At 39.0% G+C, this 288358-nt stretch overlaps 9 protein-coding genes and 1 long non-coding RNA gene across 25 annotated transcripts; 4 read left to right on the top strand and 6 right to left on the bottom strand.

Annotated features, from left to right (window-relative positions):
* Positions 1-58474: 58474 nt before the first annotated feature.
* On the bottom strand, positions 58475-83324 carry tspan11 (tetraspanin 11). Of its 4 annotated transcripts, XM_047390314.1 has the most exons (10): positions 83167-83321; positions 82169-82216; positions 80849-80973; positions 77402-77593; positions 72312-72386; positions 68916-69020; positions 68376-68534; positions 64098-64184; positions 61773-61897; positions 58475-59655 (listed from the first exon to the last, which is right to left on the bottom strand). In XM_047390314.1, the coding sequence occupies exons 3-9, from the start codon at positions 80933-80935 to the stop codon at positions 61820-61822; spliced, it is 783 nt and encodes a 260-aa protein (XP_047246270.1). In that variant the 5' UTR covers positions 80936-80973; positions 82169-82216; positions 83167-83321; the 3' UTR covers positions 58475-59655; positions 61773-61819. The 4 variants fall into 4 exon arrangements, with proteins under 4 accessions (XP_047246270.1, XP_047246269.1, XP_047246272.1 ...); XM_047390313.1 differs by lacking the exon at positions 82169-82216 and having other exon boundaries at positions 83167-83324; XM_047390316.1 differs by lacking the exons at positions 61773-61897; positions 82169-82216 and having other exon boundaries at positions 83167-83324.
* A 10707-nt stretch (positions 83325-94031) lies between these two features.
* Positions 94032-123158, top strand: LOC124882982 (protein arginine N-methyltransferase 8-B-like). 7 transcript variants are annotated; one of them, XR_007042051.1, is made up of 11 exons: positions 94032-94385; positions 97423-97647; positions 98964-99119; positions 104500-104563; positions 105955-106097; positions 106413-106500; positions 113739-113854; positions 116753-116903; positions 118987-119219; positions 119615-119736; positions 120687-120704. XR_007042051.1 is itself a non-coding variant. In XM_047389743.1 (11 exons), exons 1-10 carry the CDS (start codon positions 94317-94319, stop codon positions 120768-120770), a joined length of 1218 nt encoding a protein of 405 aa, XP_047245699.1. In that variant the 5' UTR covers positions 94034-94316; the 3' UTR covers positions 120771-120788; positions 123012-123158. The 7 variants fall into 7 exon arrangements, 3 of the variants coding, with proteins under 3 accessions (XP_047245699.1, XP_047245700.1, XP_047245698.1); XM_047389743.1 differs by lacking the exon at positions 118987-119219 and adding an exon at positions 123012-123158 and having other exon boundaries at positions 94034-94385; positions 120687-120788; XR_007042049.1 differs by lacking the exon at positions 120687-120704 and adding an exon at positions 123012-123029 and having other exon boundaries at positions 118987-119736.
* cracr2ab (calcium release activated channel regulator 2Ab) lies at positions 122974-137355 on the bottom strand. 3 transcript variants are annotated; one of them, XM_047389738.1, is made up of 18 exons: positions 137224-137353; positions 136222-136563; positions 135064-135175; positions 133247-133436; positions 133010-133156; positions 132354-132444; positions 132052-132147; positions 130318-130505; positions 130150-130221; positions 130018-130066; positions 129813-129895; positions 128649-129207; positions 128404-128542; positions 126155-126236; positions 125840-125954; positions 124138-124239; positions 123910-123986; positions 122974-123667 (listed from the first exon to the last, which is right to left on the bottom strand). In XM_047389738.1, exons 2-18 carry the CDS (start codon positions 136363-136365, stop codon positions 123580-123582), a joined length of 2334 nt encoding a protein of 777 aa, XP_047245694.1. In that variant the 5' UTR covers positions 136366-136563; positions 137224-137353; the 3' UTR covers positions 122974-123579. The 3 variants fall into 3 exon arrangements, 2 of the variants coding, with proteins under 2 accessions (XP_047245694.1, XP_047245693.1); XM_047389737.1 differs by having other exon boundaries at positions 128649-129294; positions 137224-137352; XR_007042047.1 differs by lacking the exons at positions 122974-123667; positions 123910-123986; positions 124138-124239 and having other exon boundaries at positions 128408-128542; positions 128649-129294; positions 137224-137355.
* A 260-nt stretch (positions 137356-137615) lies between these two features.
* Positions 137616-140528, bottom strand: ccdc59 (coiled-coil domain containing 59). The gene is made up of 4 exons (XM_047389745.1): positions 140254-140528; positions 138706-139039; positions 138144-138252; positions 137616-138061 (listed from the first exon to the last, which is right to left on the bottom strand). The coding sequence occupies exons 1-4, from the start codon at positions 140399-140401 to the stop codon at positions 137897-137899; spliced, it is 756 nt and encodes a 251-aa protein (XP_047245701.1). The 5' UTR covers positions 140402-140528; the 3' UTR covers positions 137616-137896.
* A 147-nt stretch (positions 140529-140675) lies between these two features.
* On the top strand, positions 140676-171649 carry mettl25 (methyltransferase like 25). Of its 2 annotated transcripts, none has more exons than XM_047389740.1 (12): positions 140676-141147; positions 141826-141996; positions 142153-142259; positions 142398-142955; positions 144000-144147; positions 149440-149537; positions 151643-151672; positions 152178-152251; positions 154627-154720; positions 155090-155164; positions 155811-155882; positions 169726-171649. In XM_047389740.1, exons 1-12 carry the CDS (start codon positions 140931-140933, stop codon positions 169804-169806), a joined length of 1725 nt encoding a protein of 574 aa, XP_047245696.1. In that variant the 5' UTR covers positions 140676-140930; the 3' UTR covers positions 169807-171649. The 2 variants fall into 2 exon arrangements, with proteins under 2 accessions (XP_047245696.1, XP_047245695.1); XM_047389739.1 differs by lacking the exon at positions 169726-171649 and adding an exon at positions 162128-163030.
* On the bottom strand, positions 143175-144059 carry LOC124882984. Its single transcript, XR_007042052.1, has 2 exons — positions 143763-144059; positions 143175-143677 (listed from the first exon to the last, which is right to left on the bottom strand). It is a non-coding gene; the product is annotated as an uncharacterized LOC124882984 (long non-coding RNA).
* A 2210-nt stretch (positions 171650-173859) lies between the features above and the next one.
* Positions 173860-236200, top strand: LOC124882979 (protein O-mannosyl-transferase TMTC2-like). 3 transcript variants are annotated; one of them, XM_047389735.1, is made up of 12 exons: positions 173860-174243; positions 200634-201249; positions 212145-212979; positions 214132-214246; positions 214866-214951; positions 215781-215962; positions 217333-217411; positions 219488-219609; positions 222198-222279; positions 227352-227466; positions 231242-231305; positions 234547-236200. In XM_047389735.1, the coding sequence occupies exons 1-12, from the start codon at positions 174161-174163 to the stop codon at positions 234733-234735; spliced, it is 2568 nt and encodes an 855-aa protein (XP_047245691.1). In that variant the 5' UTR covers positions 173860-174160; the 3' UTR covers positions 234736-236200. The 3 variants fall into 3 exon arrangements, with proteins under 3 accessions (XP_047245691.1, XP_047245690.1, XP_047245692.1); XM_047389734.1 differs by having other exon boundaries at positions 215778-215962; XM_047389736.1 differs by lacking the exon at positions 173860-174243 and adding an exon at positions 178667-178768 and having other exon boundaries at positions 215778-215962.
* A 210-nt stretch (positions 236201-236410) lies between these two features.
* Positions 236411-244841, bottom strand: LOC124882966 (protein mono-ADP-ribosyltransferase PARP11-like). The gene is made up of 8 exons (XM_047389701.1): positions 244650-244841; positions 244454-244568; positions 244317-244386; positions 244138-244201; positions 242963-243096; positions 242723-242874; positions 241695-242623; positions 236411-238721 (listed from the first exon to the last, which is right to left on the bottom strand). The coding sequence occupies exons 1-7, from the start codon at positions 244740-244742 to the stop codon at positions 242364-242366; spliced, it is 888 nt and encodes a 295-aa protein (XP_047245657.1). The 5' UTR covers positions 244743-244841; the 3' UTR covers positions 236411-238721; positions 241695-242363.
* Positions 244168-288129, top strand: LOC124882962 (sodium- and chloride-dependent betaine transporter-like). Of its 2 annotated transcripts, XM_047389693.1 has the most exons (18): positions 244168-244233; positions 252570-252683; positions 252957-253153; positions 253252-253386; positions 254510-254650; positions 254785-254902; positions 256063-256110; positions 257650-257779; positions 272329-272463; positions 277205-277308; positions 277388-277512; positions 277730-277842; positions 277928-278065; positions 278220-278322; positions 280266-280316; positions 281103-281203; positions 282585-282719; positions 282882-288129. In XM_047389693.1, the coding sequence occupies exons 3-18, from the start codon at positions 252964-252966 to the stop codon at positions 283047-283049; spliced, it is 1935 nt and encodes a 644-aa protein (XP_047245649.1). In that variant the 5' UTR covers positions 244168-244233; positions 252570-252683; positions 252957-252963; the 3' UTR covers positions 283050-288129. The 2 variants fall into 2 exon arrangements, with proteins under 2 accessions (XP_047245649.1, XP_047245650.1); XM_047389694.1 differs by lacking the exons at positions 244168-244233; positions 280266-280316.
* Positions 245737-252140, bottom strand: LOC124882965 (protein mono-ADP-ribosyltransferase PARP11-like). Its single transcript, XM_047389699.1, has 8 exons — positions 251818-252140; positions 251593-251717; positions 250086-250206; positions 249869-249944; positions 249496-249568; positions 248929-249056; positions 248454-248605; positions 245737-248368 (listed from the first exon to the last, which is right to left on the bottom strand). The coding sequence occupies exons 2-8, from the start codon at positions 251707-251709 to the stop codon at positions 248052-248054; spliced, it is 984 nt and encodes a 327-aa protein (XP_047245655.1). The 5' UTR covers positions 251710-251717; positions 251818-252140; the 3' UTR covers positions 245737-248051.
* Positions 288130-288358: the final 229 nt, after the last annotated feature.

The following is a 288358-nucleotide window of genomic DNA, read 5'->3' as shown; positions in this document are numbered from 1 at the left end:
GGTTTCACATTGGTATGAAACCAGACACAGAGGTGGGAACATTTGCAGACACTAAATATTCACTAAAGAAACTCAGAAGCATCCAGGTCAAGGCTTTGAAGATTAGATACCCAAGGAGAAAATATATTAATATTCTTTGACAAATCTAGAAATACCTCAGCTGCTTTCTACCCTCTTGCAGACAATGATATCTTTTTCACCTGTATGAATTTAGAGTGGAGCAATTTAAAGATTTTTGGGATGCAAAGTAAGTTATTTGATATGTTAGGCATATGTTTTAAAGAAGCAAAATCCCAAATGGTAAACTTAAAAAAATAGTCCTTAAAAGTAAGCCATGTTTAGTATATCTCTTAACACTATGGACCATGCAAGAGGATGCAAGACCTTTAGAATCAACTAACTCAGTCTTTTCATTCATACATACTACCTACATACACTGACTTGGAAAAATATTAATCCCCCCTACACTTTTTTTTTTAATCACATTACAACCACCAATGTTTTTTTTTCACATTACAAAGAAAAAAAATAAAATCTGAACAGTGCGGCAATCTTTCATATTCAGCCATATATACTCAGATACCTCCAGTGCAACAAAAAATCTTTTCTCTGTGTGATGTTCTCCATGTGATGTTATTTCTCCTAAGCACCCTCAGGAAGTACAGTCTCCATTGGGCCTTTTTCAGCACCTCAGATGTGTTAACGTGGCAGGTCAGATCAGAGGTGTGCATTTTACCTCAGTAATAGTATCTATGCAGGTCTTGATGTAACATCGAACACTCTCTATGAACACCCCCACGTCTGGGTCTTCACAAATCTCCCAGCTGGTCCTGTCAAAGCAGTCTTGCAGCCACTGGAGGCATCATCAGGGCATGTTTTAACTGTTTTGTTTTGTTTGAGGGGGGGCATAGGAAGGAATTAAAAACAGGGACAGGTGGTCAGACTGACCAAGGTGTGATAATGGCCATGGTTTATAACCCAGCTTGAATGTGCTGTAGACCTTTGTCCAGTATGTTAGCTCCTCTAGTCGCACACTTTCCATGCTGGTGAAATTTGGGGAGCACTGTCTTTAAGACTGCATAATTGAAGCCTTCCACCATAATGTTAAATCAAGGGAAAAAGTAAAAGTCCTAAGCAACTCCAAAAGACATGAGACTGGGGCAGAAGTTCACATTCCAGCAAGACACTGACCCTAAACATACAGTCAGAGCTACAAGGCAAAGACTTCAGTGAAAACATATTCAGGTCTTAAAGTTTCCTGGTCAAAATCAAGGCCTAAATCCAACTAAGAATTTGTGGAAGGACTTTAAAATAGCTGTTCACAGATGATCTCCATTCAATCCGTCTTAGCTTGAGCTATTTTGGAAAGAACAATGGGCCAAGATTCAGTCTGAAGTTGTGCAAAGCTGGGAGACATATCCTGAAAAGACTTCCAGCTGTAATTGCAGCTAAATTCATATTAAGCAAAAGACCTCAAAAATATATTGAGGTATGCTGTTGTAGCATGACAAAATGTACCTACCAACCAACCATCCAACAGGGTCTCAGCCAAACTGGTATCTACTTCAACCGGACAGTGGGAGAGAGTTCGGTATACCCTGGACAGATTGTCAATTTATTACAAGACAAACACAGTGTCATGGGAGATAGCCATTTATTACACTATCTGCTGCCATCTTAAACCTTATGAAAATACATGCATCAAAGTATTTTTGTGTACCCAATTAACTGGCACCATCTTCCAAGATAACAGAGAGACAGAAATGATTAAGAGACCACACTGAAAAAGCAAAGTCTACACATTCTGACCTAAAGAATTCCCCCCAATTACTATTACACTTACATTAGGCAAGACTCTTTAATGAAAATCAATAGTGCAATTTTCATCTTAGATAACCCAATCCTCTGAAACTAATTCCCTCATTTCCTCTTGGTTCATCTTCGATTGGCTGAAAACAATAGTTTCTTCATATGGAGCTTATTGTTCTGATGTCAGTCAACTCCAGGTCTCAGGCTGGTCTTCCACAAAGTTTATGGAGATTCACCTAGCCGAACACTAATGCTTAAATTCAAAAGCTGTTTGTACCATAATTTCTGTTATAAAGACATATTTCTTATTCATGACTTAATCAATAAAGGTCCTAAAACCTAGAGGCCAATCAATATGACTACAGAGCTGTTTAAAAATCTGTACACACTTGCAGAGTCCTTATAAAAAAAATGTGCTGACAGGACAGCTTGAAAGTGTGCATGTAAGCTGTCAGTCATTGATGTCTCCCTGAAGTAACGCCCAGGGAGACATAAAAAAAAAAAAGAAGTAACGCCCAGGGGTATTTAGCAGCAGGCTAGTTAGGAGGAACCAGTCTTGTTTGTTCTACTTTAATAACAAAACAATATTGTCTCATTGGACCCTTAATCATCTGGACCTGACTCCTCACTCTTTAGTGATCTTGTTTTCCCCTGAGACATTTAAATTTAGCATTAAGCAACAATGAAGACACAGAACAAAGCACCATCTGTGTACCATTTTTAGATTTTTAGTATTTTCTAAGTACTTTTGATTTGAACAGGGCCAGACTTTTCAGGCAAATGTTATTGACCAAACAAATTAGGCTGTAATTTTACCCCTTTTTGTAGTCAAAAGAATACTCACGTAGCTGCAAACAATTCTAAAAGTGGGTTATTAAAGGAATAATGCATAAGCTCTATAAATAAACCAAGAAAATAGAAAAACACAAACACAATTCCTGGCCATGATGTGGATATCCTATTCCTGTACATCCCAATAGAGCTCTATTGGATTGAGACCTGGAATTTGGCACACAGTGAATAAATTGCAATGTTCAAGAAAAAAGTCTGAGATTTTAGAATTGTGACATGGTAAATTATGATGCTGGAAGCAGCCCCCAAACCTTGAGTACACTACGCTAATAAAAGGCAAGACATGGTTAGCGACAATACTCAGGTAGGCTGTGGTGTTTAATCACTGCTCTGTGGGCACTAAGGGGCCCAAGGTTTTACCAGTATTCCCCATATCACTACACCCCCACCATCACTGACATGAACCTTTTAAGTAAGGCAGGATGGATCAATGCTTTCTTGTTGTTTACACCAAATTCTGACCTTACTATCTTAATGTCAAGCTAAAATTGAAACTCATTAGACCAGGCAACATTTTAAAAATCTGTTATTGTCCAAGTTTGGCAAGCCTCAGTTCATAACCTTAGTTTACTGTTCTTAGCTCACAAGAGCATCACCTGTTTTGGTCTTTTACTGCTATTGCCAACACGCCTCAATGTTTAACATGTTGTGCTTTAAGAGACGATGTTCCACAAAAGTTGATTGTAATGAGCAGTTACTTAAGCTATTGTTAACTATCTGTCATCTCTAACCAGTCAGCAATTCTCCTGACATCATCAAGGCATTTTCATACACACAAGTGCTGGTGACTGAATACTGACCCTTATATGGACCCCCTATCCAAGTATGAGGTGTGTGTGTGTGTGTGTGTGCACGTGTGTGAAAACCCCAGTAGATCAGCAGTTTCTTAAATACTAAGAGAAGCCTGTCCAACAATCATGCCCCATTTAAAATCACTTCTTACCCATTCTGATGCTGGTTGACCTGCTATTTGGGTTAACAATCAATTGAAAAGGTGTAACTAACAAAGTGGCCAGTGAGTGCATAATACCTCGTATAGGTATAAATGACATCAAGACAGATGATTAACAACATCACTGTTTCACAATCTTTACCAGGTAAAGCCTATAAATTGATATTTTTTCAGTTGGAATCTCCAAGTGGGCTTCTACTGACTAAGAGAAGGAATTTGCCAACAAGGAATTTGAAGAGAAGAATTCAGCATCCAGATGCAGTTAGCATGAGGTTTCTGTTTTGCATTTAATGTGCGGTCGGATCCGGGACTGAGGTAAGTGTGAGCTGATAGGTAAAAACAACTGGTATGTGTGCTCATTACATATACTATTGTCTGGAACATGTATCTTGTCTGGGGAGACGGGGAACGGGGGTTATAAGGTAGAACTTGCAAACTAGGAGAAAAAAAGGAGAAACAGATGGTCAATCAGGAAAAAAACTGATAGTTAAGTTAGAGCAAGAGAGTAAATGACAAGAAGGCAAGATGTGACTGAAAATGAGAGAAAGGCTAGCATGTGTGTACATGTCTGTTTTAACAAATATCTGGATAAAATATATTATTCGTAAAGACCAAGATCCTCCCTTCTTTTACATTCACTTGATCCTTTTAAAATAAAAACACATTCATAATAACTGCAGCAATGCTTCATGAAAATAAACACTTATCCTAAAGACCACTTGATATCAACAGAAACAAAGCTAAACTGTATTCATTCCACAAGAATTTCACTTCTCAAAAAACTCTTTGCAGTCTGAGAGTGCTTGGCATGGACTCCACTCCTTTCATTACCTTGTTTGCTCTTGGCAGCCTCATCTTGTTTTTATGAACTAGCCCTTTAATCCTTTCTAACCGCACTTCACGCAAGCAACATGGGGCACTGACGTATACACTGGGCAATTCCACAAACACAAACATGTCCTAACATTTACAGCGGTGATTGAAGCCGAGGCATGAAACCGAAGAGGGGCCGGAACGAGCCCGTTTTCCCAAGGGCACACAGAGTGCACATGTGTGGGTCTGAACAGTGGCCATGTGTGGTTCAAGGCATGTTCTCGACATTATTCTTGGCTGTTGGAAACATCACATCTGATTTTACTTCCGTACTGTAATAATAAGCCACGTCAGCCGTTTCAAAGGGTGGACAGAGAGTTCTGGACAATGAAACCTATACTGAAATTAGAGATGACAAACTGAGGGCATCTTTTCTGTCTAATATGAGCAGAAATGTTAATGATAAACTACAGTACTTTACTTATGCCAACACATTGTAGGTTGATGCAAGCTGATTAAAATGTTTGTGACATCTATCAGAGATGAAAAAATAAACTAATCAAATGAGTCATTAATGAGAATAACAACTGACACACTGGGTGAGTAAAACTGCAGACTTAATCACAAAAACAGAAACAGATATCATGCCTCTCAAACACACACAAACAATCCATCCAAAACATCTTGATGACATAACGACTTGTCTGAGTGATCATTAAGTAACTATGGCAGGTTGTTCTTGCCCAGGCTGCCCTCTTTGCATCTGTTCCCTATAGAGCCTCATTAGTGGAATTCCTTTGAGAGCTGATGGGCGGGTCGGGATAAGGGTCCCAGACCTCTGCTGTCTGTGAATGTGACAGAGCTCATAACATTCAGGTCTGAACAAGATGAGGAGGAAACCTAGAAGGAAATGCTCTGAAACAAACTCCTGACCTCTAAACTAATGAACTGATGAGACTAATGGAGAGATGGAGAGATAAGTATCTGAATGGCATCTCAATTAATCTGATTTGATAAATATATCATGTATTATATTTATTTTTATGTATAAAAATACAAACAACATGCTTAATGCTCAACTGTATGTTTGACATAAATGGCTTCCTTCACTGTATTTTATAAAGATAAGAACAATGAGAGAGAACTTTTATTTGTTACTTCAATATCAGACGTTTACCTTTATTTCCTTGTCCATATTGTATTTTAAACTGTACAGCCTGGATCATACATTTTGCTATTCCTCTACAAGCTTCTTGCAACAGTTTTGCAGACATTTGGCCCATTTCTCCTAATAGCACTGGTGTAACTGACTCAGGTTTATAGGCTGCCTTGCTCTCACACACCTTCTCAGCTCAGCCCAGAAATGTTCTATGAGACTCAGATTGGGGCTTTGTGAAGGCCACTCCAAAACATTGACTTTGTTCTCTTTATGCCCCTTTCCAGCTAATTTGTAACAACGGAAGAATTTTTGTTAACTCCGAGTGCATTCTGGTTGTATAACCTAAAATTTAAATATTTTGTTTGGAAAGACAGAAAACTGCTTTTAAATTCCAAATCTACCAATTTCAAAAAGCTTTAATAAAGAATGGTCATTCCACATAGTCACCAACCCTCATGGAATGAACTGTCATTGAAAAACACAAAACAGATCTGTGTTTCCTTGGATTGTGCTTGTGACAAAAACAAAATCCTGTGAGTGATCTCAAAAGGTCACCAGAGATCAAAAACTGAAATGACCCTTTGAAGTCCATCACTTGGCTTATTTGTCAGACATATCCCTATTCCACAGTTTCTGCTATCCTTTTTATTCCATACATTCATTAAATTTACTAAATTCTTCCTGTTAGATAGTTTTAGACCACTGACTCCTTCCCCATCACCAGTTCACCTTTGCTCGCTAGTGTTCATGCAATCAGTTTGAGTCAAAGATAGATTTCCGTAAACACTACGTAACATCTCCCAGCTGGTTTTGATTTTTCTAGCTGTCTTAGCAGGTCACGCAGCATCCTACACCGGATCACAGAACCAAAAAAGTATACCTTGTAAATTGCAGTGGACCACTAAGTGTTGAACACTTCTGTCTATATATTATACACTCAAATGACCTCTTCCTGAAAAATCTTTGGCTTCTGGAGATCTGAAGAAAATATGTGCACATTTTATGGCACAAGTTCAATTTTATTTATTACTAAAAAGTCAATATATTAATGTAATGAGATGATTAAAAATACATTTCACAATGAAAACAGTATGGTGTAGTCTCAGACAGTGAAAATAAATCAAAATATAGTTCTACAAAGCAAAAAAATTTAATTATAAATCTTGGATAATATTTTTGCAGAAATCATAAAAGACAAAGAATGTTGGATAAGACCTGTCTAAGATTTGAACCAACTTATTACGCACACAGGGAGAACTTTCAAAATGTCAACAGATGCAGGCAGAATACAAGTATGTTGGCATGACTGAATTACTGCCACTAACATAAAGTTCTTTGTTTTACAGGCACATTAGGTGACATTTGTCTACACTTTTACTGAGAAGTAAGTTAGTACTCTTAGCAAAGAGTGCTGTGTACTTTAGACAGAGGTACAGGTGGAGCATAGTGTCTAAGCAATAGACCATATTTTAACATTGAGGATACACAGGCTTATATACTTCATATAGGCTGAGAGCACATTTGGAGCAAACAGACCTTAAGTTGATTTATACCCCTCACATAAGTGATCTAAAATTTAAAAGGACAAAAAAATGTCTGCAATCCACCCAAATTAAAACTTAAAGATTAATTTGATTCATTATGAATTAAGCAATTTCAGTTGTGATATTGTGGTAATTTTCTGAATCTGATTAAGACAATATTTTTATTTAATTCGACCTAAAAATTACATACAGTATTTGTACTGTACTGACAGCCGATAAAACACATATTATCCAGTGTCTTTGAACTTATTACTAACAACAATATGCTTTCTGGGTATCAAGGAAACCAAAATCTTTACAGTAAATTTTCAGCATGAATCTAAACCTGCTGTTACACTGTTTCTTTTCTTGCCATGTACGCTGGTGTATTGATGCATAGGTCTAAATCAGAAGACATTGAAGGGATTTTGTGAAACATTAGTGCTCATCAAGTCTTCGAACTATTAGTCGTTTTTGTATAAGATCCTCTTTTAAATAGTCTGTGTATATATTAAGATCAAGGGTTTGAAATTCAGGTTTCCGCTGTGTAATGACAGGGTTATGTTACTTTTGCTGTGACGTTACTTCTTGATTGTAATCCACTTTGTTTGCATATTTAAGGTTCAACTTACTGTGTGGTATTCCAATTTTAATTTTGTATGGGTGGTTACATAATAATCAGATAATCATTAACCAAATTAATCAATAAAGCAGAGCAAGCCGTCAGTTTTAGCCTCAGTTTGCAGCATCCAGCATGTCGAGTTGAATGAATCTTCATAAGTGCGAACATAACTGATTAATAAACACATTTTAAATTGTTTATCTATCTTGGCTAAAGCATTTTTCCATTTAAACCTCTAATAAAGTTGAAATTCTAACTAAGATGTCTAAAACACTGTCAATTGTAGACCAAATATATCCCAATTTTATCTTTTAGATGCCAACAGACAAATTGTCCATATAGACATTGTTTTGAAACCATTTTAACCAAAGCAGGCTCACTTGGACCCCATACCCGAAGGTTCTGTTTGGTCAGAAAACCTATTGGGAGTTTTTTTTTTGTTTTTTTTTTTTTTCAGTTTCCAAGTGAAAAGGGCCCAGATACCAACACAAATGTTATTCTTTTAAAAATAGAAAGTGTTTTTGTTAAACATTGCCATATTAGCACAGCATCACATTATCTTTTTTTTTTTTCTTTTTTTTTTTGTGCACTAGGGGCCTTTATTTTTCAATTTTCAACAGTAGGAGGACAGGAAAGAGAGCAAAGAGAGGGGGAGACTTTCGGCAAAGGTCGCAGGGTCCAGGACTCGAACCTGGGACAGGCGCATCGAGGACTATAGCTTCTGCACATGGTCATGCGCTTAACCCCTACACTGCCAGCACCGTGCCCCTCATTATCTTTTCATGTCAAGCTTGTTGTGAGCGATGTGTTTTGCGTATGGTTCTCTGGTATTTTCCATTTGGGCAATACACAAACTGATTGCTATTCATTTCCCTAATTTGCTACATTTAAAACAAAAAAATGTCTGAAAATAATCCTTGATTACCGGCACAAATATGTAATATAAAACCTTTATGGAGCGCTATAAATAATACTTAAATTTCAATTTCATTTTACAATGAGTGCTTTAGAGTTTTATCAAAGCACACATTGCCATTGTTTTGCATGTTACCTTACAAGTATTGAAAAATCTTAAGCAAGCTGTCTAATAAAAGTCTTATACTTTTGCATGATCAACAAGTGGCAAGAATATAGAGTATGGCCCTGATCTTCAAAGATTCCAAATAACGTGCGCTAAAATCCTTGCACAAAAAAAACTGCACTTGCAATAAGGGGGCGTGTTGTGCACGATCTTCAAACATTGAGCAATGGATAACAGGTGCAAAAAAGAAGCAGACCGCCCTATTTAAATGAGGAAATTGTATGCGCTATTGGCTGGCTGCTACTGCCTCCAGCAAATCAAGAGGAAGAGCAAACAAAAGCTGTGTTGCTTAAAACATGCAGGGATTGTTGCGCTTCATTATTATATTATGAAAGATCCAGTTGCTGATCCATTGTGCTCCTGATTTTCTGGACAGTTACAGTTTGTTAACCTTTTTCGTCGCTATTCACAGCAGCAGGTTTGTCATTGCAATCTCTGCCTGACGAGACTATTTCCCCTCTCATTTGCGCAGGGCGCCTCTGAGTGCGTAATTGGACATGCAGAAGGCTGAGTTTGAAGTTGTTCTGCGAGTAGATGCTTTATGTTTGTGGTCTGGATGGCAGTGAAGCAAAGACAGCAAAGATGGCAGTGAAGCAAAGACAGTGGCACACGAGGAAGCTGTTCAGCGCTGCGCCTGGGCTGACAGCACCACAGGAGAGCACACAACTTGTTAACTGTGTTTCTCAATGTAACTTGCAACAGTTGCAGCTTAGAAATTAGTCAATCTATATTCACAATAAAAAAGACAAATATGTCTGTCAATTAATGTATTATAGGTTTGCCTCCTTTGAAATTTGTATTATTTTCAGAGACTCACCGAGTTCTTTTTTTTTTTGAGAGTATGTGTTTAAACAGTTTGGAGTTAAACATTAACAGCCACAATATTTAAGCCTGAATGTAAGATTAGCAACATAAAAATAGTTTTTTGCAGGAGTTGGTTATCTGTTAATTATAGCTTTGCTAATATTAAAACATAACGTCACAAAACTTTGAATTTGACCTGTCCAGCAAAAAAGTTAAATCGAACATTTATATACATAAAAATAAAATTATTTTCCAATGATTTTACTGAATTTGTTTTGTTTTACCAATATTGTAACGGTATACAATGTGTTTGAATGTTTCAATTGTTTTTGGTGACATAAAGTCATTTTTTCAGTTTATAAGTCCTCCCCTGGCATATGTTCACATTCAGAAAACTTAATCAAACGAATCCAGCTCCAATTGCTCTGCAATGACACAATGTTACTGTCAATAAGGCAGTTTGCTTTGTTTAGGGACAAGGTTATAGCATACGCTCTTTCTCCTGCTAAAATGTGATTTTCGCATCCCCCTCCCATAAATGTACACATTTGGGTCATTATTATTTGTTCCGCATATTGAAGGGAAAAACTATAAAAAGTTTGCGCCCGTTGTTGCGCTGATTTTACACACGCAATCCGATTAGCACCTGGTTTGTAAAACAGCTTTGTGGACAGGTTTACGTGGGGTTTTGTACCTTTGAAAGATTAGGCCCTATGTCGTTTTTATTGACAATGAGCTCCAGTCAAGAAAAAATACAACTTTTCAAGTCCCTTACCCTTCCTTTTTTTTTAAAAAGGAGCCATATATTGATATGCCATATGCTATGATATAGCAAACTATTTTCCCAACTGAATTAATCATAAAGAGCACAGTTAACCATTGGAAATGTGACTGCCCACTTGAAACAGGCACCAACTATGGAGTTTAGCTTCTCCACCTAATCCTTTGTGGTTACAGACATCATATAAATATTTCCTGTTTATCTAAATCTTTACACTTGACACTTGTAATTATTCTGACCTCTCGAATGTCACTTTGCACTAAAAAACTAAATAAAAATATGTTTCTACCATTTTATTGTCCTTGCATTTTGGCTATATTAAAAATTTTCCCACATTCCGTGGCTTTAAGAGTATCAAGCAAATATCTCAGTGTCAGCTTGTTGGGGAATTGCATCCAGATGTGGCATTAGTGTGGCTCACAGTCTTTCAGGCCCAGAGACAGTTAAAGGGGACATGGAGAAGAAACCACATGGCTTCCGGCACGCTCCAACAGCCATTGAGTAAATATAACCCTGTTTTGACCCGTAGTTGCCAACTTCTCCTTGGGGACTCCTGTAGGTCCATTAGACATGTTCAGATACTGCAGGCTTAACCTGTGCTTTTTCAAACTCAATAAGTGTCCCTCAGGAAGAGGCATTATACTGCTGTACAACTACAACACACTGCAACATGGGTCTCTAATGGTGAAATGCGAACAATATAGAGCTCAAAGAAAGAATGTGTCTCTCTTAAAGGAAAACAAATCAAGTCTTAAATTGGAGTTTGATTTTGACTCCTAACAATGTCCAGCTCACACGTATTGGGGACATGTAGTGATTCCTAAAATATATTACACTTGGTTTCTAAAAGGTTTCCTCTCAAATATGCAAAGCAGAGCCAAGTCTAAAACAGGTCGGTCCTTCTCTATAGTGAATTTCTGGGGTGGCATTTGGCCTATATGGTTAAGTTGGTGGACTACATTAAAAAATGTACTTAGTGGACGTCTTCTTGTTGTAAAACTAAACAGACACATGGTGTCAGTATCAAACAGCCTGACATCAAAATAGATCTTAACACCATGTTTTCTAACGCTGCCGGTGGTTAATAGCACATCAGGAATTTGTGATGACTAATGTGATGACAATATTCAGGGGTACCCCATCCTTCAGCCCCAAGTTACCCCTTTTATGAACAGCAAGTACAACTGCAATGCACCACTCAAGGAATGTTTTCAGTATAATTTAATCTCAAATCTAAAAGAAAATCCTGACAGAAAAATACAGCGAAAAAATTATTCAATCCATCTATCTGTCTGTCCATTCATTGGATCATGCGGATCCCAGAGTTAACAGGTTGATCAGGGAGACCCAGACATTGTCACTCTACAGCCCATTCTGGGAAATCCTAATATGTTTCAAAGCCATAACAGCCATACTGTCTCTCCAGCAAGTTTTTAATCTACCCCATGGTCTCGTCCCCATGAGATGTGCCAGGAAAACGATCCAAGGAGGTGCAGGACGAATTGTGATCGAATACAGAAAAAACGTCAGGGGATTTTAACGATGAGGAGCAGCAAATCAAGCTTTCCCTGAATGGCATAGTTTCTCACCCTACCATTAAAAGTAATTCCAGGCATCTAAAGGCACCTCATTTCAGTCGCTTGCATCCAGAATCTTTTTCCTTCAATCATGATCCATATTTCATGGATATAGGTAACAGTCAGAACAAAGAGAGACTGATAAATGCAGGGCTGACCCCTTAGCTCCTTCTTCACCATGACAGACCAGAGAAGCACCACTATTCCTGCGGATGAGGTTCCAATCTACTATCCATTCCACAATAATTTCGAAAACAAAACACATCCAGTTAATGCAGAGACTGGTCTTCAACATTAATGGAACATTGCCCCAAGCTACAGTGATCATTCTACAGTTTATCTTGTTCAGATCCATTCCATTTGACCTGGAAGAACTGGCTCTTATTCTGGTTGCTTCAAAAACAGCTCTAAACACCTCTAGTGCACACTTAAGGTCATGACCTACAGATGCCAAATCAACACATCATTTGCAAATAAAAATGCTTAGACCCTTATGCTCCCAAACCGGACCACCTCCTCTTTATGACTATGCCTAAACAGACTTGGTGACAAGAGGTAGCCCTGGCAGAGTTCAAGGTGCAGTGAGAACAATGCTGACTTTTTGCTGCAAATGCAGGCACACCTCTTACTTTGGGTTTGAAAGGACAAGATAACCATTTAAACCATCTCCAGCACACTGGAAAAATCACCAGAAAGCCCCATAAAGTGCTTTGGACACATTCATAAGCCTTTGGCAGATCCACAAAAACACATGTGGACTGGAGTGGTTGTCCAGAAAAATTAATTAGTACAATTAGACGTTGCACTCTGATGCCTTGAGCACCTTATTTCTTGGCATGGTTCTCTCCGAAGGTCATCCTCACATTCTCGTCTGCAACCTACTTTTGCTTAAGAGCTGGCAGTGGCTCTGCAGACACCATCAATCACCTTATAAAACCGGCACTCGCAACAACAAAATGAGCACTGCAGGCAATTATTTTCATGCGCTGAAGATTAATTACAGAATGCCTGCAACTCATTGATGTTCTCCTTGTGCCATGCTGACTGCAATTATCTACTCTTGCATCAGATTCCTTCGAAAGATCTTATTGATTCCAGCTGTGATGAGGGTCTATCTGCTGCACCAACAGACCAAAAAAAAAAAAAAAGTTTATATATAATGAATAACAAATTCAGAAAGGAGACTATTTTGCTGGAGATATAAAACAAAGATGGATTTACAGTTTTCACTTTTCCTGCTTTTATTATTTTGTAGTTTATTCATTTCTTTGAACCACATTAAGTCACAGGAGAGTCAATACATTTTCTGCATATATATTTTTGACTTTCAGTGTTTGGGAATGTCCACATATGATGATTGTTCATTTTTATCAGTTTACAAAATGCTAAGTGAGAGAAGTAAGAAAATGAAAGGAAAGTTGGACTAAAAACTTAACTAATAATGTTTAGATAGCTCAGTCAAAGGCCACTCTAAACATATAAGTTTTTAATCTTGATTTAAAGCAATTAAGGGTTTCAGTGCTTTTACAGTTTTCTGGGAGTTTTAATCCAGATTAGTGGAGCATAAGAACTAAAAGCTGCTTCTCGGTTCTGGTTCTGCGTATGCAGAGTAGATTTGAGCCAGAAGACCAGAAAGGTCTGTATTTAGTGCTAAGCCATTCAGTGATTTATAGACTAACAAAAGTCTATTCTTTGAGATACGGGGAGCCAGTGTGAGGACTTTAGAACTGGGGTAATGTGCTTCACTTTCTTAGTTTTAGTGAGGACATAGGCAGCAACGTTCTGGATCAACAGCAGCTGTCTGATTGACGTTTAGACAAACCTGTGATGACACTGTTGCAGTAATCTATTCTACTAAAGATAAACGCATGAATTAGTTTTAGTTTTTCAAGGCCCTGCTGAGACATTAGTCCTTTAATCTTGGAGATGTTCTATATGTGATTGAAGGCCAACATTGTTACTGTCTTTATGTGCCTCTGAAGGTTCAGGTATGAGTCCATCACTATACTTGGGTTTCTAGCCTGACTGGTGGTTTCATTAAGAACTTTCTTCAGCGTAAAGAAGAACAAGACTTAGTGGAAGTGATGGTATGGCCCCCACAGAGCCCTGATATCACCATCATTGAGTGTGTCTGAGACAGAAGGAATTGAGAAAGCATACATTAACAGAAGATCTGTGGTTATTTCTCCAAGATGTTTGAAACAACCTACCAACTGAGTTCCTTCAAAAACAAGTGTACCTATAAGAACTGCTGCTGTTTTGAAGGCAAAGGGCGGTCACACCAAATATTGATTTGATTTAGATTTCTCTTTTGTTCATTCAATACATTTTGTTGATTGATGAAAATACATGATTAGCACTTCCATTTTTGAAAGCATTCTTTGTTTATAGCATTTTCTCACACCTGCCTAAAACCTTTGCACATTACTGTATGTCTATGACTTACTGAGCACATGTGAAGATATGCTTCCTTTTTGCAAATTTTTCAAAACTAGCATGGTCCCTCGTGTTCAATGAGACTTCAAGACTAAAGCATGAATGGACAGCAAAGTCAAGGCTACCTTTGTTTGTTGGTTGTTCAAGGTATACGGCTAATAAATTGCAGAGAACTTCAATAAAACAAACGCAACAGTTACTACCTGCAAAGTCTTAGTTAATACTTTCCATCCCAGGAAACTTTTCTAGAAAAGGACAAGAAAATCTGCCCAGTGTATTATTTATGGGTGAAATATTCCAGATATTTTGTTTTCTTTTAAACAGCCACCTTGATGTCTCTTCCCTGTATTCATGAATCAAGTCAAGTTTGTTTTTATTGTGACAACAAGCTAACATGCCAAACTTCGATCATTATGCTTTAGTTACATGTTGGTCACAGTATAAAGACAATTATTGCAATGTAGTCAAATTTACTATTTAATAATATTTCAATTACAAAAATACACTTGGGATGGGACAGTATATAGGTAAGCTGCATTTGATGCTATAAAAGTTTGATCTCATTAAATTAATTATATGTCTATATTTCCAAAACAATGTCTGGTATTAAAAGATTATGTAGTGAGTTCTAAAATAATTAATTTAACGTAAACTGTATTTCAGCAGAAATGTGTGTTGTGCGTCAGATAACAATTAAAATAATCAAATATGCACTAGAAACCTCATGTGCCATTTTCTAGTTTAAATATAGCAACAACACGAATGTGTTAAAGGTCAGCTTTTCATCTAATTATATATCAAGCATGAATTAATCTCGAAGTCAAAATGATTTGGGTCTGGAATTAGATGAAAAATATCCAGACAAGAAGAAACCATCTGAGAATTAGGCTCTTAGAAGTTCCATTGTTATAAAAATGAAAGTGTTTACTCTTCCCATGGCTCTTCACTGACTGTTATTGGTTAATTACACAAAAAGCTTGAAATCTGCAATAGGCTGTCTCTGCCTCTGCAAATTTTACATAGCGTGGAAGTTATTCTGGGACCACCACAAGATTATGTGGATCCTTGTCAAGGCCTCAAAATGAAAACCACAAGCATCTGAAGCACTTATGTCGGACTCTTGAGTAATCAGACAGCAGGCTAGAAGTCAGCTAGTAATCAGTCATTTTCTCACAGGTACTTTTTTCTCACAGGCACCAAGAAGTGGGTTTGACTCATTCACAAGCAGAAGCTTATTGCACAATCAGATAATCTGCCAAGAAACATTCCAGTCCCTGGTTTTCTGATTTTTACCCTACCCTTCTGTGTCTAAAGAAATGTGTTTATGCTTACTGTGGCTTGCAAGTTTATATGGACTAGAAAGTAGGTCTGCCCACACATAAAAATATCCACAAAAATGCTACAGGTAAATTTTGATTCTGCTCGTGACAATTAGGATAAAAACATGTTTTAAGTAAAAGGTAAAGAAAATTGTGTAAAAAGCTGGTAAAGCAAGCTTGTAAATGGCTTACAGAGCTACAGCAAAAGCTAGTTCTTCAAAGTAATAGATTAAAGATGCTGACTAAAGATGCTGAATTAAAGTGCATACCACACTTTTCAGATTTTTGTCTTATTTTAAAAACCATGTTTTCATTCCTTCCACTTCACAGTTATGCACTACTTTGTAGTTAGTCAGCCAAAAATATGAAAGGTTAATAGGGAGATACATACTTTAATAGTTTTGCAAGCCACAATACATTTAAAATTTTAAATAATGCACAAGTAATGTGTTTTTGAAAACCACAGTATTTCTCCATAACGAACATTTTCCATAAAGAAATGATAAATTAAGTGAGGCTATCGTTCTAAAGTATGCTGACAACACTAAAAGCTTAAGAGGAAAATTCTAACTTCTCTCTAAAAGTCAAAAACTAAAAGTAATAATGATCATATATCCTGCTCTCCATTATTGGCAGAGATGAGAGTGACACTCCATAGGATCAGAGCTTTTGCCATACAGCCATATCAATTACTGGTTACCGAAGGTAGGATTGTTTTCCATATTTTAAGTGAACATATCATTGACCAAGCTCGCAAAACTTGAAATCTCAGCTGGAGTTGATAAGGTACTTAGAGAAGAGTTGAAATGTATTGCAAACAGGATGATAGGATTTAATGTTAGACCAGAAAAACGTAAACAGAATCTGCAGAAGCAATTGAAACATGAACTTGGGCAGCATTTTCAGCTGAATGTGGCTTCTCAATCTCCATTTCAGCATAGACACATATTCGGTAGCACTCAAAACGTACAAAAAATACAAATACAAAAAGTATCTAGTCCTTCATTGCTTTATGTTATTTTTTGCACAGCTAGAATCATGAAGCACACTGCAAAAAACACTGACCTAATGTCCTCACGACCAACACTCTTAACTGACTGGCTGCACACATTCCTGCAAGAACTATTACAAGCATTTCTGCAAGGAATAAAATATCAATGTCAGGGGTCATGGAAATAATCTAGCTACAAATTACTTTCAAGGTTCATTGTAAAGTTGAGCCTTAACCAGAGGGGGTGCTGGGATGTAAATGTCATGTCTCTTGGATAACGTAGAGTTGGTTCCAGCCCAGAAAAGCATCATTGCAGTTCAGATGATCTCTCTGCGATCCTAACAGCTGACTCATAGGAGAGATGCAACACTGGAAAACACTGGATACACAGCCACAGCTCTCATATCAGATACCTTAAATTGTTTGCATGGTTGAAACACGGCCAGACGGAAATGATCTAATTGGTTTCTTTGTCTTGTTCAAATCAAGGATTGATTTACACACAATTCTTCTTTTTTTTCAGGGTGTGAACATCCCATCAGTGCTGACACCAACACTCAGCAGTCCTAATGCTGACAGCATTTATAACGTGAAGGTCTATCAAGCTGTCCAAGGAAATGTTTTCTCAGCATAATCTTAACAAGGAGCCATAGTCCTTAATATTGTTATAGAAATTGACACTGAATTGCACTTCAGCACCTGTGTCAGTGACAAGTCAGCAGGTGTTTGACTTCTATGTTCCACATTCAACCGGCCCAGTACTTCTCTCCCACTAAACACGATGACCCACAGTGAAAGTTCAGCTGTCTTCCGCCTTCTAAGGTCATATGAGAAGCGCACAAGTGGCAAAGCAATCACTATTAAAGAGAACAGATCCGGGCCAGAGGAGGAGGGCTTGCACATGGGAAGAAGAGTGGGTAGCTCCTCAGACAAACAGGGTCATTAGCACTTCCAGAGGGAGCCTCAGCATGGGGTCGGGACTTTAAGGGTTTGATCTCAGCGAGAGTGTCTGAAGCTGTGAAATGTGGGGGCAAATGCAAACCGTTGGGAGGGCCGCAAATGGTAGAGTGATCAGAGCGACTTCAAGCTTTGCTTTCAGAGGTCAGGTGGCTTTTTCCATCTCCGCTAAAGCCGTTTGGAAAAAGTGACGTGGCGCACAATGGACAGACGCTGTTGTGATTGACGGAAACCAGAGGAAGGGTTAATGGTATTCTGCATACATCCACAATGCACCTACAAAGAGACAATACAGTGGAAATAACAATAGAAAGTCTGAGAGCTTGTCCTAAGACAAGAGGATGAGGAATTGACCACAGTAACCGATGGGTGCTAAACTGTCAGTACTAATAGGCAAAAGTATTGCAGTATATTGCTGCTTCAGGAGTCCAGGAAAGAACAGTGCAATGATCAACACAAGGGAGCCAATTAAAAGCAGACTCTGGCAGCCAACCATATTACCCACACCCTCATGTGACACTGGAAACACTTCAGAATCCACAGAGAGGACTTTATTTTCATCTTTATTTCCTGCAAAAATGTACCCAGAATTTTTAGTCTTCACACTAGAGAATATTATTGATCTATAGTCTCCAGTCAAATCAATGAACAGGCTTATTTCTAACAGACCAACTTGCAGGAGTCTGGCTTTGGCTCTCGTTATTGTGAGAAGAGAGGAGTGCTGACATTATTTCACTCTTCTGATAAGAAGGCAAACCAAATGACGAGGTCACTGAGGTGGAGGAGTAGAGCCTGAAATCTATTCAGAAGATAACAAGTTTCACTGAAAGTTTCTTTATCCTGTTGCCTGCAAAGATCAAACACTGTGGCTCATTTTCCCTCTCACACTCCATGACTGAGTTTGTCTTAGTTCTCAGTTGTTTTTTTCTCACTAATTGGAGTGAAGACTCACAGATTCAAGATGCAGGAGATAGATGAATCTGGGAAAGTTCACCCTTAGTTTTCACTAGAAACGCTTTATAACTGTTGCAGAAATGTTGGGGTTCTGTCCCAAGAGATTGCGTGGCATCATCAAACTAGGACAACCAACTCTGCCAGGTGACTAAGTAGCAAACATGCTGGCAAATTAAATTCATTCTAAATGCAGTGGAGTTATTTTTGTGTGGGAACTTCAATGCTGAAAGAGTAAGTATGCTTGGCAGGAAACTAATTATATGTTGTTTATTGTCGGCCAATTAAAGCTAAAGTACAAAAACAGCTTTTAGGTCTTGTGATTGAGACAGTTTAACTCAGCGAAGAGTGTGAATACATTTCTAAAAACGCAGATCCTGCAACATAAAAAACTGAGAAGAAATAATCCAAAACATGTGTTTGGCCCTGTGAGTGAAAACTACTCATCTCTACAAAGCTCTTGTAATAATACTTTAAAATAAACCCAAACAGTGCTGTGAAAAAGTATTTGCCTTCTTACAAATTTGTTGTTTTATGTCCAACATGTTTCAGATTATATACATTTTGACAAAAGTAAAATTGATTAATAGAAAAAAGCAGTTTTCAAATAATTATTTCTATTAAGGGAAAAAAGCTATCTAAACCACCCTTGCCCTGTGTGGAGAAAGTAATTTACCACCATTGTTAAATCAATTAACTGTGACTAACCACTCTTTCATTCAATTTCACCAGACACCACAAGGCCTTATTACTGCCTGAATACAACAAAAAGCAACACTTACAGGTACATCCCAAAAAATTTGAATATTGCGTAATATATTATCCTTCAAATCGTTTGGGAAATACACTCTAGTGGTCTTCCAGCTAATCAGAAGCCACTCGACCCATGCAAATGGCCAGCAGCTTGCGTAAATATATGTTTATGGGCAGAACCAGCACAGCAGGTCCAAAAGCCTCTAGCTACTGTACTTCTCCGGTTAAAGCCGGCGGTGCCTTTCCCGACTGCATACCGGGTGACGACCCCAAATTTCCACACATGAAGAAACCCTGTCATCTTAAAATCAGGAGATTACCACTTCAATGTCTGCATGAAAGCTCTTCTGACGGAGGAATTTGCGACTTTCAAAGCAGACGTTTTTGCTTTCAAGATGGAGGTGGCTAATAATAAGGTGTTAAAGATCACCATTACAAATACGGAACAAGGCCTGACGAAATGCTCAGACGATGTGGTCAATTTGCAGTGAAAAGTCAGTAACTCAAGTCTGAGGAAGTCATCCTATGTGAAAAGGGTGTGGATATGGAGGGGCGGATGAGGCGATGCAATATTCTGAAACCACCGGATGGAGCACACCACCAGGTGTTTCCAGATTAGGTAAAGAGGCCCTGAAGCTGGAAAAGGATTTTCTGGTTTATAGGTCACACAGAGGTCTCACTCCAAAGAAGGTCCAACCAAGAAACCCCATGTCATTGTGGCTAAGTTGCATTACTATCAGGATTGTGCTGACATTCTGTCCGCGCTAGGGAGCTGGGAACAATAAACATTAAAGGCTCCAACATCTCCATCTTCCCGGATTACTCTCCAGCCATTGCGCAAGCAAGATCTGCTTTCTTCGAGGTCAAGAAGTTGCTCCGTGAATGTGACAACACCCAATACGAGTTTGTATATCCAGCACAGCTCCGCATCACTCAAAATGGAACTGAGCGGCAGTTTCACAATCCAGAGGAGGCCATAGTGTATATCAAGATCAAAATTCTTTAGACACCTGCAAGGACCTAATTACTTTCAGTAGGGATACTTTTTCACACCAGAAACAACATGCCTTAATATTGTTTTAGATAAATACACCTAAAACTGGTAATGCTGGCATTTATTTGCTGCTCATTTCAATTACTAGTTACAAACTAACCCTGGGTTGAATATTTGGTTAAAATTGAACTATTTGCACCCTCTCTTTATGTATATCTCTCCTTTTGTTCTTTTTATTATATCACCTCAGTATTTGATAATACACTCTGTTGGGCTTATACAGAGGGCTGCGTTTCACTGATCATTATGCCCTTCTCTAGATTTGTTCCTTACACAGCAGAGCAGATCTGTGTTAGTTAGTTAGGGCTAGTGTAACTCTCCACAAGCTACACATTAAAGTTAATGTGTAGTTTATTCTTTTGAGTGGGCTTTGGGTTTTGCCCTGTTCTGATAGGCTATGGAATGGGGCTCACTATAATAGATTTGCTCTGTTATTAACACCAGAGTTCGTCCAGTATGTTTTTCCCCTTTTCCACCTCCCTTCTCTTGTTTTTCTCTATATCAATCTCGGGATCATTGGTGCACAGATGCTATGACATTTTCACCATTTACTGCTTCCGCTAGAACAAAGGTATGACAGACTCAAACACTTTTAAAAGATTGTCTGGTCGTGATGTGAACTTTATCACCCGGAATGTTAAATCTCTGAATCACCACATGAAGCATAAAAAAGTACTCTCACATTTGAGAAAACTAAATGCAGGAATGGCTTTCCTTCAAGAAACTCATTTACATACCACTGATCGCTCCCAAATCAGAGGAAGTTGGATCGGTCAACTTTATCATTCTAATTAAGCGACTGTGGCTCAGTAGGAAGAGTAGTTGTCTTGCAATCAGAAGGTTGTGGGTTCGATTCCAGCTTCCTCCTGCCATTTGTTGATGTGCCCCTGGGCAAGGCACTTAACCTCAAGTTGCCTACCCTACCGATCGGTGTATGAATGTGTGAGTGTTAGTGAGTGTGATTGGGTGAATGTGGGTCTAGTGTAAAAGCGCTTTGAGCGGTGTGTATGACTGGAAAAGGGCTACATAAGTTCAGTCAATTTACCATTTAATTCCAAATCTAAGGGCATAGCAATATTGATCAATAAGAGTGTCCCATTTGTGAAATCTACAGTTGAAGCTGATTCTTCAGGCTGCTATGTAATTGTTGTGGGCAAGCTGTATAATTCTCTGGTCATTCTTGCTAATATTTATGCTCCAAACTGGGACAATCCTTCATTCTTCACTAACATCCTAGGTCAAATTCAAAACATAGACACACATCATCTTATCCTTGGCGCAGACTGTGTTTTATAACCCATCCTGGACCAGAGCTCACCTAAGCTTGGCAGTATCTCTAAAACAGCTCAAGCAATCAAAATATTTCTAAACACCAATCAGATCGTTCAACAGAAATAAGGGCCTTTCTTGAAATTAACCAAACTCCTGGAATGTCATATCCAACAGTGTGGGAGTCGATGAAAGCATACCTCGGGGGACAATTGATATCATACAACGCACAACCCAGAAAATCACACAATGCAAGACTTGACCAATTAACGAATGAGATTCTTAAACTTGATCATGGCCCTACTGGCAATTTACTGAAATGAAGGACAGTCCTCCAAACAGAATTTAACCTTCTATCAACAATACCGATGGAAAACTTAATTTATTAAACACAGACTAGAACATACAAATACAGTGAAAAGTCTGGTAAAATCCTTGCCCATCAACAGCCCTTCGTCTTCACCAAAATATTGCTAATCATGTAGCAGCTGAAACTGAAGATGAGGAAGGCATAAAGCATGGAGATCATGGAGAAATAAACTCTTGCTTCCATGAATACTATTCTAAATTGTACAATTCAAAGTTTGCTCACAACAATTCTCTATTTGATTTATTTGTCAAACAATTGGACATTCCTCAGTGTGAGCAACATACTGAGGAATCATTTAGAGGCACAGGAAACCTTTGCAGGTGTTTTGAGGTAATTAGCTGAATAGGGTGTGACACCATGACTGTTCAATAATTAACTTTATCACAGAATTCAAATTTTCTGAGACACTGAATATTGGGTTTTCTTTACCTGTAAGCCATAATCATCACCATTAAAATAAACAAATGCTTGAAATACACCACTATGTGTAATGGTTCACTTTCTGAGATGACTGGCAACAAATATTGCACTTTTACCCAATATTCAAATTATTTGGGATATACCTGTAAATAGAATCTGTCTGATAATATGAGGTACACTAAAATAACATCAATCAATACATCAATCATACAGTCAAAAATGGTAGTGGTATGGTGATGATCTGAGAATGCCTTGCAAACAGAAGAAATCAGTAAGGGCACAAAACCCTTTTTGACAACACTGTATGAGTATAAAATATACAGCATTCATCAACCCTTCTAAACACGATATCTTTGGATATATCTTTAAAGCTATCTAAGGGTTTGAAAATCTTTGAAAAAAATAAAATACAGTAAAAATATGATTTTTTTGTCCATAGGTTCCATTTCAATTTAGAATACTAATATATTTAATCAGGCTTGGTTAGCCCAGTTATTCAACCCTAATAACCTTTCAACTGGACATACTACATGTTTTTGACATTCCTTTTCAATAATTCTATTAAGAGAAGACCCAGCATTATTTTCTCTGTCTATTCAACAAAGATTTGTCAAGGGAAAATTGGACTGTCTCTACATCCTGGAAGATAAAAGACTTCTTGACAGGGACAGCCAGTGCAGAGCATCAAAGATTCTTAAGGATGAACATGACAGGTTAGAAAGGATGAGGACATTTGGAAATAGAGTCTCCATACAGACCAACAATTACTAAGCAGCCTCTGAAACCAAACCTTTAATTATATGTAGAGGGGGATGCAGGTTGAAGATTTTTAAAACTACGGGGCCACAGTCAGTCATCTTTGGAATCAGCCAGAGTTGAATTCTTGTCTTGATGCAATATATCAGTCCAAGAAAACAGCTGGTTCATCTATCACCATTTACCCCCTGTGGACCTCCACTGCCATGCTTTAACATCTGTCAGGTACCATGCTGAATATCTTAGAGATTGATAGTATGCCACAACTGTTCACAAAGCTGAAACTTGTCTGCTTGATGATTATTATTTGGAACACATGTTGTTAGTTGGGCTTGATGAAAGCCTGTCATCTGCTGAAAACGTATTCAAATTAATATATAGATAGTGTAGGATATCGCTATTAAAGCTGTTCTTTCAGAATTGGTAAAAGTGGAGGGGTCAAGGTTCAAGAAGTCAAAGGACCACCGTCAATCGAGACATTTGTCACGAAATACTTTCTGCCCTCACAACTTCATTTGATGTTTTGAGTTATGAGCAGCTCTGGTGCATTGGTAACACAAACATGACTCTCATGTGACTCCTGGAATTCGAAAAAAGATTTAACAGTACATCACGCCATCAAAGCGTAATTTCCATCACCAGTTGAAAAGGCAAAAGCTTTGGAAAGGTTTGTGTTTAGTAAACATGCTTGCAAATATGTCCAGCAGAAACTTTCCATAAGGCTTGAGTTACTAAAAACTGAATTCCAACAGATAAAAATACAAAAACATGTTTGATGATTTTTGGGAAGATATGAATCTAAGTGGTGAGGATTTTGAATTACAGTTAGTGGGTGGCGGGACACTTTTCACCATGCACTATTTCAGGATTGTCCAGAGACAGCATGCAGACATAATCATCTTCCCAGTGAGGGGGAATGTCAGGCTGCCGGGGTGAATTCCTTTCCCCTAGTTTGAGGATTGACCCCCGTGCCCTTTGCCCCACAAATCTTCAGGTCCACAGTTCCTTTACTGTTGGAGACCAGGATGGCCGTCACGGCTAGTTGGAAGAGATGAACTAGAGTTTTTTCTTCTTTTACATGTGTTCATGACTGACACTTTAAACATTTTTTATTTTTTTTGCTGATATTCAAAAGCAGGCAGTACAAAAGAAGAGCATTATGTTAAATTTCTCAATATGATCTGCTTTATTTTAGAATACAGCATTTTTATTGGATTTTATGTGATGACTAATACAAAGTAGTGCATATTGTGCCGTAGAAAATCAGTGTTGAAATTTTAGTATTTACTTGGCATGTACTTCCACTTTGAAAACGCAATCCTTCCCTCCAGACCCGCCATTGTTGCAGCTTACATCTGCTAGTTTGCTTGAGCAGGACCGCCGTGTGCATTTGTGGTTTGTGTGTAAACACTGATTGGCTCACAACAGAAGCTTGCTCTACCTTATCAAATCATCATCACTTATACAATTGTCTCGTCCCTTGCTCTTCCCTTCACCAAAGAAAAAAAGCTTAGCTCCAGTGGCGTGAACCACGACAGATGACTCACAGCCTCATTGGAGCCTCAATGAGTGGCTTTATTTCATAACGCGCCCCATTTAATTGTCGGAGCGGTAATGGCTTTGTATCGCTGAAAAAAGTTATTTGTTTGAGTACTTGTTACTGAAAAAAGTAACGCTATTTATTTTAACGACAGAAAAACTGGAGTGAAAGGATGGGAAGATCTATGGACCTGATTACAATGTAATCCTGAAAGAAAACAAATCAATTCAGAAATACCTTCTTAATCCCAAATAAAAATTAAAAAGAGTTTTCAGAAAACTTGAGACTGGGTTGTAAAGTTAACCTTCCAGCAGGACATTGACAATGAAGATAAAGCTAGAGTCACTATGGAACGGTTTAGAACAGAATCTGTGGAAAGACCTGAAAGCTGTTATCCACATGGATTTGTTGTCCAATTTGACGGAGAGATGGCTATTTTGCAGTTTTTAGATGTGCAAAGCTGGTAGAAACATGCCTCAAAAGAAGTTTTAGCTGTTATTTATATAAAAGGTGGTTCTACAAACTGACTAAGGGGTTCTCAAAACAAACACGACACATAAAAAAAGAAAAAAGAAAAACACGTGGCATTTTCCTTTCATTTCACATAATGTACATGCACTGCTTTGTGTTGATCTATCACATCACAATAAAATCAATTGATGCTAATGGTTGTAACATGATACAAATGTAAAAGGAAATCCAGGGATGTAAAGACTTTTGCATGGTACTTTATGTCTTGTTCAGAGGCAAACCACTTACTGTAACCTCCCCTCACCAATGCAGACATGTACATTTATCAAACTGGGAACCTTCGCTTCACCGTTACCTCTCTCCCACTCAACTTAACTCTCTGCAATCCCTTCCACTCACGCCTCCTCACTCTATTACAGCGTCTCCTCTCTCTGTCCCTCACAGGGTTGCTCTAGTCAAGAGGATGAAACCATTCCATCAGCAAGTGGCGCCTCTACTGTCACTAGAATCAGACAGCTCTCAAGAAGGCTGTAATTAAACAACTCGAGCTCTGGTAATTACCCTACAGGATCCGTAATTACCCCATTCACAGCTTACAGGGGGGAGGGCTGAGTACAAAAAAAGTGGGAAATCATGGAGCTTTACTCCAGTGTCACTGTGGAAAATTAGGAAATGAGAACATAAATGTGCACAAACGGAGCATCTCGTTCTACAAGTGAGTAAATAAGGGGAAAAACCTGGATAACAAGCTAGCTAATACCTAAACTTAGAAGAGTTTAGGTATAAGCAAGAACTAGGGCAACTGTTTGACTGTTGAGATTCAAGCTTTGTACCCAAGTCCTAAAACAAGACCAATCTACCTACAGTAACTCCTTGAAACTTCATCAAAAGGTTATAATCTATCAGTCCCATCATGCAGTGTTCATGTTCAGTAGTGTATCTTACACAGATCAGTGCATCTCCTCTCTGTCTCAGCATTTTTCAGAACAAGAGGAGCATTGCTGCTGTAAGCATATCGCTCTTTTCCCTGAGGACGTGCTGACTGGAGGGGGGTGGGAATCAATGCTGCGCTCCAACAGACACTGCTGTGTCGATTCAGCACATGACCAGAGGCGCAAGGTAAAAGGCAAAGGGAAGAAAAGTGACATCTCAACTAAGTCTGAGGAACTTATGGCTTTATATGTGAAGGTGATCTTTCTGCTAGCATGGCCTCTAGAGACCACAATAGACTGGATATGCCCTTTGGTGAAACACTGCAGAACAATGTGGCACTGCAGAATAAATGTAAGTAAAATAATGAAATTGGTTCTGCCCAATCCCATCATTTACATAGCACCAAAATACAACAGACTTGGTCTTAATTTAATTGACTACTACTCCATATACAATTAAATTGAATCCAGTTTAATCTGAAATTAATTCACAGAAATCCAATTCATTACAATCCAACACAATCATACAGTCAGATTCAATTACATACAATCTAATACAACCTTACTAATATTACCATATAATAAAATTGAGTTGATCAAGCAACCCCAATTGATATGATGTTATCTACCAAAGGAAGTCTAGCTAATTGCTTAGAGTCAATGACTTTGTAGCAATCCCTCACTATGGGCAAAGGTGGAGAAAAAAAAAACTCCTTATGAAGAACTAACCTATCAGATTTGGTGGAAGGCCATGTCCATTTAGTATGTTTTTAAACTATTCTTTACTACAAAATTTACTTACAAGAATCAACCTTAATGAATGATAGGCAAGTTATTTTATAATTATTCCATTATCCAATTATTTCATTCATTTATAGAGCACATTAAAAAAAAAACTTCAGTTTCATCAGAGTGCTGCACAGGCAAATTGCAAAAACTATATTAGAACATGCTTGAATTGGGAAGCTATTCTAGAGCTTGGGGTCCATGATAGTACTAACATTCAAGCAGTATTAAAGTTAAAGACTATTCTTTGGTTGTCTTGGAGATTTGTTAGAGAACAATAGTTAACTCTCTGGACAGGTCAGGGATAAAGTTGTGGAGAGGTTTGAAGCAGGGTTAGTGTTTGAAATGACATCCTAGGATTTAAAGTAAAACACAATTGCAAAGCTCGAAAGACATACATGTAGACATCCAGCTAAATTGACAGGGTAGGCTAGGAGAGCATTATTCTGGGAAAAAGCAAAAAGGTATACTGTTACTTTGGAACAGCTGCAGAAATCCTCAACTCAGGCAAGATAATATATTAATTAGACAACTATCAATTGCGCAATCCAAAAATCTGGCCTTTATTTAAGAGTGGCAAAAAAGACAATTTAAAGAAAGATGTAAGAAGCCACATGGGATCGAATAACCATGTGAAATAAGGCTTTCTTGTCGGTTTATAATCATCTTCATCAAATTTTTAAAATGCTTTAACACCAGCCACAGTTGAGGTAAGGTGCTGAACATCGGGGATAAATAGCATAAGAAAAAACCTAAAATAGAATAGCAAAGCTAAACACACAACAATGTAAATAAATTAAAAACTCAATACAAAACATAATAGAAACCAAACAATAAAAGATATCAAAACATAATAGAAACCAAACAATAAAACATATCAAATCAATACCAATAAAAGTTGAGTAAAATGAAATCTCAGTTGAGTTGAAGGCCAGTGAGTAATAATACGTTTTTAGAGAAGTTTTAAAAATGGACAGTTAAGGGGTTTGTCATATGTGCACAGGTAAGGCATTCCATAACCTCAGGGCCCCTCTAGAAAAGACCCCATTCCCTCTAAGCCTCCACTTTTGAACTGGGAATGACCAGGAGCAGATGGTCATGTACCTAAGTGACAGTGTAGTGGGGGAAACGCTCAGTTATATAAGGCGGGACAAGGCTGTGTAAAACCTTAAAAACAAACAGGACTTAAAAGCGAACTCTAAAGTACACAGGCAGCCAGAGGAGAGAACCCAGAACAGGGGTGATGTGATCCCTTTTATGTGTTCCTATTAAAAGGTGTGCAGTGGCAATTTGAACCAGCGGCAGTTGTGTAAGTGAGGACTGATTGATTCTGAGATAGAGTAAAAATACATTGGTCAGGCCAGGACTAAATTAAGGCATGTATTACTGTTTCCAACTGTTGCCTTGAATGAATTTATTTTGCCTTTGTTATTTTTCTTAAATGTTACAAACGGGACCTAACTGTGGCCCTTGTTTGACTATCAAATTTAAAATCACTTTCCATCTTGAAACCAAGGTTCATAACTGTGGACTTAGCATACGTTGCCAGAGGGTCTAAATCAGCAGGAGGGGTCTGACATGCTCCACTAGATTTAAAGATGAGTACCTCAGGCTTTTTTAATTAATTCAGGAAATGTTGGGCCATCCAACCTTTAATATCCTCAAGACAAGGTAAAGAGGTTTTTTGGATCAGGCATCATCTCGTCTTAAAGGGACATACAGTAGATTTGGCAATCATCAGCATAGCAATGGAAAGAGATGCCATATTTTCTAAAAAATAAACCCCAGAGGAAGTTGGTACAAGGAAAAGAGCAAAGGCTCTAAAATTGAGCCCTGGGTGACCCCACACGACAGAGGAGCATAAAAGGATTCAAACCCTGCAACCTTTACAGATAATGTTCTGTCTGCCAGATAGGATCTAAGTCACTTCAGAACAGTGCCACCACTGCATGCTAGGTGCTGTAAGCGTGACAGTAAAATGCTATGATCCATGGCATTGAAAGCAGCGGTCAGGTCCAGCAAGGCAAAGATCACATAGTCACCAATTCAATTCAATTCAGTTTATATATATAGTGCCAATTCATAACACACATCGTCTCAAGGCACTTCACAAAAGTCCGGTACATACATTCCAATAAATCCTAACCATTGAACAGTGCAGTCAGATTCAGTTATTTATTCAAATTGGATAAAAAGTTTTTCTATTTAAGGAAATCCATCAGATTGCATCAAGTCTGTGACTTGCAGCATTCACTCCTCATGGATGACCATGTAGCGACATTGGACAGTCACTGGCGTTGACTTTGCAGCAATCCCTCATACTGAGCATGCATGTAGCGACAGTGGAGAGGAAAAACTCCCTTTTAACAAGAAGAAACCTCCAGCAGAACCAGAACCAGGCTCAGTGTAAGCGGCCATCTGCCACGACCAACTGGGGGTTTGAGAGATCAGAGCAGAGACACAAAGAGAACAAAGAAGCACTGAAACAGGAGTCCTTTCTATGAGAAGGAAAAGTAAATGTTAACACTAGAACTCCCAGGGCCGTCAATTTGACGATTTTGAAAGTTTGACATGCCATAACTGTGGTTTATTAAAATTTATCTTCCTGGCATCTTGACTTTTTCTAAACCTGTGTCTTGTGTATTCCTGTCTCTATTTTTAAAAAATAACTAAGTAAATAAAAGATCTAAGTTTTTCTACCTCTAACTACCACAGCCGCTATTTTGACGGCCGTATTATTTACATTGATATTTTTTTTCCCGCGGCTGAGTATACGCGCGAGCGTTGCCTAGCAACCGCCACTCCAGAATGCAGTCTGAGAAGGAGATTGTAGGCATCCTACAAATGGCTTCTAGAAGGATATTTTCAGCTCAAGAGGCATTAGAAATGCTTCAAAAATTACATGATTGTGATTCTGGGGTCGAGAGGGATTCTGACGGCTCTTGGTCAGCATTCAGTTTCAGTGACACCGGGTGAGAGAGTGAGCCTCCCCCGGCTAAAAAACACGAGTCGTCCCATTAGCAGGAGGTTGTGTCGCATTATTTCAAGGTAGTAAAAGACTAGCTTATGTAACGATTTAATCATTTTAGGCTATAGTTTACAGATTAGTAAACTAATAATCTATAAACTACAGCAACAGTCCCACAATCAGCGCAGGTTCAGAGACAGGGAAACGAGCCAGGTCCCCAGTGCCCAGCTATAAACCCAGCAATCCAGCTCCCTGGCAGGAGAGAAACTACAAATCAAGGTACTGATAATTAAAAAATAAATAAACAATAAGTTAGGTCATAGATATAGTAGCCCAGTAACAACAATCTATTCTGCACTTCACGGCTTTTTCATCGCATGACGAGCGCACACCTGGGAAGGAGGAGGATATAGGAAAGGATGGCACTGTGTGGACAGTGTTAGGGGAGGAAGAAAGTAGAGGGAGGTGTCAGAGCCAGAACGCGTTGACAGAGCGCCAGATCCAAGATGCCCAGACCGCGTTCCTCTGCCTTGTGGATGCCGAAATGCTTTTCCACGTTCAGGGCTGCAGGGTGGCTGAGGCCCGAAGAGTTTTAGGAGATGATTTCTCCTCGGACATGAATGTGGATGAGCTGAAGGCATTTTTAGCAGTCGTTTATGTGCGCAACGTGAAAGGGGGGCGTAACATGGAGCTGTCCAGCTTTTGGTCAGATTAGTAATGCTTTTTTTTTTTAAATGTACATTTAAAAAATGTGCTCTGTATTAATTTTCAGTACTATTTATAAATAATAATAAAACATAATTTTGATCAAATACTATTATTAATTCTTGTCAAAACCATAATTTTATAGCGTGCAAGAAAACCTGTGGCATTCTGATCAATGTAATGCGATGACATCATCACCGCCCTGGCATCCAGAATGCTCGCCGTCAAATTGACGGGCTTGGGAGTTCTAGTAGTGTTAGAATTCTGGGAGTCCTAGTGTTAATGGATGTAGCTCCTTTAGTCATTTCACCTAGAAAGAATGAACAGATAAACTCAGTTTTTAGAGTCTGAAAGAGGGCACATAGAGTTAGTCACAATAAAAGCTCAGTCAATTGCCATGTCTAGGAGAGAGAAAGGGTTAAACACTGAAAGACAGGGCCATTTGGATCATCGGTAGAGGCTGAGCATTAAGTTGTTGCCAGCAGAAGCTTGGACGATGCCCCTCTCCAGAAAGGTGTCACAGGTAGACACAGAGCCAGGCCTGGTGTAGCTTCTAGGAAGAGAAAAGAGGGAGAACATAAAGTTAAAAACTGAAATAACAGCAAATAATGCAGAATTAGAGAGTAGTGTGAGAATGTAGCGAAGAGGGTGAAAGTGGTCATTATGTCCTCCCCTCCAGCAGCCTAAGCCTATAGCAGCTTAACTACAGAGATAGCTCAGGATAAACTAAGCCACTCTAACTATAAGCTTTATCAAAAAGGAAGGTTTTAAGCCTAGCCTTAAAAGTAGACAGGGTGTCTGCCTCACGGACTAAAACCGGGAGCTGGTTCCACAGGAGAGGAGCCTGATAACTAAAAGATCTGCCTCCCATTCTACTTCTAGAGACTCTAGGAACAACCAGTAAACCTGCATTCTGAGATCGAAGTGCTCTGTTAGGAATGTATGGAACAATCAGATCTCTGATGTATGATGGAGCTAAATCATTAAGGGCTTTATATGTGAGGAGGAGAATTTTAAATTATATTCTGGATTTAACAGGGAGCCAATGAAGGGAAGCTAAAATAGGAGAAATATGATCTCTCTTTTTAATTTTCATCAGAACTCTTGCTGCAGCATTCTGAATCAGCTGAAGGCTTTTAACTGCATTTTGTGGACATCCTGATAGTAAAGAATTACAATAGTCCAGCCTTGAAGTAACAAATGCATGGACTAGTTTTTAAGTGTCACTCCTGGATAGGATAATTCTAATTTTGGTAATGTTCCGGAGATGAAAGAAGGAAACCCTAGAAACCTGTTTAATATGGGATTTAAATGACATGTCCTGGTCAAAAATAACACCAAGGTTTTATACTTTATTATTGGAGGTCAATTTAATGCCATCCAGGTTAAGTGATTGACTAAGCAGTTTCTTTTTTAAAGACTCCAGTCCAAAGACGACAACTTCTGTCTTGTTTGAATTTAGAAGCAGAAAATTTAAAGTTATCCAAGTTTTTATGTCTTCAAGACATGCTTGTAGTCTATCTAATTGGTTGGGCTCATCAGGAGTTATGGATAAGTACAGCTGAGTGTCATCAGTGTAACAGTGAAAATTTATTTTTTGCTGCCTGATAATTTTACCTATTGGAAGCACATATATAGTAAAGAGAATTGGCCCAAGTACTGAACCCCGTGGTACTCCACAATTAACCCTGGAGTTTAAAGATGATTTATTATTTACATGAACAAACTGGAATCTGTCAGACAAATAAGATTTAAACCAGCCTAGCGCTGTCAAATGCCAGGAGAATGTCATTATAAACCACCAGCAGGGCTGACTCTGTGCAATGAAGGGTTCTAAAACCAGACTGACAACACAATCCAGGATGTTATAATGATCAAGACGGATTTTTACTGTGAATAAAGAGTTTTCTCCAAGATTTTTAATAGAAGGAGAAGCTTGGAGAGAAGTTTAAGTAGCATGGATACAGCTTTAAGGCAGTATGCACTGGAAATGAGTTTTCTTTATTTCTTCCTTCGTTAAGGAAAAGATGAAGTAGAAAGGGTTTACTGCAGCACAAATCAGCAAAGCCAAATACCACGATGAATTCTGGGCAAATTTTCAATTTGTTGTAAGATATCGCTTGCTTAAAAAATATCGAGCTAACCCATAAAAAACTCAGTGGTTAGTACGATCTCAGTAATCTCAACCTGGTCTTTATATTTCATTTAATGCAAAGAATAAAAGTTTCCAAGACATGACTCCAGTATTAAACAACCTTGTTTAAAACAAATTTAACAAGTGAGATTTCTTTGAAGATTCCACTGCCTAATTCATAAAGATGCACCTAGCACCGCTCTTTCGCCACTCACACTGAACAGCATCATTAGCATGCATTTGGCATTACTTCTATATATGCTGGAGGATCAGTGGGGGACATCTGCTGTGTGTTGAGTGAGAGAGGAGGGCCATTTGAGTGAGTGTGCTGAGGACCCTGATTGATGTGGCGTACGTTGGAAAGTCCCAGCGGCCCCATTAGCAGCTACAGTCTGCATTGCTGTCACACCAGTCAGCTGTGATGCGAGACTGTTTCACCGCCACAAACATCAGTAACCTGCTCTGTCTACGGCATGACACAGGGACAAATTAATCAAATACAACCCCTTCCCCGATGAACACCGGTTGAAACCAAAGACATGCTGTGCTTTAATGCTGCCCTCAGCCCTTGTGAAATTACTCCCATTTCCAGCAATGCACATTTGGCATTCATCAAAATCTGTATTGCCGGCCATTTTCATTGCTCCCTTTGAGGCTGGTTCTCACTCATAACTGTACACTTGAGATTAACAAAGAAGAATTCTGTCTTTTTTTTAAACTTATTTACATGAAAACAGAAAGGGATATCATGGAAGACATTTGTTCCAGGCTTAATGCTTTGTTTTGCTAGAACTGGCCAGATGCTATGTTTCACCGCTTCCTCTTTCTCTTGGGTGAAAAATGATATTGGCCTTATTCACAGGTGCAACATGAATAAATTATGAATCACAGGAAAAGCTGTGCTTTAAAGGTCAACATATACATGTGTGCTGAACAACCTTATCCCAGAAAGGTTTTGCAGAAAAAAGATGCAAACCACCAGCCTCAAGCATGACTAAGTTACCCACAAGGCCCTAAGGACTACGCCATCTGTCATATTAATATTTTTACCTCAAATAAAATGTCTCTGGTGGCTTAGAAAGTGCAACACTGTCCTATAAAAGTCATATTGTCCCAAGAAGTACTGCATCTTGCTTCTAAAACAATTAGCTGCAAACATGACAACAGTACTCTGATGTGTTTGTGGAAAACTGATTAATTATTTTAATCTAATTACCCTGATCCCTCCTCTGCTTCCAAACTGCTTCCAACTCACAATGGAGCTGTTTCTAAAGGGCCAAGTGGGATTTTAGTTGACATAATTATAATAATCTGTAACTTAACCAAGACAAACAAGCTTGGGTATTTAAAATTCCACACTAACTCGATTAAGGCTTGACGAGATGTATCACGTTATGACAAGACAAGCTCCAATTCAAAATTAACAGGCGGGAAATTATGAATTGTTAATAGACGAACAAACAATGGAAACACAGTCTTGCCTGCCTATGATCCATGTAAAACATCTGAAAATACCTGCACATACAGCACCTAGCAAAAGTATTTGGACATCTTCAACTTTGATGTTTTCTCTCATCATAACCACAAACTACAATGTTTTCTTTAGAAGTTTATGGTATGAACTAACTTTTAGTACCTCATAATTGTGAAGTAGAAGGAAAATGACACATTATTTTCAATTTTGTTTTCAAATACAAATGTGAAAAGCATTTCTTGCATTTCTATTTACCTCTTCTGAGTCAACACTTTGTATAACATTTCGCCAAAATAACAGCTGCAAATCTTTTAGGGTATGTCCCCTGCAGCATTGCACATCTAGAAACTAAATTTGTATTAACGTTTCCAAAGAAGCAGATTGGAAGTTTAGGCAGATTGGATAGAGTCTCTGAATGTTGGTTTTCAAAGATTTTGCCAAAGATTCTCACTTGGATTTAGTGCTGGACTTTGACTGTTCCATTCTAATACAAAAATATGCTTTGATCTAATCCATTCTAGTGTGGCTCTGGTTGTATATTTAGTCACTGACTTGCTGGAAGTTGAACCTGAATTCCAGTCCAGTCTCAAGTCATTTCAAGCATCTAAGAGAATTGAATCTAGTTTTATTCTGTATTTAGCTAAATTCATCCTCCCATCAACTCTGACTAGATTCATTCCCACAGTTTGATGCTGCCACCACCAAGTTCAGTGTTAGTTTGCTTTCACACATTGCATTTCAAAATGAGGTCAAAGAGTTCAGTTTTGGTATCAAATGACCAGAACACTTTCTTCCCATCAATTGGTGTTACCTGTATTCCTTTACATGGCTTGTGGCAAACTACAAACAGGACTTCTTATGGCCACTCTCTCATAAAGGCCAGATTTGCAGATTGCATAACTAATAGTTGTCCATTCGAAAGATTGTTTTACATATGATGTGGATCTCAGCAGCTCTTATGGAGATGCCATGGCCCTCTTGACTGCTTTTCTTGAATTATTGCTTTCCTTGTCCAGCCAGTCAGATTAGGTGGGGACATACAGGGGTTGGACAATGAAACTGAAACACCTGGTTTTTGACCACAATAATTTATTAGTATGATGTAGGGCCTCCTTTTGCGGCCAATACAGCATCAATTCGTCTTGGGAATGACATATACAAGTCCTGCACAGTGGTCAGAGGGATTTTAAGCCATTCTTCTTGCAGGATGGTGGCCAGGTCACTACGTGATACTGGTGGAGGAAAACGTTTCCTGACTCGCTCCTCCAAAACACCCCAAAGTGGCTCAATAATATTTAGATCTGGTGACTGTGCAGGCCATGGGAGATGTTCAACTTCACTTTCATGTTCATCAAACCAATCTTTCACCAGTCTTGCTGTGTGTATTGGTGCATTGTCATCCTGATACAGGCACCGCCTTCAGGATACAATGTTTGAACCATTGGATGCACATGGTCCTCAAGAATGGTTCGGTAGTCCTTGGCAGTGACGCGCCCATCTAGCACAAGTATTGGGCCAAGGGAATGCCATGATATGGCAGCTCAAACCATCACTGATCCACCCTCTGGGTGGTATGCTTCTTTGGGGCTTCTCCACACCGTAACTCTCCTGGATGTGGGGAAAACAGTAAAGGTGGACTCATCAGAGAACAATACATGTTTCACATTGTCCACAGCCCAAGATTTGCCCTCCTTGCACTATTGAAACCGACGTTTGGAATTGGCATGAGTGACCAAAGGTTTGGCTATAGCAGCCCGGCCGTGTAAATTGACCCTGTGGAGCTCCCGACGGACAGTTCTGTTGGAAACCGGAGAGTTGAGGTGCACATTTAATTCTGCCGTGATTTGGGCAGCCGTGGTTTTATGTTTTTTGGATACAATCCGGATTAGCACCCGAACATCCCTTTCAGACAGCTTCCTCTTGCGTCCACAGTTAATCCTGTTGGATGTGGTTCGTCCTTCTTGGTGGTATGCTGACATTACCCTGGATACCGTGGCTCTTGATACATCACAAAGACTTGCTGTCTTGGTCACAGATGCGCCAGCAAGACGTGCACCAACAATTTGTCCTCTTTTGAACTTTGGTATGTCACCCATAATGTTGTGTGCATTTCAATATTTTGAGCAAAACTGTGCTCTTACCCTGCTAATTGAACCTTCACACTCTGCTCTTACTGGTGCAATGTGCAATCAATGAAGACTGGCTACCAGGCTGGTTCAATTTAGCCATGAAACCTCCCACAATAAAATGACAGGTGTTTCAGTTTCATTGTCCAACCCCTGTATATCTTGTTAATTTTTCAGTTTTGCCATAATGTCCATTACTTACTGATGGATGATATATTAAACAGTGCTTAAAAAAGATATTGAGAGCTCCTGATGTAGTTTTATAACTTAATCAAAATCTTGTCCAGGGTATCATCCCTGACCAGTCTGGTGACGTTTTTTGGTCTTCATGATGCTGGTTGTTTAGAAACGTTTTTTAACAAAGCTGTGAGACCTTCCCAGAACAGCTGTATTTGTACTGGGAACATACACACCCGTTGACTGTGTAAATTAGGTGACTTCTAAAGACAGTCTGTTGCACTGGATTTATTAAGATGTATTAGTAAAGGAGGCGGAATACAAATGCACACGATACCTATCAGGTTATTATTTTTAAGAAAATGTAAAAATGGGTTTAATTTTCCATTTATTTTAGATTTATGTGGCAATTTTAGTTGAAATATGACACTTGATATCCCAATTATATAAATGCTTGTTTGTGGTTGTAACATGACAGAGAATGGAAAAACTTCAAGGCCACTATTGGCCCTCTTAAACAAATTTGTCGGTTTTACAGTTTTGATCTTTGTTTTAATTTGCTGCATAAAAATGGATGCAGCTATTTTTTATCTCTGTGTGACACAAGTGAGTTCATGAAATCATCAGCAAACAATGTCTTGAGAGACAGCTCATGTCACTAACCTTAACTCTAACTTTAAAGAAAAATGAAGAATTTTTGTTTTAAAAGCAGTTAGTCAGTCATTTTCTACCGCTTATTCCATAGTGGGTCGCGGGGAAGCTGGTGCCTATCTCATGCAGCCTACGGGTGACAGGCAGGGTACACCTTGGACAGGTCGCCAATCCATTGCAGGGCAACACACAAACAACCATGCACACACTCATTCATACACCTAAGGGCAATTTAGAGTTGCCAATTAACCTAACAGGCATGTCTTTGGATTGTGGGAGGAAGCCGGAGTACCCGGTGAGAACCCACGCATGCACGGGGAGAACATGCAAACTCCATGCAGAAAGACCCCCGGCTGGGAATTGAACCCAGGACCTTCTTGCTGCAAGGCAACAGTGCTACCAACTGCACCGCCGTGCAGCCCGGTTTTAAAAGCATTTAATGTTAATTTCAACTCAACACGACTTCATAGACCATAGAAGTCAGGCCAATTATGCATACTGCATCTTATGGATTAAGTTTCAAGCTCAGTCCCTGTTTCCTCTAGTTAGCCAGCAGTTATCTAATTTTAATATAAAGAATGCTGCAAAAACTGTGACGCAACCGCTTGCTTTTAATAGAGTAGATGCCTAAAAAATCATCCTCTCCCCAGCTTTCTTTATCTCATTTTATTTTACTGTGCAGGACTGTTGAAACCACAATTTTTTGCCAGGGCAATATAATACACTGGCATTAACATTGTAAATTAACACACTTAAAGTGCTCCTTGTTCAGAATACAGTTTTTTTAAGTAAAGCCTAGTTTTCTGCATGCGTACATTTTCTGTACTTAAATTTAATTACCCTGACCGTATTTGTTTTAGGATTAGACAAAATTCATAGAACTATAATAAACTATTGATTTCATGGTTATGTTGGTGTACTGAACAGAGATACACAGCAGGTTTTCTGGCATTGAATGTCAATATCAACCTACATGCAAGCATTGAAGTTTGGAAAGAAGACAAATAAATGACAGGTGTACACACTGATTTAAATTTAGAAGAGGTCAGATTGAGGATCCAACACATAGATGTAAAAATGTTACCCAAATTGGAGGGTTTCTACTTTGGTAATGTTTAAAGTGGTTTTAAATTTTGAACCACTGTGATTCCACTCTGAAGACAGTTGCAGAGTTGAGCCAAAGGCCGCCTGCTGTGACCAGCATGGCAACTTTAAAGCTCCCATCAACGATACCGCAAATCTACTTCGACAGATGTCTGACACATATTCTTTCAGCCTTTGGGCGGACAATGAGCAGAAAGCAACGAGTGGTAGTGGATAGTGGTGTCAGTAATGAGAATGGATAGCAGCTCGACTGAACTCTCTGAGCCCCATTGATCACACGGTTGTGAAGACTGATGGATCTTTGTGCAGGGTGAGTGCAGTGTGCATGTTCTAATTCTTCTCAGATCCATTCTAATTTGGCCTTGCATTGACAACTTCTCCACCAGAAGCTTCTGTTGCATGTTTTGTGGATTAGAGTAAAAAAAAAAAAGTAAACACTCCTTTACAGCTCCTGGAAGCACAGCTTATTCGGAAAGATTGTTATATGTAAGAAAAAAATGAAAGATGGACCCACTAGTGCTATCTGCCACTACTGTTTTTGGAATGTGAAATGGTAAATATAATTTTTTTAACTTTTTTTTTTTTTTAACTTTTTAACTGTGTTCAGTCTTGTTGCTCACAACAGTTATCATTTCCATCAAGAAATATGTTTAAAAAATAGTGAAAGTAAACAAGTATGACAAGGAAACTGAAAGCTGCAGAAGAGTGATAATATTGTCTCTGGAATTCAAAACTCAGGCATCAAAGCATAATGCAATGGCCAGTAATGCAAGATGAAAGTACAGACAGCAAAGTCTCCAGCTCAAATTTTGGTTCATACAATTAACATTGAAATGGTAATTTGTCCAGACAGGATGTCAAAAGAACTGTTTTATGACTGCTTGAAGACTTAACGCACATATAAAGGAATTTAAAAGCAATCAGTAATGATCAAAGTCTGCCTGTAATTCACCACAGTGGGGATCACCACTTTTGACAAAAACTGCAAATTAAAAAACAATTTTGCATCTGGCTGAATGCTGCAAAAACTTTTGCAGCATTCAGTCAGATGTTGCAATTTCTACTCTAGTTTGGACCGGCATTGTTACTTTGATGCACACAAAGTCAGCCCTCCTATTTTCAAAAACCAGTGTCACTAGAATACTTAGCCATGCTGTTGTGCAAGCCTCACTCTTTACCACATAATTAGTTTGTGTTTTACTTAAAAACATTTAAATATACACCACTGTATTGTAGCTGCCAAAACGTCGGTCATGCTGCTAAACTTTTTTAAGTCTTTCTACTGAAATACTCAGACCGCATCTGTAGCCGTCTTTTTTTTAATTCATTTATTTGGCTTATTTGGTTCAGAAACAGAGAAAAAACACTGTTCTTGCAGCTTATTAGCAGTAACACAAAGCATTTTCAAATCAGATAAACTGTATGTTTACAAATATTGCAAACAGTGGCATTACAGATGTTATCCATATATAGTTGGTGTCTTCCAGTCTTAGTGGCTGAGACTAAAAAGGCTATTTTTGTTTCAGAAAAAAATACCCTAATTAGAAAGCCAATTGAGATTTATTTGTTTTTATAATGTTAGGTTTTATGCACCGTAGCTTTCTCTGCTTCTTTAATAACAAATTCTTATTTTGTCCTTACTGCTCTGAAGTGACAGTGCGCTCACATTTGATCCGACACCATTAAAACGTGCCATTTCCCTTTCCTCCTCTCCATACCGCATAAATGTCATACCAGTCTTTGTAACCATAAATCTCTATGAAACTGGGGGGCCAGTCACTCTCCAAAACAAACCAGTCTTGTTGAACTGCTCCCCTGCTGAATCACAGAAGCTTGGCAGAGCTGATGGAAACAGAAAAGTGAGGACAAGGAAGAAGGGAGCGAGGGAGGAGGGCTGTCCATTTCAGGGATAGCGAGGCCTTCTGCAGCAGCAGTGGGGTCTCCAGTGGGAAAAATATCAGCGGTGCTATGGAGAGAGGCTGACACTTCCATCATTATCAATGAGAGGAAGAGGCCTGTCAGAGCACACAAAGGAGAAAAAGACAATCCCTTATAAATATAGGAAGAGATGGAAGGATGGACTGAAGAAAAGCAAGCAGGAGGTGAACAACAGACTAGGAAGCAGCAGACAAAGAGTAGGATGAAAAAGGATTTTCAATTAGAATTTGTAAAAGAGAGAGTGGGAGAGAACTGATGAGGGAGCTAGATAAAGTAACACAAACACATCAGCAAATTAAAAGAGATAGAGGAAAGATAAGCTGGAAAGACAAAGGCACAAAGAAGTAGCATGGGTGAGCATAAAAACCAAAAGCCAGAGACATTAATGGCTTTCAGAAGAATGAGGCAGAGAAGATCAATAAGGAGAAAACAGACAATAGGAGACAGAATTACATGAAAAGGAGAAAAATGTCCTGTCACAATGGCACATCAGAGTCCGCATGTGGCACCACTTAATAAGTGTCTTCGCCACCTTCCACGCTGGCAACCCGATTCCCTCCTCCTCTCCCCATCCCAACCATCTGCGCCATATAAATACACCAAGCTGTCCGTCACCGACTCAAGCTCACAACTTCGCCAGTTTTGTGACATCAGCCTCGAGTCCCGTTTTTAGCAAGCAAGAGGAGGCCCAGAGATAGGCGACATCATTAGCCAATGAGTAGAAGTTGTGAAACATTTACTGAGCAGGATTGAGTCATGTGAGTTATGGTTTCATCTAGAGTGGCCTAATAGTTATTTCACTTAGGCCACATGTCCCCGACCCCTCGCTCCCCTTAAATTGTCCCCCATCTTTCTATCTGAAACTGCTGTGAACAGCTGTGGGTATTTGAGTCTGGCTCAGGCACTGCCCAGCGGGCCAGCACCTACCAGCCAGGAATGATCTGGCACAAAGGAGATGGGTGTTAAACTCAGCAGGGCTGAGTTCATCTATATATGCACACACCCGGACCAATAAATGCTTGGATCCTCAATGATGGCCGCTGACATCCAGTACAGAAATGAAAATGAAATAATACAAAAATGTTTTGCTATGGCCTAAACAACCATGGGGAACTCTACTGAGTTTTTAGTTGACTAGCAGACAACACCACTGATAATTCCACAAGAAGGGTAAGCCACAAAAGGTTATTGGTAAAGAAGCTAGATGTTTACAGAGCACTGTATCCAAGTATCTATAAAAGTTGAGCGAAGGGAAAAAGTGTGGTCAAAAGGTACACAGGCCTACAGCCTGCAGAGGCCCTGAGAGGATTGTCAAACAAAGTCCAATAATATGAAGGACATTCACAAGGTGTGGACTGCAGCTGAAACCAGAGCCACAACAGAGACATATTCTTCAACTGATGCATTTGCAGCTTAATACTACACAGAATTAACAGACTTTATATAGAACACAGATGCAGCTAGTGTGATGTCACTCTTTGACTGTGGGTGATCATTCAACAGCATTTATCCACCAAAATATTTTGCACTTTACTGCAAGCAATACGCAAGGAATGTCACTCGCCATTGACTGACTAACAATCTTTGGACAGAAGGTTTGCAATGATTAAGTTACGTTTATACCATATAACACTCTTTTTAGAAGAAAAAAAATACTATTTCAATAGAACCGTGTCCTTTGCAGCTGTCACAAAACGATAAAGGCATCCCCAATTGTTGAACCTTCATTTCTTTAATTGCTGTATTTTAATTATTGCTCTTTTTAAAATAGGGAGTTGCTATTTGAGCATTTAATAAAATCAGTAGCACTCCATTAACCAAAAACATTGTGATAAGGTTTAACACAGTGGAATATGACAAGTCCTGGTATAGAAAGTACACCCGCTTTAATGTTTTTTATTTTTCTGTACATATCTAGGGTTTGGGGTGTATGTAATTTTCCACAATATTCATTTTATTTTACAAATAATCACTATGTGGCCCCCAAGATGCCACCTTTGGATGGATTTCTCCTCCAATGAGCTTAAGAAGTTGTTATTTAACTCATTAGGGGTTGTTCATATAAATCTTCAATAAATCTTCACACTGTGAAGATTCACTGACAATTTTCTATCTGCAAACTGGCTCATTAGGTGATTGTTTTATTGCTCATGCATTCGCAAGTTTAACTAACTTAATTTCTTATACAAATATTTAAAACACAAAAAAGTTATTGCTCATCTGTAAAAGACACAGTAAAACTTGTTCCAGCCTATTCATGCTTCAAGAACAATATTAAATCAGTTATCATGAAACGTAACGATATACCCCCCATACAAAAATATCAATGATACCGTAGATGAAGGGTGACTATGCAGTACAGATTAAGTGTTGACCTAAAATCCCCCATCAATCCAGCATAAAGAAAACCCAGACTTATTTGACTTTCTCTCACACGTCCATATTTTGTCCCATCACAGACTTCTCTTGCACCGCCTGGCTGAATTTGGGAGAGGCTATAACTGTTCTTTCTTAGACTGGGCAGGTATCCAAACAGTCTCCAAAGGCTTTGATGAAGTGTCCTGTCATGATGTCAGCCTCTACTGGTCTCCAGCTCACCTGGGACATTCCTCACCTTTAACAACTCCCGGCTGAGTGGAAAGAACAGAACAGAAACAGAAAAAAGAAGAACAAACCTGCTCCTTCCTTTACTAAATGACTAAGACCAAAAAAAGATTTGATATGTACTCATTATCATTTTCTCCTCTTTTCTCTCCTTTATTCTAGTCTCCTTATAATCCTCACCTCCTCCTGTTCACTGGCTGTCAGCAGGTTAAAAAATGGCTCAACACAACCGAGGGAGAAACAATTACTCATGGCTGTATACGCAGGCTGTGTAGACATTGGGAGTCCTGTACTCCTCTGCGATCTCTGGGCCATGTGTTTCTAATTAAACGGTGCACTGGAGGAATTATCAAAGCTTACAGTTGCATAATGAACATTGGCAGAAATCTGCGTCGGGCGGCGACACACATTGTCTCAAGAAGCACACAATTTAAAATTGAAATGGAAACGTGTCGGTAAGTGTCTGGCAGATGCCATCTCTCTTTTTATTGTTTTGCTACTTAAGGAAGCACTCTCTGTGTATCAGATATTTTTGTGAAACAAAACACAAGCTCTGTCTCAGAGAGGGGCCAAAGAGTTGATTTATTACAGCATTTTCCTGCTGGTTCCTATTTATAAACACCATTCTGCCTTCAGATGCTGATTCCACGCATGTGTGATGGTCACCAACACCTACCCTTATTCTCATCATAGTCATACAGTGCCAGTTGGCCAAAGACAGGCACGGATGATTTAACTCAGCAAATGGAGGCATGTTCTTTCTCACACAGAGGGACACTTCTGTAATAGACAGCCCGGCTTTTGTAAAACATCACACATGAGCCTGCTCGCCGATGTGCTCACAATACAAAGCGGCACGTACGTGCACGTTTCAATTTCGGTCTCCATGGTGATTAATTTACTGCCCATGCGAACTTGCCCCCTTCATCTGTTTCTGTTTGTAGGGGGAGAATAAAAGAAAAACCTATAAAAAAATATTCATACCAGAAACACTTGAGTATTTTAGTTTTACACAGTATTATTTGAGGAACATAATGGAGAACAATGGAAGCTAAATAAATGATAAAAATTATTCTGTGAGTAGTTTTTTTAAGAAAGCATCTAATCTTGGAGTTCAATTTAATTTCACTGTTTTGCCTCTAGTTAAGGGTACACTTTTCACAGAAAAAGAAAGTAGAAACTGATTTACACCTGCCTACTTGGCGCAAGATGGCCATTAAGATCACCGAGTCCATCTGGTGGATAAACAAAGAATCACATCATCCGTTACTTTAATGTTCACTTCAGACTGAAGCAAACACTTAAGTGTACGTTCTAAAGAGGGAAATATGGTTCTCTCTGGGCAAATCCCACATCCAAACATATGTAGGCAGATAAAACACACAAAGATAAAAGGCACATAGATCAATATAGAAAAAAAACAAGGAAGACAACAGACATAATGTGTGGCATGTGTGTTCCAGTTTTGTGCTACATGAATCTCTTTGTGATAGAGGAAATGAGATGAGTGAACAATTGTGTGCTTAAGTCAACCAGAGTTTCTACCCAACATAGAAACACACAGACACACACACACACACACACACACACACACACACACACACACACACTTGTGGTAAAAAAAAACTGGTTAAACCTTTCTTGCTCTGCTGGAAATGGCTTACCAGTGTCTGCTGTGCTGTCTGGACACTAAACCACAATCAGAGTTCAATCTGTCACAAATAAATCTTATGCTCATGTATACTGCAATGTTTAATACCTGAGAAGGAAAATGAAAAAAAGGACTCAGCTTAGAAAGATAAAATTTCAAAGCGTTTCAAATGTTAGACAGTCCCTAAGTTAGTTTATAGATTAAGTATTTCCAGTCGGGAAGTCTTGTAAAAATATGTACATGGATATAATGTTATAAAAGCACACTGTTTTCTCATAAAGGGAGTGGCTTCAGGAATCTTGCAATAACCTTCTTGGAATGCTTCATCTGTAGCTCCTGTATAGAGATGCAGCAAGAAACTGTACACGCTTTTCAGCTTGATCGTCACTGGTGGCCAGTTGGTCGGAAATAGAGCTGCACAACAGGTCGAATTGCAATCATCATCGCAATGTTAAAGTGTACAATATGACGAACTGCTAGCATGTAATGATTGGTAAGATATTATATTTTAGCTGCCATTTTGTTACACTCTGCATACCATTAATATAAGGCCCTTTACAATCCTTGAGATGTGAAAACCCTATGTATATTTTAGTGAGGATGTTGTTACTGACTGACTTAAAGTTAACCATTTTAAGTATATATGAGGTGCTGTATCTATGAATGCCCCAAAGCGGTAAAATATGTATTAGTTGAATGAACTGAAGAACGATTCATAGTTACTCCAAACATTTGGCATATCAAGGTAACTGAATCTTCATCAGTGGAGTGCATAATGTAGTATGAAATAAAGCAACTATATTATTGGGTCTGTAACATTTAAGTAGCATTTACACAGCAGCAATCATAAGTATAGGTGGTGAATATGGCATATCTGAGTTGAAGAGCGAGCTTTGATATTTTTTTAGACATGTCCATGGCTGACTAAGTTAGTTGGAGATCAAATTATGGGTGCTACAGTATCAGATGCAAAGACAAGGCAAGTTCAGCAGCAAGACAATTCAAAATGATTTACAACTTTGCAGTGACAAACAAAAGAACATCAAAAACTACACTGCAGTAACATGATAAAGGAAAGTAAAGTAAAGTTGTACTACGGACTAAAATGAATGAATTTTAATATTTTATGGCTAAATGACCCCCCTGTTGGAAAAATTTAATTCTTTAACCCATTCATTGGGGCAGTCGGTGCTTTTAGGTTTATATTTGTTACCATAAAGTCTAAAAGTCAAACGTTTCTCCGTAGGGAGCAGTAAATTCTGCCCCTAGGGGCCCCAAAAACTATTCTGCCCCAAACACTCCTTCTGCCCCATTTCAAAATTTTGCTTCGGTCTCCTGACAGAACTTTGACAGAACTTTATCTCTATCCAATCTGGGTAATGGGGGGGATATTCCTTTTAAACCTGCAGACATCTCCACAGGAGTGTAGAGCTTTCTGGCACTCCAATCGCTTTCCTCCTAGGAAACACATCTTCTCAGGAGAGCCTCATTCAACCACTGCTGTTTACCACATAGAAAGGATATTCTGGAACATTATTTACCAAAAACCTGTGCATCTTCAAATGCCACAAAAGTATGTGACAACGGTGTTAGGATTTTCACCCACCATAGTTGCTAAAACATTTTACATTTTCAAATCTGGACATGGATACGACCATGCATGACCCACTCCGGTTGTCATTTTCAAAATAATGCTCTGATTTGTCAGCTTGTTTGATCAAAAAGTGGAGGAGTGCGAGGCAGTCATCTTTTGTTCGCTTTATATGCTTAACACTACAGTACACTACAGACCTTAAAACAATTTTTAACTGATAACATATTTTCTATTTTAAGCTGCAGTGTCATATCAAGTTAAACAGGAAGAATGTTTAAAATCATCTTTATCAGAAAATAAAAAATACATATTGTTCTTGGTGTGTGCAGATCTTAAGTTTAGGCAGGTTCTTGCTGAACGTTATATTTTCCAACCAAAGACAGCTTCTCTCCTCTTGCTGCAGGCCATTTGTTTTTTGACTTTTTCCTTAAACAGTAAAATTTGCAATGCCAGTTTCCATTTTCATCTAATACTGTATTTTCAAGTAACCAATTTATTTTATTTTTATTTAAGCATGGTTGACTCCTCATCTGATAATGCTTTTTTGTAAGGTAGATTAAGTGTGCTGAATAATTCCATATGTAAAGTTTCTTGAGTTAGCCTAAAGAAATAATGTTCTTTTAACATGTGGAACTGGTCTTTCTCCTATAAAACCATGATTAATTGGCTTAGGGAGCTCCTAACATTTTAATTGTACAGTGAAGGGGATTTTCTTCCTATTTTTTATTGTTTCAATTTGATACAGGATTATCTTTGTTCTTAACACAATTTAAATACCTAAGACAAATATATTCCTTAGGTATGTACTGTACAAATTTTCATTACTTAAAATATCAGAATTTGAACGATCATGTATTATAAATAATTCTGAATCACATAAATGAATAATGATGCCCTGCAAAATTTCCTCACCTTTTATTTGCTTGTTTTCCAAAATAATGTTGCACAAAAAACCCAGAAACAGATGCTAGTTGTTTATAAATCCCCTCATCTTGTATTCATTATATTTGCAAATACATTCCACAGATGGGACTCATCAGACACCCGGACCTACCACTACAACATCCAAAATCATGTTCAGAGGATAAATCTTGATTTATTGAGACACATTTCATCTGAGCCAATGTTTAAAGAATTCCCAGACGGACAGGCTCTGATGCTTCCACAGCTGCACACCTTAAGCCTCACACGCACCTCTCGTCTGTGAGGAAATTAAGGCTGACGCTTTGAGAGATGAATGCATAAACAGAATCACCCTAACATGAAACAAGTGTCCAAAATATATCACTGTAATGGCAAAGACACTACAACTGGATAGCTACAGAAAAGCTGTCTATTAAGATATTATTTGTTGTAAATCGAAAATGTTATAGTCCTGAACATGATTGTTCGATGTGCCGAGTTAGAGTTATTCATGGGCTACAGAATCAGAATATTACCAACATGTAATTTTCTTATCCTTTTGGATAATAGGGTTGTAGCGAAGCTACAAAAATATTTGCATGAGAACAAAAATGCTTCACAATGCATGGGAAAAGCTCATACATGCCTACACTGTCAAAGTTACTTATGCCAGGGAGATGCTGACAACCTGGTGGAATGTGGGGATGAGGAAATCCTCAGAATTTGTTAAAGTACTGTTATTTACTAAAAGAAAATACATTTTTCTATCCAAAATAGCTTTGCACATTAAAGCATCAATTATATGTAGAACAGGACACCTTCAGCAGACTGGAGAGAGGAGACTCTTCATACTTCAGCATTTTAGAGAAAAACAGCTAAAACTGTTGTGAAGAGTTTTAAGAAAATAAAAAAAGTATTTATCTTAAAATGTGTTGACTAAAAATTGACAATACCAGGTTGTTATTGTCAACCGTATCTATTATATCAAATTGAAGTTTGCTTTGGGCCTTCTCCAGAGAGAATTCACAACTGCATTTATACAAACTAGCATATAATTTGAAAATGTATTTACATCAGTAATTTCATCAACATAAATACAAGTCGTATTACATAGATTCATTACACACATACAGGGGTTGGACAATGAAACTGAAACACCTGTCATTTTAGTGTGGGAGGTTTCATGGCTACATTGGACCAGCCTGGTAGCCAGTCTTCATTGATTGCACATTGCACCAGTAAGAGCAGAGTGTGAATGTTCAATTAGCAGGGTAAGAGCACAGTTTCGTTCAAAATCTTGAAATGCACACAACATTATGGGTGACATACCAGAGTTCAAAAGAGGACAAATTGTTGGTGCACGTCTTGCTGGCGCATCTGTGACCAAGACAGCAAGTCTTTGTGATGTATCAAGAGCCACGGTATCCAGGGTAATGTCAGCATACCACCAAGAAGGACGAACCACATCCAACAGGATTAGCTATGGACGCAAGAGGAAGCCGTGTGAAAGGGATGTTTGGCTGCTAACCCGGATTGTATCCAATAAACATAAAACCACGGCTGCCCAAATCACGGCAGAATTAAATGTGCACCTCAACTCTCCTGTTTCCACCAGAACTGTCCATCGGGAGCTCCACAGGGTCAATATACACGGCCGGGCTGCTATAGCCAAACCTTTGGTCACTCATGCCAATGCCAAACGTCGGTTTCAATGGTGCAAGGAGCGCAAATCTTGGACTGTGGACAATGTGAAACATGTATTGTTCTCTGATGAGTCCACCTTTACTGTTTTCCCCACATCTGGGAGAGTTACGGTGTGGAGAAGACCCAAAGAAGCGTACCACCCAGACTGTTGCATGCCCTGAGTGAAGAATGGGGGTGGATCAGTGATGGTTTGGGCTGCCATATCATGGCATTCCCTTGGCCCAATACTTGTGCTAGATGGGCGCGTCACTGCCAAGGACTGCCGAACCATTCTTGAGGAGAATGTGCATCCAATGGTTCAAACATTGTATCCTGAAGGCGGTGCCGTGTATCAGGATGACAATGCACACAGCAAGACTGGTGAAAGATTGGTTTGATGAACATGAAAGTGAAGTTGAACATCTCCCATGGCCTGCACAGTCACCAGATCTAAATATTATTGAGCCACTTTGGGGTGTTTTGGAGGAGCGAGTCAGGAAACGTTTTCCTCCACCAGTATCACATAGTGACCTGACCACTATCCTGCAAGAAGAATGGCTTAAAATCCCTCTGACCACTGTGCAGGACTTGTATATGTCATTCCCAAGATGAATTGATGCGGTATTGGCTGCAAAAGGAGGCCCTACACCATACTAATAAATTATTGTGGTCTAAAACCAGGTGTTTCAGTTTCATTGTCCAACCCCTGTAGGAGGTTGTAGGAGAACTCCCTTATAACAGGAAGCAAGTTAAGGCTGAATCTGGCTCATTGTGAGCAGTCATCTACCATGATCAACTGGGATTTTGGCAAGACAGCAGACATACAAAAAACACATATGCAGTTAAAAGATTAGGAAGAACACAGAATGGACAGTTATCTTTCAGACATTATTGATGTATTCCACAGCAAGAGCAAGACACGAAGTTCATTGTTTAAGAAGCCGGCTGTTCAAAGAGTTTTGTATCCAAGGTTATTAATAAAAGGTTGAGTATAAGGAAAAAACAGGAATAACATCAGCCTTTAGAAGACTGTGAAGCTAAGCCGATTCAAGAATTTAGCAAGTGGATGTAGCTGAAGTCAATACTTCAAGACACTATTGCTTAAAGTCTAGTGTGAAGTGTCAGAGATGACATTCAGCAGCCACATCTTCTGTTGGCCTTGGTCCACTGTGTTTTATAAAGTCCAAATCCAGTGCCGTTGACAAGATTTATAGAAATACTGCACTGCTCAAAAAAGGACATTTTCTTTTTTAATCTGAGTTTTCTTTCAATCACAGTATCAAGAGGCAACAATGAGACAATCCCACAAACAGGAATAGTTTTACAGGTGAAGGCAATAGACATTTTTTCCATCCTCATTTTCCTTGACTGCTTTTGCATAGGCAGTCCAACTCCACCAGAATGGCAAATCAATGCCAAGGCAGATTACCCGAATGTTTGCTGTGTCTCCCAGAACACTCTCAAGAGTATGGAGGAGATTCCAGGAAACAGTTACTCAAGGAGGGCTCGACAAGGCCATCGGATATTCTTAACCTATCAGCAGAACTAGTATCTACCATAATACAATAAGGTCTTTGATTATGACATGACAAAATGTGGAAATGTTTAAGAGGTTAAGAGAACTTAAGCATTGTAACCCATCTCCATAAGCAATGTAATAGAGTGCCTCAATGTTTTTGAGTTTACTTCCTACAATGGAATCAATGCTGAGCTCAGATATCTTCACTGACCAAGTCAAGGTCGCTCCCGTGTACTCACCGATGCCAACAATCGCACAGGAAGGAGCAGAGTTTCTTCTCACGCTATTTGGTTCCTGTGCCTCCTCAGATTTTGGCGAATGATAAATACATTCTCCTTCCCAATATCATAACCGCTTCCTCCTTCTCTATTCATCTTCAGAGCATAAACAAACACAAGTTGACAGACTAATTTGTTTACAAAAGTCTTATTCTTCCCAGCTTAGAGATACTGTTTAAACTAACATAACATTTCTGCATTTCTGGAAAACTGTGAGTCTTGTTTCTTATTAACCAGAAAGGTATATAGAGCTGGTATCATCAGGAAATTTGATAAACAAAACACACATGTGCAACAGCTGTTCAGTAACCACAGAAAACTGCCTAGAGCAAGCACAGAAAGCAGACACTCTCAAAGTAAAGATTTTCCTTACTGTATTTTGCAAATAAATGTTCCCTGATTATTCAGTATTACCACAGCTTTTTCGATATCTCTTTCAAACAAAACAAATTCAGAGTAAAACCAATGACTTTCAGCTTTAAACAGAAACACTGTTTAGAAAAAACATTATTCATTTAACAATTGCACACTTTTTCCAGATTCAAATTTAAAGTGCCTGTGACACGCTTTTTCCACAAATGAAGAAATTGAAAGAAAACATCTTAATGTTGAAGAAATTGGGGACTAACTGACATTATAGTAGGATATGATAAATGACAATTGTGACACATATTAGACATATTTGGATGTTAAAATTTACAAGTCCAAAGTCCCATGGAAATTACGTGAAAGGGGAGGTCTCTGGTCATTCATTGTGTGAGCGTCAATGATAAACTGTTCAGGTAGAAGCCAAATTGCGTAAAAACAATGTTAATATGGTGAAATGGTGCATTGCTTGAGGTGGCAGCAATACTATGAAAGCAGCCATTAGTCTGCACTACTTTCCTGAAGTGAAGATGATGAAAGCTGCCTGGATCACAGCTAAACAACCAACGAGGGACAAATATGCTGGTCGCACCAAGCACAGCCAGTCGTGAATGGAGGACTTTTCGCAACCTGCTTTGAACAGACAAATGGATAGATGAATCCATGGATGGACTGATGGGTGGATGAATGGATGATGTAAGAATAGATAAATGAAAGGATGGCACATGAATAGATAGATGGAAAAGTAGATGGGCATACCAATGGCCAGCCGATGGATGAATCAATGGACAAATGGACGGAAGGAAAGATGGGCTTATCAGACATCAAGTCGCAAGGGCAGGTCCAGGAGGGAAACCTAGACATCCTCCAGCTAATTTCGGGGGATCACAAGGCATTCCCAGGCCAGACAGGATATATAGTCCCATATACAGGTCCTTCTCAAAACATTAGCATATTGTGATAAAGTTCATTATTTTCCATAATGTCATGATGAAAATTTCACATTCATATATTTTAGATTCATTGCACACTAACTGAAATATTTCAGGTCTTTCATTGTCTTAATAAGGATGATTTTGGCATACAGCTCATGAAAACCCAAAATTCCTATCTCACAAAATTAGCATATCCTTAAAAGGGTCTCTAAACGAGCTATGAACCTAATTATCTGAATCAACGAGTTAACTCTAAACACCTGCAAAAGATTCCTGAGGCCTTTAAAACTCCCAGCCTGGTTCATCACTCAAAACCCCAATCATGGGTAAGACTGCCGACCTGACTGCTGTCCAGAAGGCCACTATTGACACCCTCAAGTAAGAGGGTAAGACACAGAAAGAAATTTCCGAACGAATAGGCTGTTCCCAGAGTGCTGTATCAAGGCACCTCAGTGGGAAGTCTGTGGGAAGGAAAAAGTGTGGCAGAAAACGCTGCACAACGAGAAGAGGTGACTGGACCCTGAGGAAGATTGAGGAGAAGGGCCGATTCCAGACCTTGGGGGACCTGCGGAAGCAGTGGACTGAGTCTGGAGTAGAAACATCCAGAGCCACCGTGCAGGTACCTGATGCTTCTTTTTGTCATGATCCATATTCCATGAGGGTCGAAACGTAGATAAACCAGTAAATCGGGAGCTTTGCTTTTTGGCTCAGCTCTTTCTTCACCACAACAGACCAGAGTAGCGCTCACATTATTGCAGAAGAAGCCCCAATCCGTCCGGCCATCTCAGGTTCCATCACTCATGAACAAGGCACCAACATACTTAAACTCCTCCGCTGGAGGATGCAACATTTAGAGAATAAAAGCAGAAATAAATCTGTGATAAATATCCCTAAACCTTTTTCTATATTCCTAATTATCCAGACCTGGAAAATCAGAATCTATATACAGACTTTTTTAAACAGTGGTGTTTAAACAAAAAATTAAACCATACAGACATAATGAGTATATGGCATAAATATGATTTAAAAAAATCCAGTACCCCATTGATGCCTGGTTCACACCACAAGTTTTTAAAAATGTCGGCTGATTTTCAAAACCTGAGAGAAAAATCATTTAGTTTGCTCCTACAGCGTGTGGTGTGCAGCCACATGGCGAGCACAACATACCATACACGAACAGATTTTACTCACAAACATTCAGATGTTAGACGGAAAATGTCGCAAAACCTCTCAAGATCAAACATGGGTTCAGAGTAAATAAATATGGCCAATGAGGAAGAAGTAATGGCAATAGTTTGTGGACTAATTTTAACAGAGAAAAAGCATTACAAAAAGAAAAGGCATTGGTTAAAGGAGTAGAGATAGCATGAGCAGGGACTCTACTTGCTATACTATTTTATGGACGTGCGTTGTGTTTTTTTTCTTTCTCTGGAAACATTTTTACATACTATTTAGGTTCTTTTCTTTGAGCTTTCCACGTTAATTACAGTTTAAATAAATAAAAGTGTATTGATTTCTGGTGCGCCATGGCAGTTGTTTTGTCTTCTGTATTGGGATTCCCATCCGTGTTTCCATCACCTCGCTTTCGGATTGGCTACACGTCACATTCACATTTCTATGGGAACAACCCACGCCCTAGGATATCGAGCCAAAACAATCCGACATGTTGAAAATATTCAATTTGAAGTCAGAGCGGTCCCGGCGTACTTCTAAGCAGACTACATCACTATTAACACACCACAGACACCAGGGATATCTCGTTAGGTTAGCTTTAGAGTCATCACGATAATCGGGGCACCCTTAAGATGGAAGGAAGGGGAAGATTGGGTCAAAAATCGACAGTTATTTTGCCATGTGAACCAGGCATAAGCTAAAAGCATGGTATTCCTCAGCTTTTACAAGGCTTGCTTACAACACATAAGCAAAAAGGGCCATCACTTCAGTTGTGATCCCACAGACACTTCTCTATGACCATCGCTGGGAAACAAACCAGTTAAGTACTTTGTAAAGTTAGCAAATGTGATCTTTAACCACAGCTCTCAGCAATCTGTGTAGAACAAAGAATGTGTTACACAAACTCTCTGAAGCACAAGCCTACAATGTGTATACATGCTAATTTAACTTCCATATTGTTTATAGAATGGTTGATACAAATGCACAAGAGAAATGAAGCAAAGCTTCTTTTGAACGCTGTTAAATCACGGGTTCACAGATAAAACCATAGTATGTGTTCTGGTAGTCCAAAACATCACAGTTAAGCTGTGGAATTCTCATGACCACCCCAGCATCTGGCTGGCATCGCTCAACACCCTCATCAATATGAAGCTCATCATCATTATCAGGCAGAAGGTTCATCTTGAAACACTTTGTTTGTTTGCATCTGAACCCACTCTCCCATGGACACAGCGCCTCCAACACACAGTGAAATGTACACATGCATATTCTAGAAAACCACAACTCTCTCAACTGTGGGGGAGCAGGGGAGTACGTTAGAAACACTGAGGTATTTGAGGTAGGCTCGCAATCTAAATTTCTAACTTGTATTTAAATATGCCAATAAAACTCTGGGATACAGCTTAACCAAATTTGCCTCAATGGAAAAATGTCTAGATAACTTGTGAAGTTATGCTTTCTTCACATTTGAGAACATTATACATTTCTTTTTTGTGACTTTTAGTTTTTTGTAATTTGTTCTGTAATCCTAATGGGTTGATTAGTTAGGCTAGGATTATCAGGATCACTCCTGGGAACCCCCACAGCCCAGTGATGTCATCACTGGAAATTGCTGGAACACACCAGCTTCAGTCCGGAGCCAGATTTTCTCAAAAGTTCAAATAATACCTCAACTACCTCAATCCTAGGTGACTTAAAAAAGAGGCACCATGGATGCAAAGCAGGAGCAAACAGAAGAGAGAGAAGGAGGAGGTTCAAACCATCTCTTTCGTCGATCATGATGGACAATCAGCTTTTATTGGGAAACAAGTTGGATGAACTCTAAGCCCTTACAAGGACCCAGTCAGAGTATGGGGAATGCAGTATTACGTGTTTCACTGAGACATGGCTGCAGGATCATATTCCCGACTCCACCGTCCCTCTGCCAAGCGTTCTGACCATTCAAGCAGACAAAGATTTAAAGAGGAGTGGCAATTTCAAAGGAGGTGGGCTAGCAGTACATGTGAAAAACAGATGGTGTTATTCAGGACATGTTACTGTAAAGTGTCGTACCTGCAGCCCAGATATTGAACTGTTAGCAGTTAAGTTTTTGTCCATATTTTTTACCCAGAGAGTTCACCAGTGTTATGCTGGTAATAGTTTGTGTTCCACTATCAGCTGGTGCTGACACTGCATGTGATGTCATGTTTTGCTAAGCTACAGACACAACACCCCAATGGTTTGTTGCAATATCTGGCAATTGTAATCACACCTCACTTTCTGCTACACTTCCAATGTTTCAACAGTTTGTCAGCTGCTCTACCAGAGAAAGCGGCATTTTTTATTGTTTTTATGCAGATGTTAAGGACTCATACATCTCTAAAGCAAGATCTCAGCTGGGCAAATCAGCTCATAATCTTGTTTTTTTCTGAATATAAAACCCTTGTTCAAAGGCAACGTGTAATAAACAGAACTGTGACAAGATGGTCACAAGACTGGGAAGCACTGTGACAGCAACATGGAGATGGCATCAATGCCATGACTGAGTGTGTGACTGATTATATAAACTTCTGTGTGGATAACACTATCCTCACCAGATTGGTGAGAGGCTACTTCAGTAACAAATCCTGGATTACAAGTGGCCTGAAGGACCTGCTTAACAAGAAATAAAAAGAGCCTTCGAGGATAGACAAGGAATTATTGAGGAGTATAGAGAAGTAACTTAAAGTCAAGAAAAGAGACAACAGGGAGGTGGACAGGGAGAAGCTGGAGAGCAAGCTCCAACAAAACAATATCAAAGATGTGCAGTCAGGGATAAAGAAGATCACAGGCTTCAAGAAGGAGGAGAACTGAGTGATGCCTGGACAGAGCCAATGAACTGAACACATTTTTCAAAAGGTTCAGTTCAGGAACAAGCTCAATATCCTCCTCTCCTGCCACAAGCAAAACAGACCTCATTTGAGCCAAAGCTGCCCTGCCACACCAGATGTTTAACTTTCACCTCGGCCATGGACCCTTTTGCTTCTACGTTTGTCTACAACCAAATCTGATGCTCTCTTTGCTGCCCCCTTCCACCTGTGTGTCTCTAGAAGTCAGGTGAAGAGCCAGCTAAATAGACTGAACCAGAATATGGCTGCAGGTCCAGATGGTGTCAGCCACAGAGTCCTGAAGGTCTGTGCAGAGCAGCTCGCTGGGATTCTGCAGCACCTCTTCAAACTTAGCCGGACCCACAAGAATGTTCCATTGTTGTGTAAGACCTTCTGCCTTTTTCCGGTACCAAATAAAACTCACCTATCTGTCCTCAATGACTATAGACAATGAACACAGCAGAGAACCTACAAATCATTCAACCCCAAATCAGCAGTGGGGCCATTAGAACATTTTACAGGGTACTGCGTGTTCCGAAAAGACAATGATCCCAAACACACATGAAAATATTTTCTCAATAAGGACAGCTTTTAAATTTCACACTATATTGATCTTGGGGTTTACATTTTTTGCATCTCGACAATCAGTGCTGAGGTTATCTGAACACGCCATCTCTTTTACTTCTCATTTGATCCCTGCAGAGATCTGTCAAACACATTTGTGGCCAGAGCTAATGCATTGCAGGCCAGATGCAAACTCGTTGAGAAGTGAGTCACAGTATGACGGTCAGAGAGGTTTAAAGACAAAATTTAATACAGAGTTGGTTTTCATATGTTCTGAAGGGGACTTTGCGGTTTCTGGATTTCATAATAAGCAAAGCGTTATGTACATCAATGAATGTATGAGGGAACGAGGGGTTAAATACAATTGTTGCAGGACAAGTAGTCTGTGTGATAGTATTTTAATATAAATTGAAATCTCCAGCTGCTCCCAATTCTCCCTCTCTGGTCTTCCTTGGCAGAGGATACAGACCACATGCTAATGCATACAGCTTCTCAGTTTTCTGTGTTCCTATCTTGTTATTGTCTCTGAAGTGTAATATGAATGACTTTTTCAGGAAACGAGAGACATTCTCCTATATGGAAAGACAAAAGGGAACTGGTAGGGTCTTTAAGCAGAGTTAAGCCAAAAATGTTGGACAACATCCAGACTATCTTAAAAATGTCCATTTTTGCTAAATGGGTGACAATGACAGATAGCCCTGAACAGATATAGATTTGTGTAAGATATCTGCAGCAGGGAAGAAGAGGAACGAAATGTTGCTAAACTAGCTAGGTCAATAGGCAAATGCATAGAGCAAACAATGCACTGGCATCCATCTTACTTTGCCTTAAAGTTTTTCACAGCCTCAAAACTTTATAGAAATGAATATAAGTAATTGTGTTTTACATAATAGGGACAAAGACCCGTTACGCAAATGTGCTGGAAAAAAAATTCCAAAGAATTACCCAACCCAAAATCTTATATTAGTTTGTCGTCAGCACACTCCTATAGCATTCCCCAGCTCAGGCAAAATATGCACAGACTTAAAAGCAATAGTATTTTGTCAGTAGTTTCTTTTTACTTTTTAATACAACCACGACTGTTTCATGCATACCATTATTTATGCCTTCAGAAGTTTTTTTTTTTTACATTTTAATCACATTATGACCACACACACATTTCTCCCTGCTGAGGAAAAGCATCCCCATTTCATGATGCTGTCACCACGTTTCACCAGGAATGATGTGTTAAGGTGATGTGCAGAGTTGGTTAAAGCCACAGTGTTTTACATGTTGGCCAGCAGTTCAATTTTAGTCCTATCTAAACAGAGAACAGTCTTTCACGTTTGCTACAACTCTTACATAGCTTGGGGCAAACTGCAACCAGGACTTCTAACCACTTTCTTTCAACAGTGGCATTCTTGTCACTATATCATAATTATATCATTTTATTTTGTTAATTTGGAAAACCATGTATCATTTTCCTTCCACTTCAGAATTATGTGCTCTTTTGTGTTGGTCTAGCTCATACAATTCCAATAAAATAAGTCTGTTGTAACAGGTAAAAATATTAAAACGCAACCTCAGCTCAAATTTTGTATAGCCAACACTTCCCTTTTCCTTTTCCAACAAGTACTATAGTTCTTGGAAGGCTTGTGGACACAAAACCTAAATGAGCAAAAAACCTACCCTCATGTTGATAACAGGTATAAAGGTTTGTATCCCAGTCAGGGATAGGCATACAACTGATGACATGTATACATCATGGATCGATCACGTAAATTAAACGATATCTAGCCCTCTTTTTGGGAAAACTTTATAAAATCAGATCAGTCCAAGCAGGATGACGAGCTGGTGATGAGTTGAAAAGGTGTTCCAACTGCAAATGTAAGGTCTTTGTCTCCCTCTTGTGGTTACAAAGAAGTTGAAATATTCACATCAGACAAGAAGAAACTGGGAAACATAAGACCTTTGCAACCTTCTAGAATAAGACAGATGAATTAACCAGTCTTTGTATTATTGTATTGATTATTCTTTATGAACTCGTTAACTGATAACCGAACATATACCATAATCTTTAAATTGGCAGTGATGTTAACTTCTTTAAAAAAGGAAAACAGTTAATGCACCAAAATTTTACCCTTTATTTTATGAGCTTCAGATCATCTTAGACTGATGAACATCAATCCATCAAAAACAAGCACATGCCAGTGTTTTACTGGTTTATTAGCAAATCTATTCATAAATCAGTACCCTTTATTCAGAAGGTATTTGGAAGAAAAAAAGCAATATCCAAATCATTTGCAATCATTTTATGCAACATTGGTAATGACACATTTTTAACAATAAAACAGTTACAATGATGAAGTACACAATTATCTTATTTAAAATGTCATATTCATATCTACAGCATTGACTAACAATAGGCAAAAAGGGATGAAATGAAATCCAAATCATTCAGCTTTAATGTTAAAAAAAAGATATCAGGGAGTAGAGAGAAACTTACTAAAAATGACTAACTTCTTACAAAAATTGAAAAGAGATTAGCATCTATTTTTGTTTTATAAAAACATGGGTTGTTTCATTAAAAGCTGCAGCCACTAGGTGGAGTTCTAAAATCAGAAATACTGTAACTTCTTCAAGAACTGACATCCCTAAATTTAGGCTTCATGTGGGCTAACTTTGGAGTGTTGCAGTTTTGGTGAGTTAATTTTCTTAATGTAGAGTCCAGCATTATAGCTTTGTTTGAAATATTTAAATAACCGCCAATATAATAATACACTTTGTATTTGCAGTTTTTCACGGTGTGTTGTCAATGTTCCTTTAAAGATTCAAGGCACTCAGTTAGCACATAATTATCTGTCAGCAGAATCCTAAAAAAGGCACATTACATTCCATTTCTTCACAAATAATGACAAGTGTTGACAGTGTCATATTTAATGCTTATTGACATCCAGAGGCTGGGAATACTGTATTAAGTAGTCAGGAAAATTAATGACAGTGTCTTATTTTGCATTAGTTGTATAAGGTTATAATTCAGCTCAATTTAAAACATGCAGGTAAGCCAAATAAACCTTTTTGTTTCTGTGCACCAGACTCCATGGCTTAATTAGTTTTTGATGATACTAGGTGTGAACTTCAGTTAAATTATCTGATTGGAATTCCAGATCCAGGTGCGGAAGATCGGTGCCAGCAGCCTTAGCTACATCTGCATGCTAGTGGTTGTTTGTTGGGGTCTTGTACGCTTAGTAAGGATCCATCTTGATCCTCCTGTGCAAGCAGCAGGTGAACACCATCCCACAGATCTGAAAACAGCAAGTGTTAAGTCAAATGCTCACCATGGGAGACTGTGGGAAGCTTGAAAGCTGTTGACTGAGGAGCAGAGAAGGGTTAAAAGGTGATGGAGTTGGAGGCTATTTGAAAGCATGAAGCTGGTTACTATGGTGATGGGAGGACCAAAGCAGCCATTACGGCAACAGTAGCATGTGTGCACAAGCTTGCAGAAACAAACAAAATAAATCTGGAGGGAGTGGGAAGGTGTGCATATCCATATACAAATATCTGTACTTTGGTTGCTCCCGAGAAAGATTTTAGTAATTCAAAATAGTTTGATTAAACTGTAAATTAAAAGTCTTATAAACCAACTTTCAAGTTTGCAAAAATGAATCCTAAATTACAGGTACTGGTAACCTGGAAATACATCCTTTAAAATGGGTGCAATCTCTATAGTTCACAGATACCACAAGCTTTACAAAATGCAAAAATCCATTCATCCATTTCTATTCACGCTTATCCTTGCAGGGTCGCAGGGGGGCTGGCCGTTATTTCCAGCAGTCACTGGGCGAGAGGTGGGGAACTCCCAGTCCATAAACATAGACACACAGGACAAACAACCACGCATGCACACACTTATACATACCTAGGTACAGACCAATTACCTAACAATTGGACTGCACTGGAGTGCCCGGAGAGAACCCACGCATGTATGTGGTGAACAAAGAAACTCCACGCAGAAAGACCCCAGAGCAGCATTTGAACCCAGAACCTTCTTGCTGCAGGGCAACTGTGCTACCAACTGCGACACCACAGAGCCCAAAAATAGTACTCTAAATTATTATTACAGAGATGATCTAAACACTACGGCAAGAAACTGTTCGAACCTTTAACTTCAAGTTGGCACTACAGAACACTATTTGAAAAAAAACAAAAACCAGCTGCCACAGTGACAGTTTCTTTCCAATCCAATTCTAAACAAAGTGAAGCTACTCGTTGATTCAATCTTAATGGATAAATGGGCAAGTGACAAAATTCCATCACTGAGTCTGTAGAAGCCCTGAAAGTCAAGCAAGTCGGGGATTGGTCCTTATTTCACATCTGTTCTCGCAAGTTTCAAATTCTAAAAATTCAAAATTCTGACAGTAAAAATGCTTTCCTTTAAAACGTTTTAGGAGGATTGTCTTTCCTGATGCTGGGCATCAAATGGGGTCTAAATCAAAGTATTTTTGGATAATTCATATATGAATCCTTGACAAAGCAACTCTTAAAATCTGCTGTTCTTTTTTTGTGATTTATATTGGCTGCACCCCAAGTGAGACATACAACTCCAATTTGCATGCCAAATTTTTGAAAATCACAGCTTATTAACATTCACAGTTACTCCATTAGCTGCCGCATCTCATGTGAACTGCTCTGATTGCTGAGCTCAGATAGCTGCACGGAGAGCAGCTGAAGCACTACTCAATAAATTTTGAGATGTTTAAAACAGAACACTGTTTAAAAAAAACAGTCAAAGTTGCATCTGAGTTATGTCTGCACAGTATTAACTGAGAACATATTGAAATATTTTGCGAGCCAAATTATGAATGTATAATCTTAAAACAGAGAGGAAACATGCAACTGTCAGTCTTACATTTAAGCTAACTGATGCATGAAAACATTGCCGTAACAAGATGTAAAATTATGGAAGACTGTAAGTACATTAGTCTGATTATCTTTTAATTTTGCGTCCAAATATGAAAGGATAAGCAATGTCAAGACCCTCTAAACTCCCACCTCAGGCCTCTGACAAAAAATCCTCATACATTTATTTTTGTATAGTTTTTCATTTTCTGACAACCCTAGCATTTTAAAAACATGGAACTGTGGGAAAAGAGACACACTACTAACTTTAGAAATGCCCATGTGCAGCTCAGTTTCCATTAACCAGATATGCATCCTAAGTTTGCATGACTTCCCATTATCATAACATGCATTAGCGGCACAATTTTTTTACACTGCCGAAGCCATGCAGATGCAGATTATATAAAATCAACCAAACAGAAATCATTATGTATAGATGCAAACTGCAGATTTTATATGTGGCACAGTGCACACATGCAAACAAGGACAAACATGCAGTCAGATATCCATAGCACCTTCCAACCTTGTCTATCCATTTGATTAAAAGCACCAAGGATCTCTAGAGCCAAATTACAATGCACCAAAGTCCTCTTGCTCTTCCTTATATAGCAGATAGATAAAGCAGGCTGTCAAGAGTGCCCCGGCCAGCTACAGTGAAACCAAACATACAGAACAAAAAGACATTTGCAACGCACAAGAGTCAGAATATGATTGCTGGGTTAACATTAAACATAACACAAAAATTATGTTGATACGTTAAGTGTTATAGACAAAAAGTGAGAGTTAATAACAGGTGAAGTAAGGCTGCACAACAAAAACAAAAGCAAATATTTGGAAAGGAAAGGCTTAGATTACTGAACAGCAAAGTTCACAGTTTTCTAATTCAAACTTCCATTTGTTTCCAAACTCAGATTGATAGATTTTTCAGGCAATTTTGTTAACAATCTGGACAAATTCCTATGCTAAAACAACAGCCACTGGTCATCTGGCATCTTCACAGTTTATTCCCTTAGTAGTTTTGGTCATTTGGGCTATTATGTCTGCCATAGGAAGTTTGGTATTGAATATGTGTCAATTCATAACCTGCATCAGTACGTTTGGTACCAGCTTTGACAAACAAACACTTCAATGCTTTGAAGCCATTTTCTATATTGTGCTCATTGTGTGTGAGATAAGGACATCTGGTTATGCAAGCAATATCTACTAGCAGGAGCATTATTTTGAACAAATGTCTGTCTAACTGTCTATGAATTATCTACCAGTGATTTAAAAACCAAAATGATAAATGAGTTTGACAAAAACTGAAGTTTTAATGTGGAACATCAAAGAAAACAAAAATAATTTTCATTTAAATTAATGTAAAAATTCCATAATTTTCAGATAGATTTTTATCATTAAGGTAGTAAAATGAGAAATAAATATATGCTCACGCTGCTCTTTTTTTCCCATACTTACCCAGACTTGGAACATGACCAAATCAAATTCCCTAATGATTACTTACAATAAGGAAGACCAATAACCATATCAAATATTGTAGTGAAAAAAAATAATGTTGCCTAGATGTACAGCTGCACATACAGAAAATGACTGCTAGTAAAGTAGAATTTTTAAAGGTGGGTAGTATTTTTTATTATTATTTGCTTTTGTTAAGCTCTTATGGTATGTCAAAAAGATTGCAATTCATTTTTAAATACTTTTTACACTCACCTTTATCAGCATTGCAATAAATACCAGAAACTATTGTGAACAAAAGTGATTAAACTCCCTAACCCCTATCAATGTCACAGAGTTTTGCATTTTTAATCCTTTTTCATAGGAATATTCTGCATACTCAACCTGTGATGCTTTTGGGAACAGTCAATGGAATGCTGAATTCTGAACAGTGGTATGCATCAAAAATACTACATGACTGGTCATGTCATCTTTTGCCATTTCAAGTCTTGTTTCGGATTTAATTCAGGCCCTTATGCATTTTTTTTTTCCGTTAGGGCTCTGATGCCCAATTAAAACTGAACAGCCTACAGGACACCAGAAAATTCCTAATCGCAGCGTTAAAACTGACATGGTGGTCACAAACTAATTAATAAGGTGGTGCAGAGTAATGGGAAAGCAGTCAACTTGCAAAAAACAAACACAAAATACAATATGCAGTGTAACTTGAGTTACTACTAACCACTAGCAGTTAAAACACTTTTCATCTTATAACAATGAAATATGCTGTTATAGCAAGGTGACTAGTTCTCTCTCTTGTTCTTTAACATCTGCCTCTCACCATAAACATTTTTATAGAGCATACATAGCCCTGCAGAGCAGCAGCAATAGTAGAAAGTAAGCTTACAGCACAGAAACCTCATCATCCCAAAACCAATAATGCTCAAAGGATCCATTTCCAACGGTGAATGATATAAGACCCATGAGCACTTTGCATGATTCTTTTTTATGTTCTTTTCAGGAGTGTTTCTCCATAGGGCTGTGTACTTTTATTTACGTGAGTAGTCACAATGTTATAGCAGATTGTATATGCATCAAACTGCTCCACAATGCTTAAAAGCATGAGTCTATTTCAGAATGGAACAAACAGAAGGACTGTGATAATGAAGCCGAGTCATCATTGTAACATGGAAAAGCACTAATGTGAAGGTTTCTGACCTGCCATATTAGATTTTTGGTAATGGAAAGACTAAAAACCCATCAATCAGGGTTTTGCAAGGTTTTATTCAACAGAGGGCAGAGACTTGTTATTTTATACTATAAAGCCTGTTTGATTAAGGTAGATTTTATTCCGCCGATAGGACAAATGTATTCTGCATCTCTACACCCTATTACTACACTATCATGCTTTACTGACCTGAAGACAGGCCACTCCAATTCCCACTGCACCAATAACCAATAGATGGTCTGCAAGAAACTGCTCCAGCTTAGTGATGCAACCACCCTAGAGAGGAAAAAAGTAATTTACAACAGAATCCAATAAACAAACAGAACAGTCTTCGCATTTCAGCACAAGGAAATCAAAACTACTGCAGCAAACAAGAAAACATCCTGCAGGAAAAACAGAGGTTTTTCATTTTTACTTAGTTAATATATCATCATCTCGCTGTCATCTAAGCTTCGTTACCCAATAGAAAGACAGTTTAAAAAAAATACAATTGTGCAAAAAAGATAAAACCTATTCCATTTTTAACCTAAACTCGAATGTAAATGGTATATGGCCTGCACTTGTATAATCCTTTGACAAGTCCCTGAAGACCCCAAGGTGCTTTACACTACAATCAGTCATCCACCCATTCATCCACACACCGAGCGGTAGACTACATTGTAGCTACAGCTGCCCTGGGGCAGGCTGACAGAAGTGAGGCTACCATACACAGGCACCACCAAGCCCTCGAACCACCATCAGCAGGCAAGGAGGGAGAAGGTTCTTGACCAAGGACACGACTGAGCCAGACAGAGCAGGGGTTCGAACACGCAACCCACCGGTTACAGGACAAACCACTACCACTGTCGCCCCATGTATTTATCATCAATTGAATGCAGTGACAATTTTATATGAAAATGGAAGTCTCCGTGTTTATGCCTCAGCACACAATCAAAGTATATTGAGTTATAAATGAAGGGGGAATTGAAGGATTTGACACAAAGATATATAATATATATATATATATATATATATATATATATATATATATATAAAACCTTTGCAGCCTTCATAGTATTGAAAGGTTCATCATTTATTCATTTCAAGAGACAACCCTATCTGAGTCCTTTTTGTAACTCTTATCCTTGCAGCTTCTATTTTGTATAGAACAATTATGACATAGGACAGACTAAAATGCACTTATCTTGTATGTATTTTGACCATGCCTGCTAATGTATATAAAAAAAGAACACCTAGAACTCTGACATATGCAAACTTGCAATTTTATTTAATTGCATAGTTTCCATAAAGTTTTAGAAATACAATCTGAAAAGTATGCTGTTTGTATTCAGCCTACTTACTCTTATACCCTGAAATAAAATTCATGTATGGAAAAATTCCCATATTGATATGTAAATGCTCATTTGTCCTGTTTTTTCCTTCCCTGTGACTAGTAATTCTTGTCATTTCTAATAAAAAAAATAAAATCGCAAAATAATTATACTTAAGTTATTTACTGTACAGGGGTTGGACAATGAAACTGAAACACCTGGTTTTAGACCACAATAATTTATTAGTATGGTGTAGGGCCTCCTTTTGCAGCCAATACAGCATCAATTCATCTAGGGAATGATATATACAAGTCCTGCACAGTGGTCAGAGGGACTTTAAGCCATTCTTCTTGCAGGATAGTGGCCAGGTCACTACGTGATACTGGTGGAGGAAAACGTTTCCTGACTCGCTCCTCCAAAACGCCCCAAAGTGGCTCAATAATATTTAGATCTGGTGACTGTGCAGGCCATGGGAGATGTTCAACTTCACTTTCATGTTCATCAAACCAATCTTTCACCAGTCTTGCTGTGTGTATTGGTGCATTGTCATCCTGATACACGGCACCGCCTTCAGGATACAATGTTTGAACCATTGGATGCACATGGTCCTCAAGAATGGTTCGGTAGTCCTTGGCAGTGACGCGCCCATCTAGCACAAGTATTGGGCCAAGGGAATGCCATGATATGGCAGCCCAAACCATCACTGATCCACCCCCATGCTTCACTCTGGGCATGCAACAGTCTGGGTGGTACGCTTCTTTGGGGCTTCTCCACAACGTAACTCTCCCAGATGTGGGGAAAACAGTAAAGGTGGACTCATCAGAGAACAATACATGTTTCACATTGTCCACAGCCCAAGATTTGTGCTCCTTGCACCATTGAAACCGACGTTTGGCATTGGCATGAGTGACCAAAGGTTTGGCTATAGCAGCCCGGCCGTGTATATTGACCCTGTGGATCTCCCGACGGACAGTTCTGGTGGAAACAGGAGAGTTGAGGTGCACATTTAATTCTGCCGTGATTTGGGCAGCCGTGGTTTTATGTTTTTTGGATACAATCCGGGTTAGCACCAGAACATCCCTTTCAGACAGCTTCCTCTTGCGTCCACAGTTAATCCTGTTGGATGTGGTTCATCCTTCTTGGTGGTATGCTGACATTACCCTGGATACCGTGGCTCTTGATACATCACAAAGACTTGCTGTCTTGGTCACAGATGCGCCAGCAAGACGTGCACCAACAATTTGTCCTCTTTTGAACTCTGGTATGTCACCCATAATGTTGTGTGCATTTCAATATTTTGAGCAAAACTGTGCTCTTACCCTGCTAATTGAACCTTCACACTCTGCTCTTACTGGTGCAATGTGCAATCAATGAAGACTGGCTACCAGGCTGGTCCAATTTAGCCATGAAACCTCCCACACTAAAATGACAGGTGTTTCAGTTTCATTGTCCAACCCCTGTAGTTTTCCACTTTCAGACAACAATTGCATTTTAAAACTTGGAGCTGTGTGAGTGGTTCCTATTAACTACAGAAATGCACATGAGCAGCTAAGTGTCCATTTATCAAGCCAGTCAGCAGACATGGATTCTAATATTCCATGACTTCCCATTATCATAGCATCCCTTAGTGACACGATTTGTTTTATTTTTTATTTGGCAAAGTGGATACATGCAAACACAGACAAAAATGCAGTCAGATATCCATAGCACCTTCCTACCTTGTCTATCAATTTGATTAAAAGCACCCAGGAGCTCTACAGCCAAATTACAGTTCACCTCTTGTAAGTATTTTGACCCATTAACTTAACAAAACAAAAAAAGGATACATAGTTTCCAGAAAGTTTTAGAAATAAAAACTGAAATGTTAGGCGTAGTTATCAGCCTCTTTAATCAAACAACCAATTACTTTGAGAAGTCACCCAGTTTGTAAACAGAGTGTAACTTAACCTCAATACAAATACTTGCAACAGGCAAAGTGTGGCTGAAAACTAACACTGCACTAGAAGCAGCATGCCCACTTCGACACATGCTAGAGGAAGCATCATGCTGTGAGAATGCTTTTCTTCACCAGGGAAGCTGGTCGGAGTTGGTGTGGAGATGGATGGAGCTAAGTAAAAAGCAATCCTGGAAGAAAATCAGTAAGATTTCTAAAATGTTATTTTATTACTTCTGGCTTTACAATGTATTAAATGTTTGATGGTTTTGAAAACTGGCACTAGTATCATTTAGCAAGGGTCTTCTAGAGCTCTTCCTCCAAGACAGGTTCAAAAGTTCGAACCTGAGGCAGGTAAAGCTAGGTTACAAAAAGACCCCCACATTCACAGACTGTTGCTGTCTCAAGTGTGTAATAAGGCAAGTTGTGCAAATTTATAGCTAGTTGGTATGTGCATTTTTATGACCTCTGCCATCATTACATTGTTGTTGTTTGTTACACACACATCTTACTCATGCTCTGTCTCCTTAGCATTGCCAATTGTCATCTGCTTTCGAACAAAGAGTATATGTCAGAGGAATAACCCCTAAAGTCATTCAATCAGGTGGAATGTGTTTCTCAATAAAAGTGTGGAGTATCTCTTTAAATAATGAAGTTAATAATTAGATGCAAGGACATGAAAATAAGCACATTTAGATTTTATTCCCCGAAACTGCACCTTTTCACAGCTGCTCTACTGATGCACTTGCATCTTCCACATGCAAGCATTGATGCGAATACAGTAATCTTACCATCCCTCTAATGCCTACCCCTTGAACTATCCACATTTTGTCACATTACAAAAAAAACGTTCAATGAATTTTATAAGGATTTTATGTGAGAGAACGTTTTAGCTTCATTCATCTTCCCATCAAATCTGAAAAGCTTCCCTCTCTCAGCTAAAGTAAAGCATTCCCACTATGTTCCACTGCTGGAAATGTGGGCTCAGGGTGATGTGCAGTTAGATTTCAATACATTAAAAAGAAAACTATGTATTTCCTTCTATGTATACTTCACAATTATGACACATTACAAGGGTCATGGATGCTTTTGCAAGGAACAGCATATTGCAGTACTATTTTTTTAACAAGTGATAATACTAAGTTACATGGACTTTGTTTCCAGAAGCATTTAAGATCAGTTTGGATGGAACTTGCCACCTTTAATGAGGAGATGAAAACTCACCTCCACTTTATAGATGTTGGACGGATGGTCCCTTCTGCCACAGGCAGGAGTAATGGTTTTGCAGCAGCTGTCAGGCACCACCCTGTTTCCTGATTGTTCTGACCTAATGTACACACTCCGCATCCAATCCTGGGAGTGGTTGCTACCACAGCACTTGAACTGGAGAGGCAGAAAAATAAATCAAGGGGGTTGGCTGGTGTCTCACCAACTTAAGGCATCAAAACATGGAAAACGGCTTCAGGATTTACACTAAATATTTTTTCTATGTAAATACTTTCTTATCATAAATCTCGGGGTTTATAATTCCTGCAATTTAAAGATAATCTTCTGCTTCACTGACTTTACACTGATTGAACGTCTTGATAGTTGTGGATCAATTATATAAACTACAATGAAAAACAGTTTTACTACATCTTTAGGAAAAGTTTTAAACTATGTTCATTAATTTATAGCAAGTGCACTTAATTAGGCTTGTTGACAGATGAAAAAGCAGAGACATAAACTAAACAAGACTAAGCAACTTTTAAATAATTCCCATACATCTTGTTGCAGTCTGTCCACAGCAGATGTGATTGTGTCCTTCCCCTGCTGAGCATAATTCTCAGTCATTGTCTGGTTGAGGTGCTCTTTTAGTTCAAAACTCAGCTAGAAATAAGACAAAGAAAAGAACAAGTACATAATGAGAACAACGAAGGGGAAGCTATTGTTATTTGAGTGAGTGAAAAGTAATAGGTGTGTTCCAGAAAGTTTATTTCATTTCTGAAATATAGTATTACAGTATACCTAAAACAGAAATGTTCCAATTTAGGTTGCAACAGATGAGTCACATCTGTGTGATATGATCAAAAACATAGTTGAGACTACATTATAAAAGCAGACCATATATGCTGTCTTTAACATGTTTATATACAGCTGTGAATCACACATACGAGCCAGAAACCGCCTAATGACACGAATTCCTATCCTTTAAGCAATTATTTTCAAAGTCTTAAATCAGAACTTAAATACTTGAACTATTCTAAAAATAAAGTGTTTTTGTACAACTACCTATATGACAACTTGAACCTGAACACACAATCTACACTGAGAAACACAGCAGTGGCAGCATCATGCTGTGAAAATACTATTTTTAAGCAGGAGCAGGGAAATAATTCAGTTTTAATCTCATCTTTTTGATGCTGTGTGCTCACAGATACTTACTTTTATATAAAACCTAAACTTACACTTTGTAGAAAGTCTCTAATTTTAATATTATTTACTCCAAGTTTCTTCTGTAAAATCCTATTAAGAGCATGCTTTCTCCTTGCCAATTGGTCAGACCACAGTGAGTTGCAGATAATCAAACTAATGATGCACCAATCAACTGGCAAGTGATAGAAATCTGGTGATTTCCCCTCGGACCTGGGTGGTTAAATAGTGAGAATCCTGAAATAGGAGGTGAATGTTTTAAAACTTGGGCATTAAGCTAATGCTTTTTTTTTTTCATTACAGTTCACTGACAAACCTCTGAGACCTTCACAGAACAGCTAGATTTAACAATGACTATATTAGATAGAGGTTGACCACTTAGGAGAACTGAAATCAGTTGGTGGTACTGGGTTTTACTTAAGGGTATCAGAGTGTTGGGACCCCAGCCATGAGGACAACACGAAAGGCCAGTAAGACCTTTTCTGGAACTTTCAAAATAAATTGTATTAACCTACTTCCAGCACAGCCAGGAAAAGGGGTAACAGTTGACTTCCTGTGACGTCACTGTCTGAATAAAACCTCCGCTTTTGAAACAAACTGACCTCTTCCACGCAAGTCCCCAGCAGAACTGGACGGAGGGACTCAGCTCGCTAATGTCTCTTTACAGGCAAACAGACATAACTCTTCAAACTGGATCCAAGAGTGTCATACGATCACGCGGTCATATCCACTAAGTTAACACTAGGACTCCCAGAATTCTAACACTACTAGAACTCCCAAGACGGTCAATTTGATGGCGAGCATTCTGGATGCCAGCGCGGTGAAGATGTCATCGCATTGCTAAAGGTTTTCTTGCACGCTATAAAATTATGGTTTTGACAAGAATTAATAATAGTATTTCATCAAAACCTATTATGTTTTATTATTTATAAATAGTACTGAAAAATAATACAGAGTAAGGGGAACATTTAAAAAAAATGCTTTACTAATCTGACCAAAGGTCGGACAGCTCCATGTTAGGCCCCCCTTTCACTTTGCGGACATAAACTAAAAATGCCTTCAGCTCATCCACACTTATGTCCCAGGAGGAATCATCTCTTAAAACTCTGCGGGCCTCAGCCACAGCGCAGCCCTGAACATGGATGAGTATTTCGGCATCCACCAAGCAGAGGAATGCGATCTGGGGATCTTGGATCTGGCGCTCTGTCAACGCATTCAGGCTCTGACACCTCCCTCTACTTTCTTCCTCCCCTAACACTGTCCACACAGTGCCATCCTTTCCTATCTCCTCCTCCTTCCCAGGTGTGCAATCGTCATGTGATGAAAACGCTGTAAAGCGCAGAATAAATTGTTGTTGCTGGGCTACTATATCTATGACCTAACTTATTGTTTATTTCTTTGTCTACTATCAGTACCTTGATTTGCAGTTTCTCTCCTGCCAGGGAGCTGGATTGCTGGGTTTATAGCTGGGCACTGGGGACCTGGCTCGTTTCCCTGTCTCTGAACCTGCGCTGATTGTGGGACTGTTGCTGTAGTTCATAGATTATTAGTTTACTAATCTGTAAACTATAGCCTAAAATGATTAAATCGTTACATAAGCTAGTCTTTTACTACCTTGAAATAATGCGCCACAACTTCCTGCTAATGGGACGACTCGTGTTTTTTAGCCGGGGGAGGCTCACTCTCTCACCCGGTGTCACTGAAACTGAATGCTGACCAAGAGCCGTCAGAATCCCTCTCGACCCCAGAATCACAATCATGTAATTTTTGAAGCATTTCTAATGCCTCTTGAGCTGAAAATATCCTTCTAGAAGCCATTTGTAGGATGCCAACAATCTCCTTCTCAGACTGCATTCTAGAGTGGCGGTTGCTAGGCAAAGTTCGCGCGTATACTCAGCTGCGGGAAAAAAATTTCAATGTAATTAATAGGGCCGTCAAAATAGCGGCTGCGGTAGTTAGAGGTAGAAATACATCTTTTATTTACTTTGTTATTTTTTTTTAAATAGAGACAGGAATACACAAGACATAGGTTTAGAAAAAGTCAGGATGCCAGGAAGATAAGAGTTTTAATAAACCAGAGTTATGGCATGTCAAACTTTCAAAACTGTCAAATTGACGGCCCTGGGTGTTCTAGTGTTAAGTAGGAATGAATTGCTGTTTTTGTATCTGGTATTCATTCATGAACGGGGGTAATAAAGGCACAGGCATTGCTTGACTTTCTCTCTGAGGTCTAAAGATGCAAATTGTCTCCAGAGAGTTCCCAGCAGAGACCCTGTCTCTACAACTGCTTGGTAGTTTAGTTGGATTGTTTTAGCATAGTAAAGAGTTTGTTGATTGAAATATGTTTGACTTTGAGTTGACTTATATTTGTTAATAAATTCTTGTATTTTTAGAAATTGTATGAATTCATTCCATGTGTGTGCAGAGTTTTGTGTTCAGTAATGTCAGAGCTTGGCTCATCCCTTTCAATTTTGTCCTAATACCACTGCCTTTTCGGGCTGGTATTCACAGGACAACCCTTAACAGACCGAAATATTATTTAATAAAATATTAAAGTATTAATATTAAATAATATATTCATATTCATAATCACAACAAGAGTAAAAGGGGGCCAAATACAGATTCACACCTTACTTTCTCAATCCTACACAGTGAACTTTTATAAATTCATATGCAGATTCACATTCCCTAGATTATGTTTTTCCTGTAAAACCCCACTAAGTTTAATAATGAGCATTCAGAACTTACCCTCTGGTAGTAAACATAGGCCAGCACTCCAGCCACCAGCTCAATCAAGAAAATGAACAGGAGGAGGAAGAAATACTGCAAATTAGACAAAAGGACAAGAGAAAGGAGAAGAAATTCAATTAATGTCCTAAAATTTTGAAGCATTGAGACATTTCAGCCGCACAATCATCCACACAGTTGTCAGCTGAACTAACTCCTCACCGACTCAAGCTGCTTAAAATTTTGACAGCTCAACACAAATTTCTATCATCTGCCATTCAGCTGCATCTGTCACTTCCGACGCAGATGGCAATGCTGCGGGAAAATAAGACTAACAGAATGCAATCCGACAGGCTGTGGAATCTTATTTCTCTGGGGCATCTTTAATTGGGGCCTGCGTTAATCCAACTGCAAATTTACATGAGATTTTTTTTTTCCAATATCCTAGTATTCGAATAATAACTATTATCTTAGTCACCAAAAAGAAAGGAAACATCCATACTGCTTTATCAAATTAAAGCAATTTATATTGAAAAGGCTGAACCTAAGAAGCCAACAACAACTAAAAACAGTACAGTGAGAAAAACTGTTCTGAAAAGATTGGTGTATATGTATGCCTAATGAGCAAAATAAAAACTGAACTTTTCTTGGCTCAAATAATAAGAATAAATGTATTTATTTGTAAAATGGGTCCATTACAAACACAGCATATACCACAACCACACAGAACTAATTAGACCCTGCTGTCAGGGAGGGAAAAAAACAGTGTGACCACAGCTCTCGTAATACTTCCCCAAAGCCCATTATAGAGACAGATGTTGTATACCACCTGCACAATGGCAAACATAATGCCAAACATCTGGTAGTAAACATCTGCAGGGAAGCAATGGGAACTGTTGAAAAGTAACATAAAAACATACCAACAGATGATAAAGGGTTAGGGGTGACATACAATTTGAGCTTATTTCACTGATCTAATCTTTAGTCAGATAATCACATACAAATTAAAGATGGTATCTAGATTTCCTCTTTCTTTTCTATTTCACTGGTAGAGCAGCCAGACCAAATGCGGAGGCTAATGTTCTCAATGCAGGCTTCCCACATTCGATACCTGGCCAGGAGTCACTTACTGCAAGTTATCCCTTTCCGTCTATGCCCTACTTCATGTCCAGCTACCAATGAACAAAGGCCAATAGTGGCCAAAAGCTGAAGGTAATATAAGATCTTTGCACAACATGTAAGGTAGTATTACCAATAACTTTACAGAACCTTACTGTAAATTTGGGTAATGCAGTAGTTTTGCAGGATACATCCCTTTCTGGAACACATCAACCAGACCAAACAGTTCATATAACAACTTGGTTTAAAAAGAAAAAAAAAACTGAAGATTTTTGATTAAATCTGGCTATTTCCGTCTGCGCTGGTCCTTTTCACGAACCTCTTTCGGGTGTTTTAGTGTTTCCAAAATTTGCCAAAAATATACAAAACAAATCGTTCCACTCAAAAGACATGACTTGCCATGCGAGTGATAGCTTGTTTTTAAGAGGACTGAGTTTTATCTTTGTTAAAAAACTGAAACAAAAAAGCAATAACAAGAAAAAACTATACAAAGCATGTTTTTCAATTGGTGACCAACTATATAAAGGGGAATCCAACATAAATGTCTAGATAGAAGCTGTAAAGACATCTGTCAACATTGACTTATTATGAGATGTGCCAATTTGACTTCAGGAACAAGTCATTAAGAAAAGCAAAAGGTTAAAATACCCTTATTATACTTCCCCAGTCCCATCATGTTGCAACCATGCTGCTCACAGATGTTCTTCCAGTACATCCATGGCTAAAACACTGACTGATCTCTCCTCACTGGTGAAATAACCCTGACCGAATGAAGAGACAGAGGTCACGGGTATACAAAAAAAGTAAGCTGCCCAAACTGTAACGTGGGAAAGTCGTTTTTACACCAATGTAAACTGTGAATATTTAAGTCCCTACTCTTTTAAGCTGCATCCATGGTGCTCTGCTGCTGCAAAGTTATCACATTAATTCCATCATGGAGACACATAACCTGCTGTGTCTCTTGGTTACAGGATAAATAAAAACACTTCAGTTTCTGTGTGAACAAAAAAAGCAAACTGTACATCCAAGCATTATTCATTTGCTAATAAAAGAAATTAAATAGCACATGTTGGTATTGAAGCAAACTGCACAACATATTCCTAAACTTCTCTCCATCTAACTCGTAACTCCTCCAGGCACCTTGCTCTCTCATATTCCTGCATCCATCAACAGATGATAGGCAGACCTATAAATAGCCCTGCAGCACAGAACATTCACCTCCCACCTGCTTCCGTCCTTGTGGGCCCCTTCCTTGTAAAATAATGAGGACAGTGAGGGCCTCGTAAGAGTCATTTGTCACCATCTTGTGACAGACCTTAAAGGTTGGCACAGAAAGAGATCCATGTTGTTTTTTCTGCACAAGTGTGATCTATGCAGAAGCAGCACACATTGGTGTACAAGAGAGTGTTGATTTGTTTCTAGGTATACCAGGGCAAATGGTTACCATTCGATTGGACCCTCAGATGTTTCCATGTGTATTATAAATTATTGAATGTCCATCTTCTTCCGCCAATAAGTGGTAAAGTAGATAGGTTTGCATACACTCACCTGAGCATGACGGTCATAATCTGGGTTTTTCATTGAATTATACTAGGTACACAAGTTTTACTTTTAGGTTTTCTCAAATCCACAAAGGGTCAAAATTATACATGCAGCCTTGTTTATTTATATATGCCCCCGCAGCATTGAAATCTCTTAGCACGATGCCAAAAAACCACAAATGCTCTATAGACATTAAACAGGTTATGGGGTAGTTATGGCTGGATATTTTACCTTTATTTCAAATGGAATCTTAGAGCTCATTAAAATTGATTCATTTTTTGATATAGACTATGCTTTTGTGCATAGTTCACAAATTTTCAACAGTATTCAGATCAAGGATATTCGAGAAGCCAAATGTTAGCCTGTTTTATCAAACCAAAACAAGTTTGAATGTTTGCTTAAGATCACCGTCTTGTTGAAACATCCAACAGTATCCAAGTTTCAGTTGCTGAGTTGATGAATTTGGAGGTAGTCCTCCTCCATTATTCCACCCATTTTAAGCAATACACCAGCAAGATGCTGCCATCACCATCTTTGCTAGTTGGTCGGGGGGTCTTAGATTTGAAAGTCTTACCTCAACTCTTCAAAATATTATTTGTGTCCTTCCACTTAGTTCAATCGTCATCTCATCTGAATATAAAATCTTTCTCAGAGGACATTTGGCTTGTCCATGTGCATATTTAAGCCGATTTTAGAGAATGCGCTTCTTTCCCGACCTGGACCTTCTCAGTCCATGTTAATATTAAAAATGCTTCACTCTGAACAGTCAAACTGGGTGTCTGAGCAACTTCTAGTTTATGATAGCCTTGGTGGTTCATGGGTTGTTCCTGAATATATTAATCTCCTTTATTCTGAGAGTGACAGTTTGGGACAGATATTTAAAACTTGAACACAACTAGATGTTTAAATAATGCACGAATCGCATCAAAACCAGTTTTGGAACATATAAAGGAGATTAACATTAAGCATCTAGAAAGACCCTGACCCTAATCACATTAAAAACTTACCAACTATGCTTAAAATCCTGCTCTATACCAATTAACTAATTAATTTTGATTAACTTTCCTTATAGTCCAAAACGGAGGTCAAATATGCAGCAGCAGGTTTTTAGTGTGCAGTGTTTTTGCAACTTTGTAAGAGACATTTATCTAGATACTCGTGGGAGTATAGGTTTACATTTGGCCGTGTGTGTACAGTTTTGAAGTTGCTTACATCATGGAAAATCTGCATTAAATTAAATATAATTTCTTGCTTTTTAAAATTCATTAAATTTGTTGGTGATAAAATCATTCCACATTGAAAAATATAATGGTTAAACCTAGAGCTGAGCGATATGGACAAAAACATTATGACAATATTTTTTTCTGTATGGAAAGGTTTTGATATCTATCAAGATCTAAATTCTAAATTGACAATTCAGTTTCTATGATAGCATCTGCTTTAATATGAACTGAAAAACCAAGTTAACTAATAATATTTAATTTCAAACCAAAACCATTTCCCTTAAACATTGTGTTGTACTATGGATTAAATGTACAAAAATGACACTCTAAACCAGCAATACATTACTGTACAAAACCCAACAGTGCTATGTTTTTGTACAAGCTTAAAATAATTCAAATCAAATCCACAGATGCCATTTATTCCCAAACCTTTAAAAATGCTAAAAAAAAATCGTGGTCCATGTAGCACCTGAATGAATTTGAAAGCCTACCTTTATTTGTCACTTTCTCTTTTTCTTTTCCTCATAATATTTGAAGAGCTTTATTGCCTGGCTGTAGTCCAAATCCTCAATTAAAAGCTCAAAATTAATGGCATTCATGTTGATGAAGAGTTTAAGTAAAACTGTAGATGTATTTCTTATTTCCTTTTATTCCTCATACATTAAGAAAATGTTGTGCTGATTATTCTAAATGGAATACCTAGTTACCTATGGGAAATACTGTAAATGACAAAAACAGAAAACTGTAGCACAAAGGAATCTCTCACTGCTCAAGTTTAGACTGGCATTTAGTGACTGGCCCAAGGAAAACTCAGCATGCAGGCTGCAGAAATCTGTAACTGAATCACAGATATTCTCACTGATTCACAGACTAACAAACAGACAATCTTCCCTTCCTGTCATTAAGGTCTCTGTCCACATTTCGTCAGGCCTTTCAGGTACTAAATATATCTAGAAAAAGGCTTTTTAAAATAAAACGTGAAGCAAGTGTAACAGCAAATATTTTGGGAAAAAATGTATTAGATAAAGCATGTTAGAAGCCACACTGTAACCTGCATGAAGGACTAACTGATCCACTCACATCTTTAAGAATGTGAAGTGCCTTGAAACAACATGTGTTGTGAATTGGCACTGTATAAATAAACTGAATAGAATAGAATAGAATAGAAACAAAAGCAAATATTTGAACAGGAACCCTCTCCTGAAGGTCTTGTAACTCATGTCTCACCGTAGAAAGACAACTTTTCTGTTCCCTGATAACAGCGCAGCAGCCCAAGAAGCCAGTAACAACCACCAGGCTGCCAGCCAGGATCAGGATATAAGCTGAAACAGCAAATGTGCTGGAGGCCAACAAACTCAAGTAGTCACTCTTCTCCACCAGGGTCCACACTCCTACACCCAAGACTGCAGCCCCACCTACCTGCAAAAGCAAAAAAGAAATCACTGTTTCGAAAAGGTGTTGCAAATGGCTATAAAGAAAAAAAAGTATATCATTTCTATTTATTCTTAAAGTAAAAAAAGACCAGCATGAAATAACACTTTTTAGGGAAAGAAGAGTATTAATTACCATTAGATGAGTCAGAACAGTGGAAAAGTACAAAACAGGCTATGAATAAGGGCAGAGGAGAAGAAAAGAGAGGAAACCTGAAGAGAAACATGGAAAAGTGGCACAGGAGCACTGAGACTTCAGAGTGTAAGAAAAGGGCATGATGACCACTTCCTTCCAAACAATCCCTAGTGATTGACCCAGGGTGGCTTCTAGGTCTGCTTTTTCACATCTCAGGACGTTCACTGGCTGACAAATAGGAAATGCCTTCGATAGCCTTTTGCCTTCATCTTCCCTTCCCTTTCTGTCTAAAACAACCAACTAAACAGCATTATTATGAAGTGGCTTGCTCTTCAGTACCTTGCAAAAGCATCCATACCAACTACATTCACCATATTTAAGTCATGCTACCATTACAAACATGTTTTTTTATGGAATTTTATGAATGATTGTGTAGTAAAAGAAAAACATATGTAATTTTCCTTCATAAAAACAATCTGAAAAATGTAGCATGTATTTGCATTTAGGCCCCCTGAATCATCAAAAAAACTTTGTGCTTTTACAGCTGCAGATCTTTGAGATTTCTCCACCAGCTTTGCATATCTGAGACTGAAATATTTTGCACAACTTTCTTTGCAAAATAGCTCAAGCTCAGTCAGATTGGATGGTGAGTGTTCAGACATCAACTTTTTCATGCTACAGATTCTACATTGGATTTAGGTCTGAACTTTGACCAGGCAATTTGTAAAGTGAGTATACTTTAATCTTTCCATTGTCCAGCTGGGAAGTGAACATACACACCAGGCCCAAGGATTTTGAAGCTTCTAAGATGTTTCCCGGATTGCTCTGTATTTAACTCCAGCCATCTCTTTTTTTTCAAACCGTTTCCTGTCCGGCAGAGCAGCGCTCAGAATTGTTGTCAAGAAAAAGCCCGACAGATTTACTTTCACAAGTTGAGCATTACAGCTAACGCTTTATAGCTCTGATTGATATTTATAAAATAAACTTTATTAGAAACTACTTTGGGATTATTTCAATTGTTACGGACATGGAGACAGAACCGAAAAGGAAAAAATAAGAAGCACAAAAGAGAGAGAGGTGGGGCAAAAAGGAAAAAAAGGGAGAGAAGGAGAAAAGAATGGAGAAAAAGAAGGATCAAGACAAGATAACACCCTGCTTGCTTCTACACCTGCAGAAATAATCATATTGACAGCTTTTTTACCAAAAAGTGCACGGTACTTATGAATGCAAGACGTATTTAGTGGTAAATGCGGCTCATTATAGAACATTCATGTATCTGTTAACACCTGAATCTAAACACCTGTGGGTTTGAGCATGAGCGAGCTTGTGTATACAAGGTTTCTCCATACAAATATGCAATAGCGAGTGTGAAGAGCCACAGACCTGCCCCCCTGGACCTGGGACAGATACAGAGGAGATCTGAGCCATAGTCATCCAAAGGAACCCCAGAGCATAGGAACCCGAGAAGAACCATGGTGTGAGCCGGCACACACCAATGCACCCAGCCCCAGATACCGAGAATCACAAGTACACCAGCGGGTAGAGACATCAACCACCGGCTGGTAGCATGGCCGGGAGGGAACAGGCTCCACATTTGATGGGTGGCCTAAACTGATCCAGGAGAGGGGGCAGCCCATGCCCCAACCTGACACTAAAACAGGCACACACAGTCACAATCACACATTCCCACCCTCATGCGTACACATAAAAACACTCACACCCACGCACCCAACATAAAGACAAACAACAACGGATGTCGTACACTCACTCACACTCCCCATACACACTCTATACTCCCAGGTACTGGTGCCGATACACCCTAGGGGTAACCAGCCCCCAGACCCAGGAGATGGTCCCCTTCCCTACAGGGGTGGAGACAGGCAGACCGCCCCAGCACCTGAACCTGGGCTGGGCTAGCCTGGGCTGGTGCCTGAACCCGAGCGACCCCGGCAAGGACCCCCGACCCAAGTACCCAATGACCCCCTTCCTCATCGGAGAAGGTCATGTACAAAAGAGGGGTCTACATGGTCCAAACTACCCCGCCAACCAGAGCCGGCACAGGATGAAACAGTCCCAACCCCCCAATGAATTCTGATCTTAACCCCCTCATGGGGTTAGGATCAGCGATCTCCAGCCATCTCTACAACTCTGACCAGTTTTTCTGCTCCTGCTGAAGAGAAGCACCCCCACAGCATGACTCTGCCACTACGGCGTTGCAATGGCTTTCTTCTTGCTGCTCTTCCAAAAGGGTCAGATTTGCAAACTTCACAATCAAGTTTTTTGTATCCACTTCACAATAATGCACTACTTCATGCTGATCTTTCAAACAAAAACCCAATAAAATAACGTGAGGTGTTGTAATGTGACCACATGTGAAAACGTTTAATAGGTATGGATGTATAATGTCTGCAAGCCAATATAGAACATTTCTTTTTCAAAAGAGATCAGCTGGTGTTCTAAATATATTACAAGTAACTACCTAACTATTACTTTAGCAGGAAACTCTACCTATGAGACCAGAAAGCTGGTTTGATATCATTCCCTGCCCCCAATTATATGCGAGCCCAAAATAATCCAACACACTTTAGGTTAATAGTATGTCTACTTAACCAAACTTTAAAGCTCTCATTTCTTGGTGACTGTTCTCGTGCTGCATGGTGGTGCAGTTGGTGCAGCAAGAAGGTCCTGGGTTCGACTTCCAGCTAGGGGAGTTTGCATGTTCTCCCCTTGTATTTTGTGGGTTCTCACCAGGTACTCCGGCTTCCTCCCACAGTCGAAAAACATGACTGTTAGGTAAATTGGTCTCTCTAAATTGCCCTAAAGTGTGAATGAGTGTGTGCATGGTTGTTTGTCCTGTATGTCTCTGTGTTGCCCTGCGATAGACTGGCGACATGTCCAGCGTGTACCCTGCCTCTCGCCCGTAGACTGCCTGAGACCAGCCCCCCCCGTGACCCACTATGGAAAAAGTGGCATAGAAGATGAATGAATGAATGAATGAATGGACATTCTCATGCTTTACAACCTGTGGTGTTAAAAAAAACAAAGCATATAGGAAAAGCAGCATCATTTAGATTGCTGTTAGTGTTTTTCTTATTAAAAGCCACTTACCCAAAAGAGAAAGTTAAAGACAAAGAGCAGGTACTTGAGACAAACAGTCAACCAGTCTTCCTCATCATCTTTATGAGCCGCTGACATCTTAGCTGTAGTTCAGTCCAGAGAGAGCAGACCTTTCTCTTTTATGCACAAAAAAAGAAGGGAAGGAATAAAACATGCAATGAAACATGTCTTTAAAGCTGGCTCATTCTTACCCTAGAATCAACTCATCACTAACTGCAGCTTTTTGCAGAAAACCTGGTGGGTTTATGGTTTCTTCCGCACAAACACTACACCAGACTTCCCATTTCTATGCAGATTTCTATGCTGTGCCATTTAGTTTTCAGCACTTTTGTCATGTTTACATGGATTGTGTTGAGTAAAGAAACCAATCTGATTGCTATTTCCGTGCAGAAGCAGTTGATTGAAATTTCATGGAGCATTCTTCCACTACAGGGTGTAAGTACGGTTTTGATTCATTTATTCACAGATGTTTGCATATCCATATCACTGATGCAATCTTTTACATTCTTGAGCTGCAAGCAGTAAAAAATGTTTGAGGTTGCATCATTTTTTGTGTCAAAACCTGCATCCTTTCATTATTCATGGTATGGAACAAACCATAACTCTCTGAATCATTAACAGAGAATAGTGTGTGGTCTTGATTCTGTAAATAAAAGGTCAGGAAGTAGAAAGCACTCAGAGCCATAAAGCTGATCTATATTGTTGCCTCCAATCGACAGCAACAAAGAAAAAAATACATTAGGTTCAATAAGGCACCTAATAAAAGCTAACAGTGACTAAATCAGTCAATGTTGCCTTAAAAAAAAGGTATTTACATCCTTTTATATTCATAATCTATATTCCATCATGGTACCATCACAAACTTTAATGCACTGCACTCTTAATGTATTGAATTGTAAAAAAAAAAAAAAAAACCCATACGTTAAAACTATGCCCCAATGAGATTTGTGGTTATAATGCGAAAAGGAATGCAGAAATGTTCAAAAGGTATAAATACATTCATTAGTTTTAGTATCTGCAGTAAAATATTTAGTATAAAGGGCTGGGTGGGGCAGTTGGTAGCACTGCTGCCTTTGCAGCAAGTAGGTCCTGGGTTTAAGTCTCGGCCAGAGGTCTTTCTGCATGGAGTTTTTGCAAAATGCATGCATGGTTTCTACCCAAGTAGTCTGGCCTTCTCCCACAGTCCAAACACATGACTGTTAGGTCAACAGGTTACTCTAAATTGTCATTAGGTATTACTGTGTGTGTGTGCATGGTTGTCCCGCGTGTGTCTATGTGATGGACTAGCAACCTGGTCAGGGTGTAGCCTACCTCTAGCCCAATGACCGCTGTAGATTAAGCACCAGCCCCAACGCAATCCTGCACAGACAAGAGGGTATAGACTACGGATGGATGGATTTAATTTTAGGAAAAAAAAATTTATGGATTCCAACATGCATGAATGAGATTATGGGTGACTGTAGTATGAGATGTTTATCTTCTGACCAAATAATTTATTACAGCAACTTTTGTTGTCTTTCATTTGAACTGAGCAATGTAGTGTATTGGGTAACTTTTTATATCGGTTAATAAAAAACAACTGTATGTTGTATGTTTGTTTATTTCTCTTATGATTGCAGTAAGATAGTTTTTTTATGTTTCTGAATTTGCATGTTTGCTTGGTGTTTCCTCGCGACAAACGCATTTTTTTTTTTTATCACAGCTCGACATTCTGTTATATAGTATTTATTTTTTTTACTTAGTTGAACATTTTGTCACTATTGTGTGCATCCTTTGCTTTAAGTGACAATATATTTGTTACATTTGACGTTATAAAACGTGCTCTATAAAATAAATCTTATGCACTGCTTGATAAAACAAACGTTCATCTAATAAGTTATAGTATTAATACCATATCTTAAACATAGCCTATAAACTTTGTTTCTAAGGAAAGAGTACGTAACCCTGGTGTTAACTCTTTCAGTACAAGGCCTCCCTGACTGCGCTCAGTTCAGGTCCGCAGTGTTGAAACGCTTTGCATGACCCGTTTTTTCCTATGAAAAACATGCCCTGCCCCGACGTTTTTGAACTTTGACCACGCTGCTGTGTGTTTCACCGTCATAGACTGCGGAAACATAAAGGAAAATATTTATTTTTTCAACGCCGTAGGACAAACTTTCTTCCGCACTTCCTCGGTCATGGGGCATACACAGTCGAGCATCCTGTAAAACCACACCTGCGTTGATGATACGCAGGATAAAGTTTAACAATATTACCAAATATTTATCTAAAAACATACGTCCCAATCTCTCAACCACCATCATACTCACCGTTTTAGTGCTGGGAAAAAGGCTTCAGATTCCTGCTGTTTCCTTCAGAGCACAGAGGACACCACAGAAGAGGTGGGCGTTTTGTCCGGTCAAGCTTGTTGCTTTCAGAATATTCCACTTGCTACGGCGGTGCGTTCGAGTGCAGCTTGTATTTTTAAATACTGTACCTTTTAGACAGACGGAACAGCAGCAGAACGATTTTACTGTACAAAAAAGACAAAGTTATATTTTTATTTTAGATGTATATAATTATTTTGAGAGCCATACGCATTTATATTTGGATACAAAATGCGCTTTGTTGACGGACCAAGTAATTTTCCTGTGGTTTAAAATACAATTGTTTTTCATGAAGTTCTTTTCCTGGCACTCAGAAAAATAATATTGCTAATACTATATAATGTTTAGCGTCGGTTTTCTGTTTGATTGTTTTTTGATTAGCTGTGAAAACAACCTGGGTAGGGATCTACTTTTAACAAACAGCTGCTATGTCCAGCACAAACCTGATTACAGTGTAACCATACAGCCCCTCTTAAGTATTTCTGAAAAAAGTACGCATAAACAGAGGATCACCGAGAACCAACAGTGGCACCATTCCATAAATCATTTGTTAAAAAATGTTTTATATAATTTGGATACAATTCAATACTTACACTAAATCAAATAAAACTATTATTTATCATTATTTAAAGGTGTCAAAAAGCTATTAGTTAAGCAATAAATAAGGAAATGTGGAAATCAGAAGTTATATTTTTTTATTATTATATGTTAATATTATATATAATTATTTCGGCATTTATTGAATTGTTTAATTTTTTTGTGATACAGTCTATCAATTATTAACTCAAACTTACGCTTTAGGTCTTCAAATAGACTACATCTGATTGGTAAACCTGCACAGACAATCAAGTGCAATCACCAATCACATTTATCCAGCAGTGTCAGCCCCGCCCACTGACTTTGATATCTGAGGCTGACGGATTAAAATATAGTCAAGATGTGTTGCGACTATGGCATGAATAAAAAATAATTGAATATCGATGTATAATGCACATTTTAAATATTTATTTTCACATTTACATATTTAGGAAGGTGTTGGAATAGAGATATATTTGCATGTTTATAACATAATTTTCTATCTAAATGTTTATTTGATTATTTATTTGTTTAATGCATGTCTTTTCAAATGTATTTGTTCATCACATTTGTAAATAAATGTACCCACCTATTGTGATTGTGGCACTTTTATCCCATGATTCTTTCCTATTGCTAGTTTGATACTTTCATATTTCAAATTGACTGACATACAGTTCTGATCAGAAGTTTATAGTCATCATGGACATGACTGTCATGTTTATTTTGGGGTTTTATTGTTGCATTGGGACTGTTAATGTTCCATGGTATAATGATGATACAACAGACACGATCAAATTTTTTTTTTTTTTTATCATAACTGCATGCAATTCTTGGAAGAATTGCATGCAGAAGTTAAATTTTTTTATAAACATTTTCTCAAAATTATGCATACAGGCTCAGATATCTGCCACCACCCTTACTTATATTTTGTAAATGTCACATAGTAAGTTGCACCTCCATCACACACACTTTATCCATTTCAAAACCAAATCTGATGTGTTTATTTAATATTTTTTTATAGAGATGCAACATTATTTCATTTTTATGTTCAACTGTGTAGTAGTTGAGTTTAGGTAAAAAAAAAAAAAAAAAAAACATTGGGAGATAGCTTTCATTAATTACTCCACCCACTTGTGTAATCCATTCCATCCTTTGTTGGGGTTTTTATAAGATTGTCTCCAGTATAAATCTACATAAAACTGAAAAAAACACGTTTCGAAAAAACATGACTGGGAGCGACCATGAGGAAGATAAACCCTAGTTTTGAGACAGTGTCTATCGGTCCCAGTCTTTCTATATTCTCACTGAGGTAAGGAAAAGAAATTAAGGGAAATCATCTGAAACAATGGATGAATATACAACAACTCACCCCAGAGGGTTAATATTGGCTTGATTTTACCTATTTTGATATGGTTATGGGATCATTGTCCCAAGGGACCACACCGGTTTTGTCCAAGCTGTTGATTTGAGGTTAGTTTGAAGAATTTAGATATGATAAACATAGTACCAAAGCAGCCCCATCAAATTTCTGCAATGCACCAGTAAAGCTTTCACCAAAATAGACTCTCAGCATGTTGCTGACACCACCATGCTTGACCTCTGGTACAGTGTTCTTAGGTCTGAAAGCTTTGAATTCTTTCAATGTCCTTCTGTACTCTACATAGGTGAAGCTGAACATAAACAGTTTTTTTGTTAAACTGATCAACACACAATCTTATACTTGTTTTTACCTTTATTATCAGTCAAATCATTTAGTTCTGAAAGAAGTATAACTGGAACACAACCAAACTGGCAATACTGTAAAAATATATATTTGTAAATTAAAATGAAGGCACTGCTATTTAAAGAAACACTCTCAAGACATAACAATAAAATGTTTCCATGCCAACTTCCGAATGATCACTGATTATCTTCAACACAGTAATCCTTATTAGGAGCAGACTTCCTCTTCTACCAAAACAGACCCCCTTGGTAAGTATGTTTTTGCCTCAACTTCCAGGAGTGTAATTCAATATGTAAACTAATAGGAGTAAATGATGACCCGAGGCATTTGTGGTACCTTGACTGGCGACAATCAGTCTGCCAAAACAACATTAATTAGTAAGAACTGCAATCCATCAAACTTAAATATTTTGTTCCCCCTATAACTTCATCCAGCCACAGTCAGGGAAAAAGCAAAATTATTAATGTTCATTGCTAGGAATTTGGAACATGCTGGTTTTCAGTCTCCATAAATGTGACACAATGTAGCAGGGGTAGTTTCCACAGATGCCAGCTCATTTCAATGAGCAGCCTGGTTCTGCAGGGGTTCGTTAACACCTCTAGTGCTTTTGTGTTTTGCTGATTCTCAAATTGTTTATCCCAAAAGCAGGTGAATTAGGGTGTAGCTGAGCATGCATGTAAAGCACAAACTGGTTAAGGACAAAATAACACAACATTCTTCAAATTGTACTGTCAGATAAACTCATGCACTAACAGAATTAAATATTGAACTGGAAATAAAATGCATAGTTTGCTCGCTTCTTAAAGCAGGATTTTTGTGTCCAATTTTCCCAGTATTTTGCAGTGGCTGACCTCTTGTGGTCAAACTCTCCTGGATGCAACAGAACATGTAAACATGGCCCAGATAAAAATAGAGCATCTTTATTTACAAAAGATGATCATGACAATCATTTATCTAACATGATCCCAAAGACAAGACATTTTCAACGGGAGAAAACTGACACCAAGAAGGGTTTATACTCTTTATACTCTTTGCTACTCACTGATGGCAGAGAAAGAACTCGTCCTAAATGAGAATCAGAGAGTTCCCCAGAGGCTGTTGAAAGTAAATTAGGAAAACTATCACTGTAAAAGCTTAGGGCAACACTTCCTATCTCAGAGCTCAGCAATACATACTAAGTACTAAAGCAACATCAGAACTAAAAGCAGTCTGTTTATGGGAATTCACTGTCAGCAGATGGAACACAGAAATGTGGCATAGCACCAGACAGTTTCTCAAAAGAAATAGGAGACAGAATGAACTGTTGCCAAGTTTTTCATCAAAATTCATGATTATTCCTTGGGGAGAACAACTTTGTAGTGCTTTATAAGGAAAACTTGTGCAAACTTGTATCATCCTCAGTGGATGAAGTAATTGTTGTGATATCCAAGCATCTTTTAAAACTTCTGCGATGCTAGTTTTATTTGAACATCTGTTGAGTGGGTTCCCATAAAATCTGGTGCCAATACATGTGCTCTACCTCCTAAGATAAGATCTGACAAAATGATTCACTTTGTTTTCTTCTAATTTGCAATCAAATATTCACACAGCTAATCAACTTTTCATTTAAATCTGCTAACGGTAACCTATAAAAAAAGAATAGACAGGGTGACAACTGACATGCAGCTAAGTCCATCCCAATTTTACAGATAAGGGACACTCAGTTACCAGTTTAATAAAGGGGAAATTGCAGCATTACATAGCATACAATACTATGCTTTGTAAAATAGTATTGCTGATTCTATAGCTTCCCATTTATTTTGCTACTTTTATTTTGCTAATTTACTTTATTGCACATTTAATTTCCCATGCATCTCTTGGATAAATTGCAAATTAATGAGAAAATGTGCCCCAGACAAAAGCCAAAACAATAATTGTTTATTTCAAAATAACTCTCAACAAACCATAGAAAATAATGACTGAAGTATAATTTCCATACATCTAAATGTAACTGAAGTATTTTCGTAAATTATACACTCAACGGCCACTTTATTAGGTACACCTGTCCAACTGCTCGTTAACGCAAATTTCTAATCAGCAAATCACACGTACAACACATCGAAACTTGAGGCGGATGGGGTACAGCAGCAGAAGACTACATTGGGTGCCACTCCTGTCAGCTAAGAAAAGGAAACTGAGGCGACAATTCACACAGGCTAACCAAAATTGGACAATAGAAGATTGGAAAAACGTTGTCTGGTCTCATGTGTCTCGATTTCTAGTGCGACATTTGGATGGTAGGGTCAGAATTTGGCACCAACAACAAGAAAGCATGGATCCATCCTGCCTTGAATCAACGGTTCAGGCTGGTGGTGGTGGTGTAATGGTGTGGGGGATATTTTCTTGGCACACTTTGGGCCCCTTAGTACCAATTGAGCATCGTGTCAATGCCGCAGCCTACCTGAGTATTGTTGCTGACCATGTCCATCCCTTTATGACCACAGTGTACCCATCTTCTGATGGTTATTTCCAGCAGGATAACACGCCATGTCATAAAGCATGAATCATCTCAGACTGGTTTCTTGAACATGACAATGAGTTCACTGTACTCAATTGGCCTCCACAGTCACCAGATCTCAATCCAATAGAGCACCTTTGGGATGTGGTGGAACGGGAGATTCGCATCATGGATGTGGAGCTGACAAATCTGCAGCATCTGTGTGATGCTGTCATGTCAATATGGACCAAACTCTCTGAGGAATGTTTCCAGTACCTTGTTGAATCTATGCCACGAAGGATTAAGGCAGTTCTGAAGACAAAAGGTGGTCCAACCCAGTACTAGCAAGGTGTACCTAATAAAGTGGCCGGTGAGTGTATAAATGAGTTGTTGGTTAGTTCAAGGATGAATATGTGAAAAACCACAAGTTTTAAGTTCATTGGAGGTACTTTGATGCTGTGGGCTGCTTATGCTCCCAAAAGAACCTGGAAAACTTATGACAATTCATGGCATCATAAACATGTTGAAATGGACATTTTGAATACAAATCATTTGGCCTCTGCCAGAAAAGTGAAAATGGTTCCCCCTGGGTCTTTTAAACACAAATTGATCCAAAACATACAGCCAAGTTAACATAGAAATGATTCATCAGACACAAAATCCACCTCGTTCCATGACCTCAATCCCAACACTGAATCCTATAGAAAACTTGGGCAGTGAGCTGAAGAAAAAGAGCATAACAGAGAACCTCAGACATTCTAGAGAGAAGATGCAAAGATAAATGGCAAAATATCCCTCACCTTGTATGCTGTAAACTTGTGAAATGCAATTCAAGACTACGCGCTGTCCTGTTGGTGAAAGGGAATAAACGAAAGAACTACCTGACATTGTATTTTCTCTTGACTGAATAAAAGTAATCAAATTTTAAAGGTATAAATTTTCTAAACATGCTAATAATAATGTTATGTTTTCTACACCTAAATTTGACTAAACACTGTTTACTCAGTGTCCAATTTTAAATCTACTGTTTTGCATGAGTGAGCTCATAGTACTTGCAGTTTTCTGTTTTTTACATGACTTAAAATAAAGCATGACAGATCATATACCCACAGCTTTTGTCATGTAAACAGCTTTATTAAGCTTGCAAATCGCTCAATAGTAGCGTGCTCCTGCCTCCACACTGATTTGTGTGTGTGTGTGTGTGTGTCTGTGTGTGTCTGCGTGTGTGTGTGTGTGTGTGTGTGTGTGTGTGTGTGTGTGTGTGTGTGTGTGTGTGTGTGTGTGCTATGAGTGCGAATGTAACGCGTGGGCTGATGTGCTTAAGCTTTGCTGATAATGAGGCTCACCAATAAGTATGACTACAACCTGGTTTGTTACATTGGGTTTCATCTTTCATTACCGGGACATGAGACCATTTTTCTAATTCAACAAATTAGTTTATTTTAAGTTGGGTTTCTAACAGAAAGCTTATGTCATAGTGCTAGATAGCCTTCTGACCCACATGCAGGAACTTTCTGGAGACTGGTAAAGTTTAACAGTTTATGATGAGAAGTCAGTTGCACAAGATCTGGAAGAGATTTCAGTGGTTCAGTCTGGCACGCCACTGAGGGAAGGAGGAGAGAGAAGGTGATCAGATGCGCAGGGTGAGGAGTTAACAGTGTGATTAATGGTTTGCTTAATGGTGGTAATGGAGATCCAGGCTGGAGGGAGATAACTGCATCCAGGGTGACTTTCTGAGCGGTGGAAGTGGGGAGCTGTTTGTTAGAGAGTGAGGAGCCAGCAAGAAGCCTTGGGTGTGCCGGTAGTCGTGCTGAGATCCATAAGGTTATTGAGCCAGGGAGCATGAGTTAGGAGCCTTGCTTAGCAACAGTGAAGACCAGGAGGTTTCTGGAGAGCACAAAGGAAGAGAAGCCAAGGTTAGGACCTTCAAGACTGAACAATTGTAACAATACGCACGGAGGGATAGAGGTACCACTAAGGTTGACAGTCAGCCGTCAGATGTCCAGTAACCTGCTCCTTTTAACCTCCCCTGGTGAGCCTGATCCATTGCAGGTGTGAAGGCTACAGCAGATGCTCCCGAGGGCCAAGCACCCCACCCCCCGTCAGATGCAAGGATGACCTTGGATTGGACGGAGGAAGTGACGTTGGTGCGATTTGGTGGACCAGTGCTAGGATCTGGCTCAGACAGGAGGGCTTGGTTGATTCAGTCAGTCATTTTCTACCGCTTATTCCATAGTGGGTCACGGGGAAGCTGGTGCCTATCTCCAGCAGTCTATGGGCGAGAGGCAGGGTACACCCTGGACAGGTCGCCAGTCCATCGCAGGGCAACACACAAACAACCATGCACACACTCATTCATACACCTAAGGGCTATTTAGAGTTACCAATTAACCTAACAGGCTTGGTTGATTATTTCTTCAATTTCCCAAGTGAGTGCTCCTATGCAGCAATGTGGGGGTAAATTGGGTTCAGGTTGTCCTTCGTCCCCAGGGAAGAACTGACGGCATAATACAGTATTTTTGCAACCTGGGTGGTAATTTTTCAACAGCCCCAGTCTTGGTTCAACCGCAACCCCTCAAACATTTCATCTTAGAGGTTGATGCCTTGAACTCTGGTGTGGGGGGCGGTTCTCTCTCAACAATCAGACAAGGACAACAAACTCCATCCCTGTGCCTTCTTCTCTTATTGCCTCAATACCACAGAACAAAATTATGATGTTGGAGATCGTGAACTTTTGGCTATTAAATTAGCCTTTGAGGAATGGCGCCATTTGTTGGAGGGCACAGAACTCCAAGTGCTGGTTTGGACCAACCACAAGAACCTCTCATACCTGCAATCACCCAAAAGTCTCAACCCTAGACAGTCTCGCTGGTCACTATTCTTCTCTCGTTTCAATTTCAACATTTCTTTAGTTCATTTAAAGCGGCTTTGGCTTCTGGGGACCAGGAATAAGTGGTCTTGGTGGATGTGAGAGCAGTTAGAGGTGCAGCAGTCTGGCTAGTCAGGTACCACTAAGACTGGCACTGAGGCATCAGATGTCCGGCAACTAGCACCTTTTAATGTCCCTTGATTAGCCTGATCCATTGCAGGTGTGAAGGCTACAGCAGCTCCGCCCAAAACCTGCTCTCTCAGGAAAACAGAAGCGAAGCGAAGACAACATACACCTGGATTCCTGGATACCTTGGGTACAAAATAAAAAGCGTACATACCCCTGTTGAATAGTCTTTTGTGATGTAAAGAAATAAAAATAAGACAAATCATTTCAGAATTCTTCTACAAACATTGTAATTAATATCATGAACAGTTAAAAACAAACACATTTGTAGAAAGTAAAAAAAATGTGTCATAAAAAAGAGGTGTCATAAACTGGTTTCATTAGTGTGCACATCCCTTCACCTAAAACTGTCTTAAAGCACACTTTGGTTTAATTTTAACATTCAGGTTTTTTTGCAGGGGTCTATCAGCATTTTGTTTTGCCTAAAATAATTTATCAAAGTGTAATAGAGAGGTTTGCACTTTTGTAAGCCTCTGTACTTTTTAAAAAGCCTGTTTGATTAGAAGAATGTAGCATTAAATAAGAATTCCAAAACTTTCATAAGGTCTCGCTTATGTGAGAAAATTCCAATAAAAGTGCTTCATTGAACACATTTCTGCTTATGAGGGCTTGGAGTGCCAGACACTGTATATAATGAGGTTCAAAATTGAATTAGAATGATTGAGTCATGAGGTCGAAGTAAGATGTGAGAGAATTTGTTCTCCGGTGCAGTGATAGGATGAATGTGTGACCTAAATCAGCAACAGAGTAAGGAAACAAATGTCGGGAGACTCAAGGAAAAAATGAGATAATACTGAATCCGACTGTTTGAAACAAACTCAAAGCCTGCTGTGTTTAAAATCAAAATATGTTTTCATGGTGTACATCTAAGTTACCTGCTGCAGCTTTACTGCAAGAAAAAAAAAAAAAAACAGAACAAATATTAAAGTAATCACTAGTAGTACCAGGAGTCCTAGGAAACTGCTTTCTTTAGTTTATTCAAATGTTTTGTGGGTGGAGCTACAATTGCTAGACTGGACAGCCAATCAGTACTTTCACTGGAAAGACTGAAGGATGTTTTTATTATTATACTTTCTTAGCCCTATGGGTGAGCACTGACATTGTTAGGACAGATTTTATAACATATTTTATAACACATATCAATATTCTGTAAATTTTCAAAATACCGGACTTTTAGATTGACGTCACTTACTAAGATGTAGGCATACCTTAAAATAGACTTAAATATTTTTTTTTGTTTTTAATTTGCATATGCACTGATAAATGTTTCCTTTACATGTCTACTGTACATCAGGTGTAAAATTAGCAGTAACATAAAATCAACACCTACCTTCCACACCTCCTCAAGCACAATGAAAATATCAGATAAAATCACATATTTCACACTGCCTGGAGCACACTGGAGCAGACCTTCATGCTAGCTATTAAAGCTAACCCAAACCCAAGCTTAATTGAAAAGTCAGAACTTAACAATAAGTATTTAGAACCCAAGATCAAAAGCAATTTTACAAATAATAGGGGAAAAGAAGAAAATAATTCTGTACATCACAAAGTGAAGGGTAGCGGGATAAACTATAAAGCTGATTAATTTAAATAAAAAATGCATGAAAAAAAGATATTTCATGTCATAAAATATTATACGTCACAATTGATTACTTTTTTTTTCCAAGTTTAATATGTCTAAAATTACAAAGCAGCATCATTTTTAAATCATTATGTAAGATGAGCTTATTTACAATTAGCACAAAAGCTTTTTATAAGTGAATATTTATCAAGAAAGTATGAAATTTCAATCACTTTTAATTTCAGGCACAAGTGGAGAAACTGGTTGTCGACATAGGGCAGTTTTGCTCTTCAAAAAGGATATGTCATGATATCCTAATTCACTTTATGAAATCAAGACTGCATCTGACATGAAAGTAGACAGCCCACATAAATAAGATACAAACCTGTGTTTGTATAATCTTCAGCCCTCTGACAGCAGTCTTCCCCACCCACACCCCCAAAGCCTTTTGTGTCTCTAATGTATTACAATTGGGGGGCAGGATAATTAGGGTAGTTTTGATAAAATCTACCCTCCCCAAAACAAGCTTGCATGCACGGATGCCTCCAGAGACATCACATTATACATAATTCAACTGTTCTTTTAAGTACATCATTTTATTATATTTTTTTTGTTGTTTTTTTTTTTTTTTCCTCTTTGCACATTTTTAAGCAAATTCCTCCATTAAATATCTTTGCTTGTGTTCTGAATGGATGAAGCAAAACATTGTAGTTTGCGCTGTCCACTGTAGGGGACAGTACAAACTTAATGGCCATACACATATTGGCTTTCATTTCTCTCTCTTTCAGCAAGGGTTCAAATCTTAGTGGCGTCAGTTCCTCTTGATTTCAGTAAATCAGCTTGATTTGTGTGCCTCTTGTGATATCATTAGCAGTTTTCTTTCTCCAGAAGGCTGAAACCTTTGTGTTTTCTAAAAATCCTGCCGTGGAGATCCATACTTCATCACTGTGTTGTGTTTTTATTGTCAGTGTTATTTTTTGTGACAATAATACAACAATGGGTAGTCTTTAATGCATCACAAAAAGAGCGATTGTTACTTTTCAGTGTGCGTAGGAAGTCTGTCACCACTTTTTGTTTTGGCATCCCTCTTTTCCCTCTTCTCACACTTCAAAACGGTTTGAAGTTCCCCAAGCGGATTAAGCACATAACCCTGGACTTCCCTGTGCAAAAATGATGGAAAAGGCGCTACTTTAATTACAATCATATTTGTGCCAAATATGTATTGTGCGCTGAAGAAGTGGAGCGGAGACGCAGCTGAAGGAGATTTGTTTCTGGGACGCTGCTGGATTTTAGGTCGTGGGGTGGCACTCTTGTCTTCCAGCTCAGAAAAGCTCGCAAGGAGCGATGATGATGATGACTCTCCTGCTGGCATCAAACCTACAACCTTTCAGTCGCAACACGGTGTCTCCAGCCAATAGACTCCGAGTCCTCCCACACTGAGTCCTCCCTCTAAAACAACCTGTTTTCACATTCACTCTATGGAACATAAAGAACATTTCACCTTGCTTATATTAACCGCATAACTTCCAAACTTTTGTATAGACGAAGATAGATGAACCTGAAACGATTATTGTCATGACTTTATTCATCTTTAAACGCCCTGAATTTATATGTTGCGAGCCTTTTTGTTCTTTTTGACACGTCTTTACTACGATTCTAGACACTTAAAAGAGTTTTTGCCTAAATCTCGCCGGCTCTCATGGGACTGAGGCATTCGTCGCGGTGTTTGCTGCTACGGCGGAAGATGGCGGAGGCGGACAGCTCGGAGGTAGGGGACCTTGCGGTGTCCTGAACGCGGTTTCTCTCAGATTGCTCTGTTTTTGTTATAGCGACAACATATTTGAGTTTAGACTGATATGCATCTTTATTTTTAGAGCAACGAAAAACAGGAAGGGTACATTGCTGATCTATAAGGAAGGGGGATTTCTCATTGTCCCGCAGATGCTGGCTGAGTCTACAAGTATATTAGCAGACTCATATAATAGCAGCAGTAGTGCAAGGTACAGTGTGCAGAACCTTTTCGATTCGGATGCAGAAAGATCCTTAACGTGGTTGTGTCCTCTGTCCTTGGTACTGAAACGGAACCCGCCTCTTTCACTAACTTACCGGCAGTGTAAAGAATTAGATTGCAGCTATTCCATTTCTAGCCATTCCATAAACGAGGTAATGCAAGCAAAAAAATGTATTCAGTGTCTGAAACATGCATTTTCAAGGTGTTTGTGAGGCGCACAACGTTGTCTAGATCAAAACCATTTGTGACAAACTAATAGTATAAACAGTGTGAGATCTAATAGTAAACTAATGCTGTAAAATAAATATGGCCACATATTGTTGTATGTTCTAATATTGTTCATATTGTTCATAGCACTAAAGAAAAATGAGAATACTCATCAATTAACGCAGTGGTAGGCAGACCTAATTACAGCAATCTACCAGTACAATTAGGGAACACTGTAATTTCAGTTTCTTTTGTCCCTGAGCTCTGTCAGGTGGAAAATCCTGAGCTTCTTCGCAGTCCTCAACTACTCCAGCATCCTTTGCCACAATAAGTACATGTAGTATAAACCAATCATTAACTTTCTGAGAGACTTTCATATGCATCTCTCTTGCATTATGCTAAGTTTATATTAGCATAAATCTATGTGGATTCTTATTTCATGGAATGTACTTCAGTCTTACAAAATGAAACGTATTGCACCACACAACTGAAGTAAATGGCGAAAAATATTGCTTTGCTTATGGAAACGTTATAGCCTAAAAACAAAATATATATATATTTTTTTTTTTACTGTTGTATAAACAGTACCAGCAGTATTGGTGAAAATGTTCAGTTGAGCTATTGCCAGTGATTTATCTTTACTTTCTGTTGGATTTAAAATCAGTGCCTCTTTTACTTTTCTTTTATGTGCAATTAAATCAGCAGGTTAGATGATTAAGATAACAGTGAATCAGTATTTGCTGTGTTAAGCCTGAAGTTATGTACAAACAGAGATGCAAAAAATAAACAGGTTTACATTAGCTGTCACCTCAATGCATAAATTAGTTCAAGATGCTATGAGTTTCCTTTACAGCCTTTATTATATCTATATATTTACAGGACACCCTTCCATATACAGGTCCTTCTCAAAATATTAGCATATTGTGATAAAATTCATTATTTTCCATAATGTCATGATGAAAATTTAACATTCATATATTTTAGATCCATTTCACACTAACTGAAATATTTCAGGTCTTTTATTGTCTTAATACGGATGATTTTGGCATACAGCTCATGAAAACCCAAAATTCTTATCTCACAAAAGTAGCATATCAATAAAAGGGTCTCTAAACGAGCTATGAACCTGATCATCTGAATCAACGAGTTAACTCTAAACACCTGCAAAAGATTCCTGAGGCCTTTAAAACTCCCAGCCTGGTTCATCACTCAAAACCCCAATCATGGGTAAGACTGCCGACCTGACTGCTGTCCAGAAGGCCACTATTGACACCCTCAAGCAAGAGGGTAAGACACAGAAAGAAATTTCTGAACGAATAGGCTGTTCCCAGAGTGCTGTATCAAGGCACCTCAGTGGGAAGTCTGTGGGAAGGAAAAGGTGTGGCAGAAAACACTGCACAACGAGAAGAGGTGACCGGACCCTGAGGAAGATTGTGGAGAAGGGCCGATTCCAGACCTTGGGGGACCTGCGGAAGCAGTGGACTGAGCCTGGAGTAGAAACATCCAGAGCCACCGTGCACAGGCGTGTGCAGGAAATGGGCCGCATTCCCCAGGTCAAGCCACTTTTGAACCAGAAACAGCGGCAGAAGCGCCTGACCTGGGCTACAGAGAAGCAGCACTGGACTGTTGCTCAGTGGTCCAAAGTACTTTTTTCGGATGAAAGCAAATTCTGCATGTCATTCGGAAATCAAGGTGCCAGAGTCTGGAGGAAGACTGGGGAGAAGGAAATGCCAAAATGCCAGAAGTCCAGTGTCAAGTACCCACAGTCAGTGATGGTCTGGGGTGCCGTGTCAGCTGCTGGTGTTGGTCCACTGTGTTTTATCAAGGGCAGGGTCAATGCAGCTAGCTATCAGGAGATTTTGGAGCACTTCATGCTTCCATCTGCTGAAAAGCTTTATGGAGATGAAGATTTCATTTTTCAGCACGACCTGGCACCTGCTCACAGTGCCGAAACCACTGGTAAATGGTTTACTGACCATGGTATCACTGTGCTCAATTGGCCTGCCAACTCTCCTGACCTGAACCCCATAGAGAATCTGTGGGATATTGTGAAGAGAACGTTGAGAGACTCAAGTCCCAACCCTCTGGATGAGCTAAAGGCCGCTATCGAAGCATCCTGGGCCTCCATAAGACCTCAGCAGTGCCACAGGCTGATTGCCTCCATGCCACGCCGCATTGAAGCAGTCATTTCTGCAAAAGGATTCCTGACCAAGTATTGAGTGTATAACTGTACATGATTATTTGAAGGTTGACGTTTTTTGTATTAAAAACACTTTTCTTTTATTGGTCGGATGAAATATGCTAATTTTGTGAGATAGGAATTTTGGGTTTTCATGAGCTGTATGCCAAAATCATCCGTATTAAGACAATCAAAGACCTGAAATATTTCAGTTAGTGCGCAATGAATCTAAAATATATGAATGTTAAATTTTCATCATGACATTATGGAAAATAATGAACTTTATCACAATATGCTAATATTTTGAGAAGGACCTGTACTCCTGCAGTTGTGCCCTTGATCTATTTAATATTTAAATTCTGACAGAAACTCAATCACCCCCATTTTGTTCTTTTACTTCTTTCACAGAGACAACAGCCTGTCAAGTCCCCTCTTTCCCAATCTGCACAGCCCTCCCCTCTGCCGAAACCAGTGCCTACTACCCATCATGTGCCGTGCATTCCTCACACGCCTCATGTAGCAGTGCTTGCCACCTGTCCTGGACGAGGCAAGATTGCCAAGTTCATAAGCCCGGAGGAAATGACATCAAGGGACTACTACTTTGACTCTTATGCCCACTTTGGCATCCATGAGGTAGGCAGACTAGGCTGACAGTGGGAAGCACGGTGTGATTAAAGTAGAAGAATGACACCAGATGCTTCCTGTTAAACTCTGCCAATGGGTTTCAGCCCTTATAATCTGACCTTCTAAAAGCGGGATATGTCAAACCCCCCCATGTGATTTAACAGTATGCCTTCCATGAAAAGACAGGCTTTAGTTCATGTCTTCTGCAGTGTCTTGCACAAACTATTTATACTATTTAAACCTTTTCACATTTTTGTCACTTTACAAACCCCAAACTTCAGTGTATTTTATTGCGACCAACACAAAGTAGCGCATAATTGAAAAGTCATGGGAATGTAACACATATATATATATATTTTACATAAAAAAAACAGAAAGTGTGCAAAACTAACATTGCAAGGCACTATATGTGTAGATATTCTGTGTCTAGAAAAGGAACTGATGCATTCTGCCTGTAGACAATGACATAATGCCACATTCCAAGTTTAAAATCTATATTTGGAAGTTACCAAATTACAAAAAGTTCAAACCTTAATTACTGCTTTTATGCATTCTGTAAGCCTAAAATCAAACATCAACTGCCATAAAAATATATTTTATTATCCTATAAATTAAAACTAGTATCTTAAATCCGACAGAAATCTACAACAATGCACCTGTCCATCTACAAAATACCAAGATCTACAGTGTGTTTTAGCAGTGAAATTTTAAAGGAAATGGAGAGCGGCTGAAGTTTCTGTCTTGATGGAGCATGTTTTAGTTCACAAAAGACAGGGTTTTTTCATGATCAACTAGCAGGAAAGACTCCCAGAGGCTGTGTAATAGTCCATTATCAGCACTCCATAAGTGAAAACCATCTCTGCTGCCTTTCACAATAATCTGCAGTGAACTGCAAGGGAAGTAGCCCAACTAATGACCTTGATGTGTGAGAAAAATATGGTGAAAACGTTTGGGGACGTATAGACCCCCTTTTTTTTAAATAGTGTCCTTATTTAGCATGTGGGTCAGCTTTTTGTCTGCTTAGAGACAAAGAGTGTGTCCTGATTAAAGAGTTCAAAGTAAGATTGGAAAGAAAGTGGGATCTGTGAATGAGCTAAGGGAGATGGATATCAGGCAGTCCCCGAAGACTTCGTGTTTTACTTATGTCACCAAAGCTTCTGGCCTGGATTATGCTTTTTCTACCTCAATGCACAGAAGCAAATAATGTACTTACATGCAAATTTGTGTCTGCATTTTTATGAATCAAGCTATTCTTTGATTGGATCATTAGATCAGGATTGAATAGGCTGTATAAGTCACAGATATTATTATTATCCTTAACGCAGGAGATGCTGAAAGACGAGGTGCGGACACTGTCCTACCGCAATGCCATGTACCACAACAAGCATGTGTTCAAGGATAAAATCGTCCTGGATGTTGGCAGTGGCACAGGGATCCTCTCTATGTTTGCTGCCAATGCCGGTGCCAAACATGTGTACGGGGTAAGGCGAAGAGATGCACCTACAGTCCACAAACATGCTGCAATTCACAAAAACAGCTGCGGAAATTGTTGTTGGCCATGATTCAAAGACACGTCATCTACATTATTTCAAGAGTTATATACAGGTCCTTCTCAAAATATTAGCATATTCTGATAAAGTTCATTATTTTCCATAATGTCATGATGAAAATTTAACATTCATATATTTTAGATTCATTGCACACTAACTGAAATATTTCGGAGCTTTTATTGTCTTAATACGGATGATTTTGGCATACAGCTCATGAAAACCCAAAATTCCTATCTCACAAAATTAGCATTTTCATCCGACCACTAAAAGAAAAGTGTTTTTAATACAAAAAACGTCAACCTTCAAATAATCATGTACAGTTATGCACTCAATACTTGGTCGGGAATCCTTTGGCAGAAATGACTGCTTCAATGCGGCGTGGCATGGAGGCAATCAGCCTGTGGCACTGCTGAGGTCTTATGGAGGCCCAGGATGCTTCGATAGCGGCCTTTAGCTCATCCAGAGGGTTGGGTCTTGAGTCTCTCAACGTTCTCTTCACAATATCCCACAGATTCTCTATGGGGTTCAGGTCAGGAGAGTTGGCAGGCCAATTGAGCACAGTGATACCATGGTCAGTAAACCATTTACCAGTGGTTTCGGCACTGTGAGCAGGTGCCAGGTCGTGCTGAAAAATAAAATCTTCATCTCCATAAAGCTTTTCAGCAGATGGAAGCATGAAGTGCTCCAAAATCTCCTGATAGCTAGCTGCATTGACCCTGCCCTTGATAAAACACAGTGGACCAACACCAGCAGCTGACACGGCACCCCAGACCATCACTGACTGTGGGTACTTGACACTGGACGTCTGGCATTTTGGCATTTCCTTCTCCCCAGTCTTCCTCCAGACTCTGGCACCTTGATTTCCGAATGACATGCAGAATTTGCTTTCATCCGAAAAAAGTACTTTGGACCACTGAGCAACAGTCCAGTGCTGCTTCTCTGTAGCCCAGGTCAGGCGCTTCTGCCACTGTTTCTGGTTCAAAAGTGGCTTGACCTGGGGAATGCAGCACCTGTAGCCCATTTCCTGCACACGCCTGTGCACGGTGGCTCTGGATGTTTCTACTCCAGACTCAGTCCACTGCTTCCGCAGGTCCCCCAAGGTCTGGAATCGGCCCTCCTCCACAATCTTCCTCAGGGTCCGGTCACCTCTTCTCGTTGTGCAGCGTTTTCTGCCACACGTTTTCCTTCCCACAGACTTCCCACTGAGGTGCCTTGATACAGCACTCTGGGAACAGCCTATTCGTTCAGAAATTTCTTTCTGTGTCTTACCCTCTTGCTTGAGGGTGTCAACAGTGGCCTTCTGGACAGCAGTCAGGTCGGCAGTCTTACCCATGATTGGGGTTTTGAGTGATGAACCAGGCTGGGAGTTTTAAAGGCCTCAGGAATCTTTTGCAGGTGTTTAGAGTTAACTCGTTGATTCAGATGATTAGGTTCATAGCTCGTTTAGAGACCCTTTTAATGATATGCTAATTTTGTGAGATAGGAATTTTGGGTTTTCATGAGCTGTATGCCAAAATCATCCGTATTAAGACAATAAAAGACCCGAAATATTTCAGTTAGTGTGCAATGAATCTAAAATATATGAATGTTAAATTTTCATCATGACATTATGGAAAATAATGAACTTTATCACAATATGCTAATATTTTGAGAAGGACCTGTACAATATTGTATCAAAACGGCATATACTGTAATCACCTGTACACTGTATCCGTTCAAGTCCACTTAATTAAATCAAGCTTTTCATGCAGATTTAAATAGTACCTGACATTTTATATGAAAAAATAAAAAGTACTGCTATGTTGCTGCTATGACATTTTATGTTGGCCACTAAAACTAAAAACTGAGACACAGGGACCTGCAAAAAATGTTCACACCACTTGTACTTTTTAAAATTGTACATTTACAACCAAAGCTTCTATATAATTTATTGAGATTTTATGTAATGAAGAGGCTAATTTTTAAATGGATAGAACATGATAAATTGTTTGTTGTTTTTATTTGAAAAGGAGTGGCATGCATTTTGGGGTCATCAATCTGATATCTCTAAAGAAGATCCAGTGCAACAGATTGCACCATACTCCACGCAGTGTCTTGTGTGACTTTCAAAGATTGCTTTTCTAACCTAACCCTGTTTTAAACATCTCTACTATTTTATCTCTGACCTGTATGCTGTGTTACTTGGCCTTCGTGATGCAAGTTAGCTCTAACTAACCTCTTACTAAATTACAAACAGGTAAGCTTTATTTAGTAATTAGGTGAATTCTGAAGGAAATTACTTGTGATACATTTCGAGGATCTCCTCAATCCTGCCATCACGCATTCCGTGGTGGAAACAGAGGCTGGGGACTCGGGGTCGGACTCTTTCATCACCCAGGCTGAAGTCACCGAGGTGGTTAAAAAGCTCCGCGGTGGCAAGGCTTCGGGGGTGGATGAGATCCGCCCTGAGTACCTCAAGTCTCTGGATGTTGTAGGGCTGTCATGGTTGACACGTCTCTTCAACATTGCGTGGCGGTCGGGGACAGTGCCTCTGGACTGGCAGACTGGGGTGGTGGTCCCCCTTCATAAGAAGGGGGACTGGAGGGTGTGTTCCAAATACAGGGGGATCACACTCCTCAGCCTCCCTGGTAAGGCCTACGCCAGGGTATTGGAGAGGAGAGTCCGACCGATAGTCGAACCTCGGCTTCAGGAGGAGCAGTGTGGTTTTCGTCCCGGCCGTGGAACACTGGACCAGCTCTACACCCTCTACAGGGTGCTCGAGGGTTCATGGGAGTTTGCCCAACCGGTTCACATGTGTTTTGTGGACCTGGAGAAGGCATTCGACTGTGTCCCTCGTGATGCCCTGTGGGGGGTGCTCCAGGAGTATGGAATCGGGGGCCCTTTATTAGGGGCCATCCGGTCCCTGTACGAGCGGAGCAGGAGTTTGGTCCGCATTGCCGGCACTAAGTCGGACCTGTTCCCAGTGCATGTTGGACTCCGGCAGGGCTGCCCTTTGTCACCGGTCCTGTACATAACTTTTATGGACAGGATTTCTAGACGCAGCCAAGGGCCGGAGGGGGTCGGGTTTGGGGACCAGTGGATTTCGTCTCTTCTTTTTGCAGATGACGTGGTCCTGCTGGCCCCCTCTAGCCAAGACCTACAGCATGCGCTGTGGCGGTTCGCAGCTGAGTGTGAAGCGGCTGGGATGAGGATCAGCTCCTCCAAGTCCGAGGCCATGGTTCTCGACCGGAAAAGGGTAGCTTGTCCTCTTCAGGTTGGAGGGGAGTTCCTGCCTCAAGTGGAGGAGTTTAAGTATCTCGGGGTCTTGTTCACGAGTGAGGGAAGAATGGAGCGGGAGATCGACAGACGGATCGGTGCGGCTGCCACAGTAATGGGGGCGCTGTGCCGGTCCGTTGTGGTGAAGAGAGAGCTGAGCCGAAAAGCAAAGCTCTCAATTTACTGGTCGGTCTACGTTCCTACCCTCACTTATGGCCATGAACTTTGGGTCATGACCGAAAGAACGAGATCCCGGATACAAGCGGCTGAAATGAGCTTCCTCCGTAGGGTGGCCGGGCACTCCCTTAGAGATAGGGTGAGGAGCTCGGCCATCCGGGAGGGGCTCGGAGTAGAGCCGCTGCTCCTCCACATCGAGAGGAGCCAGTTGAGGTGGCTCGGGCATCTATACCGGATGCCTCCTGGACGCCTTCCTTGGGAGGTGTTCCAGGCACGTCCCACTTGGAGGAGGCCCAGGGGACGGCCCAGGACACGCTGGAGGGACTATGTCTCTCGGCTGGCCTGGGAACACCTTGGGCTCCCCCTGGAGGAACTGGAGGAGGTGTCTGGAGAAAGGGACGTCTGGGCGTCTCTGTTGAGTCTGTTGCCCCCGCGACCCGGTCCCGGATAAAGCGGAAGACGACGAGTACGAGTACGAGTACAAGTACATTTTATTTTGGGTTATCAAGAGTAAAGGGGATGGATACAAATGTTGTCCACATCCATATTTTTGAATATACAAAACAAGCTACAGGGAGAAAAAAAAACCAAAACATTGAAACACATTACTTTGTTTTTTTCTGTTTTATGAGTGAATCTTTTGCTACTATAAAGCACTGACTTAAGGAACACAAATGTTTATTATGAAGGGTTCACTACCTGAGGCAGTCTTGAACACAGAGGTAGAGGGGTACATTTTGCCAGAGAAAGGCTGCAAGTTTGATTTATAAATTTCATTATACCTAATGATTGTAAAGCCTTGTAGCAGAAGGAATATTAATTTTTAGATGGATTAGCAGAGTTTGATTAAATTCAGCCTTTACGTATTACCTCAAGGGGTACATGTAAACATCACTGTACAGCTCTGGTATGAAGAAATGTAGCATCCTTCCTGGTCTTTCTACTGATGGATATTATCCAACTAAGAAGCAAGAACCATTTATAGAAAAGGCAGAAGATTAATGGTTCTTTGCAAACATTGCTTATTTTAACAGTATGTACAGGGCCTTGCTAAAGTATCTATACACCTTAAATCTTTTCATGTTTTTTTTAAGATTACAGTCACAAGCTTCAGCGTATTTTATTGCAACTTTATGTGCCTGACAAACACAACATGGTACTTAATTGTGTAGTGGAAGAAAAACCATAAACCACTCCTAAATATATATATATATGCAGCATTTATTTGTATTTAGACCCTTTTAATCAGGCGCCCCTTTATGAAATCCAGTGCGGCTCATTTCCTTCAGAGGTGTTTTGATGTCCATATCCGTGTGTGACACCACACATAACCCTGAACACATCAACCCCACTGTGAAACATAGCAGTGGCAGCATGTTTTCAGGAGGGGGAGGGAAGCTGGTGAAGGTTGATGGGAAGATGGATGGAGCTAAATGCGGCGTGATGGTGCAAGAAAAAGCAGTGAAGACGTACACCAAGACAATTGTAACTGTAACTGCAACAAAGGTGGTTCTATAATGCATGCAGGCCACATTTTCAGATTTGTATGTCCAAAGTGTTCTGAAAACACATATCATTTTCCTTTTTATTCACAATTGTGTACCAGTCTGAGTTTTATCAATCACTTAAAATCCTAATAAAATAAACTGAAGTTTATGGTTGTAATGTTACAAAATGTAACAAAGTTAAAGGGGTGTGAATACATTTTCAAGGCAATGTAGGTTCCGTAATGTAGTGGGAGCTTTTTGTCTCCCACTTGTTCATGTCTCATTAAATTATATACCCACACATTGTGTAAACACTTCAAGAAACATTTGACAGCTTCAAGACCAGACTGTTATTTTATACCCAGTGTGTGTTTTCACACTTGCTCCTGCAGATCGAATGCTCAAGCATATCTGAATATTCAGAGAAGATTATCAAGTCTAATCACCTACACAACGGTGAGTGAAAAGGGATTTTCCATTTTCCAGTGCTTAGTTGTCTATCTGTTTTAATGTAGGACTATGCCATGACATTGGGGTTAGAAGGAGCGTGGAAAATTTTTGCATATTTCCATCTTTATGGTCACGCTTGACAGTATTAGTCACCGTTCTTGATGGTTAACTGGCAGCTCGTCTCCGTTGTCAAATAATCATGGTCTTTGGCATCAATCAGAGCTCCATCACAGGGGTTTATTTCCATCGTTATCCCACCCTGAGCCAGACAGATGGTGGATTGGGAACAGACAGTGCAGTTTCACAACCTGCATATTATGCTTAATTCAGTTGTTACTGTTTAGCTTATGAAATTAGGATAGAAAAACTCAAATTCTAAAAAAAAAAAAAAAAAATATTTAATGTACAGACTTATTGAAAAGACCATGAACAGCTATTAGTATATGTATCAATAAAGAAGTATTGTGCTGTGAAAAAGTATTTCCCTAAATCATTAACTGGTTGTGCCACCCTTAAGAGTTAATGGTAACTGGTAATAGGTCTTTTACATCACTGAGGATCATTTTTTTTTAAAACCACATTTTTATATATTGGATTATTTCATTTTTTTTTGAGCATGTACAGCTTGTTCACGGTCATGTCATGTTGTGTGGATATTTATTTATTCTTACATATCTAATTAAACCATTATTTGAAAACTGCTTTTGGGGTTTATTCAGGTTATCTTTGTCTGATATTAAAACTTTCTTGATATGCTGAAAGATTTAGGTGTGACAAAAAAGCAAAAACAGATTAAATCTGTATGGGGCAAATACTTTTATTTACAGCTCTGTAGTATTAGTCATCAATAATGACAAATACTTAGGAATATAATACAAAATGTGATTTTTTTTTGTTTGTTTAAAAGCTTTTAGACAATTTTTGTCAGATCTGTTTGCTATTTTACTTGCATTTAAAATATAGCAATAAAACATGACTTAAAATATATAAAAAGGCAAAGCATAGGTCCAGCAGTGGCTCAGGAATTAAGCGTGCGTCCCATGTACTGAGGCTTTGGTCCTGGACGCGGTTGTCACAGGTTTGAGTGTAGGTCCTTCTTCCCCCTCTCTCCACCTCATTTTCTGTCACCTCACTTTCAAAATAAAGACGGTACTCAATAAGAAAGATAAAGGCTTCTAATGCCTAAAAAATAAATAAAAATGGAAAGTATGAATCAGAGGTATCTGAGTGGCATGAGAAAACAAGACATAAAACATTGGTCATGAAAATATTTAATAAACTGGACCATATACCTTAAGCTACAAACCCAGCATGAATCTTTGTTAATTTGCATTATGAGAATGAAGATATGTGGAAGTAATTTGTCCCCTGCCGCCTTGTTTCTGTTCACGGTACAGTCATCACCATCTTCAAAGGCAAGGTGGAGGAGGTAGAGCTACCCGTGGAGAAGGTGGACATCATTGTCTCGGAGTGGATGGGTTACTGTCTCTTCTATGAGTCCATGCTGAACACTGTCATTTTCGCCAGAGACAAATGGCTGGTATGACCACATTGATGGCACTGCTTGACAGAGGCCTTTAATGCATGTCCATGTTTGTTTGCCTGAAAGGACAAATGAGGCTATTGGCACATGAAGAAATGAGACAGTGATGAAGTAGGGGGCTTACTGTGTAAAGTGCATGCCCAGATGCTGAGGTTACGCATGAATTATTTTGTCGCTAACCTCTGTAACAGCTGGAGGCCTTTAAAGCCAGCACATGTGATCCTCGATTACATGCCAGGTGTGCGAACAATGAAAATGATGGATGGCCTTTGTGTTTGTGCTCTGGATACCTGAAGTCTGTCTTGTGTGCAGAAACCTGGAGGCCTGATGTTCCCAGACAGAGCAGCTCTCTATGTGGTAGCTATTGAAGATAGGCAGTACAAGGACTTCAAGATTCATTGTAAGTAATTATTCATGATTTGTTGCCGTCTGTTTGCTTTATGTTTAATTCTCACCAATGCTTTGTGAGATGACTATAATGAAGGTGAAGTTAATATAGCAAGAACTTGTCTTTACTTAAGAACTCTAATTTTGACTTCGTAAAGCTAATTTAAGCATTATTTTGGTCACTATTATTTACATATCCTGTATAAAAACACATATTGTTCTCATTGTCTGACAATAAATCAAGCTAAACGTCTTATGTTTTAGGTCAGTTAAGATTACCAAAATGATTTCTGTTTGCTAAAATGCCAGAATAAGAATATTTTTTTTATCGTTTTTTTTATCTTTACATTCAGAAGTTTACATACAATGACTCCAAATAAAAAGGATATTTTGTCAGTCCAAAGTGCCTAGGGACTATGTATGGCAGGGGGAATCCTCTTCTCTGTGCCAATTTAACACCTGGCCCCATACCCAGTGACTTCCATTGTGTTTCCTTTAAGGATGCTACACAGACATTGGGGTTGTCAAGTGGGTGATTTTTCACCGATTATGTCCTCGATATCTCTAGTAGACTCAGCAGTGATGTCCCAAAATCACACTGCTCTGCGTTGTTTAGCCTTCCTGAGTGGGATACCAGGTAGGGTCCTTTCTTTTAAGCTGCAAACACTAACTACTAATTTGAGGCACACCTTGAGATGTCTTTGGACATCCCAAGGAATCATGGAATTGAAATCATGACCCCAAATAAACTGCTAGACAGGTTACAAAGGGGCTTAAGGACAAGAAAGTCAATGCTGTGGAGTGACCATCAAAATGCTCTGATCTGAGTCCCATGGAAACCTTTTGGGCAGAGCTGAAAAGGTGTATTGGAGCAAGGCATCATTTTAACCTGACTCAGTTACATGAGTCATGTCAACAGGAATGGGACAAATTCAAACAAACTATTGGGATAAGCTTGTGCAAGGATATAGTAAATGTTTGTCCCAAGTTACAGAGTTTCAAGGCAATGCTACTAAGGAAATGTATGTAAACCTCTGACTTTGGAAAACATAATAAACAAATCTCTCTTTAATTATTGTGGCATTTGGAAAATTGCAAAAACTTTTAGAATCCTAACTTAAAGGAGATGAAACCATGTTCATGTCAAATATATAAATGAATGAAAGTGCTTTTTATGTTGTCTTTGTTATAACATACTTTTTTAATATTACTAGGCAACCATGTTCTGGAACCAGATTTAAAAATTTGCTGTCAAGTTTAAATAGGAAACGTGTCCCAAAGTGTGCAGTAAATTACAACATAATTAGCGAGGCCCAGTGTAGCGAGTAAATGAGAGACGATGTGAAAAAACAGAACAGAAAGGGCATTTATTTTAATAATTCAGAAGTTTTTTTGTAACCGCACAGATGGCTAAACATTGAGAAAATATGATATTACGGCTCGGGTCAATTTATACCCCCATTTTGTACCTATCTGTTGCCATATTATCCCTTCCGACATTACTTTTGCACCTGTGTACAAAGCCACTGCATACAGTGCCTTGCGAAAGTACTCGGCCCCCCTGAACTGGTCAACCTCTTGTCACATTTCAGGTTTCAAACATAAAGATATAAAATTCTAATTTTTTATGAAGAATCAACAACAAGTGGGACACAATCGTGAAGTGGAATAAAATTTATTGGATGTGTCAAACTCTTTTAACAAATAAAAAATTGAAAAGTGGGGCGTGCAATATTATTTGGCTCCTTTACTTTCAGTGCAGCAAACTCACTCCAGAGGTTCAGTGAGGATCTCTGAATGATCCAATGTTGTCCCAAATGACTGATGATGATAAATAGAATCCACCTGTGTGTAATCAAGTCTCCGTATAAATGCACCTGCTCTGTGATAGTCTCAGGGTTCTGTTCAGAGAGCATCATGAACACCAAGGAACACACCAGGCAGGTCCGAGATACTGTTGTGGAGAAGTTTAAAGCCAGATTTGGATACAAAAAGATTTCCCAAGCTTTAAACATCCCAAGGAGCACTGTGCAAACAATCATATTGAAATGGAAGGAGTATCAGACCACTGCAAATCGACCAAGACCCTGCCGTCCCTCTAAACTTTCATCTCGAACAAGGAGAAGACTGATCAGAGATGCAGCCAAGAGGCCCATGATCACTCTGGATGAACTGCAGAGATCTACAGCTGAGGTGGGAGAGTCTGTCCATAGGACAACAATCAGTCGTACACTGCACAAATCTGGCCTTTATGGAAGAGTGGCAAGAAGAAAGCCATTTCTCTAAGATATCCATAAAAAGTCTCGTTTAAAGTTTGCCACAAGCCACATGGGAGACACACCAAACATGAAGAAGGTGCTCTGGTCAGATGAAACCAAAATCGAACTGTTTGACCACAATGCAAAACGATATGTTTGGCATAAAAGCAACACAGCTCATCACCCTGAACACACCATCCCCACTGTCAAACATGGTGGTGGCAGCATCATGGTATGGGCCTGCTTTTCATCAGCAGGGATAGAGAAGATGGTCAAAATTGATGGGAAGATGGATGGGGCCAAATACAGGACCATTCTGGAAGAAAACCTGTTGGAGTCTTCAAGAGACCTGAGTCTGGGACGGAGATTTATCTTCCAACAAGACAATGATCTAAAACATAAAGTCAAATCTACAATGGAATGGTTCACAAATAAACGTACCCAGGCAAGGAAGAATGGGCAAGAATTTCAGTCTCTCGATGTGCAAAACTGATAGAGACATACCCCAAGCGACTTGCAGTTGTAATTGCACCAAAGGGTGGCGCTACAAAGTATTAACGCAAGGGGGCCGAATAATATTGCACGCCCCACTTTTCAGTTTTTTATTTGTTAAAAAAGATTGACACATCCAATAAATTTTATTCCACTTCACGATTGTGTCCCACTTGTTGTTGATTCTTCACAAAAACTTAAAATTTTATATCTTTATGTTTGAAGCCTGAAATGTGGCAAGAGGTTGACCAGTTCAAGGGGGCCGAGTACTTTCGCAAGGCACTGTATCTGTTGTTTTTTTCCTTCTTTTTAAATTACTCAGATAAATTATAACAAAAAAGTCTCCTGTTTCATGTTTAGTAAGTGAGTAATTAAGTAAGTACCTTTATTTATATAGGACTTTTCACATATGAAATCACAAAGTGATTTACAGCAAAAGTCATAAAACATCAAAACTGAGCATTGAACTGAGACAGTGCAAACATCAAGTAAATGAGTGGGTCTAACTAAAAGTATGAAGGCCGGCAACACCATAATCACCCATATGGAAATGTTTAGAAAGTGTCTTGAGCTGGGACTCAAAACTGACCACATTGTCAGCAGATCTGATGCTGGTACAGAAAGCCACAGACTCCATACATTTTCGACTGGTTTGAGTTCAGGGCTATTCCTAATATTAGGCTACTTCATCCTGCTTGGCAGCAGTAGAAGCAATGACTTGTCCCCACATATCTTCAGGCGAGAGACCTACAGTGGGTTTAAATACCAGATGTGAGCAAGAAAAAGCTGGTGTGGACACAGATGAGGTCAGTGAGATATGCGAGTGTCTGTCCAAGTAGTGCCCTATATGAGATGGTATTTTAAAATTGATCCTGTAGGTCACTGGAAGCCAATGAAGTAACCTTGCGAGTGACATGGGAATACCTATTTGTAGGTGTAACTAACCTAGCTGAAACATTTTTAATGGACCGTATGCGGTTTTAATATGGGATGAAATTTAAGCATGAATCAGCATCTCAATATCTCCTGTTAAGCATACACCACTCAGTTTACCTGGTATTTTGAAAATTTATTTGGAAACTTTCAGCCATCTAGCCTATAACTGGCTTAAGATCTTGAGTTTAGACATCTTGCTATGACCAAATTTATAATGCAGTTGTACATCACCTGAAAATAAGTGATATAACATAATGAAAGTGGGTTTAATATGACCAAAAGGCAACATATACTGGAAAAACAGAATTGGTCCCAGCACTACCACTGTGAAACACCACCAGCCAGAGGTCAGGGATCAGACACAGAGTCCCCAAGAGAAACAGCAAAACTCCTATCCTTAAGGTACCATATGAACCAGTCTAGACCACAACTGATACGTCCACTCACTAACCTTACCTATTTGTAAGGACGAAAAGGACCAACTGTATTGAAGGTGGAGCTAAGATCAAGGAGTACTAGTGGAGAACAGCCATCAGCATCAGAAGCCATCTGAATATTGATGTGTATTCTCATCAGGGCAGTTTCATGCAAATATTTAATTCAAAGTCTGAATTTTTATTAAACGGCTCAATTCTCTCTGGTACTGTTGTGAGTTGATTGGCTACAAGCTTTTCCAGAATTTTTTATTTCTAAAAAGTTGTGTTATATTCTAATTTTATTAACTTTGTTTTAACTACATTGCATGTTCTCTTGTCTTTACAATTTTGAAGTGTAGCCAAGAAAACTGAATTACTGTGCCATGAAACCCCAGGAAAATTGAAGTCACTGATTAATATTTAAAAGTTTCTAGACACTGGGATCAACTTTAAAGAAGTAAAATGCAAATTAAAAAAATGATTCAGGTACATTTGTTTTAAAAAGGATTGTTGGAAGTACCAATAACTATGTCATCTGGTGATTTTGTTAAAAACAATAGTTATTAACATGAGTTTTCTAGCTATTAAATGAATGCCCCTAAATTAAAGGCTAGAATTTTTCTGTGTGCGATTAGGCTACTGCAAATCAAGATGATGTTCAAAAACTTTTTAAACGTCTGGTGCTAGGTACGTGTCAAGGGCGCTATACTTTGCAAGTCTCTGTGCAGCCATTTGCAAACGACACAGCCGGACTTCTTTTTTTTCCCCCACCCATCAATCCATGCATTCATCTATGTTTTACTTACTGTCTACTACATAAATTGGGTACAATTTTATAAAACACAACAATCAAGATCAGCTGTTTATTCATACAGTTCCTCACGTCCTAAAATATTTAACCACTTTTGTTTTCTCATCTGTTTCTCAGGCAGCAAAAGCATTTCAAGTTCCTCTCTATGATGTTACTTCCAAAAGAGAAAGAGCAAGGAGGCACCTTCATGCAAATCAAACCCCGCTAGAAATTTTTTCCCAGTGTCCGTGGAATTAGGTTCTGTCTTTATATGTAGCAAATCATTGTAAAGGTGTCAATTTAGAGCAGATCACCTGAGGTTCTATGAAGCAAAACAAAGTCCCTGTGAGGATTATAGAGGACAAAGTACTTTCACCCAGGAACGTAGGGTTTAAGGCCCATAAGAAGTGTCCTGTTTATAGTGTCCATAATGCCTGTACTAATGTGGAAGGAGATGTTAAAGACATAGAAAAAGAGGGCAACCAATAAGTTTTAGTCATTTCAAATTTATAGACGTGAACATATGAAGAAGTGCCTTAATTTGACTTATAGAAATCAAAAAGTTAATTCTATATCAATCATTCGGCTCAAAATATAAACTTATATATTTCAATGTCAATTTTCTTAAAAATTTGAATATTAGATAAAAAAAACAAATTTAGTAAAGAAATGGCCATGTACTGTATAGTATATGCACACAGTACTTGGTCAGGGCTCCTTTTGCATTAATTACTGCATCAATGCAGTGTAGCACGGAGGCAAACAGTCTGCAGCTATGCTATGGTGTTAAGGAGACTCGTGGCTTTAATAGTAGCCTTCAGCTTGTCTGCATGGTTCTCTGTGAAGTTTAGGCCTTGTTAGTTAAGCTCGTCAAATACGCTCAGATATACTATGGTTATTAAAGCTGTTAGTACTTCTGGTAGCGTATGTAGGTCCCCAGTGCTGCTGGGAAGTGACATCAGGATCTCCATAAAGCTTGTCAGTAGAGGGAAGCGAATGCCATGGCTCCTCAAATCATCCCTTACTTCGTAAACGTCATATTGAACCTCAACCTCCAGACTCTGGGACCCTGATTTTCGAGTAAAATGCAAAATGTACTTTTATTCGAAACGAGTACTTTGGACCACTGAGCAACAGTCAGGTCCTTTTTGTCCTTTGTGAAGTAGGACTTTCTGATGTTGATGCACTGATTTAGGAGTAGCCTAACACAAGCAATGCAATACTTGCACCCTATACCCTGAATCCGGGTGTGTGGAGGCTCTTGAAGAACTAACTCCAGCTGCAGTTTACACCTTGTAAATCTCCCCCAAAATTCATGAATGCTTTGATTGGCAATCCTCTAATGGCTAGTGCTGCTTTTCTACCACTCAAATTTCCCATTTATATTCTTGGATACAGCACTCTGTGAACAGCCAATTATTTTAGTAAGGACCTTTTGTGGCTTGCTATCCACATGGAGGGTGTCAATGACTGCTGTACAACACAACAATACAGTCCTGTTTTAAAAATCTTTTGTCATTGGTCTTATGTGTTAATTATCTGAGAAACTGAGCGCTGGACTTTCATTAGCTGTAAGCCATTATCGCCAACAATAACAGAAATAAACACTTAAAATCTGTCACTTACTGTAGAATGAGTCACTTTTTGAATTTAATTACTGAAATGAATCAATAGAAATTAATTATATTTGCTAATTTATGCTACCTAAGGTTTACCCTTAAAGAAGAAATCATTTTGTAGATTATGCCTCAGCTTTCTGCAGAGCTTTCATGTGCTCAAATAGCTGCCACAGCTGCAGGTCCGAGCTTAAACCTGTGGTCAAGATCAAAGCATTCATTTTAAAGGTGCCACTCAGTCTAGTATCGACATTGAATAGCTCATTCTGACTTTTCCTTTCGCTGCACAGGTGGTCCGCTTTATCACATCTAAAAACATTAATATTTTGTTGCATTCTTTTCACACAAATCCCACAAGAATTTAGTCCATCCAAAACCTTCAGATTTTTATTTTTAGTTTCTATGCGTTGGTGTTGCATTCCTCAGCCACACATACATAGCGTCTGGGCCCCCTGACAAAATAGGTGGAGTGGAGGGACAGAGGGAATGGGGGAGGGAAAGGTTGTTTGGTATATTTTCAGTCCAAACTATAATAACATCCAAGACATACTGGAGGAGGCTGGAGCTTATTTTAATAAAGTTTTTTTTTCACGCAGAAGTTAGATAGACAGAAAAACTGATCTGGGCTGAATGCTTTGTGCCGGAGCCAGAACTGAGCAAGGCGAGCATGTTTTAAACATGCAAAAAAATAAAAGTGCATACTGTGAGCATGTGTGTAAGAAATGTGTTTCTGTGTATAACAGGGTGGGAAAACGTATATGGGTTCGACATGAGTTGCATTCGCAATGTTGCCATCAAAGAACCTCTGGTGGATGTGGTTGATCCAAAGCAGGTGGTGACTAATGCCTGCCTCATAAAGGTGGGTCTGTGCAAGTAAGGTTTCCAAGAAAGAGTGGGCATATTTTTGTTTTTCATGTCAGATTGTGTCACACTTTGACAAAGAAAACCCAACAAACTATTTTTATGGCACACATCCAGGTGGAATCTTTTATGTGCTCAAATTCTGGAAAGCTGCAGACAGCTATCACTTCCAGCATCTCTGAATGTTTCCCGTCCGCTGAGGCTATTTTCTAGTACATAATGGTGTTTCTGGCAAGTTGTAATAGACAGCAGCTCTGTTTCCTTCCTCCAGGACACAACACTGGCTTGTCTTTCATCTCCTAAATGAAGAGAGTATGAGAGCATTCAGAGAGATTTATAGCTTTTCTTTGTTGTGTCTCCACTATTCCTTCTTTCATCACGTACTCTTTTATTGCTTTCGTTCAGTTTGGATTAGCCAATAATTTCATTTTCTTAGCTTTTCGTATCTTATTTCACACTCTCCTTCATCACTGTCTTTTTTTCAACTTCTCCAATCTCTGAATTAAACAATGTCAGACCTCGATCTCAGTGAATAGAAATGTCTCCTTACGTTTCTTCACATGTGCTTTGGTGAAACGTCACAAGTGACTCTTGAGTCACCACTGGGAATGAAATAGAGTCTCAGTCACTTGAATTGATGGGAATCCTGATTTTATGTTCAAAAAGGTGATATACCTCTTAGATTGGAAAGTTGGTTGACTGTTAGTAAGTACTCATCTGGCAATGATTTATCACTCCCTAAACCTTCTTATAGAGCCTTGCAAAATAATTTTTTGTCACTTTATAGCCACAGACTTTGTTGTATTTAAAAAAGATTTATGTTACAGATCAACTCAGTGTGTAAATGTGAAGTGGATGAATAAAATTGATGCATGGTTTTCATTTTTTTTTAAATTACAACTTAAGCCCCTTTTATTCTGATACACCTAAATAAAATCAAAGCAAAGAGTTACCTGTAGAAGACACCTAATTAGTCGACCTGTGCATAATTTACAATTAGTATAAATCTGGCTTTTCTGTGAAGGCCTCATAGTTTTGTTAGACAACAAATAACTTCACACAGACCAAGTATCCTAGTACGGAGCTCAGGGATAAGGTTTTAAGAAGCTATAAGCCAAATTAGGATATAAAAAAATATATCAAGCCTTGAACATCTCACAAAGCAATGTTCAATCCACCATCACACAATATGGCACCAACAACTTAACTAATTTTTAAAGCACTGGGTACTTTTGAACAGCCTGAATGAGACCAATGACACCAAGCCCATGTAATCATGCATGTTTATGGTGGAACCTAGATCTCAAAGGGGCCTCAGAAGCAGCCATGCCACCCATGGTAACTCTAAAGGAGCTACAAAGAAATCAACTGTTAGTGGGCCACCCCACAAACCTGACCTGTATGGAAAAGTAGCAAAATGAAAGCCATATTTAAAAGAAAACCCAAATAAATGCTCTTTTAAGTTGGCCAAAAGAGATTTTACACAGTAAACTAGTGGATAAAAGTGCTCTGGTCAAATGAGACCAAAATGAAAACACTTTGGCTTACATGCAAAACACTACTATGTGTGGCAGAAAACTAACTGCACATCATCCTGAACACATCCTCACGGTGAAACATAGTGGTGGCAGCATCATGCTGTGTGGATGCTTTTTTCTTCAACAAGGACAGGCAAACTGGTCAGAGTGAATTGGAAGATGGATAGACTTAAAAACATGGCAATCCTGGAAGAAAACTTCCAGTGGTTGCAAAAAGAGGAGACTTCCAGAAGGACAATGACAAACATACAACCATAGAACAGTTTGGATCCAAGCATTCACATGTGATAGAATGGACCAGTCGAGGTCTAAGTATACATTCAAGACTTCATGCACACTGTTCACAGATGCTCTTTATCCAATCTGACTTAAAACAAGTTATTTTGCAAAGAGGCAAAGGAGAATTGACCTTTCAAATACAAAGCTGGCAGACATGTAGCAACTGTAGCAAAAGGTGGCTCTACAAAGTATTGACTGAGAGGGGAGTTTGGGAAATTAACAAAAATGCATTTAGAACTTTTCAGATTTTTCTTTGTCAAAGATTTCAACTTCCACTTCACAATTATGCACTACTCTGACATAGCCGACATTAAGCAAAATTCCAGTACTTTTTGGTTTAATATAAAAAACGCTTTTGCAAATCTCTGTACATGTATTTCAGAACCCATCCACATATCTTTTATTCTATGCTGTCATTCATTCTTCACAGACTTAAATTACAAACTCACTCCCATTGCTTTTTTTCTCACCTACCCCGTTTTGCTGTATAAGATATGGTCCTGATATTACTGAAGAGGACAAAGGTGTTAAATCACAATCTGCCATGCTGATGTAAAACTCTATGGCCACAATGAACAGGTCTCAGTATAAAAATATCTCCCTGTACTTTTCAAATAAAACGTAGCTGCTCTTTCTCTATTTTGGGCCCACTGAGATGCGCAGCAGGTTGCAAAAAGTCAAAGATGTCTGTGAGGCAATGTATCCACAAGGCAGTACTTGATATGGCACACAGACTGAGAAAACCTCCTTCCAAAAACCTTGCAAGAGGACTCAAAGGAGGACACCCACACAGCATGTGTAGTGTGAACATGCTTGATTATCCAGCTATGATTCAACCTGTGGACTTTCACACACACAAATTCGCACATGAACATAAAATCGTGGTGAATATTGAAGCAGCTCTGGCATATACATGCACTGCATGGGTGAGGGAGATAGCAAGTACTGGAGACAAGTGTCTGTGCCTGCATGTGACTGTGCCACTGTTCCAGCATCAACCAAATAAGCTAAAAATGAAGAGAACACACATCTTCACAGCAGCTTTTAATACAGCAAATATGTTTTTGTGTGTTTCCAAGGAGGTGGACATCTACACTGTGAAGCCAGAGGACTTATCCTTCACCTCAGCTTTCTGTCTACAGATCCAGCGCAATGATTATGTTCATGCGTTGGTCACTTATTTCAACATAGAGTTCACCAAATGTCACAAGAAGACTGGCTTCTCCACTGGTGAGACTGGAACTAATTTTCATATCAAAAAACACATTTCAGGTTTAGCTATATGGTGGAAATAAAAATGGAATAAAATAAAGTCTTTATATGTTAATCTTCTAGACAGTTCGCCTTGCCTACTTACTTTATAACTGGGATTTCTTTCATGCTGAATAAATGCACTCAAATTAAAGGATGGACTTTCTAAATTTCCAGTGTGAGATTATGCTATGCAATGAAAAATAACGGTATTTAAAGTATTTTACACATCTTTGGTATTTTATTTTATTTGCCAGATATCAATTACATTTTGTATACATGAGTAAATATCAAGATACAAGGAATAGTTTATTTTTGAATGATCAGCTAAATTATGCTAACAACGTCCAACACTTCAGCTTTGCTCTGATATACAGGTCCTTCTCAAAATATTAGCATATTGTGATAACGTTCATTATTTTCCATAATGTCATGGTGAAAATTTAACATTCATATATTTTAGATTCATTGCACATTAACTGAAATATTTCAGGTCTTTTATTGTCTTAATACAGATGATTGTGGCATACAGCTCATGAAAACCCAAAATTTCTATCTCACAAAATAAGCATATCATTAAAAGGGTCTCTAAACGAGCTATGAACATAATCATCTGAATCAACGAGTTAACTCTAAACACCTGCAAAAGATTCTTGAGGCCTTTAAAACTCCCAGCCTGGTTCATCACTCAAAACCCCAATCATGGGTAAGACTGCCGACCTGACTGCTGTCCAGAAGGCCACTATTGACACCCTCAAGCAAGAGGGTAAGACACAGAAAGAAATTTCTGAATGAATAGGCTGTTCCCAGAGTGCTGTATCAAGGCACCTCAGTGGGAAGTCTGTGGGAAGGAAAAAGTGTGGCAGAAAACGCTGCACAACGAGAAGAGGTGACCGGACCCTGAGGAAGATTGTGGAGAAGGGCCGATTCCAGACCTTGGGGGACCTGCGGAAGCAGTGGACTGAGTCTGGAGTAGAAACATCCAGAGCCACCGTGCACAGGCGTGTGCAGGAAATGGGCTACAGGTGCCGCATTCCCCAGGTCAAGCCACTTTTGAACCAGAAACAGCGGCAGAAGCGCCTGACCTGGGCTACAGAGAAGCAGCACTGGACTGCTGCTCAGTGGTCCAAAGTACTTTTTTCGGATGAAAGCAAATTCTGCATGTCATTCGGAAATCAAGGTGCCAGAGTCTGGAGGAAGACTGGGGAGAAGGAAATGCCAAAATGCCAGAAGTCCAGTGTCAAGTACCCACAGTCAGTGATGGTCTGGGGTGCCGTGTCAGCTGCTGGTGTTGGTCCACTGTGTTTTATCAAGGGCAGGGTCAATGCAGCTAGCTATCAGGAGATTTTGGAGCACTTCATGCTTCCATCTGCTGAAAAGCTTTATGGAGATGAAGATTTTATTTTTCAGCATGACCTGGCACCTGCTCACAGTGCCAAAACCACTGGTAAATGGTTTACTGACCATGGTTTCACTGTGCTCAATTGGCCTCCCAACTCTCCTGACCTGAACCCCATAGAGAATCTGTGGGATATTGTGAAGAGAACGTTGAGAGACTCAAGACCCAACACTCTGGATGAGCTAAAGGCCGCTATCGAAGCATCCTGGGCCTCCATAAGACCTCAGCAGTGCCACAGGCTGATTGCCTCCATGCCACGCCGCATTGAAGCAGTCATTTCTTCCCGACCAAGTATTGAGTGCATAACTGTACATGATTATTTGAAGGTTGACGTTTTTTGTATTAAAAACACTTTTCTTTTATTGGTCGGATGAAATATGCTAATTTGGATTTTCATGAGCTGTATGCCAAAATTATCCGTATTAAGACAATAAAAGACCTGAAATATTTCAGTTTAGTGTGCAATGAATCTAAAATATATGAATGTTAAATTTTCATCATGACATTATGGAAAATAATGAACTTTATCACAATATGCTAATATTTTGAGAAGGACCTGTAGTTACTGTTATATACAAATATTTCCAATAATAACAGAAAAAAAGCCTCAAACCTCCTCCAAAAAACATATAGACAAATTATGATGTGACATTTTGATTACAGAAACCCCTGGTCAGCAGCTATATGTGTACCCCCACACCTGAAAGACAAGGTCTCTAGCAGATTTCAACAGGAAGCATGTTACCCATTGCTTTCTCATTCCCAACCACCTTGCAGCAGTTTGACTACTTATTACTTCACCTTCTCTGCTCCTGGCCACACTCTACTGACGTTATACAAACCAAACTGGTGTTTGTGCCTGTGGAATCACCACTCAACTCTACGTAAGCTGTTATGTAAGCCTATTTTAATACATTCACATATCAGCTGCTTACATAATATGGTGTAGAGGAGGTTCTATGTTTGGCTGTCTGTTGGGGCTGAGGCAGAGCATCACTGAAGGAGTTCTCTTCTATCCGCCTTTATATTTCTCCCACTGGGTAAGTGGATGTCAGCCAGTGCGCTTTTAAAATTTTTTCCATGTATACAAGCCCAAGGCAAGTTGGAGCTCTCCAGAACTGGTGTGCATTTTTGTCTATGTCCTAACTTTTCTTAAGACAATATTTCCTCTATGTCTTCCTTGCCTTCTTTTAATGCTTTCACTCTTTAGTTTCCTTTGCCTCTTTTTTTTTCTTTTCTTGTTTTATCTTTGTCTTCAACTTCTGAGTTACATTTTTCCTTACTTCCTCAGCTCCAGATGCTCCCAGCACACACTGGAAGCAGACTGTGTTTTATTTAGAGGACTACCTGACTGTCAAGAAAGGAGAAGAAATCTTTGGCAGTATCACTGTTAGACCCAATGAGAAGAATGTGGTATGTTACTCAGATCATTATTGCATACCTAAATCAAGTATATTTTCTGTTCCAAGCATATTAGGTATTACATTTTAAATAGGAACAAACATCACTAGAATTTAAGCAAACTGTGAAATATAACTTACAGTTATTCACTTTAAATTGTGAAGTGGAAGAAAAAAGATGCCTGGTTTTCAGTTCATTTTACAAATAAAAAGATAGAAAATGTGGCATGCCTCTACCAGCTTTGCACATCTAGAGAGTAATATTTTTTTTTTCAAGCTCAGTCAGATTGGTTGGAATGTGTCTATAAACACCAATTTTTGGATTCCTGAGCTGTGAATCTCTGCAACTCCTCCAGAGTTACTATTGGCCTCTAGGTTACTTCTCTGGTAAATGCCCTCTTTCCCAGGCCTGTCAGTTGTGGAGGATAGCCGTATATTTGGGGGTTGCCAGTTTTATTATTCTTTATTCATTTTCTGATAATGGCTTGAATATTGCACTAATCCTAATTTAAACTTTTCTACATGTTTATCAATAAACTGTCTGGTTTCTTTAGGGATATCAGATTAAAGAGGGCTGAATACAAATGTACATTTGCAAAACGCTCTAAAATCTGTTATCATTTCTCTTCCACTGATATTTAACGAAAATATAGAAAAGTTCAAAGGGTATGCATAATTTTGCAAAACACTGTACTTGCATTATTTTGTTGGAATTTCTAAAATTATTTGGATCTTAGTAAAAAAATTATATTAAAAAAATAATTTTAGGTGCTAGTCAGATTTTTTTTTTACTTTAACGTTTGTATAACTTCATATAACAAAGACCATAGATGTCATTTGGCTGACTGTATTTGAGTCCGCTCATATGCTTTTACTTATCTGTGGGAGTTTGTTTAAATGTTTAATTTTTTTCCTCAAATTAAGCAATTTCACACAAAATAATTTCATTTTACATTTTTGCAGCGCGACCTGGAGTTCACCTTTGAGCTAGATTTTAAAGGACAACTATGTGAAGCTGCTATTTCTCACGACTATAAAATGCGTTAGCAGCACACAAAGGCACCGGTGAGGAGCTGCCCCAAGCCCACCTGGACACAACTGGAGAGGGGGTGGAGGCCGATAGGTTGTCTGGAAAGCATTCCAGTAAATCAGGGTGGGAAGTAAAGGGGACATCTTACAGGATGACATCTAGTCTGCATCTAAATGACGCAATCAGAATGAGCATAGATTCGTCTCTCAGCAATAGTGCCATCACAGATAGCACCGGTCAGAAGTTTACATGCAGTCATCATGGGTGGGAGTACCATTACTTTTTCCACGGAGGCCAAATAACACAAAATATAAAACACCATTTTTCTTTTGGAAAACAAGAACTAGTCACACAAAATTTTAATTTATTATAGACCTCATATTGTCAACACCAGGTCAAAATTACACAGACAGGCTCTGATATTTACATACAGCCCTACAAAGTTTTAGATAAATATCCTTTAGCAAGTTGCAGACAAACCATTCCAGAAGCTTAATGTTAGTCTACATTGCCCATTTCCAAATCAGTTTGCATGTGTTTAGGATCACTGTTCTGTTTGAACACCCAATAATGTCCAAGCTGAACCCTCTGACTTAAACTGACACTTACGGTTAAAAAAGATATAGGCTACACTGTTCAAGGACATCCAAGCTATAAATTGGAAGATGCTGAAACACCAATGTTACTGTCAACAGTATTGGGTGTTTAACATTACCAGCTCCAAAACTGTTGACTGAAATTTGAAGCTGATTACGTGGATGAGGAAAATACCTTTTAAAATGATCAGACAAAATAAATATTAAGCTATTTTGTGACAATGACAACAAGAATTTGTCAAGGAGTCAAAAACACTGTACCAACTGCCAAGCATGGTGGTGGCAGCATTATACTCAGGGACTATTTCCTTCATTTGCACTGGTGCATTGCACAAAGTGAATTAAATAACTGAAGGAGGAATATCTGCTATATCTTTAACTTCACCTCAAATCAAAAGCGAGACAGTTGAAACTTGGACACAATTAGGTGTTTAAACAGTGTAACGATCCATAACACACAAATCAAAACTGGATTTGAAATGGATACAGCAGTCTCACATTAGGTTTTAAGAATGGCACTGACCTAAACCCTACTGAAAATATCTGGACAATGGTAAAAAGCTGGGTCTGTGCAGAAAAAACTAATTAAAAAGGAGTCTATTTTTTCCCATAAGAGGAATGTTTAAATATCCAGACAGAATTATGCCACAAGCTTGGTGATGTCTATAAGAAGTGTATTGTTTCTCTGCAACTTGTGATGACATCTATTCAAATTATGGATATATATATATATATATATATATATATATATATATATATATATATATTTGAACCTGTTTATATAATTTTGACCTAGTGCAGTTTAAAGAAAATCTGCAATTAATTTAAACTTGCTCTATATTGTTATTGTTCTAATAAATAATTAAAAGTCCCAGAATAATACACATTAATGCTAAAGATGTGCATATGTAAACTTCTGACATGAACAGTATGAACAACTGCAACCCACTGTTGAATGTTAACAGCAAACAAAACAATTGTTCTCATTCTTAGATTTTTTTTGTTTAATATGAGACACAAAACATTGGAATAATTATTTACTGTGTGCAAATTGGAAAACGTATATGTGATTTTACAAGTTTAGGTGTCTGTGTGGAAAATAGCATTATATGTAAAGCTGTCTCTAGGTTTACTGATCAACTTTGTGGTTTCAGATATTATTATTGTTTGGAAAACAAGTATTTTAAAATCAATCTGGAGCACATCTGGTGCAAAAATATATTATTTTTTAATGGAGTGTAACAATAATGAGTTATTATTATGCCATCTGCATCTCATTTGGCCCATTATCCTCAAGTAAGCATTATTACATTATTAGTTAATTAAAAATGAACATGATATATTGAATTGTCAAAATAATAATGTCAAATTAAACAACAAAAAAGAGCAAAACAAAACTTTGTGCCAGTGTAATCATTGTTTATACCCTTTTTCCAATCTTATAAGCAATAATATGATTTGTTAACCAAGAGGCTGGATTTGCATTTGACTCCACAGACAAGCTCTGTAGTTGCATTGTATAGAAAGTACAGTGAGTGATTGTGATTCATTATTCCCCGTCTGCATGTGGAATTTTGGGTTGTTTTTTTTTGGGGTGGGGAATCAATTCTAGTGACACAGAAAATGTTGCTTCACATATGTTTTTTATTGGCCCTAATTTAGAACAAGATGTGCTGTGGCCTCAGAATAAAGCAGGACAATTTCTAAGACAAGAAACAAACACTGATGCAATATGAAGATGAGCTGAACAATGAAAATTGAAAAAGACATAAATTTGGAAGTAACGATGAATAAAATGTGAAATAATTATGTCTGGTTTCTCTTATTGTTTTCTTGCCATATTTTTTCTGCAGAACATACACATATTACTGAACACAAACTAAGAAATAATAGGATTTGAAATGTAATATTTATGAAGAAGCTATAACATAAGTATAATGTCTTCTGCGTGATATGTTTTTATAGTTTTACTAAGCTATTCATATTAAATAATTCCTAGATCTTATACATAGCACTATTTGATTAGCAAAAGCTTTATGTACATGTTTTACTGAAATAAAAATAGCTTTTTGAAAGAAACCCTTTTAAAGTGAGGTTTCTGCACCAGTTCAACATCTAATTAATGGGTTTTTTTTTGCTTTTGTGCAACTGTCAGAAACTGACGTAGGACTCTGCAAATTGCAGTTGTCAGAAATTCAATCTTTCCTTGTTTTTGTAAGGCTGGGTGTCTTCACTTGCAGCAGGCTTTCTTCTTAGTGGGCTGAGCACTGAGGCTGGCTGTTGTGTCTCTTACCGTGTCCTCCTGCTCCATTAAAATTCTACAAAACAGAACAGGAAGAGAAAAAGCATGGGATTCTGCATGAGCCAAGTCAACTCAAGTCAAGTTTATTTATATAGCGCTTTTCAGCAACAAGGCACTCAAAGTGATGTCAATGGCGTTGTCACCACCAGCCATATCACCTCTGATGATAACTGGAATATATATTGTATTTATTCTCATTCGCTCCAGCTCATCCTAAACAACAGGTATATAAAAAGGGTGATTAAGTCACATTCCTACCTGGCCAGGTGAGTAAGGGACTCTGTCACATTTCTCCCAGTGTAGGCACTAACCTCAAAGAAAATCACCTTGTTTTCCTACTCCAGACAAAGAGATGTGAAAGACACAAAAACAGTTGTCTCTTTTTTCACATATAGATAAAAAACAACATTGTACTACATTGATTATTACTTTATAAATGGGCTAAATTTAGAAAATGTATTATCCAGGAGACATGTCTAGACTTACAAAAGCTAGTTGCTTTGCATCTTTATAAGACACCTCCCTCTCTCTAGTCATGTCCATTTTGTTGCCCAGCAGGAGAATGGGTATCCTCTCATCCGCTACTTCCTGGGAAAATAAAAGGCATAGTGTCACTTTAAGAGCACTAAACCTGTACAGCACTGTGTCTCCATCAGGTAGACGAGGTTTAATGAAAGCTAGAGCTGGAAGCAGCGGTGTTCCAATCAAAGACCTTGAGGACCAACACCCTACTACGATTCCTCCCAGGCTTTATTCCTCCCAGACCCTATCCATAGAAAGTCAGTAGGGCTACTTGCAAGCCTTGAAAATATCTCTGCATCTCTGTTAAGCAGCTATAGGAGTATACAGTCTAGCTAACTAACTGCTTTAAGCAGTGAATCAGCCTTATCAGATTCTTAGACTCCAAGTTCTATTTTCCAAATTGCAGCACAGCACATAAGTATAATGTTTTACACAATACATATTTAAGAAAATGTTATTGGTATTTATTCTACTAAAAATCGATCTCTATTCATCAGAATAACAATAATGTAGATAGCATTATTATAACTATAAAATTATCTGTTATAAGTAAAGACATTAGATCATATTATCAAATTTGGTTTTTATATATTTGTCCCATTATGTGTTATATAATTATAGAATTGTGCAGTTTTATTGAAGATTATCAGACCATGAGAATCTCCTAGATGCCTTTTCAATGTAGGATGCAGAATTGAAAATAGCCAACTTTTTGTGAGGTTTGGATAATATGACATTAACCTGGAATCCATAATCAGATGCAGTATAAATATGTGATTAAGAGAGTTTAAAAAAATGTATGCCCTCTAGTAAAGCATGTGAATTCTTTTCCCAATTGGCATGGCTACATTTATGTTAGAAATTTGAAATATAGATTTGTTACATAGTAGATTATGAGGACACAAGGAAACCTTGATGATTCTCAGATCTTTTAAGTAGAAAGTTAATGAATAATTAAGTGTTTTATGGTGAAAAACCCTCATTTAGTGGATAGCCACACACATGCGTTTGAAGAAAATTTCAAAGTTTGATAACTTTTAATTAGGAATGTCTGAAGAGTATAATATACTGATTCAAAGGCACACTTAATCCAAAATGGCTGACTTATTGTTTGCTATAAACCTAAAGTTCTGTGGAACTTTTTTGTACTACTTATTAGAGATGTGTTTGTACTAAATTGTTTTAAACAAAATATAGAAAGCTTACAAATTATCCATATTTCTATTGCTCTATTGTCACCTTTTATAGACATTTTAAAACCCTAAAAATATTTTTCATTTGTATAGCTTTCCTGATCTTTTGTACATGTTTAAGTTAAAGCTTGAAACCTTGTCAATGTAGAAAAAACCTATAGTTGAAATCTATAGCAGAATTTTTTTAATGACATTGCTGTAATAATTGTTGATTTAGGATTCCAAACATTATGTAAGTTTATCTTCTAAACAATCAAACACAAGTTCCTCTTGAGTTCAGACAAACAATATTAACCACATTAAAGAGTAATCCCTTAGAATAGCCTGCAAACAGAACAGCCTTGGACTGGCAGGGTAGACATCACAAACCACATGTCCTAAACTTCATGCAGAAGTAGTCAGAACAGATGAAGACGTAAAGAAACAAACCACAACAATCAGATGAATAAAGCTTTCCAGGTTAAATATCCCACCTGGACATTAAGGAGCCAGGGTTTGACAGCTTTGAAGCTCTCCTCCACTGTCACATCGTACATCAACACCACACCATCAGCCTTGCGAAAGAACTGCTTGGTTATGCTGCGGTACCTGTGTGAAGGCATGGGCAAATTAGCCATAACGTATAATGCCACATATGATATTTACATAGAAAATTTGCTAGAATCCATGTTTCATAATCATCTGCCTGGGAATGCTGTAGTTCATGAACATTACATAAGTTAATGAACTGCTGATTTTAACTTCTATAATTGATCACAGAATACCTTTGAATCTTGAAATAAACTCACCTTTCCTGACCTGCAGTGTCCCACAGCTGCATTGCTATTTGCATATTGTCCAGTGTTAATATCTTCACACTGTAGTCAATACCTATTTAGAAAAAGGATTTGCATGTATGCCCCATTAATATATATTAGACTGATGTAACAGTTACATAACAGTGTACACAGTGCTGGCCACATTTATCGGCACTTCTGGTAAAAATGTTTTAAAGCAATGACTTAAATTCATCTTTTATTGCAGTAGCATACTCTCACATTGGAAATTTTAGAAAAATCCAATCTTTAATTCAACTACAATCCTTCAGAGGAGGAAAAAAGCATGCTAAGAAATAATTTGCTTTTTACAAATTGGCACAATTGTTGGTCCTCCTGCTGTACGATGCACAGCCCTCCTTTGCCAATAGGCCAGGATTTAGTCTTCTCCTATAATAATATAGTCTGTCTCTCGTCTCGTCTCGTCATCTTCCGCTTATCCGGGACCGGGTCGCGGGGGCAGCAGACTCAACAGAGACGCCCAGACGTCCCTCTCTCCAGACACCTCCTCCAGTTCCTCCAGGGGGAGCCCAAGGCGTTCCCAGGCCAGCCGAGAGACATAGTCCCTCCAGCGTGTCCTGGGCCGTCCCCTGGGCCTCCTCCCGGTGGGACGTGCCTGGAACACCTCCCGAGGAAGGCGTCCAGGAGGCATCCGGTATAGATGCCCGAGCCACCTCAACTGGCTCCTCTCAATGTGGAGGAGCAGCGGCTCTACTCCGAGCCCCTCCTGGATGGCCGAGCTCCTCACCCTATCTCTAAGGGAGTGCCCGGCCACCCTACGGAGGAAGCTCATTTCAGCCGCTTGTATCCGTGATCTCGTTCTTTCGGTCATGACCCAAAGTTCATGGCCATAGGTGAGGGTAGGAACGTAGACCGACCAGTAAATTGAGAGCTTTGCTTTTCGGCTCAGCTCTCTCTTCACCACAACGGACCGGCACAGCGCCCCCATTACTGTGGCAGCCGCACCGATCCGTCTGTCGATCTCCCGCTCCATTCTTCCCTCACTCGTGAACAAGACCCCGAGATACTTAAACTCCTCCACTTGAGGCAGGAACTCCCCTCCAACCTGAAGAGGACAAGCCACCCTTTTCCGGTCGAGTACCATGGCCTCGGACTTGGAGGAGCCGATCCTCATCCCAGCCGCTTCACACTCGGCTGCGAACCGCCACAGCGCATGCTGTAGGTCTTGGCTAGAGGGGGCCAGCAGGACCACGTCATCTGCAAAAAGAAGAGACGAAATCCTCTGGTCCCCAAACCCGACCCCCTCCAGCCCTTGGCTGCGTCTAGAAATCCTGTCCATAAAAGTTATGAACAGGACCGGTGACAAAGGGCAGCCCTGCCGGAGTCCATCATGCACTGGGAACAAGTCCGACTTAGAACCGGCAATGCGGACCAAACTCCTGCTCCGCTCGTACAGGGACCGAATGGCCCCTAATAAAGGGCCCCCGATTCCATACTCCTGGAGCACCCCCCATATATAGTTTGTTTTGGATCATAATCTAGTTAAAAGCTCCAGTAATACCTCATTTTCCAATTACTGGTGGAATCCACCAGATTTTTATTTAAGATGTCTTGGTATAAGAGTTCCTGATACCATACACTAACGAGATTTACAGAACCAATAAAAGAGAAACAGGCCCACAGCATCACAGATCCCCTACCATACCAAACAGTGGGTAGATATTTATCCCTTGTTTCACCAGACTGCCATGCAGTGTTTGACAAACAGGTATACTGGCAAAAGCACCACCTTTGATTTTATTGAAAACAAATTTTCTTAAATGGGATTTGTTTACCCTCACTGAATAAATTTCCTAAAACTGTCAGCATGGGATTATGCTACTGCAATAAAATATTTATTTATTGTAAGGCTTTTAACAGATCTACACCAGGGAGCCTAAGATGTGGCAGGAATCATGTGATTTGATTACTAAAAGATTAGTAACATGACTGGCCACAAGAGGACCCCAGTGTGACACTTGTACCAGAGAAAAGGTGGGTAATGAGGCTAAATGAGTGTGAGAGATGAAGTCAGGCCTAAAAATTTACAAGAAAGGACTTAATCTCCAGTACAATGTGTGTCGGGGCTCTAAGGCAGGCAATGTGACTTCATAAGCCCTTTCATGTGATGCTTATTCACCATCAGATCTTCTTTGTTAGCATCTACAAATTTACACATTCCATTTGTAATTGTTACATGAACACAGCTGTAATCTTCTCACCCACAGTAGCAGTTGTGGATGGGTGGAAACGGCCCTCACAAAAGGAGCGCAGCAAGGACGTCTTGCCAACACTGGAGTTTCCAACCAAGACGACCTTGAACAGACGGTCTGGGGCAAGTACTGCTCTTTCCTTTGTTTTCTGGGGATAATAAAATGTGTTCCTTTTATTTTTTGCAGACTACTAAAGTTGCGACTTTCCCTACATTTAATAACTCATTAGAGTGAAGTTAAAGCTGTGGACCTACTGATTGGGTCTCCTTCCCAACAGGTTGGCATCGTGGAGATTTCTTTACTCGTGTAAAACGGGATTTTTTTGTAGGAGCTTCAGGAGCAACAGTGACGTGTCTTGAGAGGGGAGTGACAATGAGATCTGTAACCCTGGTGGCACTCGATTCAGTGTCACTTTGCGCTTCCTCTTCATCCTTATGTACTTCCTCACCGAGCTGGTGTAGTAATGATTGGGGTTCACCTTGAAGGAGGTGTGGCAGGTGGTCTTCCTCAATCGAGATGACCCTGCGAAGGGGCCAGCCATCTGGTGGTGCATCAAGCACCTCCTCCTCTACCTTTGTCTTCCTCTCAGACTCCCCTCTCTTTGATGTCTCTCTGGTTTTCACCGTCACCTTCTTGGTAGCAGTGTTTATTGCAGAGACTCTTCTGGGCTTTGGCTTCACATCTTGTACTTTGGGTTGAGCTGGGCTGACACCACCATTGGCTAAGGTTGAGATTTTCTTCACTGCAGGTGGCTGCTGACACGCAGTGGTGCTGGCAGTTGCAGTGGTAGAAGCTGTGGGGGCGTCATCTTCACTACAGGAGGAGGAAGCAACAAACACGATTTTAAGGTGTTCTATGGCCTCCAGAGACTGGAAGGACACTTCCCCCGGCAGAGTGTCTCTTTGGGAACAGAGGAGAAACAGAGGATAGACTGAGATGACTGGCTCAAACGCCTCTGATTTACATTGTGAACATATCTTGTATGAATTAAATTGCTAAAGTGGTAAAAACATTTTTTTTTTAAGTTTTCCTCTGTTTTATGTAACAACCACAAACTACTGATTTATAGTTCTAAAGTGGAATGAAAAATATGCTTATAGCTTTTAAACTTTTGACAAAAATAAAAATTGCACTGGATTTTATTTAGGACTGAATACAAAAGTATGCTTTGTACAATTAGAAAACAGTTTATAATTTTTCTTCCTCTTCGCAATTATGCACTACTCTGTAATGTTCTCACATGCAACCCTAGTAAAGTACAGCAAGGATTGTACATGTAATGTAAGAAAATGCAGAAACGTTTTGCCAGTGATTTTTTTTTTTACATCATGCAGACTGTGAAAAATCTTGCTTGCACAGGAAACTTTGTAAAAGGAGTGAGTTTTGTTACAATAGTAATATGACGATAAATTAAATACATTTCTGCCTGTTGACTTGTGTGGTCCAAGAAGTCAGCAAGGTCCGCCCTCTGCTTCTGCTTCTTTCTGAGTGAAGTCCGCGGCTTGTTTAAATAAAAGAATAAGTTACTCAAATGTATCTTCAATCAGTGTGGTCATGCTAAGATATTTTGCAGTTCTTTAAAATGATTTATTTTTTTATTTATTCAAGATATTCTTTACTTACTACACCGCAGCATATGTCTCGCTCATCCTTTAAGTGTTTGTTCATCTCTCTGGAATGAACATGGGATCTGTTCAAGACACATGAATCTAAAGTAAAAGGATCAACAACTGGTTTGGACGTTGCTTGTCTTGCCTGAGGAGGTCAAGCTGCTCTATGAGACATTGTTTCTCCCTCTGGAGGCCTTCCGTTACTCTGTACATTTCCCTTAAACAAGACAAACACAACCAGAGATTTTTCAACCAAAAAACCCTGCAGATTTACCATCTGATTAACCTGTGAGTATAAAGAGTTTCTACCCACATCTCTTTCTCCAGCTGCAGCCTGGCGGCCTGCTTCTGCAGCGTAGCCAGCTGCTCCTGGGCCAGAGAGAGCTCCTGGCTGGTGCTTTCCAGCGCTCTGGACAGCTCCTCGTTGGTCATTTTCAGCCTGACATTCTCAACGTGGCTCTCCTGCCTCTCACTGCTCAGCTCACAGCAGTGGAGCTCTAACTGCCAAAATAGCATTTTTTTTTCTTTTTATATTCATGTGGCCATTTCTACATTTATATCTAAATACCTGAAGCTAAAAATGTAACAGGTAATTTTATTGTCAATACTGTGGCTTAACGGTCTTCTCACTGGGTGAGCAAAATATACAAAGGCAATTGTCTTTTACTTTCAAGCACTGCCAGCTACTTATAACTGAACCCCAACAAGAGGAGTCTTAAATCATGAGTAAGTTTTAGATCAAGTCAGAAAAACAAAATTAATACAGATTAGTTCTTGTAGGACACAGCAGGAGAGGGTGCAAACTGCTTTCTGCAGCTTAAGTGCTATAAATTAGAAACAAAATCCTTCCAATCAGTCCGATAGCATCATAGTTTTGGCACCGGTCCGATCTAAATGTGCCACAATTGGAGCGAATATGAAAAAAAGCCACAACTACTTGCAAACAGGAAGCGTTTCTCTTTTACTGCGGTGACAGTGGTATTCATTATTAAAAAAAAGCCACAGTCTCCAGTTTCTCAGGTTAACACTGGGTGTCCAGTACTGTTGTAACTAGCCACAGGCTGGACGTGTTAATGTTCTGATGATGAATGAAAAGGCTAGAAGGTATGTCAGGTGTGGGCTTTGGTTTGTAACTCTGTAGACCTTTTATAGACTTACAATAAAGAAAGGAGAAGAGCTCAATATCAGGTCCTTTTTACTTAAATGTGTTGTCCCACATACTGTTTTCACTACAAAACAAACATAAATTAAGAAGAGACATGTAAAACATACACATATCTAAATTTGATGAGTTTGGACTGTTTTTTGTCAAATGTCTTCACACATTGAAAGCCGGGGGTCGAAAACATATACCCCTAGAGGTGCCTGCCTAAAACAGTGTTTTTTCTTTCCTGCTTTCCGTATAAAAATGCCAATTACTATGTTCCCCAGTTCTGTTTTCTGAGTGGCACACTCAGAAAGTCTTTCCTGTCCATTTTTTTCTTGTTTATCAGCCACTTTTTAATCTTTCATTTCTGTCTCCCCTCTTGGTGTCCAGGACTGCTTTCCCCCATTGGCAGTTTTTGAAATGGGTGTTGCAGTCTTAGTGGTCCCAAAATCACTATTGCTTATTTGCATGTTCCATCAATGGAGAGTGGGCACCCCCCAGTGTTGGTGCTCAGTGTAAGCGCTGTATGAAAATATGACACCAGCTGCAGGCTAAAGTTGCTATCTGCTTCCATCTTCTGATCTGGTGCTTCTGCAATGGGCTATTTCATTGCTTGTTTATGTTTACAGAATCGGGCCTCTGGATCATCTCTAACTCAACATCTACAAGCTTGGACTGGTCAAATCTGAACTGGATTTTTCTACACTGCACAGAAAGTCTTTACAATATAGTTTGAGATTTATGAAACTTTTTCTGGCATTTGGACCAGCTTAGACCTTAGTGGGGGACGGGAGACTGCTTGCTATCCTTGATAGCACGAGCCTGTTCTTATATTTTACATTAATTGGCATTTTTAATTTCTGGAAATAAATATATAAGGAAAAGTGCTTTTCAACTTACTCGTTTCTGTTTCTGGAAGAGCTGTTCCAGCTCTCTCTCCTTGGAAAACAGCTGGTGCTCCAGTTCCTGGCTGTGCATCTGAAGGCGCTCAGAGTCCTGTAGGCCAGAAGAGATATGCTTGAAGGTCACAGGGCTAAGAGTAGCTAATAACTGAGCAAAAAGACCCCCCTCAAAGACATACGCCAATAAAAACCAACTAGCTATACATGAAAGGACACCGAACAAAGTCTCCCTATCTATTTTTAATACTGTGAGTTTGGAAGTATTTGACAGTTTATTTTTATGTACTTGAGTTTCTGTACCTGTAGCAGAAGTCTGTCTTTTTCATTTTTGATCTGCGCCTCCATCTCTTCGTACAAGTGGCGGATCTCGCTGTCATGCGTCGCTGCCTTCCTGGAATAAATACATAACTATAGTGAATTTAAAAAAAAGGAATAGTTCTCTAGGCTGTGTTTGAGGTTACATTATTTCCACTTTCGATATTAATATTATGTCAACACACTTGAAGAAAAAAAAGCAAATTTAAGAGCAATGGAAAGATATTTTCATACCCAAACCGAATGCAGGAATTTACACCCCTTTGAAAAAAAGACCTAAACAGCTAATTAGTGATATGTAAAAAGGAAAAGCTGCAGTATACCATGTGGTGCCATGAGGAATCCTGTACACAGTTAACGCCGGCTCTGTTTGTAAATACATTTGCAATTTTACATAATCCCTCTATTCACCCAGAACATTTTGTTCTGTTTAACAGAGGAGAGGAGTGAATATAGTGATTTTCATTTTGCTTTTAATAATACACATTCAGAAATATCAATGCTTTTATGTAGTACCAACAGTCATAAATCCACGTTTCCATATCAAGCATTGTGTGATACGAATATCACTTGTAAGCCCATAAAAAGTCGTGAAAAAGGCTTGTAATAAAAACAAACAAACAAAAAAAAACTTTTCTTACCTCTGCAGGGCGCTTTCCATCTCCTTCTTTTCCTGGTGGGCCTCTTTGATTTGGTATGTTACTCTGGCCAGAAATTCCTCAAAGTTGGACAGAAGGTGAGGCTCGTCTCGCCTGAGCTGGGCCCAAAGGCTGCACACCTCACATGGACTGGGGAGCAGGGACTTGCTAAATCAACTTAAACATGATTGTTAAAACTTGCAAGACAGGAACAACAACAAAAAAACTGAATAAACTTACTCCTCAAACACATTACTGGCTCCAAGACTTTCCAGAAGCATACAGAAGTGCCTCTCCTCTTCATCCTCTTCTCCTGACAGCTTGGCTTCCCTGTGACTCTGATAAAGAGCTTCCTTAGCCTTAAAAGCTGGTCCTGGGGCCTGACTTTGGTCATCAGTGACAGAGATTCTCCGACCATGCAGGAACTGACCTGAAGTATACACAAACAGTTAGATTTTTGGTTTGAATGGACCCGACACTCCAGCATGTGTGCATGGTTAATCTATCTTTGAAACACATGCAGCAGGCCTTGATTATTAAAGATCTGTGGATTGTTGAAAACTTCATTGGTGTTAAAACTAATTTTAATTCAGTGTTGGAGCTTAACTGCTAGAACATTTTCTTTAGACCGTTGATCGTAATGATGATTGGAGCTCTCTGTTTTTCCCCTCTACCACAACCAGGAGTCGGGATCGCCACAGCTTATTTAAAATCCATTCTACCGTTACATTTTCACAGTGGCAGTTCCCGGCTTTTACACCATAATTGCTATCAAACAAGTTAAGATTATTGCTTTATTTTTCTGAGTTCACTGTTTTTAAACACATTCTGTCAAGATGTGTGACCCCAGATTGCAGCAGCTCGCCCGCGGAGGAGGAACCACTCTGTGTTAGGGGAACGATTTGGCTTTCAACACCCAAAATGGGAACAGATATACAAAGCACAGCATAGGTAGATAAAAAAGGTTCTGGTAGAAAATAGCTCAGCTGTTCGAAGCATCTATTTAGGCATGTACTGTTATCAGCAGTAATACTGCAAAGTATTCATCATATGAAATCCAGGGTTAAAGACAAGCTATTATTGATAATATTATTCTTCCTCAGAGTAAAAAATACAAAAATTATAACAGGACATTTTTGAATATGATGGTTTTTTTTTATTGTTCCTAGATAATTCTAACTATTGCTGTTATATTGGCGCTGTGTGTTCTGTTCTTTATTTCATGGTTGTGCTCTATACAGTGCGATATGGTCAAGAGAGGAATTAAAGAGGAAGGACTGAAAAAATAAGAAAAAATTTGTTGTTTGACCATAACTAAAAAATCAAACTTAAAGTCATGAGGAGCACAATTATCAGTACCCTACTGTCAACACTCTGCACCTGCGAGTAGTATAAAACATATTTTTCATTGACATTTCACAAGGTTGAAGCATAAAGAGAAGGATCTTTGATTATCCCCATTTGTACGATCTCTCTAGATCACCTAGAGTCCTGGGTCCTCTCTTTTGTTCTTTTCCCTTCAGCTTCTCTTGGATTTTGGTCCGGTGACTGAAATGACCATGGGCAATGACAGATGTTGTGTATGGGAAACAATTTTTTGTGATTTGCCTCGCTTTTATTGATCATACAGCTGAAAGACCCAGGGATGGTCCATTTTATTTTACTGCTAGTATAGTTTTATTTAAAAACTAAAAGAAATCGTGATGCCATGTAGGCCCTCAGCATCACAAATCATTCATCACACCTACCATTGTGACATTGTGACCAAAAATATTTCTCTGTTATCTTTATAGATTTTTGTTTAACCTTGATTACCATCCTCCTTGCTGGCAGGCAGTGTAGTTCTTAAAGTGCTAAACTACACTCTATCTCTCTTTAAACAATTACATGCCTAAAAAGAAAAATGAATAAATTAGTATGCATATTTCCCTATAAAAACAACTATAAGAATTTCATAGCTCGGTGTCAACTTGGCAACACGGTTTATTCATCTGCTTCAGACTGTAAACAGGACCCCTCTGAAGTAGACTGAAGACGTTTGATAACAGGAAACTTACTGAATCTGGAGGAAAATGCCTCCAGCGTGAGGTAACCAGCACGGTCTGTATCCAGGGAGTCAAACACGTCCTCAAGCTCCTCAGCAGACAGAGGCAGCTCTCTATGGAGCCTCTGTAAGGAGAATAATGTAATCAGACCGGAGTTTAACATGCTTAAGATGAATTGTTTATCACTATAAACTGTTCTTCCTGTGAATGTGGTAATGTGATATTAGAAGCTGCTTTTAAATGGGCAGTTGGGACTGGCAGCTCCAGATACCAAACTAACACACTGTTAGTAGAAAACTTCAATGCATTTCTGTAAAAAAATTCAGCACAGGTGTGCTTAGCTCTTTAATGGCTATTGTACGTAATGTTCCTGGATATTCAATGATTTGTGTGTGTAAGTGAGCTTAATTATTCTCCTAATCCTTTTCAGCAGTGGTTCTCTTCCAGCACCTCTCAGGCTGTTTGGGTGCACTGAGAAGGCAATGTGCTTTTCTCCAATCATTATAAAGAGAGAAAAGAATCCAGAACAGAGCAAGTCGGGTGACATTCAGTGTTTTCTGCTCCTTGTTCATCATTATTAATGCCAAAGAGGAGACTAAACTGTGCCACAGATAAAAGCGTGAAAACATTGTAATTCAAGTCTATTGTTATTAGCAGATCATTATTGTGTCCACAGATTGATCGGGCTTTTTCAGAAACCTTTAAAAAACATGACAGGGAAGCTGGTTGGGGTTGATGGGAAGATGGGTGCAGCTAAATACAGGGAAATCCTGGCAGAAAAACCAGCTAGAGGCTGAGGAGGAGGGTTCGCATTTTTTCTACAAAATTTCAAGTCAATGAATCTTTTTTTTCCCCCCTATTAACAATTATACACTACTCTGTGTTGATGTATAACATAAAATCCCATTAATACACACTGACATTTGCTGACAATTTGTCTAAGTGTTTAGGGAGTATGAATATTTTTTCCCCAGACATTGTCAATATAATGTCTGGATAATAGAACTTCTGACAGATATTTTTATCAGTATTTTTTTAAATATTTAAAAAACGTAATGAATCAAAACACTTCTTGCATTCACCAGATTTTGTGAAAATATTTTTTACCTTAAGGTATTTGTCACAATAAAAAAGTTTAAGTAAAAAAATCAAACAGCTTTTAACTCTAACCCTCATATCAGTGCGGTTGATGAAGCCTTTCCCCTCCACATCGCAGGTCCGAAAGAACTCCTTGGTCCTATCCAGCAGGGCGATGTGACCCCACTCCGATCCTCTCCGTCCACAGCCGTTCACCCTGACATCTTCCTCCTCCATGCCTGGCACTCTTTAGTAACAGTGTGCGGTCAGTAGCAAGCAGCTCAGTGGCAGTCATAGAAAAAAAATCCTCTTCACTGCCTCTCTATCCAACCCCCTGGGGCCTTCACAGTCACCATGATTGTGGAGGTAAAAAGCAGCACCAGAAAGATGATATTGGAGGTAAGTTGTGAAGGCGCTCCAAATTAGGAAGGGGTTCTGTATTAAGAAAAACAGCAAGGGATTTTAGACTTTGTGCTCCATTTCTGCCTTAATGTCTTACTAAAGTATTTAGAAAGGAGGATAAAAAAAAAAAAAAGGAATTGATAAATGTGGTTAAGCAAGCGTGCAGCTATACAGTAGTTCCTTTTTTCTTTGGGGCCAGAAACAAGCAGCTCACAGAGGTACATAAATACCATGTGAAGGATTACATTAACTCCGCACCATACAGAACACATGACAGCATAAAGACTGTGGTGCCGATTCCTCAACAGATGTAGCACCTCTGCTTTCAAACAACCATCCTCAAATTGCACCTTTGTTTTGCAAAATTTTACTCCCAAGTTGGGAGTGTGTCCTCATCTATTCTATTGTTTAAAACTCACCAATCAACTTGAGGTGTGAACTTGGGGCGGGGGGATAAAACTTTGCTTTTTGGAGAGATGTTCAGTTTTACAGAAAACAGTAAAGTGACCAAAGCCGGAAATTGGGAGTCTCTGCAAACCCAACATTTTTATTTTTTGCCCAAATACTGAGCAAAGAGAACCAGACTCTTCTATATTTTTGAATCTAAGCATCAGTCAATTGCTTCTTCTCACACCTTGAAGATGGAAAACTCCAATGAACTTTAATCTGCATCAAGAAAACAAAATGCCTCACCTTTCTTGACTTGTTAGCGCAGTAGCCTCTCTCTAAACTTTATATCAAAGCAATGACCGTTTTCTGCATTGAGGAAGTCCTGCCTCACAGACAACTGCTCAACAAGTCATTCTGCAACCATGTGATGTTATGAGGAAACGGCCTGAAGCTTTTCAGCCCAGATCCACCAGCTGCTCTCGCTCTCTCTCTCACATACACACACACACACAGGACTGCAGTCAACTCTGTCTGCAGGCTTAATTTGTGCAGAACATTTATTCCATATGACAACAATGATTGATTAATCAACTAATACTTGAAGAGGAAATTAAACATTAGTAGTCAACTAAATGTTGAAAGATGGTGTTATTTGTCTAAAACAGATTTTTGTATCAGTTTACCACAAAAGAAAATGTATTAATATTTTTTATTTTATACAGGAAACAATCTTAAAATAAATCCAACAGTATATCTCTCCACATCTAATTGTGACATCTTGTGGTTTAACACTAAAATCAACCATGGTTTAGCAGTTGTAGGTTCCTTTTGCTTTGCATACAAATGCTGCAAAACACCCCGACAGAAGTTTTTCTGATTTTCAGCTGAACATTTGTCATTTCAGACAAAAAGAGTTCAAAAATAACTCTTGTTCAGGTTTTAAATGGTAGTCAGTAAGATCTTTCAAGCAGAGAAGTCATTTATCAGTTCTTTGGATCTTCTGAAGTAAATACTCCATTTGCACGTTGAAGTTTGGCTGTCCTTTCTTGGTCTTTTTGCTCAGCATACGGAACGTCTCAATTTTCTTTTGCTTGTATCTCTGAATGGCTTCTTCTTTCTGCTGCTTGTTCTTCAGGTACTCCTGGAATTATATTAGAAATACAATAAAGAAAATCGGTCACAAAACATTATGTGAGAAGAAACAAGAAAGAAAAAGCCTTCACCTCTTTCTTCTGTCTTCTCTTCTCCTGGATTTTCTCAAATTTCTCCATTGTCTGCTGGTAAGAGGTCTTGCTTTGCATTTTTTTTCGCATGCGGTTGCTTATTGGCAAACTAAAAAGAAATAAAATCAGCTTTATAGATTATTTTTCAAAATTAATTGGGAATCCACATGAAATTGTCTACATACCATTTTTACTGACTTTCTTAAACTTAAAAAGGTATGTTATATGTATATATATTTTATTTATTTATCTATTTGTGTACAGCACTCTGGGCTAACTTGCAGTTTTTTTTTTAATGTGTTTTATAAATAAGTTTGTTGATCATTTAGATCTTTAAAAGAATAAAACAAGAAAAATCTTACTGTTGTGTTTAACAGTTTTATCTTTTATGTCTTTTTAAGTGAGCAAACTTACTAAGAGCACCAAATAATTGCCTCTTTTCATTTATAGGATAAATTAAATAATCAGGTTTTAGTTAATTCTACACTATATCCTAAAACAGAGAAACTCCCGCTTGCCTACCTATGGTTTATTTGTGTTATGACAGAGAACAAATTGTCACCTTTCTTTCTCGGAGGCTATTGCTGGTTCAGGGTTCCCAGAAACAGAATCCGTCAGCTCAGATCCTCCGGTAATGCCTGCATCAACGCCATCAGCATCATTTTCATCTCCATCTTTGAGCTGCCCCTTAATCCTCAGTTTGCTCCTGTTCACTCTGTTTGCCCAGGCTTCATTCCTCATTTTCTCAGCCTCCGCAAGGTACAGATGCTTGAGGTGTTCAGGGTACTCCTCCTTGTACACCACTTTGGCCTTGGGGTTCTTCTTACGCTCCCTTCGCAGCAGTTTGTTGTACTCATGTTTGACTTTTTCCTTTTTCTGAAAAGCAAACCCTTGACCTGAAGAGAAAAACCAAAAAGTTGATCATATATTAAAATGCCAATCTGATGCTCAATTTTGACAGTTATTTAGGAAATATTGTTGGGGTTTGACTCAAACTCAATGAATAGTTTTAAAGCTTGGATCTATAAAAAGTTCCTAGCAAAAACATTGACACACTTAGCCATGTTACATTCATAAACCTCAATGTATTTATTGGGATTTTATGTAATTTAAGAGGCAGTGTGGACTAATTGTGAGGTGGAAAAGTATACATTGTTTTCAACGTTTTCTTGCAGATAAAACAGCAGACAGGTCAGGGAGAAGGTTGTGGAGAAGCTCAAAGCTGGGTTTTGGTTATAAACCCAGCTTTCTCATAATCCCATGAGAAACTTTTCAATTCATCGCCTGGTGATGAAAAGTGCACAACAAAACTGCAAACCTGGCAAGAGATAGCTGTACACTTGAACTGAAAGGACAGGCAAGGAGGCATTAACCAGAGAAGCAGCCAAGAGATCCATGGCCGCTCTGGTGGAGCTGCAAAAACCCCAGCTCAGTTGAGAGGATCAGTTATCAAGATGTGGCCTTCATTGGCAAGTAGCCAGAAAAAAAGGCATAAATGTCCTATTTGTAGTTTGACCCCAGCCATGTAGGGGACTCAGCAAACATTTGGAAGAAGGTGCTCAGTAAGAGTCTACAACATTTTGGCCAGTATGGTGGTGGCAGCATTAGCCAGTTTGCTGCAACATACCTGAATTACCTCCTCAACATGTAATCAAGTTTTAGAGTCTTTTAAATTAGCTTTTTATTGGATTCAGGCGTCTAAAAGCTAAAGGACACAATCCCTAGAGGACCTGTGATTGAAACCCCTGATTTAGATCACAGAACATACTGTGTTAGACTGGCCCAGTCAAAGTAAAAGCTTAACCCAACTGAACATCTGTGGTAAGACTTGTAAATGTATATGTTAACAGATGCTCTCGATTCAATCTCAAAGAGTTTGAGCTATTTTCTAAAAAAAAACAAAAAAAGAAAAACACATTCATAAATCTGAAGTCGGTGGCTATAACGTGGCAAAACATGGAGTATAAATACTTTTTCAAGGCACTGTAATTATGCGGGGTATATTATATTTTACAAATTAGTATGAATCGTTCACATTGCCCAACAACTGCTAGCTAATAAACTAACTAACAGAATGGTGGAAAACAACCCCGTGTAAAGACAGACCTACCTTCTCTAACGCTGCCTTCAAATATTTTGTTGTGGGGGATCCACTTCTTCTTCTTGTTTACCCCACCTGACACTTTTCTTTCTTTCCTAAAATTGCCATCTTTAATTGGAGCTTTGTCATGTTTCCTTTTCTGGTTCGTCGGCGCCATCTCAACATCAAATTATAACGAAAAACTGTTAGTTTTTTTACTCCTGCATGCTTTTTTAGCTAGGTATTCTCACGCCGCATGCTGTTTTCCTGCTGACGCTGCGTGGTGACGTAGGTCAACCAGGCAGGAGGAATCGATTACGGAACCACAATAAAAAAAAAAAAAAAAAACTTAAATACATTTTTGAGTTTTTTCACAGAAATTAATTACACTTCAATATTCTCACAATTTTATATATTATGTCTTAAGATAATTATTGAGTCGTTTACCAAAGCTCACTAAAGTTAATTTTCGGCATAACCTTTATAATGCTTAGGATGGGAGATAATTAATTGCAGCTAAAATGTAAAAAATAAGTATGCCTGATTTGTATGCTCTTTATATAAGTAAAATATAAAGGGAAAAGCATGAAAAACAGCTTTAGGTCATCGACTAGTCTTTTCGACTACTAGTGACTTGGTTTACGTAGTCGTCAGTAGGAAACAGTACACATGCCTTTGAGAAGCTCCTCTTTAAAGCGCTGTTCAAAATGAAACCCTCCTGCTACAGCCTCACAGAAATTCAACGACGAATAGATGAAGTTAAGCGCTTTCTGTCGGTGACTCTCGCCGTCGCTAATGCTCACACAGTCGAGTTTTTCACCCACGACGTGTGGAAGCGGTTCGTTGCTGTGTCGCCGCAGGAGGTCCTGTCAGCAGTCAGTTCCGGTAGTGACCAGCAGAGGGAGTCACAGCACAAAGAACTGGGTAAATACAAAGACCTCAGGGAGGAAAACAGTACATGGCTGACAAAAATATCCACGCCCCTTTAATTTTCCCTCACTTTGTTACTTTACAACGAAAATGTGAAATTGATTTTATTGGTGTTTTTAGTGCCAACTTGTGAAATGAATGATGATGTTTTTTTTTTACAAATATAAAGCTTATAGTTGTATCCAATTGGATAGGGAGTGGTCTGCAAAGCAGTCTTTCCATAGATTTATGTCTAAACTGACTCGGGTCATTCTCACTCATGAATACACACTGATCTAAACCATTCTATTGTACCTTTAGCTGGATGGTAATTGTCTTGCTGGAACAACCTTTGTCTCCAGGCGTTTGCAGCATCCAACATGTTTTCTTGCATAATTGTGCTGCATTTAGGCCGCTTGGAAAAGAACTCCAGAGATTCTCCATCCATATCTTTTTTATTAACAGATAGTTGTAGTATTCAATGAATTGTTAACATTAGGGATTGATTTACAAATACACAATAAAATCAACAGACAAAATCATTAATCCCAAATGTTTGGATGCAACCATTATCATAGCAGCTCTAGCTAGGGCATTATCCATTCCCCTTCAAATGTAATTCTCATATTTAACTAAAAATAGAAATCCAAAATCTTTCCATCACTTTGTGTCTGTGTTTCTCTTCTTTAACAGACCATTCCAAGACTACATTTGGGTTTTGCGTTAATTCAAACCGCCTGGTTGATATCCATGAGCTTCTAGAGGCAGCCAAGGCCCGATCCCTTTCAGGCCTCGGAGTGTGTGTGAGCAGGGATGAGCTGCTGCAGCACCTCAGAGGCAACGAGTTGGATTCTGTGGAAATCGGTGGGGGAGAATGCACCTTTACACTGCTTTATTCTTAGAAAAGCAAGAGAAGATTGTCCAGAAATGTTCAGCTCACATGATAACTGTTCTACATATTGGGGGCACATTTTTAGACTTTCTTGAAAAAGTAAACATGGATATTTCTTTGTAACACAGCTACTGAACTGGAGCCAGATGAGTTTATGAACTCAAAGAAATCCCATGAAGTCCAGTGCATGTCTAAGGTGGTGGCCTGTCTGGCCCGGCATTGTGGAGTCAAACAGGTAGAGTAACAGTAATAACACTGCAATTTCATCTCGGTAGTGACTTAAAATGTAAAATGGGATAACTTTTTTTATGTAAACACATTTTCTATAATTCTAAAGGAAGCAAACATTGTAAAAATATCAATTAAATTTCAGGTGATAGATGTGGGGTCAGGGAAGGGCTACCTGAGCTCCTTCCTGTCGCTGCAGTATGGCCTTCAAGTGTTCGGCATAGATTCCTCCAGTACTAACACCCATGGTGCTCAAGAGAGGAACAGAAAGCTCAAGAAGTTCTCACGAGCATACCACAAATGCACAAAAGCAGCATGGACACAAGTGGAGGCCCCATCCTCACGTCAAAAGGAGGTGGTTGAAATCAATCCTGAGCTGAATCAGGACAGGGATCCTTTAGCAGAAAGTGGGTGTCAGCAGGAAGAGAGGGTGTCAGTCAACGCTTCACCAGACACTGAGTCAGAGCTAAATCTAGAAGCAGGGGAGCTCTTTCTGAGTGCCCTATCAGCAGATGTGATTCAGCCTTCATCCCCCAGAGTTCCTCCAAGTCAGCTCAGTGCTGAGGAGAGGGAAAGGAGAAAGAGAGAGAACCTGGAGAAGAAAACTTGGACCAGAGCAGAGGGCGTCAATGGTGTGTTTTCACCTCTCACGTCTTATGTCACAGCACAAACTGAGCTGCGTGAGCTCGTCACCGAGCTGGAGGTAAGGAGGCACAAAAAGGTACATTTTGAGAATGCATTTTTTCCCCGTGATGAACCATATGGTGTGGTAGCAAGCTTGATTCCCACAGCAACTTCTGAAATTACAGCGGCCAGACTGGATGCTGTGCTGGATGTACAGCATGTCATCATCAATAAATTCTTCCATCTGTCATAATGGGGTTTTCTTAGACTGAGATACACAGCCACGAGGACAAAGACAGCATTTTAACAAGTTTATTTAGAAACACAGATAAAGGTCGGACTGGAACCAGGGCTGGAGCTGGTGGACAAATGCGTGGGGTCTCTGAGGGATAAAGACAGAAGCTGGTAAACGCTCTGGGTGGAAACGGAGAAACTTTGAAGGTGTTCTTTTAGATGCTGACTTAGAGGGGTGGGGTTCTTGGCAAGACCGGGGGAAAATAAGTCCTTCTCCACAGTGGCTTGAGGCTGACAGGCTGTGAACATTTTTTTTAGGATGAAGTGCTTCATTTCTTCTCTTCCAGGAAACTTCACTATGGTTGGAGAGTTTTAACGTTGGAGGGTGGACAGGCAGGTTGACGGGTGGTTCTCAGGTGACTTCTGAAAATCTGGGCTTGGAGTTGGAAGCAGAGAGGAGACTCAGGGCTGAGGTGTCAAAGCTGGAGTTCCAAAACTCCTCTGAACATGACACGAGTGAAAACAGAGACCAGAAATGTTCCACGACTTCCTTCAGCGAAGGGTGATCTGCAAGGCAGGGGGAGAAAAACAAGGAGATCAGAAAAAACTGATTGGAAGCAAGACTGCAGAGAAGCAGAGGTCTAGCTGTTACCACGCCAAGTGAGAAAACGAGCTGATGCCTCCCTCTGGGTTTCCACTCCATAAGTAGCCCAGCTGATTGCTCTCAGATGAGCAACACCTGTGCAGCAGCATCTGCCAGTCACACCCTGCACAGAGAACACAGCACACAAACACAGCCTGCATGCAGCCTGTACACAAACCACTGTGGACATGACACCATCGATCTTCACACTTCCACCTATGCCTCATACTGTCTTCTCTCCACCAGGAGGCTGTCGTGGTCGGCCTGCACACGTGTGGAGACTTGGCTGCAAGCACTCTGAGAATGTTTGCGGCCAAGCCAGAGCTGTCTGCAGTCTGTGGCGTGGGCTGCTGCTATCACCTACTGTCTGAGGAGTTTAACCTGGATGGACTGGGTAACCACACACACTGACACATTCAAAGATCTGAATAAATGCCTGGGACCAAGCAACACTTTGTTACCCTCATAAAACATCAAAATGTAAAGAAAACACAAAATACCTGTTTTGACAAGTTTCATAAGACCATTTTCAAATAGAAAAATGCATATGTATAATTTGTAGTTAGTTCTTTTACTATAAAAGAAATTGTCAATTTTTATAAAATACAAAAACAATCAAATCAACAGCAATACCAAAACAACCGTTCCTAAATTCAAAAAGACAACATTTCAGACAGTCCAAGGTCAAGTCATGCTAAGCTCCACTTGATCACCTATTTCCATTTATTTTTAATTCTGATCTCTGTTTAGACCAGTTGACCCTTACCCGATATGAGAGGTTATGACCAAGACAGAATAACAATAAGGGACATTTCTTTACAATAGACTACATGTAGATTATAGACAATAACTTGAAACCCTTAGATGTCAAAACGGCTCGACCTAGAGGGTACATATTGACGCATGGTTGATAGGGACCATCCTGAGGCAGATGGCTCAGTCTCATATCTTAAAAACGTTGGCGCATGAAATGACTAAAACTACAAACGGATGAAAGGACCAGCAGTAATCAACAGCAAAATAGAAAGTTGCATTATACCATCCTAAACAAAAAAATAACAATGTTTCAGATAGCACTGACTTTCAGCACAAATTTACAATGTTTCATTGAGTACGAAAACAAATGCACCTTATTTCAGAAAGCACAAAAAAAAAAAAAAGAAAACAAAATACAGGTCCCATAAAAAAAAAATTTAACACATTTCACAAAACAAAACCAAAGGTCATCCAAAAAAAAAAAAAAAAAAAAACCTATGCAAAACAATCAAACAAGTATTGTTTTGTTTTTGTATTTTACCCTAGGGCTCCTGTACTCTGGTCATATCATGACTGAATTATCACCTTCCCTCACTCCCACACGCCACATAAACATTTCAGTGTAGATTTTGTTGAAAATACATTGAATATTCCACAGGGGGTCAAAAGATTGAGCCAAGTTTCAAATCTGGAGATCATATTGAGCTCCAGGATTCAACTGTTGGAGTCCTTACAAGGGATTTATGGATTTTGGATGGCTGCTGAAAGTTAGATGTTTTAAAACCTTTTTATTTAGAAAGGAAATTGATTGATAGGAACAGACTGGGCAGCTTCTCTGTATGCAGGAATTCATTGTTACTGTTAAAAAGGTTACTCATCTTTTGCACTCAGGACTCTTCTCGATGCCTCAAATTTGGCAAAACATAGCATCATAGACTGATATCATCCAAGTGTTGTTTAGTCCTTTGGTTTCTAGATTATTAGGTAAGACCTTGCCCGCATGTGCCTTCATGCTATTACAGCGGCCTCTCTCAACATCTTGTTAACAGCACGACTTTCCACACTGAAGTCATCAGATCCCGTCCTGACATCAGAAGCCAGGAGCAGAACGTGATACTATGACAGCCAATTAAAAGCAATCCTTTCCACGCTTTGCTTCTTTCTAACTAAGGCCTTCGCTTATTCTTGCAGTGTGGGCTGCAGGCCAGCTCCCATGGTGGCCCACCTTATCATAAGAAGGAATTAGAAAGTTGAAACATTTCATCGCACAAGCCAGTTATATGTTTATTTAGTTTGGAATTTATGCAATTCCTTTTAAATGCATTATCCAATGAGAATACCTCATGTGGAATCAGGATGGTATTCTGTATCAGCAACAACACCTGTTCTCAAAAGATAACAGAGATCTTAACTTTTTCTTTGCATTTGGACAAATTAGGCATAACATTATGTGCTGTGGAATCTGGCACCAAGAGATTAGCAGCAGATCCTTGTTTTGTAATGTGGGAGCTCCATGCTTCATATTTGTTTGTATAGCACATTCCACGCATACCTGGTTGGATTGAGATTCTTGAAATGTGGATGCCAAGTCAATATCTCAAACGTATTGTTCTTTTCAAACCATTCCTGAACCATTTTTGCTCTGTAGGCTTAATATGCTGATAAAATAGACCACAAACATCAAGAAATATGGTTTACATGAAAGAGTGTACATGGTCTGCAACAATGCTAAGGTAGGTGGTCAAAGTAACATCCACATGAATTGTGAGACCCAATTTTTCCTACCAAGACATGGCCTAAATGATCCTACTGCTTGCCCTGGCCTGGCTTTTTTTCCATAGTGTATGCTGGTGGCTTGTGTCCCCCAGGTAAGCAAAGCACACCAAACTGGCCATCCAAAGAAATTTGAAAGAAAATGGGATCCATCACCAGGCCATGTTCTACCAGTGTTCCATGTTCTAGTTTTAATTTCCACTTGCCTATTGCTGAGTCTTTCAGTGGTAGACAGGAGTCAGCATGGGCACCCAAAATAGTCTGCAGCCAGCCCCACGTGCGTCTTGTCGATCTTCCGCTCCATTCTTCCCTCACTCGTGAACAAGACCCAGAGATACTTAAACTCCTCCACTTGAGGAAGGAACTCCCCTCCAACCTGAAGAGGACAAGCCACCATGTTCCGGTCGAGAACCATGGCCTCGGACTACCATGGCCTCGGACTTGGAGGAGATGATCTTCATCCCAGCCGTTTCACACTCAGTTGCGAACCGCCCCAGCGCATGCTGTAGGTCTTGGCTAGAGGGGGCCAGCAGGACCACGTCATCTGCAAAAAGAAGAGACGAAATCCACTGGTCCCCAAACCCCCAATATTGTTATGCTTCATCAATGTAATTAGAAAATTAGATTTAACAAGTAACAAGCAATTTCATTTTAGGTCATATGTATACAAAATATAAAGTAACAGAATTCTGTTTGTATTCAGAACTTCAGAACAGCGGATCACCTCTCACATCTGTTGACACCCAAACAGCCTTGGCCTGTGAAGCCTGTTCCCTGAAATATTCACAAATATTCACTGCAGCATCCTGATAAAAGTTTTGCAGCATACACATCACGTCTTCTTGATGGAAAAAAGTTAGTACTTAGCATGCGAGTATAACCAACTGGATTCAGACATGTTGATTTGTACTTGCAGGTGTACACGGTGCCTGTGTACCTGCAGCTGTAAATAATCCATCCTTTTAACCCCTGAATAAACATTAACAAGAACAGAGTGGTGGTGTCATTTCCAGCAGGTCAGCTCTTACCCTTTCCTGGCTACCCAAGCCCACCACATTCCATGTGGTCTCATTTAGTAAGCTGGGCTGCCTCCTAAGCAGTTGGTCATGCAACTCCTCTACCACAACAAGCTGTCACATCAAGGTTATCCCTAGGTCCATTTTAAACCAAACAAAAAAATCCTGCATTTGTGAACATGGTGCCAAAAATAAACATAGTTGGCTAGAGAGGCTTGTGCAGATGTGAAGACTCAATCTTAAACCTCATTGAACTTCCATGTATCCGAGTATCTGTTTTGCTATGCTTTTAACATTCAGACAGGGGGAGGGGGCTTTTTCTCTTCATTTGATTCTAAGCCTCTGTGTCAGCAGGTTATATGCTGGGTGGAGGGGGAAGTTAACATGGCTGCTAATGTGATTGTGTGTCCAGAACAGTTTAACCTGACCACAACCTTACATTAAAGAAGCATGCTATTAGTGCCTACTTACATTGCATCCTTCGGCATACGTTGTGCCTTGCCCTCAGTCACTGACCCCTTTTAGAAATGACATGAGAAGAGTGTTAGGCTGTCAAGTAGTAACACCCACTACCCTCCCATTTGAACTCTGTGCTTGAAGGCTCTTAAAACTCCCTTGGTTAAAAATATGTGGTTCATAATTCTAAAAACTTCTACAACTGCAGACCCACTGTGAATTCATTTTTACATATGACTTGCCCTGAAATTGCTTAATTCGGTTTGGCTCGTGCGTTTCATAGTTGTGCATACGCTTTAATGCAGATTTGCAGTGTATATACTTGTATGTTATACACCTCAGGTAGACTATAAATATTATTAATCCAAGTTTTAAGCATACATGTTTTAAGCAACAGTTTGCAAAGGGTCACATTTTTTTGAAAACGTTAGTGCGGACAAATCATTCAGACTCCTGATTAAGACAACTAATTTTCCTTCTTAAGTCTGAGTAGTGATTCCGTTGGAGAAACACATTATGTAGAATCAAGTGGATAACAACATTGACTTTCAACTTTTGGATGAAATGAACCAATATTTTTGTGTGTGGTATAATTGCTAAGATTCATGAAATAAATCATAAATAAATAAATAAATGAATCATAAATAAATAAATCATAGCTATACTATGCTGGTAAATGAAAACACTGCATTGTAAAGTAACTGTACAATTTACAGTGTCTTGCAAAAGAGTTCACACTTGAACATTCCAAGTACACACCTGTATTGTATTTTATTGTGATTTCATATCATAAACAAACATGAACTAATTCATAACTGTGAAGTGGAAGGAAAAGGATTCATGGTACATTTTTACAAAAAAAAAATCTGAAAAAACAGATATATGATACTTCTAAATAAAATCCAAAATGAAACATTTTGTTCTACCCGCAAACACGAAAAAATCACACTGGACATAGCCATGGATACACCAATCCCACAGTGCCACATAGTGTTGGCAGCATTATGCTGTAGGGAAGGGAATGCTTTTCACTAGCAGGGATAGTGAAGCTAATCAGCATTGACTGGAAAATGGTTGGACCTAAATACAAGTAATCCTGCAAGAAAACCTGTTAGTGGTTCTAAAGCAAGGGTCTCCAACTCCAGTCCTGGAAAGCTACTGTCCTGCAGCTTTTAGATGCATCTCTACTCCAACACACCTGAATCAAATGAATTACCAGGCCTCGGTAGAACCTTTATGACATGATGAGGAGGTATTTCAGTCATATAATTGAGGTGCTTTTGAGCAGGGAAACAACTTTGCAGGACAGTAGCTCTGCAGAACTGGAGTTGGAAACACCTGTTCTAAAGTAATCACTGAATACAAATGCATGCCACACTTTATTTGTTTCCCTTCTGCTTTACAAATATGTTCTACTTTATGTTGGTCCGTCACAATAAATTCCAATGAAATACATTGAAGTTTTTAAATATGAGAGTTTTGTGTACTGTCATGTCTTTTACAAAAGAAAGACAAGTATCATAATTCCTGCCATTCAGCATCACTTCAGGCTACACAAAAGTGCATAGATGCAAGCTGGAATTTTGCCCGTTTTAAAGCAGTATGACACTAGTGGAAAACCATTTTAGAGAGGCCAAATGTTCAGTCAGCGAACTCTGAGTTTATCTCTGTCTGTTCCCTCACAGAGAAACCCTTGCAGACTGTGTGCGGTTTCCCTCTGAGTCAGTACCTCCGCAATCAGTCCTGGTTCTGCGGCAGAAATGCCAGGATGTCAGCATGTTTGGTGAGTGCGATGACACAAAGAAATGTGTGTTGTCAGGCATGTCTTTGTTAACAAAACCCTCAAGCTGACAGTTAAGAAGGATGACGGGCCAAGACAGTTTTCATGACCCACAGATGAAGCCAATACTTTTTTAATTATTGTGTTATGGGGCTGTGGGTACAGGTCTGAAGTCTGTTGGCTGGTAAGTAGGGATTCAGTTCTTGTGGTTGGGGGAGGAATAAATGTTCAAAGGTGGGTACCTGAGTAAGTTTGACATTAGCGAAACTATTCTGAGCAGACAATTAGCAAGGGGAACTTACGAAATGCAAAGCCTGGTACACCAAATTTCACAAAAGACCCATGCAAAATGACCTTGCGATGTTATCTTTTCTTAGCTTTCACTTGAAACTACTTAGAGCACCATTTGGTAGGTCGTTGTGGTATACAGCTTAGCTCTGTTGTGCTCATTAAAAATTATACACTGCTCAAAAAAATAAACACTCAAATAACACATCCTAGATCTGAATGAATGAAATATTCTCATTGAATACTTTGTTCTGTACAAAGTTGAATTTGCTGACAAAAATCATCAATGGAAATCAAATTTATTAACCAATGGAGGCCTGGATTTGGAGTCACACACTCCTGGTGTACTGGCCTGTCTCCTGGTAGCGCCTCCAGGCTCTGGACACTACGCTGACAGACACAGCAAACCTTCTTTCCACAGCTCACATTGATGTGCCATCCTGGATGAGCTGCACTACCTGAGCCACTTGTGTGGGTTGTAGAGTCCGTCTCATGCTACCACGAGTGTGAAAGCACCACCAACATTCAAAAGTGACCAAAACATCAGCCAGAAAGCAGAGGTACTGAAAAGTGGTCTGTGGTCCCCACCTGCAGAACCACTCCTTTATTGAGTGTGTCTTGCTAATCGCCAAAGATTTCCTCCTGTTGTCTTTTCCATTTACACAACAGCATGAGAAATTGATTGTCAATCAGTGTTGCTTCCTAAGTGGACAGTTTGATGTCACAGAAGTTTGATTTACTTGGAGTTATATTGTGTTGTTTAAGTGTTCCCTTTATTTTTTTGAGCAGTGTATATTAAGTCAGGAAAGAAAACTTTTTTTGTTGTTGCTGAAAACGAATCAGAAAAGTGCTTCAGAAAAGTATCAGTTCTAGGGTTTGCACATTTATGCATCCTGGTTAATGCTGCTTTTTTTATTTATTGTGTGCTGTTTATTCAAACAGATTTGATTGAGTTTTGATCGCATTAGGCAGGATGAATATCAGGTTTTGAAATGATTGATCGCAGTCTTATTTGTTTAAGAACAACTGCATATACTTTTTGGGAGCCTCCAAATTTGTGGAGGAGTCAAGATGAGGATTTTAAAAGTAAACATCGAACCGACTGCTGAGCTTGGTGGCGGGCAATCATGTTGAGGGTCTGGTGCGTTGCATGGATGCCAAGTTTATTTAGCTACACCTCCTAGTAACAGCCAGGTGGTACAAACAGACTAATTCTTTCTAATAAAAAAAAAAAAAAGAAATGTAGGCATTTGTCATTTACAGAGCTTTTTATATTAACTTGTCAATGTCTAACTTGTTTAGTACTAGTTATTTAGAATGATGTTTTATTGTTTGGCTTCAAATGCATTTGTTGTGAAAGTAGAAAGACTTGAAGAATATTGTTGAAGATTAGATTAAATTACATTCTTGGAAAGATTAGCTAATGTCTTAAACACCTTTTAAGCAGTGAATACTTTTTAGGCTGTAAAATAGCATGCAAGTGACCTTATAACCCTTCCCAGACTGATGGGCAACAACAACTGTCATTGCTGTTGTCTTTCCAGCTTAGCCTTGAGTTAAAACACATCGTTACGCTCGGGCAACAAACTGATAAAACGTTTTTTTTTTATATAGAGGTGGTCACACTTGCAAACTTTGGAAAGCCTTGTAGAATCCATGTGTTTCACAGATTTAGCAGCTTCACATGAACCATCATCATCATATTAAGTAGAGGTGGTCATAATGTTTTGGTTCAGTTTTCCTCCTCCTGTCTGCAGCAGATTTCTTTCCCTGCCAGAACACACTTCATCACAACAGTCTTTTATTTTTCTACAAAACAGGCGCTGGAGAGAGTCTCACTCGGCCAGGGTGTAAGTAAAACATTCCTACTTATCATTTTCAATATAATCAACTAAAAGTCATTGTCACTCTAGGATGGAAACATCCGTAGCGATTCTTTCAGTTCTTTTAACTAAACAAATCCATCAGCTTATTTCAAATCACAAACGTGCACAATTAATAACCTCCCAGTCTGCTTTATCATGGCTGTAGATCTCCTGCATGCATTTAAGCAGTCAGTCCATTAATTCTGCTGTTGTTTTAAGTCTTTGAATGACTTTGGTATATTTATTCGAAACATGGAGCTAAGAGGCTACAGGCCAATTCCGATACATGATATCCGCTGCCATTAATATGGAATGTTTATAAATATTAATGCAATCACAGAAAGATTGATCATTACTGCTAAAGCTGCGGCATGAGTCCAAAAACAGGCTTGATTGTCTGATTGTGTTACATTAAGTTTGGGGAAGTGTAAGAAATATTCAAGCACATGTTTGGAAACATACAGTAAACTGCTGTGTGTATTTTCTTTAGATTCAGATGGAGTCTTTGTTCTATCGAGCAGTACTTCATGTTATTCTGAGGGACCACTACAGCTCCTATAAAAGGTAACACAGTAATTTAAGACATTTTGTCTGTTTAATGGTTACATCAACAGTTAAATTGGTGAGAACGATGCAAAACAGAGCAGGCGTCAAGCTTTTAAAGCAGTCCAAAGGGTTTGTTTTTACTGTACTGACCCAAAAAGAAAAACCTTTTGGTTCTGGTTTGTTTGAGTTCCAATTGAACCAAGACTTGCAAACAAAAGCCATATGTACTCAGTTATGGAGCGGGCCATGAATTGTACCAGACCTCAGAGTTGAAAATAATTCTCTGTTGAAACAAAGACTTACTTAGAAGTGTTGACAGTCATATATTAAAACATTAAGAATATAAACAGCTACAGCTAAAGTAGAAATACCAGAAAGTACTGACTGTATAGCTCATCATGTCACTGCTTTTAGATTTGATTTCCCCCATGCTTGCAGTATCATAACAGTCTCTTACCATTCCAACGATCAATACTTTGTTGGAAGTATTTGATCAGTTTAAACAAGCTGAGCTAACAATAGAGCTAGTGGAAAAGTGAAGGTTATTTTTACTTCATCCTGATAGTAGGTCCGGCACAGTTTTTCCATAAGCAATTTACAGTGCCTTGCAAAAGTATTCATACCCCTATTCCTTTTCAATATGTCACATTTCAACCACAGACTTTAATGTATTTTACTTATATTTGCTGAGATAGACCAACACAATGTAATGCATAATTGTGAAGATTAAGAAAAAGGATACATTGACTTTCAAATGTTTTTGCAAGTAAAAATTGTAATAATGTGGCCTGAACCTGAAGAAAAACATCCCACAGCATGATGAGGATGTAGGGTGATGTGCATTGCTAGAATTTGACCACACATTGTGTTTTGTATGTAAGACGAAAGGTTCAACTTTGGTGTCATCAAATTCTATTCTATTCTATTCTGTTCTATCAGAGCACCTTTCACTTGCTTGCTGCCTCCCATGCATAGTTTGTGGCAAACTGCAAATTGACTTTTTACAGCTTTGAATACTTTCTTTTTGCCTGTCTTCCATAAAGACTAAATCTGTTGAGACTGTATTTTTATTAGAGTGAAGGGGGCTGAATACAAAGCATTATACACTTGCTAGTTTGTAAAACATTTGGCAAGCATGTATTATTTTTCTTACACCTCACATGATGTGCTACTTTGTGTTGGTTTATCACATAAAATTCCAATAAAATCAATTGAAGTTTGATGATGTACATGGCAGAACAATCCTTGGAGTAGGTATCCATGCAAGGAACTATAATTGTGAGATGATTTAGATCAGGTATAATTTGAAGGGATAATTATGTCCTTTTCTGCCTAACTATGGCTGTCATATGATGTGGGTTAGTTAAAGAACCAAAGCACAGAAAAGATGGTGGGCTGAGCTTAATGACGTTTTTAATAATAATAAGAGAACTAACAGGAAACAGCAAAAGAGGAACAGGACGTTGAACACGAGCAAAATATGTCCAAAATATGCCAAAATTATCCTAATTGCTTCTAACAGGTATTGATGCATGTTAAGCACAACCAAATATTTCAGTAAAAGTCAAGTGATCACTATGTGTTGTTAAATTTTTAGTCCATCAGTCATCCAGCAGCTATGACTTCTGTTAGTATGGACCATATCTTGATATTTTAAGCTTTTATTTACATACTAATTAGTGCAGGGAACATTCAAAATGTAGATACGCGCAGGTAATTTTCCTAAACATCATTAAAAAGGTTTAACAGTGCCAGCTAGATAAGGTATTTCAAACTTTGTGCTTAGTATTTAGAGCTGCATATATTCACGGGTTTGGCATTTTTCAAATTTCTGTTTAGAACTTTTTGTTTTGGATATGTTTTAACCCAATAAAATAAATAAAGATAATAAACCAATAAAATAGCCCTTATAGGTTAGGGTTAGGTCTGAATTTCAGCTCATACAGTTCAAATTAAAACTAGTTATTGAAGCATATGCCTTACAAGGCTTTCAAAAAAAGCTGATATTTTACACCTTCACAATTTCACATTTTCAATTAGTGTGGAAGTGTAGTTTCTCAGTGCAAGATTTCATCAGGGAACAATAGGAGGAAATGCAGCTGACCTCATTTCAGTCCTTATCAAATGGTTATGCTGCAGACAAGATCAAATATTCTTAAAAGACACTGAGCCCTTCCTGCTCCCTGTCCTTCAGTTTAATGACAGGCATTAGCATCGAATATCCATTATTTTCTTCTAGACAGAACCTATTCATCATTGTTAAGACCTTTGGTAGGGTTTGATTGCCAAAGTGTGATTTAAAGCAAAACTGGCGACACATTAGGAGGTTGAACAAGTGACAGGTTGTTTGTTTGACTGCGCCAGATCTGAGAAATAATGTCTTTGTTCCACAGTGAAAAGCGGGTTGGAAATGTTTATTCCAGAGCAAAATCATTTGTGGACTACGTTCGCCGAGCTCTGCGCAGATTAGAGCTGGATGACTCAAAGGTCAGACGCAGAATATTACATTCATCTTACAGCACCTTCCAGGAACAAACATATCTTGGAAACATAACATAAACATATATTTTGCATTTTCACCACCAGGTTAAGATCAGATCTGTATTTAGAAACTACAAGTATTATTTCAGCAAGCTATAAAGATGTTGTCATGGTTCATAAGGCTGCCAGGCAAACGTCTGGTTGTCCCAGAATGGGATGACGTTTTTCTATCTGCAGTATGTTTCTCACAAGTCCTAAAAATCTTAAACTATTTACAAGCCTCACTGACTGTCTTCTTTCAAAGCCTCACTTTTATTCCTTTAGCTTTTCCATACCCTCAATGTTTGAATTGCTAAACCCAGTCTTCCTTACCAGCTCTGTGACAGTGACATTCAGAGCTACCACGACACATACGAAGCACGGATGGACGAGATGCATGCTTTTAACCTGGTAAGTACACTTTAGTGGACACCCACAGCTTGGGACAGTCTTAAATTTGATTGAAATATTGTCAAGCTTTGAATAACTATGGGTAAATCAAATAAGGGACGTGTATTTACTGTCGAATTGAGTTAAATCCATTCATTTAGTCTTCGAAGTTTGACGATCATATAAATATCTGCCACAAATTCCTTGTGAAATGTTGCTTTCATACTTCATGATTGAGGTTAAAAAACAACTGGGAAAACCGAGGCTTGAAAAGTATGGGATTTTGACATGAAAATGTTTAAGAGGCCTGCGACCATTCACAGCTTGGACGGCATCTCGGGGCTTATTTTAGTCCTAAACGTGGTCGATTTCCACCACAAAAATTTGGGGAATATATTTAAAAATATTTTAATTCCTGCAAATTAAGAAATTATATATCTATGGGGAATTTCGTGAGTAAAATTCTTCAGAAGAGGAAAACCAGTGCTGTTTATTTTGCCTGAGGCTGCTAATTATGGCATCACCCACGATACAAATTTACTTTTCAGACATAAAACACACAATTTTTTTAGGGGTGTCAGAACAAGAAGCAGACTAAAAGGAGTGACTTAGAGGAGCAGTTTTTACTGTAACAAAAACTTCTGTTCTCATGTCGTCCTCTCTGCAGTTGAAAGTGACCCTTGCTCCATGCATTGAGGGTCTGATTCTGCTTGATCGACTCTGTTACCTGAAAGAACAGGTAATGCGTCCGTCTCTCTTAGAGGGCTGTCCTAACATGTCAAAACAGTACATCTTATTGTGAACCTTTGAGTTTTTCAGCTGTAAAGTCATTTGAGTAGTTCAGTGCATAAACCTTGAATGATTTTAGCTTTTTGTTGTTAAATTAACCTTTTAGATCTTTATTGTAAAAATAATTTTTGCATTTTTTAATGTTCTAACTCCTAAAACCCCTTTGAATATTCATCTAGGAAAAAATAGTACATACTAAAAGTCTTGAAACCAATCTGGCTTGTGTGGAAAAACTGCAAACAACAGGTTTTCCCAAACATCAAAGGTTTGGAATAACTGGCAGTGAGTCTTTTGCATTACAATCAATGCTTATGGTCACCTCACAGCCTCTGATTCAGATTTAGGTCTAACTTTGACTAGGCCATTCCAAAACCTTAATTTTCATTGCTTTTGTTCCATTTATTGCCGGACTTCCTGGGATCATTGTCCTGCGGTTTAACCCAAGTGGGCTTTGGCTTAAGTTTGTAAACTGATGGCCTGAGAGTCTCCTTCAGGATTTTTTGGTAGATGGCAGACTTCATGGTTCCGTTAATTATGGCATGTTGTCCAGGTCATGAAGCAGCAAAGCAGGCAAGATCATCACTCTTACATCATCACTAACCCTTTGTTGATTCTACGGGTCAGGCAGTCATCAGGCTTGGGCTTGGCTACTTAAACTTAACTCTGCTTTCCAAGAAATGTGGTTAATCACAGTTAATTCCTTTTAACAGGCGAGGCAATCTGGATAGTTTGTTTACCTTTAAGAAATTTAATTATTTCAGAACTGGATTTCATATGTACCTATTATCTCGTACTCGTACTCGTCTCGTACTCGTCGTCTTCCGCTTTATCCGGGACCGGGTCGCGGGGGCAGCAGACTCAACAGAGACACCCAGACGTCCCTCTCCCCAGACACCTCCTCCAGTTCCTCCAGGGGGAGCCCAAGGCGTTCCCAGGCCAGCCGAGAGACATAGTCCCTCCAGCGTGTCCTGGGCCGTCCCCTGGGCCTCCTCCCGGTGGGACGTGCTTGGAACACCTCCCAAGGAAGGCGTCCAGGAGGCATCCGGTATAGATGCCCGAGCCACCTCAACTGGCTCCTCTCGATGTGGAGAAGCAGCGGCTCTACTCCGAGCCCCTTCCGGATGGCCGAGCTCCTCACCCTATCTCTAAGGGAGTGCCCGGCCACCCTACGGAGGAAGCTCATTTCAGCCGCTTGTATCCGGGATCTCGTTCTTTCGGTCATGACCCAAAGTTCATGGCCATAGGTGAGGGTAGGAACGTAGACCGACCAGTAAATTGAGAGCTTTGCTTTTCGGCTCAGCTCTCTCTTCACCACAACGGACCGGCACAGCGCCCCCATTACTGTGGCAGCCGCACCGATCCGTCTGTCGATCTCCCGCTCCATTCTTCCCTCACTCGTGAACAAGACCCCGAGATACTTAAACTCCTCCACTTGAGGCAGGAACTCCCCTCCAACCTGAAGAGGACAAGCCACCCTTTTCCGGTCGAGTACCATGGCCTCGGACTTGGAGGAGCTGATCCTCATCCCAGCCGCTTCACACTCGGCTGCGAACCGCCACAGCGCATGCTGTAGGTCTTGGCTAGAGGGGGCCAGCAGGACCACGTCATCTGCAAAAAGAAGAGACGAAATCCATTGGTCCCCAAACCCGACCCCCTCCGGCCCTTGGCTGCGTCTAGAAATCCTGTCCATAAAAGTTATGAACAGGACCGGTGACAAAGGGCAGCCCTGCCGGAGTCCAACATGCACTGGGAACAAGTCCGACTTAGTGCCGGCAATGCGGACCAAACTCCTGCTCCGCTCGTACAGGGACCGGATGGCCCCTAGTAAAGGGCCCCCGATTCCATAATCCTGGAGCACCCCCCACAGGGCATCACGAGGGACACAGTCGAATGCCTTCTCCAGGTCCACAAAACACATGTGAACCGGTTGGGTAAACTCCCATGAACCCTCGAGCACCCTGTAGAGGGTATAGAGCTGGTCCAGTGTTCCACGGCCGGGACGAAAACCACACTGCTCCTCCTGAAGCCGAGGTTTGACTATCGGTCAGACTCTCCTCTCCAATACCCTGGCGTAGGCCTTACCAGGGAGGCTGAGAAGTGTGATCCCCCTGTAGTTGGAACACACCCTCCGGTCCCCCTTCTTATGAAGGGGGACCACCACCCCAGTCTGCCAGTCCAGAGGCACTGTCCCCGACCGCCACGCAATGTTGAAGAGACGTGTCAACCATGACAGCCCAACAACATCCAGAGACTTGAGGTACTCAGGGCGGATCTCATCCACCCCCGAAGCCTTGCCACTGCGAAGCTTTTTAACCACCTCGGTGACTTCAGCCTGGGTGATGAAAGAGTCCAACCCCGAGTCCCCAGCCTCTGTTTCCACCACGGAATGCGTGATGGCAGGATTGAGGAGATCCTCGAAGTACTCCTTCCACCGCCCGATAATGTCCTCAGTCGAGGTCATCAGTCTCCCGCCCCCACTATAAACAGTGTTGGCGAAGCACTGCTTCCCCCTCCTGAGGCGACGGACGGTTTGCCAGAATCGCTTCGAGGCCAACCGGTAGTCCTTCTCCATGGCCTCACCGAACTCCTCCCAGGCCCGTGTTTTTGCCTCTGCCACAGCCCGGGCCGCAGCACGCTTGGCCTCACGGTACCCGTCAGACGCCTCAGGAGTCCCACAAGCCAACCACAGCCGATAGGACTCCTTCTTCAGCTTAACAGCATCCCTTACTGCCGGTGTCTACCACCGGGTTCTGGGATTGCCGCCACGACAGGCACCGCAAACCTTACGGCCACAGCTACGGGCAGCAGCATCGACAATAGATGCGGAGAGAACATGGTTCACTCGGACTCTATGTCTCCAACATCCCCCGGGATCTGGTCGAAGCTCTCCCGGAGGTGGGAGTTGAATACATCCCTGGCCGAGGGCTCCGCCAGACGTTCCCAGCGGACCCTGACTATGCGCTTGGGCCTGCCAAGTCTGACTGGCTTTCTCCTCCTCCAGCGCATCCAACTCACCACCAGGTGATGATCAGTGGACAGCTCAGCCCCTCTCTTCACCCGAGTGTCCAAAACATGCGGCCGAAGGTCCGATGATACGACAACAAAGTCGATCATCGACCTCCTGCCTAGGGTGTCCTGGTGCCAAGTCCACTGATGGACACCCTTATGTTTGAACATGGTGTTCGTTATGGACAATCCGTGACTAGCACAGAAGTCCAATAACAAAACACCACTCGGATTCAGATCGGGGAGGCCATTCCTCCCGATCACGCCTCTCCAGGTGTCACTGTTGTTCCCCACGTGGGCGTTGAAGTCCCCCAGCAGAATAATGAAGTCCCCGGGAGGGGCACTATCCAGCACCCCCGACAGGGACGCCAAGAAGGCCGGGTACTCTGCACTGCCACTCGGCCCGTAGGCTGAAATGATAGTCAGAGACCTCTCCCCAACCCGAAGGCGCAGGGATACGACCTTCTCATCCACTGGGGTAAACCCCAACACGAGACGGCTGAGCTGGGGGGCAACAAGCAAACCCACACCAGCCCGCCGCCTCTCCCCGTGGGCCACTCCAGAGTAGAACAGAGTCCAACCCCTCTCAAGGAGATGGGTTCCAGAGCCCACGCTGTGCGTGGAGGCGAGCCCGACTATTTCTAGTCGATATCTCTCGACCTCCCGCACAAGCTCAGGCTCCTTCCCCCCCAGCGAGGTGACATTCCACGTCCCTAGAGCCAGCCTAAGCATCCGGGGATCGGGCCGCTGAGGTCTCCACCTTCGTCCGCCACCCAATCCTCTTTGCACCGGTCCCTCACGGTTCCCCCTGCAGGTGGTGGGCCCACTGGGGGATGGCCTCGCGTCTCTCGTTCGGGCTTGGCCCGGCCGGGTCCCGCGAGGAGCAACCCGGCCACCAGGCGCTCTCCGACGAGTCCCGACCCCAGGCCTGGCTCCAGGGTGGGACCCCGGCTCCGCCGTACCGGGCGACATCACGTGCCTCGATATTTTGTTCTTCATGAGGGATTCTTGAACCACTCTTTGTCTGACCCATCACCTAGAGCCTGTTTGCCATGGGAGACCCTACCAGGGGCATTTAGGCCCCAGACAACATAGCCTCTAGGATCATTTGAGCACTCAAACCCCTCCACCACGTTAAGGTGGTGGTTCAAGGAGGGGGTACCCCGCCTTTCGCCCATAGACTGCTGGAGATAGGCACCAGCTCCCCCACGACCCACTATGGAATAAGCAGTACCTATTATCTTTGTCTGGTATTATGTTTGATCACGTAAAACATTTAAATTTGACAAAATAAAAAAACGGAAGAATTATGTAATACTTTTTCACTGCCCTCTCCATTCATTGGTATACCTGGTAAAAATGTGTAAAAACCCTTAAATAAAGTTTATTAAAACAGAATAATCTTACCATTAATTTGAGTAAATATTTATGAAAAACAAAATCCCACGTTTAGATTTTTTTGTATTGCAATTACTGTATTAACACATAGAAAATATTATATATTTTAAGGTTGTTTTTTTTTTACACATTTTTACCAGAGGGAAATTCAGTTTGGCAATTTGATTTAGCTTTCATGCTGCATATGAAACTGCATAAATATTGCACAGCCAGGGACACCAAGCAGTCAGACTGATCAATAAAAGATCTACATTTTGTTGTGCTTTTATGTGATCTTAGGATACAAACTAAAAAGTAAATCACATACAAATATAGCCACAATCCCAACTGATTTGATCTCTCAAGCAGTGCTCCAGCTATGATCCCCACAGCCCAAAGATTTCCTTTTATTTTGTTTCAGCTGGACTCATCATTTGTGATTGGCTCGTACAGATCGTTGATTGGGATTTGAAATTTGCCTCCCAAATGATTAAAGCGAACATAGAGAGATGTCAGCTGAAATCAGAACCACTGACATTAATATAGGTGTCAGCCAAATTGAAAGCAGCCTGCAGTTTACAGTCTTCTGTTGCTGCAGCCAAACACAACAAGCTAATCTTTGCTCTGAGTCATTCGTGAGGAGATGCAAAAAATGCGAAAGCTTTGAAGTGATGATTACATGTAGTTAATGTGTCAGATGGACTTCCTCATTATGGTCATGTAATCAAACTACGTAACATCAACATCACCGGTCTGCACTGAAGGCTGTCCTTCGTGGAGGAAAACAGTGGTGATAGATGTACAGTAATGTGATCCATGTGATGATGTGGTCTGAAGAATGCAAGGCATAACTTATGCAGCTCAACACTGAGAAAAGCTTTCTGTTGCTATAGTCGTAAACAAGACCATTGCAGACAATGTTCTTGCACACAAACAGGAGTTCACTTACGGTAAAACCAATTTTTACATGTTGTCTGAGATAAACCTACAGAAAAAATGAAGTAGATGCATTTATAGTGCTTTGCCAAAAGACTTAACTTTTTCAAGTTTTGTGATTTTACAACCATACATTTAATGGTATTTAATTGGGATTTTATGTGATAGTCCAACACAAAGTGGTGCATAGTTGTGGAGTGTAAGAAAAACAATACATGGTTTTAAATCTTTTGCTAAAACAAATCGAAAAATTGTGCCATTTGTAATATGTATTTGTGAGAGAGCATTAGTCAACCAACACCACCATGAAGACCAGCAAAAACACCAGACAGGTCAGGAAAAAGGTTCATTCTGCATAGCACTGTGTAGTCCATCTTCTAAAAAAGGAGTATGGCATATCTGCAGGCCTACCAAAACATGGTATCCACCTAATTGTAACAGTTGTGTGAGGAAACCATTAATAATCTCATGGTAACTTTGGAGGAGCAGCAGAGAACCACAGCTCAGGTTAGAGAACCTGTCAGGACAACCATTAATCATGCCCAAATCTGGCCTTTGACAATTTTCCACAAGCCATATATGATGCAGAACAAACATGTGGAAGTGTATGTTCTGCCCAGATTGAAACATGGTGGTGGTGGGGGACACCGAGGATCAATTACAAATGCTTGGTACACTTTTTAGAGTTCTGTGCGAAGTTTTAAAGAGAATCTTTTTCCTTCAGTTCATAAACTATGTGTTGATTTACCACATAAAATTATGTTAAAGTACTTAGAAGTTTGTGATTGTTGCAACAGACTATCAAAATTCTCAAGGGGTAGAAAAACTTTAGCAAGGCGCTGTATGAAATGTGTATGTGTTTCTGGTGTTCTGTAGGAAAATGTATCATTCTCTGCGTTGGTGCAACTGTTTGACCCCCTGCTGTCTCCAAGATGCTACGCTGTTGTCGGAGTCAAGAGTCTTGCTATGAAACTAAAAAGCTGAGAGACTTCTACATATGTGCATGAAGCTCATATGCATAGACATATTTACACATGATTATCAGCATTTCTTCTGTAAAGACGGTATTATGATGCTTTATTATGTATGGATTTATTATATGTATTTTTATCCTCAAGGCTCCGTTTCACCTACTTTTTGGTTTCTGATGGGCCACATACATAGAAAGACTTAGAGCACCTTAGAGCACCTTGAAAATCTGTGTGCATGTGATTTATATGATGTATTTTGCGGTCTCTTGTCTCTGGACTCTTATAAAACCTTGTTTTAAAGGACCCTTCAGGGAATTGGGGGTATTTGGGGATTTGAATGGACATTGGCACATCTGGAAAACCCATTTCTAGTTTCTCAAACTGGAGAAGGTTGAGAGATAAATTGATGAAAAAGGCCAAAGGCAACTTTTTTTCATATTCATTTTATTATAGGGATGACTAGTACATCTTTGAACCCACCATTAGTGTTTATCTGTATATTCAGCTTTTAGAACAAATGCTACTGTTTGACGTTTTTTGTCTTCAAGATGATGCCAAACTGCATTTTACACAATGCCTTGTTTTACAATATTCAAACCCCTTGAACTTTTTCACATTACTACCAGTATTATTAACATATGTTATTGGGATAGTATGTAATAAGCTAACACAAATTAACTTACAGTTGTGAAGTAAAATGCATATAATTCACATTTTGTTTTTTGTACAAATAAAATCAGAAAAATGTAGAATGCATTTGTTTAGCCCTGTTTTATTTCAAAGTACTAAATAACCATTTAGTAGACTCCATCTGTGTCTTGTTTAATTTCAATATAAATACAGCTGTACTGTGGAGTCCTCCAATATTTGCCAAAGGGACAAAGCAAACATGGAAAAAAGGTCTTGTCAGAAAAATTCAAAATTAACACATACAAAGGTTATATGTGGATGAAAACCAATTCGCTGCACACACTATTCTCACAGTAACATATTGTGGTGGCAACATATGATTTGGAAATGATTTTCTTCCACAGGAAAAGGGAAGCAGTTCAGAGTTGATGGGCAAAATACTGAGCAGTTCTGAAAAGAAACCTTCCTGCAGGATAACAGATCTAAACATACAGCCAGAACTGAAATGAGTGGTTTACATAGAGCTAGTATTGTTGCATCACTTGTTGTAAATATTAACCATACTGTGTTATTTAATATGTACACTCACCGGCCACTTTATTAGGTACACCTTGCTAGTACCGGGTTGGACCCCCTTTTGCCTTCAGAACTGCCTTAATCCTTCGTGGCATAGATTCAACAAGGTACTAGAAACATTCCTCAGAGAGTTTGGTCCACATTGACATGATAGCATCATACAGATGCTGCAGATTTGTCAGCTGCACATCCATGATGCGAATCTCCTGTTCCACCACATCCCAAAGGTGCTCTATTGGATTGAGATCTGGTGACTATGGAGGCCATTTGAGTCCAGTGAACTCATTGTCATGTTCAAGAAACCAGTCTGAGATGATTCGTGCTTTATGACATGGCGCGTTATCCTGCTGAAAGTACCCATCAGAAGATGGGTACACTGTGGTCATAAAGGGATGGACATGGTCAGCAACAATACTCAGGTAGGCTGCGGCGTTGACACGATGCTCAATTGGTACTACGGGGCCCAAAGTGTGCCAATAAAATACCCCCCACACCATTACACCACCACCACCAGCCTGAACCGTTGATACAAGACAGGATGGATCCATGCCGTCATGTTGACGTCAAATTCTGACCCTACCATCCAAATGTTGCAGTAGAAATCGAGACACATCAGACCAGGCAACGTTTTTCCAATCTTCTATTGTCCAATTTTGGTGAGCCTGTGTGAATTGTAGCCTCAGTTTCCTGTTCTTAGCTGACATGAGTGGCACCTGGTGTGGTCTTCTGCTGCTGTAGCCCATCCGCCTCAAGGTTCGATGTGTTGTGCGTTCAGAGATGCCCTTCTGCATGCCTTGGTTGTAACAAGTAGTTATTTGAGTTGCCTTTCTATCAGCTCGAACCAGTCTGGCCATTCTCCTCTGACCTCTGGCATCAACAAGGCATTTGCGCCCACAGAACTGCCGCTCGCTGGATATTTTCTCTTTTTCAGACCATTCTCTGTAAACCCTAGAGATGGTAGTGCGTGAAAATCCCAGTAGATCAGCAGTTTCTGAAATACTCAGACCAGCCCGTCTGGCACCAACAACCATGCCACGTTCAAAGTCACTTAAATCACCTTTCTTCCCTATTCTGATGCTCGGTTTGAACTGCAGCAGATTGTCTTGACCATGTCTACGTGCCTAAATGCATTGAGTTGCTGCCATGTGATTTGCTGATTAGAAATTTGTGGTAACGAGCAGTTGGACTGGTGTACCTAATAAAGTTGCCGTTGAGTGTATGTATGAATATACGGATGCATATACGGATGTATACAGGTCCTTCTCAAAATATTAGCATATTGTGATAAAGTTCATTATTTTCCATAATGTCATGATGAAAATTTAACATTCATATATTTTAGATTCATTGCACACTAACTGAAATATTTCAGGTCTTTTATTGTCTTAATACGGATGATTGTGGCATACAGCTCATGAAAACCCAAAATTCCTATCTCACAAAATTAGCATATTTCATCCGACCAATAAAAGAAAAGTGTTTTTAATACAAAAAACGTCAACCTTCAAATAATCATGACTGCTTCAGTGCGGCGTGGCATGGAGGCAATCAGCCTGTGGCACTGCTGAGGTCTTATGGAGTCCCAGGATGCTTCAATAGTGGCCTTTAGCTCATCCAGAGTGTTGGGTCTTGAGTCTCTCGATGTTCTCTTCACAATATCCCACAGATTCTCTATGGGGTTCAGGTCAGGAGAGTTGGCGGGCCAATTGAGCACAGTGATACCATGGTCAGTAAACCATTTACCAGTGGTTTTGGCACTGTGAGCAGGTGCCAGGTCGTGCTGAAAAATGAAATCTTCATCTCCATAAAGCTTTTCAGCAGATGGAAGCATGAAGTGCTCCAAAATCTCCTGATAGCTAGCTGCATTGACCCTGCCCTTGATAAAACACAGTGGACCAACACCAGCAGCTGACACGGCACCCCAGACCATCACTGACTGTGGGTACTTGACACTGGACTTCTGGCATTTTGGCATTTTTCCTTCTCCCCAGTCTTCCTCCAGACTCTGGCACCTTGATTACCGAATGACATGCAGAATTTGCTTTCATCCGAAAAAAGTACTTTGGACCACTGAGCAACAGTCCAATGCTGCTTCTCTGTAGCCCAGGTCAGGCGCTTCTGCTGCTGTTTCTGGTTCAAAAGTGGCTTGACCTGGGGAATGCGGCACCTGTAGCCCATTTCCTGCACACCCCTGTGCACGGTGGCTCTGGATGTTTCTACTCCAGACTCAGTCCACTGCTTCCGCAGGTCCCCCAAGGTCTGGAATCGGCCCTTCTCCACAATCTTCCTCAGGGTCCGGTCACCTCTTCTCGTTGTGCAGCGTTTTCTGCCACACTTTTTCCTTCCCACAGACTTCCCACTGAGGTGCCTTGATACAGCACTCTGGGAACAGCCTATTCATTCAGAAATTTCTTTCTGTGTCTTACCCTCTTGCTTGAGGGTGTCAATAGTGGCCTTCTGGACAGCAGTCAGGTCGGCAGTCTTACCCATGATTGGGGTTTTGAGTGATGAACCAGGTTGGGAGTTTTAAAGGCCTCAGGAATCTTTTGCAGGTGTTTAGAGTTAACTCGTTGATTCAGATGATTAGGTTCATAGCTCGTTTAGAGACCCTTTTAATGATATGCTAATTTTGTGAGATAGGAATTTTGGGTTTTCATGAGCTGTATGCCAAAATCATCCGTATTAAGACAATAAAAGACCTGAAATATTTCAGTTAGTGTGCAATGAATCTAAAATATATGAATGTGAAATTTTCATCATGACATTATGGAAAATAATGAACTTTATCACAATATGCTAATATTTTTAGAAGGACCTGTATACGGATGGATGAATGGATGGACATAGTAAAAATCTGGAAATATGAGGTGTAATGTGTTAATAGGAAATGTGTGAAACTTATTGGCAACGATGGCGGGAGTGGTAGGGGTTCGTCCTGTAACTGCTGGGTTGCTGGTTCCAATCCCCGCTCTATCTGTCTCAATCATTGTGTCCTTGGTCAAAACACTTCACCCACATTCCCTGCTGATGGTGGTCAGAGGGCCCAGTGGTGCCGATTGTGACAGACTCACATCTGTCAGTCTGCCCCAGGGCTGCTGTGGCTACAAAGTAGCCTACCACTGTCAGTGTGTGAATCTGTGTATAAATGGATGGATGACTGATTGTGTGAAAAACCTAGGCATCTCTTGGGAATTGATAAAGCGCTATACAAGTGCAGGCCTTTTACCATTTAATATAATTATGTGAGAGGAAACAGGCTGCGATACAATTTATTTAGAAGGTTATTACATTTTCATTAAACTTCGATTTAAATTCAGATTTATTGTGTTGGTCCCAATAAAATACATTATAGTTTTAAAACAACAAAATGTTTGTAGTTTTTAAGCAAAACATTTGATAAAATAAGGGATATGAATATGTCTGCATAGACTTGCATAATAGACTGCACTTTAGAAGGAAACTATTTTCTAAACAAATAGCAAATGGGAAACATGTCTGTTTAAGTAATAGCAAATATATACATTGTTTGGCTTAGCATTGAACTCAAGTAATTTCAAATAGTTTTTTTTTATGATTTAGTTGGTGAATTAAAAAAATAATAAAATAAACTGACTTGATTAACATGATGTTAGTAAAAAGGAAAGTGAATTGGCTGTAACTGGCAACAAGTTTATGTGCTTTGTGTTTCAATATTACCCACTGAGTCATTAATGATCAAAGCAGATGTTCACAAGAATCCTTTTTATGTGAAAGCATTCCTTCTGAAGAAAACAAGAACAAGTGGAGATCCTGAACTAATTTAGCTCAAACTGTTAGATCTGGACACATTGTTCTGAGCAGCATGACATTAACTACTTCTTCCTGTCACACCTACCTCTGCGCCCTCTATTTGTAACTGTGGCTGCAACAGCCTGCACATCTGCTGCCCATTCATAGGTTTCACATAGCTGTAGTGGTGAGACTATGTCCCACAGATTTTGTTATTTTTATCCCAGTTAAGACAGATGGTGGAGCTCTGGGATGCGTCTGGGCCGTGTTCGGAGCTCTCTGCCTGTTTCACTCTGACAGCGTGCGGCCGTGGCAAACTGGACAAAAAAGAATAATTGGGATTCAAACACCACTGGGTTTGTTTTTGCTGACTGAGTCACGTCCTGCCATCCTGCCTATCCTTGATGGTCACACGCATGTTTGTCCATCTGTGTATATATATATATATATATATATATATAAACACTCATCCAGCCTCTTTCAAGTGTCCACACAGGAAAAATGAGATGACAAAAGGTCTGCACGCAAATCTGCTGCAGTTCACAGAGGGTAGGTAAACTCTGTCTGGGCTTTGCCCTTAACAGATGGCAGGAAAAGCTTCTCAGGATGTGGTGAACACTCTGAGACACAAATAGTCAACATGAAGAAGGCTGTACCACCTACAAGGACTTTTCCCTGCAAGGCAGGAATTAGAAGAAATGGAGGGGAAGTGAGGGGAGTCCGTCTAACGCTTTGGTTTTAGGCTTTGATGAGACTTCCTCACAGTGCTGCTTGAATCCAGGCTTCTATAATCCTCTCTGATTTGAAAATTCATCTTTAGAAATACCTAAAGCCAAGGGCTCCAAACATGAGGCTTTATCTGATTTTGTTAGTTAGAGACTAATTAGAGTTTGGAAGGAAAATAATCAGCTTCTCAACCCAGCCAGAAACTGAGGAAAAAGTAGTAGAAGAAGGTTGTTGGCTACCTTGAATGATTCTTTGAAAAGCTCCATTTGAAATATATTTGCTTTTAACCCAGTTTCCTCCCACTAAGCATGTTCGCCATGATGTCCTCTTTTATCTGTGACATTTTTTAGAGAGAGAGAGAGAGATGTGATAGCAGGCTGCCATCAGAAAGAATTGGGGCACCAATACGTCTTTGTCTGTTCTTTCACTGGCACATTTTCCTCATTGCTTGTTCAGATGTCTGTAGATCAAATCAGCTTGTTTCAGATTTAAATACCTTATCTCACATTTATTCTCTGACAGACTTCTCTGACAAATGTTTTTTTCTTAATCCATCCACGGTTGTACATTGCCATGCAAAGTACTCATACCATTTCAGGTTTCAAACATTATGTTACAGCCTCAACTGTGAATGAAATTTATTTTGATTAATGTTGTGAAACAACACAAAACAGTGTGAACTTCCATTTTTCTTAAACAAAAATATTAGAAGTGTGTCATTCATATTCATTTAGCCTACGTGACACAATACTTTTGCCCATTTGCCTGCAATTAGAGCTGCAAGTCTTTGGGGACCCGTCTCTACCAGCTTTACTAATCTAGAAATGGAAATTTTTGACTATTTGCAAAATTGCTAAAGTTTAATCAGATTTGTGAACACAAGCTTTGTAAAAAATTTTCAATTTCATCGCAGGTCTGGCTGTATGTTTAGAGTTGTTTTCCTGTTGAGAGGTGAACCTCTATCCCCTTCTCAAGTCTTTTGCTGCCTCTAACCATGGTTTCTTCCCTTTATTTAGCTCCATCCATCTTTCCATCAATTCTGACCAACTTTCCTGGTCATGTTGTAGGGATTCCCAGGTCATCCCTACAACATGATACTGCCACCACCCCTACATGGCTTGTGGCAAACTTTAAATTTGATTACTTTTTGTCACTCTTCCATAAACACTAGATTGCAAGAGCAATAGGGTTGAAAGGTAGAGCAACATATTTTTTAGAATTTAAATCAGATGTTATGAAAAAACAAATTACTCAGCACTTGAGTAACCTTTTCACCAAATACTTTTAAATATTAAACATTTAAATACACAATATTAAAGTGAACACAATTATATTTAAAGATATACACATACATTTCTATCATGTTCCTCTCATATTAAGGTGGTTCCCTAAGCCTTCTGCTATCAGGATTGGTATCCCGTTTGTTTTTAATTTACCTCTAATTAAGAAAACTTTTGATGTTTCTTTAAATTTTTTTGCTTTCATAAACAATACAAGTTACCCTCAAAAACACCAGAGCTTTTCAAAAATAGTCCATTCTAACCTCATCTTCCAAATTTAGCCCTAACCCAAACATTCATCATGTTCCATCCAGTTCAGGATGGAGTTAGATCTCTGGTCTTCCTGAGTACAATTAGGATGTGGCAGCCATGTTCCATAAGTGAGGGTAGATTTTTATTTGAAAGCAGATTTTAAATGGCTGCAACTCTGGTGTTGATATTAATGGCATCTATTTTAGTGAGAGCACAGCACAGCCTGGTCTTCCCAACTATGACCGTCTGTTTCCTGTGTGATGTTTATCAGCTAGGGTGGAGATGCAGTTGTTCCGGAGTGAAAAGCATCGCGGAAACATCCATTGCTCACTTTGAAAGACTGAGGTTGTGAGGAAATTTACTAATGAGAGCAGGAGTGGAAGCAGACATTTGGTAAAGATTTTCCTGGCTGAACAAGATAGACTGTGGAAATTCGATCTTAAACTTATGTTTGTCATACAAATCAATTTTGCATTTATTTTTGTGTTACGTTGTCACCAGAGTATCTTTTATGATAGTTAATTTCTCTCATTGCTGTAATTTTAAAGCGATCTTGTTCCTTTTCTGTCTTATTGTTTTATGTATTTTTCCTTAGTTTAACATGTGGCCCAGTTATGGCTTCTTAGATGTTCTGATCATTTCAAAGTCTTAGAGGTTCGTCAACGTGGTCATTTGTCTATATTATATGGGTGGGTTGTCTTTCACTCCTCAGTTTAGTTTATTTAAATTTCTGTCTCTATTTAGGTGTTTTTCATTTATTTACAACTCACGTTTTCATTACTTCTCTGTACTGATTCCATACTGGTTATTGGTCTTAAATCTGTAATTATTTTATGTCAGATTTGAATGATATTTCACTTTGCACTTTGTAATTATTTTACTTCATTTTGTCTACTATTAATCTTAACAGCGGTTTGCTGAAATTGATACTTTACTTACTATTGGCCGAAAATGCTAAAGAACTGAGCAATGTTTTACAATGTAAAGGTAATGTTGCCAAAAATGTTAGCTTTAGCAGTTTTTTCTATAGGCATCTTCATACAAAACATAAAATTTCTACAAGAATGAAACTAATAGTGTAATGTGAATAGGTGGCACATTTTGTGCTTTTCAACATCAGTTTCATCCTGTTCCATTAAAGAAAATACATTAAACCTAAACAAAAATACAATTTGTGTTTTTGATTAAAACATCTAAACAAATTTCCAGTAGGTATTATTGGAGCAAGTAGGTACAATAAAAAAACCAGCTATGTTGTTTCAAAGAGTTATTTTGCTTTTGGGGCTTTAAATTAATATTTTTGTAGCTGGACCAAATAGAAAAATGGCTCTTAGAGTTGCAAAGGTTGCTGATCCCTGCTCTATCACAAAAAATCCAAATAAAAAAACATTAGTTTCTGCCTGTAACATGGTAAAACAAAGAAAAGCTCAAGAGGTATAAATAATTTTCCAACAAAGGCCTACTGTATTCACTATTGTTCATGTAAACAGAGAACTCCTTATATTCTAAGTGGTCTTCCACAGAATGAATGAGCAGTGGATCACCTTCTGGAGAGGTGTGATAATCTGTTAGTAAAGGTAAATGTGAACAAAATCAACAACATGGCCATTGGCTACCTGAAAACCTCTCATTCAATCAGTCCAACTATAATTAATGCAACATTAGTAGCAACAGAACTTGCACTCCTATTACAACTTGTTTATAATTGTTGATGAGAGCCTTAACTTTAACGTGCACACAGCCATATCCTGCAAGACGGGTCTGCAGAGACTGTTCTTTCTGTGAAGACTTAGTCTAAACACTGATGCTTTGTTTCTTCTACAAACCATTCATCGAGTCTGTTTTGTGGTAATCCTTTGCATTGTGTCTTAACATGGCTACATGTGTTGCTAAAATTGCTGTGAGAACAGGTTGATTTTATCCAGTGGAGACCTTTCTTTATGAGAGGGATTTGTGTACCTACTCCCATCTGATAGGATGTACAGGCGACCTAGGGGGAGTTTAATAAATGCACTTCATCAAACAAACCTTCTATAGCATTTTGAGTACTGCATTTAATTTAATTTCCCTTTGGGATTAATAAAGTATTTTTGAATTGAATTGAATTGAATTGTCTTGTGTATGGTGTTTAACGTTTTCACTGCTGTACAACAAATTTACCTTTGAGTGACAATAAAAGTCTGAACTGAAAAGAAGTAGTCTGTCTCTGTTCTAAATTTCGTTTGGATTGTTTTGGGGTCTTTAGGTTCTTTTGGCTATTGGGTTGTTGCATGACTTTCCTGCTCTGTAATTTGTCCAGGACAATGAGAGGTGATGATAAGTTGACTCTTTCATCTTTTATATGATGTCAAGTTTAAAACTTAACAGAACGGTTGTTAATACATAAAACATGTACATTCATGCTGAAGATGTCACATGCGTATGTAAGAAAAGCGTTTGGACTCAAGTCAAATATGTAACAAGTTTTCTTCATGAGAAAAACAAGACATGGTTAGAATTTCGGGCCAATGGACTTTTTAAATGATGCACACTTCCTAAAATTACAGAAATTAAACAAAAATAAAAATAATTTATCAAATGTAACAAATATTCACAATGTCTGTTTTAAGTTGAAGTTATTAGTTGCTAGATCATCTCAGTGTTATAATATTGCAAAACTGCATGTTAGGAACGAGGCAGTTAATAAAACAATCCTGTTAATGAAGGAATATTATTTTTATTTCTTCAGTTATCTTTTCATCTTCTATGCTGACTGCTGCCTCATGGCAGACTAAAAAGACTGTGTGTAAACATATTTGCTAGTCTTCATCTATCAGGTTTCTGTTCTACCAAAACAAAGAATAACCATAACATATAATGTTATTTTACACTTGGTGCTAAAAGGATTTCACTATCTCAGAACATTGACATACGCAGTAAAATAAAGGTGCCTCTGTCTAACAATCAGGTCTTAAAGCATTGCAATTATGCCCCCTGAATAAGTAAACAGGTTCCACAAGGTTGAGGTCAAGCTGTATTCTGGACCGGGTACCTCTTACAAATGACTCTCTAACCTCTACTTGCAAGGCTTTGTCACTGTCTCGGCCAACATATGTATGTTCTACCCATCCTTCTCCAACCATCTGCATTTGTTTCTCAAATACTCCACAGTGTGTTTACCCTGTTGGAGACCCAATCAATTGTGGAAAGCTGGTAGCCAGCGGGACCAGGCTGCATGTTTCCAAACCAATGCCCATATACATGCAAACCATAGGCTGAGTAGCAAGGGTTCATCCATCATGCTCTGGACTCCCTCTGTTTGCCTCTCCACAGAAACAATGAGTGTTGGTAAAGGGAAAATGAATCAATATTTTTAATTTATTATCAGAATGTGATAATGTGAGGTGAGGTCTTCTCAGGCTTCTCAGCATTTAATTTAAATTGATTATGAGCCAGAAAAGAGCCTTTGGCTTCCACCAGTCAATAAAAAGTTAATATAGGAATTTACGAAAGTCTGTATGTACCTCCAAGGGAATAAGTGAGTTGTTTGGTTAGTTATCTTATGCATTAATTTTGTCTAAATGTTACAACTGCTATGATTTGTAAAATGGTGGCAGAACAAAATGCAAACAGGAGTTTGCAGGAGCAGTATGGGGATAATGGATTGAATGATAATAAAACGCAAACCTAAATGCAAGGCAATAAAAACCAAGGAGCTTAAACACAAGAGACATTAGTGACATGGATACCAGGTATGTTTAATCAGGGGAGTGCTGAACAGCTGAGGGAGAGTACTGAGCAGGGGAAATGAGGGAAGATACTAGTAAACACAAAGGACACAGAAAGAGCTGAAACAAAACACAAAAGGATCTACAAATCCAGAATAAAGAGAAAAGGCCTAACATTAACATAAAAGAACAAACCAAAATGCACAGAGGGAAGAACACAACACATAAGTAGGAAAGAAGACACAAATGAATCAACTGCTGGTAAGACCCTAACTAACAATAATAAACCCAGAAATAATCCGAAAACAAACATAAAACCACAAAAACACCCATGCATCATAAAAACAACTAAAGACGCATATGTAGAAATTTGGAAAATACTAGGTAGATATCACAAGAATTGTACATAACTAAGCCTTTCTAGCAAGTCCTCTGTTCAAAGTCAAAATAGAGAGTACATCAAATGACCACAAGTAATTTAATAATTTGAAAACAGCTGTATAAATAAATGACCTCGTTTTCCAAGTCTATTCTTACAATTCACCTATAAATATCATTTTCAGCGTGTTCTCCTGTTCATATTTTATCCACAACCTTCTTCTGCGTTTGTGTACTGTATTGTACTATAATTCGGCTTCTAAGAAAAAACCCAGTGCGCATGCTCAGTCTTGCTGAAACCCACATGCGTCTTCCTTCTCCAGTCTACCCAGCACCAGAGCAGAGAGATGCGCTCTTTGACAGCACCGCAGCAAAGAAATTCGCTCAGCTCCGCTCCCAGTCCGGGGAAAGCTTAGCCCAGACCGCTCTCTTACCGCGATGGGTTAGAGGGGACATGGCAAACTTTGACACACTTTGCCTGACACAGGGGAATCATGCCCGGACATCCATGCTGCCGAGTGGCTCAGCAAAGAGCACAATAACAGACAAGTGAGAGAGGAGGAAAGAGGAAGGGAGCTGATCCTATTTCTGACTATTTCTGTTTCGCTTTGGCTTTGAGAGATGATCACGGAGCTGCTGTGCACCGCCGTGGCTGTGGGTCTCTATCTGAACACGCTAGACGCAGATTTCTGCTACGATGACAGGTAGGGTTCGCCCACCCAGCGCAGCAGCATCACCGCCCGCTCCTTCTCCAGTCGGCCGCGCTGTGGTGGCACAGAATCGGAGGAGACCCCTCGTTTATCCTCACTTTTGCATGCATAGGTTTCTGTGAATACAGTTATTAACCATAGCTTTTTTGTTGAATTTAGACAGCATGGTTCAATGTTCTGTGGGTTACCGAAAGAGAACCAAAATATATTAGTCTTATGAAAGGTGGAATAGGTAACACTTTTTTTTAAAATTACAATTGATATTTGTTTTCTTATAGTCAAAATTTAAGCGCAAAGATAGCAGAAATGAAATAATGCTTTTAAAAAACATTTTAAATGCTGTAATCATGGAAGCGCACTAACATTTCTGCAGCAAAAAGTTCAACATGCTGTGATCTACAAGCAGCCTGCATTACAAGCAGTGATGCTCTTTGTGTTGAAGCAGCTCATACATGCCTGTTCCAACAATGGACTCTGGGGAATAAAGCTCATTTAAATCAGAGGTAATTCTTCACACAGCTGCAAGAAAGATGTCAATATTTTCTTCGTCTTGTTTGTAGAGGGCCAACCAGAATAAAATGGTGCAGATTGATGAACAAAGCCTTTTACTTCTAATTTAAGACTCTAATCAAGAAAAGTTCTTTTTTCACTAACATATGGCAGATTTTGGCGGTTTAGGCCTGGAACATGTATGAAAAACATTTAAATGTTTAAGAAGTTTAGTTTACTGCTAGAAAATTTAAGTAAACCGAAAAGCCCATTAAAATCAGCTTTTTGCTTAGACATTTCACCTTGGACGTTTGTTTTTCTTTTTTTCCCCCTATTTTCACTCATAGAGAATGGAAATTACGGCTTTATTCCTCATAAATATGTCACCATAAATATATCACCTGCATTAACTGATTTATATACCAAAATCAGGCCTAACATTACTGAGAGGTAAATTGACTGACACTGATTATCTCTGCCATGGCACTTGTTAGTTGGTGGGATATTTTATGTAGCAAGTGAAAATGTCATGCCTCAGTTTGATGCGTTAGAAGCAGGAAGAATAGGCAGGCATAAGGACTTAAGGTGCTGTTCTTATGATATATTTCCAGTCTGCAGTGGTCAGTATCTATCAAAAGTTGGCTAAGAAAGGAACAGTAGTGAACTTGCGACAGGGTCCTGGCCACCTAAGTTTAACTGATGCACACGGGGAGCGAAGGCTGGCTGATATTGTCCAATGTAACTCAGATTGCTGGAGATGTTAATGCTGATACTAAAAAAGGTTTCAGGATACATAACGGATAGTAGTTTGTTGTGTATCAGGCCATATAGCCAAATATCAATCAGGGTGCCCACTCTGGTCATAATGTTATACATGATCATTGTAAGTTTGTATGAATGGTATGACACAAATTATTTAAAATGATACAGAACAAAACTCTTAAAGTAGTTAATCTAGACTTTGTAGGTAAGTCGCACATGATTTGGAGCAGTGATTAACAACGTTTGAGTGGGCATCCCACTGGTGGTGAGGAATCAACAAGTCAGAGGTCTTGAAATTACTTTAAGAAATCAAGTCAATAACGAAAATAAATGTTACAACTGATGAAAAACAGTACCAATGATCGATATAATGAGTTTCTTCCACTGTGGACTTGTTGTTGGGAACCTATCATTCTTTCACATGGTCCTTTTAAAAAGAATCATCTGGGCAGGTAGTTCCTCGCCGACTTGAAAGGTGGAGTACTATTCATAATTTTTCTTCCGTTATAAAATGTTAAATCACAGAGTGAAACTATGAATACACAATGTATGTGGTAGAGAATGTCTTAGATTGGACATATGAGCAGTGAAAAAGATGCCTCCCTTATTCTTACGCTCTTTAGTCACAGGAAGCTCTCTGGTTAGCATCTTGAGACAGCCTTTAAAGGTCAAACTCCATTTTACTTGAGAACTGTCTGTGACCCAACTGTAAGTTTGTTTTGCTGAAGAGGAAGAAAGATGAATGATGGTATAGTAAACAGTTCTGTACACTGTCTTTAGTTACTTCACACCTCAGCATTAATTCCAGTAAAATGGCCAGAGGATATTCATCCATCAGCTCATCCACATAGCTCTGAGTCTGTCAAAGAAGCAGTTGGTGACAGATTACCTGAGGCATCCCTCCGCCCGTTCTAGACGCTCTTGTTATATCCTCTCAGGCAAAGTTCAGAATCTGCCAACACTGAGCATCTATCAAAGTCAGCATTGTAATTTGCACTCCAGGGGACAGACATGGGTGTTTTGGTTCAGCACTCTCAGACGGGGGAGACTGAATACCAATCAGAGGTCTGACCTTCCATGGTCGTTCATCAAGGGGTGTCCTCTCGTGGGGTCATGACTTCTATGCTCTGTGTCTCTTCCCTTGGGGATCTTACGAGAGTTATGAGCAAAAGGTTAAGGCAAGAGACAGATTGAAATGGAAGAGAGTCCAACTAATCATTCTGCTCAAGAGCTGTCCAAACTGACCTACTCTGTTGCAGATATCCTTTTTTTCTCTTTTCGTTTTCTCTTTTTGTGTCTTGCAGGAACCTCAAATAATCTTATCTACAGTTTAACTGATATAATCTAATCCTTTTTACAAGTCACAACCCTCTAGACAAGATGGTGAAGCAGATAAGTCTTTATCCAGGCAGTCAGAGTTGCGGGAATGTTCTGGCTGGTCTCTGCTTATTCAATCATGTCAAGTGTTTTTCCTTGGCATTGCGGTGGGCTTGGCCAAGAGCTGCCTTGGCCAGCCGTAATCCCAATGAAAATGCCTTTGCGTGTGAAATGACTAAGTTTTACTGAAGCTAAGAGAAGACTTGAGCCAGGCTGTTTTTGATCTGTGGGAAAAAAATGAAGACATGGTCTAGTGGTTTTTTGATTGGCTTTTAGCCACATGTATAGGCAGTCAATTTTTGCTCATAATTGACATGAAAGTTGTGGCTTATTTAAAAGAATATTTGATCTGTGATGTTAAAAATCTTTAGTATAAATGTAAAATGGAACAATATCAGTGATATTTATGACACACAATGCTCCTGTAATTTTTTGGCTAATGAGTGAGCGACTCTACTCAGAACACCAAAGCATTAATAACTGGACTCAACATAAAGGAAAAGAAAGAAAGAGAAGATAGTGCTGTAAAATGAAATTGATCCTGTAAATGGCTTTCAGCATTCCTGGCCGTGTCTCCAGAAACATCTGTGACTCTGGTAACATCACAGTCCACAGTCACTGCCTGACTCTGATATACATTATGGCTCCCCAGGGGGCTCAATAAACGTATCTTTAATCTAGGTCTCAGGGGAGCAAAACTGTTTTAACTCTTAGCACAAATAATTTTGGATAAATTAAACATGTGACACTCAAATGACACAGAACTGTGAGGTGAGTGACTTGATAGAAGTGCCCAAATTAAGATAGAGGATAAGACAGATTCTGGGTTCTAGCCATGTGCTCCCTCTCCAACTTGGGTGCTTGAGGTTGACCAAGATGGATCAAGATGTAACCAAAAAAGAGCCCTTTCGATGCAATTCAAGCCCTAGTGCTGTGACTTGGAGTGCTAATGGATTGTGATTATGTGTCTTAATTGTGCACACATTGCTTAGACTCTGGAAGATTTGCAAATTTAAATGTTGTTGCTCTGTGTTGTAACAAACAAACAAACAGCAACCTCCCTCTTTTTGTCCTTTGTGCAACCTTCAGTTCACCTCTCAGAAAATAATTGTGTGAAATATGTGGCTATATTCTCAGTTAGGAGACGTTTTTTCCAAATCCTAAATCAGATCTCAAGAGTTTTTGTTCCAAGCCCAAGTCAAGCCTCTAATAAGTCTCTTAAAGGAATGTTTCTTTTATGGGATGCATGCCATCTAGCCTACCTATAACAGTGCATTGCTCAGTTATAAATTATGTCAACGAATAAGTTACAGGGTTCCTAAACACGTTTCTTAAAAAAATTACATAGTTTTCTAGAACAAGATGTTCAGAGTTCTCAATCCTTTTCAGTAACTTTTAGAAGTTTAGTTTGAAAGTTCACTATGAACCCAGGGCACAAACTTCCACAGTGGTCTGGTTTAGATATGGAACTAAAACAAAGTCAAAAGACCGTAAGGATGCGAATAGAAATGTACAGAATATTAAATAAATGGTGGATGAACGAACGAACAGATCAATGGATGGATGAATGAATTAATAATACAACCTTTAGACAATGGGTAAAGACAGAGTTTTGTTTTCATGTTTACCTACCTTTTGCCTGGTTGGGAGCACTTGACAAATACCCTGTGTTTATTGGTCTCACGATCATATGTCACACAATGTACTGTGGTCAAAGTTCAGTTAAATTGGACTTGTACCACAGTGGTATGCAAGGCTCATTGAGCGCTGCCATTGTCACATCTGGCCTGAATGCCCCTTTTTGTTGCTCTAACCTCCTTAATACAGAGAGTTACCGTTGATGAAGCTAAACATGCCTCATCACAGCACAAAAAGGAAATTAAACATAGAGGTAAGTAAGAAAATCTGACATCTGAAGGCTCATTTTTATATCATCGCATATTAGTACGTAGCAAACTATGTCTTTAAGTAATGCATGACCTTTAACATATTATATTTTAATTATTTATTTTCACTGAAAGGGATCTGTTACTTTCCACTGTTAACACATGCTCTTTCAATGGAGAGATTGCCTCAAAGACAATAACATCATGCAATGAATTGAATTGAACTGTATGTAATTACATTTCTTTTTGCTTATATAACTAGATTTAAATTGAACCGGTTTGCCTTTTAAAGCGCCTTGGGATAATATTTCTTGCGAATTGCTGCCATATGTATATATTTTATTGAAATGCATAACTAACGTAACTGTTAATTGTTCCTAATTCTGTGAGTATTGGCCAGAATGTTACAATTACATACAGATGATATATGTTTGTAATACACTGAAATTCTAACCAAAGGCCAGATGTCACCCCTGAAACATTTTGTATCATAATAAGCAAGCACTCATTGTGATCAGTTTAATCCTACTGCAATAAGTGCTGCTTGCAGTGTCATTGCCTCCAGTGGAACATTTATCAAAACCCACAGTATGTGTCCCAGTTGTGCTCAGGCTGTTCAAGTTACACTACTTGGTAAGAGCAGATAAATATTGAGAGAAAATGTAAGTTAACAAAAAGAGTCAGCAAAATTGCTGTGACTAATTTATGTGTGCTGTAAAACTAAGGTGAGACAGCATGTCAAGAGAACCTTTCTCCCTAACCGCTTGATTGCCTGAAGACAGAACTTAAGGTAACTGTGTGGGGTGGATTACCGATGAGAATACCATTTATGAATTACAGAATGAGGATGGTTTTGGAGCGAGACTCTTTTAAGCAGATTTACATACATAAAGGATTATGTGTCTTCTAGAAGAAAGAGCCAGACCTCATAAAAAATGTGGTTTGGGGGTAATATAAGGTCCTCTGGCATTGTGTCACTAACCTTTGCACTATCTCAGTGTATTTAAGCATAAACATATGGTTTTACTTTGCGGTTATAAAAAAAGTTGGTATTGCTGTCTTTTGTTTGCAGTATAAGTCTCTTTAGATTTGGGTGGAGGGCTTAGACCATCACTGAAACAATAGAAAGCCAGGAACAAAGAATCTCGCCTTGATTACAAGCAGATTCAACCAACACAAGCTTTGTGCTCAATTCCTCAGGTAATGTGGCTTTGGGACTGCTTTCATTCTTTAAAAGGAAGGTTTAAGACCCATGTATATCTAATGGGAGTATTAGAATTACTATACATAGCATTTCAGTTTAGTATATTTGGAAAGAATAACAGTGTGTCTGAGAACAAAAGAACATGTTAAAACATATTTATCTGGTGTTGGGGCCTTTATCTTCTAATAGCAGACAAAATGTCCTTTGGCAACAAAAAGCTTTGCAGAGCTTGTTCATATTAAATAAGAAGTAATGAGGCATGTTCAAGCAGGTTATTTTAATCAATGTTTTTGGAACGTTAATGTTATAATTTGAAACCCCCTTTTATAATTATCCCAACTTCAATATCTAACTTTAATACATTATCAAGACATTTTTCTGTTTTCGGACTATCCTGTGGTTGGATATCCTCTGTTTCAAAAAGACAGTTTTAAGATGTGTAGAATTACTTAAAATAGATTACATAGAGAAAGACTGATGACAGATTTGACCTGATTCTCACTTTATGTCCTATAATTAAGAACATTTAAAATATTTGGTTCTAGCCCTGCTGCTGTGAGGGGTCTTTAATTATTAGATGCAGAACTGTCTTTAGAATTTAGTACTTTCATACTGTTTGTTGATTTTGTTTTTACATAATAAAACAAAAACCTTTTTCTCCCATTACTAGATTCAACTTGTCAATTTTTGCCCACATTGCAAAAAAATATTACTCAGATTTCATGTACGAAAGGTTGAACGGGCAAAACGACCAGCCCCTATGATTTTGCAGCCTGAATGAGCAGCTGACACTCGTAGTATCAGGTTTGTGGCTTTTGACCTGTTTTTTCCTTTTGAATTGCAGAGGTTTAAATGACCACAGAGTGAAGGGATATTAGTAAAGTTTCAGAGACCTCTTCATGTTGCATTAAGGTCACTGTTATGTACACATTCTGTTGTCCTCACTGAGTATTTTCTGTCTTTCTCGCTGTCAACGTTGTGGAAAACAGCCATGGTAATTTTTTTACCATGGCTGTTCGGTGTAAAAAAAAGTTTACTGTGCTTAATTTTTGAAGATCTCACTGATGCTGAAAACTTTGAGTCTTCCTCTGTCAGTAACAACTACCACACTGAGGATTGTTGTTAACTTCAACCCAGTAGCTATTAGGTATGGGTCAAGTTCAAGAACATAATCACATCTAAGAAACATAACAATAACAGAACATAAACCTGAAAGCACTATGAACTGAAAACATCCACAAGAAAACAAACCTAAACAACTACAGCACCACCTCTAAAACATTAAACGGAAAGAGATTCCAAAACTTAACTGTGAAAACAAAAATGAGAAAAGCCCAAAACCAAAATATATAAAACAAATCATAACAGTATGATCGGTTCACTGATCAGAAAAGCATCAGTTTCAAAGGGCTAATCACCAGGCAAAGCCAACTAAGATGAAAATCAGCTGTATCTCTTACTAAGAAGCAATGGGGCATGTGTAAAAGATGTTATTTTAAGCTTCATCTTGAAATCTTCACAACTTAAATATCTAAATTTGGAACATTTTCAAGACTTTTGGACATAATTCCTTTTATAGAAACTGTCTCAGGGTTCTGTTCTAAGCGCAGAGATCATCATGAAGACCAAGGAACACACCAGGCAGGTCCGAGATACTGTTGTGGAGAAGTTTAAAGCCGGATTTGGATACAAAAAGATTTCCCAAGCTTTAAACATCCCAAGGAGCACTGTGCAAGCAATCATATTGAAAGGGAAGGAGTATCAGACCACTGCAAATCTACCAAGACCCAGCCGTTCCTCTTAACTCTCACCTCGAACAAGGAGAAGACTGATCAGAGATGCAGCCAAGAGGCCCATGATCACTCTGGATGAACTGCAGAGATCTACAGCTGAGGTGGGAGAGTCTGTCCATAGGACAACAATCAGTCGTACACTGCACAAATCTGGCCTTTATGAAAGAGTGGCAAGAAGAAAGCCATTTCTCTAAGATATCCATAAAAAAGTATCGTTTAAAGTTTGCCACTAGCCACCTGGGAGACACACCAAACATGTGGAAGAAGGTGATCTGGTCAGATGAAACCAAAATCGAACTGTTTGGCCACAATGCAGAATGATATGTTTGGCGTAAAAACAACACAGCTAATCACCCTGAACACACCATCCCCACTGTCAAACGTGGTGGCAGCATCAGGGTTTGGGCCTGCTTTTCGTCAGCAGGGACAGGGAAGATGGTCAAAATTGATGGGAAGATGGATGGGGCCAAATACAGGACCATTCTGGAAGAAAACCTGTTGGAGTCTGCAAGAGACCTGAGACTGGGATGGAGATTTATCTTCCAAAAAGACAATGATCCAAAACATAAAGCCAAATCTATGGAATGGTTCACAAATAAACGTATCCAGGTGTTGGAATGGCCAAGTCAAAGTCCAGACCTGAATCCAATCGTGAATCTGTGGAAAGAGCTGGAGACTGCTGTTCACGAACGCTCTCCATCCAACCTCACTGAGATCGAGCTGTTTTGCAAGGAAGAATGGGCAAGAATTTCAGTCTCTCGATGTGTAAAACTGATAGAGACATACCCCAAGCAACTTGCAGCTGTAATTGCAGCAAAGGATGGCGCTACAAAGTATTAACGCAAGGGGGCCGAATAATATTGCACAGCCCACTTTTCAGTTTTTTATTTGTTAAAAAAGTTTGACACATCCAATAAATTTCATTCCACTTCACGATTGTGTCCCACTTGTTGATTCTTTACAAAAAATTTGAATTTTATATCTTTATGTTTGAAGCCTGAAATGTGGCAAGAGGTTGACCAGTTCAAGGTTGCCGAGTACTTTCGCAAGGCATTGTAGACAGAAGGATTGGGTTTGTTTATTTTTAGATTGCCTCTCCTTGTCCCCTTGGATCTCAGTGACACATGAAGTTAGTTAAGGGCGTTGCTCACCCCTGGCTGGCCCTAGTGCTCTGCAGGCTGCAGTTGCCTCGCCCGGCTGCCAAAACACAACCACCAAACCTCAGTCTCAAGACCCCCTCTGTATACAAACCATATGTGTATCCCTAAACAGTGGTATCCACAGACAACAGTACTTACACATTTTCCAGCTGTCTGCAACATACACATTCCAGGGATTTAAATTTGTCATGTAGGTGTTTGGAGGATGAAACTTTCCAAACCCCAGATTAAATGCTTTAATCACAGTCTGAATCACATTTCTAATCTGGCCAACTTGTTTGTCATGCATTTCTGTAACTGAGAGCCTCATTTGTGTGAAGAGTAGAGTACAGTTTCCACCACAGTGCACTAAAAGTAGAGTTGCAAGCAAAGATGCTTTTTGTGGAATTGGATTACACTTAGCATCTGGCATTCACTTTCTCTTTTGAAATTGTAAGAGTGGACTTGAAGTGGTTTATAGCAGTTGTGGCGTAATAGAAAACTAAACCCAAGCTGAGGATCACACGAGCTGTGAAAAGCTACCCCTTTTTGATCTTTTGTAATCAATAACCATCGAGTATCATCTTTCAGTGACTGCAGTGTTTTTTTCCGTCTTTAGCCGAGAACAGCTGCCACAACATAAACTCAAACATGTCACACTTGACAAAGCATTCATGTTTCACCGCACAGCATCAGTTGTGAGTGTGAGAAGTGAGTTCTGACAATCAGCAGCCAATCTGTGAGAATGTGAAATAGATCAGTTCGAGGATGTGGAAGTGATTTTTCATATGTACTGACCGCTGACATGCTTTCCCTGGTGAGGGTGAAGCTGTCAGTAGTTGGCAGTGTAAATCATCAGATGGATGGATCATTCTCGGCCTTCAAGATTGCGGTTGACCTGACAAGTGAGTTGTGTGGGATTGTTTTTTGTGATTTGATGGAACATTTTAGTAGGTGAGGTGATTACTGCTTGAGAACATTTGATGTGAGTTGTTATAAAAAAGGTCAAATGCAATAGTGAAGTGTTTGCAGAAGGCAGAAGTAGTTTAGATGAGAACAGTGCCATTTTCACATTCTGGCACTTATAACCACAAAATTCAATGTACTCAATGTATTTTATTGAGATTTCATGTGATCAACCAACAAATCAACAGTTATGCAAGCTGAGGTTTTCTGCTACTTTTCCCTATTTGTTGTTTGCTTCACGTTAAGAAAAGAAAAAGTATCTTTAAAGTTATAGGCATGTTCTGTAAATGATATGGTGCAAACTCTTAAACAATCCATTTTAGTTCCAGGTTGTGATGCCACAAAACATGAAAAATGCCAAGGGGGTGAATAACTTTGCAAGTCACTGTACAGGAGTAAACCATACAGACATAAGAGGAGAACACACTCTCCACTTACAAAGGCCTCAGCCAAGATTTAAATCTGCCTTACTTGGAGGTGTCAGTGCTAACCACATCCTTCTTCATCTTCTTGAAATAAGGCTTATCATTACTATTAGAAGATTTGAGCAATAAAACCTACAGTGAAACCCTTTAGCTGCTTTGGGTGTTGGCACAAATATGGCCCACACATAAAGTTTGAGACAAATATTTTGGGGCCTCTGTTGTTATTAGCTGGAGAGTGAACTTTTCCCCACAATGCATCATGCATTTAGCTGAGATGAAATAATTTGCTCAGGAATACTGTGAGAAGTAAATATTTTCAGACATATCTATTATTTTCGGACTTCAAACTTAATGCCAATCAAGCTGCACTGAAACTTCCATTTATCTCAGCATGGGATTATAATTTGTAGGTTCCAAGAACCTCACAAAACCTCCAGATTTTCATTAGCTTGGCAACTTTGGCTGTAAACACTGGCCAAGTGCCTCTGAGGCTCTTTCAGTCTTTATGCATGGCTTACTCCTGCTTGTAAAATATTCTAATATGCAAAAAGAATTCTGGGTGAAAACAGAGCCAACTGGAGAGTGCCTTGTGTCTGTGGTTTCGGGAAATCAGTTTGTGATTCGCACCTCATAAAAACCTCGGAGGTGGGGAAGGAGAGATACGGTGTGAGGTTTGAGGGATGTAAGTCTCTAGAGAGAGATCAAATGACATCTGTGCTTTTTTAACTCAAAGGTACAGGTATAGTGTCGGGTCCTGAGATGAAGTGGCAGCGATTGCTGTGGCGCTCTACAGTCTGAGAGTTGAGTTAGACATTGTTGAATATCTACATGAGTTATTAATTTTTAGATGATAGATACTACAGAGACAGCTAAAAGGTTTTCTCTGTTTCCTTGTGATAAGTACTTGAAGCTGGAAAAATACAGATAATGAAGTGTGAAGGTCTCGGACCATCTGAACTGTTTAGCTGCTTGTTCATTGCAATCAGCTAAACAGTTCACAAAGTAGCATGTAACTGTGAAGTGGGAGGAAAATTGTAGATTGGTTTCAAATGTTTTTAGAAAAGTCTAAAACGTGTGGTGTGAATTTGTATTCAGCCCTCATCACACATAGTGTATTGCATTTAATGGCTTTCTTTCAACAATGGCTTTCTCTTTCCAACAGTTTTATAAAGACCAGATGTGTGGAGTGCACGACTGAAAGTTGTTCAATTATCAGTCTCCTACCTATATTGACCTATAGTTTTTAAAAGCAATCCTGCTCTAACACACCTCAATCAAGTGGCTGAATTACCATGTCACCATGTCCTACAGAGGCCTGGTATGGGCCCATTAATTTGATTCAAACTAGAATTGGAGACTGTTGTGCTGGAGAAAAGCATCTCCACAGCATGATACTGCCACTACTGTGTTTTATATTGCAATTTACAGTATAATATGGGCATCAGAAAATGTCTAAGCCAAGATTCTATTGTGAAGTACTGCTCCTAAATTTACTGTTCATTAGTGTGGTTACCCAACTCTAAGAGAGGGACTGCTGAGATCACTTTGTGTGAGCTCCGCACTTGCTACTACTTTGTTAAAAAGGCACTTGTTGAAGTCTCTCACTCATTCTTTCCTGTGAACGTGAAGTAAGGGAAAATAGGAAAAAGCAATGCTGCTGTAGATTCCCATCTCTGCTGTATAGATTAGCTAATTTGGAGATCAACGCAGTGTGTGACCGTACCAGCTGATCCACAACACTGTATGCATTTCATCAAACGATAGTGATTTGCAGACACCTGCCCCCCCCAAGGCTGCCGTATTACCAAGAGACCACATCACGTCAATCTGAGGTGACTGACAGCACCAATTTAGCATCAGTAGAAAAAAACAGACTACATTTGTGTTACAGACAGAAAAGATAGAAAATCAGACATCTCTCTCGTATAAATGCTGGAGACAAGCTTGAATGTTGAAATGATCTGTTTAGCAGGTTTGTTAGTTAGCAAGATCATGCTGACACTTCTGCAAGAAATGTATTTGGAGTTAGTGACAATCAGTTAAGTCGGGCAAAAACAGCATCATTTAGATCCGGACACTTTAACATCAGTGGTTTAAAGTCGAGTCCCTTAGTCAACATAATTTGTCAGTCACACCAGAGAATGTTTTCTGAAAAACTAAAAAGATCTTGTTTCTATTAAAACTGACTGATTTTCCAAGGCCATGACGTGTCGTCTGAGAGGGGAATAATGGGCTTGCAGAAATTTTCCATCTTTTGCAGTTTAAAGAAAGAGTAAAATGGAAAGATAAAAGTTAAAAATTTAAAGCTGCCAAAGCAGCATTTCTTATTTTGCCACAGGGGTTTGCACAGAAACACTAGCAACACGTTTTCTGTAGGCCCTTACATACAGAAATGTAATGCTTTTTGTGAAACATCAGGTGCTGTCACACATATTTGAAATATCTGTATCATTTGTGATGAACTTCAAGCTCCATGTGTGAGAAGGTTTACCACTGTTCCACATTTTGTCCAGTTGTGGATAAGTGTTAAGTGATTAAAAATGTGTTTATAAACTTAGTTGTACAAGACATATCAATCTAGCTCGCTGTAACAGGTGCTAGCATGTCTCTTGTACAATATGGAAGTAACAATTTCAGCACAAAAACTACTGGTTTGGTACTTAAACTCATACAAAATAAAATAAGTTTCTACAGTTTTTATTTACATTAGAATTTCAAAATCAGCCTGTCTCTGCTTGTTTCCATTCTTAATAGTAGGCTATGTTATGGAGTTATAACTAGAAATAAAACCTGATGTCAGTCAGTCTTCAGATTCTGTTTAGGTCCCTGCTTCTATCACAAATTCACTGGAAAACAAACAAAATAAAATTCAGTCATTTGTAACCCAGTTCTCCATACAAATGTCAAGATGTTGGTCCATGACATCATGTCTGTGTGTTCTTCTAGTCTACCTCAAAAAGGGGGATTTATTGTATTTTATGAGCCATTTTATGGCTTTATGCTGGAGATTCCTACTTGAACTAGACTCTATATTTTCAAATGCCTGCTGATAGTTTAATTACTCTTCTACTGAAGATCTTTTTTTCTTCATTCCACTGGTTATTGTTAGCAATTTATAATTCATAATAAATTAAGCCTGTACTCAAGCTCTCGATAAAGTTTGCTTTTTAGATTGTCCTGGAGCTGAAGAACATCAATGTATTTCTAAATTTCTCTGGTCAGCTTTGTCTCTGTCCAAAGTGAAGGGTCAATTGGACAGGGGTTGGGAGAATTTCATTAGTCCCAATTTCAAAGTTGCATCAAAGCAAATGGTTGTGTTGTACAAGCCTTGTTTAACAGATCACAGATCAAAATCTGAAAAGATCCCAGATAATTACCGCTGGTGTTTGAAAAGAAGACAGATTTGGTTTGAGTTACCCCCCTTTGCACCCCTCTTTAGCTGCCGCTTCTCCACGGCTAATGCTGGAATGTGACAACTGGTCACGGCAAAGAAAGGAGGGCCTATTCTGGATTGGTTACAGTTCCTTTCGGGCCGTTAGCGTGGCTTTCTCTGCCATTACAAATGTTGCATATAAATCAGACCGATGAAAGCTGTCAACACAGAGAAAAGCCTCACCACCCGAGATGGTGACACTGTTGCAGCGCTTCTATGTAATGCATGGGTTCAGATTCTCTACATTCTCAAAATAGCTGCATGTTTTTAATTTGGCAAGAGAGTTTGAATTGTTTCAAGTAAAACAAGACCTGCAGTTCCACTTTGTTTGGCCAGTGAAAAGTATTAATGAAGATTCTCCCCTCACTAGAAAACATGTACTCCTGTATCAACATTTGATTTGCCTTCACCAAAATCCAGACAGCATGATTTATTACTCCTGTTGCTTACTGCAGCTCAAGCAAGAATTGTGAAGAGAACACTGCAGTTCAGTATGTCATATTCCCTAGATAAAAGGATTTTTTTTCCTTGGCAAAGGAAAAAGATCTCAGCTGGATGTCGTCGGTGCCTGCCATGCTTTTGACTTTTGTTAAAGTAGGCCTGTGACACTCTGGAGATTTGCTGGTTGATGCTTTGCCTCCACCAGGTGTCCTGTATTTTTGAATGTAAGATGTAACACATGTGCCCCCATATTAAACAGCTACACTAAGTGAAAACTTGAGCTGGAAATGGCTCTGTAGCGTTTGAGGCTCCTATTTTAATTCTCAAGGATGGAGGGGAAATGTGGGTTCACGGTGATGAGCTTGGGGACCTGGGGGAGGCTGTCTTTATAGGTCACTGTGCCAGCACCCGCAGCTTTTTGGAACTAGGCCAGTGGAACCAGAAGGTGAAATTAATTAAAGGTGGAAAGTAAAAGGGGGGTGGGGGGTGTACCTGGAGCTGGAGGACATGACGGGTTGTGGGAAAATAGCAATACCACTGACAATTTTGGAGGAAAATAAAATGCTTCTCACTACTACTGGATGAATATTCCAACAAATGAAGTCGATTGTTTTTTTGCAGTTGCATGATAAATTGAGGCATTTCCAGTTATCTGCAAGCAGCCTCCATCCTGTATTGCTAAATTTACATCCACATTTTATTTTTCAGAAATACTGCTGTTTCATGACTGGAGAGGTGTACACTACCTTGCAGAAGTATTCACACCCCTTGAACATTTTCACAAGTTGTCTTGTTGTAGTTAACAACTTCCCTGTATTTTATTGGGATTTTATGTGAAGACCAGCACAAGGTAGCATAACATTGTGAAAGGAAAGGTAAATGATTATTTGGTTTTCAAAGTGTGACTCTAAAGCAGGCAAAAACATCAAATGGCAGCAAAGAATATAGACATGAAGGATGATGATGCAAAAGGACAAAAACATACAGAAATGTTCATTTTTCAGTTAACAAGCAAACATCATGAAGACAAAGAAACAGAGCAGACAGTTCAAAGATTATGTTTTGGATATATTTAGAACAGGTTTAGGTTATTAAACGATTTGCCGAGGCTTTGAACATTTCATAGAGCACTGTTCAAACCATTTTCCGAACATGCAAAACATTTAGCACAACTACAAACCCACCAAGTAATGGGTCTCCACCTAAACTGAAGGGTCACTTCATTGTCCCCAAAGGGAAGTTGATTCACAACATGTCCAAGCAACAAATACACTGTATTACAAAAAGTGCAGTGTGCAATAGCATTGGAAACAGCACTTATGATTTTATTTTTAGCATAAGCTTTAGCAGCAGGTATAAAAAAGACTCTGTCAGGTTGGGTAGGGAGAGTGTTAGTTGAAGAAAGAGCCTAGAGGCCTCTAAACCGACCTTTCTACTCTTGAAACAAGACGGCAAAATCATGCTGTGGAGATGCTTTTCCTTTGCATGATAGGGAAGCTGGTCAGATTTTAGTGGAGGTGGATGGAACTAAATAATAGCCTATCCTAGAAGAAAACCTTTTAGAAGCTGCAAAAGACTGAGAATGGGACACAAACTGGAACAACAGTAGCACAACCCTAAAAGCACACCTAAAATCTGCAATCTAATAGTTTAGATCAAAGCATACTTCTGTTTTACAATGGCACTGTCAAAGCTAAGACCTAAATCCAATTTAGCATCTCTGACAAGACTTCTCAGATGCTGTCCCTCCTATCTGACTGGGCTTGAGCTGTTTCACACAGAATGATAGGCAAATACCTCAGTGTATGAATGTAAAAAGCTGCTAGAGACATATCCCAAAAGAATTGCAGCTGTATGTGCAATGAAAGGTAGTTCTACAAAGTAGTGACTCAAGGGGGCTCAATAAAAATGGATTCCAGACGTTTCAGACTTTTATTTGTAAAAAAAAAAAAAAAATGGAAACCATCTATAGTTTTCTTCCACATCTTGATTAATCAATACTTTGTGTTGGTCTGTTACATAAAATCCTAATTAGAGAAACTTAGGTTTTTTTCACATTTGAAAAATGCAGGTTAAAGGGGAATAAATAGTTTTGCAAAGCACTGTAGATGGTTGAGGAGCATTCTTTGTTGGATAACATACGTTTTTTTGTTCAGTGAATTTCATGTCCAAACATAAATATTCAAATAGCATCATAGTTTGATGTTTATAAAAATGGTGATGATGTAGCTAATTTTGCATACTATGGAGAAAATAATGCAAGAATAATGATCTACAAATGAAATTATGTAAGGCTGAATAAATTCCATCAGAAGCAACAGGACCCACCTGGCAGTTTAAATATTTCCTCCTCCTATAAACAGCCGAAGTTCATTAATTTTATCCCTGTCCATTTTTAATCATGCCTCACATTTATCACCGTGTCTGCAGGCGGCTCGGGGAGGCCACCATAATTACACGTCTACAGTCAAACACTGTAATTAACTGTCAAGCTCATGCTGGATGGAAAATTGAGAACTGATCGGTCTCTCATTTCTTTTTGCCGCAACACACTGAACTGGTGGATGGATGAGGGTGTAAAAGCGTTCCTCAGTTCACTGATAAGGCAGCAGCCAGTTGAAGAAGACAAAGATGATAAAAACAGCTAAAACTCTGCACTTAATGCTTCTAGTTAAATTGCTCATTTCACTTTTTATTTAACCGTAAAACGTCTTGGTTCTCAGCCTTTAAATATGAGGGATCTTACTCATTTTACCTTTTTTACATTAAACAACTTTATAGCAGGTGAGCAATATTCTCAACTTACTTTAAGTGATTGTTTTGCTGCACTTTCACTATAAATTATCTCGACATTTCATTCTCTTAAAAATCACACCGAGTCCATCTCCTGAAGGGATCAGCAACTATTCACTTTATTAGTAATTGATTTAAAAGGCTGATGATTCATCAAAACCTTTTAATGACAACATCACTCAGGACATGATGTGGTGGGGCAAGCTTCCTGTTTTATCTGAGGCGGTATTGGTGTCAGATTGCCTGTAAATTTGTGTTCTTAATTAAGAGGAAGCGATCAGTTATTTGCACAAATGGAAAAATATTCTGCTGGTAAATAGAAGTGAGAGTCGCTGGATACTCACTGGTTTAGTCTGCACTCTCACAACCACTAAAAATGCTCAAAGAAAACATTCAAAATATTGAGTTGACAAATCTATCCTGATATATGGTTGCTTTGTAGAAAGCATAAACCAGGAGAGGTGCTTAACCTGAAAACCGTACAGTGAAATCTTATAGTAAGCTATCTGTTGCAAGGGTGTAAAACTGCAATGTGCAGAGGAGTGGTGGTGTGCAAAATCTTTCTTAGAAACCAAAGGGGGGCCCCAGCAGAAAAGGTTTTGGAACCACTGCTTTGTGGTGATTTCAATGTAAAGGTGAAGGCTAAGATTGAGCTTTTCTTTAACAAACACTCTGGGTGGGTTTGACATAAAACAAGGATGAATTAGCTGAAAAACACCTTACGATCACTGTTGATCTGTGATGGTGTGGGCCTGTTTCTCTTCTTTAACTTGGGAACCTTGTTTAAATGAATGGCAATATATACTCTGTATAAACCTAGAGAGATTAGGTAAAAATCAGATGGTCAGTGCCAGAAAAATGGAAATGGGTTATCATTTAGTCTTTTAAGCAGGATAATGATCCCAGTCAATATAGAAATGGTTCACCAGAAGCAAAATCAAGTTTCCAAGGTCCATCACCAGAAATAAACCCTATACAATACCTGTGTTGTAAACTAAAAAGAAGAGTGCATGTGTTAAGACTCAGGAATTCAAATTTCCCCTCGGGGATCAATAAAGTATCTTTGAATTGAATTGAATTGAATTGAAACTGAACAATCTAGACAAATTGTGCAGAAAGGAATGATCATAGAGCCTTTTCTTAGTATGCTCCAACCATGTGGAATGTTATAGCAGAAGACTAAGTGCTATCCTGTTCCAAAAGCTTTGTACAACATGTTAATATTAGAGGTCTTAATTAGTGCGGCACTGTAGATTTTATGACAAAGTTATTTTTCCACACTAGATACTAAATGTACTTAAAGAAATGCAATTAAAATGTTTTTTCAATATGAGATCACATGAGCTACTGCAGTAAAATATGTTTTTATTGTTTTTAGGCATCTTTTTATTAGTGCTGTAAGGCTGGGTTGTAGGAGAAATACAGATTTATAATTCAGTATGTATAGTAAAATGCCAACTCACTGATCCTTTTCTCCTGTGGGGTTATGTGTATTAAATATAATAAAGTTTTACTGTTTCACACATTCATACTTCCAGCTCTACCGGTTGAGAATAGTGGTTCCATTCCCTTTGTTACCATGGTGAGTGGTATAGGAAGTCCACTAATGAAAGCTTTTTTTCTCAGTGCCGAAGCATGGTGCTTTATTCAGTGTGATTATACCAGAGTACTGTTGTTATTTTACTCTGATCAGCTGGATGGGACCACAAAGTCAGAGTCAAAATTATTCATTTCATTAATCACATTATATATTGTTAGATACTGATCCAACCCCTGTTTTTAGCAGTTTTAATACTCTTTTTTTGGAGAGCATATATATTTGTTTCCTCCTGTGTGTGAAGCTAGGTACCTGCATGTTTTAATGCCTGGCGCTGGTCATGTAGTTTGTTAGTCAAATGTATGCAGCAGTTCTTTTATGATTTGTTCTTGCTTTACTGTTGATGGTATTTGTTTGAGCCTATCTTCATCCAAATGTGATTTGGCTGCTATTGAGAGGCCTTTTTGAGCTTTCAAGTGTTTTTTTTTTCAATAGTTATATTTTTAAACCATGTTTAAGGTCTCATACACTCAATCATTGGCTGCTTACTTTTTTTTTTATCTAGGAAATGGCTCCATGAAAGCAAGTCTGCATCCTGACAAAAGAGACGCAGACTACTTCCTGATATTTAGCTCAGACCATTTCTCCTTCTTTGAAGGCGGGTGCCCCCAGAAGAAATCTTCAGGCCCAGACCGTCTGGCTCAGACAAACCGGGGATGTTGAGCTGGCTTTATCTTCATCAGCTGTGAACTGTCCTGTTAGGCCTGATGGTGATGAATCTAGAGTAGCTGGTCTTCAGTGATGAGAAGTAACTATTACAAAGTGTGCTATTCTGATTGTATTAATTATATACTGGACTAAAGAGGATAATATCTGTAATTATCCTAAATTGTTGATCGAGTATTACAGTGCCTTGCAAAGTATTTATCCCCCTTTGCATTTTTCATGTTTCGTTACCTCATACCCGGAATGAAAATGGATTGTTAGGGAGTTTGCACAATTTTATTTACAAAACATGTCTACAATCTTCAATATGTATTCTTTTGTGAGGCAAACAACAAATAGGACCAAGTAACAGAAAACCTAGGGGTTCATAACTGTTCATAACTTGTACTTAATAACTTTATCCCTGACTTGTTTTAGGAGATTCTTGGTCTTCATGGTGTCATGTCTTGCTTAATGGTGTTGAAGCCTCTGGGGCCTTTCAGAAAAGGTGTGTTTATACTGACAGATCATGTGATACTTACATTGCACACAGGTGGACTTCCTTTCACTAATTATGTAACTTTTAAAGGTAATAGGTTGCACCTGAACCTTTGCGGGGCTTCGAGGGAAAGGGAGGGGATACATATGCACATCCCAAATTTTCTGTTGCTTCTTTTTTTTCTCTTTTCACTTCACCAACTTAAGATTATTTTCTGCAAGTGAACCTAAAAAAAAGGATTAAAACATTTCAAGTATAGGTTGGAATGTAACAAAATAGGCAAAAAGCACTGTATTTGTTTGGCAAAAGAAAATATGAGGAAAAATTAGATTAAATAATTTCAAATCATTTTAATTACTTAACTGGGTGTTTGAAAAATTGTTTGACTGTTTTATCTGACTTTTTTTACTTTTATCTGCAAACCTCAAAGTAACAAAAACATTGAGGTTCACATTGATGATTCCTTCCAAATTCTTTAACTAGTGTACCTACAGTAGTATTCACATGCTTTAAATGTTTTTACATTTTGTTATCTTAAAATCCCAAAACTGCAGTGTGTTTCTTCTATGTTTTGATAAAACAACCCAAATGAGTTTATAACTGTATTGTGGAAGAAATAAATGATTTTCCTATTTCTTTTAACAAGAAATAATTTGTAAGTGTGGAGTGCAGAAAAATATTTCTCCCTTGTTTTTGTTCACCCACTGGAAGCTGCTAAAGCTGCAGAATGGGCTACTTTTCATTGAGAAAAACACATAAATCCAGAAATTTAGCAGAAGAAAAAAAAACTATAGCTTAGAGCAGTAAATATGAAATAAGTTTCACCCTTTGTCTCATTGGTATTGTATAATACCAGATAATATATACAGTTATAGTAAAATCCCATTTTGTCATGTTATAAGTCCCCAGCGATGTAGAAATCTGTCCAACAGCAGTTTATCCTCATGTACACATTTCATATGATGGAGAAGAATTATTTCATCTGAGCAAGGCATAAAATCTGCCAAGCTAATGCTTAACCTCATCCTACACACCACAAGAAATCAGAGGGTAGACAAAGCTCTGCATAAATCTTTCACAAGCAGGCAACTGGCAGCGAGACAGTTTTGTGAATGGATTCGAGACATTTATGCATTTTTCCCTCTCCTTCCACATCCCACGGCGCCTTTGCGTGGGACCAAGTGTGGGAAAGTAGCAGTGCCACTTCTGGTTGGGGTATTGTTCTGCCAGTGGTGTGCGGGTAACGTGTGATGTTTGAACACACCCTTAATGATCACTTCCTGCTGCAGATATACAAACTAAACAGATACAAAGAGCTGATTTTAAAGAAAAAATATTTTCTCAAAGAGTTTATTGTGCTTGCATCACAATTGCTTCATAGGGTGAAGAAACGGGATCTAAACAGGAAATAAAGCTGTGTGAGGTGGGTGAAAACAATAAGAACCTGAAATCGTAACACCAAAGATTTGGTGACGGCCTTCCACTGAACATGTCATATCTCCTTTTTGGCTGTCATCACGCTGCGGCTGCAGTCTGGCAGGATCATAACCGCTGATAATCAGCCAGGAAATGAATCACTTAGACCCAGCTGCATAATGGCTTAATGCGTAATTGTTCACCACTATTCTGTGATGGATGAAAGGTACTGTTGGATTAGAGTTGTTACCTCATGTGCTGCAAGAGTAATCACTGAGGTGAAATTGATTGGTTATTTTATCCTTATGAGTGGTTTTATCTGAGAATGATACCCTCACCTCTGACATTCCTTCATGGTTGAAAAACTAGGAATACTAGTTGGGGGATTCATGTTGCTCCTTTTGGTGCACACCCCTCCTCTCACATATGTAACACAGCAGTAGGGTCTTGGGGTATGGGATGATGGGCCTTCTGGGCATGGGGGGAGCACTATGCCATGCATAGAGTTATAGGTCCTTGTCTAGTGGCCTTGGCTCCCAAAGTTGTGCTGGTCTGGTTTAGAGCCACTTGTGCTGTGCTGGGCACTGGTTGGTATCCTTCCCTCTAGACCTCTCACGGTCTGGCCCCCAGAGTGAAATGCAATGTGCCCCTCCTACCTTGGTTCCTCTAGATTCCGATTGTTGCAGTGAGCTGGTGACTGTCTGATATGTTTGGGGCTCTGGGGTGTCTACCTGGCTTGGTCCTGGGCGGTCTTGTTGCTGGGGGTTGGTCTTTGGCCTGTGTGGTTGAGGGTGGTGGTGTGGCTGGATCAGAGGTCTCAATGCCCTGCGTGTCACTCTGTGCCTCTTTGACCTAGGGGCTGATGCTCTTGAGACCTTGCTGGCAATCTACTTCTGTGCTGGGCATATGGCTGACCTTAGGTGATGCGCTATGTATAGTCTAGGACTGCCATTGCCTTTCGCAGCAAGGTCTACCTGCCCTTTTGTGTAGCAATAAGAATTGTATAAATCATGTGTTCGTAGCGTTTCTGCTCAAAGCCAGTAGCTTCAGTAGTGACTTTTTCCAATGGTGCACCAAAATAAGACAAACACTGAGCTGCCTGCTGCTGTGCTATGACCATAACTTTAATTAGAGCTCAGTTTGGTCATTACGGAAATTGCAGTTAAATAAAGCTTAGCCAAATGGGGGGTTGTGCATAAGGCTGTGGAGTGAAACAGTTTTGCTTGGATCTATGAAAGTGAAAAGAGAGAAATGAGCATTAAGGCAGAATTTAGATAAAGTATATTTATTTGAAGCATAAATGCAAAAAAATGACTAACAAAGATGAGGAAGAAGGTGAATGCAGTACATAATGGAGGCCAGAAAAATAGTACATTTGCTGCTTTTTAAAGGTAATTTTCTTTAAAGCCTTTCCTTTTAAATTAACTTTTATTTCTTGAAGTTTTAAATAATAACTGGATAAAAAAAAGCATCAGATAATTTTTCACATTCAGTTTAAAACCCATCATCGATTCACTATAATCCATTATAAAAGGCCACCGTGTTGAGGCAGCACTTGGCACATAAAGACGTAAATTACTGGTTTTGAGATCACTGCCTTGGAGGCGGTAGAGTGCCTCATTTGCATACTGAAAAGACAAATACCCAAACACATTAAGACAGATTGTTTATTCTCTGCTTACAGCGATGGATAGGTGAATAGTTATTTTAAATGAAATGGACCTAAATTACAATAAAAAATATATATCCTGTCTGTCTTTTCAAACCTGATAAAAAATCTTACTGAATTTTACCTTCCTTTCCTAAAAAGGAAAATGAAAAAAAAAGGGAGCTGAAAAGCCCAAATACGTCCTGTACTTCAGGGATTGTGAATGGAGTCCCCTGCAGCCTGCCTGCCCCACATACGGCGGTTGAATACAAAAGACCCCCTTCTGTAAGAGCAATCACTACAGGAGGCCTCTTTATCTGCCCCACTGCAGCGACGTATCACAATGAAGCCATCAGTCCACGCTGTGTTGTGCCACATGCACGCATGCTCGTGCGTACAAAGACGGATACATTGCATGTAACCGTTTATTCCTTTAGTCTTTACAGGCATATGCACGAACCCGTTCCAAAAGCCTTTCAGCTAATGAGTTCTTTTTATCCTCCAGTGCTGGGCAGGAGCAGGGAGGGAGATGAGTGCTTGGTGCTGATTTGAATATTTAAATAATTTATTGCCACCCAACACAAGGGGACACAAGGGAGCTGCATGATGGTGACTTTCGTGTGTTAAATTATTGCCTGAACTTGGACTGTATGCTTTGGTTTTATTGGGAGACTGTTTCAAGTTCAAGTTCGTCCAAGAACAAATAAAACTTTCACAGTTGATTATTGTTCTCATATTCTGAGTCCTTCCACTCTCACAGCATTTTCCACACTGTAAAACATTGTTATAAGTAATAGCTCACTGAGGAAACGTAGGAAGAGAGTTTGTAAACTGTATGATGCAATGCTGTGGGTCCTCGGAAATATCAGCAGAGGACCAGTTCCTCAACAACAATCCTGGGAAATAGGGCTCGTGTGATTCCTGAGCTGGCGTGCAGAAGAAAACATTTTGAAAAATGAATTAAGCAATTACTTCTTCAGCAAGCACTCTTCTAGCGGGTGTGGATCTTTTTATATTATTTTTTCTCACTTTCATGTCAGCGTTTCATTTATCTGCCGTTACAGACTGAGAGCTCAGTGTTGCTCTGTCTGATTTCATTCAGCGCTCAGCTCTTATTTACAGTCTCCAGACAAAGGAAGTCCCTGACTGGCCCCCTTTTTCGGCGCTGCTTTTCAATCTAGGGTGTGACAGGCACAAACAAAGAAACTGTCCTAAGCAACAGCCAAACCCTGGGAGAGCTTAATTGGTCAGTGAAATGAAATGTGTTACCTGGTTAAAAAATCCCCCCCCAAAAAAACCCAAAAAAACCCAACAGCAATCAGTTGGCTTTCCTGATTGTATCTCTCCTTCCATCTGCGTCTAATTGGCTCATCGACATACACATCAGGAGCTTTGGTGCCCTTTTTTCTTCAGTCCTATAATTTAATGTTTCATTTAATTTTTTAAATCCCTGTAATGTTTGTTTGAATTCTTGTGTCAAAGGTTTCTTTAATTTAGCATTACAACCACATAGTCCTGTTTTAATATCTGATGTGCCAAAACGAAATACTTCACATTTGTAAAGTATAAGGAAATTAGACATTTAAAGACATAGTGTGAATGCATTGGGCAAAATAACTCAACCTCACCCTGCAAACCTGATCACACAGCCTATTAGAGAGCATGGTGGTGGCAGCATTATGCTGCAGGGATACATGGGAAGATGGATGGAGACAAATCAAGGACAGTCATTAAAAGAAAACCTTTAGAGGCTGATAAGGACTTAAGGCCTGACCAGAGATTCACCTTCCAAGACAAAAACCATAGACATGCAGCTGGAGACATGATGGAATGGTGTAGATCGAAGTTCCAGCTGGGAATCTATTCATGTTCAGATGTTCAATCCAGTCTGACTGTTTTTAAACTATATGGCAAAGCTCTTTGCACATCTAGCAAAGATGGGGGGGGGGAGCAAATACAAAATTTTACTTGCACTTTACAATTATGGATTACTTTGTGTTCATCTATAAATCCCAATAGAATACACACGATTTTGAGGTTGTAATGTGAAAAATGTCATGGAGTGTGAACACTTTTGCAAGGTTATGTATATTTCTCCAGGGCAGCAGTGATTCATTGGTGGACTACATTTAAACAGAAAGGGTGGTTTCTACTACAAATCTGATCAGGTGTTGACTTCGGTGAGGTCAGGACTTCAGGAGTTTGACAGGTGGTTTAGGGTGGTTTGTTCTGACAGCAGTGAGAGGTTACTCCAGTCCACAGTGCTCAGAGTACAGTCATTGGTCCCCTACATCAAAATGAGACAGCTGAGAAAGATTGAGCTTCTGGTGAATTTGGATTCCAGGACTCTATAAAAGGAGGTTTTTTTTGCAAGTCTCAATGGGAGGAGGCATTGTGGTTCACCCTGGACTAAAGGGAAAAAATCTCTCTACTATCTCGGGAATGTTTTGGAGTCTTACTGAAATAGTTTGAATGCATGGATGGACAAAGTTATCTTAAATAACAAAAACCCAAATTGGAGTAGATGTTTTTTACTTTCAGATACATTTGCAAGTTCTATCAAGTGTGGTATGTGGCTATAAATGTAACTTTCCAAACCAACCAAGCAAACAACACAGTCGTTTCACGGAATTCCCCTTGCAGCTCGCAGCCTTCCCATTCATCACTGTTCACCCCCCCCCTCCCAATGTGCCTCATTTGTTGTACACTGCGAGTGTACACAAATGTTTGGTAATGATCCATTAATTATGAGGATCTCCCAAAGCCTGGGGGGGTGAAACCACCTGTCCGTGTTCATGTTGGAACCAGTGGCATGTGAACACGCTGTGGGAGCACATGTTTCTTTGGTTAATTGTTAAAGTTTGCAGCTGGTTTAAGATATCTAACTTCCGAATTGTCATACCTGCTTGTGTTTTTGTAATATTACCTGGTCTGGTCCTTTGTTTTCTGTCTCCCTGCACCCCAAGCCCACACCTGTTCTGTGTTTTGGTCCCCACCCCCCCCCGCTGTTCAGTTTTGTATTTAAGCCCATTTGTTTCCGTTGTTCCCCGCTTGTTCCTTATGTGTATGTGCATTTCACATATTGGTCCATCAAAAACCCACTTTATGACACTTATTGCTCGTCTGTTATGATAAATTTACATATAGATGATCAGCAAGATGAATTGAAAGTTTTCAAGTGAGCTACACATATTTGAGCTGAATGGCTATTTCTTTATTTGTGTCTTGAAAATGTTTTTTGAAGTCACGATGTATGAACAGGTATAATGATGTAGAGAAAAATTATCACTGTTTCACAGCTTTTATACAGATATGTGGAATTCCTTGTTTTAAAACAGAAAAGCATAAATTATTTTTACAACTGTTAAAACATTCATTATGTCAGTTATAAAAATAAAAAATAAACCTATTGATTGCCATTTTCATGCATAGACTTTAGCACACAGAATTTATCACAAAGGTTGAACAAACAGCAATTCTATTAATAGTTTTAATGTGTCTATTGCACAGAATGTAACTGGAAATATTTTTTATTTATTAAATAATGTATTTCTTGCAAATTAAGAAAAAATACAGTAATCTTCTTTTAGCCAGCTGACCAGTGGTGCACAGTTACAGGAATAACTTGGACAGTTTGTCTGACATTTCATTTTAAGCACCTTAAACCATTACAACAGCATGCAGTAAAATCCAAGCAGATTAAAAATTACATTTTGAAACACCCAACTTTACTGACATACATGGCATTAATGTTACAGGTAACTGGCCCATGGCCACTGAACACCTGTAAAATGTTTGAAAGGTTTATCATGTTCATGTTTGGTGAAAACATTTGAACTTGTTTGAAATAATTTTTCTTTTGTTTTGTCAGTCGAGCCATCAAGACAAACCAGGACCTTCTACCAGAGACCCCGTGGACCAACATCCTGTATGATGACTTCTGGGGGACCCTGCTCACCCACAGCGGCAGCCACAAATCATTCCGCCCACTCTGCACCCTCTCCTTCCGACTCAACTACACTCTGCACGGCCTGAATCCTTGGGGTTACCACTTGTTGAACATCATGCTCCATGGCCTGGTCACGGCCCTGGTCACGGCCCTCAGTCACTCGCTGCTCGGCAGGGGGCTGTGGAGCCTTTTAGCCGGGCTCCTTTTCGCCTCTCATCCGGTGCACACTGAAGCGGTCGCTGGTGTAGTTGGGAGGGCGGATGTTGGTGCTGCTTTGTTTTTCCTGCTGTCTCTTCTCTGCTATGTGAGACACTGTGGGCTACGAGGTGACAAATGGAAGGCCTTTCAGAGGAGGACATGTGGCGGCAGCTCTACTACCAGATGCTGGGGCTGGATGTTGGGCAGCCTGTGGTGTGCAGCTGCCAGCATGTTGTGGAAGGAGCAGGGTGTGACCGTGCTGGCTGTGTTGGCTGTGTATGACCTCTTTGTGTTCCAGAAGCTCCGCTTTCGTCAGGCACTTCTGCTCCTATTAGGAAAGGTAAATGAACTCAGTCTACTTTGTTTGTGGGGTAATTGTGTATTTATGAAAATGAGAAGGAGTGATCTAGAAAGCCATTAGCTTCTGCTGACCTACAGCTGGTGTTTGAAAGCCCTGCTAGGTTCTTTTTATGGTCTCACATAGGTGCTCTTTTGATGTTTCGATCATCTCTAGGTCATACATGAGGCTTCTTGCTTTCAGTATAAATACATGTCTGTGTGAAAAAGAGCAAGTGGCCATGAAAATATGAAGCCACACTATGGATTAATTGACAAAATATTTAAAATGCCTTTATTTTACATGGTTATTGAATTAAAATCAATGCTGACCAATGCATTTTTTTTTTTTTACTGAAACTAAGAAATCATTTTCATGACCAAGAGAACTCAAATTTTTTTACATTTAAGGCAACTACAGAGACAGAAAATGCACATGTAAGGGAAGCGTTCCACTTCCTTAGGGTGTTGCCACCAACCTCCTTTTTCTTTAGAAAAATAAACATTTGGGCTCAGAAATGTTAATTTGTATCTAAAGCCCCGGTTATATTGATCCATAATATGTGTATGGAAATGAGCAGGAACCTCCTCTTGCATTGAGCATCAAGCATTTTTTCATTTTCATTCAAAAGAGCTGTGGAGGCAAACACCACCACATGCTTCTAAGGTATATTTTTGGTTCATTTGTCAGGTAAGCTTTTCAAAAATACACAACTATGCACCATGCGCTTCTACTGTTGGAACACTCTGCAGGGCTATATTCCCTCCTTCAAAACTCAAGGAGTTTGAGGAGGACATCCTTGACACAGTGACTCAGCTGATTATAGAAATGTGTGTTATATTGTAAAGCCTTAACACACAGGTGCTCCTTATTTGATCAGGGAAAGGTCTATGTAGAAAAAGGGATGGTCCTCATAAAATGAATAACAAGCATGATCAAAAGTCCCCTTGGGTTTACTGAGCAAGGGCAGTCAGGCTGTGGGAAAGCACGGTGATCTTTTTATAGCTGTTTCTGCTTTTGGATATATCTTTAAATACCTCTGTTTGCAGGGGATCATTTTGCGGCCTATTATAAACATCTTAAAAAACCTGCTGCCTCCGTGAGACTTTACTGTACCTTGGTAGAATTGATAACCCATGGCCAAACTGTTTGCATTCAGTGGCTCAGAGAGATTAGAACGATGAAAAAGGAGCTTTAGTATGTTTTTATTTTCGGTGTTTGGCTGGAATGACTCAACTGGGCCCCCCCCCACCACCACTCAACCTTAGCAAATACAACACCTGTCTATTAAATTGTCCCAAGTCACAGTGCTGCAAAACTACTTATGAGTAATGATGCATCAGAGGGAAAATGAAAAATAGCGAAAGAAAAATATCCCAAATCGAATCATAAACCTTGGCTGAACATCAATGAAAGTTCAGCTTTTGTACATTTGGCTTGAAAAGTCGAGTAGGTAGAATGTACAGACACATAGTGACCTGATTTTCAAACCTTAACAAGGTACACACCAACTATGAAAGCTTGTAGGAGAAAAACTAGAGCAGATGTGGAAACTGTAGAAGTTATGTGTTTAGCTTCAGTATTTGCATTGCTAAAACATTAAACATTGGAAAGGAAAATGATCACTTTAAATAAAAATGTGTCATCTTAAAAATACACATTTGTTTACTGTGTAATTCCCAGTGATGGGAATAATGGCGTTAAAATAAATGTTTTTTTCCCTGCGTTACTTTTTCCTGCAGTGAAACATTGCTTGCACTGTGGTGAAATGCAGTGTGAGCAATGACACGGCAGAGGGAAATTTAAGACTGAAAAATATTACATATTCAATTATAAACCATGATTGAACCTAAATAATTATCTTTTTTTGTCATAACACTGCCTTTATTGGTCTAATATGGATGATGTTGTGCCATCTAGAGGCCGGATTTGTAGATTTCAGCTGACTAAATGCCAAGATGGGGGCCCACTCTCCATTGAGTGGACATGCAAATAATTAACTTGTTTTCTGCTTAATGTGGAGATGTCTTTGTTTATGTTTGTCAAGGGTTCGTACGTCCCCCAAGGCTGTGCCCCCCTCGGCAGTGAGCCATGTTGACCATATCAAAAACGAAAAGATAGTTTTCAATATGAAAGGTTGCCTATTGTTTTATACCTTGTTGCACTGTAAAACTGGAAATATCCTTATCATTTGGGCAGAAACATTGTGGTAGCTGTGACCAGCATCATTGTGCCAGCCTGTCAGGTCTTCCTGCCAACCCCCTTGTGTATCTGACACCACAGTGAGCACATCTGGCTCATTTATCATCTGGCGGTGCCCTCTTCAACTACCCCCAGTCTCGGTTATCTTGGCAGGGAGCTCGTTATGTGCTGGGGCCAGCCATGGGGCAATGGTTTCCTTGATTATGAGCCAGATGTCTGGGAAAGCATGGGAAAACTAAAGGAAGAGGGATATCGAGAGACAGTCTTACCAAAGAGAAGGAAACTATGGACTCATTTCCTTTTCTTTATCTTGTCTTAGTCTGTCTCACCATTGGTGCCCTTATAGAGCTTTGAGAATAGACTGGATTCACCTGTTTCCTATCCAACTGCTGTGAGCTAGCCAATTGCAAGTCAGTATATTTGGAGAAACAGCAAATATGAATGGCAACTTCAACATTTAAAATTTTTTAATGCCACCAAGAGAATTAAAAACCCTAGACGTGACATCACCTGCTGCTGCTGTAGTGGAGCTACACAAAAGGAAATGCAAATCATCAGCAGTGCATCAGAGGGAACAGATGTGTTACCTTCAGAATGCCGGCTCTTGTTCTGTTTACTCCCTAAACAGACTGAAATGAGATTTCAAATAAGACAAGATAAAATGGAGAGGAAGTCAGAAAGTGATGTATGGCGACAAATGAAGGTAAGATGTTATCACCGCAGTCTGTTGAGAAAACAAAACATGTCCTGTTTGCCGGCATATTGAGAACATAATGTCTGCGTTTTTTGCAGCTTCGGTTTCTCAGTAGCACAAAACAAAGTGGTTGATGAATGAGTCTCTAGACAGTAGACAGCGCCCAGGAAAACAGTTTGGGTTTGTTGGTATTAGAAAAGCCATGATGTCTCTGCCAAGTGTGGTGTGTTAAACTTTGGCATGTGACATACTGTATACTTCATTTGAAGATCTTTTTTTAAATGCTGAGCTTGGATTTAAAGCAATTACTGTTCTAAAAAGATATATGTCTGTGATTATAACTTGTCAGATGAAGTAATGCATGAAAAGCTCTTAATCCAAAGGAAGAAATATGAAATGTTTGATCAAATAAAAGTAAGATATTTTATCACTCTCCCTCATCAGTCATAATCCACACTTTTTCAGTCTCTTGCTTCAGTAATGTGCACCTGCAGTACATCAAGGCTGGACATCTAATGTCTTAGCAGACAGTGGAGGAATTTGACATTGTCCTTACCAGTTTAGTTTAAGTATTATCGACCCCTCCTTTCTCATTTGTCTCAATGAGCGTTGCGGACACAAAGATTAAGTTCAGTGTAACCGGCTGACGGCTTGATGAATGTTGGGCCAATTATCCTGCAGCAGAGGCATTCAGCTGTGAAATGATGTTCTCAGCTGCACGTTCTGCTGCATGCTCCGTATATAACTGGTGTTCATAATGGTAAGGAAAACATGCTTTGTATTCTCTACAGAGTAGGGAGCGTTTCAAGTCTGATTCAATTAATACTTTTAACTGCGTAATGCTGTCACGTAATTCTTGATGCAGTTGAAACACTACCTTGTTAGTGTACATTAGAGTAAAGGTTTTGATGGGTCCATAAGGTTTTGTGTTTCTTTTATTGACAATTATTTTTCCAGAGCCAAATGATTCTGCTATTATGCTATTTTTGCTATCCAGTTGTTGTTTCTTGGATAATATCTTAACAAAAACAAACACATACTATATAAAAAAATAAAATTATATTTCAAGTTACAACCACATCTTTAATGGTGATTTATTGGGATTTTATATGATAGACCAAGACAAAGAAATTTATAATTGTGAAGAGGAACAACAATGAAATGGTTTTGAATTCTTTTTACAAACAAAAATCATAAAAATGTGGCATACATTTATACTCAACTCCATGTAAAATCCCGGGAAGCCTGACCAGTTCGTTAATAGAACTAATTAAGAACTAGCTCTAGCACCAGTCCTGATTAAGCACCAGAACTGCTTTGGTGGAAAATCCTACAAGAGGGCCCACTCGGACACAGTAGCTAAATTCAGATCTCTAAATAGAATATTTGTAAACTAAAACTGTCCCCAAGTCCTGCGAATTTACTCAAAAGAGACAATCTCATCAATTCAAAAGAATCAAAATTTTGCTGAATATAAAAATGCACAAAAATAAGCAGCTTCTTAAAAGCACATCTAAAAGTCTTGAATGATCAAAAGACCATCTGGTCTGTGACCATAGGTCATATTCATGCTAACCCTAAACATGATATTTTAAACAAGCCACTGATCACATTGAACCAGTATTTAATGTTAAGAAAACATACTTGGTTACTTGTAAACATACCAGGTTAGACTTAAAAAAGATAAGACAGTACAAAGTTAGTTTTTTGTCTTGATTTGTGTTGAGCTTAATGCATCTATTTGCTACATAGAGACCAACTGGTAAATAAAGGCGAGACACTAGACAATTGGCTTAGACTGGACAAAGCAAGCTGAAAACCATGGGCTAAAATACAGTCAGGCCTAAATTATAGGCACATGTCAGGTGTGATGATTGGCCAATGAAACCCAGGTGTGACAGGTAAAACAAAGGTCTGGCCAAACAGGCTGATACAATAAATTTCACAAATAGTGATAAGTTTGCACAGTCAGTGATAGTTTAGGATGCAATGTCATCTGCTGGTGTTGGTCCACTGTTTTTTTTTAAAGTCCACTGTCAATGCAGCGATCAATCAGGAAATTTTAGAGCTTTTCATGCTTACTTCTGCTGACGATCTTTATGGAGATGCCGATTTCTTTTTCCAGACTTGGCGCCTCCATGCCACGCTGCCTAGATGCAGTAATTCATGCAAATGGAGGCCCAACAAAGGATTGAGTGAATAGAAATTAACATACTTCTCAGAAGCCTGACATTTCTGTTTAAAATATCCTTTTTTATTGATCTTCTACAATATTCAAAATTATCTGAGACACGGATGTTTGGGTTTTCATTATTTGTAAGCCTTAATCGTCAAAATTACAAAAATTAAAGGCTTGAAATGTTTTGCTCTGTGTGTAATGAATCCATATATGAGTTTCACTTTCTGAAATGAGTGGCAAAAATATTGAACTTTTTCACAAGATACGCATTTTTGAGCTATACTTGGTTGAACAAAACGGGGACTCAGTAGTGGGAAATAGACCTGTACAAAACCACTGGCACGCTGGCTCTTTCTCCTCAGGCTTGTCACTAGCTTGGCCACATGCAGCTGTAGAAGGGCATCCCATTCTTCAACTAGCATTTGTCACCCTGATATACCCGGTCTGTGGGGGCGAGCATTGACATGGAGGATAGAGTTTTGCCCAAAAGGGTGGAGTTATGGAATTGCCACTGGTTCCAGAATTTCACCTCAATACCTCTTTGCATTGCAATTGCCCCCACTGATAAAATTCCTGTTTTATTTAGTAAGTTAGATGACGCTCCACACACACATCATCACACTGTCACCGCCAAAAGCTGTTTGGCATTGGAAGGGAGGATTTTACAAGTTTTTTCATGGAAGCAACGCACACACACAACTCTGCTGCTCAACACACAAATGCATTTTCTTTACAAATGTGATACCAGTCAGTCAGTCATTTTCTACCACTTATTCTATAATGGGAAGCTGGTGCCTATCTCCAGCAGTCTATGGGCAAGAGGCCGGGTACACCCTGGACAGGTCGCCAGTCCATCACAGGGCAACACACAAACAACTACACACAGACTCATTCATACACCTAAGGGCAATTTAGAGTAACCAATTAACCTAACAGGCATGTCTTTGGACTGTGGGAGGAAGCCAGAGTACCCGGTGAGAACCCACGCATGCACGGGGAGAACATGCAAACTCCATGCAGAAAGACCCCTGGTTGGCAACAGTGCTACCAACTATGCCACCATGCAGCCCAAAATGTTGGGCTGCATGGTGGCCCTTGATACCATTCAAGGGTAAATAAAAAGGCTTGCCTACTGTTTAAAGTTTATTGCCATGAAGCATTGGTAAAAAGCAATTACTTAGCACAAATAGTCTCACTTTTATTGCCATGTTTGCTTCACTCTGCTTCCCTGTGACTATGGTTTTAAATTATTCAAACAGGAAATTCCTAAAACATAAATCAAACCTGAAATTCACGCTTTTCTTAATCAGCAAGCTGCTGTAATTGGTGGGCAACAGTTCAACTTATGACCCATCTTATTAACCGATCTCTGCCAGCAGCAACACATCTTTCATTAGGAGAACTACAGGCTAATTGGGTTACTCTATTTACTATGTCCTTTTCAGCAGCAACGAAGCTGTTGTCTGATGACTTGGAAGACTCCTGCCAAGTCAGCACAGTCCAGGAAACATCAGAATGGTGCAAGCCTCATTATACCTTTCATCATAACTTAGCATGTCACTGGCATGTATTCAAATGAGAGCACTGCTAACTGTGTGTGTGTAGAAACTATGGTGGAAGCACTGGAGGGAACTTTCATATGTAAGCTGCTTGATCTCTGTGCTTTAAGGTTTCGTATTATACACAGACCAAGTTCTTCATTTTAACTTTATGAACAAGAGGTCTGGAAGAGCTCTGTTTTTTTTAAATATTGGACATGTCACAAACAAGAAAACAGAAAGATTGCCTCCCTGCTGTGTTGCGTCAGTCCACAGCCATTTCAGATAGTGTTTGCATGAAGTCAGCCGTAGCTTGCCGTTTCCTTTGACAAGTTTTAAACCTTCCCCAGACTACAGTGTGAACAGGCAGACCACACACTTCTGGGATCAATAAAGTGAAAGGGGATAATGAATAGCAGAGTTCAGAGATGAAAGCGTGTAGCCCCACACTGTTGGTTTATAAAAACTGAAAGTAAGACAGATTGAGCAAATAAAAGAAAGATTATAAAGAGAATAAGATATTTATGGTAAATACGCCAAAATGAATGAAGTGAGATGTGAAGCAGTTTCATTGGCCTGAAGGTGTTAATAGATCCAAAATGGAGCTAGTTTGCCAGAATTTCTGAAAGTTAATCTTTAGTCAGTCTTTTAGTAACTTTTGCAAGTGTATTTGTTTCCTATTCTTTTCAAATTTTCTGACTTAAACCAAGAGAAGACATGAGATTGCACTATGTTAAGTTTTGTATGATAATAGTTTGTATCACAAACCATAGAACTTAAAGTCATGGAAAGCTATTAAGATGGAAAGCTAAACATCTTTATAACTAAACTAAAAAACTGTTGAGTAGGCTATTTTTATGAATAAAAAAGGAGGTGAAGTAAACACTGATTTAATAAAAAACAAGAATTTCTCAGAAAACGCAAAAGATAAAAACGAAGAAAGCTTAAAGATGCCATCGGTTTAGGAACAATAAAGAACAAAATAGAACCCACAAAGTAATAAAACCCAGAGAATATAACATTGCATCTATAGATTCCACTGTAAAGTTACTCAGAACTTCAACGCTAATGGTTGCAATGTTAAAACAAATCTATCTTACTGTTTTATAGGCCTATTGCATCTACCCTAAATAAATTAGAAACTTGATTATAGTTGACTGTAAAAGTCATCTTAATTTTTGCTGAGTTTGTTGGGTTGTGATTCATTTCAAAGTCAATTAAAGAGCAATTTGGAAATTGACAAGGCAGCAAGAGGCAGGATGGAGCTCATTCGACTAAATACCACAAATGACTCTCCTGCTGGAATTGGCTTATCTTACGGTACGAAGCAGAATTGGATTTTTCAGTCTGTTTCCTCCATTGACTAAGAATATGGGCTCATCCATAAACACATCCTCCTTTTGTGTACAAGACACTCTCTTTTGTACAATATTGTACAATATTGGAGCATCATTGTTGATACCCAGTATTTTTCCATAGTCATTTCCATTTTCAGAATGTCAAAACTACTAAACCTAGACCCTTTCATAGACCAAGGGTCACCACATAAACCTGTTGGGGAAAAAACAAACAGGCACCAGTAGGTCAAGTGACCCTGCTCTTATGTTTTCTGCCATATAAGCTTGCATAAGAATGTGGATTTGGAAATAATTTAATAGACCTTTATCCCCAGTGTAGAACAGATAGGGTAAATTATTAAGATAATTAGTTTGTTGGCCTTTAATGTAAATGCTAAGAGGATGCAACAGCATTTTGAATTCACTGGTTTAATATGGGTTTAATATGACTTTAATAAAGAAGAAAATTTGAAGATGTGGATCCATCTGTAGATACCATTTTAAGATATTTCTTAGGATTTGTGTAGCAAGGAAGAAATAAACTTTTAATGAACTTTTAATTAATTTTTAGGAGGTAAGTGATCTGGCAACCTTACTCCCCAACCCATCCCCAACCCCTGGTTCCAGATGCTACTAAAAATAAAGGTAGAAATGTAGAAGATTGGATAAAAGGGTTTTCATCAGAAGGGTGTAGGGATTTATCTCTGTTAGATGAACTGGGAGGGTTGTATAGAAAAACTACAATAATTAATTGATTGGAATGAGAATGAAGAAAATGCATAAGAATGATAGACAAGAATAATGGTTAAAAGGATCAGGGGTAGGAATGAGGGATGAGGATGAATGGGATGAAAAAGGGTTAAGAGTGATGGAAAAGTGGAATTAATGAGATGAGAAGGAGGTAATGTAAGGAGGATGAGTTGGGTGAGAAAGAATGAGGGATGGTCAAGATGAGAGGGATAAGCATTAGGAATGATGCATTGGTTGGAAAATGATGAGGGATAGTGGGATTAATATGATTAGCAGTAGGAAAAGGCATATGCATGATAGAGGGGTGAGGGGAATGAGCGAGGATGGCAGTAGGGTCCCATAGGAGAAATGGTGATGATACACACCCTTCTGTCACATTGGAGTATAAAAGGATTTGGAATAAAAGAATGTGCACAAGTGGCAAACTGTCCTGAATGACTTAACCAGTTATAGGAAGGCTTTCCAGATCAGAGACGTGTGGTTAAGACATATCCTTGCTTCTGATCCAAAGCTAACAATATGACAGATTTTCTTTATAGTTTTACTAGGCCAAACAAATGAACATTTCTCCTATCTAGGTTGTGTTAAAAGAAAGTACAAACAGTAAGTAAGAATATGTGAGAGTTCATTTGAGTGCTCATACACAGAGTGCTAGTTCCCTGAAGACAGGTTCAAATAAAGTGTACAGTACACTGGTGCTAGGAAAAGGAATAAATAGGCTAAGAAAGTACGAAGCTAGCAGCATGTCTGTAATCACCATCTGTTATATTATGTTTTATTTGAACCCCTTTGAGGGAAGGAACATAAATATGAATTACTTTTGCAGCAGGGGTTCTCCAGGTTTCCCCATTTGTTAAGTTCGTGCTTCAATTAAATTTTATCTTTTTTCCATAATTGGAAAAATAAATGTAGTTAATGATTAATTCTTGGGGTGTAACAAGATATCATAGCATGAGATCTTGGGATATTAAAAGGTTACATTATTTCACAGCAGGACGTATCTATCCAGCTGCAGTCAGCATGACCTGAAGAAGCCCCCACTGTGTTCAGATTTGGGTAGCAACATATGAGGTGCCAAGGACAAAGCTGGCAGATATAGCATGAATAATTTGAAAGAACCATAAGAAAATATTGTTGTACACCTGGCCTGCAGAAACTGTTGCCCATTTTATTATTGGGCATTGCATGAGTTTTGTATTTGATTTTGAATCTTGTTTAAACAATTATGACACTTCTTATTTTTATAATCAAACAAAACTTTTCTTTGACTCAAATGTCCTTTGTATCAATACTACAATTGTAAATTGAACACTATTCAATATCTGAAAGTTCAGGTGGTCCCATTTGATTAGTTTTTGTTTGAATTAAATCTGATTTTCATTTTCCGTTAGTGAAAAAAAAAACAAATTTAGCTAATGATTAATTTTTGGGGTGTAGTGAGATATCTTGACATAAGTCTGTAAATGGATCATTTAGCTAAGACCAATTTGGGAGTCTTTGGAACCCAAATGCTCTTTCGAGATGTTAACTGCACCCACATACCAGCACAATAAGCTCTAAACTAATTACAAATCACATTTACAGTTCATGGCAGGCAACCAGGAAAGGCTTTCAAAAAAATGTAGTTTTGAGCACCACTAGATCAGTGTTTAGACAGTTTTCTCCTTGTGGTTAGAGGACATTAGAATTTTCTCTTGTTATGCATGGTAAAACCTCCCTAACACTGAAGAATTTATCGGCAAGCCTAATTTAAAACTTAATAATAATCTTTCCCTACACTGAGTACATAGGTACTCAATTTCAAAGTCACTACGTCATTATATAATGGATCATGTTGCTGCTCACCAACATGCTAATCATTACAGTGCACAGCTAACCAAAAATGTTTTTCAACAGTTTGGGTTCATTGCTAATCTAATGTCAAGAGAGTATTATTTCCTATGACTTGAGGATGTAGGAGTATCCCATTGTAACAAAGAACAGCATGTTATTTTCCCATGAAAGTGGTTCGTGTAAAGAAAGCAAAAAATATGTATTTATACGTATAAAAGATAATTTGGTTATGATTCATACCTCTTTTTCAAGTTTTGAACTAAATCATAACCAAACATATATATATATATATATATATATATATATATGTATTTGCCATGAAATTATATTTATTTTGTTATCTTGCGTTTTTGTTTCTCTTTAAGAAAAAGAACCTAAGTGTTTTGCTGAGTCTCTGCACGTTGGCCTGCTGGGGAGGGATTTTGCTGTCAGCCCGCCTCTACTGGATGGGAAACAAACCTCCAAACTTCTCCAACTCAGACAACCCAGCAGCTGATTCCCCACATTTTCTCACTCGGACACTAACATTCCTATACTTGCCTGCTGCCAACGCCTGGCTCCTGCTCTGCCCCGAAAAGCTCAGCTTTGACTGGTCCATGGATGCTGTGCCCTTGGTCAGGTCCCTGGCCAACTGGAGGAACCTTCACACTGTTACCTTTTATTGCGGATTGATCCTCTTGGCTTTGTTTGGCCTCCGAGGTTCTGTTTTTGCAGCGAGGGAGACCAATGGGAAAGCCCATGTAACAAATGGAAAATCTATCACTAATGGGAATGGTTACCATGCCCCTGACACAAACCAAAACACAGACCTAGGGTTGCCAAAACCCACCCTGAATGGGTCCGCTGTACTTCACCACTGTTACTCACAGACATCCCTGCCCCCCACAGAAAGCTTAGTTGTATTTTCACTGGGCATGTTAGCATTGCCTTTTATCCCAGCCGCAAACTTATTCTTTTATGTGGGTTTTGTAATTGCAGAGAGGGTACTATATATTCCCAGTATAGGCTATTGCATACTAGTTGCAACAGGTGCACGAACCTTGTATGTCAGACTGAGGACTAAAGCCTGCAAGGCTATAATGTTGTGTCTTTGCATCGGACTTGTGCTACTGAATGGGCTCAAAACAGTTCAAAGGAACAAAGACTGGAGCAATGAAGAAAATCTCTACAAGTCTGGGATCCATGTGAACCCTGCAAAAGGTGAGAAGGTCATCAGTTATCATTAAGAGATCTATTAAGCATCTATGTGGAAATAAACCTATTAAAGGGGCCTGCAAAAATATTCTTCCTCTTTACCATTTTCACATTTTACAAAGACCCGGTTGTATTTAATTTGGGCTTTATTACATAGACTAAAAAAAGTGGTTCATAATTTGGAAATAGAAGAAACATCGTACATCATTTTCTATATTTTTTCTACTAATAAAAATCTAAACAAAAAGTCTAGAAAGCGTTTGTATTTAGCCACCCTCATCAACCAATAGCCTTGTCAATTGGACTTTGATTGGGCCATTCTAAAAAATGAGCATGCTTTAATCTAAACCATTCTACTGTAGTTCTAGCTATGTTTGGGCTTGTTGTCCTGCTTGAAGGTGTTGTGCTCCTAGATGTGTCACCATGGGGATGGTGTGTTTAGGGTAATATGCAGTGTTCTCTGTCCGCCACACATTGCGTTTTGCATGTAGGCTAAAAAGTTCCATTTTGGTCTCATCTGATCAGAGCACTTTTTTCCACATGTTTACTTGGACCCCTTCATGGTTTATAGAAAACTGCAAACAGAACTACTTATAGTTTTCATTCAACAATGACTTTCGTCTTGCTAGTCCTCCATAAAAGCCGAGTATATGGAGTACACAACTAATAGTTATCATGTTGACATACTCTCCCATCAGAGCAGTGGATCTTGATTAATTCTGTCCTTCCTCATTGTAACAGTCTAGGGGGAAGGTCATGTGTTGGTAGGTTTGCAGTTGTGCCATTCTCTTTCGCATTGTACTAATTAGGTGACGTCTAAAGGCAAATGGTTGCACAGAGTTTTATTTAGGGGAATACAATTACAGGTAGAACTATAAATGCCACACCAAACTTTTATTAGTATAACATTTTGAAAACCATATTGAATTTTCTTTCCACTTAACATTATTTAGTAGTTTGTGTTGGTCTATCCATTCAAAAATAAATCGAAGTCTGCCTTTGTAGCGTGACAAAACACTGAAAAGTTTACAGAATATGAGAAGTTTTTTGAGGCAGTGTAAATAAGTACAAACTAAAGAATAGCACGGTTGAATATTTTTAAGACCATAAGTGTGTTTTTCCATTTTTCGAGTGTTGATTGACACATGTCTTCTGTAGCCTGGGGAAACCTGGGTAATGTACTGAAGAACCAGGGCAAGATGGCGGAGGCGGAAAAGGCTTACCGAAATGCTCTTCACTACCGAGGGAACATGGCTGACATGCTGTATAACCTGTGAGTGTTAAAAATGTCACAACTCCACTCTTTGCAGAGCCTTGACACAAATGAATTCTGATTTTTCAGGTCCATTACATGAGAAAGTAGAAGTATCAGACTAAGAATTGCAGCACAGACGAAAGACACAGAAAGAACATACTAAAATAGATCCAGTGCAGCAGGAATAAAGCTGACGAGACAAAGAGCAAGAGTGTGACAGAAAGGAAATAACTTTGTGTACCCCTTGAGGCTCTTTGTACCTTCTGCTCCTGATTTGATCAGTCATGTTTGCAGAACCTGTGGGAGAACACAAAACAATTTCTAATCTGGAATGTGTCAAAGGTGCCAACCCCACAATGGATCTACGTTCGTTCGCTCCCCCATGTCTCCTCTGAAGTCATGGCGTCAATAAGCCAACAATTTAACAAAAAGACAAGGGAAAAGCAAATGGAGCATGTCACTCTTAAAGACAGAGAAGCTGTTTGAGCATGATAAATATTATTTATGGTTTTTGCAAAGATTTCACTTCCAGAATTTCACCTAACGTCTCTTTCATGAGCTGTCAATTCATTTTGAAAGAACCTGTGAAGGACTTTGCAGTGGTGTAAAGTGTTCACACTTTTCTCCTTTCTATCAGGGGTTTGCTGCTGCAGGAGAATGAACGTTTTTCTGAGGCGCTGCATTATTACAAGCTTGCCATTGGGAGTCGACCAACTTTGGCGTGTAAGCAGTCTCATTTTGTTGCTGCTATAATATTGTGAAAACATATAAGGAAAGTGCTATCAGCAACAAACACCCTCTCTCCTTTTTGGTTTATATTTGTCTTGATGAGTTACATACAAGCAGATTTTCATTTTCTTGGACTGTCTTAATGCTCCAGTTTTAATGCTGAATTGGATGCTTTGTGACTACATCATGATTTAAAAGACCTCATTCAGCCTGACAGTGAAGTGATAACATTCAATCTCACACTCGAGTGCTCAAAGTGAGATGATCATTTGTCTTTTACTCAGCCAAGGGCAACTTTATATGAAAGGGGAAATGTCCCTTCTGCATTTTCAGTGTGATGAATTACCTTTTAATCCTTCTGAGCTTCTATTCCCTAGTTTTTCTATAAATATTTGATCTGCTTTTTGACCTCTTGCTTTCCTCCCATTGACCATATTATACAGGTTTGCCCTTGATACTTTGCTTGTTGACTCTGTGGACTTTTTAAAAAACTGTTGAAAACCATTCTGTGACTTTCATGTCATAATAGTATTGTGCTTCTTTATACTTTTGTTTTACTATGTGTAACTTAAATGTGATTTATGCTGTACAGCTCTTTGTGACGATGTGTCTGTAAAAGGTGCTATTTAAATAAACGTTGCTTATTTATGTACTATATATGTAGCAGGTCTACATCTAAAAATTTCAATGAAACCTCTTTTTTTTTGTGTTATGTGTCTATCAACTAATACGGTGTTCATTTTGCCTCAGTATTCATTTCCCTTTTTAAGTTTGTGGTTGTATTAACTTGACCCTTTTTTCTCTTGACATTTACTCACAGCAGCTTACTTGAACACAGGAATAATCCTGATGAACCAGGGAAACCTAGAAGAGGCCAAGCGCACCTTCCTCACTTGTGCTGACATTCCGGATGAGAACTTGAAGGATCCTCATGCCCACAAGAGTTCTGTCACCAGCTGCCTGTACAACTTGGGGAAGCTGCTTCATGAGCATGGCCAGCAGGAGGTCAATCTGTTAAATGTTTGGAGATAGTTATAAGATATCAATCTAAAGTGCTTGTTAAACTATTTGCTTTTTGACCCATTTGTATTCAAAAGGGCCAAACAGACTTGAAGTGTTTTGTTTGTTTTTCATAGTAGTACAATGTTAAGAATTTACATCTTTTGAATTTTTAAACTTTTTCAGATTTTGTGACATCATAACCACACACAATTTAATGTATTTAATTGGGATTTCATATATGGGCAACACAAAGCACTAAAAATTATAAATGGTTTCAAAATCCTTTATTAATGTGTGTGCTTTTGTATTCAACTCTGATACCTCAAAATAAATCCCAAAGCAAACAACAGCTTTCAACAGTAAATACAGCTGTTAAGTAAAGGCCTGCGAGGTTGGTTAGAGAACAAATGGCATTATGAAGACCAAAGATCACACCAGATGGGTCAGAAATAAAGTTGTGGAGAAGTTTGAATCAGTATTGGGGTGTAAAACTATCCTAAGCTTTGAACATCTCACAGAGCACTGGTCAATCCATAATTTGAAAATGGAAATAGTATAGAACAACTACTAACGAACCAACCAACACATCCACAAAAACATGGAGACAAGGAGAGCATTTATGAGAGAACCAGCCAAGCACTAACACTGCACATTATACTAAACACACATTTCCAGTGGTGAAACACAGTGGTGGCAGCATCATGCTTTTCTTCAGCAGTGACAGGAAATCTGGACTTGATGGATGGAGCTAAACATTAGGCAGACTTTGGAAGAATACCTTTTAGGGGCTGCAAAAGACTTGAGACTGCAGCAGGAGTCCACCTTCCAGCAGATCAATTACCATAAACAAACAGCCACAGCTACAAAATAAAGGTTTAGATCAAAGCATATTAATGTGTTAGAATGGCCCAGTCAAAGTCCAGACTTAAATCTAAATGAGAATTTGTGGCTTAAAAAATACATTTCCAATGCTCTCTGAACTATTTTCTAAAAAAAGAATGGGCAAAAATGTAATTATCTAGTTGTACAAGGCTGGTAGAGATGTACCCCAAAATACTTTCGGCTGGAATTTCAGCAAAAGGTGTTTCTACAAATTATGAATTCAAAGGGGCACAATAAAAATGCACACCACACCTGTTGATTTGATTTGTTGCTTTTCATGTGTTATTTTGTCTAATGTTGACTTTATGAACACAAAATCCCAATAAAATATATTGTGGTTTGTGGTTGTAATTTGAGAAAATGTCAAAAAGGTCAAGAGGTATGGATACTTTCCCAAAGCACTGTATTAACAGTTTAAATTGAAGCCTAAACGTTTTATGTTAAATAGGTTTTAAATAGGTTTTTAATTACATGTTTTTCCTGTGCTACAGGAGGCTCTGTCTGTTTATAAAGAAGCTGTGCAGAAAATGCCAAAACAGTTTGCACCACACAGCCTTTTCAACATGATGGGTGAGTTACAGTTGGATCTTTATAAAAGCTAAATCTTTGTTCGCAGTCCAGTGGATTAAGGGGTGAAATTAAATATACTGTGTGACTGATGCAGTGTATCTCTTAGAGTAGTGCGCCTGGAGCTTTGATAAGTTTTACACCTTTGTTTCCGTTTAAGGTGAAAGTCCTCCAGTTTATATGTGCTTTGACTTAAGTAAAACAAATCGACTTGACTTACTGCCAAGTAAAGAACTTGAGCCACCTGTTGGATTACTCTACCAGTGTGCAGGGACAGACTTCCTTCTCTTTAGACGATGATTTAAGACTATCTGTGTCAAACCACACTTCCCCTTCTTTGTTATTTCACAATAATTACATTATTCAAAGCTCATCCTGATGACATAGTTGAGATTTCAGGGAAATGTCAGCATGATCTCCTGGGATAGAGTAGAGCAGAATTAAGAAGTATGTTTAGTCAGGTGGTTTGAAGGGTGTAGGGAGCGGCAGTATTTGTATTAGTACGATGATGGCTAACGGATACTTTTTCAAAACAGATGTCATTGAACTGGTTCGTTATTATGAGCAGCAACTGCATGTCTTTCCTAGGACCCTTACCCACAACTGATGCTTTGGATTTCCGTACAAAGATGTTAGAAAAGCGGCACCATAGTTCTTAAATCCTGTAGTTTTATGGTAACAATATTCAGTTAATAGAAAATATAAACATAATATGTCTATAGTAATTGAATACCTTTCTATAGGATTGTCTCAGTGAGGATTTCTTGCCCCCAATGCCAATTGGGAGAACAGAGTTTTGCCATTAAATATTCCCAGTCTTTGCTAAAATCAATGTCATCTACATGTGTAAAATAGCTCTAAAGCTTTCATCCATATTTGGCTACATGTTCTACATTAGTTTTGTGGTTGTCTAGCTAACGCATTTATTAACAAAGTTATAGTCACTAAAGTCTCTATAAATCATTTTTCTTGACAGTAAAATTGCATATTGATGCAATTTAGCATCAAAATGCCGCACATTTAACTTGGTTAAGAAAATTACTATAGCACCCAGAACAAAGTATCACCAAAAACTCGCAAGGCTTTCTTATTTGTTTCTAAAGATATATCTAAATAAACAGTCATAATTTTCAATAAAATTACCTCTTCATTGACTTCTTAGGTTATTGTTAGCAGATTACACTTTTTCAGTATGACTAGTTGCTTACTTGTGGACGCAAGACTTGTAGCCACAAAACATCCAAAAAGTTTACTTTTGCTTCAGAAATGTAATGCTTTGCTTTGAACATCATATATTTTGTTGTTGTTCCAGCTGCTAACTGCACAACTTTACCAGAACCGCTGATGGTATCTGAGAACAGAGCAGAGACACATGACACAACCAGACAGGGGCTGAAGCAGCCAATACATTCTCTCTTTCACTGTAAATGTCATTGCAAAGGGAGAAAACCCTAGATTTGTATATGTGTATAACATTTTTGTAATGCAACCTTGCACACAAAAAAGGCCTTAACTCTTAAAATGTTGAGTTTTGTCATATACTGATCATTTCAGCATACCTTGATCAGAATCCCAACCTGGTAACTAGGATCAGAATAAGGACATCCCTACTTTACAACATTTTACTGTATTTATTATAGTATTTTTTTCATTATAGTATAAACCTGCATTTGATGCTATGCAGCTCTGTTTAAACCAAAGCATATGTCTGTACTTTGCTTTGAAGGAACCTGACATTCTTAAGATATTAAGAATGTGTTGGCCAATACACTACAGGCTTTCAAAGGTATCCCAAAGTTTCAGAGGAACATATTATCCACCCTCCAAACCTCCATATCTTAAAAGGGCACCTGCTGGTGTACCTATTGGGTACTAACCAGTTACTTAAGAGGTGACTAAACATTCAATGAATATCTAATATGCCCCAAAAGCCTTATTTCCGTCTTTTCAAAAATAACATCTGATTTATTTTGTTTATTTTTTATTTATTTTTTCACTTTGATTTTTTTGTAACCTATATTCATATTAATATTATATTAAAGCTTCTAATTAAAAGCCTTGGTGTGTGATCTGTTACAGGAGAGGCCTACATGAGGCTGAATAGGCTGGAGGAGGCTGGCTATTGGTACAGAGAGTCCCTCAAAGCCAAACCTGACCACATCCCTGCCCATCTCACCTATGGCAAACTTTTGTCAATCATTGTATGTCCCTTTGCAGACACACAAATTTACACCATCAATACGAATATACTACACATTGTGATCATTCCAGTGGTTAACAAGACCTTAGTTGATTGTTGACAGTGAACAACGGTTTAATACTTTAACAAACAGCTTTCTAAGCACTGTGTAATTGCATGTTTAGATTTCTTCAGGAGTTTAGTAAGTCCAGATAAAAAAATATATACATATTTGACTGATTTTGTTTAAGGTGTTATTTTATAACCATGTGTTTTAAGAGATAATCAATACCACACAAGATAGCCAAACTTGCAAAAGTAATGTTCTGTTGTGCAGAAAAGAACTTATTTCCTCTGCTTCCAACTCTTCTACTATTCCACAACAGCAAAAGCAAATGTGACAACATATGTGTTCACAGCTGACTTGGATTATGATTGGGGAATTGAACTGTGTGTTCTTTGTGACCCTCCTGAAGATGTTTGACGTACTTCCTTTCTTAGCCCTAAGTGCTGTGTTAAGACAGGACAAACAAGACTGTGCACAAACGTTTGCAGTCTTTCAGACCTTTATCCAATAGATCTGCTGTTACTTAAAATCTGAGCATATTGTGCTTGCATGTTTTATTACATGTTGGAGTGGCAGGACATCTACTTGGCTTTATAAGGCTAATGATGACAGAATCAGGCAAGATCCTAACACACATCCACATCTTCCACTACACAGAGTGATGAATACTGAACGAAACACCAGATGACAGGCTTATAATGAAATTACTCCACTTCCTTATTAAATCACGTCAGTTTTGGCTGTCCACCCTTAGTCAATCAATGGCGCTGATAGCAGAGGTACAGGTCCCCCTGAACTTTTGTACTTTGGTTCATCCCAACATGTGTTGTCGTGCTGTGAAATCTGGACAGAATTGTGATGTGTACTACTTTACTTTTAATGTGAGCCTTATTCTCGCTTTTATGCCCGGCAAGCACCAACAGAGACTCTGAAGCTAAAACCTAGGCTCAATTGCGCTAAAGTCGGAATGTTCAATGTTGCACCTCAGGTCTGCTACTTTGGAGTCCAAGAAGAGTGACGAGTAAAGAGAAAATGTGGTTAGTTAGCACTAAGCTGATTAAAGAGATTGGTCTTAAATACACAGATACAATATACATGTCAAAATTATTGAGACACCCCGCCAAATCATTGAATTCAGGTGTTCCAGCATATCAAATCAACAACATATGCTTGCAGGATGCCTTTACAGAATTTTTTTAACAAATTTGCCACCTTCAGGAGGTCAGTGAATTCAAGTGTGTTAAGGGGATATGATGCCCCCTGAGCACATAGGCACATTCAATAAAATTCCTTCACCACTAAATATTCCACAGTCAATTGTTAGTAGTACCAACACGAGGTTGCTAAAAGAGCTTACTGAGGCACAGATTGTGAAGAAGTCTCCAATAGCTACACGCCTCCAAACTTCATGTGGCCAGTGTATAAGGAGCCTCATGCGGAGATGTTCACAAGTCTCTTTTTCCAAGTCTAAGTCAAGTGTCTAATGACTGAAACTGATCTTTTCACACCGGTTGCTATGTATCTGGTCTGTCTAAAACCTAGAATTGCTGTAGATTCTGAAGTCAAATTATTATCCTAAGACCTAAGGAGAATGGCACTTGTCAAGAGTAATATTTGATGTAGGGGTGTTATAGTGTGGGGCTGTTTTTTCATTGGTTGGGCTTGGGTTCTTAGTTTTAATGAAATAAACTTATAATGTTAAAATATTTGACGTACATTACCGCTCACAAAGCAAGGTCCACAAAGGCATGAAAGAGAGCTGAATTACAGTGTACGGTAATTATAAATAAAATGGCAGCCATAGTGAAAATGTTTGCAGTAATGCAAAAGTAGAAATCCATCAAAGTGTCAGGTTAAGTAACCCTTAACCTTATGAATAAATCACCAATTTGCCTTGGATTGTTTAAAAATGGGCCTTTTCTTTTAACGCTAGCCTGAAACCTTTCATAAATATGCTGAAAGACGACTCTCAGTTTTGATGGATGATTGGAGAAGAAATTTTGATTAAAAGGAAGGAGCCAAAGAAATTGGGAAATAGGCAATCCAGGCTTGATATTCCCCCTCTTTCATTTAGAGTAAATGCAGACATGGGAAGAAGCTAATGAGGCAATGTTAAAATGGACGGTTCTCTTATTTCTTATTGAACGGTAACCCCACTTGCAGTATGGAAGCAATCAGTGCTGAAGCATGAAACAGAGGTGCTGCAGATTTGGAGCAGCATGCGCTCAGAAGCAGCTATTTTCAGTTTAAGTTTCAATGGTGCTTCACACTTATAAATACACTGACATTATTTTGTAAGCATTTTCCAAATAAGCACAAATAGAATTGCATTACATAATAATCAATGGTTTTGTTAGTTTCTTGTGATTACAAGTCATTGTAATTTACATTCTTTTTTCACTAAGAAATTAACCTCATGATAGAAAATGTGCACAAATATGCAATGTAATATAAATATTTAATGCTCCTCCCTACTGATTATACCCAAACTGAAAGATCTAAGCCTGAATACTAGGTATGAGTTTCCTTCATTTCTCTTTCAGGGTGAAAAGAGTGAAGCAGAGAAATATTACCTGAGAGCAATTCAGCTAGATCCAACTAAAGGAAACTGCTACATGCACTATGGTAAGAAGTATAAAACAATTATTTATAGGCACAGTGAATGGCTTTTCAAAGCAGTGTTCAGGATCTCACACTTATAAAATTTTCAAATATAACTTGGCAGTTGTCTTAGTAGTTGAAAGCACAGTGAAAATGTTTATTTTTAGTTCTTTTCCACTAGGCGTAACATTCATGGTTGCTTATTATCCAAAGCACTAGTTGTCAAACTCAGAATTACACGAAGGATTCAGCATTTCTTGATATGGTGAACTAATCACCATCAAACACAAAGTCATGAGCCCTAAACCAAACCCCTAACCCTGGGGTTAGGGGTTTGGTTTAGGGCTGAGGTGTGAATTGAATTTCGGTCAGCGTACGCACTGGTAATGGTTAGGGTGGGTTCAGGGTTAGGCCATAAAAATGAATTGAATTCAATGGAAGTCAATGACAAGTCCTCATAAAGATAGTAAAACACAGATGTGTGTGTGTGTACATCTATATATATATAACATTGTGTGGATCAGTCCTTGACGGCACACCAACATTGTGTGGACATTCACCATTGTCTGGATATTTTACCTGGTCCACACAAGGGAAATGGGTTATGTGGGTTAATTCTTAGGTTTAGGACTAAGGCATGAATTTAGTTTAGGTTAGGTTTGGGGTAAGGTATATACTGGTAAGAGTTAGGTTTAGGGTAAGGGTAAAGGTATAGTCAATAATCTTCTGAAGACTTTTAGGCCTAATGCAGCGGACCTGCGTTTTAAGGGTTATGTGTTAGGTTTAGAGGCATGGCGTAAATTAGATAAAAGTTTGGTTATGGTCAGGATTAGGAACCAGTAATAATTAGGGTTAGGGTTAGGCATAAATGCAGTTACTAAAATAACTGGATGTGAATACAAAGTCAGTTGATTCGGTATACCTCAGTGATCTGTACATAGACTTGAAAGGATGGTCATCAGGATGATATGAAGGCACAGATGACATCATCAAAGGCATTTAAAGTGAAAAATGGCTTTACCATTGCAATCCTTTACTTGCTGAAGTTTGCATTGTCTATGTGAATACTGAAAGGACAGAGCTAATGGATTTTCCAAAATGTAATACTTCTGGCTTCTTTCCGTTTCATTTTTGAAGATTTAATTCCATCCGTGCCATAACAACTTCTAAACACTCAAAATCGACTTTCAGAGGACTCCTGACATTAAGCTTCAGTGAATAACTGCTTGCATCCACAGTAAAATACAATGCCAAACATAAAAAAAAAAAAAGTTACCCAAAGGGAGCATTCACGGAGCAAAAAGAGCCGGTCCAAGTATGGACCTATGAGGGACACCAAAAGAAAAAAGAGCCTTTGAAAAGAAAGTGTCATCCAATAGCATCCGGGAGTATGCAGTGTTTGCGTATACTGTCATGGTATGACATCCTTGGACTTGGTTTGTGTTTTTGTGTTAACTGTTCTTAGGTCTATGGTTTCCTTTATTGTTAATTAGTTCCACCTGTCCCTTATGCCTCCATGTCTCCTTGCCACACCTGTTCTTAGTTCCTGTGATTACCTGCCTTTGTTTTCTCCCTGTATATTAGTTGGTCTGTGTTCTTTGTTGCCCGCTGGTTCCTCCGTCACTATTCCTCGTCACACCCTGGTTTAGTCTTGTGTTTTTCTACGTTCCTGCAGCAGTGAACTCTCATGTGAGTTTTTGTCTGGACTCTCGTGATACCTGAAGTGATTTTTTGCTTCACCTGGAAATCGCTTAATAAACTTCTTAACTCATTTAATCATGCAGCTCCCAATCTCTTGTATGCATATTGGTCCGATCCAAACCCAGAACGGGACATATACTGTATATATTGACTAAATAGTGGTCAGTCCGTTATGTGCCAGTGTAGCCTTGTGTAACATAACATACCTTTGGTTAGTCATTTGTCATCAGATATTATAGAACACCCCTTATACCAGGCTGGTTAGGTGATTGTTACTGGGATGCATAGCCATGAATTATTAAAGCTTGAGTAATCTGAAGTAATCTGGCTCCACAAGCTTGAATGTTAATGTTAGCATTAATGACATCTGAATACAGCAGTTACAAAATATCCTGATTTTCTCAGAGCCCTGGCCTTATCTGACCACTGAGGATTTATTTCTGACCGTAATCCCTCAACTGAAATGATAGTCTTGAGGTCTCCAATTTGTTTAAGGCTTTTCTTGTGAGCTACAGTTGAGTAGTAATGCATAAGAAGGCATTTGTTTGTTAGAATTGTATCTCTCTGTAAATATTCTCTGAGATTAGTTTTAGGAGTAAACTTACGCAACATCCTGGTGTAAATCCCATGTTACAAACAAACTGAGTTAAAAATGGAAAATAAAAGATTGACATTTTTTCATTGTCTTGCAGAATACCTCTGAGTTAATCTTTCAGGAGCAGGGATTTTCTACCTTGTGTCCCTTTTCCTTTAAGGCCAGAGTTGGTCATACAGTTGTTGAGTTCTCGTTAATTGAATTCTGAATGCATCTATAGCCCAGTTAGACTTAACATTATAAAGTACTTTGAGTGACTCTTGATGCTTTCAGCTATTGAAGTCAGAGCTGTTTGAGGTTTTATAGATGGTGCAAACGTATGCAGAGAAGAATCAAAATACAGTTTCTACTGTACATTACAGAGAGAAAAACATGACATGACACGGTGTTGCCCCTGTGCTTCTGTTAGTGCAGTATTTCATATCAGGGTTGGAGAAACAGCTCCTTGGTGCTCTATGTTAATTATCTGGGTTATTAGTAGGAAATGAAAACCATCCTCCTCTGCTGAAAGCCCCATTGTGTAATGCCCTCTTTCCCCACTTCCTTATCTCTCTCCATCCCTGCTGCTTCTTTCTCTTGTCTGATATCTTCGAGTTTAGCTTGGTCAGTACCTTGAGGTCTGTTGCTGTCTTTGGACCAAGTTGTATCCTGTTCTGAAGCTTTCACTCTCTTTGCTCTATGTTTTTTCACTATTATCTTGTACCTTCTTGCTAAAGGTGATGTTTTTCGGGCTGTTTCCTTTATTTATCTTCAATCTGTCTGCTGTAGTTATCATGGATTTGCTGGATGAGCCTCAAGTTTGAGTGCATAAGGAGTGATGATATCTGTCCACAGTGTAACACAAAAGATAAATACACAGAGACGTACATGTGGGAGTGCACTCGGAGAGGAGGACACTAGGGTTGAATGCTGCAGATGAGGTGCTTTTTCCGGTCATTGTGCTTTGCAACACATTTTAATGTAAACAGCCCTCAACACGACCCAACATGTGCTGCTTTCATTCAAGCGCAATCAGAAGGCAAAGCAAGAAACCTCATCTGAGCCTCCACACATTCCTGTCCTTTTGCATTTGGTAACATCTGTTGTCAGGCTTCACTGATATTTTATGAGCACTTTGAGAGAGCCTCACCAGGTGGTCAGACTCCCCCAGGAGAGAGTACGAATTACCGCCATCTCATCTTTGTTCTGAAACAACAGCGAACTATGCAATTTTAACCTCACATTTTCAGTTGTCTCCCATTCTTGTCTTTCAAAGTTGCCAATCATGTAAGATCTTTCTCCAAAAGATTTTTCTCTCTTTTGGTTTTCCTTGATAAGTAAATCCCATCACACCAACACAGTGTGATATGAAAGAAAAGGCAAAAAAAGGCAATTTTACTCAAAGAAAAAAAACGTGCGTGCCTCTAAAAAAGAGCGACTGTTATTATTGCTCACTGGGAGAAAGAGGTATCTGAGGCTACAATATTACCCAAATAAACCTCTGTTGAGCTGTGGGAAAGCACTGCACATTATGCTCTTACTGACAAAACCTGAACTTTTCAATAAATGTAACAATGGAAGAGTGTAAAGAAAAGGTGCTCATATTAAATGTAGCATAACAGCTCTTTGTAAGTTAGTGCTAGGAGCCTTCTTTATTTTTCTTAATTCTTTTGAATTTTTTTAAACTAACATTTTGAGCGCATTATTTTCCTTTTTTTATTGTTTTCCATTAACATTTATTGTGAGCAAATGTTTAACCCTGTTTGTACATGTTTTTGTCATTAAGCCATTAAGTAAATGTAGTTAAGAAAATGTGGTGCCTAAGAACCTATCTTGCTATTAGAATATGACATTTTTAAAGTATTGATGTCATTCTATTGCAGGAAAATCTTCTTAAAAGGCATGTTTGACTGTAGGAACCTTTACTACAAATCAGGGAAAAATTATGTGGCCATTAATCAACCATACCTCCATTTCCACTTTTTTTTTATCAGGGTTTAACAGTTTATTAAGGTAGATATTTTCCCCAGAAATTGGCCATGGTAAGAAGCTGGTACTTGCTATATAACTCTGAACCTTTTGGGTGGAGCATTGTGTACGGAGGGTGATAAGGATTTCTAATTGGAAGAATTTGTTTAGCATTATGAGAGACAATGAGGGAAGAATCGGCCAAAAAGTGATGTAAAACACTGTTGATTGGTTTATGGTCCCTACGAATTTATGAGTCACGAACAAATCAAAAATAATTAACATATCTTTGACAATGCTTTGGCCATGTTTTTGCTCTGAGGTGCAGAAATAAAGACAAATACAACCCTCTATTATAGTTTACAGTGAAATGTTTTGAGAGACTGTAAAACTGCAACTGCTGTGAAACAGTCTTGAGATTAATGTTTGTGTCCAATTGCTGAGCTTTGTCTTCCTGAACAAAGTTACAAACAGATTTATTGATTGACAAGTTATAGTTTTCTGTTTGAAGCAGCAACATGGATGTAAATGGTAGTTTATTTAGGAGACGTTAGTGATGACAATTTACAAAAAACAGCACTGCAGCTAAAATGCAACCATCAAACAGATCAAGGGTTCAGGGTAATTAAGTTGCAGGGGTAGGTTCAGGGCAGAACATTGGAAACATCCCCTTTTGGGTTCACAGATTTTCTAAATCTGTCAAATAAATTGAATCATCACTGTATTAGTGAGATTACAAAGCTTTCACTTGCATAGGAGAAAAATGTGTCACACAATTTGTTTGAGTCTACCTTCTGTTCTGTTGATGCCATGCTACTTAAGGATTAATACGTAAAGTTTTTAATATCTCCAGGTCAGTTCCTGTTGGAGCAATACCGACCTAAAGAAGCTGCAGAGATGGCTGAGAGAGCTGCGGAGCTGGACTTCGATGAATTTGATGTGGTCTTCAATGCTGCTCACATGCTAAGGTTGGCTAAAACTGCTTGTACACAGACAAGCATAATCCAAATGGGCCTTCTCCACATTTGCTAAATGACAACATGTTTCCAGAAATGTTTTAAAATCCCATATTTGCAGAGTTGGTTGCCAACTCCTGTAGCATTTATGGTTTATTTCCACTACTGTGTTTTAATAACATCATTTTAATATAGATGTTATTATATGATATACACATAAAACTCTATGCAGTTTCAGTCCATCATGAGGTTTTACCCCAGGGCTTTCAAAGATAGGCTCTGGAGAATTTTCCTTCATAAATTTGGCAAGTGTATCTACAAGCAGCTTATAAATCCTAAAATGTGTCAAAAGGGACTTCACACAACCTCCCTCTCCCAGCATCTCCACAACTGAATGGAATATTGGAATGATGAACCTTAATTCTTTTTTGCTCTACATATCTGCTGAAGTCATTACTGCCTGCGTTCCTCTCAGAGCAGCAGCACAGAGGATTTGTAACAAGTCGAAACTCTCAGGGCTTGGCTGTGGTTTGCTGTTGAAAGCACAGAAATAAATCTAAATGACAGATTAGCCTGCCGTGTTCCGAATGACTGGTTGCTTTCAGCTGAGATGCTTTGTGACATCAATCCAAAACGATTAGAGTTTAATGATGTGACAAACACCTGTTAACACTACAACAACAAATTGTGAAGATGAGCTACAAGTCTTGACTTGTATAGATTTTATCTAAAGTCGTTAAAGATTAGCACACCTAACGAGAGCCTAGTTGTTTTAATAACGTTATTGGACAATACTGATAAATTCAAGCAATATAAATAAACAATAGAAACAGTTAAAAATGAATTAAGAATTTTCTTTAAAATGTAATGAAAATGTCTACAATTATGCACAGGCGTATCACGTCAGATGCACATGATTAGAACAACCTTACTCTGCATTTTAAACGAGTCCCGTAGTCGTACTCGTCATCTTTCGCTTTATCCGGGACCGGGTCGCGGGGGCAGCAGACTCAGCAGAGACGCCCAGACGTCCCTCTCTCCAGACACCTCCTCCAGCTCCTCCAGGGGGAGCCCAAGGCGTTCCCAGGCCAGCCGAGAGACATAGTCCCTCCAGTGTGTCCTGGGCCGTCCCCTGGGCCTCCTCCCGGTGGAACATGCCTGGAACACCTCCCGAGGAAGGCGTCCAGGAGGCATCCAGTATAGATCCCCGAGCCACCTCAACTGGCTCCTCTCGATGTGGAGGAGCAGCGGCTCTACTCCGAGCCTCTTCCGGATGGCCGAGCTCCTCACCCTATCTCTAAGGGAGTGCCCGGCCACCCTACGGAGGAAGCTCATTTTAGCCGCTTGTATCCGGGATCTCGTTCTTTCGGTCATGACCCAAAGTTCATGGCCATAGGTGAGGCTAGGAACGTAGACCGACCGGTAAATCGAGAGCTTCGCTTTTCGGCTCAGCTCTCTCTTCACCACAACGGACCGGCACAGCGCCCCCATTACTGTGGCAGCCGCACCGATCCGTCTGTCGATCTCCCGCTCCATTCTTCCCTCACTCGTGAACAAGACCCCGAGATACTTGAACTCCTCCACTTGAGGCAGGAGTTTTAAAGGAGTCTTGTTCTCTTAAATACTCTTATTTCAGTGTGCTGCTGATAGTTTACATTATTGTCAAATAATTGATCGAAGGAGCTTTCCAAGACCTTAAAAAAGAAGATTGTAGCAGCTTGTGAGCTTGGTAAAGAGTTTAAAGAAGGATTTAAATGAAGTTGAAATTGGCCGTTCCACTGTACAGAACATGTTTCACAGGTTGAGGACATTTAGAACAGCTGCTAACGTGCTAGGTCAATTTATCCAAGCAAGTTCACCCTGAAAGAAGGCCACAAGATGCTAAAAGAAGTCTCCAAAAATCCTAAAATATTATCGAAGGGACTACTGCATGATCTTGCTACAATTGATATGAAAGTGCATGTTTGTGTAATCAGAAAGACACCGTGCAAGTTTAACTTTTGTAGAAAGTGTGCAAGGAGGAAACCTTTCCCCTCTAAGGACAACTTGAATACCATACTGAAGTTTGTCAGAGAGAACGTAGACAAAGACCAGGACGTATGGAATAATGTTCTTTGCACAGATGAGTTTAAAACTACATTATTTTGAGACAAGAATAAAGGACATTTTTAGCATAAAACTAGATTCTAGGAAAGGTACCTCATATCAACTGTGAATCACAGAGGTGAAAGTACCACGGTTTGAGGTTCCTTTGTGGCCAGCTCACCATCATATGAGTGAATTATATGAATTATACTTTGTGTCAGAGGGTGCTTTAAAACATCTGTAAAAATATTTAAACTGAAGCAGAACTTGACATTGCAACAAGACAGTGTTGCAGGGTCCAGTGTCCCAGAGCAGTAGCAGATCAGTAGGTCCGCCAAGTTCTGGTTCCAGTAGCACCTTTACTCTATGTTTTTAACCATATAGCTGTGGTTAGAGTGGATGCTGACCAGCCATGACATGATTAACCAGTGTTGCAACACAAATGCTAAAAGCCATATCTCATTACAAGCCAGCTTACTGAAGTGACCATTTGTACCATATTGTGATTTGCTGATCCCATTTTTAGAACTAAAACTATTTCAACTGCTTTATAGAAAGGTGTTCAATAGTGTGACGACATTAAAAATAACTGCACCATAGTCAAGCCAATGTTCAGGAAATTACACAATCTGCTCAGTAGTGTCCATCCATCCATGCGTTCATATTCAAAATTTCTATAGCTGCTTAATCCCTTTCAGGGTCACTTGAGGGATGGAGCCTCTTAAAGCTGGGTGAAAGGCAGGGGACAACCTGCGCAGACTCTCAATCCAATTTGTGCTATATTCTTCCAAAATACCGATCATACACTTTTAAATATTCGTCTTCCAAATGCTCACACTGTTATTTACTAACATCTTCTATTGAGGCATTTTTACTGATTTGTATTAACACATGTTAATTAAGGCTTATTTTATTTTTCTCTTCATGGCCTTTTCTGGGCTCTCTGGGAACGTGTTTATGTGTCACATCAAAGTTGTACTTAATGATGTAATTTGGAATGTGTAATTAAATAAGATAATCCTAGTTTATGTCTGATACTGAAGGTGCAAACACTGAAAAGGTTCACAGTGCAAAAAAAAAGTTATAACATTACACACTAGAAGTGGCCCAGTCAAAGTCCAAAACTAAATTCAGCAGTGATTGTCTTGCCAGACTTAAAAAATGCTGTTCACAGGCACTCTTTATCAAATCTGAGTGAGCTTCAGCTATTGTGCAAAGTGGAATGGTCAAACATTTCAATATGCAGGTGGTACAGACCAAATGGTCATATGGAGAAAGTTAGTTAAACAAGGTATTGACTCAAGGGATGTATCATTTTCCTCCTACTTCACAAGTATGCACTCATTTTGTTGGTCTGTCACATAAATCCCAAAAAAACGCATTATGGTTTGAGGCCGTAAGATGACAAAATGCAAAATAGTTAAATGAGCATAAATACCTTTGTTAGGCCCTGTATATTAATTCTTAAAATTAAAGCATTGTTATGCAGATTATATGTTTTAAAGCAATCATAGTTACCAGTATGTTTTTTATATATTTTTTTTAGTTGCACATTATTGATGAGTTTGAGCAGAAAGGTGTACAACTTTTACTTTCACCTTGGGCACAGTACAAATAAGGCTGAGCTTTAGCCTACGAAATGGGTTATGGGGGTAGGATTATGGGTTAGCATTATTTTTTAATCTGTGTTTTTCCTCCTCAGACAGGCCAGTCTAAATGAGGCAGCAGAGCGGCAGTATGAACGTGCAGCCAGCCTCAGACCAGATGTAAGTACCAAGGGCCTGTTTACACTTATTATGGAGCTGCTACGCACACGTCTGCTCTGTTAATTCAATTTACAACACTATGCGCTTTTTTCCCCAATCAGTTTGACATTGCGGTAAAGCTGTTTTTTCAATAAGGCTGAATAGAAATATAAACAGCTTATTTCTGCGAGATGGAGTCTGGATGTGCTTCAGCAATCACAACAACAAATAAAGAGAGAAATGAGTTTAGTGGTTGTTGCCATCCAACACTGAAGTCACGGCTTCAGAGTAAACACTCGATCATCTCAGTGTAACTAAACAGACGGAGCCTTGGGGGATATCGCGTCTCTTGATGTCAGCACACATGGCTAAGGAAGTTTGGAGATATTACATCCTGTTTCTGTCTTGTGTAGATCAGTCACTTCAAAGACGAAGGGTGTGTGGAGGTGCGCTGTAGGAGAATGCATTTAAAAATCTTAGGAGCAAGGCCTCGGGGGACGCTTCTTGCAGTGAATTGTTATGGTGGTCTGGTTTGCAATAGTGGGCTCTGTGACTCATGCACCGTTACAGTAAAAAAAGGGTTTGACCTTCATGTCTCCACTGCATTAACCAGTTTTATATTGCTGCACTCTTTGAAGCAGTCTCTTCAAACCTTCCTTGTCGGTTGTTTTCCCCCACCCATTCCTGTCGGATTAGTTCAAGCTCACCTTTATCTACATCTGATGTCCCTTAAATTATATTTTGCAATGATTTCAATCTGTCTTAAATGTACAATCAAATTTTGTAAATCAATGTTCACCAGTTATAGGGTTAACAATCTGTATTTTCCCAAATAAAACCAAATGCAGCCATATTTTAGTATTTGGGTTAAAAACATGTAGCCTGAAATCCTTCCTGTGCACTTTGAGACACTCAGAGTCTGTCGTCATTTGTCAGGATGAGAGGGGGTTTTGTCTCTGACATTTTTCCCTGCACACATACTGCTTAGTGAGTGACAGACTCTCAGATATCACCCTAATCCAAAAGGTTTCAGGTCATGAAAGATTCAGAAGTCGCTGTACGTGCTGAGAAAATGTAATGAATATTTGAGTGTTTTTTTCCTCACTGGAAAGCTTTATTTACCCAAAAATGCCTCAAATCGTTAGAAAGGTTCTTGATACTTTACTCTTGTTTTGACCTTCAGTGACTACTGTATATTCATTGAATGTATTCTGGATGGGTGATGATATGACACGGCTATTTACAGCAATTATAGTTTGCTTTTCTTATAAGCAGTTTAAAGCCTAACTTCAATGATTTCCACTGCCCCAAAACATGGCTGCACATTGTTCACAAACCTGAAAAATTTTGAACAAGTCCATTCATAATCTGATCCACAGCTGCATTATAAATGAACTATTTAGGTGGCACGACAGTGATGCAGGGGTAAAACGCAGCCATGTTCGAAGGCCATGTCCTTGATGCAGGCCATCACGGGTTCGAGTCCCAGCCCGTTGACCTTTGCTATATGTCTTCGCCTCTCTCCAGCCTTTTCCTGTCAGCTCACTGTCAAAAAATAATAAAAGAAAGGCCACTAGTGACACAAAAAACCATTAATTTAAAACTATTTAGTATTAAAGGTCTTATCTAGCTGATGTGAAAACATCTTGAGTCAAATCTCCCATCACCCTCAACTAGCTATACTCACTGAAAGACAGTTTTTTTTTTTTTAGCTCAAATGATTACACAGCCTTCAATTTCAAATATTTTATAAAACAATAATTGTCTGCAAAATGTTGGATTCAATGTGTTTTTTTCTCTAATCCATATGAAATAAAAATATAAAGACAGGCTCAAATATATACATACACCCCTTCACTTTGCAGCTCAAAAGTACCACTGGCAGTAGAACAGACCCTCAGCACGATGCTACCTCCACCATGCCTGACAATTGGCACAGCGTGTCCAAGTTTCAACCATATAGCTGTTGTTTTGAGTTAACGTTGAAAAATGTGGACGTAATCCTTCTCCTTTACTAATCTGTCCATTTCGTGCAATGCACTAGTACCACTTTCTGGAACACAGTCCCACAGCATAATGGACATAGTGATGGTAGCACCATGTACTTGCATAATGTACTTGACAAAACTTGGCAACAATTCAGTGTTCCAACAGGACAAGCATCCCAAACACACAGCAGAACCAAATGCACTCTCAAGACTTCACTGAAAAGTTACAAGAAAATCTTGCTTCTTCTAAACAGTACTTAAAAAATGAGAGGCAGATGAATTTCTGTGAGGTACTGTATATATAATATTTCAATACACAGTTCCCATCCTAATGTTCCACGGATCAGTCCTCTGCTGTTTACAAAGGCAGAGGAATCCGCATTTATCTGAATAAGTGCAGTTTGTCTCACCTGTGTACACGAGTCCTGTGAGGAACATTAAACAGAACCTTTCACGTTAAGCTCAACTCATATGAGTTGAGAAAAAAACAACGATCCCTGCTTGAATCTTTCCTACCAACTCATTTGTTACATCAGGTCTAAAAAAACAAGGTTTCAAGATCAGTTGGGAAAGTGGAATGTAAACTCGTGAAATATACTCTTTGAGAAGAGACCAACTGTTGTTGTTTGAGAAAGAAAATGCGTGAACTAGTTGCCAGATTTCTACCCATACATCATGCTGTGAGTGTGCAGGGGTCCGGGAGCCGGGCCAGATCTGTGGGGGTGACTTATAGACAAGTATAGGAGGAGATTTGTGTGTATTTTTCAGTTACATTTGTTAAGGACTTTGTAGATTCTCAGTGCTCATCCACTTTTTAAAACCTTATAGATTTATTCTGCAATCTAAACAAATAGGGTTCTTTAATTAATGGTAGCTTTTATATAAATACTGATATAAATACTGAACTCTAGCTGATACAGAGTCTGTAGCTGCCTTTTTGTTTGGTGTAGTACTTTAATATTCACACCTTAAAATGCCCTAAAACAAAATTTATTTTTGTTAAAGCTCTTAAAGCATTTGATGTGACCCAAAAATGCTGCAGCATGCCATGTTTTGTCTGCAAGGCACAAAAGTTCTGGCCAGGTTCTGTAAACATGTATCTTAGATAAATGTCTGTGTCAAGTGTAGAGCTAAGAAGGTCAGGTTTAAAATAGTTTGCCCAAATAAGGGTACCAAGTTCTGCAATCGTTAAACACAACACCTCACATGTTACTCATCATTTCTAAGGCACTATGTTGTCTCTTGTGATGATTTGTGCCTTTTTTCTCTTCCAGTACCCAGCTGCTCTGATGAACCTTGGCGCCATCCTTCATCTAAATGGGAAGCTTCCCGAGGCAGAAGCTAACTATCTGCGTGCTCTTGTGCTCAAACCTGATGATGCTATTACCCAATCCAACCTGGGCAAGCTGTGGAATATCATGAAGCGGCAGGGGCTCAGGACGAAGCAAAAAGCAGACCCCTAAACTGAGAAGACTGCTGTCTTGTTCGTTTGCAGATTTCAAATCATGGAGCAGACTAGGAACAAAGCTCTCAGTCCAGTGAAAGAAAATATGAGGCTTGGTGTGTTTGAGGTTTGATGGCAAACTTCTGCATTACACCACTGTGTCCATTTGGTGGCTCAGACTACTAAATATGAATCTGATGGCTTCTTTTACCACAAATGTGATACAGCTTCTGTTAAAGGAGACAAAAATGGAAAGATGCACCGAGAAATTGGCTAGGGACCAGATCCGATCAGTGATGTCAAAAACTCAAAAATTCTATTTTTTTCCAACCAGTAAACAAGGCATAAGGAAGCACTAACAACAACACACTATTAGGTCTGGAAGGTGTTAGTGGGGGAAGAGGGAGGAATTAGAAGAAGCACAAAAGTTGTAGGAAACTATTTCAAATGAAAGAGACAGAGACCTCAGCAGATAATAGGAAGGTTGGACAGAATACAGAGATTTTATCTATTTGAGGTGTACTTTTATTGTCACGGAACATGCTGGGTAAGAAATGTTGACAGCCTCTTTGAAATCTCATAGTTAAGGTAAAGATCGACATTCTCTAGGGCAGTGGTTCTCAATCTTTTTATAGGTACCACCTCAGAAAATAATAGACATATTAAAACAGTAACACAACATGACTTAAACTTTTTTTAGTTTGTTGTGTTTTGTCTGTAAGGCACTGAATGTTTGGTTGATGGTTCAAGTTTCTTATCAACACTGACTATAAAATCCAACATGGCTGCTGTGTGTTTAAAACATTGTGATACTCTCAGAAATTAGCAGGCTAGTTGAAGTTCTGAAAGTATGTCACGGTGTCATTAAATATTTCCCACACTTTTGTACTGCACAGTCCCTGTTAGTGAAGATGTACCTTTAGTGTTGGAATTGAAATGCAAAGAATTACATAGTTATTAGTTTATATTGCTAATAGTGGTTATCTTCACACTGAGCACAACAGTTAGATTTGATATTTTTCTCAGATCCATGTTTCAACTTGGATCTAATGTAAGCCATCATTTGATCTGATGTAAGCCTTTAATAGAAAAGTGATGGACAGAACCAGAGGGAAAATTAGTTAAAAGAAAAACAACATAAAAAAATAAAGCACTAAGAACCCAATATGTTCTAAACTATACCAACATCAGCATTGGATTAATGAAAGAAAATATATTTTTGCCAAAGAACTGTGCTTTCTTTGCTCTTTTCAAGTGTTTATATGTTTATTTATTTGGTTCCTTTGCACATATTAATTTAATGCTTCCTAAAAGAGTAACAATTTTTTAGACTTATCTTAGCACTAAGGACTACTACTACACTACTACACATATTCGACATAAAGAAATTAGGAAATTCATATATATCTGTACATCTATATATAGATGTATATAGATATATATCTATATACATCTATATATATATATATATATATATATATACATCTATATATATAGTCAGTCAGTCATTTTCTACCGCTTATTCCATAGTGGGTCGCGGGGGAGCTGGTGCCTATCTCCAGCAGTCTGTGGGCGAGAGGCAGGGTACATCCTGGACAGGTCGCCAGTCCATCGCAGGGCAACACACAAACAACCATGCACACACTCATTCATACACCTAAGGGCAATTTAGAGTGACCAATTAACCTAACAGGCATGTCTTTGGACTGTGGGAGGAAGCCAGGAGTCTTGTTCTCTTAAATACTCTTATTTCAGTGTGCTGCTGATAGTTTACATTATTGTCAAATAATTGATCGAAGGAGCTTTCCAAGACCTTAAAAAAGAAGATTGTAGCAGCTTGTGAGCTTGGTAAGGAGTTTAAAGAAGGATTTAAATGAAGTTGAAATTGGCCGTTCCACTGTACAGAACATGTTTCACAGGTTGAGGACATTTAGAACAGCTGCTAACGTATATACATCTATATATATATATATTGCATTATGTTTTCTTTTATCCTTTTATCTAGTTTCATTCTGGTGGAGGCCTGGAAAGTTTGAGAGCCACTGTTTCTTTACAGTTAGGAATGCTAAATATCAACTCTGTGATTGAATAATAATGATATACAAGTAAAGATTGACAACTTATGAAGGCTCGAACATTTTTTTTCCATATTCTTCCATCAGCAAATATTTCTGTCAGAAGATTGAAGCTTTACAAAAATAAGAGATCAGAAATAAACCACAAAACTCAGATTAGTGCATCTCTAAAAAAACAAGAAAAGCAAACTGCAGAGTTTTCATAAACACTGGGTTGGCTGTAACTTTGTTATTATGTGCGACAGTAATTCGAACAAGGAAATGGATTTAGCTGAAGCAATTTTGGAATTTGTCATCATCAAATTGTTTTGTATTGCTTTGATAAACAAGCAAAGACCACACACAATGTTTTACACACCTGAGCAGGTTTACAAGTCTTAGCAAAATATTACATCTTTGAGAAAAACTAAATATCTAAAGGGAGCATAGCATGAATGTTGCATCACTCCAGGCTTTGTTCCCTTTAGCACAAAGCTAAGCATTTTTTGTTGGTTAATTTGCATGATGGGTCTCAATCTCTGTCTTTTTTGTCCAAACAGAAGAAGAATCCCTTTTTAAACTGTCTGTCCTGGATAAGTAATGCTGCAGGGGATTGTTTTTGGTACCACCCTCTAATGCAAACATCCACAAAGAAACACAATAGAAAGCCAGTCAAGATGAAGATTGGTACATTTTGAACATTTGAGACAGAAAAACTGACACATCTCAGTGGTGCCAAAGCTTGTAATGAGTTCTCACACCTCCTCTGCCAAGCAAGATCTATAAGCACTCATGTTTTATTTTTCGTGTCAGGCTATGGGATCAAATGGAATTTAAGTTATTAATATGTATTATAAGTGCCAACTTCGTGCCATATCATCTCATCCTTTTTCTTTCCCCCAAACAGACTCTTTTATCTTTATTATTTCCCCCCTCTCTGCTCAGGGCTATCAGGTTGTGATTCCTGTTACAGAACTAAAGATCTGTGATACAGAGAGAGCTTCTTCACATGTGTTCGATGTTGTTAGATGATTGTGATGTTTGATTAAATTATAGAAGCGGTGTAGCTGAAGCTGTCTGGTATTTTTATTTTTTTTTTAAAGAACAATGAAGACCTTTCCATAACAAAAGTAAAAGACTTTTCAAGTGAGTGTTTCTTTCAATGCAATTGGAATTGAACAGTGAAGAAATAAAACTTGCACATTGTTTAGAAACTATGGGAAAGTTTTCAGTGCTGTTTTCTGTACTGCATTTTATCATGTCTTGTTCACAAAATAAAATACAGTGCTTACATTGGCCAAACCTTAACAGGAACATTATAAAATCAACCATCAATTATTTAAACAATTTCTAATGCATTTTGCCATCTAATCTAAGACAGAAATAGGAGTTTGTCCATGGCAACATTTATGCAAGAACTGCTCATAGCATTTTGCATATAGTAGCTATGGGTCCTGTTGGCAACTGTGCTTACAATTATTACAGTTGTCATATAGAGCTGAAAGAAGACCAAAAAAAAATAAGGCAAGAGAAATCGTTCAATAAATTATTCTAAAACAAACCGTTTTGTTTTTCAGATTTAGAGATGTTTGGCAGAACAATTGTTGTATATCAAAAAGTCTGTCCCTGGAAGCTCCACCAAACTAGTCAATGTGTGTTTCAGCTATTGTTCAATCATTTCATTTTCAAGTTTTTCCCCTATTTACCTGGTAAGAAGCTGTAGCATCAAAATGTTACCAGAAAGCAGGGGGAGAACAGAAACAGGAACACCTGAGGAAGGAGCCAAGTCTCAGCTATAGTAATTGTTTCAGTTTCATTTAATAAGAAATCAAACTGAACTGACAGTGCTATGGTAAATATTATCCACTGGCATTATCTCTCCCTTTCTCAAGATTAAAGTTGCGTGGGGTTTTTCTTTTCCTTCCTGTGGTGAGGTCCGTCTGCAACATTCCTGCACAGAAACAAACATTTCAGCTGATTATCACTAGCGGTAAACAAAAACTGAGAGCACATGTGTCTAAATACCTATCTGACAATCAATTCTGCTCTTGTAGCTGCCTGCATTTACCATAATAGAGGATTGTCACCTTACTCAAATAGTATTTCTCTACAAATGCAGTTACTGGGGTCATCCTGCAGAATGGAAATAAAGCATTAACATATTGATCCAAAAATACATCTTAAAAATAAAGTGTTTTAATGCCACATCCCACAACTTGCCAGGTAATACCAACACCATAGGGAGTCTAATGTGTTCTTATTTTCTACTTCAAGAGCCCATAGCACTATCACATTGAAGCTATAAAAAAACCTGCTGTAACTGTCTGTGTCAGTTAGATGACTAATGCATTTGATGAGAATGGCCTTTGTATTTGTGCTTCCTAAACTAAACTAAACTAAACTAAACCACTCCCTTTGAGGTAGGTTGGCCTTTTCCTAGTTAGGTTAGGTGTGTCACAGGCCTCCTGTCTGATAAGCTCTAGTCTACAAAAGAACTTGTAGAATATTCTGTGGTGAAATGTTTATTACTTACACTCTGCAATGTACCCACAGAAACATTCAGCATTCGATAAATCCAACAAACATTCGGTTTTCATTTATGGTATCAGTTTTGTTTCTTGCACACAAGAAAGGGCAAGGCAGGTTTATTTGCATAGGGCCATTGATACACAAGCCAATTTATAGTGCCTAGAAAAATAGATCAATGGAAATAAAGAGAATTATGATTAAAAAAAAAGAGTACTGGAGCTTTGAGGAACCCCACATGTGTTTGCTCAGATATGAAATTACCAGAGGACACAAAGTAGTGCCACTTTCCCAAATGAGATCTGAAAAACGTGAGCAGAGTACCAGACCATTCCATTACTTTTCCAGACTATAAATCAGTACGTTATGATCAGCTGTGTGAAATGCATCTCTGAGATCTAAAAAACATAAAACAAGACAAAAATCTTTGATGTATTGCTGTTAGAACCTATATCACTGCAAACCTTCACCAGTTCTGTGGTGTGTTTATAAACTTGTCTGAAATGCACTGAAGAGTTCTTTTTGTATCGCAAAGTCCTACATTTGTTAATAAACTGCTTTTTAATGATATTACCATAGTAAATATGCTCCTTGCAATGTTAGTGTTTTTATTGATAATGTCAGAGAAGTATAACTGCATGATTAACAATACAAGCATAATCCTAACTTCAGATTAGAGGCATAAATACTATCTTTATAAAGGTCACACTGAACCTGGAGTGTATTTTTTCTTTAATTGCATTCAGCTTATCAGGCAACTCCCCCTTTAATTTAGAAGTGGTTCGGTTCTGCGCCTATTTGGGTTCTGGATCAACCAGTCAACAAAAACCATCCCTTTGAATGCTGATTGGTTATCCTTTTTATGTTTGATTGTTTTGTAGTTATCCCGTTGAACGACACAAGTCAAAATGCATTGGTCTACTAATAAAGTTGTTTCCTGGTATTTCAAGTGTTGCTGGTGTCTCCACCAGATCTTTGACCATCTACATGCAAAAAGCACATTAGGAAATATTGCCTACTCATTACATCCCTTGCAGTAATTGATTTGTTTCTGCACAGCCCTTTCAGGTACTCATCGGTTATTGACCTGGGTTATAGCTTGCGTGATACAAAAGCGCCCTCTGCTGATAGTTTTGATGAAATTCAGCTAATATATACAGGGGTTGGACAATGACATTGAAACACCTGGTTTTAGACCACAATAATTTATTAATATGGTGTAGGGCCTCCTTTTGCAGCCAATACAGCGTCAATTCGTCTTGGGAATGACATATACAAGTTCTGCACAGTGGTCAGAAGGATTTTAAGCCATTCTTCTTGCAGGATAGTGGCCTGGTCACTACGTGATACTGGTGGAGGAAAACGTTTCCTGACTCGCTCCTCCAAAACACCCCAAAGTGGCTCAATAATATTTAGATCTGGTGACTGTGCAGGCCATGGGAGATGTTCAACTTCACTTTCATGTTCATCAAACCAATCTTTCACCAGTCTTGCTGTGTGTATTGGTGCATTGTCATCCTGATACACGGCACCGCCTTCAGGATACAATGTTTGAACCATTGGATGCACATGGTCCTCAAGAATGGTTCGGTAGTCCTTGGCAGTGACGCGCCCATCTAGCACAAGTATTGGACCAAGGGAATGCCATGATATGGCAGCCCAAACCATCACTGATCCACCCCCATGCTTCACTCTGAGCATGCAACAGTCTGGGTGGTACGCTTCTTTGGGGCTTCTCCACACCGTAACTCTTCCGGATGTGGGGAAAACAGTAAAGGTGGACTCATCAGAGAACAATACATGTTTCACATTGTCCACGGCCCAAGATTTGTGCTCCTTGCACCATTGAAACCGACGTATGTCACCCGTAATGTTGTGTGCATTTCAATATTTTGAGCTAAAATGTGCTCTTACCCTGCTAATTGAACCTTCACACTCTGCTCTTACTGGTGCAATGTGCAATCAATAAAAACTGGCTACCAGGCTGGTCCAATTTAGCCATGAAACCTCCCACAATAAAATGACAGGTGTTTCAGTTTCATTGTCCAACCCCTGTATTTCTGACACAAACAGGTGAAGGAAGTAAATGAGAAAGGTGAAGCACTAAGGTAAAACAAGCCTTCTCTAAATCTATAAGATAAAGGAGATATAGGTTTACTTTACATTCTGTTTATTAAATGTTTCTAACAGTTAGCTCAAAAGATCTTACATTTCAGGTTGCATTTTTTGGTACAATGTAATCTGTCTGGGTCATTGATTTAGTTCAAAGAGAATTTTATAGCACACCATTTCACTTGACAGAGTAAGCATTGTAATATTCCGTAGTGGAGAGTTGAAGCTTTATTGCTCTCTTCTGTTTGACTAACATGCCTTCCAGCTGAGCCATCATTGATTTCACCTGTGCTTTTCTCGATGTGGACAGTCAGTCTGCGGGGAAGAGTAGACCGGTGTTTTTTAAAGCTGAAAATAACTGCAGCTTTGCACCTGAAATTCAGAATGACAGCAAATCAATGTTTCTGTTAGTTGATCTTCAAGATTGCCTGTATTTTTTAGTGAGATCTCACAAACATCCCAATGAAAAATCATTTTAATTGATTACAAAAATGTGCAAAATTGGTGTTACAATGTTACTGACTTCAAGCAAACATACAATATATATGGTTAATGAGTCAAGACATAAATGCACATCTGCATGTCACTCACTCTTTGCAGGGATTCAATCTAGCTGCCAATGACAAATGCAAGAAGAGTCAATGGACCAAAATGTATAAATCAAGATAGATAAAAGAGGCTGAAACAGAAAGACACACACTTTTGTTTGGTCCAGTCACAAAGTTTATTTGTAAGATGTGAACGTATTTATTGTACTCATAATGAGCCAAAGGTCAATCAGAGGGCCTATAAGAACCAGTACTAACACAATTTTATAAGAAATATCAAATATTGACTATTTAATAAATTAGATTATAAGATATTTATCCATACTATATATAATTTCAAATATGGGCTTAAGGAAATAAATATTTTCTTGCAAAAGCTTTCTTTAACAGGCTAAGGTTGATTGAGTTCATTGGTACTCAATAAGATATTCTGGGTATATTTGATTCGGATCAAATATAATGAATATTTTGGGATGATCAATGTCATTCACGCAACTGTCATAAGAGTTTTCCTCATCTGGCTTAAACAAATCCGGTTTTCCAAGGTTGTATTTCCCAACTATCACTCGAGCAAGAAATATAATTTTATTGTCTCCATCATGTGTTGAAGCTGTGCTGTTGGTACTATATGTCTTTGCATGTGATGCATGGATGGCAAAATATATACCTAGGGGAAGAAAAAGAACAGAGAAATTTAGACCAATTTAGCCAATCGGTTTTATATTTTAATTACACATACACGTGATTGGTGCATTAATAGTCCTACCATTGCCGTATGTTCTTCCATTCTTTTTCCGTATCCGTAAATCAAAGTTATATTTGCAAATGCTATCTACATTTTTAGTGTCAGTCCCATGGAAAAGGCGCCTCTCTGGAATTTCTTTGACACCTTTAATCTTCATTAGTTGTTTTTTTTTCCTGAAGAATACAGAGAGAAACATTATGTTTAAAAACCCAGACAAGAAATTATTAAATGCACAGCGTCAAGTTAGAAGTTTTTTCTTACCTGCAATATATTTCCCAGAGGTCCAAATTCTGTATCCTGCGTATTGCTACAATGGATTTGTTCAGTAGACCATCATTATTCACATAATCTGCCACAGTCCGATACTCTGAGGTGAGCTTATTCAGCTGGATCAGCTTAAAAACATGACACACACATACAGTGCCTTGCAGAAGTAGTGTCACCCCTTAAATGTTTCCTTAAATTTTGTCACACTGTCACCAAAAACTTTTATTCATGTAATTTTATGTGACAGACCAACACAAAAGAAAGGAAAAAGATAATTGGGCAAGCACAGCATTAATCAGAGGAGCAGCCAAGACAAGCCTTGGTAACCCTGGAGGAGCTGATAACTTTGGTGGGAGAATCTGTTGGCAGGACAACTTATATTTGTACTCTTCACAAATCTGGCCTTTATGAGTGAGTGGCAAGAAGAAAGCCATTATTGAAAGAAAACCATAAAAAGTCATATTCAAAGTTGTTGTTTTCTACTTTGTGTTGTTCTATCACATTAAATCCCAATAACGTACACTGAAAATTGTGGTTGTGATGCAACAATATGTGGAAAACTTAATCAGAAGTACTAAATACTAATGGCATAAAGGTCTTCAGCAGAAACAAAAGAATAAATTTTTTCCACATGTGCCTACTGAACAATAAAACACGTATCATACTATAGATCATAAAATTTACGAGAGACAAGATTTTTTTTTATTCACTGTCCACATCTTAGCACATTGGATTTGAAATAAAGTGATTACATCTCGTTTGTTGAACTTCTCATGAACATCTCTAATCCACAGAGGTTGTTAGAAATGGAAATACTACCCATGGTTTTTAGGTAATAATGCAACTCCTATTACTGTTTTGTAGCCAAACAGAAAACTTTGTAATACCAGGTTTATAAATGATCTTCCAGACAGACTGACTTGTCCTCCATCGGCTACAGTCTGAATCAGAACCCCGAATTAAATGAAAACTTATCAACCAAGTAACCTACATCAGGTCACACTTTTTTGTTACCAAATCTCCATAGCCACTCAAATATTGTTTGGCAGTAAAGCAAACAGTGAAAAAATGTTCAAATATTTGGTTAATAATCTCTGGTGACCTTTGCCATAATACCTGTATCTTATTATCCAATAATTTCAATTTATTTTTTTTTATTTTCTCCTCACCTGGTAAGGAGCTGTAGGATCCAATTGATCCCAGAAAACAGGCGGCCCACAGAAACAGGAACAGCTGCCACAGGACAGAAGCAAAACCCCAGATAGGTAATGGTTTCACTTTCACTTTGTAAGAAATCATACTGAACTCACAGTGCTATGGTAAACAGGATCCACTGGCAATATCTGACCTTTTCTCAAGATTAAAGTGGCGTTGGATTCTTCTTTGCTTTCCTGTGGTGAGGTCCGTCTGCAACATTCCTACACAGGAACAGGAATTTTAGTGGATTTCAACTGGAAGTAAATAAAACCTGAGCATGAGTGTTACCTGAAAAATCAAGTTGACTTCTGTAGCTCTGTGTATTTACATTCATAAACGATTTTGAGTCTCTCAAATAGTATTTCTCTATGTCCTCACTGCTAATGGGGTTAGTGGTGTCATCCTGCAGGATGGAAGATGCAAGGATTGATCAAATCACAGCCAACAAATGATCTAGAGATCTAAAGAGTACATATAGATTTACCTCAAAGCTGTGCCACCTCCCACAATCTGCCAGATAATACCAATGCCATGGAGTGTCTGTGGTGTCCATATTTACTTCATCAAGAGCCCACATGGTGCTGACTAACTAAAGCTAAATGAAAAAATGAACCTGCTTTACCTGCCTCTGTGTCACTCAGACTATAGACTACTATGACTATTAAATTGGGCCTTTATGTTTCTGCTTTCTGAACTAAACCACTCCCTCTGAGGTAGGCTGGCTTTTCTCTGCTGATGACACAAAGCTGATAGTATCAAACAGGGTTCCTTTTCAGTATGGAAAAGTCTGGAGTTAGATTTAAATATTTTTCAGGTCTTGATACATATGGAAAACAAATACGTTTCCAGACATTATTTCTTATCCTGCTGTCTAAAAGCTGTATCCTTTAATCAGTCCTTCCTTCTTAGTCCCTCCTTTCTTTCTGGTGATATGGTCTCGTGGTTTTGTGGTGCTTCGTGTTTTTCATGTGTTTCGTGAGTGATGTATGTGACGTTTTTTTTTTTATGTGTGTTCCTTTGCTTTCTGGAAAAAGCACTTTAAATTAATCTATGTATGAAAGGTCCTAGACAAAAAAAAAATTCCTTGCTTAGCCTTTCTCATACACTTCCTTCTGTCCTATTCTATGTTCTTTATTGTCTTTCTTTCGCTCCTTTCTCCCATTATTTTCTTTCTTTCCTTTCCTTATTGGGGCATTTCCTTTTCATGTTGTCCTCCCCTCATACTTTCTTTTCTTTCATTTCTTGTGGCCCTACTTTTCTCGTTCTTGCCTAGTGTGCTTATTTTATCCTTTCCTGGTGTCCTACGTTGTGTATTTTTTGTCCTGACTCTCTTCAATCCTCTTCCTATTTTTTCCAGATTCAATATTTAAAGCCTGTTCACTGTCAAGGTTTTTGCCATAAATTCATGCCACGAACTTTAGTATTTCATATTTTAAGATGAACATAAACGGCTGAAAATTCTGGAAAGTTGAGTCTCTTAAAGTTTGAAATTTTTAAATGAAGAATATGCAGGGATCCTAGTCACAGGCATCCTGTCTGATAAGCTGTAGGTTATAAAATATTTGCCAAAGTCTCTGTGCTGAAAATTTTATTACACTGTGCAACATACACACATGAAACATACAGCTTTTCACAAATCCAACTCACACACTCAAATTTATCAGTTATGAATTACAGTAAATTATTTTTTCTTGCTTCTGCACACAAGGAAAGCTAAAATGGTCCATTCTTATACCTGCGGATAATATTCTCTACGCCCAAAGCTTGAAGACAGTCATCCAAATAATCCCACAAATGCACATATCAAAAGCAATATTACATCATTAAGCAACATTACTTATTACAGTACATACAGTGCCTTCCAAAAGTATCAATTCTCCTTGAACTTTTTCACATTTTGTTACAACCAATTTTATTTAGTAGCTGGGACAGGGAAACTGCTCACAGTTAATGGGAAGATGGACTGGGTCGATGCAGGATAATCCGGATATATATATGTTTAACAATAGCCCAGTCAAATTCCAGACCTAAATTCCACCAATAAACTGTGGCAAGACTTGAAAACAGCTGTTTAGAGAAGCTCATCATTTAATCAGATTGAGCTTCAACTTTACTGCAATTGCAGTAAAATATAGTGCTTCAAAAATGTGACTCGGGGTTGCTGAATACACATGCATGCCACATTTTTTGGAGATTTTTATTGGTCAAATTTTGAAAACTATGTATACTGTACCACATTGTTTTGGCCTATTACATAAAATCCCAGTAAATTACATCAAATTCTTCAGTTGTAACAGGACAAAATGGGGAAAGGTATAAAGGTGCACAAATACTTTCACAAAGCACTATATGTGCAGGCAGCACTTTCAGTGGGTTAAATTTACTCCATGTGCAAATCTAACTTGTTTTCCTCATGTACAGTTAGTGATGATCTCACACTTATAGGACAATTTTTAATGTGATGTTTACCTTGTTTTTAACTGAGATGAACTAAACTACATAATCTTAACAAATGAAAAAAAATAAAATTCAGTTGTCAAAACCTCAAAAGATACACTTAGGAACAACAGACAAATATAACATTACAACTTTGTGTCAAAGTGACACAATTCTAAGTAAAACCTTTCATAGAAAGGGTAAAAAGTGCACCAATACATGGTTTAAACAACATAGAGGTAGAAGCTTATTATGAGAAAAACATTATGCTTAAATGATACAACAGTAAGTAACAGTAAGAGATTGTGGTAGCTGTTGCTTTAGGTTTTCTATTGGCATGACACATGGTGTGCTAAAAGTTTGAAGTGAATTGCTACAGAGAATATACTCACTTCAAGTGGATTTCTTTTCCATTGCCCTCCTAAAGGACACTGTGCTACAGCACCAGCCAAAACGTTTTCATACAATCATTACCTGCATGAACGTCAATTGTTTAATGATGCGCTTTGAACCCTTCTTTTTCCAGGATGTAATGAGTATTCAACAACTTCAGAATCCGGAGCACAGATCTGAATTGTGGGCAGTCAAAATTAAACATACAGGGTCAAATATATAAATACACCAACACAAATTTCTTGCGTAACGCCTTTTTGGAAGTTGCAGAGAAACCACTTGCTTTTTGTAATCATTTTGTAAACAAGGTTCTGGTATAGTTCTTTTTCCTGGCAAAAACCCAACTTTTAAGCATTTCCCATGAATGACAGACTTAATATCAATTGAACGTTTAAACACCAAAAACAAGTATGGTCAAGTATCTAAGCCAAAATAATGCTAGAACCTTGTTCATTGCGACAAAAGGAACACGGCTCTTCTGCAACTTGGGTTGATTTATTTGAGTCTATATGTCTAACTTTGACCCCTGATTAGAGAAAATGCTGTCTGCTGTGTAATCATCCTACCCTGGTAAAACAACGGTTTCAGAAAATCATCATAAAAGCCACCGACTGACTGTATGCAAATTACTGATCACAAATGCAGGTACTCACAGTATTTTTTTTTTTTTTTGATGTAACAAACTAAAAACACATGGAAAAGATTGAGATCAGAACATATTTTTGGAATTATAAATATTCATATGTATGGCACTGTGGATTAAAAATAAGTGGTGGCAAAGATGGGACATTGCCTTAAATCTCCAAACTGAAGCCACTCTTCACAGACTGTAACACGCAAAGTGAAATATAATACAAAACTCTGCACACATCAGTACTTTAACCTTTGAGCAAAATGTGCAGAATGCCTCAATGGTTTCCCTGCTTTTCAAACATTTCCAAAGGCACTTTGAAAAATCCACTGTTCCAGTTACTCATTGGAAGTGACTGCTATTTTTCTCCCATTTCATTCCTCCAATTGACTCGTCGTCGACTCCTATTTGTCCCCGAGTTAAACATCAGTAGAACTCAATCAGATACTCTGGGTAGATCTGATTGCTGTCAAATATAACGTATATCTTTGGGTTAGCCATATCGTCCACACAGCTGTCATAAAAGTTGGTAAAGCTAGCATCCTTGGAGGGCGGCCTGCAGTACATGGGATGGCCCACTGTGTGCTCTCCAACAAGCACTCTGGCCAGAAACATGGTCTTATAGGGTGGCTCATTGGCAAATATAGGGGGAGCGAGTCCGTGCCTCTGTAAGGTGGTGTTGTGTTTTCCGGTTGTGTGGCAGAATTTACTGGAATACTTGGCATCTCGGGCGAAGTAGCTCCCTTTGGGAAGGAAAGTTAAACGAGACGTTAAAAATCAAACAAATAACAAATCCAGGTGATTAAGCGTCAGTACAAAGGGAAGTACCTTTGCCATAAACATCACCATGACTCCCTGTCAGACGCCAGTCAAAGTTAAATGTACAAATAGCTTGTATGTTGCTGTGTCCTGTACCATGAAACAGCATTCGTTCTTCAATATCCAGAGTTCGCTTGACTTTTCGCAACTGTGTTTTCTTCCTTAGGGGAGAAACACAACACAGAGCATAAGATCCGTTAGAACTGGAAGACCTAACTGAACTCAGTTAGTTTGACCTTATTTATCAACAAACTCAAAATTTGCGGTTTGCTTTCAGATGCTGCATGAAACCCACTCTGTTGTTGACTCTAAAACCACGTATTGCTGATTGTTTCTCCCCACACTGTCTGACAGGCTGCAGTTTTTAAATTTATTTGGCCAGCATAAAAACAACTGATAAGGTTACAATCACAGCAGAATCGTCTAGTCACATAAGGAAACACTGAGGAATCCGTTTAGAACTGTGCCCAAAACAGAACATTACCTGCAGAAGAACTCCCATAGGTCCAAGTTCTGAATCCTCTGGATGGATTTTATTGGATGATCCATCGTCCTCTCGTACAATCTGGCTACTTCCTTAAACTCGTATGTGTCTCTGCCAAGCTGGATAAGCTGCAGAAACAAAGCTGTTGCTGTAAAAATCATCTGAATTGAATACAGGTGTGAATCTGTGAAAGAATAATGTATCTTATGAGTATTTACCAGTGGTTTAAAATAGTATTTGACACTTTACAGACGTCTTCTGTCTATTTTGTCACACTGACAGTAGATGTTTTAGATAAATAAGTACATTTTATGTCAGAAAAGGATAACCACTGTGAATACCTCAGTGATTTTAAAGATTTATAGTCACTTATCACATTTGCTGATGCTGATGGACAAGCAACAAGTGGTTATAAGGTTTATTAAGTTATTTTTTCACGTTCACATTTTCATGTTAGTGTCAATATTGTTTTGTGTCAACTCTTCTGTTGCATCACTTTCAATTCATCTTGAAACGAGCATTATTGCTCTCTGTCCACCATCCCCCTGCCTGTATCTTTTTACCTACCTGATAGGGCTCATCTGTATTGATTCTCTCCCAATGACAGGGAACAGGCAAGGCCAGATTATCACAAATAAACCTGAAAGAACAAATCAAGCATAGAGAGATTTTAGCAGCTCAAGATAAATAAATCTGTGCACAAAAGGATAATTCCCTGATCTATTTTTTCATACTGTGTCAGATATCCTTATGTCTCTTAGATTCTTTATGAAGTATCACATTATGAATCGGTAAGTTGCTAGCCCTGTGGTTTAACTTACGGGTTCCTGATGCCAGGAAATAGTGCTGAATTTACTCCTAACCCCTTTATTTAACTGTCCTTTGGTGATAGAAGAGTAGAACAAAGATTGAGATTTTTCCTTTAGGGACTAAACCTTACCTGAAGCCCGTGGTAGAGTGCAGCGAGCGTTTAATTGGCCTCTGTTTTCCTGTTGTTACATTAATCTGTCGCATAACTGTAAAGGAAGTAGATTTAAGTACTACGGAAACTGCCATTTATGAAAACACAAAAATAACTCACTTCAGGAAGCCTAAGTATTACCTTTTTCTTAGAGTGTTCATCTTTATTGATAGTCTTTTAATATATCGCAGCTTACCAGAGAAGTCCAGTCTGTAGGTGTATTTGGCTGTGTAGAATTCCATGACCCCACGTTGGTTCCTGTTGTAGCACTGTTCAATCTGAGCGCTTGTCACTGAGCAGGCCGCACTAGGATCGATCTGACAGAGACATCAAGAAAGAAAAGAGCACAACTGAACCAATCAGATGATCAGCTGGAGGGAAATAAGAAATTCCACATCCTTGGTGTCACAAGGACGATTTTACTCAATGATTGATTCACAGTTTCTTTGAAACATACTCCTAAACCTTTTCACATTTTGTCATGTCACAACCACAAACTTCATATATGTAATATTAGAAATGTTTGTGATAAACCAGCACAAAGTAGTGCATAACTGTCAAATGTAAAGAAACACAGCAACCATGTGGAAGAAGGTGCTCCAATCAGATGAGACCAAAATAACACTTTTAGACCTAAATGCAAAATGTTGTGGTGAAAAACTAAAACTGCACCATCCTTACAGAAAAACATGGTTGTGGCACATATGGTTGTGGGAAGCGTTGTTTTTTAACAGGGACAAGGAAGCTGGTCAGAGGTAACAGAAAGATGAGTGGAGCTAAATACCGGGCAATCCTGGAAGAACATCTTCTAGTGGCAGCAGAAAACTGGAGAAGAGGTTCACCTTTCAGCAGGGCAACTCTAAACACACCACCAGAGCTACAACAGTGTTTTAGATCAATGCATTCAAGGTCCAGACTTAAATCCAACTGAGAATCTGCAGCAATATTTGAAAACTGCTGTTGACAGGCCCTGTCCTTCAAGTCTGATTAAACTTTGACATATTTTGCAAAGAAAAAACAGCAAAATGTTAAGTCTCTAGCCCAAAAGAGCAGTAGTGAGGGGTGGAAGGTCAACAAAGAATAATTTGAGAATTTATTTCTCAATGAGATCTGGCCTGTATACATAAAAGGTAAATGAAAAATATTAAAAAGAATTGACTAAATTTATTTAATAGCGCTAATAACAAAAGCACAACCAACATTTTTCAGGATTCTATTGTGAAAAAAACGAATAAAAAAATCCATGTATCATTTTCCTTTTTACTTCACATTTCTGCAATACCGTGTGTTGGTTTATGCCTAAAACATACAATGAGGTTCATGGATTTAATGTACCAAAGGCACAGCATCCATAAAACTGCTTTAACTTTATCTGGACATATAACAACATTCTTATGCTAATTAATAACTTTGAAGTAATACTAACCAAAGATAAAATGTAAGACTCAGAAGTTTCTATTGTTTTTTTCTCTAAAGATCAAAGTAAGAAGCTTTGTAGAAACTGCTCTTAAACTGCAGTTTACTATTATTTTTTATTATTCATTTGCATGCAACCAGTGGCCAATTTTTGTGCAAACCAAACACTACCAACTAGCCAATTAATGTATTTATGAACTTTAAACTAAAGAAAAATTAAAGTTTGTCCCATTAGAATTTTCTATGCATTTAATCTTGCAGAATCTGCCTCTAAATGTCTAAACTACCTCAAACATGTGCCAGACTCCACACTCGGCCAAGTAGAACCAGCACCAGTTTGGCTCTGAGGTGTCCATCTCCTCAATCTCAGTGGACTCCTCCTCTGAAGATCTGATGGCTAACATCGCTAAATCTGAAATTAACACAAGCAGATAACACAATTAAAAGGAAAGAACGAATTACACAGGAGGCAGTGAGAGGGATTACACACTCATTTCATTTGTCAGACGAACCTAAAGTCGATCAGCTGTATTTAAGCCATTGTCGTGAGGGTATTTTATCTTGTAAACAAACTCAAGCAGAAAATTGCCATGTCGAGCTAGCTCTCATTAGCGGCTGCCGCATCCGTTTCCTCTCAGCTCTGTGGGAGTTTTCCCAGCTTTCAGTCTGTGTCTAACTAGGTATGTCTTCTTGAAATGTAACACCTTCATACGTCATCAATAAAAAGGGATGAGAAATTACAGAGACGGCACGAACGTGGACGAATAAATATACTTTTCCTCCTGGAATCCGTTGTTTACTTTTATTTCCTGAAACGTCACGCAGGCGTCAGCACGTGAGTCAAAGAAAGGAAGGTGCGCTGGGAGAACTAAACCCGGAGTTTGTCCTGACAGGTATATCATCAGGCGAGAGAAAAACGGGACACATTTAAATTATTGTTAGATTTGCGCAGTGATATCCTAATAAAGTTTAAATACCGGTTCTAAACCTAACACGTTTTTTTCTAAAATACAGAAAAACAAAGTTGTAAACAGTTTTTTTTTTTTCATATAAATCTAGGGCCGTTTTTTATATGTCGTGTTGTTGTTTTCTTGTGGACCATGAGTCTGTTGAATAAAGTAATCTAATGCAACACAGAATTATCGTTCGGGATTTAGCAAGACTTAACTGAGGAATTTTACTTTTGGCTTTTCACGTCGCTGTAAGTGTTCACGCAATTACAAATAGTATTTGAACATAGTGTAACTTAATCCATCTTCTGTAGGACAGCCTCACCGTGTCCCGCAGGACACGCCCCCCTATTATAAGGCTTGTCTTCAAACTTTGCTCAGATAGATGAACGAGGGGTTTTATCTTTGATCCCACAAAAAGCGCACTGGTAAGTAGTAACTCTTTGGAAAACTTCCTTTTTGATTAATGGAAAATGAACCAGCACATTGACAGTGGTCATTTGTAGTAACAGCCGTTTTGGTGTCTGGTAGCTTTATTATTATACATTTTTTAAAGATGGGAGAAGTCTGTTTAGTTTAAGAGACATTAATAAAAAATAGGTTTTTTATACATAAGGGCAGTTCTGTACCATATGCCTGTGTAAAAAGCTGGATGTGAGGCAACAGATGTTTCATTTCATTTTTCCTTTATTTGCCTGTAGGAAGATTATGGCGGACGAAACAGACCAAAGGGGCCCGGCTGAAGAGCAAGGGAAGGATAAACAGGATCCTGAGGAGGGTGTTCTGCCCAGGGGAAAATGGGCCAACAACATGGAGTTTATTCTCTCCATGGCTGGAGAAATAATTGGCCTTGGAAATGTTTGGCGTTTCCCATATCTGTGCTATAAAAATGGAGGAGGTAAGGGGGTGTGCTTGTGAAATATGTCTTATAATCAGTGAGGCATGAACACTTTTCCAATAATAGTCAGATTTCCTCATGAAAGTATGTGTTTTTAGGTGTGTTTCTCATCCCCTACTGTGTATTCCTCTTCTGCTGTGGCATCCCTGTTTTCTTCTTGGAGACTGCGCTGGGCCAGTACACCAGTGAGGGTGGGGTTACCGCCTGGAGGAAAATATGCCCCATGTTCGAGGGTAAAAAGAAGGCTCAGCCATACAAGCAATCAAACATTGACAATAGCTGCTTTGTGCTGTCACTGTCAAAGCCTTGCAAAAGATTTAATATTCTTCACATTCACATTACAAACACACACATCAATGTCTTTTATTGGCATTTTATTTGAAAGACCAGCTCAAAGTAGCATGTAATTTTGAAGGAGGGAGGAGGAAAATGTGACAAAACAAAGATGTGGAAGTACTGTAGGTACTCTAGTGAGGTAAGAGCAAAATCAAACTTTTTGACATACATGCAAAACTCTGAGACTGCATATAAGCCTTAACATATGATCCCAGCGTTAAACATGATAGTGGCAAGACCTAGCTGTTGGGAAACTTCTCTTCAGCAGGGACAAGAAAGCTGGTTGGAGTTGAGACAGATGGAACTAAAACATGATGAGCATTAAAGAAAATCTACAAAAGGCTTGAGACTTAGACAGGGCAAACTATATTATTCAAACAAAAACCCTGAAAAGTGTGGCCTGAATTTATTTCCTTCCCCTGCTGCAAAGTAACTAAATAAAATATGTCTGCAGCTTAATGTTTCGACCACAGTGTTTCATGAGACAGGTTGGTGAATAATAATGTTCTCCAACAAATCTCTAAAACCTTGCCTGAGTTTAGATTAATGTCAGCATTAACACAGCAGTTCTGTTAATCTTTATTTACTAATTTTGCCACTTCTAAAGGTGTTTGCTTGCACTAGATTTTATTTACAAGTACTTAAGTGAAGAGGGCTGCATAAAAGTGCACTCCACACCTTTCCAATTTTTTTGTCAAAAAAAAAACACGTAAAACAATAATTTTCTTTTTGTTTCACCAACATGTGCTACTTTGCGTTGGTCTGTCAGTTAAGGTTTCAATGAATTACAGACTTAATGAAGTCTGTGTTTTGAACTTGACATGTTGCAATGCACTATAAACAGGCATTTATTAACAGTGATTTGTGTTAGTAGTTATAACCAGTGCCAATGTGTAATTTTCATAAAATGCAAAATAACCAGTATAACTCTTGTGAACCAGACCAGCACTCTCAAGATCAAATCCAAGACACCTACAAGAAATATCCACTTACTCTGTGAAAAACTCACTTTCCCTGCAGGGGTAGGGATTGCATCCCAAGTGATTGTGATCTATTTAAACATCTATTACATTGTGGTTTTGGCTTGGGCTATCTTCTACCTAATAAACTCCTTCAAGAGCCCCCTGCCGTGGTCTACATGTGACAACTTGTGGAACACTGGTAAGGCAATAATAAATGACTCCTCTTTAAACACATCTGTATTTAATTAGCAGGGGAAGACATGTCTTCCCAAATCTTTTTCTTCTCACACACGAATTAACCTTTCCTTCCTTTTCACCAACTTTACTCAACAGATTTATGTTTTAGTCGAGCAGGCTTCTTTGCCAACCCTGAGCTTTTTCATAAAGAGTCCAACTGGTCATTTCTCCACAACTTCTCCTCAATTGGCGACTTTAAGAGCTACGACAACTTGTAAGTGGCATATTCATGGTGAATCAGGAACCTTTACAGTCTAGTTTGAAAATAGTTTATAATGTTTTTGTTAATGGCACTAAAACAGGAGAATGAAACCAAAGTGTGACAATGATGAGATTAGTGGTGTGTTGGTATGTGGGAAATCTATGCATGGGCTAAAGATGTTAACATGATAAATCCAAAGGACTTTCAAATAGTTTAATAGTTCTGCAAAGGCAGAGTTTATTTTTGTACAAAGGCCAGATTTTGCCAATTCTGGGTTGGTAGCACTGATATCCAATTTCATTAATATTATTTTAATATAACATTTAGTGCTCCAGCTGCTATGTGCATTGTGCAGCTCTTGGTGCAACAAAAAGGATCTCACTTAGCAACTAAAACAAACAAAAAATAAGTCACAGTCCCTGATACCATTGTCAGGACTCTTGCACAAAAACATTCATATGTGCTCCCAGTGAATAAGGGGGGCCAGCTGTGGAGAAGCGAACACATCTTCAAATTGTGCATAATCTGGGTGGCCACAGGAATTTTTCTGTTTTTCGGTCTGGAATTCAAATGTGGCATGTATTTCTCATATGGTCAAAGAAAAGCTTTGACATTGTATTTAGTGTTTGGGCAGTAGAAAGAGGTGGACGGTAAGGCAGAAAAAGAGGGAACCTGCCTACATATAAATACAGAATGCTCAGCCAAGGCATAGTTCTGAATAGTAGCAGTGCATAGTGTTTTGCACAAAAAGCCCTCATGTGCATTCTCTCATGCTGCAGATAAACTGAAGAAAGTTTAATGTTCTTTCCACAACTTGGCTTAAATGGATGATGGATGTGCAGAAACCCCACATGTGTAAACTGAAATTCATTGGATTTAAAATATCCTAGTAATGGAATAGTAACGGGCAGTACTGTTAGGGATGGCAGGTAAAAAGTATCATGATTGCCTTCGCACTGAAATTTGTCAAGATCTATCCATGACTGAACAATAATGGAGATCCTGGACACTGTAGGGCAATCTTAATCTATTGTGAAGGTAGCCTTAATTTTAAAGACAATGCTACATTGAAACATGTTTTAGTCTACATTAAACTACAGTAATAACCCATGTTCATGATGATGCGTCAATTTGGTTTACATTTCCTTTTATTCATGTTTTTGTTTTTCCAGCAGTGAAACTTTACTGACAATCAGCTCACCAGAAGAGGAGTTCTGGGAGTAAGTAACACCCAAACACACGTTACCTCCAACTGTGTGAATGTTTGCTCATTTGCTCCTTACTTTGTATTTATTTGACAATGATAGTGAGCTTTACTGATACATCAAAATGTTCAATCAATGTCACAAGATTTTAAATATTGCTCTGCTCATCAATCTTGTGCTATTCATTCAAACAGGAGACATCAGAACTAAAATAGCTTCAGGCGTCAACAGTGGGAGCTAGCACTCATGTGGTCTAAATGATCTTTGCATGCTGATTTTTGTCTACTCTATAAGTAAAGCATGCAGTGTTATCAGGAAAAATGAGGATCTGCATCGTTGGAAAGTTCTTATGTGCACGACCTAATTTGTCAGTTTTGGAGGTTTTGGGAAATTCAAGGAATTAATGTCATAGGTGCATTAGTCTGCCTCTTGAAACCATATATCAGCATTTAAGCATGTGTAAGAGTATGTCAACTGAAAGAAAACTGAATTATTTACATTTGATGATTTATGTGAATAATGCACCTTGCAACAGTGTTCATACCCCTAGAAGTTTTTCACATTTTGTCAATGTAGAAAAATGTGTTTTACATGATAGACCAACGCAAATTAGTTCAAACATGTGAATTTAAAGAAAACATAGTATAATAAAGTCCATTACCTTTAAAGCAAGTGGTACAATCTATGCAATAAGTACAAGTAACTAGGCCTGCAAAGTAAAATTGAATGGAAGGTGAAGAAAAGATTAAATGTTTTACACTGAAATGTTTTTCAGTGAAACTACAAAAGGAAAAGTTCCATTGTGTTGTTTTTAAAACTTTACATGAGTAAAATAAGTAGTTGCAATAAACCAGTGTTGTAGAACCTTATAACCTTGTCAACTATCCTCAACTGATTTACACATTTAATGCATGAGAAGAACTCCAGCTGGCCCCTCATCAATGTGTTGAACTGCTGTTTAAATCAGACATTCCTCAGCAATGCCTCTTAATGCTTCCCACAAATTAAAATGGCCAGCTTGACTCTGTGTGCAGCATTAAAATGACAAGCCAACAGAAGGTGAAACAAAGCCATCCGAAAACAACAAGGGAAGCGTGATGCTTGCATTCAACAGTAACTGCAAGGGACAATTGACAAATTTTCAGCTCCTAACTTTGATTAACTGTTGTTTGCTTTTCATTGTATTATTTTTGAATCCTTCGAAACAGAGATGGTGCTCTTCACATGATCATCTTCTGATTTGCTTTAAGAACATGTATTGGGAAATTATTTGGCTGTGATGGGAAAAAGGTCTTTTTATTCAACCCGCTCAGGGTTTATTGCAAGTAAAGTATTTCACAACAAACTACACATGATTTATACATTAGGATTACACAATGAGACCTTTAGAGATTTATTTTGAGTAATGAATAAATAAGTGAAAACATCCAAAGGACAATAGGCTTTTTTGTGCACGTCTCGTGTACCTCGACGAACTTATTGACGTCTGCATGTGCATTGTTTTATGCTTTCTTTTCGATTAAATAAGTGATTGTATGTTGATCTTCCACACAGAAACCGAGTGTTGAGAATGTCAAATGACATGTCCTTGGGTAAAGTGCACTGGGACCTGGCTCTGTGTCTCCTATTTGCCTGGGTGATATGTTACTTCTGCATCTGGAAGGGAATCAAAACCACTGGAAAGGCAAGCAACTTCATTTGGATTTTATTCAAGATGTTACATCAATGTCATAGTTCACATCAGCTCATTCCAACTTATTCCCTTACTAATCTGTCTTTAACTTATTTATCTTATTGGTATAAACTTATATTTCTCATCATTTACAAAGCCATTATTTTATTTTTTTCTTATAAAATCTCTGATCTGAGAAGTCTTAGTTCAGTTTTGCACAGAGAAACAAACACTGTTAGTTTTGTAATTTTGCAGATCTTTTGCATGTACAAGGAACACTAAAGAAAATGTATCATTTGGCTTTTCAAACTGTGACCATATCATCTTAAGCAATTTAGATAAAAATGATGGGGATGATTAATGATGTTGGTGATCATTAACAAGGAATTATAAAAAATATAATTGTTATTTAATTAACATTGAAGATTTTATCACAGATCCTAGATTTTACACAAACCCATTTGGAGTGCTGGCTGCCAAAAAGTCCAGTCCTATCTGACCAAAGCACGTTTCCAGTTAAAGTCCCACTGCAGTTTGGTGCGGCGGTGGCACAGGGGTTAAAGACCCTTGTATGGAGGCCTTAGTCCTCAATGTAGGTTGTTATGGGTTCAAGTCCTGGCCTCTTGATGTTTACTGCATGTTCTCCTTCTTCTCTCTACCCTATTTCCTGTCAACTCCCTTTTGAAAAATGTAACAAAATATAGTCCACTAGTGCCCAAAAAGAAAAAAAGCAAGCAACATGTAACGGTGTGGTGCTAGGACAGAAAAAAAACATTTTCCTGACTTATTTCCCAAACAACTGTTTGGCATGTTGGTATGTTCTAATGGCTGTTGTAGAAAAATGTGTTTTTACCAAGACAGAGACCGATGATTGTCACTCAGAATCAGCTTTATTATAATCTTGCAAGAGAGAAGGATTTTTACAGCATTGGAGATGCACTCAGTAGTGCTGCTAAATTGTTCTGACTAGACAAAACAAAGGCTCTCCTTATAAGCTACAACAGTTTTCAAGGTAACTCTCATGAGACCCAGAGAGACGAGGTGAAACCTGTTGTCCTAGACATAATCTTGACAGTGTGGCATACATATTATCTCACTCAGCTGCAAGCAGAAGGCTGAGAAACCATTATTCTAAGACTATATAAGAGAAGAATGGAACACTGAGGGGTTCTAATACTTTTGTCAGTTCCTGTAGAGTATCAAGGAGCAAAGAAAGCAAGGCACTAAAATTTTCCATAACAATCCATCCTCTTTGATCATATTGAAACAAGTTTCATATGTCATCGAACACCCAAGAAAATATTTACTGAATGACAATGAAGGAAACTACAAGAAAATGAATTTCAAAATGTGAATTGATTAGTAATTGTCATAGTGTTACGTATGGCTCTGACCCACATGCAGAATCATGCTCAAGGGAAATGGGTACAAGTTTGATTAAGGTTTATTTTATTAGGAGAATGGATCGGTATGGTGTGCAGGAACAACTGTAAGGAAAAACAACAGGTAAGTGGCACAGTAAACGAAACCGGAACTTAAATGTGAAATGTCTCTCACTAGGAGGGAGTAGGCAATCCGCCAGGAGGAGAGGGACTGGAGAAGAAGTGAATATGGAAACAATGGTATGTCCGATGATTTCTTAGTTACTTGGGTTAGAGCTTGGAATGCAGGCGAAGCGTCAGTGGAGAGGTGGAGGGTGGACAGGTTAGGTAGAATGGTCTCTGGAGAATCCGGGTCCGGAAGCCAGCCGGGGAAGTTCCAGAGTTGGGCGTCGGGTAGGTATGTGTGGAAGATCCTTCCTGGGGAGATCCTAGGAGCGAGGCTAGTGCGAAACGAAGCCACCGGGGCCAGCCTGGGTAACCTCCAGGTAGTCGCCAGTATAATCCTTGGAAGGTCCTTGAAAACGTAGGTAGTGTAGTCACCGGTTCAATTCACTAAGAAGAACAAAGAACAAGTTAAACCTTATCGAAGGCAAAGTACACATAAACTTTATTAATACGAGGCTGGCTGGGTAGCTACCACACAGGCTAATACTCGAGCGACGAGATACTGGCTGCTTCCTGCTTAGGTACTTCAGGACTCAATCACCGAGATGGAAAACACCTGTCTCTACCACTGCTGAGCACTAAATGGCAGAGGGACCGACTAAGGACTCAATAACGTAGGGCCCAATAAACCTAGGTGACAACTTCTTTGACATGGCCTTGAGAGGGATGTCCCGGGAGGATAACCAAACCCTTTGTCGTGGCTGATTAATGGGAGCTGGCCGTCTCTTGCGGTCAGTGATACGTTTGTTCTGGGCCGCAGTCCGATTGAGCGCCTGAACTGTTTGTCTCCACATCAGTTCACATCGGTGAACATGATGGCGAACAGAGGACACAGCCACGTCGACCTCGTCAGCCGCGAACAGAGGTGGCTGATACCCTAATGAGGCTTCAAAGGGTAAACTCCTGTAGCAGACGAGACCTGTGAGTTGATAGCATACTCAACGCAAGGGAGATGCTCGGCCCAGGGTTGGTAGGCCTGTTACCAGGGTCAGGCTCTGTCCTTAGCGCTCGGGAGACCAGTTCGTCAATCTCCCAAGACACAGATCCGATGGTCCAGGCAGGGGGCACAATAGGTTCATGTAGCTTCTCAGAGTCATCTGGTGCGAACTGCCGGGAAAGAGCATCAGGCTTGGAGTTCTTACTCCCAGGTCTGGAAGAGATGGCTAGATTAAACCGAGAAAAATAAAGAGACCAACGGGCTTGTCTTGGGTTAAGTCTTTTAGCAGTCTATAAATAAGCCAAGTTCTTGTGGTTGGTCCAGACTAAAATAGGGTGAACGGCACTCTCTAACTAGTGTCTCCACTCCTCTAAGGCTAGCTTAATAGCAAGGAGTTCCCTATCACCCACATCATAATTCCGCTTGGCTCAGGCGATGCGAAAAATACCCATAAGGGTGCAGTTTGTCTTCATCAGAGGAACGTTGTGAGAGTACCGCTCCCACCCTAGTGTCGGAGGCATCGACTTCCAAAATGAACTGTCTGGAGGGATCTGGATGTTTTAAGATGGGTGCCTGGGCTAACTTCTCCTGAAGAACACAGAAGGCTTGATCCGCAGCGGTGTTCCAAAGGAAGTGCACTTTAGTGGAAGTTAGTGCAGTTAAAGTTGCTGCCGTCTGGCTGTAGTTCCAGATGAAGCGGCGGTAGAAATTGGCGAAGCCGAGAAACCTCTATAATTGTTTCCGTGAGTCCGGAACAGGCCACTCCAGCACAGCCTTAACCTTCTCTGGGTCTGCACGGAGCTGTCCACCCTCTAGAATAAAATCTAAGAAGGTTACAGAGGTCTGGTGAAATTCACATTTCTCCTCTTTCACGTACAGTTTGTTCTCTATAAGTCTTTGTAACACCAGATGAACGTGATGCTGGTGAGTCTTCAGGTCCTTAGAATAAATTAAAATATCGTCTAGGTAGACAAACACAAAAATATTCAAAAAATCCCTGAGGACGTCATTTACAAGTGCTTGGAAGACAGCAGGGGCATTGCAGAGGCCGAAAGGCATGACTAAGTATTCAAAATGTCCGAGTGGTGTCTTAAAAGCTGTCTTCCACTCATCCCCCTGGCGGATCCTAACTAGGTGGTAGGCATTCCTAAGGTCAAGTTTAGTGAAAAATGGGGCCTCGCGGACAGATTCAAAAGCTGAAGAAAGTAAAGGAAGGGCATACTTGTTCTTAACCATAATGTTATTAAGCCCCCTATAATCAATACAGGGCCTTAAAGAAACATCCTTCTTGTTGACGAAAAATAAACCTGCGCCTAGGGGTGATGAAGAAGGGCGAATAAGGCCGGTAGCCAGGGACTCATTAGTATATTTCTCCATAGTCTGCTGCTCGTGTGTAGAAATGGGATAAAACCTGCTGGTGGGCAGGGAAACATCTGGAAGTCAGTTAATGGCGCAATCATAGGGTCGGTGTGGAGGTAACGAAAGCGCCTTAGCTTTGTTGAACACTTGTTTAAGATCATGGTATATCAAAGGTACCCGAGTAAGGTCCGGAAAATCACTCTCCTCAACAACTGAGTCAGGGGGAATGGGAGCGACTGCAGACTGAAGGCAGGTAGTGTGGCAACTGGTGGACCAGGACTCAACTCTGCCGTTAACCCAATCAAGGTCAGGATTGTGTTTACTAAGCCAAGGGAAACCCAGCACCATAGCGTGCGTAGCTACAGGAAAAACGTAGAAGGAAATTCCTTCTTGATGATTGCCAGATAACAAGAGGGCTATAGGTATAGTTTGGTGAGTAATACGAGGCAATTCCCGACCGTTGAGGGCTGTCAAAAGACGTGGTGCTGTTAAAGCCACAGTCTCAATCCCAGCTGCTTTAACTAGATCCAAGTCTATAAGATTATGTTCACTTCCTGAATCAACCAGTGCAGAGAGATTGTGGACCTGTTGGTTAAGTAGTAACGTGGCTGGCAAACAAAATCTGAGGGATTCGGGTGAAACAGTCTGGTCCGCCGGTATGTACCTATCTACCGACGGACCTGATCTTTTGGCCGAGGAGGACAAGTAGGACAGTTGGCTACATGATGCTCTATGGAGCCAGAATAAAAACATTGCCTAGCCCGCCAGTGCCTCTGCCTTTCCTCGCTAATGAGGCGCATCCTACCCACCTGCATGGGTTCAGTTTCTCCTGCCAGTTCTTGGGAAGGGGGCTTGGGGTTAACAGTAAGCAAAAACGTTGGCTGGGTCCTAACATAACTGCGTTCATTTCTGGGCTTCCTCCTCTCCCTTAACCGGCTATCTGTTCTAATGGCTTTAGCAATGAAATCCTCCAATAACTCTGGCTCATCCACTAAAACAAGCTCATCCTTTTTTCATCTAAGGCATGAAAAAATACAGATTTAAGGGCCCAGCTGTCCCAGCCAGATTCTGCTACAAGGATACAAAAATCTATAGCAAATTCTGTTAGCGGTCTACCCCGCTGCTTAATAGTCCATAACGTTCGACCTGAAGCCACATAATCAATACAGAAAGAAAGATTTATCCTAAACTCCTTCTCAAAATCAGTAAATGTGCAACCAAACTGGACACAACTAGGAAAACGGGACTCAGCCCATCTCAGTGCTTTTCCTGACAAAAGGCCAATAACATAATAAATCTTAGAGTCATTATGGGGAAAAGAGTTGGGGGAATGATTGAACACTAAAGAACATTGTAACAAGAAACCCTTACAGTTTCTGGTCTCACCTGAATATTTCTCAGGACTGGGGGAAATGACATCATGGACAAAAAGAAGATGCCGGGTCTCTGAACTGGCTGCAGTGGCCTCTAACGGCTGAGTGGGGGTCTTGTTCAAGGAAAGCTGTAAGATGGTGGTTACCTGTTCGAGCTGTTGATTCGTCTGGCATTGCTGTTTAGCTAGAGAGCGTAAGGTGGAATCGTGAGACTGAATATGGTGAGTATGATCGGAAAGAATTCCCTTGAGCGCCTCTGCTGGGTCGGGTTGGCTCGAGTATTCTGTCATAGTGTTATGGCACTGACCCACATGGAGAATCACGCTCAAGGGAAACGGGTACAAGTTTGAAAAAGGTTTATTTAAGGAGAATGGATCGGTATGGTGTGCAGGAACAACTGTAAGGAAAAACGACAGGTAAGTGGTACAGTAAACGAAACCGGAACTTAAATGTGAAATGTCTCTTACTAGGAGGGAGTAGGCAATCCGCCAGGAGGAGAGGGATTCGGACTGGAGGAGAAGTGAATATTGAGACAATGGTAAGTCCGATGATTTCTTAGGGTGTATTCACACCAGGAAAGTCCTTTGGTCCGCTTGTTTGGTCCAGACCAAAAGCGAACTTTATTTTTTTTCATTTGGTGTGGTTTGTTTTTACATTGTACTTTTTGCAAGTGAACTATTTTACTTGAAAACATAACCACGCGGGAGGTACGATCATTGTTCCCATTGGACAGAAATGACGGGGGCGGGACAAAGCACAGACCCGGACATTTAGGAAAGCAACTGTAGATGTGCTGCGTGCAGCACCTCTGTTCTGCATATTTGTGCCGTTATTAAAGCTGCAATATTATGATGAGGGTGAAGTGCAGCTCATTCAACGCAGATTTTGAGACGTTCCATTTATAATTTTGGGACCCTGTCGGAGAAAGCGTGCTGAGCGCCGACGTTTTCTACATGCAACAAGCCAGTAGTGTTGCTAAGCAACACACAGCTTATCAGGTATGATTACCTTACAACACACACCTTTGCTACCGGCTACGGTGGCTTTTTATGTCCAAAGAGACATACGCTTTTTGTAGTTGGTTCGGATCGGGGCCGGTTTGTATTCAGACCATAAGCGAACCACACCAGAGTCCGTTTGGAAGCGGACCGAGACCACCTCAAAAAGTGGGTCTCGGTCCGGTTGTATGGTCCGGACCAGGGTTCGCTTGAGTGTATTCACACCTGCGCAAAAGGTCCGGACCAAGGGGAGAAATGAACTCTGGTCCATTTAAAGCAGACCAAAAGTGGCAAGTGTGAATACACCCTTAGTTACCTGGGTTAGAGCTTGGAGTGCAGGCGAAGCATCAGCGGAGAGGTGGAGGGTGGACGGGTTAGGTAGAATGGTCTCTGGAGAATCCGGGTCCGGAAGCCAGCCGGGGAAGTTCCAGAGTTGGGCGTCGGGTAGGTGTGTGTGGAAGATCCTTCGTGGGGAGATCCTAGGAGCGAGGCTAATGCGAAACGAAGCCACCGGGGCCAGCCTGGGTGACCGCCAGGTAGTCGCCGGTATAATCCTTGGAAGGTCCTTGAAAACGTAGGTAGTGTAGTCACCGGTTCAGTTTACTAAAAAGAATAAAGAAGAAGTTAAACCTTATCGAAGGCAAAGTACACATAAACTTTATTAATACGAGGCTGGCTGGGTAGCTACCACAGAGGCTAATACTCGAGCATAGAGATGCTGGCTGCTTCCTGCTTAAGTACTCCAGGACTCAATCAGCGAGATGGAAAACACCTGTCTCCACCACTGCTGAGCACTAGCGCCTACTAGGAGTCAAAAACACAGACAAAAACATACAACAGAAACTCCAGCCCCAAAAGTAATAAGATGAATGATAAAAACAAATCGAATTGATTATATGAAACAAGTAGTAATAAAAATTGACTAAACAATGTAAAATGAATATTGAGACATTATTACAAAGCTAAACACTACAACACTAAACTACTATAACTGTCATCCTTTTTGTTGGAAACAATTTATCATTCTGATGGAAACAAAACATCTCTCTGTTTTTGTCAGAAAATCCAGTTTCAACCTGCAATATTACTTTAGGTGATGAGACATTTAAGTAAGTGACCGATGCTTGAGGAGGTGTGGTTGGACTAGGAGAAGTGCTAACACCAGTAATATCTAGAACTTCATTAGGAGGTTTAGGTTGATTCACAAACTGAATTCGAAACAATCCCAGTGGGTCTCTTCCAGAGACATCAGCTCCTAAAACCAAAACAAGTTGATTAAGTTCTGCATGATTAACAGTAGGCCAGGGATTCTTCCACATTTATCTGACAGTTATTACCAGGGGATTATATCTAGTGGTGTCAGCTCATTGGGTGGACTTGTCTCCAATCAAACTGATGTGTTCCCGCAGGCCCAGTGGAACATAGTTAGAGTTCTGGTTGATAGAACCTTTTGGATTTGAGTTCCAGTACACATAAGTCCAGTCCGGACACCATTTTCCAATTGCTAGCCTCCCAGGTGTGCAGACACAAATGTACACATCTGCATTCTGAAACCAACTGTCATAACCTCTGCGGGGGACCACATCACAGAAGTCAATCCTTGCTGCCACTGTGGTAGTCTTAGGGTTACCTTTACGGTTACTTGTATCAGTTGTTCTGATGTGGAGACAGCTCTGTCAGACCTGATAAGCTTTGATAAAAAAAAAAACATGGAAAGAATAAACCAACATAACATAACAATGATAAAGACAGAGAACAAACATGCAGAAAGTCCCATCTTCTGTACATCTTCAATTTAGGAGAATTGAGGTAGATAAAATACATCTTCTTCGCATCCGTGATCTTATTTAAAGCAAACGTTGCACTGCCCAAGGGATTATTATGCCCATTTTAAAAACAGTGTTCTTCACCCACCTCTCCAATCACTCTCTAGTGATTAGCTTACAGTTCTTTGGCTTGTGGTGGGCCGTTGTCCTTCATGGGGTGATCTCCTTTCTTTACATCCTGTGATGATTGGAGCAGGCCTAGTGCTCTAGCCCATTGGCTTAGACCGACATCCTTCAGGAGTGGAATCATCTGGTGGATTAGGAAGCCGTCTGCGGTAAGCAGCCACTGTTCGAGTCACCAGCAGCACCTTGGAATGGACTCTGTTTGCATTTGGACCTTCGATGTCTCTTCCTTGCCTGGTCCAATAACCCTTGCTGCATTTGGTGTAATCTGACTGCATCCTGCTAATGGCAGACAGCGCACCTAGATAGAAGGCTCGATATACGGTTGCAGACAAACCTCTACAGTAATAGCTGTTTTCAGTGGCCTTCAACAGTTCTAGAATAAATAAACTATTCCCAGGACCATTGTCCAAGGTATAATCCCAGATGCGTAACTCAGTTTGCATCATATTAAAGCTCAAAAATCTTAAAATAGGGATATGTACTTTGATAAGTAAGACTGGTCCATTCTGATTCTGCATTTTATCCACTGTATCACTTGGCGATGTCAAACTTTAGATCTGCTGCCGTCTGAACTCCTTTATTTCCAACAGTTGGTTCAGTAACTGAAGGTTAAAATAATTTTGTTTGTATTTTTACCTTTTCCATTAAGCAGAAACTACTTTAGTAATTACATGGATCTTCATTGAAAAATTTCCAGCAAGGGAGAATTAATCTTTTGACTAATTTAGAGGAATTAACCCCGTACATTCAGACAGGTTCTCAGGATGAGGCCTTGGGGAGCTGGGCACCAGTTTTATAAACAAAACACAGAGTGTAATTTTCTCTCACAATGTCACTAAGTCCTCACTGGAGATATGAGCAACCTTCCCCATAGTTACAGTACTGCTCCCATACGTGCTAAAACTTTTGTAACCCAGTGTTTCATTTTTTTTTTTATTAAGGCTGACATCCCCTCTTTGCACGCATGGTTCAACCCATTAGTCAATTTAGCATTTGTCTTTTGTCTTCAATGATTGAAAAAAATGTTTTAGCAACCAAGACCACATTAAATATAATAAAAAAAAATTAAGAATCTATTTCCTTCTTGCCAATAGATTGCTCCTCAAAAGGTTCATTTTGTACATAAATATAAAGGTCTATTTTCCCTATTAGACTGTTTATTTTATAATTTTGTTAGCTTCGGTTTGTGTAGGTAATGTGGCATTTTCCTTTAAATTTCATTTAAAGTCATGCATATAATTTTAACCTAGTTAGAACCACATAGGATTGATGTATTTAAAATATTTATAGCTTTTGTTAGCTCTGTTTTAGCCATTTACATAATTAGAATTATTTATTAATAATGAATTAATTTATCATCATGTATTCCAAATGAATTAGTTTTAATTAAATTAGTCTCAGAGTTCACCACTGTGAATTTACCTAAATACAATTTGGAAAAAACAACCTGGTTGTTTCTATTTGCAGTCACCTCAGTTTTAACAATAAAACATTAAATTTTATGGAGTTCATTTTTATGTTTCAATTATAAATGAGTCACATCATCTTGATTTGTCTTGGTTTAAGATGAGTAAATTTAAATCATGCAGGTTTAATGCATAAATCCTACCAATTGAACCTAATCATTAATTATAGTATAGGATCATGACTCAGGTTTGTTATCAAATATATTCCTTATTTGTGGCATAAATTGAACTTTCAGCTTGTTTAATTTATTGGCACCAGGATAAAGTTTTCAGTCCATTAAATCCCCAATGATTCTGCAAGCAGTTATCACAACAAGCCCCTTTATTATTCTCACTTTTCTGCTGTCTATAGGTGGGCTGTGGGCAGTCCCCATGGTTTTGTCCTTCCAACCCATCTTAGTGGACCTTAGACTGCAGAACTGTTAACATCAACTTAACTCCTAAGAAGCAGCGTGTTTTTGATGTAAGAAGCTTTCCTGAAAACTGAAGGTTTTAATCAGTTTGGGGTTAGAAAACATTATTCTAAACATGAATTATTATAGCATGCAACATATGAACAAACACTCATACATTCCAATGAAACAAAGACAAACATCACAGACAGAGACACAGTTGGCCAAAATTTTGTTGTTTTCCCGATCAAATTGTAAATATCAAATTTAATAAATGTTTTAATTATATCACATCTACTCAGTGACTTAATGAAGCTTCAGGAATTTAAAGAAATTTTCAGCAATCTCTTTTCAAAAATGTTTTTCTTAGGATATCTCCAGATGGTTTGATTGATAATCATCAGGATCCTGTTTAAAGATACGTGCACACAATTCAAAGAGATCTCAAATCATTTCGAAGCACAGCAGCAGTCTTCTCTGATATGAATCCAAATGGTTTGCTGCTGAAACTCTTTGTTAATTCTTCATACTTTAAACATTGTAATGACAGCAGAGTTGCTGTTAAATTTCTCTTTTTGTTAAGTTTTAATTTGATCACAGCTGTATTTCAGAATTTCTCTGCTCAGGTTAAATGGAGACAATTATTTTTTGGCTGGCATTGACATTTTATGGTTATACCCAGACACTAAACAAACACAAACACTGCAGTGTTAAAACTTAAACAGAAAAATTAACAATTAAGTTTAATCCCCAACTAGATTTTATTTCATTATAGCACTTCAAAAGACATAATTGGACATAATTTTCCTTAAATCAGGGTTATTAAAGTTTGAAAGTTGGGGAAGAAAATTATTCTCAGGACCCCTCTGTTATAATTCAAATGCTAGAAAATGTTCCATTATTTGAAATATTGGTAATTTGAAATAATCTTTTGTGCTAATTTAAAAATATCGTTTGTACTAAGTTGAAATTTGTTTGGTACTCCTAGGTAGTGAAGGATTTAATTATTATTTTACTCTATAAGTCCCCAAAAATGAAATCTTTATTTGAACATTTTCAAACTCATCCAAGTTGTCATGAAATCAAACATTTCTCCCTGGGGAGGAGACTGGAGTTTGAGCTGCTCTTCCTGTTTAATTTTAAAAGAGGGGCCTTTATTTATCCCTAAAATAAAGGACTTTACTTGCCTTTATGCCCCATAAAGGTCTTTCCTAGGATTTTAATTCCTGAACCCTAATTACTTCTGCCTTTATTCTGTTATAAAGGACTTTAGTCACTATGAGTTTTAATTTCCTGAATCCTAGCCCTGGCAACCTTCAGCCTCAATCTGTGATCCCCAAAGTAGAAACCTAATTTGAGTATTAATAGATTTTAAATCCAGAACCCATCATTGGCTTAGATCTTTTATTTAATAAGTGTGGTATTTTGGGTTGTTTTTTTTATTTGAATGTACTCTATTCAGTTAAATGGCATACCTTTATTGATTTATTTAAATTTTCTTCACTGACCCACAATCTATGGCTCACGGGCCTCAGGCGTCCAGGAACCACAGGTTGAGGACCACTGCTTTAAACACTGATGCCAGCTTTCTGCAGAGATTAAAGAAAATGGATTAAATACCTTAAATATTTTCAGACTAAAGGGTTTATTATTTCTGGCATCAACAATAACAGATTTAGGAGTTTCAATTACTAGCTCACAGCTCTAAATTAGCCCCATGTCATATTTTCTTTTAACCCAGAGTTCATAAGGAGCTTCAGACATTATAATAAAACCACACAGATCTCTTTTGGATTAAAGGAAAAGCATGCTTCAGAATCTGGTACTGTGGTGGGAAATAGTTCCACAGTTTCTGGAAGAAGGCCTTTCTAAGCAGAGTCTTTAAAGAACATGATAGAGTTGTTGTGGTTCCACTTGTCTAATTAGATTCTTTCTTACCTTCAGAACCAAAAATACATCTTTCCATTCTCATTTTACAGGTTTTTGCCAGGGAAGATGTGTTTAACTGAACCCATTACTCTGAAACATTTTGCTGTTGGGGTGTTAGAGAAAATAACAAGTGTGTTTACATTCCAATGCAACACAGAAGTGATTAGATTTTCTTTCTTTTCCCAGAGGAGAAAATGCAGAACCAAGCTTTTCATAGTTTTGTCAGTTTTTCACACGTTTCTCCCTGGGTAGGAGGAGGTAATCCCTTAGAACTGAAGTTTTAACCTTTTAGTTAAAATTTAAGAAGTCATTATTATTAACCCTTTTATTATTTTCTCTATTTCTGCTTTTTTTTTTTAAATATATTTTGCAATTTAATTTATAGGCCTTTGGTTATAATTATCAAACTATTAAGCAAATTAATATTGATGATAATTAATAAAATTATGCTGATTCATTGTTTCTCACCGTCTCTGGAAGAAAAAAAATGTGGGTCTTTTGGATTCCAGTGCTGAGTCTCCAAGAACACCGAGTCAGCAGTCCTCCTCCCCTTAAAACTAAAAAGGTTTGAGGCAGGGAAGCTCTTCCCAGGTTGATCAGACACTCCTGCCGACATCCTCGGAAGAACCCAGTCAAGGAATCCCATCCTCGTCGCCATTTGTTGTAGAAAAATTTGTTTTTTCCAAGACAGAGACCGATAATTGTCACTCAGAATCAGCTTTATTATAATCTTGCAAGAGAGAAGGATTTTTACTGCATTGGAAATGCGCTCAGTAGTGCTGCCAAATCGTTCTGACTAGACAAAGCAAAGGTTCTCCTTATAAGCTACAACAGTATTCAAGGTAACTCTCATGAGACCCAGAGAGACCAGGTCCTAGACATAATCTTAACAGTGTGGCATACATATTATCTCACTCAGCTGCAAGCAGAAGGCTGAGAAACCATTATTCTAAGACTATATCAGAGAAGAATGGAACACTGAGGGGTTCTAATACTTTTGTCAGTTCCTGTAGAGTATCAAGGAGCAAAGAAAGCAAGGCACTAAAATTTTCCATAACACAACTGTTATTGATTCTTGGTGAACTCAAGATGTCTTTCTTTGCTGCTCACTTTGTATATTTTACTGCTCACCGTGTGTGGTGGAAAGATAAACTTGGGTCCTTTTTCAGCCTTGTTTACCCTATTTCAAGTTGTTTCAAACATTTTAAGAACATCCTCAGCGGCTGTCCAAGAACCCTGAGCAAAAGGCACTACCACTGGCATAATGACCAGGTCCTCAAGGCAATAGCGGATGCCATCTGCAATGGGATAAGCGACTTTAAGAGCCTTTGCCTAGAGAAGAAAACCATCATGTTCATCATAGCTGCAGGAAAGGCTTTAACATTTGCTTGGAATACCTCCTCTGGCCTGCTGGCGATGGCTCATGCCTGGGAGTTGAAGGGGGACCTGGTAAGGCAATTGAAATTTGTGATTGCAAAAACATTGTTAAGGCCAGACATTGTTCTCACCTCAGAAGCAGAGAGGCAGGTCGTTCTCTTGAAGATCACTGTGCCTTAGGAGGATTGAATTGAGGAGGCCAATGAGAGAAAGAGGGTAAGCTAGTGGAGGAGTGATGGAGCAATGGTCAGCTGTGAACCTAACAAAGTGGGATGTAGAGGGTTTGTGGGGCAGTCCCTCTGCAGGGCTTACAGGATGCTAGGCATTACAGGAGCCAGGCAGCGAAGGGGCATCAAGTTGGCCGCTGATGCAGCAAAAATAGCATGGAGGTGGCTTTGGATCAGGAGAGGAGAGGCCTGGATAGGGTAGCGCTTCCTGGACACAAGCTAGGGTGTGATCTACCTTGGGGTCTGATTGTTGAAAGACCAGAAACCCCCTATGAACCCAGGATACATCACTGATGATGTGTTGAGGAGCACTACAAGATGGTGTATGTTGAAAGTGACCTGCTACAATTGACACACGTCTGCCTTACTTGAATGGCATGTTTCTTTGTATTTCCCATTTAGAGCATGACTAACAGAAACAAGTCTTTGTGTCATATTTGACCTCCAGTGATAGGAAGTCATCACCAGATACAAAATTCCATGACACTCTGAAAGACTACCTAAAGAAAAAAATGAAAGTTATTGTATGGGAATGGCTACAAGTGTGGCATTGCACAATTAGCTAAAAAAAATCACAACTAGACACATGCAGTCAATTTAAAGGTAAATTATTCATTGTGATATTTTGCTACTTCAGTAAAATAGGAATTAAATGTAGGCTTTTTATGTCTCCTGGAGGATTTGGTTTACACCAATAACAAAAGATACTTTCACCATCCAATAGAAAAAAACTTTAATGTTTCATTGTACAATATAACCCTGAGGGAAGAACAGTAGAATGAAGAAGATGCTTCCTTTTTTCTTTGTCCATTATTAAAAGTTATTAACATTTGTTAACATTATTCCACTTCTGTAACTTTTATCTTGTTTTTTAACTAGTTGCACACGAGTAGCTTCTGTTTTCCCTCCTAAGCAAATCAACAAATACAACTTCAAACTCAAGCACCCACATTTATTTGTGCCACTTTGCTTATAACTGTTAATATCCATTTATTTTTTTGCAGGTCGTTTACTTCACTGCTACATTCCCATACCTGATGCTGTTCATCCTCTTCATCCGTGGAGTGACACTCCCAGGAGCTGTAGAGGGCCTCAAGTATTACCTCAAACCTGACTTCAGCAAGCTTGCTGATCCAGATGTAAGAAATGACCCATCTAAAAATCTGTTTTATAACAATGTTTGCTTCTTACTGATGCAAAATTCCAAACAGAAATTACAAGATTCAAAGTGATCCCACGCTCTGCACTGAAGCACGGTCCTGTTCTGTTCTGAACACATGTCTCTTTGTTGGATTCATCTCCGTTTAATGGGATCACTTCACATCTTGTTATCCTATGTGCCCATATCTTTCTTGTTTTGCTGACTTTCGTTTCCTGTTCCGAGACATGGTCAGAAGAAGAAAAGCAAACAAACTTCCTCTTCACTAGGAAGTTTCTTGTGCAATACTTGAACAACCTGTAAATATTTTTGTATACATATATTTTTTTTCCACCTGCAGAGACCTTTTTTATAACTCTTTAAACTTTTTAATATTTATTTTGTGTAATTTGCACTACTTGCCTGCACTGTTTTGTTCTGTTTTTGGAAATTTTGTTGCACCCATGTGGAGCAATGACAAATAAAGAATTCTGATTCTTCTGATTCTGAAGTTTGCAGAAAAATGCAGCAGCATTAATACTCTGGAGTGGGGGGCTGAGCTTGTGCGGGAGGTCGAGAGATATCAACTAGAAATAGTCGAGCTCACCTCCACGCACAGCGAGGGCTCTGGAACCCATCTCCTCGAGAGGGGCTGGACTCTCTTGTACGCTGGAGTGGCCCACGGGCAGAGGTGGTGGGCTGGGGAGGGTTTGCTTGTTGCCCACCAGCTGAGGTTGGGATTTACCCCAGTAGATGAGAGGGTCGCATACCTGCGCCCTCGGGATGAATTGAATTATTGAAATAAAGTTACGTCTATCAGGTTGCAATTTAGATGCACCAGTAATTGCAGGCAGAGTGGTAAAATTTGCTTTTTTTTTTCATAGAGGTCTGTAGTTGTAGTTCATATGTTGTTCGCAGCCAAACAAAGGACACAAAATAGTACAATTTATCATCTACTTTTTGAGAAAGGCAATGAACTACTCAACAGTGAATTGCAAAATCATTAATGTCACGGGTTAGCAGTGGATCTGGTGAATTTAAAGTAAAATATTTCCATTTGATTTGAAAAAAAAGAGGAATTTATAAACATCTGCTTTCCCAATTCATTCAAGTGTATTGTTAAGTCATTATTTTACTTAGAAGCTTAAAAAACTCATTTTAACAGTCATCAAGCTGGACAAACTGAAACCATACTTAGACTGAACCAATAAAGGTAATTCAGGAGTACTTTTGAGCTAGGGCAACATAGATAATTACAAAGGTAAAGACAGAAAAAAATGCACAGACTCAACAACTTATCGTGTAATGACCTCTCGTATTAACGAATATTGATATTCATAACTTTAGCGGAATATGCAACAGAAATCAGTGACTAAAGAAGGAAGTCAGTGGTCACAAATGTTTTGCACTTTGCTAAGATAATGGACAACTCATTCAAAGATTTTTCTTTATTTTCATGACTATGTATATTATAGCTTCACACTGAAGGCATCAAAACTATGAATTAACACATGTGGAATTATATACTGAACAAAAAAGTGTTAAACAACTGAAAATATGTCTTATATTCTAGGTTCTTCAAAGTAGCCACCTTTTGCTTTGATTACTGCTCCACACACTCTTGGCATTCTGTTGATGAGCTTCAAGAGGTAATCACCTGAAATGGTTTTCCAACAGTCTTGAAGGAGTTCCCAGAGATGCTTAGCACTTGTTGGCCCTTTTGCCTTCACTCTGCGGTCCAGCTCACCCCAAACCATCTTGATTGGTTTCAGGTCCGGTGACCGTGGAGGCCAGGTCATCTGGCGCAGCACCCCATCACTCTCCTTCTTGGTCAAATAGCCCTTACACAGCCTGGAGGTGTGTTTGGGGTCATTGTCCTGTTGAAAAATAAATGATGGTCCAACTAAATACAAACCGGATGGAATAGCATGCTGCTGCAAGATGCTGTGGTAGCCATGCTGGTTCAGTATGTCTTCAATTTTGAATAAATCCCCAACAGTGTCACCAGCAAAGCACCCCCACACCATCACACCTCCTCCTCCATGCTTCACGGTGGGAACCAGGCATGTAGAGTCCATCCGTTCACCTCTTCTGCGCCGCACAAAGACACGGTGGTTGGAACCAAAGATCTCAAACTTGGACTCATCAGACCAACGCACAGATTTCCACTGGTCTAATGTCCATTCCTTGTGTTCTTTAGCCCAAACAAGTCTCTGCTTGTTGCCTGTCCTCAGCAGTGGTTTCCCAGCAGCTATTTTACCATGAAGGCCTGATTCACACAGTCTCCTTTTAACAGTTGTTCTAGAGATGTGTCTGCTGCTAGAACTCTGTGTGGCATTGACCTGTTCTCTAATCTGAGCTGCTGTTAACCTGCGATTTCTGAGGCTGGTGACTCGGAGGAACTTATCGTCCGCAGCAGAGGTAACTCTTGGTCTCCCTTTCCAGGGGCAGTCCTCATGTGAGCCAGTTTCTTTGTAGTGCTTGATGGTTTTTGCGACGGCACTTGGGGACACTTTCAAAGTTTTCCCAATTGTTCGGACTGACTGACCTTCGTTTCTTAAAGTAATGATGGCCACTCGTTTTTCTTTACTTAGCTGCTTTTTTCTTGCCATAATACAAATTCTAACAGTCTATTCAGTAGGACTATCAGCTGTGTACTGTATCCACCTCCTGCACAACACAACTGATGGTCCCAACCCCATTTATAAGGCTTGAAATTCCACTTATTAAACCTGGCAGGGCACACCTGTGAAGCGAAAACCATTTCAGGTGACTACCTCTTGAAGCTCATCAACAGAATGCCAAGAGTGTGCGGAGCAGTAATCAAAGCAAAAGGTGGGTACATTGAAGAACCTAGAATATAAGACATATTTTCAGTTGTTCAACACTTTTTTGTTCAGTATATAATTCCACATGTGTTAAATCATAGTTTTGATGCCTTCAGTGTGAAGCTACAATATTCATAGTCATGTATATTAAGATGACTCTTTGAATGAGAAGGTGTGTCCAAACTTTTGGTATGTACTGTACATATTCATAAGAAGTTTTTTTATTGCTCTTGTTTTGTCCAATTTTTGCCTCCCTTGTTGGACTAAACACAAAAATCAAGTCCAACAAACTTACGAAAAGTGGCACTTTTACAGCACTGATCTGTTGTCAAAATCTGGCAGTTGTGGGAAAAAAAAACTGCAAGTATATTAAGGAAGTCGGCAAAAGTTCTGTGTAACTGAGCACATTTGCGCAATGCCAGATGCTCACAAAACCAGACTGGCCTTCAGAGCCTTACTTCATTATGCAAGCATCTGTTTTTGCTTGATCCGCTTAGAAAATTTTGTTCTGGCCTGCATCTGCCATGTACTTATTGTAAGAATGTGTGTCCTGTCACTGTGCCTGTGTGAATCTGTAAAGAGGGGAAGCAGACAGCGTTTTAATCTGGGCTTGAATTTGAAGGAAAAACAGCCAGCTGGTTTGTGTAGCAATGAATGGGAGGCTCTTTTGACACAGATTTAGAATTCCATTTTGACCTTAGGGAATGAAATAGCCAAGCCCATCATGGAGACCTAAGAAAGGGTGTCTATGTTGTTTTGGAAAGTTGCCAATTATATAGTTTGATGTGCAAGAGCTTTGGAGTCAGTGTAAACCAGATGCTGTCAGGACTTGGCAGTGTAAACCAGTGTGTGTGTAAACAAATCTGGCCGAACATAAAGAATGGAATACACTTTCACATGTACAGAGCCTTGACAAAGTATTTACACCCCTTTTGTCACATTATAGCTTCAAATGTTACGTTTTTTTATTTCAATTATATGTAACAGACGAACACAAAGTGGGTCATTATTGTGAAGTGAAAGGAAAACGATGCATCATTTTCAAAAGTTTGGCAAAATATAATCTGGAAAGCGTGGCTTGGATTCAGATTCAACCCCTTGAGTAAATATCTTGTAGATCAACCGTTCAATGAAATTACAAGTAAAAGGTGTTTTGGTGCAATACTCCACCAGCTTTGCAGATTAAAGCACTGGAACCTTTGTCCAGTCTTCTTAGCAAAATAGCTTACACTTAGTCAGATTGGGGTAGAATATCTATGAGCATCATTTTGGACCATTTCTGAACTTCTGTTCTAAATCATTAATTCTATAATGCCTTAAACTAAACTAAACTCTTCCATTGTAGCTCTCGTTGTATGTTTTGGGTCATTATCCTGCTGGATGGTGAACATCTGCCCAAGTCATTTCCTTTCACTAACATCTCTTGGGTAGTTTTCTTCTAGGACTACTCTGTTCTTAGTTCCATCCATCCTCCCATCATCTCTGACCAGCTTCATCAGTCCAGGATGAAGAAAGGCCTACAGCATGTGGCTGTTATAGCTGTGCTTCACCATAGCCATGGCTGTTAGTTTTGGGCACACACAACACTTTGCATGTAGGCCAAAAATTGTAGTTTTGTTCTTATCTATTCTTATCTAACATTACACATGGGTTGTGGAATGTCTGTCTTTCAACAATGGCTTTTTTGGCACTCCATATATTTTTATCTGTGAAAAGAACTAAGAACTTGTGTGATTTCCTCCCACTTCACTATTAAGCATTTCTTTTGTTAGTCTATCACATAAAATCCCAATAAAATATGTTGAAATTTGTAGTTGTAATGTGACAAAAACTGAAACTAAACATGTAAATTCTCAAAACAAAGAAATGTCAACCCCTAAAATGTTTATACTGTCCTACTATCATACCCTACAGGTGTGGCGCGATGCGGGGACTCAGGTCTTCTTTTCCTACGCTGTGTGCCAAGGAGTCTTAACAGCTCTGGGAAGCTACAACAAGTACAACAATAACTGCTACAAGTCAGTATTGTTACATGTAAACAACATTTAATACTCATGTTCGGTAACAGTGCTCGCCTAACTTCTGGCTCTGTTTCAGGGATTGTTTGGCACTGTGCTGTCTGAATAGTGCAACTAGTATCTTTGCTGGCTTTGCCGTCTTTTCAGTAATTGGATTCATGGCCCAAGACCTCAACATTCCCATAACCGAAGTTACTGCCAGTGGTGAGGCAACTTCTCTTTGACCTCTTCCACACCTACTGTTACTTTTCTTCCCTACACTTTACTGGCGTTTACTGGCGTGTTTATATGAAAACAAGCAATAACTGAATTCCGTAATGCTGGCAGTAAGCATTCATCTCCACCAGATGGCATCCTATGCTTACATGAGCCTTAAACACTTGTTTTTAAGAGATCATAATTTGTGCTGTTTCCCCTGCAGGTCCTGGTCTGGCCTTCATCGCCTATCCCAAAGCTTTGTCACTGCTTCCCGGTTCATCATTCTGGGCCGTGCTCTTCTTCCTGATGATTCTGTTCCTGGGTCTTGATAGTCAGGTATTGTATTTATTGGAGAGATGTACTGCACACTAACCACATCATCACTGTTATGTAAATACAATATTCAACTCTGTCCTCACAGTTTGTGTGCATGGAGAGCCTGGCCACAGCCATCACAGACCTGTTTCCAAGTCGTCTGAGGAGACCAGGTGCCAGGGAGATCCTGGTCCTGGTCATTGCTGTTGTTTGCTTCCTATTGGGGCTGCCGTTTGTGACAGAAGTGAGCTGAATGCTAAGTATCAGCAATATTTGTCCAATATGAAGTTTTTTTTCGTAGCTGAGATGGAAGGAGGTGAAGTATCAAAGCTAATGGATGTCTATTGAAGTGTTCATTAACTTCTCCGCGTTTCTAATGCCTGGACTCCATTTTTCAGGGAGGGATAACTCTCTTCCAGCTTGTTGACACATTTGGTCCTAGCGGAACCAGCCTCCTCATCATTGCTTGTTCAGAGACTATTGTTGTTTCCTGGATTTATGGTAATTCTCTGGCCAGTGACACTGCATAAAGCTTGATTTATTTGTGCAATAATGGCAGTGAACTACAACTTCTCTTTACGCTTCTTTGTGTTAACAGTCATCTATTCCATATATCACATATCGCATTTTAGAGTTTCATGCAACTTAAGTAGTTGCATGAATGAAAGTATTCTGCAAATGAGCCATGGCAGAAAACTTGTTATCTAAAGCCAATGAGATGTGTGGTTTAAGTTATTATTATTATTTGAAGATTTTTTTAGGCAGCAGTGGCCTTTAATGGCAGTTACCATACAGGAAATGGGCAGGAATCGAACCCAGAACAGCTGCGTCAAGTACTTTAGCCTCTGCATATGGGGCACCTGCTCTACTACTGCACTATGCAATGTCTCGGTTTAAATTAGTTTAACAGTGGCTTCAAAGACTGATTGTCCTCTAAAATATACAGTTACAACATTTATTTTAATCACCACTGTCCTTTATAAGCTGCACATGAGATTCCTACAGGATCATGTTGAAGAAAAGTACATCGGTTTCATTGCACTGCAATATCAAGAAAGATTTAAAACAAATGTGTATAACATGATCTTTTAGGTTCCACTACTTGTCTGTCAGTGTTTTCAGCATTGATTTATTTTTTTTTTTTACAAACAGCTGAAATGGTCCTTTATGTCAGCTGGCTGGCAATACACTGGCTGGAAATACACAACAAGATGTAAACAGTCACAATAATGTTCTGTTCACTCTTGTACTTTGTCTGGTGTCTGTCAAAAGGACTAAACTGCAGGAATGGCACGATGGAACCGTAATGTTTGAACACCTTGGTATATATTGGTAAATGTACCTGGCCCATTCCTAAAAATGACCTTCAGAGCTGCATTTGACCTGATTAAATTCAAGCAGTTTACATAAATAAGTCCTTCATTTTTTTATTTTTGTTCTCCTTTGTCTTGGCAACCCTGTGCTTCAGTAGGTGCTACTTTATGTCCTGCATAGGTGCAACTCGTAGGTTTTACTTTAGCTACAGTCTTTATGTTTGGATTGCTGTAGTTAAGTGAAACAAGGTTTTATACATGCCATGTTCAAAAGTTATTGTTTACTTAAAAGATATGCAATGGTAGAAGCATTAGATAAAACTTCCCTTTAATATTACAGACACAATTCAAATATACTATATAAAATTCAAGCTATAAGGAAACTTGTTAAGCAGGATGGGACTTTTAGTGGTAACTATGCAAAGAAGCCCCCTACTTTACAAGCGTTTTAAAGAGCACATTTCTTTGGCACTGAAGGTTTGCGGCTTCAACTTTTTAACCCTCCTTGTTCTATGATATCATCTAAGGGCCCAGACTCTCTCCTTCCTATTTAACCAAATCCACTATGCCTTGTCATTTATCGCTTGCCTTAATAGCTTGGTGCTGGACTTTGCTATGAATTTGTGCCTCCTGCCTGGCAGAACCAGCAGCAATGCATTGCTGTTTTTTTTTTTTTTTTTTTTTGCTTTTCTAATCCCTATTACTGCAAGGTCTCATGGAAAAATGTGCTCTATGATGCAAGGATAAGGACCAGGAAAACAAAGCAATAAAATGTCTCACATACACAAAGTTAGAGTACATTTACTACAAAGCTAATCTTTTAATAAATACCATATCTTCTCTTTTTGACCAATTTTTTCAGTTTTATTGTTGATATAAACAGTTTTGTTGCCATGACGTCTATCATTATATTATAGTCCAGGTTTGCAGAGAGTCTTCTGATCATTTGCAGCTTCTGTTGTGCAATCAGGTCTTACAGTATCATACTAAATCAGAGCAACTGAATCCATCATTCCATCCATCCATGCTTGTCCTTGTATTTCAGGAGTATTCATATATTTTATTCTCTAAAAAACATTATAGCAAATAAATGATAAATTGTTACACATAAGAGATATTTATCATTTTTAGAATTTTACATTGATGATGATCTCAAAGCTTCCTATACAGCAGCTGACCTGGGTAAGTAAAATTGTATTGGTCCTAGCTTTCTTATATCTCAATTCTCAGATCATTCATTTATTTAAATTACTTTGTGTAATGAATCTGGAGCCATGCATCAGCTGATATATTACTCTCCTAAAAACCTAATTCTGCAAATCTGGAAAGTGCTGTTTTATTTCCAAAATAACTTCCTCTGTGGAAACTGTAAATTGATCCAGTGTGAGCTATTGATCAGGTTCTGCAGCGGCTTTCTCCTCCCCAGTTTGAGTGATTTAGCCATTTGCCTTTTTTAAGTATGTGCAGAGACATTCTGTCATCTAAATCTAAATGAGACATCCTTGGTTTCCTCCACTATAGAGATGTGAAGACGCTTCATGGTTGATTACCTTAATCATTTATCGAGCAGTAACTTTTTCTGCTGTTTGGGGAAAACAATCTGTGGATGTTGTTCTTCAGAAGATCTATAATATCAGTTTCCTCCTGTTTTTAATGTTGACACTTCTCTCCATGGCAGCTTGAGATGAGCAGCTCTCATCTCAAACTCCCATTTTCCTCATTCTCATTCCCTCATCATTTGCACGATTTCTATTTCTCAAGAGGTAATTTTCTCCTAATTTTGGATTGCAATTTGCTCTATATTGGCAATACATAGATGTGCATTTTATAAATATCCAATCCATAATTACACTTTTGTTTGTGCTGTTAATTTACTATATTCAGTGCTACATTTAAAATTGGAGTTGCATAAGTTTGGAGATGCAAAGAAATGAATACACCTTTCATCCTCTAATTATCACTTTGTAGGTGCGGATCGTTTCTATGATAACATTGAGGACATGATTGGGTACAGACCATCCCCTGTTCTAAAGTACTGCTGGATGTTTGTGACCCCACTCATCTGTGTGGTGAGTTTTCACCTCGGTCTTGTCAACTCTTTTGTGCATCTATTTCTACTTTTACACCAACTTGTATTAATTTTTTACCTTATATTATTTCTGAATGGATAGTCATTTCCATCTCATTGTACATAAGTGCTTCAAAATAGTCATGTAAAACTTAAACCTTATTGAGTATGTTTTGAAGACAATTTTATGTTTTAATATCTAGTTTTCCAAATTGCCAAATTAAAAGGATCTGTGAACATGGCTCTTTCCACAAATGTTTTTGACTGTTGTCAGATAGATCCATAAATGGTTAGCAAAAAAAGTAAAACTAGTGAATGTTATGGGTGATTTCTGATCTTTGTTTTTGTAAAGCTTTGACCTACTGATGACAATTAGCCAATTCTGAATTCTCTTTAAAAACTATAATATGAATGGATATAAGAACAGCACTCTGTGAGTTGGTTTATGTAATTCCAAAATACCATTATTTCAAAATTCGGCATGTTTCAAAACAGACTTGAAAGCTAAAGGTAAAGAAAATAAATCACCTGAAAGTCTTGCTCTCTCTTGCTCTTTCACAGCCAGGATGAACTATATACATATAGAAAATAGTTTCCTCTCCAATAGTTCTTACATCTCTGTGCCTTCTCTAACTTTATTTTTAAGAATCTCATTGATACTACAAATAGCCTACTTTGAGTCTTCTTCGCTTAGAAAGACTTCGACATGAAAGAGTTGTTTTCAGTGCGATCCTTTCTGCACAATTTTTCAGTGCATCTTTACATAAAATCCTAATAAAAAAAGCAGGTACAACATATAAAAAGAAGCTATGCCCAATTTTTACCACTTGCCAGTGACGGGCTGCATGTTGTTGTAATAATTGTTAAACTGCTTTTAACTACACAATATTTCTGGTAATGTATGTACAGAAACTACTACAAATAATATTAATATTAATAAGATAATATTAATGAGAATGAGAAGAATTAGAAGAATTACAGGAGGAATGTTATAAATATGCACCATGGAAGACAAATGATTTTGGAAAGGGCACTGGGGAAAACGCATGTGTAACTATTAAATGTTTAGTGATACAAAGAGCTATCAAGTTGTGTGACAATCCTAGATTTCTGTTGCTTTTCTTCTTCTCACAGCAGTCTCCAATTTTACAAGCAGTGCCTTCCTATGCCTGATGGAAGAGCAAATCTAATACTGAAACCTACGTAACATACTGTCTTAATATTTTGCCTTAATGATTTCCAACAACCAAGATTATTTGATCAGAAGACAACACATAATAGCGCCTTCCTTTTCAAGATTCTGGCTGTGCTGCAGTGATAATCTCTGCTGTTGTTCCAGTCCAGATCCTAGCCTAACGTTTGTAATTTTTCTCAAATCCTAGCTTACGATGCTCTATAACTTGACAAAAGAAAACCCAATCAGTGAGCATGGAACATCAGCTTCTGCAATAGCCGGTCTACTTATTGCCACTCCACTGATATGCATCCCAGCATTTATATTCATCACTCTGTACAGGGTGAGTAAAGTATAACCTTTTTTTTTTCTTATGGTTATATTGTATTGAAAGAGTCTGAAATATTTTCTTAAACAAGATTTATCTTATAGAATCATGAACATCTTTTGGTAATTCAACATTTTTATACATCAAATTCAATGACATTTCTCTGTTAAATATAAGGATCCAAGCAACATGACCACACCATCTAAAGACCTACGACAGATTTCCCCAGATAAGCCAGTTTTGACGATGTACAACCTCGTCATTTTACAAGCGCAGCAGCAGCCAAACAGAAATGTGGACGAAAGAAACATGAAGATGATGATGGAGGAACGGAGAGTCGTTTGATGTTAGTTTATGATTATGAGTATGTATTTCATAATAAAATGTGTCAATGTTATATGAATGTGTACTTGTTTGAAGGCAATTTGTCTGCCTTTAAATGATACATTTACCTTACTATTTTTGTATCCCATTAGCTTTTACTATAACCCTACAGAAATTAATTAAACCATAAGCATAATTCTTTAGATGTGTGGTTGTGTGGTTTTTAATCACACTTCTTATGTGCAATTGTAAGGCAGGTATAACATTGTTCACAATATTTCCTATTGAGGTGTATTCAGACTGGTAGCTCACACCAGTGTCATGTCCAAAATCAAGAAATAGAAGAGTCTGAAAAAAAAGACAAGTACAAGCCAAGTGTAGACACAAATGAAAGATACGGAAGAGTGATAATTTTACGTTTGAAATTGTGGCATCAGTACACAAAATGGTCACCCATGGGAATAGTGATAATAGAGCAAATCTTCAGCTCCAATCTGAGTTCATACAGACAAGATTTCTATGATGATTTATCCATTGAGGAGGAGGAAGTCAGCAGACATATTTTCTGAGTAGCTTAGAGCCCTAAAGAACCAGCACCTTTCCCAGGGATTTTACACAAAAATATTGGCAGCATTTGGAAATATGTTATAGTTTCTGATCCTGTTCTGACCAGCATAGTTACTCTGATGCAGATGAGCATAAGCTCTTCCATTTTTCACCAAAATAATCTACATTATATCAGCTAGTGATTCAGGCAATGCCCTTGTTTGACCTGAGCAATGTGGCTCATGGCCCAGAGTAGCATTTTGTCAGGGGGCAGCTTGAGTGCCTGTGGAAACAAATGTCTGTCAGCTGCACCCTAAATGGATTTTCTATTGATTTCATTTGTTCTTTATATTCAAGCACTGTAATAAAATAAGGCCAAAGACTGTCTTTAGTTAGTGGGGTTAAAGTTTGAGATTTGTATTTGGTGCAAAATTAAAAGACCATTTAACTGTTTAGAGGAATCTCGGCCTCATTTTATACTTTCTAGTTCAAAACTGATCAAGGTTAGACTGCTTGAACCTCAATTGGAATATTCTCCACTCAGCAAGATCGTTTTAAACAGCTCAAACCTTTGATCTTTTTGTGGAAATACAAAGACAGTATTTTTAATGATTTTTGCCATCGGTACAACATCAGATTGAGACAGGTGTGAAAACCACACTATATAGACTAATTAAACCTGGACTGAATGGCTGTGCTTTGATTAGAGATTCTTGAAAACAGATTTTTGCTACTTGAAACCAGGCTACAGAACAAAGGGCTTGCCTAGGGCGACATTTACGCAAGCACTACCACTGCATGCAGTAAAAACTGCATGTCTAATTTTTCTCCACCTAGTCATTCAGTGTTTTACGTATGATGGTTTGACTACATAGTGGACATTATAAGTAGCAGTCCGATTATCATTCTGATGATCTGGTCTGTCTGGCCACTAAAACCCTGTGAGTCTTTCTGATATCTGGCCCTACAGGTTATATAAATAGATATATATATATAGTGATACATATGTATATATATATATATATATATATATGTGTGTGTGTTTAATCTGGTAAATTTATAATCTCTTCAGTATTGAAAGCATTTGTTAATATTCCAGGTTAATGTGAGGTTAAAAAAAACGTTTAGACCATGATAAATAACTTCAAAACATTTCCTTCATATAATGTGAATCTTTGGTTCCACTGATTAACAAATACATCTGTTTCAAAGAAAAAAATACTAAATGTATTGCCACTAATGTCTCACTGAGGATTGTTTGGTATTCTTTTGGTGCTGCACTGTCTTAATGTTAATATTTGGAATTGTTTCTGCAAAACTGACGTAAAATTTAATCAGACCATGACACATTCCCAGGTTTTGGGAAGTTTTAATTTGGTCGGGCTGTATTGTGCTGTAGTGGAGAACCAAGAATTGGAACTAGATTGAAAAACATACTGTGGAGAGGTGATCAATAGAACAAGGAACGGGTGTGAGACTAATCAGGAGAGTGAGAGCAGCTGAGTGAGGACAGTCAAATTATATAATGGCAAAACAGAAAGTGAACACACTAAGACCCAACACTAACAATCACAAAACAGAATACAAATTGACATGAGAAAGCATCAATTACAAAGAAAAAAGAAGACAGGAAAATTCAGAAACAGGAGAGACAGAAAACAGGAAATATAGAGAACACAGAAAGGAAAGGACATGCCTGAAGGCAGAAACTCAAAAGCTCTAAAATGGGTTGTCAAACTTTACTGCGTAGGGCCAGTATTCTGTAACCTTTGAATGTGTCCCATATTCAACACACCACAATTACATTGCTCAATTCCCTCCGCAGCATGCCAACCAGCTCTGTAGAGGCCTGGTAACAAGCCATTCATTTGATTCAGGTGTATTGGAGAAGGGATGCATCCAAAAATACAGAATAGTAGTCCTCCTTGGTCTAGACATATGGAGAATACAGGAGATTGTCTTTAAATGTAGAACACAACCAGTCCTGGCTGGCACATGCATACATACATATATACATACAATTATGTGTGTATGTAGCTGTGGAACCTTTTGTACCCTTGCCTTGACTGACAGTTTTGTATAGTGAGATCCTGCTTAATCCTTGATATATTTCTGCAAACCATGGTTTCAGCTAAAGGATGGAAATGTGGAAACATTTCTAAAACTAGGACAACTGAACATTACTTTACGGTAATGCAATTCACAATAATTGAAGACGTGTGAAGTCCACAAGGATGAAAGCTACATTTAAAAAAAAAAAAAAAAAAGATTCCCCAACAAAGTATCAGTTTCTAGGTGTGCGCATTTATGCAACCAGGATATTGCAGCTATTTTTATTTTTTTATATTTTCCACCAAAAAGATAAGTTCATTATTCTGTTGAATTGTGCAGAATGTGCAAAAAGTTTAAAAATTATTTGTCCTTGTGTTTTTTTTATCTCATAAAACATAGCATTTTAAGAGGGTTTGTATTTAAAAGGAATGCAGAAAAATGTAATTAACTTTATATACTCGATTAAAGGAATCAATATGTCCAATATCCTGTTACTGTATTTCCCTGGTTCTGTGCTCATTGATTTCTTTACCACAGAGGATAAATAAATAGAACCAACATATCTGTTCTGTTTAGTTTTGTAAATCCACTCCTGTCACACGTGTGCTTCTGTTCTATAGTTTCATTTAGGTTTGAATAGGAATCCCAACATTTCTTCTGATGCTTTTGCAAAACAGTAAATCCTCTGACTTTAAAGATGAACTTATTCTAAGGTAATGCCAAACGCAGCCATCTGTGTGATCCAAACTGGCGTTCGATTAACAGATAATTCCACTCGGCTGTCTTCCCTCTCTCATCACGTTTTGATCTCACCACTGTGCCTCAGATGACACAAAGTGATTTTCTGTGCTGGTAAACATGTTAATCTACCAATGAATCAGTGGAGTTGCTCATGTTAATTAGAGAATGAAAATCAACAAGAAGTTGCTGGTGCCATTAAATGCTACCCAAATCACAGAGTTCTTAAAAATAAAATAACATAAGTTAATTCTTGTATGGTACCACCAACTATATAATCTGATGAAAAAACCCTGTATTTATAATTAGTATCTCTAATGATAATCCTTTACATAATCAGGCACCATTTGGTGTAAAGATCTAGACTCACTGGAATGGAAAATCTCAAACCTTGGCATGGGTACCGACCCTCTAATTTTGTATATCGGCTTTGTTCTGTTTCTGGTTATGGAGCAGCCGGAGCCAATCTCAGCAGCCAATCCTCATTTGTTACATCTCTTTTTTGCCATCTTTGAGATGTTTGCCCCTATTCCAGGCGTTAGATGGCTTTAAAGAAACTTGAATATTTAACTGAGGAGTAAACAATGTTGAGTTTTGAATGTAAACAACACTTCCATTGACATATTGTAACAGAATCAGAAAACACCAGAAGTAAAAGCAGAAATCATGGAAAGAGCCTTGCAAAAGTATTCATACCCTTAAACGTTTTTAAAATATTTTGTCATGTATTTTATTGTAATTGAAACACTATTGTGCACTATGCACTATTATTGTTAAACACTAATTCGTGCATTGTTATAAAGTGGAAGGTAAATTATACTTTGTTTTCACAATATTTAACAAAAATCTGAAAAGTGTGGTGCATTTTGCCCCCCGAGTCAGAAATTTGTAGAACCACTTTTCACTGCAAGGCATTTGGGATGTGTCTCCATTGGCTTGGAATGCCATGGATTCTCAATTACTTAGACTTTGACTAGGACATTCTTACTTCACTTTGTCTATTTAGGTTTTTGTCATTTAACAGAGAAACAGATAAACAATGACACAAAGAAATTACAATGATGCTCCTTTATAGAAGGAGGAAATCAGAAAAGGCATCCTGCAAAATCTTATTTTAACCTTCCAATCAAATGTGTGCCATATGTAATTATTAATACCTTAATGGCAACTAATACTTAGGTCTTCCTATTCTCCATCCTCAATTATATTGTTTGACTTCATCTCTCATTTTTGTTTTATATTTAAGGTGTTATCTGACATATCCGCTTGTATCCTCCAATAAGTGTCACAATCCACTTGTGTTTATGTTTTGATTTTTATCTGGGTTTTCATTTGGATTATTTTATTGTTAGGTCTTGCATTATGCAGTTCACTTCCGTTTTAATGGTTAGATGTTGCCTTCTTATTCTTTGTGCTTTGTGTCTTAGTTCCATGTGTATTTTAGTTTATTTGACCCCTTCTCCGCTCTTCTCTATTCTTCTGTCTCTATTCTTTCTCTCAATGCTCTGCCTTTTCCATGACTCAGCTGTAACTCAGTCCTCTAATTAGTTCTTCTGGTTTGCTTGCCATTTCTCTACCCCTGCCAAAGTGTATACATATTTACTGTTTTGTTTTTTTCTCTCCAATGGTTCCCTCCAGTACTATGCCTGTTGTTTCCTTGTGGTTCAGTCCAGTCCTCTGTCCATGCTCTGAGCTCTGTTCCCATTGTGCCAGTCTGTAAGTTTTTGTATTTTTATTTTTTTCATTAAACCATTTCAACTCACAATGATGCTCCCGAGTACCTGTCTGTAAGTTGGTCCAACTCTTGCCTCACAAAGCATGACAATATATATGTGAAATGTGAATTTTAGTTGGTAGATGTTTTTCAATTAGCATAATAAAGTATTGTTTAATGCTTGATGGGTCTTTCTGTAGCTTTTCCCACTGTCTGAGTCTGAACATAATGCCTTATTTGAAGGTAGCGAAACAGATCTTTTGAGGGAAGTGCAACCTTG

This window comes from Girardinichthys multiradiatus, chromosome 17, assembly GCF_021462225.1.
Source record: "Girardinichthys multiradiatus isolate DD_20200921_A chromosome 17, DD_fGirMul_XY1, whole genome shotgun sequence".
Classification (NCBI taxonomy): Eukaryota; Metazoa; Chordata; class Actinopteri; order Cyprinodontiformes; family Goodeidae; genus Girardinichthys; species Girardinichthys multiradiatus.
The sequence above is the reverse complement of the archived record's forward strand: the minus strand, read 5'-3'. Positions and strand labels throughout refer to the sequence as shown.

Bases quoted from the DNA above. Each gene is read 5' to 3' on its own strand.
- tspan11 (XM_047390313.1), bottom strand. From the start codon at position 80,935: ATGTCAGCGGCTCATAAAGATGATGAGGAAGACTGGTTGACTGTTTGT. The intron at 64,185-68,375 runs GTGAGTTTTCAT...TTTCCTCTCTAG, and splicing joins CCAACATCTATAAAGTGGAG to GGTGGTTGCATCACTAAGCT. The intron at 61,898-64,097 runs GTCAGTAAAGCA...GTTTCACTGTAG, and splicing joins TTGGAGTGGCCTGTCTTCAG to CTGGCCGGGGCACTCTTGAC.
- LOC124882982 (XM_047389743.1), top strand. From the start codon at position 94,317: ATGGGACTGAGGCATTCGTCGCGGTGTTTGCTGCTACGGCGGAAGATG. The intron at 99,120-104,499 runs GTAAGGCGAAGA...TTGCTCCTGCAG, and splicing joins GTGCCAAACATGTGTACGGG to ATCGAATGCTCAAGCATATC. The intron at 104,564-105,954 runs GTGAGTGAAAAG...TTCACGGTACAG, and splicing joins GTCTAATCACCTACACAACG to TCATCACCATCTTCAAAGGC.
- cracr2ab (XM_047389737.1), bottom strand. From the start codon at position 136,365: ATGGAGGAGGAAGATGTCAGGGTGAACGGCTGTGGACGGAGAGGATCG. The intron at 132,445-133,009 runs GTAAGAAAAGTT...TATTTATTCCAG, and splicing joins ATGGAAAGCGCCCTGCAGAG to GAAGGCAGCGACGCATGACA. The intron at 126,237-128,403 runs GTGAGAAGATTA...TTTTCTAAATAG, and splicing joins ATCCACAACTGCTACTGTGG to GTATTGACTACAGTGTGAAG.
- ccdc59 (XM_047389745.1), bottom strand. From the start codon at position 140,401: ATGGCGCCGACGAACCAGAAAAGGAAACATGACAAAGCTCCAATTAAA. The intron at 139,040-140,253 runs GTAGGTCTGTCT...TTTTCTCTTCAG, and splicing joins TGAAGGCAGCGTTAGAGAAG to GTCAAGGGTTTGCTTTTCAG. The intron at 138,253-138,705 runs GTGACAATTTGT...ATTTCTTTTTAG, and splicing joins ATAGCCTCCGAGAAAGAAAG to TTTGCCAATAAGCAACCGCA.
- mettl25 (XM_047389739.1), top strand. From the start codon at position 140,931: ATGAAACCCTCCTGCTACAGCCTCACAGAAATTCAACGACGAATAGAT. The intron at 152,252-154,626 runs GTAACACAGTAA...TTTGTTCCACAG, and splicing joins CACTACAGCTCCTATAAAAG to TGAAAAGCGGGTTGGAAATG. The intron at 155,165-155,810 runs GTAAGTACACTT...TCCTCTCTGCAG, and splicing joins AGATGCATGCTTTTAACCTG to TTGAAAGTGACCCTTGCTCC.
- LOC124882979 (XM_047389734.1), top strand. From the start codon at position 174,161: ATGATCACGGAGCTGCTGTGCACCGCCGTGGCTGTGGGTCTCTATCTG. The intron at 212,980-214,131 runs GTGAGAAGGTCA...TGTCTTCTGTAG, and splicing joins CCATGTGAACCCTGCAAAAG to CCTGGGGAAACCTGGGTAAT. The intron at 217,412-219,487 runs GTGAGTTACAGT...GATCTGTTACAG, and splicing joins CAGCCTTTTCAACATGATGG to GAGAGGCCTACATGAGGCTG.
- LOC124882966 (XM_047389701.1), bottom strand. From the start codon at position 244,742: ATGTGGGCTCTTGATGAAGTAAATATGGACACCACAGACACTCCATGG. The intron at 244,387-244,453 runs GTAACACTCATG...GTTCCTGTGTAG, and splicing joins AAGTCAACTTGATTTTTCAG to GAATGTTGCAGACGGACCTC. The intron at 242,875-242,962 runs GTAAGAAAAAAC...TGTATTCTTCAG, and splicing joins CTCTGGGAAATATATTGCAG to GAAAAAAAAACAACTAATGA.
- LOC124882965 (XM_047389699.1), bottom strand. From the start codon at position 251,709: ATGTTAGCCATCAGATCTTCAGAGGAGGAGTCCACTGAGATTGAGGAG. The intron at 250,207-251,592 runs GTAGTTTAGACA...TGTCTCTGTCAG, and splicing joins GAGTCTGGCACATGTTTGAG to ATCGATCCTAGTGCGGCCTG. The intron at 249,057-249,495 runs GTAGGTAAAAAG...TTGTTTCTGCAG, and splicing joins ATACAGATGAGCCCTATCAG to CTTATCCAGCTTGGCAGAGA.
- LOC124882962 (XM_047389693.1), top strand. From the start codon at position 252,964: ATGGCGGACGAAACAGACCAAAGGGGCCCGGCTGAAGAGCAAGGGAAG. The intron at 277,309-277,387 runs GTCAGTATTGTT...GCTCTGTTTCAG, and splicing joins TACAACAATAACTGCTACAA to GGATTGTTTGGCACTGTGCT. The intron at 277,513-277,729 runs GTGAGGCAACTT...TTTCCCCTGCAG, and splicing joins AACCGAAGTTACTGCCAGTG to GTCCTGGTCTGGCCTTCATC.